This window comes from Ornithodoros turicata, chromosome 2 (genome assembly GCF_037126465.1).
Source record: "Ornithodoros turicata isolate Travis chromosome 2, ASM3712646v1, whole genome shotgun sequence".
Classification (NCBI taxonomy): domain Eukaryota; kingdom Metazoa; phylum Arthropoda; class Arachnida; order Ixodida; family Argasidae; genus Ornithodoros; species Ornithodoros turicata.
In genome coordinates this window covers 21,070,780-21,333,568 of record NC_088202.1, presented here as the reverse complement: position 1 = coordinate 21,333,568, position 262,789 = coordinate 21,070,780, and the positions used below count along the sequence as shown (strand labels likewise).

The following is a 262,789-nucleotide window of genomic DNA, read 5'->3' as shown; positions in this document are numbered from 1 at the left end:
GAAAGACAGTTGCAACTTGCCATTAACAAACTGAGTAAATGGTCCACTGAGAACGGCTTCAAGTTTTCAGCAGACAAAACTGTGTGTGTGCCTTTTTCAAGGCGGAGAGGGGTGCTTCCAGACCCATCTCTTTATATGAACGGGATATCTCTTGCCATCAGGCCAGAACACAAATTCTTAGGCCTGATTTTTGATAGGAAACTCACGTTCTTGCCACATATAAGTAGCCTGAAAGTGAAATGTACAAAATCTTTGGCTCTGTTAAAAGTCCTCTCACACAGATCTTGGGGAGCAGATCAACACACTCTTCACCGTATTTTCATCTCTGTTGTCCGATCAAGGCTAGACTATGGAAGCATCATCTACGGATCGGCACGGCCCTCCACATTGAAACGTCTGGACCCCATACACCACCAAGGGCTACGACTAGTCCTCGGGGCCTTCCGGACTTCACCAGTACAAAGCCTATATGTTGAATGTGATGAGATGTCCCTCGAGAGGCGACGCACTTATCTCGCTATCCGTTATGCGTTGAGGACGAAAAGTTACCCTCAACATGCGGCGCTTCCATGTGTCAAAAGTACACGTCTTAGACAGCTGTTTCTTAACAGACCCTCTGCTACATGTCCCTTGTCCATGCGTATTGCACACCAGGTTCAATGTTATGATTTCAATGAATACAATTCCTTGGTATCCGAATCTGGCAAAGATCTTCCTCCATGGTCAGCACCAACACAGTCCAACTGCTCATTAACCAAGTACAGGAAAACCGATACTTCCTCAGTTGTGCTACAACAAGAATTTCAACAACTGAGGAACAGTTTTGGTGATCATGTGGACCTTTACACAGACGGATCAAAAACAAGCACAGGCGTATCGTGCGCAATGGTAACGACGACATCGACAAGGGCACATCGTCTAAATCTGGTGATGTCGATATTCAGCGCTGAAGTTTATGCTATTATTTTGGCGCTTAACTTTATCTTGCAGAACCATATCACATCATCAGTCATCTACACTGACTCTCTTAGTGCCTTGCAAGCGATATGTAGTTTCCACAAAACAAAAAACTTCCTTATTCAACGTGCAAGACACTTAGCATCATTGATCACTAGCAAAGGATACAAGTTAACCATTTGCTGGGTGCCCAGCCATGTGGGCATTGCAGGAAATGAATGTGCTGACCGGGCTGCAGCTGCCATCCTGCAGTCCGATGATGTTACTCCTTTTGATGTGCCGTTTGAGGATTTAGTTCGCGTGCTAAAATACAAAATGAAGGCAAAGTGGCAGCAATTTTGGGGAACTCAAGACAATAATAAACTCCGTCTCATAAAAGGTAAAATTGGGAGGTGTATTTATCCTCTTGAAAACCGGCTTCAAGAGAGAACACGCTGCCGGCTAAGGATAGGACACACACATATCACACATGGGTTCCTACTTGAGGGAGAGGAGCCGCCGCATTGTATGAACTGCGACACACAACTTTCCATCATACACATTCTCATAGAATGCCCATTGTACAACACTCATCGCCAACGGTACTTTCAACACTTCTATAAGAACTTTATTCCTCTTCACCCAGCTCTTTTACTGGGTGATGAACCTCTTGTTCAATTTGAGAACGTTTTTAAGTTTTTTAGAGACATAGGTATTCTCGACAAGTTGTAAATTTTTAATCCCCTTTGTTCTTATTCTAATTCCGTTATTTTATCTATGCTACCTTGTGGTTTTAAGTACATCATTACAGTTTTAACTTAAGTTACATTACATCACCAAGCTTGGCGCATTATGACCTTCGTTGTCGCTGCGCCAAAAAAATCCCAATCATCATCATCATCATCTACCTTTTTGTCCTCCTGGCTGTCGCACGTCTCGTTCTGTCTTGCTGCTAGCTCAGCCGCTTTTCAAAGCTCCGCCGCTTTATCCAAAGTTAAGTCATTCTCCCTGAGAAGGCGCTCTCGAAGCTTCTTATCACGGTTTCCGTATACTATCTTATCGCGTAGGATGGAATCCTGCAATGTTCCGAAGTTACACGCTTGCAGACTCAACAGTAGATCTCTGAGAAAGTGTTGGAAAATTTCGCCTTCCATCTTCATACGGCACCTAAACACACAGCGCTCATACGTCTCATTCTTTTTTTGGCGTCCAATAATCCCCGAACTTCGTCATTAATCCATCGAAGCTCTGGCGTTCCGCTTCGCTTAACCTTCACGTGTTGAACACGTCGATGGCCTCCTGGCCCGCCATATGAAGAAAAATGGCTGCCTTTTGCTTACTTGACCTTGGTGCTGCTGTTGTCTCCGTAGCTTCTAGATACAGAAGAATGCGTTGCTTGAACCACTTCCAGTTCTCAGCGGCATTTTCCTCCAGTATCAGTGGTTCCTGAGGCGGAAGGAATTCCCTTGGAAAGGCGTGCAGAAAACCACTGCTGCTCCTTACCGCCGCCACCTCCTGCATCTATCTCCTGACAGCATGTATCAGACTGCCGGTACAACTCAAGGAAGACAGCAAAAGTCAAGTCAAAGGTACAGAACATGTCAAAACAGAACTGAGCTGGATTTAATGGGTTTCTCTTTTTAAAGAGCGCGTACACACACATTGCGGCCAGACGGCCAGACCATTTCCTATACAGGCCGTAGTCAATGTTCGCTTGGATTGAGTAGCTAGCACATCTGACAAAACAGGGCTGGTTCAATATGGGCGCTGCAATCCGTAAGGATCTCGTCAGGAGGGCCGTATCTGGAGAACCAGGTGGCCGACAAGGCAAACGGCACAGTTGATGCACGGATGTCGGGAAGTGCGACTGCATCAGGCCATCTGTTAAATCGGCCCACGGTCGTGAGAATGTACCTGCAGCCTGAAGATGGTGGCAGTCGTCCGACAAGATCGATATTGACGTATTGGAAGCGGCTGTCCGGATGCTGGAATTGATCGGGTGGAGACCGCGTGTGGCGGTGTACCTTGGTCCTCTGGACGTCATTGCGCACGTCTCGCGACATATAGCGGGCGGAAAGCAACCTCTTGATGGCGCGGCTGCCGGGGTGAGCGACACGCGCGGAAAGCTTGGTGACGTAAGGGTTTGGGGGTGTACAGTCGTTGGGAGCCAGACGAAACGTCACACGTCCGGGGAAGTGAGGTCCAGGGAAATGTAAGATCGACAAGCCAACTCCCGCAAGAACTTGAATTCGTCGAATTGTATTGCGGGGCTTGAGCGAGGTAGTCCAGAGTGGAAATGTCAGGTGGAAAAGAAGAGATTCTGCAGAAGGTGACAGCCGGTAAGTTGCCTTGACCCCTGATGTGTTGAAGCGTGGCTTGAAACTCGGCGCGGAAGGCAACCTGTAGGACTTCGCGAGGCAAGTGATGCTGGCGAGAAATTCTGAATGAGTCCTGTCGAATGCCCGATGCAAGCATGTATTAAATGAGGTAGACAAAACACAGGGAACCAAAAATTGGTTACGCGTAGCTAGCGACATGGTGAAAGAAGCCAAATACTTCGCTGCATTTCTTCTGTTGCACCCTCAACTTGGATCGGGAGCATTACACAGGCAAGCCAATCATGTGTTCCGTAAAAAACAGATTGCCTTTCCGGAAGCTTCTTACCTTACACGGCAAACACGACGGTGCTTTAACCGCCAAAAATGCAAAATTCGCTCACAAAGTATGGCAAAGTGCAGTTGCACATAGAAGAGGGAAAATGGGCTCTGGAATAGTACTGCTTCAACAGAAAGATTATCTACAAAAAAGTGCTCAGCATATACGGTTCGTCATTACGTGCATCACAGTAGCACTAGGCCAGTTCTTCAGTCGCTCTTTAGTTCGGTACCGTACGGTCGTCACCCATTGTTTGATTCCGACGCATTACGGGTGGAGCCGTTCCCTCGTCTGGCTTATTTTCTCTGCGTTCCTTGTACGGAGCGTTCCTTGTGCGTTCGTAACTGGGAGGTAGGTCCGGTTGATCTTGACCAGCTAGTGTTCCATAGAAGAGTTACCTAATGTAGAGGACATGGTATTCCTCTGCATGAGTCCTGATCGGCGGTGATGTAATGTCTTTGAGGACCGGATATGTTGGGGAGCATCTCGAGCCATGGCTTCACTCCAGGACGTTGCCCATAGACCTCATGCTTGTGCCACGGCGCGCTTTAGTAGTGACGCGTCGTAGTTGTCCGCGGTGCGCCACATCACTCCCTCCCTCAGACGCCGAGTGTTGCTTGCAGTCGCGATCCGCAAGCCGTTAATTGAGGGAAGAATCACGACAACACGTGCACGAGGAATGGCTGGGCGAACGGCTTGTGACCGTGGCACCGATAGCGGGTGCCGATGTTTGGCGATGTAGTGTACAGTGCATCGTGCTGGTGCGCAACAGGAACTATCTGCTGTGTGAGGTGATAGGAGCGCGATGGTGGTTGTGTGAAACCTATCCGCGAGCATCTTCCAGAAAGCGAGCCGGGCTGACGCATGTACAGTGTCATGGCGAAGAGAGAGCGACGTACCGAGACAGGTAGCGGAGCGCTTTGCTCATTGAAGTGTGCTTGGTGATGCTGGGGACAGCCATCACTAGGTTGGTGGAAACCTCGTAGAAACGTGGCGAAAACATTGAAGCCAAAGGGTGCCATGTCGGAAGAAGTGAGTGTGACCTCCAACTACGAGTTCCCAGTGGAAAGACGTGCCCAGTGGGTCACGGGGCGGGTTCTAGCGCCATCACCTGCGTCCTGAGCTGCTGTGCGGATCATGGTGCCTGATGACGGTATAGTCGTCGCGAAATTTTCGGTTGGGGAATGGCCGAATTGTACACTGGACTGAGGTGTGCGTTGTCCGGGTCACAAAATGTACTGCCCATGACAACAGGCCGAGGAACAGACTATGCATCATCTCCCTCGGAACTATAATTAACGGTCTATTCTCGCGCGCCGAGGCTGTGCCTCTTGTGCGGGCTGATAACAACGATGGAACCAGCTTGTTGCGCTACGCACACCACGTTCTCGTCGACCTGACCCGTAGACAGCTAAAGTTGTCCTTGTTCATTTTTCTTCACGGAGTTCGTGTATTGTAGGATTTAACCGGATTATTTTGCCAACCTCAAATTACTAAAGCCCCCCAAATCCGTAGTGAAGTCTCGCGTCCCCATCCTTACAAACTCTTCGTCGGTTTCCACCGTCGGCAACTAATCTGCAACAACATTACGCGGCTAGTGGCACTTAGCTGCACTCAGCGGGCTTAGGACAGCTGAGCTCCTGGTCTGAACGGGGGGATCTGTTCGCTAAACGTTGCGAGTACGCAAGTACGATGCCGTCTCTTCCTCGTCTCTTTGGACTCTCCATCGACCTCTGTTGTGTCTGTTTTATTTCATGGCCGTTGTTATCCTCTGCATGGATGGCAGCTGAAGAAGGTGGGCTTGCTTGCAGCGCGACCAATAGTGCTGTTCGCTTTGCCCATAGCCTGAATGTTTCTGGGCTGGCCCTGACCCAGCGGCTTATCGGAACTGCTCCAAGAAACTTAGTCTGACGTTACAATATCAAGAAGCTTTCGTTGGCTACATATATGTCTTTAGAAATCCCATTGTAGGAAAGAACAACTTCAACTGGAGATTGAGCAGTTTAATTGTCCGATGTAGCCGGGACGAGTCCAGAAGAGACTAGTGCCGAATCAGTCGGCCGTCGTCGTAGATTGAAGATCGAAACACGCGCGTAGTCTCCAGGAACACCTGACAGGTGATCCGGGATACGTCATCGTCGTCTCGAATTTCTTACACTCCCCGGGCGAAAGTGAGAAACTAAGATATCCGAGGCCGCAGGTACCAGCTTCAGTCAAAGCTCCAGCTTGTGGAGGTGCTGGACGGACGACGTATCGTTGATCTGTCGGGAAGTACTACCTTGTACGATCATATGACTCCGTCGCGTCCTGGCTTCACCTCGGAGATACGTGCAAGTGGCCACACAGCTCTTGCTTGCGGTTTGGAGGATAGGAGCACCAGCTCGTCCATCTTGAAAGGTACGATATTGTTGCGCTGGAAGCGATGAGCGGAGGGCAGCTCGCATATGTAGTCCCTGGTCTACCTGCGCCAAAGGTTTGCCAGCATCATCCGTCGGAGTTTAGCCTTCTCGAGGAGCGATGAATGGGTTTCATCAGTAGTACAGCTGGTCTGAGAATGTTCAGATAGGAGAATCAGGCGCTTTCCAACCAGAAAGTGAGATGGGCAGATTGGGGAAAGGTCTTTAGCATCGTCCGAGAGGTATGTCAGAGGGTGCGAATTGATTATGGCCTCAATTCCAGTAAGGATGGTTGTTAGCTGATCGAACGTCAGGGAGCTACGCCCTAAAGTCTTGCGCAGGGCGTCTTTGACTGATCTCACCAGTCGTTCCCAGAACCCATCCCACCAGACTGCGCGCTCGGCAATAAATACCTATTGAATATTGTGAACTGAGCAGTAGCGCTTGACGGGTTCGGCGTGGATGAGCCGGCCAAGGTCAGCGAGATCCGTAGAGGTTCGCTTGAAGATCCGGAAGTTGTCGGAGTAGACTCTGGTGGGCATCGGCCTACAAGCGACACACCGTCTGGAGGCTTGAAGAAAATCGCCGGTTTTCATTGAGGTCGTCACAATTCTAGGTGCACCGCCCGAGTGACAGCAGATGTAAATAGACGATATATGACTTCGAAGTGGTGCTAGAGTGATCAATACGATAGTAAATCGGGCCGGCGAAGTCAAGTGCCGTGCCATGAAAGGGTTCGCTTCTAGATAGAGGGTCTGGAGGAAGTGGAGCCGTTGAAGTGGAAGTGCAGAGTCATGACTGCAGATCTAATACTAGACGAAAAACGAGACAACGAAAACAGCTCACTCGTGGCTGAAGCTTATTGGTAACACAAACTAGTAAGAAACCAAATACTTCAACATGAGTCACACAACGGGGGGTAACGGTAAACCACAAACAGCAAAACATGTGGGACAGCTTCCGAACGACATCTCCAGTAAGGAACTTGACCTACAACTGAAGGTGCACTGTGCTGGAGGCATCCTATCTCAGAGACTCAGCTTGATGCGCAGTGTACTTAACGCGGGGTTATTTTCCCTTCGTGTCATCAAGTATGCCTCCCATATTTCTCTGGCGATTTCTTCTTTAAAAACCCCTTCGCTGGACGTTCTTGTGAACTCAGGACAACACCCGCACTCGCGACAATGTATCGAGAGATTGCCAGAAGCAGTGCCACCATGCACTAATGAACGAAGCTCACTAGGGTTGCGGTGCGGGGCAGTTGGTACTTATTGCTATGAGCAGCACACCGTTACGATGGCAATGGTTCAATGACAGAAGGAGAATGCGCGTGACATGAGTCCTCGTTGTCGTCACATTACCCCCTCCCCTGAAGTCGTGACCTCCTGCGCACGATAGCTAATGTATGTTAGCGAGAGGTGGATGCCAGTGAGTGATGTAGACGGCCGTGGACGAAAGATGAGGAGACGCTGTGCTGCCCGCAGAAGTCCGGTGCCTCTGGTCTGCTGCCAAAGTACGCTAGTGTCCTGGGTGTTGTCTATCCAATCGGCTGGAGATCGTCTTGTCAGGTGCCTCGTAGTCATCTCTGTCGCGTCACATGGCCGGGCTGGGGCGTCGATAGCCATGACAGCAGCGTTGGGGCAGGAAACACATCAATAGTACAGGAAAGGAGCCACCGGTTATGCTCTGTGCATGTTCTTGTAGGATATTTGAGGGGGACTGAGCCAGCACCTCCACCAAAATGTTACAAGCGGCACGGCATCATGATGGCAATGGTTTTATGGCAGAATGAGAATGCTCGTGACGTGAGTCGTCGCTGTCGTTACAATACCTCGCATGCGTGAAGCCATGAGTGCATGACGCGTCGTGTTGTTGGGAGTTGGTAACGCCGTTCACCTGGCCGCTGCAATGGTGCTTGTAGTTGCTGGACCAGAAAACACATCTGCATGTCGACCTATTCTACCAGTAAATACCTGAAACTTGACGACTCAAACCCCTTTCCCTCTCTCCGTGTTCGTAACGCTCGTTGTTCTAAAAAAAGCAAAAAAAAACATACACAGACGTGCCTCAGTAATGTCGACCCCGTCAATATGGACAACTCGAAGTATGGACGATTTTCGTGAGGACCAAACTTTTTCAATATTTTCGTCTCGGTAATATGGAAACCCGCTGTTCGGAGAAAGGAAGGTCAGGCAAGCTACAAACTATATGTAGTCTATGTATTTTCGTCTCGTCATTATGTAGGGTATCGATGTAGACGGCAAGCCCATCCTCACATTCTACAGGAGAGCATTTGAAAGTAGGACGTTACATTGTCTAAAGGGAGTACTGCCCTTCACAACTGTGCACAAGAGCTATAAGAGGAACGGGGGTTATTTGTGAACCATGAACGATTTGGAAAATCCCGTATGACGCCATGACTGTTCCCAACGCGACCCGGGCCATTGACTCTCGTGTAAGGAGTTGCGGTAGAGAGGTCAAGGGAAGTTGTGAGGCTCTGGCATCCACGACCTGAGCAACGCCAAGCCAGCGGTCACATTTGCTACGGCTCAAGCGGAACTGCAAAGGCTCTCTAGTTCTTTGAGAACAATGGTGATGAGCAGCAGCCTGTACGTGTTGCAGACGTCTGGCTAAGCTGAAATTGATGTGCAACCGAGTACATCTGCAAGCAGGCAGCTATTCGATAATATGGACAATTCACTTTATGGACAATTTTGTTCGGGGACAAAAGTATCCATATTAAGGAGGCACAGCTGTATACCCCTAACGCCATTAGTGTGTTCCCAGGGAACTCGGTAAGACAGATGACAACAAGAGTGCAGTTGAAGTTGAGGACTGTTCCTCAAGGAGCACATTGACGGAGGAATTATCGAGGCGAGTTCATCGATCCCATCGGCTTCTTGAGCGGATGCATGCTGCTTTCCTCCACTCGTAGGAGTTGAGGTGGAGCAGCTATGCTAGGTGAAGTTCAGAGATACCTGGCTATATCCGGCAGGCTCTACTCGACGTTACGGTGGACAGCTTCTGCTCTTTGCCAGTCCTTGCCTTTTCCAGCTGTAGAAAAGGGTCGTATTCGTTCTCACTTATGGTAAGGTGGGGCAGGATGCGACATTTTTTCTTCGACGACGCCTGTCTCAGAGGTACGTTGCTCCATGCACTTGAAACTTTACTCATAGGTGGCTCTACATGTTAGCTTTATCGCACGTGAAAATTGTGCGGAGTGCTGTTTGCGTTATACAGACAAAAAAAAAATCAGTTACTTCTGCCTTGAATGTAAAGACCCGCAAAAACGGCTCGATTTTTTGTGGTCCTTTTTTTATTTGTCAGTTGTGCAGCAGCGTGTCGCAGGCTTATTTTGTCAATGTATATCCACAACCTATTTGCTTATTCATTCGTCTAGATATATGCCCAATATGGGCACTCTTTGTTATACGGTGTTTAACATTAATATTGTTAAACATTAGTGAATCGGATCATATGCACGAGTCAAGACGCGACAACTTAATGTAATTTAAATTTAATGCGCTTTAAACTGAGTATAATTCAGAAACTAATAAGTCAACTATTATGGCGTATTCCATTGTAGGAGCAGATCTTGCCCCAGGATAGGTGGGTCTTGAGTGCGTGCTTTCGGCGGGATCAAACGGGTGTGCTTCGTCTGTGGAATGCTAACACTCGTACAAGATGCGAAGCGCACGCAGTGCATAGCGCGTGACCCCGTGCTTTCCCGGGTTTGCTTTGGCCACGTGGGTAAAAAATTACTGCTGTTTGGAGCAAACGTTTTCCCCTGCTCCTCCAATGAAACATTAACGGCCGAATTCATGAACGAGCCTCGACTCGGAACTCGACTCGGGCAGCTCCTCCAGGGCGGTTTCGCGCTTCATAAATCGACCTTCACTCAAAACGCTCCTCGAGTGGAGGAATTCCCCTGCTCACTCCTCGAAAATTTCGAGGTAGCATCGGCGCTACCACGAGAGCACTCGTCAACTCGAGTTTGGCTGGTGTCATGGCGGAAGGCAGGTTGTTCGTTGCGTTCATCGAGCGTTTTGTGCCACGATAGGCCTTTAACTCGGTGGTAACGCGACACTACCACTGTGGGACGACGTCCAATAAGGGGCCATCAAACTCCCTTCGACCTTTTTGATGACCACGAGTTCCTCATATGGTATACGGTACCGCTTCATGAAGACAACCGTACGAAGCCTTTTGGGTACGCTGCCGCTGGAGGAAAGTGTGTGCAATCCTGGGCTGCCGCTACCCCCTGTGTTACAACTGCCCATCGACATGTGATTTTATTGCGTTAGGACCTTTTGGACTTTTCGGGGGAGACCCTGTGAATGTGTCAGTGCCGACGGTGTGCTGCGTTGTGGAAAAAATCACATACTTTCTCGCAAGCACATTTTTCAAGACAAGGTGTAGTAAATTTTCCTTCTGTCGTGCTACTCAGCACAAAGAAGGCATGTTTGAACGATGTTTTCACAGAAAAAGTGGCGGAAAAAAAGAAACCTTTGCGTTTATGGGACATCCAAAAACTAAACACCTGCTCTGCCCGCTCAGTGCTTGTGTTTCTCTGTGAACTTTACACTGTATCAAGCTGGACCAACCCCAGCTCCAGCTATGGAGCTTTCATTCATGTTTCTTTCCTTACTTTATTCTTTTTCCTTTTATTTTTTTGTAGTCGAAGGTAAGCGTGCACAAACGGTTGCGAGAATTTTGTCGCATCTATCCCCCCTTTTTAGGGTAATTGGGAGATGTCTCAGTGGTACCAATTCCTTTTGTTGGGAGGGATAACATGCTACACCGCTTAGGCAGAACGCGAATGGGGCCATAAAAGTTCGTACGACGTGCTAAACGTAGCAATCTCCTAACAAAGAGCGTTCACGCTACATATGGTAACATAGAATAGTGAGAAGCTGTGACACCATCTTTCATATTATTTGATACGAGGTTGGTCACCATAGTGATAGGTCACCATGCAATTAAGCTAGGGGCTGCCGTTGTGGTTGTAGTTGTCAGACCAGAAACCTAGAAAACCTATCTGTCTGTTTCCCTGTTCGAAACACCTGTACCCTTCTTCAAACACTTGCAGTTTTTTGTGTTTGTAATTGTAGTGCACGTTGGTCGAAATAAAGTAACGAGATATATTAATTTTTCATGCCATATGTGTGTTTTAAGCACAAAAATCAAGATTTTCAACGTCCGTCCAGGCTCTGTCAATTGAATAGTTTTTCTCATGTTCCGGGGCAGAACTACCCAGCTCTGCCAATGGAATGCACCACTAGGTGGCTTTTTGCTTGTCCCTCAGAGATTCTTTTTTGCTTCTTCTTCTTCTGCATATTGCCTAGGATTTTCGAGCAGAGTTTCTTGTTTCCTAGGATATTTCCAGCAAAGCAGAAGCGAACTCAAAAGCGAGCGACCAGTGACATATCAGAATGGAGGTGCCTTGTTTGCAAAGCACGGTGAAGAGAAATAGCACCGGGTTCTCTGTTGTGTTATACCACATCACGTGGGCGGTGGGCTCAATGGCGCTGTGTATGGGCTTGGATTGCAAAAACTTATGCATAGTTCATTACCACGGCTTGTCTCATCTTGCCCTGAGGATTGGGGCAAGATGAGGCAATGTGCATTTTTGAATTTCTTGTTCTCTGTTTGTTTTAGGACAGGCTTCGTATGTTGTGATTTACAGATCGGAAGCTCTAGACCTCTGATAACGTGCCTATAGCTAGACTTTTTTTTTAAACTCGCGAGAAATAAAAATAATATTCAATTGCATATTTCTCTCTCATCTTGCCCCAGCTTCTGACTAGCTTAGGTTAGGTATTTTTGTGTATGTCGTTCATCTGCTCAAATGTCACAGAGAAGCATGACATTGCTGTGTGAAGCGTTCACAAGTGACATCTTGACGCAGGCGAAATAATTGACGTCTACAACAAATTTTCATCAATTTTCCATCGATTCGTTGCCAATGTTTTGTCCTCTGACGGCCTCACGCAGCACGGATGATGAGAACATTCATAATCTGGGACTTGGCAAGTATCACATGTTCTCAACAACAACACTTTATTGCATTGACTACGCCTTGAGTGTTTCACTGTGACAGGCGCTCTCGTGGTAATCTACCGAAGAGTCCGTATTCAGGTCGCACATTTCATAGAAATGGTAACAGAGTTTTAAAGCAGTGCACTGGCGATCCGGATGGGTCATATGGGTTAAGTTCGTCATACTGAGAGTCCAGGAGATTAACTGTTTCCGAGATACGAGACTTTGTTGTGTATTCATAAAATGAGTCAACGTACGATATTTTTGCGCCATGCTACGCTTACAAAGTTATTCGTTAGGTATCAACAACTACATCCTGCGAAAAATCATATGTGACTAAGGGGTGACAATGGATGCTCGGAGCTCCAAGCATTCATTGTCATCCCTTAGTCCTCACGAAGACGGAGCTTCCGCCGCTTCCCCTTTTTCTTACTTCCTATTATACCTTCCTTGCCTGCCTCTCGTTGTTTCTAATACGTGTGGGATATAACTAGCAGTCAGCCACACAGGAGGAAGCCCAGAGATCAACTGTTTATTCTGCGGGCACGTAGCGCGTGCCCGCTTTTGGTCCCAAAAGGCACTCCCGTGCCCAGACATAGCGGCAGCTGTGGTGATGCGAGCAGAGGCTATGAGCAATTGGTGTATGTAAGGGAGTATGGCCAAGAGGACGCAGCATGATGTGGTCCAGGAAGGCAGGTGCGGGGCTGAAGGAGTCATGAAAATAAATGCGTGCTGGCTCGATGAGTGGCATGAGAGGCCCTTGGAGATGTGCGCCAGAAGGTATGCGGGGCCGTGAAGTGAGGAGGGAAACCGTGTTGACTGCGCGTGGGTGGCATTGTTCGCCGCGCTCGTGAGCTGCCAAGACGTCGGCTGCAGGCAAGGTGACGTCGGCTGCAGTGACGAGCGCGACCGCTCTGCGAGCATGAGGCTCTGGTGCCACGGCCGGCAGATGATGGTAATGCGGGGTGTCTTGCGTGCATACCTTCCAAGATAGCGTCTAGGCCTGATGACGTAGGGCGGACGACGATGGCTGCCGAAGGTGGAATTTGCGTATGGTGGTGGTGTGCCGTGCGGTGAGTGAACTCTGTTGCCGGGTAGAAAATGCAGCTTCCTCCTGGGAATGACGTTGAGTCGGCCTGGGACGCTCGGTGCAGAAGATGGAGAATTCAGGGTGGTAAGGAAGGCCGAATAGTTCGAGGTGTTCCAATGTTCGGGTCACCAACTGTGGGAGGTAACTAGGAGTCAGCCACACAGGAGGAAGCCCAGAAATCAACTGTTTATTCTGCTGGCAATTGCGCGGTCGGCTGAACTCACTTCTTTATATATATATACGAGAGGCGTTCAAGTCAAACCGGGACTTTTTGCCTCCTGAGTGTACAAATGGCTCCCGCTACTTCTTTTTCATCATTTTCACACGCGACAGGCCTCCGCATTCACCACGTGGTGGTCCAAAGTCTGTGCAAAACAGAAGACACGTGCTAGACAAGATGGCCGACAACGAGGTGAGCGCGCACATCGAACAGCGAATTGTCATGAAATTTCTCGTGAATGAAGGCGTAAAGTCATCTGAAATTCACAGAAGACTTCAGGCTGAGTATGGCCACGATACACTTAGCCGCAGCAAAGCGTTTGAGTGGTGCAAACGGTTCCGAGATGGTCGTACATCAGTGCAGGACGATCCCGGCCGGGGCGGCTCAGAGCCCAGTGTGAGAGTTCCTGAGAACATCCAACTTGTGGAGCGCCTGATCCTCAAGGACCGACGGATGACATGTCTCGAGCTGGCTCGAAAGACGGACCTTTCTATGGGAACGTGTTCATTCATGAACACCTCCAGGTTCGGAAAGCCGGGCCTCATCACCAAAGGAGTCCTCCTCATACAGGACAATGCACACCCGCATACCGCGCATCTCATGACACGCACCTTACAGGAACTTGGCTGGGAGTTGCTGCCACATCCCCCTTACAGTCCAGACCTCGGTCCCAGCGATTTCCATCTCTTCGGGCCACTGAAGGCGTTCCTTGGGGGCCGCCACTTCAGCTGCGACGACGAGGTCACGAATGCGGTCCGACCATGGCTGCTACGCGTCGGTAAGGATTTCTACGCTGCTGGCATCCAAGCCTTCGTGGAACGCTGGGACAAGTGCATTAGTGCAGCTGGAGATTACGTTGAAAAGTAAAACTAATTTCTCGCCTGTAAGTTCATTTTACTTTTGCGAAAAATGAAAAGTCCCGGTTTGACTTGAACGCCCCTCATGTGTATATATATATATATATATATATAGTTGAAATAAATGGGAGACAGAAGACGAAAGTAGGGGAAGTAAAAAAAAGGGTTTATTAAAACTTAAAAATCATAAAAGTTAGGGAGGATGTCTACGTTACGGCGGAAGCTCCGCCTTCTTCGGGACAGAAGAGCTAAATGTGGCCACGAGGCTGATAAGGGACTTGAGAATGACATGATCGGTTGGGGGAAATTCCCGCCACCTGGCGTTTGTCAATTGGGGAAATTCCAGAGCGTTTCTATGTCAGGTCCAGGAGTGGGGTCATCGTCATGGCCGATCGGAATTTGTAAATTAGGTAAGATTCCCGTGGATTCCCGGGAATCTTACCTAATTTACAAATTCCGATCGGCCATTAACGAGGACCCTGGCATGCTGTCAACAATAAGAAGTCTAACAACCTAGATAAGACCCTGTTGCCTTTTCTCGTTTCAGCCAGATCAAGGTCCCCACTGACCCACAAGGACGATGACCCCACTCCTGGACCTGACATAGAAACGCTCTGGAATTTCCCCAATTGACAACCGCCAGGTGGCGGGAATTTCCCCCAACCGATCATGTCATTCTCAAGTCCCTTATCAGCCTCGTGGCCACATTTAGCTCTTTTGTCCCGAAGAAGGCGGAGCTTCCGCCGTAACGTAGACATTCTCCCTAACTTTCATGGTTTTTAAGTTTTAATAAACCCTTTTTTTGTTACTTCCCCTACTTTCGTCTTCTGTCTCCCATTTATTTCAACTATAATTACGTAGCCGTCCGATCCAACTCCAACTTTTCAAGATATATATATATATATATATATACAGAAGCGTATATATCCGCGTATATATATATCGCTGTTTTAATCGATTCTATCGAATGAGTCTTTAAGGTGTTGATATTTATTGATGTCGAAAATTTCTATATTTTTGGATCACTACCGTATCGGTCTGATACACACGTTTCCGGATGCGATAGCTCCTTTGAACGAGCATCTATCAGCTGTAACATTAAATGCCCAAATTTTGAATACACCCATCGTCAGGGTAATGACAATCATGGCTGTCCTCGGGTAGGACGAAGCGGGGGAATCACTTCATCAGCCTACGTGATGTTTAGGTAACGTTTCACTACGGTGCTCGCGTGTGGGCGTCCTCTCTCAAATCTCCTCTTCTTGTATTCTTCCCGCGGGACGCAAAGAATTCCACTGCGGGAGCTAGCGACGCAAATAATTCGCACAGTTGATTCACGCAAGAATTTATTGAAAGCGGCATGAATTGTAAAGTCTTACAGGATCCCAGGTCGTCAAATTGTCGTCACACTGCCGTCGCCCATATGTCTTTCTGCGCTGGAGCTTGAATTTGTACAGCCTAGGTAGACATGAGATTGTGCTCTACAATGGAACTGGACTTTAATAATTCCTGACGGGCGTGTATCGAAAACGAAGCCTCGGGCGCACGTGCAGGCCTGCACGAGCGATGATGGAATATTACGATGTGGCTGAACTGGTGACGGACAGTGCTGCTGCTACAGGGCTCCACCCGGCGAGGAAAATGTGCCTTGGTGGCTGTTGGGAGACGCATGGGTCCCAGTGGACACGGCGAAGGCGCCGCAACGAGTAGGGGTCCGGGGAGGGGCCGGCGAAGCAAGCTTTCCAGGAGCGAAAGCACAGGGAAAGTCTACGTACGCCGACTTGAGGCGGTCGATGGCGATGGAGTCGGGACCACGGGGAATTGCAGGCGAAAAGTCCTCGGGTGCCGAGCAAGGACCAGGAACGGGCCGTCGTAAGGGGCCTGAAGAGGAGCGCGGACATCATCTCGACGAACGAAGACGTGGGAAGCGGTGGCCAGGTCCGGGCTCCGGAAAGCATAGCGGCGGAGCGGGGTGCAGAAGGCCGAAGGTCTGCTGCGTGCCGTGGAGACGGGCCAAGTAGGAGGCCTGGTCGGGAACGGCGTCACCGCAACAGGAAAGTAGTGGAAAAAATAATGCGGAAGACCTGTTGAAATTATACGGGTATCCGTTTTCAGAGGATTACGAGGCCCTGTTGTATAAAACCGGTTTCAGCGTTAATGCTACAGGACAATGCGTTTTATGCGGCTTACGGTACTTCTTTGTAGCGGCAAGTTCCACTGTTAATGCTACAGATTACTGTGTTTTAAGCGATTCACAAGGTCCTGTTATAATGGCAGGATTCACTGCCAATAGCACAGGTGACCAGTTGTATTACGTACCAGTTCCGCGTATGCAGGTAATGAAGAGGGTGTCCAGATCCTGTAAGGTCACTGACGTGGACGTGACTGAGTCCTGTGGCTCTTGTTCTTCATGATAGTATGGAGACGCACAAACGTCGAATGCAATGGAGCAGTGTGAAAGATGTTCTGATTTATTGTCATAAAATATCACAGCGAAATAATGTAAAGTATCACAAAATGTTTCACAGGCACAACTGCTCTTGGTCCCATGGATTTGGTAAGATTTCCTCAAAACATAGGCATCTGTGTTTTAACACTGACAGCGTGTTACAATTTGGTTTGTTCGTAACTCTGTACCTGTACAGTTAGGAAGTACATCAGAAAACTATCAAGCATCTTTGACATAAAACGCTTCACTTTATCTAACCAAGACTCACCGTGTATGTACCCATTAGCATCACGAACTGCCCGAAATGATGAATCCTCCAAGTACGAGCGAGTTGCAAGAAGTGCAACGCGCATCCAAAAAGTGCCAAGCAGCATAAACGAAAAGGTACTAAAACTGTGGCTCAGTAATGAATGGAATCATTCACGTGCAAGGTTCTGCCCAATTTGTTACTGTCTTATACAAGGTCGGTGGTTCTTGAACTGCTAGAGATTAGCTCAGCCTAGCGCCACACCTCTGATGATCACCGCACAGATAAAATAGTGTAGGCGCCGTTTAGCTACTGGATAAATTCCACGATTATGAAGCGTCAGCGAAGGCAACAGAGATACACACGAAACCGACTCAAACCAGCGAAACATATTTTACACCGGAAGCACACACACGTGAGAAGTGACCCTCTGCACGCGCTGTGTAAATTATGTTCTTGCTGATTTGTGTAGGTCTTGTGTGTGCGTCTCTCTGTTGCGTACGATGAGACATCATTATTACGGAATTTAGAGCACCGCGTTTTTAGTTGTGAAAGTAGACATGATAGCTGATTAAAGGCACTCCAGGCTAATAAGTAAAACCTATGTTTTGTCCATGTCGCAAACACTGACACACAAGACAGTTTCCAAGCACAAAAAGGATATCGCACCTTTGAAATTGTGCTAAATATTTGGGCTGTACCTCGGAGTAAGCCATCTCCTTCAAACACTGAAGTAACCGAACAGAAACTCTCTGCTGCCTTGCTACTGAAAACAAACTGACATTAGCCCAGTCAAAAACAACTCTGCAAATATAAATTCACTGTAAAACAGCTGTCTCTAGGTAGCACTCATCCTCCGTGTGCCACAAGCTACGACTTCTGTGGCAGCCGTGCTGTATCAACTGCAGCGTTAAAGCTGTTAGTTAAAACCGTGATGGCATCAAAATTATTTGCAAAGTCTGGAATGCGTGTGCTCTTTGCACAAAACTACAGGATTTCCTAATCACTGTTTGAAAGACTGAAGTAGAAAATTGTCACTCCACGTGAAAAAGTTGCACAAAAATCCGTCGTACCAAAGGAGTATGCAAATGACCAGATGCGTGCCTGATAAGTGATAACATTTCAGAGACTGTACCAGGACCATGCCTTTTACGTTTGAACTTTGTTCCAGAGGGTGGGTTTATCTGCAGGAAGCACCTGTAAATGCAGGGGGAAGCAATTTACTGAGATGGTACTCACTCCTTGTAAAGAGAAGACAAGTGAAATGAGAGAAGCATGAGATACCATGGCTTCATTTCTTTTTTTTTTCAGTATAAAATATAGAGGGCACTTTGTTAACATAATACTTTGCGTATGCTATTTTCTCGTTTGTAGCGTGACAATGACCGTATATGGCCGTGGCGTATATGTCCAGGTATATGCAGCATTGTATATAGCGAGGTATGCACCAATACTAAGGCCCATGTGGCTGTTCTTGGACACAGAAAGAAAACAAAGAAAAGGTGAACGTAAGCAAGCACAACAACAACAACTTTATTTTCAGAAGGAGAGTGGGGAGGTTCATCGCCAGAGGCGATACTCTACCCCATTGCTGGTGGGGATGTGGGGTATAAAATTCAGAGCCCCTTCACAATAACGATCGGAGTCCGATGGTGTCCAGAAATGTCAAAAGGGCTTTGAGCGCTGATCGTTGCTGGGCTGGATTGGGCCAGGGACCAAGCAATTTCGAAAGGGAGAAGGAGAGTCCATCTCACGAAGAGATTCGGAGAGTGAGGTCCGGGGAGGTTGGTAGTGAGGGCAATGAAGAAGAATCTGCTCCAGATCCTCTAGAGCACCACAGTGTCAGTAGGTGGGCGAGTGAACTTATCTGAAGCGGTAACGCCACTGAGCTGTAAAGGCCACATCGGGTCGCATTCGGTGGCTTAATGCAGCATCTTGGCGAGAGGTGTTTCGTGACATGCGGAAAGCGAGCGTTGGATCAACTCTGCTCAACATAGATGGGGGGGGGGGGAGAGAATGTCCGTTGTCCATTGGCGGGAAGCCAGGGTGTCACGAGGCGTCGCAGAATGGAACGACGTTCTCCTCTCAGCAGAACAATACTGGTTCGTTTCCGATACGTGAGTGCTGCTTCTGCGGCGTTGTCGGCCTGCTCATTTCCCACGACACCACAATGGGCTGGAACCCACTGGAGAACTAACCTGTGGCCTGCTGCGTAGACAGTTTGGTAAGCCATTAAAGGGACAGTCGCATCGACCACAGATTGATTCCGAAACGACAGTGAAATGAGGTTACCCCTCCTTCACTGACCGTGACTCCCATCGACTCCCGTGACCGAAAGTCCCATCCCGATCGACGGAATACTTTTTGCGTAATTCGTGTGTAAGCGGCGCAATAGCAGACGACGGATGTGGGCGTCAAGCGGAACTCCCTGCTGATAATCTTTAGCAACGTCACCAGGAATCTGACCAATAAGAACGCGGCGAGCCAGAGGAGACCCCGCGGCTTGCAGCTTGCATGAGCAAGGTCAGGGAAGCGAAAACGCATACGGAGATGGCGGACTCGGAATGCGAAGGTGGTGAGTCGTGCTGTTCAAATGCCTTTAGTAATAGCTCCCGTGACGAATATACAGGTTTGATGACGGCCCATATTCGACGGATCCGCTTCCTCTGCAAGTCGCTGGTGATACGTGCCGCACCTGCGTTAGCGCAACCGAACAAGCCTCAGGATCAGGGGTTTAGGTAAGTTCATGATGGAGTGCTCAATATGGCCTTCACTGACGCCGAAAACAATTCAGGTGTTTGTGCGGCGTCTGTGCTTCCCAGGAACCGCATGTGTACCTGTGCTGCAGTGCTGTAAAGTAGCAGAGTTGTGCATTGACGTCGGGCTGTGTATCACTCAGCACGCTCTGTTCTCAGATCCCTGCTACCGGTCAGAACTTCTGGTGGTGTGTGCAACTCAGTATTGCCGTGACGATCACCGGCTTCGCCTACTGAACCCTCGAGAGAATAGGTACGTCGAGCAATCTTTGTTTTCCTCGTCGTCGTCCAGTTGTTTGCACAAGACGAACGTCCCATGAAATTTACAAAGACCCCAACCAGCTGTGCAACTCAAGGGCCACGTTAGGGGGCTTTGAGTTAGAATGGTTGTTAGGAAATTACTGTACTACGTTTTTGGAAGTGCCCATTCTTTTTACAGCTGCCTCAGGTTCACCACTTATTGTGTGTTTACAAGCTGGGTTTGGGACTACCTTGGACCCACGAAAAGACGACAGATACCCGGGTGTGTGGTCCACATGATTCACCAACGTTTTCCATCCCCGTCCTATCAAGGCATCATTATCATATATTATTATTATTAGTATACCACAATTCCTGTACACACCTATGACATAATAAATTTGTGCTATTTATAATTGAGAGGTGAGAAACAGAATCTGTGTTGCGACAGTAATCTCCAGAACTGCCAAGAAATATGCAGGAGCAATAAAATACCCGGTCATGGGTGGCTGTTATGCTTTTAATGTGAGTGCCATGGTTCTTATCGGTGACAGTATTATAGATTATAGCATGTAAGGGGCATAGCATCTCAAATAATTTCAGCTAACATTTGATAGCTTCACTAAGGTTGCTACACTTCGTTATAATAGTAAGTGATACATACATACATGGAAGATTGTTTCCACACAAATTTCGATACCTGTCATTGATCCAATTTTTTTAGCAACATTGTTTTGAATACAGCTTGCAACTCCCTAGCTTCCTAACTGCCTAGCATTGCCTCTTGTCTAATCATTATAACAGTTATGATGACAGCAGATTGGTTACGCAAATGTGAAGAAATCTTAAGTGTTGACTGAGAGAGCCCGTACATAGGTCCACATCCAACTCCTCTATGCATAGTATTTATTATTTGCACATACAGTGATCAGAGTGATTCCTTAATTTCCCTGCCAACACTGGCAATGTCCCTTGGCATCTGAAGCGGCGAGCTCAAAAAAAAAAGAGAGGTAAGACACATAATTAATGTTTAGCGTTCCAAACATAAAAAAAGAAAAAGCAAATACACAAACACATTTGTAAGGGCTACAACTGCAAAGCACCCTGTAACGCAATGAAAATAGAGAATTGGGTGTTCTTTACATTTCTGGAAGGTTTCATGAACACCAGGTAATTAACATGGGGGAGAGGAAGTTCCACCTGCACTTAGCGTTCCCAAAAGCGTAACCACTATAGTTCATCAAGCAAGCTGGGGGGGGGGGGGGGTTGCAAAACAATTGGGGTGCAGTTACTTTGTTATAGTGGTAGAGAGGAAACAAACTGGAGGTATTGCCAAAAATTTGGGAGGGGTAGGGGAGGGATCTGGATATGTGTTAAATTTTGGTAGGGCTAAAACATCCTGAAATGACCCCCCCCCATGCCTCAGCCCCCACTGCTCGAACACTGCTCTTCCCCCTTACAGTAAGAGCCGTCTATACTATCCATAGCACTTCCTATCACAGCTCACAGAACAGCACCTTTCATCAATGCCTATGTGATGGTGCCTCGTAGGACAAGCAGCTTAATGTTTGGAGGCAGGTACATCATTTTATATTTAACCAGCAGCAGTAATGTTAAGCATTTTGGAGGAGAAAACAAGGGCTTCATCTCAACGCTGCGTCAGTCTCTGCGCGAGCATTTGCGTGGCCCTGAAAAGGGCCTTTTTCTTTGTTTTTGATTTTCTTCCTTCTGGTTCTTTCTCCTGGCACGTAGCTGTGAGATGTCAGTGGATTCTCCCGTGCTCTTTACTTCTTGAACCTGGATGAAGAAACCACTTTTCTGGGAAATCCTAATGTAATCCTACAAGCTAGGATGTAGCTCCTATGTACAAGCTAGGTCTCCCAGCAAAATCATCATACACACAAGTACCTTGTTTGATGCCGCTTCACAGCCTCCACTAAAGAGGGTTTTTCCCCATAAGAGGCCGACCATGGTGGCCGCGCTTCCACAACTGGAGGTTCCGTTTGGTGCCTTTGAACACGGCTGAGGACCTCTGTTGTTAGTCTTGACACAAAGTCTGTTGAGCAAGCTCAATGAGGTGTTGATTGAACACAGACACGAGTCTCGCGCACAGCTACCAGTTTATTTTACATCCCACGTAAACATATACACTCTTGGGGGGAAGGGAAAGCAAGTTGGGGAAATGGAACATTTTCAACTAATCTGTGTAAGGAATAGAATCTGTGGAAGAAATAGACTGTTTCCTACTAACATTCCCTGAACTACATGTCTCTGTTTTTACCCCAGTGTCTGTATTCGTTTTGGAGATCATCATCGAGTTGTCTACACCTACCTTTTTTTTGTCTACACCTACAAGACTTTTTTTTTCACTCCTGTACGAAATGTGTATCTCGCATAATGCGACCCTGCATGCCAAAGACAATGTTGTATCAGTCACGTACCATACGTAGCGTCCTCCTTGAGTGGTACAGCAACCCAGGCCTTCTTGACTTTTGAGGGCTTCAGTCGATACTGTTTCGACCCTTCCTTTTCGATTTGGACCCTGTCAGCATTCTAGTTGTAGTGCATCACTGATAACTGTGTCCTATTATACGAAAATGTATATATTAGGCACAGTGAGGTTCTACACGTACGGTCAGCATGTATCCTGTTTTCTGTACCTTGCCAACATTGCCTCATCACTGAATGAATGAGGTTTGGGAACAAAATGGATGAGGACACTGTGGAATGCTTCCAGGCCATATGTCTGGTGCTGTGAGGACAGCAGTGGGGCATCTTTCTAGAGTGCAGGGGCCTCTGGGATGTCCACGACTTTCCTGTACGTTTCGCTGTCTACAACAAAAAAAATCGTGAAGTTCAGTTTCAGTTATGTTTGAAAGGCTGGAGGAGGCTTCATTTTTGGCAGAGCATATAGTGTTCGCATATAACACTGTACTACCGCAATAAGCTTACCTTCTTTAAGCCATTCCCGTGGCTCTGAAGTAGCACCGTGGTAGCACACTGGATAGGCAGGATCGTCATGCTCATGGATGTCCACGATGTGGTTCAGTGCCGACATCCATTTGGCAAGGCATAGGTTGCCGTCTTCTCCACTTGTCTTTGGGCACCAATAAGCATGGCGAAGAAGGCTGTCGATTCAGAGGCGAACTACCTGATGCTTGGATGAGCGACTCAGTGCTACGAGCTTTTTCTTTATCCCTGCAAATTAAAAATTTAAATATGTGTATTACCAAGCAACAGAGACACTGTTACATTTGATACCTTTGACAACATGCCAAACATCAAAGCGATCTTTAATACGGGGGCAGGAGTCCCTCATCATAGCCTTGATGCTGGTGTGGCGGTCTATGATTAAGGTCTCTACCACCATGTCATTCCATTCGAGAAATGCCAAGCACCTCTGCAGCCCATTTTTCTCCATGCCATTGCTACTTGAGACCTCTGTTGCCTATTCCATGGAAAATAATAACATAAATCGTAACCTATACGTAAACCCAAACGCTCATATGATGACAGTTCATGTCTTTCATTATTGTACCGTGGAGTTTTGGTTGCTTACACGTCGGAATTTACTCAACTGACCCATAACTGCATCGTTCCATAGGCTATTCCTTACTCATATGGAACCTATTCAACTGAACTAGTGTAGGCATGCTAGCTTTGTAGCAGATTGATTATCAGTTATGCACACAAAGTTACCATGCTGCACAGTGACCTTGAAGCAACCATTGTTTTAAGGCTGTGAAAATAGTAGGTGGTTTTGTAGCAGCTACTGCAACAAAAAACTAATACCTTGACCAATTCAAAGTGAATTATCCGGTTTATAGACGTCTCAAGCAGCGTGTAGGTGCGATAGAGTGCCGTGTGCCCTGGGGAGTCACATCTCGCGTCACCGGCAACAATGAGGGGCTTAGGCTGCAGCTGATCCAGGATTTCCTTTTGTGTAGCCTGGTAGACCTGTAAATAGTGTAAGGAAACAGAATCTTAAAAACTAGTCGGGATGCCTTGTTTTGCTTGTTTTTCTTTTATTACTTGCAGTAGTGACATCTTTATATGCTGTTCAATGTGAGCATAGTACTTACATGATTGACAGCAGGAAGAAGGACCTCTCTCTGTGTCCTGTAGTACTGCGACTTTGATAGTGTCGCCACCTTCAGCGCTTCGAACATCCGGAATGTTTTTGCGATGTTCACTCCAGAAAATAGAATGGACGAGCAAAAGAGAATGTTGCCCAAGGGCCTGCTTCCAATCCAAGGCTGGCTGGACCACGTACACTGCTGATAACATCTGCTACAATCTGTTGTGGCCTTTATTCATGTACCTATCAGTGTGATTTCTCTGGAGAGGTCCTTGCCATCATAACAAGAGAAAGATGACAGCAGTTCCCGTAGGCTAGATTCCGCTACGAGGATCAGCCGTCCATCACCACTTGGTCTGTAAGAGGAATGCATAATATTCACCCATGTGAGCCTTTGTTTACATGTCCAAAACTTACGCTAGGTGCACTATGTGAGACTTGGAGTGCTGTGGCCGTGAGGATCTTGCAGGTTCATCACTAGAAAGCAGAGTTCGTGACATCAGTTGGCAAGCAGAGTTTGTACAAGGTCACAAGCTCGATAAGAACAGAACTCACTCTTCGTTCCCGGAGGTTTCCGTTAGCTGCGACAGGTGAACTGTTGTGTCCTTTGGGTCCGGTACACTACGAAGGGAACAAAGTACACAGTGATCACCAATTACCCATTCCTGTTTTCTATCCAATATCTATAGATCAGAGCATTGCTCTTGACGTGGGCACCTTCCTCATTATATTTATTGTGTGGGGGCATGAAGAAGTACATGTCACCATAAGGACACAGTCACAAAAGGGTCCATGTACAGAACGTGGATGGAGTACCAGGACACAGACACATTATAAGCAAACAGTGAGTTTTCTGTTTACTTTCTCAATGGACACCACAGTGTAAAAACCAAAACATACTTCTAAGTACATAAAAAATGACTAAAAGGAATTGTATGGAGCACAACAGGACGCAGAGCACCGTTTCATATGACTATAATATGCCTATGGCGGTCTAGAAGGCTCGGTTACCATAATATGACACACCACAGAGATTCTATCGTGGTATCCCATCCTTCTTCTTCGTCTTCTCCAGGATTGGCAGATATCAGCAAGGGAGATTCCCCTGGGTCTTCTGCTGTTGCTGCTTCTGTTTCCTGTACTGGGGTAGAGGCTCTTGGAGTGCAAATGTCTATAGGGGGCCTTCCAATACCATGTCATCACTTCCACCCTCAGTGGCACTTTGTGACGGCCTCAGGTGACGTAATGTGTCTAGTGGAAGGTGCTGTTCTGTTTGTGTGCTCCTGCTTAGCACCGAGAAGCGTGTTTGAGTACCTGGAAATTTAATTATCCTTGGCTACATGACGAACTTGACAAACCAAGCCTCAGGAAATAGCACCAAATGTAGATGTTGCTACGACTTTCTGTGTACCCTTGTGCTTTACGGCCTGTCTCATCTTTACCTCCATGCCCACAGGCACTAGGGTATAAACAAAAACCACACTGGCCTACGCTTAGGTATGGTGCCAAAGGCTCCAGGGGTAGTCCATCCAAAATTATGGCTGTAACAAATCAGTAACACACTACATAACATATGCTATAGCATATGGTTTCATTTTCTCCTATCATATAACATTCTTGCACAAACAGCTACAATTTTGTGGACATACTGCCTTCTGAATAGGGTGGTGGTAGGGAGTGCTCTTGGATGGGACCTGAATCAGCTGCACCTGGTTCTTCTAAGATAGAACCTAAGATTTAAGGAGAATCTTTCCAGAACAGCACCACAAGAACATAAGAAGTGCACCCAAAGTTGGGCAAGACAACCGCAAAAACTGCCTCCCTGCAGCACACAAACAATTCAGAAGCAGAGAGATAAAAGTGGAGTCAGTTTTTCCTTTTATTGATCTGTTTGTGAATTGCTCTGTGTCGGGAAATTGCAAACACCTATTTTAATACTGTACCGACCACTTGCGCTTGACTCTGTCGAGGTGCTGGTGGTGGTGGTGGTGATGGCGATAGGGCTTGCCGTTGTCGGCCTCACGTATGTGGGGAACGTCACGACTGACGCCCTGGGGGAATGTGCGTCCTGGGCCGACTTCTAAGGGTACTGTGCCGACATATGTCTGAAAGCGTCTGAGGAAAACCCAGGAAAAACCCCAGACAGCACAGCCGGCACCGGGATTCGAACCCGGGTACCTCCCAGTCTCGACGTGACATGGCCAGCACGCTAACCACTGAGCCACGGGAGCTGGTTGTCGAGGTGCTTGCGCGTGCCTGTAATGCAGCTGAAAACCAATCATATACCACTTTGCACAAAAGAAGACGAAAGTCACGGACAAGCTCAATCGCGCCGCAGGTTCAGTAGTTGCACGATAACGCATCGGGTAACCACAAAAGCCAATCATGATACTGCTTTCATGTCAGTGGCATCACATTTATTGAATTTTATTTATATATTTATTAACGATAGGTTAGGGGATACATTATTATATTGTACGGACGTATATCCACTTCGTCGTTTGCGCCTAAGTAGTTCATGCGGAAGAGCGACAGATCAGATTGAAAATAACTACGTGTTACTTAACTGTCGAAGTTGCTGGCTCCTTTTGTTCGTGGAACACTGTCGGAACGGCGTCAAGTTTCAGTCTCTTCCCTTTTTGCGCCAGTCCAAGCTGCACCTGCAGGATACTCTCATCCAGGTATGCATCATCGGTGAAATGCGAGGAGCATAGGCGGACAGCGTGAATACACCGTGCTTCATCTGGATACCTGCTGGTGATAGCAGCTTCCCACTTTCGCTTCGTCTGGCTGTCCCTAGGCATGTGAAATGTCGCCTCGGGGTTTTCTACTGAAGTTTTCCTGCAGCCGGGAACGCTGCATCGGTTTCCCGACGGCATCTCACGCGGACTAACGCGAATGATGCAAGCGCAAAGATTCTCCTGGTTGCTTGCTTCCGTACGGGGTATGAGTGGACAGCCAAACGATCTCCGGATTCACAAAGAGTATCCGCGTCACTTGAAATTCAAATTCACATGTGAAAGCGGGCGACGTGCAGGATAAAGCAAAGGAGCTTCAGACTTGACGGCAGACGACAGCGTCCTTCACAGCGGATTTGCCAGGTTCGACCTTGCGTCACACGGTGTTGTTGGCGCTCGCATTCGAGGATCAAAACGCAGCCCGATCTTTTAAATTCGATTTCTCATCACCTGGGCCGCTTTGTGAAGAGAAAGTTTTGCAAATTACTCGTGGTATTGTGACGAACAAATTTGTACTGGATTCGTAGCCACGGTTCCGGATGCGACAGTCCCTTTAACACATCTGTAACCAGGGGTGCGGATGGGCCTCGTACGCCGGAATTTTCAATAGCGTGAAGTGCAGATTTGGAGTCTGTCAAGACTGTCCATGCCCGCGGGGTAAAGTCAGCGATGTGTTGCGAAACAAAAGGATGACTTAATCAGAAAAAAAGGAAAGAAACGTTCCGCAGCTGTTGAGCAGGTTGGATGTGAAAGGCGTCGTCCTTGGAATACGCCTTCCGATGGTATGACGAATGCTGAGGCGGACTTGTTGTTTCGGGATGCGCCATCTGTATATGCTGCCGTGAATGTAGGAAACTTCTCGTCTACCAAAGCATAAAAATGGGCTCGATGGTCTTGAGGGGGAACCTGATCTCTTCTTTCCAGAAGGCTCGGAAGGCTTACGAAAGTCGGGGGTACCGGCAGAGACCAGGGGGCTTGCGGCGGTATAATGTCCTTAGCTATGAAGCCAGTGAGAGTCTGGCGTGTCCTCTGCGCTACTTGATAGAAGTCGCTTTCAGGGCGGTATCGAATTTTCCTGAGGAGCGGATGACGGGGAATGTGAGCTCGCAAACGTAGGAAGTGCCGAGCCGTTTCACGTTCACGTAGAACCTCAACCGGTAGTTCACCAGCTTCAGCCCGGACTTGCCGTGTTTCAGCCATTCTTGGAACTCCGGGGCAGCGACGAAGGCTTCGAGCAAACAGGGACCGAAGGGTATTTAATGATGTTGTTGATATCCTATGCAGGATAGGAAGGCTGTAAAGCACAGTCGCCCTCACCAACGCCGCGTGAAGTGCGAGCAGGGAACGCTGATCACAGCCCCATCCTGAGTCAGAAAGATGTTGAATTGCGGGAAGCTATCGCTGGACTTTAGTTTCAAGGTGTTTAATGTGGCGAGCACAGCGCAAGTCCGAGTCGATTACCACGCCAAGGAAGCGGTGGAAGCGGACCGGCTCAATCTTCTTGGCACCAACCCAAAGAGGGAAATTGATCATAGCTTTGCGCATGAAATGGAGCTCGGCGCACTTTTCGGGGCAAAGGTCCATCCCAAGGTGCGTCAAGTACGTGTGTACATTATTTAAAGCGGGCTGCAGGCGGCGCTGTATGGCTGGGCGTGATTTTCCTACTGTCCAAAGGGCGACGTCATCGACATACACGGAAAAGGACACTTTGCGAGGAATTACTGATTGTAGGCCGGCCATCACCACGTTAAAGAGTGTCGGGCTCACGATACTTCGTTGGGGGACTCCTTGAGGAACAGGATGCTGAGGGCTTTTTCCTTGAGACGTACGGACAGCGACAGTTCGGTCCTTAAGGAAGTCTTGGAGCCAGATAAAGAGGCGACCGGATACCCCAAAAGAGCGCAAGGCGTGCAGCACACAAATGTGCGAGACGGTATCATATGTGCGCTTGATGTCGTGGAAAACCGATCGGACGATCCGCCGATGGGCACGAGCATGTTGGAAAGTAGAGACTAGGTCGAGAACTGGATCCATGGAGCTTCGGTGGCGACGAAATCCAGCCATTTCTTGAGGGAACGCACGTTGTTTTTCGAGCCACCAGTCGAGCCGATGCAAAACCATTCTCTCCATCAGTTTTCCCATACAGCTTGTCAGGCTCACAGGGCGAAAGGAGGATAGGGCATTTGGTGGATTGTCTGGTTTCAAGATGGCAACAACGAATGCCTCCTTCCAGGTAGGTGGTAAAGATCCTTGTTACCAAGACGTATTATACACATGAAGGAGAGCTTGGAGTGACCGCCCGTCAAGGTTTCGTAGTGCGGCACAGGTGATCTTATCGGGTCGGACAAGCCGGCGTTCACAAGTTTCAACGCTGCCTTGAGGTCGATCACTGTGAAGTCGCGGCCCATAACTTCCGGTGGACGAGGCCAGTCTTGGTGGAGTTCAGCAGTCAAACTGTGGACAAACCTGCGGGGTAACGGTGTCGCCGAGGCAGCCGCCGGTGTCGTTAGTACCACACAGAATTCTGTCGCTAGCGTGTTTTCGTCTACACCCTGAACGATAGCCAAGGCCGCGAGAGGATTCTTTTGAGGGTGCGCCTCCTTGAGAGATCGCATTGTCCGCCAGATCTTCGTGGCCGGCTGAAACGGTGAAATATTGTGACAAAACTTACGCCAACGCTTCCTGTCCTCTTTCTTAAGTTTTCGTGTTACTTTAGCTTTCATCCGGCGGTATTCCACAATATCTGTAAGTTGCCCTGTCCGACGAGCCGTCCTTTCTGCTCGGCGACGTAATGCCCTAAGGTGGTTAATTGCTGGAGAATGACCGACATGTCCTGTTACCCTTTTTGACATGACCACGGCGTCCTCAATACCGCGGGTAATTGCTTGTGAGATGCCCTCTGGGGACATACCGGTGTGCACAGATGCTCTGAGGCCCTCACGAAAAAGTCTCCAGTTTGTGAAAGAAACCAGTCCAGTCGTTGCTGAGAGGGGCAGTCTGTCGTGTGAAATATATAGAGGAAAATGATCGCTACCTCTAGTGTCGACGTCCGTAGCGCACGACAACTGGCGAATTATGTCGGTTGAGCACCACGAGAGGTCCAATACATCGAGTGACGTTGGGGATCGCATGTAAATTGGCTCTCAATTGTTCAGCAGGCACATGTTATTATTCTCCATTGCCTCCAACAACCTCCTTCCTCTACCGTCTGTCCTTCGGCTTCCCCAGGTCGAGTGATGGGCACTGAAATGACCCAGCACGAGCGCTGGGCTTCCAGAGAATCAAGTAGGACTTCGAGGTCACTCCCCGGGACCTGTACTGCGGGACGTACATATATAGATTCTGAGGAGCGTTAACAGCATGGGGCCAAGGCCGTTTTTGCGGGTGACATAGTCATAAGAGCGATGACATTCTCACCCGATGGGCGCAGCAACGAGGTCATTACGAACGTATAGCGCTGTTCTGCTCTCACAGGATTGCAGAGATCGATAGATTGTGTATCCATTAACGCGATGTGTAGAATCCATGCCGTGTTCGCATACAGCTGTGAAAGGGAACTTGTACTGTTGTAGATGTAATTTAAAACCAGGGAGCTTGTTACGCAGGCTTCGAGGATTCCATTGCATCGCCATGGCCTTTCTATACAATGCCGTCATACTGATGCAAAGATAATGTCTGCAGTGCCAGAAGCGCACGGACCTCGGGCAGTTGCGACGCACCAGGAAAAGCAGAGACAATAGCCTTAAGGGCAGCGAGTACCGCTGAAAAGAGTCCCAGAGAAGGCACATCTTCAGGGGCTGATGAGGGTAACTGTCTCCTCGTGCGTGCTGGTTCCGTCACACTGGCGTAAGTGTGTGCAATCTGCTGTGATGGACGAGGAGGCGGTGGGTAGCTGCTTGTGATGGGCTTAGCCGCGATTGTGTTCAGCGACCTCCGTTCGCCTCGTTGAGATCAAGGTGGTAGAGCGGGAAATTCTTGTGCATTTGTACCAGGCTGGAGTGTGGCACTATCACCTCTAGAAGCGTCAGACGGAAGTCGTAGTATGCGGCCTTGGTGCCTTTTGGTGGCGGCGGTCTTCACAGGACACAAAGAAAATGATGCGGGATGGCTGGATTTGCAGTTAGCACACTTTGGCTCTCTTTTATTGTTGCGGTCTGATCTCTGGTGAGGCCCGGCGCATATGCCACACCGTGTAGAACCTCGGCAATTTCGTGCAGCATGGCCAAATCGTTGGCAGTTATAACACTGCATGGGGCCTTCTATGTATTCTTGGACTGTGAAGGTCTGAAATCCGAGGGCAATTCGGTGGGGAAGACGAATTGTTGGGTCAAAAATCAGGATAACGTTCCTTAACGGGGTAAACATATCACTGCCATCTTCTGCCATGGAATGCCGAAACTGTCGTCGTGCAGATAAAAATTCTGCGTCTTTGAGATAGAGCACGAGATCGTCGTTCGAATACTCTCTGGGCACATCATATATCTTGCCCATGTTTCTGGCATACGATTGGGGTATTGATGATATCACCGGAATCCCAGCTAAGCACTTAGCTGACAAAGGTTTCGGGCAGTTGCTTCGCACCGTACGGAGACGAAGAGAGAACCATCTCGGTGGAAAGGGTGGTGCATAACCTGTTGTTGGGCTACCAGGCGTATCACACTAGCGACCGCTTTAGGATTCACCTTCCAGAAGGTGTAGTCACTAGTTGCCGGTCGAAACAGTATGGGAATACCGCCGGTTCGGTTCTTCCTGTAGGTGACAGTGGTGAACGGGTCATGAAGAGAAGTAGCAAGGTTGCTACCGTTCATCTCATCTGCCTGTTGAGGAGCTGCCGGTACCGAAGTGTCCATGGTGTTATCAGGAACATTCACGGCCTGTGGATTGTCGGGGTCACCGGAGGAAGGGCTCCCTACCCGTTGTCGTTTCGCAGGGCTGGCGGGGACCTGTTGAACTGTGGGAGGTGTCATACAGACGTTGGACCTCCCGTCCAGGTTACGGCGGGAGGTCCGTGAAAGGGTAGAATGCTCGTGTCAAAAGGCTCCGAAAAAGCCTAAGGGCCCCTTCACCCTCCACAAGCAAGCACATTTGTGGACACTGCTTCGCAAAAGTAACATATGTCTGTCAATCATGTGATGTGCTGTTACAGCTGAAAAAACTCGAATGTGGCTACCACTTGTTGAGGATAGGCTACGTTAAAAACGAAGTGCAGTGCCAAGAGACAGCTGAGTGCACCAGCCATATCTGGAACTCCTACGATGATAACTTACCAATCCATGCAATCACGAGAGCCTCACAAAGGAACGGGTCCCCTGAAACGCACAAATAAAAATGTTGTGGCACTGTTGGTTATCCTCCAAAGGCTTACCAGAAGATAGTATCACAGGTGTCGAGGGAAGAGGTACATCTTGGATGATACTGTGCATCGGAAGAGTAATAAGTTCCTTGAATTCATTTTAATGTGTTTCTTACTATTCTCGTTTTTGTCATTTTTACTCTGTTAAACAAATCAGATCAAGCAAGAAGTTAAATTGCATGCAGCTGTCTCCTCTTTTGCAGTGTTTTTCTTTGGTAAATATTTGTTCACTTGGTGCTTTTGTTTCCTGATGTATTTTATTCTGCTTTATTAAACACCCTGTATTCCCTATTGAAAAATCCTACAGGAATCCTGACAAGAAACATCTCACAGAATCGTAGGAGAAATCCTATGGGATTATTGCCCAAATTCTTACAGGTTTTCTCATAGAATTTCTCATAGAAGCTTCTCTTAAGGGTCTCTCATAGACATTCTTATAACTTTTCTCACAGGACGTGTTGACCGGTCGATACAGGTCAATACGTAGCGGTACCCCGGACAGGAGGTAGAGGTTCCACAAGATCAATGCGAATGCGATCAAACTGTGCATCGGAGGTCAATAACTAGCCGGGTGGAGAGATGGTGTGGCGGTTAACCTTGGCACACTGAATAGGGTTACTTTCTTCCACACCCCTCTTGCTGAAGTATGGTTAGTCATATCTGCGGATTGAGCACTCGATAGCTTTTGGGCGATCACATTTAGTGCCTCCAGATTCTCCTTGTCGCATGTAACGCTCGCTTCTGGAGTTGTCGGAGGATCTTCATCGATGACTTTCCAGAGTTGCCTCGCCTTCAAGAACGTTGTCATCTCAAAGCTCCACGTCGGGTAATTGGTCCTGTCCAACGGTTCCTTGACGCCGCTCGGTAATGTCGCAGGAGCTCCAGCCGATGCCATCTTGAGACTTTCCTCGAAATGCCTTCTTGCTTTACCAGAAAGTATCCTACTCTTTTAGTACAGTGGAGTCGGCTGGAAAGTTATCTGGGCCCATAAACTATTGTTGCTCCACGGATATGAAATTGTCGCAGGTGATCGAAGACGCGCGTAAGGAGCTGACAACACAACAACTTCGTCGGCTCGCAGGAACTAAAAGAAAACCGCTCCTGCAGTCCGCTTTTATTTGAGCAGCTTTAGGGCCGTGTCCCATAGCTTTATGCGAGCAGCACAGCAGCAGCGGTGCGGCAGCAGCAACACGGCAACATGGCAGCAGAGCAGCTTTCTGCTGCCGCTGCTCTGCTTCTGGAGGCGTCCCATAGCTTCGTTTCGAATTAGCGGCAGCAGCGGCTTAGGAAACACAAAACGTGTTGGCAACTGTGTCATTGTTTACATTTCGCACATTCCGAAGGCGTACGGAAAGGCTAAGCCTTTTAGTGCACACACCTAGGAACGCAATCCTAGGTGAAAGGCGTTTGTGTGAGAGATATATTGTGGATTTGGAGCTCATAAGTGAACTTTGAGATGAGTGTGGTGGTGGTCTGAGCCTCGTATTACCTGACTCTTCGTTGATGTGTAGTCATTTCATGACATTCAACGTAGGTTCGTCCTACTGCTGTGCAGAACAGTCCTGGCTGTGTTGTATGGAGATTCTTCTACGGGATTTCGTCGTATAAATATATTGCCTCGTTACTATAGTATTCGATATTTTGATTTACGGTGACTGTCTTACGTACGGTGAGCGTACGTTGCTCCTAGTGAAATAAAACTGTCTAACGAAAACAAAGGCCCCTTCTGCTAGTACTCACTGCTTTCTGCCTGTTTTCACAAGGAATGGGTTCATTATCTATCTCTATCGAGCCTTTTTTTGTTGTCTGAACGTTGTCTATCTCCATCTAACCCTTTTCAAGGGTCAGTTTCATTTACAACCACCTAGCAAGGTCTCGGAATACCGACAACAAGAAATTTGTTAGGTTTGGTTTTCACACGGCATGGACGTGAAAGTAATTTGCTTGTACGTTATCAGGTCACGGGTTTTGAAGTACTTTCCAGAAAACAAGCGAACATGTAGCTACAACTGGTACACAACATATGTATCACGTAGGTTCCGTCGAACGCTTTATTGAACTTTATGAACTGAATTATGTCCTGAAAGCGCACTTCACGCAGTCCCGATGATTGAACACTCGCTCCAAACTACTGGCAATCACAAGCGTATCCAGGTTTTCAGAATCAAATCACAGAACAACCAGAAACAAACCTTCTGCCGTCACTCGCCGCCCTGCCAACCGTAAACACCGTCGAACGAAAACAATACCAACCAGCCTCCAGATTGGCTTTCGAGACCGGCTGCTCAGGCTGCAGAGCAACAGGGCAGCACAGCAACCAAAAATTCGGATACGAGAGCAACAGGGAATTTCTGCAGCTCGGCAGCGCTGCTGCTCTCGCCCAGTGCTATGGGACCGCTCGTGTCGCTGCAGCTCTGCTGCTCCGCTGCTGTTGCTCTGCTGCTGCTGCTCAAATCGAGGCTATGGGACCCCGCCTTTAGTCTTGCTAAGAAGGGACAGTAACAGCTGAATGGATGCTGCGGGCAAGCGCTGACCGGGCCGGTTCCAGGGGCGGGCCGAAATAGCGTGGGCAAGAGGGCGACAGTACCAATACCGGTACGGGAGCGGGTTGTCCTAGCTCCAAGGGTTGTCGCTTGTGAATTTCCGGGGAGAACCGTCGTGAAGCACCTGGAGACCGGGTGTAGGACTCACTATGGCTCCGTGTGTGTCCCAGGTGCAACGGTGGTCCCGGTGTGCCTTGCCTGCCAGAAGATGGTTGGTTGCTGGGTCGCACAAGATTAGGACCGATGCGGAAGGCCAGGTGGGAAGATAACGGGGGCTGGGCTCCTGGACCGCCAGCGTAAGAGATGCAAGTGGTCCGGTCGGCAGCGGCGTACTGCGACCGGTACAGGAGCCTGTGGCTCGCGAACGTGCCGCTGGTGAGTCGCCGAGGAGGACCGTCACAAAGCGTGAAGTGGTGTGACGAAGTAAGACTGGCCATGGCATGTTGCGAGTCGTGCGGTGCGGCGTTCTGACATGCCAGGTCGTTGAATGATGAGCGAGGGACGTCACCGCCTAGCGAGTCCTCGGAGGAACTAAGAACCGTCCCCTGAGCATGCGTTCCGGGGATATTCGTTGGTGGTCTTGAAAAAAATTGTGATGGTATTACGCCGAACGTGGTGTTCTTTGTTCGGGTTAACAAATGTAGAATAGATGGTGTTCTTTTACATGAGTCCGAACCAGCGATGATTGAATGTCCCAGCTGGCAGATGTGCGTGCCTTCACGCTAGGACGGTGCCGGTAGAACTGGCTGCCTGGGCAGTGGTGCGCGGCAGCTGAGGTATGTCTTCATCGTTGTCCACGGGCCGCCACAAATTCATGTGAATACTTCGAATTATTTGTAAAGTAAAACATTTGTTAATGTACCATTGACGTCGGCGGAAATGAAGCCATGATTTCTTAAACTACGAGACGAACTACCCGTAACACTATACGGCTGGTGATCTGCCATGAGCCGTGATCGCTTTGTTGTGACCATTTTAGTTGGATCTCTATGAGTATGGACATAGTATTCCATCGAAAGTATGAAAGTCACTCCATATGTAGGGGTGGAAAGGACATGATGTACACGAGAAGTCCGGGCATCGTGCAGGTTACGGCCGCAGGTTTCTACAGGTTAAGACAGCTCGGACACTGCAAACCGAGTGCTGGAGAACTTTGCAGAGGACGAAATGCAGATAGGTCTGGTTTTCTGGACACCTCAGAAGAAGAAAGCAGCACTGCACAAAGCCAATAGCTCTTCGAACGACACGGATGCTGACGTCATGACATTCGAGTCGTACGAAAGCAACACGCAGCGAGGGCACAGACAATATTGCTTCTTATTGCTTACTTTGTCAGTAAATGCGTTATTTGAACAGGATTGAACGGGGCATTATTTGAATTGGAATGCTGTTTAAAGTTTCTTAATGCATTATTTGATCAATATGTTGCAGCTAGCATGTTCCAGGAAAGTGACTGGGTTCAGATTAATCCACGGGAACAACTGACCGAGCGGCCCGTGCGCCGTGCATTTCTCAGCGCGGCCAAGCGAACGAGCACTGATGGCGTTGCAGATGGTGCGGCCCGCTACAATGTGATACCGAATTCAAAGTATATTTTTCGAAAGCTATGGCAGAAAAAGCAAGAGCAATTCCTAAAACTTATGCACGGCTGCAACACCTGCACCTCTTGTATTGGAGAGCTAACAAAAGCACGTGCTAGGAAGACACTACTCTGTAATACTTGTGCGAAAGAATGCAGTGTACAGAGCCTTACTTGATGAGGGAAATTCTTCATCAACTGGAGACGAGGCAGATAGCTTCAATACCTCCTCGTAAAGTTTTTGAGACACTGTATAGCCGGCAACGAGAGCTTCGCAACAGCGCTGAAAAACTTATCATGAACCGAGTTATTAGAGATAGGGAATCGTACATGGTACTCCAAGCCAAATTCCAAATGCGTTGGAGTGACATCACACTTACATTTAACAGTGACTGCTCTCCAGCTTTTAAGAGTGGAAAATCTTCAGTAGGGTTAATCAAAGTATTGGTCAATGAACTTCCTTGGAGCGTCGCACGGGAAGAAATGCACACAGGTGGTATATTGTTCGTGAAGAAAAAAGAAAAACAACATTAGACTGTTAGGTACACGAAATCATTTATTAATGTGCCGAACAACATTGGACAGCTGACATGGACATTTTGATGCCATGTCATTCACTCTTGTGTTCACGCCATCTCTTGCATTGTCGATAACCCAGCGAGAACAATGCTTCAGAACATGGATCATTTCAATGGCTGCAATACTTGCCGTATAGCGTAACCTATACCTACCGTCACCTTCAGGTACGACTAAAAACAGCTATGCATTTTTGCCTGTAAAATAATGGTTACAAATCCTGTTTTTAATTTTGTAACGTGTAAAATGAGATTACTTCTAAACGGTGTATGCGTCTTCACTTCTGAAATGCTGAGTAATGTGTTGCTTCCAAAAGCTGTATTGTAACCCTTACAGATGGCACTGTGCAATGTAATGAACACATGACAAGTCTTTTAACCATCTGACAGGTTTGTTTACAAATATACATGAGTGGACAATTCAAGAAATCGACTTGATTTGAATTACACACAAGTGACAAGTCGCTAAATGCGTTGTACGAAGCGTGACCGAAGGGATATGTGAATGTACGAGTATATCTCAAACGAGCCCCTTCTTTTCCAGCCGCGCAATCAATTCTTTCGACTTTGCATTCATACATGCTTTTGGGAGTCGACCAATTTTAACCAGCACCGTCTGGAGGAGCAGAAGTATCAGCTCAAACGAAAGCGGGTAATACCGATGCGAGAGGCATAGCATTAGGATGGTAATGATGAGAATGGCTGCGCGTGACATCCCTTTGATCTTCGCCTACGATACGTTACACCACTCCCCCCCCCCTTGAGGCGCTGACCCCCGGGCACCACACCCTGGGAATGTAGGTGGGCGAACGACAGCTGGTGAGTGGTGAGAAAAATGAGGTTGAGGTGACGCTGATGGTGACGCTCACAGCAGTCCGGCGTATGTGCTAACGTAGATCAACCGCACCAACCTGCCTGCCTTTACATGCTGTTGTCAGGGGCGTCGGTCAGCTACTGGGCTTGGGATGATTTAGGTCTTGAACTGTAGGGGGATTTCTGTTCGTCTGTTCATCGGTGTCTAGGCGTTGTATAGGATCAGGTTTATTCGTTCAAAGCTTGCCGGGGTTCTGCGCACAACCTCCGGCACCCGCATTGTTGCCTACCTGTGACATTACCAGTCCTTAATGGTCAAGAACAAAACAAGAGCTTTCTTGGGCGGGGGTTTGAGGCCATGAATGTTTTTGGGTCATCAGATGCTGCATTCATGAATACTTGTTCATCCCACGCGCAGAAAACAGCTGAGCCAAGCACAGAAGTGGTTGATATTCCCAAGGACGTAAATAATATGTATCACACCAAATGCTTGTTTAACCTTGTATGAATATAGCTTCGTTTTCTTTTGGGCTGGTACGCTTACAGGATATCTAGTACCCCAGATCTTGATTAAGTGTGCATGTTGTGGGATAACGCGGCCACACGGCGGCGCCGTTATCTCGCCGGGAGAGGGCAAACTGGCTGTCTCTCCCGGCGAAGATTATTTAACTCGAGACCGAATAGGCAGGAGGCCTCTTTTTTGGCTGAGTGGAGCACGGTTCTCGAAGGATTGCTCCCGCCCGGCTCACTTGGAGACAGTCCATGTAAGTTCATAGGAATGTTTCCCCGTGTACGCTTCCTTGGTTGACCGATTAAAGAGTTGTGCTTTTCACTTCTGTCCGTGTCTTCCGGTGCAGCGGTTGGGCAAAAGACTGGTTGGGTTCTACCCCAAGTGGGATTTAGGGGGCGGAATCCCATAAGTGGCGCCCAACGTGGGGCCCGACCAGTCTCGCCGCACGCCCGGGAGGCACTGACAGCTAGTGTATTTTGCAGTGTAGTTTGTAGCATTTGTCGCCCGTGCCCTTCGCTCGCTGTCGCTTTTGCTGTTTTGTTCGTAGTTCGGGAGCGTGCATTTGCTGGCCATGCCGCCCAAGAGGCCCCCTCTCGAGCCCGTTTACGAGGACGACCCGCCAGTAGCGGAGGACCTGCTTCGGCAGATGACAGCTCTCTGCGCTTTATTGTCGCAGCAGCTCCCCAGTAGCACGTCCGCCGCCCAGCCGTCCTCGGAACCCCCGCTACGCCTGAACTTGACGATACCGACATTTTCGGGCTACAGCGACGCCAAGTCCGTCGAAGATTTTCTTGCGGACCTGAAGGCTTACCAGACAGCCGTGGGAGCAACCGACGAAGCCGTCCTGCGCCGGATACTACCCGCTGCATTGGTAAGCTCAGCTGCTGTGTGGCGCCGGTCTCAACCCGCATTTCCGTCTATGACCGAATTTCAGCGGCTGTTTCGGGAGGAATTTTTGCCCCCGGATTATGCAATGCGTATGCGCGAGGAACTCATGACTCGAACGCAGCACGCGGAGGAGAGCCTGTTGGAATATACCCGGGCAATCCAAGAGCTGTACCGCAGAGCTGAACCGCTCGCGACGGAAAGCGAGAAGGTGGCCCGCGCTATTCGCCAATGTCACCCTCGTTTTAAGCCTTATTTGCGGGGGCGAAGCTTTTCTTCGCTCGATGACCTCGCTAAAGAAGCTCGTGTCATCCAAGCAGATTTGTTGGCGGAATTGCAGTACCGCCCACCGCCTAGGCCGGAACAAACGCTGGAGCCTAGCTGCGCATGGAACGGGCCGAGACAGTCGTTAGACGCGGAACTAAACCCCCGTGGGACTGTTGGAACACACGGCGGTTCGTCCGCCGGGCCAGTTTACCGTTCTTTGGATCCATTTGCATATGAGCAAAGGAACCGAGCGAGGTCGGCACGAGCAGAGCCGCGCGAGCGCGAAGTCGGTGATGCACGTCATGCACCGCGGCAGGACAGGCGCGACTCTAGAGCAAGTAATAACGCAGGAACACAACCCCGTTGTTACGGTTGCGGTGAACGCGGTCATTTTCGTCGCAATTGCCCGCAGCAGACCACTACCACCCCCAGACAACCCCCGCAGGGAAACCCGGGACGCCGGCGGCGGTAATTGGGAATGACTCAGTTCTGTCGTCGGCTGCTGAAAATGTCGATAAGAAGCAAGCGAATTCTAACCATGCTATCTTGTCTGATAACGTAGTGGCCTTGGTCCCGCTCGCATGTCGAGCGCAGGATGACATATGCAACATCGGACCGTTTATCGTGGCGCGCGTTCTGAGTAAGGACGTTGCGGCTTTGGTGGACACTGGAGCGGCTGTATCCCTGATAGGTGACACCATCCACGATTGGTGCCGGGAGCGGAACATTTCCGTACGGACGACCAGGACCTGCTTACGGCTCGCATCAGATGCAGTGGTACCAGCCGGAGGAGCAGTACGTCTCACTTTGACCGTCGACGGACAACGTGTCAGACAACGCTTCATCTACCTGCCCGGATTGGCGGGACTGATGATCCTGGGACGCGACTTCATTATCCGGATGGGACTCGTCCTGGACTTACGTCGCGGAGGCTACCAGCATGCAAGCGGTACTACCTTCTACCCCTTCATGGAGTGGACGACGCCGGAAACGGAGCAGAACCGGACTGGTGAGGAGACCCAGGATCCCGGAGCTGGACAATCTACGTCCGTTGAGCTATTTTCCGGAGCAGAACACCTAACAGCGACGGTCGTACCCGCTGTTTTGGAGGACGTCCTGAAACGATTTCCAGGAAGCCCAGACCAGCGACGCATGCTCGCTAAAGCATTGCGGCCATTCTCCTGTATGTTCACAGAGAGACCAGGTCTAACCCATGCATTGGAGCACCGGATAGAAACCGGCGACGCAAGGCCCTGGCGATGTAATCCTCGGCCTTTGAGTGTGCATAAGCGCAAGCTCCTCGATGCTGCGCTGGATGAAATGATCGAGACCGGTGCTGTGAGACCTTCTCGCAGCCCTTGGGCATTTCCGGTGGTTCTTGCGCCGAAAAAGGATGGAACCGCAAGGTTGTGCGTGGATTACCGCCGACTGAACGAGGTGACGGTAAGAGATTCGTACCCTTTTCCCTCAATAGACTCGATCATGTATTCGTTGGGATCCGCCCACGTGTTTACAACTTTGGACTGCAGTAGAGGATTCCTGCAGATTCCGATAGCACCGGGTGATGTTGAGAAAACAGCATTTACCTGTCACAGGGGATTATTTGAATTTGTCCGACTGCCTTTTGGACTGTCTAATTCTCCCGCTAGTTTTCAGCGAGTGATGGACGAGGTGCTTGGCGATGCGAAATACAATTTCGCTATGGCGTACATGGATGACGTAGTAATTTTTTCACGTACATTCCAGGAACACCTTTCTCATTTGAAAGTGGTGTTAGAACGCATGCAAGCTGCAGGATTGACTGTCAATCCCCGGAAGATGCAGTTGGCTACCAACAGCATCGATCTCCTCGGGTTCAAGGTGGAGTCCGGCACGGTCAGGCCGAACGAGGACAAGCTAAAAGCTATCCTTGAGTATCCCCGCCCGACGGATGTGAAAAGCTTGCAGCGCTTCCTTGGTATGATTGGCTTTTATAGACAGTTTATACCGCGATGCGCAGACCTAACGCAACCGCTAACTTGGCTTTTGCGGAAGGGAGCACGATGGTCGTGGGGACAAGCGCAGGAACAGGCGTTTACCTCTCTCGCTAAAGCGATTGCGGAAACTACCCGCTTTTATCTCCCGGACCTCAATCGCCCATTTGTACTTCAAACAGATGCGAGCGATTACGGCCTTGGTGCAGTCTTGTTACAAGAGCATCACGGTGAACTCCAGCCCGTGGCATTTGCAAGCCGTACGCTGACGCCTCCCGAACGCAATTATAGCGTAACGGAGAAGGAGTGCCTAGCAATCATGTTCGCACTACATAAGTTCGACATGTATTTGGATGGTGCGAAATTCACTATCCAAACTGACCATCAGGCACTGTCCTGGTTAAAGCGGTTGAAAAACCCAGCCGGACGGCTCGCACGTTGGAGTTTAACGTTGCAGCGATATGACTTCTCGGTGGAATACAGGAAGGGAACCTCAAATAAGGTGGCAGACGCGCTATCTCGAGCACCGTTGCCCCTTGAGGACGTCGTTATTCCGCAGGAGCTTGTGGCCGCGGTTAACCAGACCGTCACGGAGGAGGAGCTCTCGTGGGGACAGATTGTAAGCAGGAACGACATCCTGGAAGCGCAGAGGACCGACGGCCTTTGTCAGCGTGTGTCGAGGTGGCTGGAAACAGCAAACCTGGAAGGCACGGAAGACGCTGAGGAGAGGTACGACTCCTACCAGCTGAGCGAGGATGGTCTCCTGGTCCGGTACATTCCCCAGGCGGACGACGAGGAGGTTGGTGATAGCCCCTTTCGGATCGTAGTTCCAAGGAAGCTACGTAAGTCATTCCTCAAATACTTCCATGATTCTGCATTGTCGGGTCACGGTAGCGGCAGCAAGACTTATTCTAAGTTGTGTCGTATCGCGACTTGGCCAGGCATGAGACAGGATGTTTTGCGGTATACACGCAGCTGTCCGATATGTCAGAAGTCTAAGCCGCGTGGAGGGCAGCCTCCCGGCTTGCTGCAACCGATTGTTAGCCAGAAACCTTGGCAGATAGTCGCATGTGACGTAATGGGTCCTTATCCCAGAAGTCCCCGTGGTAACCAGTATCTGTTAGTTGTTACAGATCACTTCACGAAGTGGGTTGAGCTTTACCCGCTGCGGAAGTTGGTGTCCGCTCGGATCTGGGACAGACTGCTGGACGTTTTTTCCCGGTTTGGATTCCCGGACCAGCTCATCACGGATAACGCCTCGTACTTTACAAGTAAGGTGTTTGTCGATAGTTGCTCTGCGTTGAGCATACGTCACGTAAAGACGTCCCCTTATCACCCTCAGGCGAACATAACCGAGCGGGTTAATCGCAACATCAAGATGATGTTGGTATCTTTTACCGAAAGGCATAAAGATTGGGACGCCCGTCTTACGGAGCTTGGCTTTGCCACTCGTACTACGGAAAATAGGTCGACAGGATTTACCCCGGCTTATTTGAATTTCGGACGGGAAATTGTGTTCCCCCTCGAAAACACGTTGCGAACACGGCACGCACAGCCTAGTCGTTCGTACGCGAAGTATGCTAATGATCTTCGCGATAGAATTTCGACTGCCATTCGTTTGGCACGAGAGAGTCTTGAGGTCGCAAGACTGGAGCAGTCTCTCCAGTACAATAAAGGTCGGCGCCAGGTCATTTACCGCGTTGGAGATCTGGTACTAAGGCGAACACATCCCCTTAGCGATGCAGCGAAAGGCTTTGCTGCCTCTCTCGCTGATCGATGGGACGGTCCTTATCGGGTAAGCGCACAGCTAACTCCGGTCACTTACAGGCTCGAGCGTTGCAGCGACAACGAAGAAACGGGCCCCGTCCACGTTCAAGACCTCAAGACCTTCAGCCAGCGCATCTCGGACAGCGGCAGGTGGGAGGAGGACCACGATCTATCATCGCAAGCCCGCTCTCCCTCAAGTCCCCCTAGGGCCGGTCAACCATCCCCCCAAGAGACTACTGCCCAGGGCGGGGTTCCCGGGATTACCCGCTATAACCTTCGCCCACGTAAACAACCGAGGTGACGTTTTCCCTTTTTTTTGGTCGCAGGCCCCGCCCGAGGTCCCGAACCCCCCGTCGGTACCCTCCACCTCCACTGTCCAGTCGGCCCACCCAACCGGCTCTGGTCCACTCCGCCTCCCGGCCGCTCCACCATGTTGCCACTTGGACCACGCTAGATGACCTAGGAGAAGCCAGCATCAGCTACGTCTCCCGACGACGCTGGCGGGACCAAGCTCGACCCTTGCGGGGAGACCCCCCATCTGCGATCCCAGAACCCTTCAGGGGGTTCACCCTTGAGGAACGGTTCCCCTCCGAACCACCAGCACTCTACAGCCCGGAGGAAGTGCTGAGACTGTGCCCCATCTGCCAGGTGCCCCAAATTCACACCGAGACCCATCGCCGTGGGTCCCTCCACCTCGGCCGCACCCAAGGAGCACCAGCCCCGTCTAATCCGGTGAACCTGCATGACCTCCAGGCAGCTCTAGCTGTTATTCGTCGTCTACAGCCGGAGCTTTTGGCCCCTTCCCACCAGCTTCCTCGCACACAAGAAGATCATCTCCTTGATCTCCCGGACCTACCGGACATTTGATTTGTGACTTCACTCCTTCACTTAGTGGGGGAAGGTGTGGGATAACGCGGCCACACGGCGGCGCCGTTATCTCGCCGGGAGAGGGCAAACTGGCTGTCTCTCCCGGCGAAGATTATTTAACTCGAGACCGAATAGGCAGGAGGCCTCTTTTTTGGCTGAGTGGAGCACGGTTCTCGAAGGATTGCTCCCGCCCGGCTCACTTGGAGACAGTCCATGTAAGTTCATAGGAATGTTTCCCCGTGTACGCTTCCTTGGTTGACCGATTAAAGAGTTGTGCTTTTCACTTCTGTCCGTGTCTTCCGGTGCAGCGGTTGGGCAAAAGACTGGTTGGGTTCTACCCCAAGTGGGATTTAGGGGGCGGAATCCCATAATGTACACAAAGTAAGTCATAGCAGGGCTGTGTTAGTTTCGCTTACTTTGCTTTTGAGGTAGGCCTGAATGCTGACAAAGTTTGGCTCTTCTTCTGTTATCTCTCCAAAGCCCCGCTTGACAGAACAGAGGATGTTCTCCATCTATGCAATCCTTGCGTGAAAGCGTGCTTCTGATTCCAGAGTATGCTGAAATTTGTGACCAAGTTTCCAGAGTTTTTCACCACCGTAGCATGTGAGGCACCTTCCAGGGAAGATGATACGTTCTCCTACGTATTTTAATCTATATTGAATTCCTAAACACAACGTCCTCAATAAGAAAGAACTGCGGAAGCAGGTTGCAAGGCTCCTTCTCCCTATTCTTCAGTGTCCTTGCAAGGACTTGCAAAGCCTTTGCTGAGACAATTGCTGTATGGGTAGGTAGCTTTGAGGTGAACCAGGGGAAAAGAAAACACATTTTGGGGCAGCACCAGTAGCACATTCTCTTCTGTGCACAGTAGTAACTCTACCTCTGCCTCGTTAGTTACTTCCTCCAGGCTGATAGTGCTATCTTCCATGGAGACAGCCTCTGCAGGTGCCGTTGCAGCCTAGGTGGAGTTCTGCTGCCTCTAAACAGCGTCTGCTTTCTGGACGTGGAGGGTCGTTGCATGAACACTGTCTGAAAGAAACCGGCCTCTATAAATGCACCATAATATACATCTCAGTAAAGCTGTTACCTGTAGGTTCTTGCTTCTCCTAAAAATTTTGATAGTTGGCAGTATATCTACAGCATGTATGCATGCATCTTGCACAAAGCAACGCCAAGTGCATTGTATTGCCGCCAGAGCCGTTCAGCCTCAGCTATGCAGCTATTCAACATTCAACTATTAGATCATTGTCACTATAAAACAAAACAAATATGAAATAATATCAAATAAAAATGCAGCAATGTTAGGCCAGCCACCTCAGAGGGATGATACCATTGACCAACGTGAGCACCCTCCGATGTACTAAAACTCGCTAACTAAATCGAGGACCGCCGCATAAAAACGATATCACAAACTAAGCTCTCGAACCATCCACCAGCGACATGATCTGAGCCTCTTCAGTGAAAATGGGAAATCTGCTTATCGTGTTTTCGGGGCTTATCGTATACACTTTTCGATCTACTAAACTCACTATTTTTTAAAACTGGCGCGCTCAGAATGTCGTATGATTTGTCGTATGCTCTCCCAAAAACGCCATTGACACTGCATGTCCGAAATCCTGGGCGAAATCCTGTCCGGAATCCTCTTTTCACATGCCGGCGACTGAAAAGTAACACTCAGAGAGTGCCTCTGCTCTAAAAATACCGATACCGAACTGAACGGAATAACTAAAAGCGGAGCATCGGACCCCAAAGTGTCCTTCGTGGGGCGCAAAGCACGCTCTCTCATCCAGATCCATTTATGCGAACAAACATGTAGGTGGACTTACCTATATTTGTCAAAGCCGAGTGCTTGCCATGGGACTGATCACAATAGCAACAGAGTACCTTTACTGGGCAAGCCTTGGAATCGAACTCCATCACGTAATCGTCTGAGGTGCATCCAGCGCCCGTACATCTGCCCCGGCGACTAACAGGATCTCCCGCCGTATCTTGTATGCAGTGTTGTACTCGTTACCAAATAATGGTATCGCGATAGAGATACTCGTTACTTGAGTAAAAAGTATCGAAATACCTATACTTCATTTTTAAAGTAATGGACTACCGCTAAGTTTACCAAAAAAGTAACGCTTCACTTTTGCTAGACATACCAAGATGATGCAACATAGAAATCTCGCTCAAACATCCCATTCGTATAATGCAAATCGAGATAAGACAGTTTTGCAAAGAGACAGCATATTTATTATCTAGCTCGGACCCTTTGCTTGACATTCATAAGTAACCGGTTCTCAAAGTGTTCTTCTGCCATCCTAGCAGGCCGTGGTCTCTCCGGCGGCTGACAGAGTCCGATGTGACAATTACGTTAGTGTGAGGCCCACACATACCATGGGGTGCAATGATCCAGGAAGCCTTCAGAGAGTGACTCAGTGCGACACGGCAGCTTAGCAGTGGAATCCGGAGCGCACTGTTAAGGACTTGAGCTCTGTTTGTTGACCTCAACTCTCTTGGTAAGAGTAGCGTGGTTATTTCCTCCAGGTTCTAAGAAAATAATGCACACGCCTTTGGTAGAATTCCCTACGGAGCACGTACGCGTGTCCACAGACTTCGTGTCGAGCGCTCTGCGGACCACTAACAATGCATAAGAGAAAGAAATATGGTAAGTGAAGAAAGGCTGCGGTACCAAAAATATCGGCACCGGTAAAGTAACGATTAACGAGATTACGTTACCGCAAATTTGTAACGGAAATACTTTTACGATACCGTTTTAAAATGGTATCGCGACGACTACTGTACCGGCGTTACATACAATACTGCTGATATGTCGTACGGTAAAAAGACGTCACGTTGGTTCTGCCAAGGGCTGCTGGCGTATCCAGGAGGTGTGTGTGTGTGTATGTGTGTGTGTGTGGGGGGGGGGGGGGTGTTTAAACACCCTAAATGGTACCTTTCGTAGGCATTTGAGAGAGGGGAATTCCTCTCTCTCGTGTAAAGCCCAGTCAAGTTGAGGCCAGAGATCCCAGGTTCAAACGCTTTATTGACTTTGTCCAGTCCTCAGATGATTTGCCGGAATCGAACTCCCATCTCGCGCTTTACATTTTCGCCACGAGAGCAACCCAAGTGTCTACTTCCTCATCGTCGACAGCACCGTAGCACCTTCTTTCCCTTTCAGACAGTGTCCTACACACGGTGGTCTGGAAGACTGAATTAGTCCTGCACAAAACGCCATGCAAAACACCAACACCAACCATTCCTCGAGATCACCTCAAGTACATTCGACACACCATCATACTATGACACTGAACAAACCTCATACATCTAAAACACGAAGAGCCCCTCGCCAAAGTGACGACAACTTAGCTCCTTTTCTTCAGGAGAGACCACGCCCTCCCCCTTTACCGTGACAAAGCAATTGCAACTACATATCACCTCAATATATATATCACCACTTGATATTACCTCGAATGTCGCCGTTCCGGGTACCATCGTTCCACATGCACCATTTTCCACATCAATAGCACCGGCCCTCTTCGCGACCACCGGATGTCAAATCTAGCCGACCCGCTTCAGATTTAACTAACCCCACTGTAACAGAGCTGCACCGTGCCCTACTCATATTAGATACAACCCCCTGTCCTTTGCCTCTCTTCAAAATTATCAGCTAGCCTGGCTGTATCACGTGGCCTCAGCTACTTTCCCGTTTCATTTTGCAAAACACACCCGCGAGCGTCCTCAGACAACTCTTGCTTCAGCCTATCAGCCACCACCAATTCCTTTTCACGGAGCCTAGCTGACCAACCTCCTTCTCGCTGGCTCAACACACCAGCAGTCAGGACTTGCGTCTCTCCCTCTGGAAATCCTTCATCTTCTTTACTGCCACAGCCTTCATTGCTACCATAACAGTGTAGGGGAAAACGGGAAACGACCTCACCGGACCACGCAGATGTTGCCAGCGGTTTCACGACGTACCGGTGGTCCGTGACATAGCAAGCAAGGTGTTCCTGCCAGAACATGATGCAAATAATTAATCCAGTTCAGCAACCGCTAAGATTTTCTAGCGTGCCAGAGCACAGATAGTCCAAGATGCAGAACACGGCCCTAGACAAAAAGCCTGTCGCAGTCAGCAATTTCCTTTCCACAGCAACTCTTCCAATCAAGGCCACCACGCCCACCGCTGCTCTTCTTCCCGGACTGAAGTCGACATCCTAATGCTACCCGATCCGTAGCCCAGCAGCCAGAAATTCTGAATCGTCAAGCTTACCCTGGGTTATCCTAGGTTGCACTGGCTTCGAATTGGATCCTGGTCACGGCACCAGCCAAGTTGGGGCCAGAGGTCCCAGGTTCAAACGCTTTGTTGGCTCTCTCAACTCCTCAGATGTTCTGCCCGGATCGAGCTACCATCTCGCGCTTTACAGTTCGCCACGAGAGCCACCCAAGTGCCCACTTCCTCATTGTCGACAGCACCGATACAAGCCCCCATAGAACACCTTCCGAAATATATTTTCTAGCTACGCTGTTGGTTCCAGCAAATGTTTTCCCGTAGCAGTCAACTGTATGGTGTGGACGCACGATCTCACGGCCCGCGAAAAACAGTCCGACACCGCGTGAACCCACATCTCACTTGAGTCACGCGGAGGAGCATTGACAGGGTATTGCACAACGTCGCGTAATACCAGGACATGGGAGGCTGTCAAAATCGAATGTACCTCAAAACGATTGAATTGTTCTCTTTCTCTGCACTGTGTACGGCGGCAATGCTTGTGCACGGATATTTATGAAATATGGTGTGACTACTTCGTCTCGTGGCAGGAACCCGAGAGTATTCCTCTGACACAGTGCATACAGAGCTGCCTGGGTCGATGGGTAACGCTTATAAGCGTTACCCGTCTACGAGTAACAATTTATTTGTGGGTTGCATCGAGCGCATTGTGATCGTGTAAATTCTGTGTGTGTCCATGCGCTGCCTATATAACCTCTGACTACCAGACAGTTTCGTCTAAGCTTGTTACCGATTCCTATGTAACATCTAGAGCAGGAATGGTTCGTTTTCAGAGCTAACGTTAGAAGATACCGTTTTAAGAGTGAGGCGCCGCGCCCATATATTTCACAAAGCTGTCGCGCCCTGTCAGTGAGCGGGCATTCTGAAGGGTATTTGAGTGCAGGAGCTAGTTATTATATTTTATGCAACCATATGTCCCCAATGACCCACTGTGTATCTTATACACAGTGCCCCTTCTTACTGAATGTGTCCCTCGGCCCTGCAGGTATGTGTGTCGTATGATATTACCACAGCAGGTTGCCGCCTTCGAAAATTCGGCTTCAGGTTCGCGAGCGACATGGCATTCTTCTGTTTCACATTCCTAAGTGCAATTTCGCGCCACTAGCATTCGGCGATGTTAACCGTAGATTTTCTGCATACTATCTGATTCTCAGCGACAGAACGCGAAGCTTTACCCTACGAATTTACGTGGAAATTGTGCAAATTTTTCTATTGCTATCATAACCTTGCAAGAGGAGCGATTCATCCCTTCACTGAGCAGTGTTACCCCGGTGTGTGCAGCAGCCAACACGGCCTTTCATATATAAGTTTTGCAGTTCCTTACAGCCAAGTAGGTTGCAGGAGAAGCATACAGCTGTACGAGTCCTTTCGCCAAATAAGAGGGAAACGGGCGATTTACACTGTTTCTAGTAGCGCTGGTGACGAAAAATGTGACTGTCAAGACATACCTGCTGCAGTTCGTGTACCATTCCAAGGCAAATAATGAAGCTCATTTTTCATTTTAACTTCTGCATCTAGCTCATTCTGCCTTCTGCAATTTTCGAAGGACCTAACGGACCCACAACAAACGCTATAGATTATAGTGTCAGAAGGCCACTTTTAATGGCTACGGCGATATTTTGCCTGCGTATTATAGGCGCCTAGAATAAACTTCTAAATATCCGGGGTCTACTCATCACATTAACCTATGCGCTTGTATCACAGAGAGCATGAACATTAGTCATGTACACTAATAATGGTTTTGGCTATACGTAACAATTCGGTGTTGTGTCCTACTCAGACCACTGCGAGTTCTACTATGCTTTCTTCATGACGATGGTGATTGCAATCAGTATACAGCATGCGTCCTGTGCAGTGTTGCGGATTTGAATCCACGGATTTGATTTAAATCCGGATTTAAATCCGCCGGAGGGCTGGCGGATTTGATTTGTGATTTGATTTGCGCAAAAAAAATATGGGCAGGATTTGGATTTGGATTGAATCGCATTTTCCACTAATGATTTGGATTTGGATTCAATCGCACATTCCAGGTATGATTTGGATTTGGATTCAATCGCATTTTCCACGAATGATTTGGATTTGGATTGAATCGCCCCTTTTTCAGCGGATTTGCGCGTGGATTTCGCCAAGCTCCCTCACAAGATGCATGGATTTGGAATTGAGCGAAGCGCCGTTTCGCATTCTACGCGAATTGATGTGACCTTGTCCGAAATCTGCGGCGTCCTCTCCCCAGAGTGACAGGAGTAGCCGTTTCGTTCCAATCACTTCCCCTCACCGCACCGAGGGAACACCAGGTGCAGTTCTTTGAACGCAGTTAACGTTATTCTGTCGATTGGACGGCACCTTTCCCGGGGACCTCTAGCTGTGTCTTCAAGCACGACCCCTTTCAAGCTTGCCAAATCATGTCGCGAAATTCTTGGTCTTCGCCATCATACTGAACGCATATAGGTACACGCATTCACGTCAAAACAAAGTAATAACAAACAATAAATATATCACATCCTAGCATTTCGTGATTTCGGGAAGGCAAGCCTTGCCACGGACAATCATGGCAAGATGTGCCACTCTTCCTCGCATACCCTCCTTTTTTTTTTTCTTGATTACAACAGTCTGTACCGCGCCCGGAAAATTTTTACAAAGCCCCGAAACGTCAGCATTAAAATAGAGCCATGGGCGACATGTTTAGTATAAGTATTCGTAACATGAAGCACGATTTATTTTCGATTCATTTAATTGTCACCCCTAGGGTATAGTAACCGACGACCTGTGGTCTTTTGAGTACTGATGGTAGAAATCGACGCAGGCGTGTGTTTTTGGGCGTAGCTGAGCCTAGGCCCGCGATAGGAATTCCTTCACTCAGGCGTGTTCGCTCGGTGCTCAATGACGAGGAGGTTCCTGACCCAAAATCCGCTTTTTCGAAGGTGTACCATACCTACCAACTCCACACTGTTCATGCCCCGTAAAGCCCGAGTCAACACCAACACGATACGTGATGATGGAGAGGGGGATTGTGCACCGCACCTCCCAGAATGAGCCAGTCATCTACGATGCAATACACTTTTATCAGTATCACTTTTTCTATTTTGGTGTAACACAAAAATTTAAGGGCACTTAACGAATTACGTGTTGGCAATGCAACAGAAAGTCCGGCTGATTTTCGATAAAGTTTTACTATTTTCTTTCTGGATGCCTTCAACTCAACTCCCATCATTCATTCATTACACGTATTTTCCTTGGGCTTCCCTTTGCGCCCCTCTTCTACTGTATTTAAAGCGCATTGAAGCGCAAAGTGAAGAAGTGCATTTAATGACAAGAATTCAGTCCCCTTCCTTCTCATCGTTTCTGTTTGAAAACATGCGTGTATCCCCGATAGAGAACAACTGAAGAAGTGCATTTAATGACAAGAATTCAGTCCCCTTCCTTCTCATCGTTTCTGTTTGAAAACATGCGTGTATTGCACAATTCCGCGCGGCGGAGTGGCCAGCTGTCAGCTACGCGCCGGCGAGGAGAGCCGTCTGAGCCAACGGAGAATTAGGTAAATGACGGAGGACGAGTTTTTTTCGTGAGGAGGAATCTAATGCCATCACACTGCAGGCCGACGCAGCTCTGGGCTCGGGCAATGCTCGGGACTGCCTAGCTCTGTGGGAACTACTCATGCCCTCCAAAACGCGGCCGGTGTCAGCTTCCAGCTAATCGTAAGGCAGCTGGTCGCGCATGAAATACAACATCCACATTCAACGATCCCAACGATCCGAAATGACTCCGCGTCTTCAACTTTTAAGAGGGAGCACGCTCGGCATACCCCTTGCCCGCACGGGGCCTGCGAACGCTAGAGGTGACACGGTGAGGTCGCCTTCTGTCCACTCTTGGGTATAGTTCCATTTTAAATCGACGAGGGTGGGAAATTGACAATTTTTAATTTCCATGAAAAAAAATATATGTTAGATAGCATCTCGATTGATGACAAATGCAACAATTTGAAGCTCCATCCGATGAACCGTTTCCGATATGGAGAGGCGGAAGGTTGCGGCGGCGAATGTTGGTTCGAATTTTTTCCCAACTTTGAGCTCATAGCAACGCGCTTCTTGTTTTACCACATCCTTCAAACTTGGCTGATAAAAACTATGGGTTCAAGACAGCATGCGGAAAAAGTCCCGTGACTCCTACTTTAAAGGGGCGCTACGAAACGATTCCCGAACACAGCACTCCCGGTAAAAAATGTACGATTTCAAACTTTTATTGTTCATGAGCGGGTACTCGCATTCTCTTGAAGGTAGCTTCATTAGAACCGCTAGCTCATTCTCTATCGAATGGTATAGATATCATTTATATAGCTACTGTGGTAGAGCGAGCAGGCGGCTGTAAGTAGAAGCAACTCGCCAAATTGCTCCCCACCAATTGCCCGCTCCCAAAACGTCAGTTTATACATTGAATTTCCCTCTCCCCCTCCCCCACTACGCGCTCCGACAAAGAAACCGCCCCCCCCCCCCCCCCCACTCCGAACCGAGCGTCTGGATCCGCCCCTACCACAGGCTGATACGTGGTGACTGATAGTCTGGTACACGCCGAGCAAGTGTAACCGAAAATGTCTTTCTAAACTCAAAAATTTGTCCTAAAATATGAATGAAATTTCGGCCAGCGGATTAATAGGTTGGCCCTTTATATCCTCTCAATCAGACGAAATTTATTGCACTTTGTGCCACGTCACGCTGTTATTTAAGCGTTGTTTAGCGAATACGTGCAGTATTAGTAATTTGTAGACATGGTTATAGGTCTAGTAGTGCTACTGCACGAATTTTGGCTCCGGGAATTGTTAAAAGATTCGATAAATCCGGATTTAAAAGCGAATTTGATTTAGGGCCGGAAAAACAAATCCGGATTTAAAAGGATTTGATTTAACGTGTCAAAATTAAATCCGAACTTGATTTGGATTTGATTTACTACCTTCAGAAAAAGTGCGGATTTGATTTAAATCCGATTTGAGCGGCCAAATCCCCAACACTCCTGTGGCAACGTCACACGGCCCACCTCTCGAAACAACAAAATGTCAATAAAACTACAGTTGAAATACAATCCCAAAACCCACATGACATAGTCCTTGAACTCTACGCGTCTCCTTCCTTTTGCCTCTGCGAAGTTGTGGTCCCTCGTTAAGCATGCTGAACCACGTCGTCTCGTCGACGAGCTGGCGTAACATCCATTCCATGCTGGCTTGTTGCACACACTCGTGGCCTTGTGTATGTGGACCTTCGGGATACCTGATAATGTCGTCAATTTGCCATTATTTTTTTTGGCTTAGAATATCTAGGTCTGCTTAGGTTGGCGTTGAGGCATCCTGGATACGGACCAAATCCTTCGGTTTAAATTATATTTCCTTTGTCCTTCTCTTGTTGAGAACATACAGGGTGGTCCACCAACCATGATAGAAATTCATAGGGATTTTCTTTTTTCTGCCAATAGCTTTTGCCACATGTTGGTAACATTTTTATTCAATTTCGATTGACGGAAGGTTGATTTCTTGAAACCGCCTTTTCAAAAAGAGCTGGCGCCACCGTGCGGCTAACCCGCAAAATAAAATTGTAGGCATTAGTGTAGCGCGTGAGCATGTTCTCTTCGTATCCACGTCGGACATGGAAGGCTATTTTCGTTCTGATATCAAGACGGCTGAGCCCCAGGGAGCAACATCGTCTGCTTAGGACACTCACTGTTTCATTACAAGCTGGAGGAAGATCGTAAGCAGTTTTCTGTGGCGCAGCAGCCAGCAAATACAGGACTTCTTGCGTGTGCCGAATTGGCTACGTTCACGTCAAGCGAAGAAGCGATTTCCACTTAAGGGAGGAACACAGTTGCAACATTGATGTCAGTGAGCTGCGAAATAAGTTTTGAGCAACTTTTTAAAGCACGTCACTTTTTATGCCTGTCACTGCTGAGTAAATGTATAAACAGTACGTTGCCATTAAGATGTGAAGAAATGACGTTGACCGTGCACGACGATTTCTACGGTACTGCGCTTCTAGGATATACAATTATCTATACGGTTTATCAGCGTTGGGGGAGAAGACACGTTGTTCGACCTTCTGCAGTTTTGCATGATTGTTGTTGCGCCGGGCAGTTTTGAATCCCGAAAAAAAAAAGGAGACGGAGCAGAAGGTAAACGAAGGTGCGTATGTTCCGTGTCAGTAAGCGAGAAAATGTATATTTGGTCTATTTTCACGTGATGTCTTGTGATATATCATAATATGTATGTACCGCCAGGAAATAAAAGTTAAAGTTCGAACTGCCTTTGTGCTGCTGAATTAATGCTAGTGAGTGGTGGGCAAGCGGCATACACGGTTCAGGCGGGAGACGCGACCGCACTTTCAGGTTGCATGGTTTCGGGTGTGGTTACCTTCACACTGCGGAGTAGCATTTTTCTCCCTGCTGAGTGGGGCAACAGGCACAATTGACGGAACCTGGCAGCGACCTTTTTCCAGGCGGTTGCGCGTCTGCGATCGACGGCTGGAATGCGAACTTCGCACGGGGTCCCTGCCCCAGCAAGGAACAGGTGTTGAGTTTTCTGCGCACACTTGGACACGCAACGGCACGGCAGCTTCAAAGGAGATTTCTTTTCAAGGAAGAAGGACTACTGACTAATGTACACTACAATGCAATCTCCCAAGCGAGTGCGACGGGACTATTTAAAGCTGTTTGTGTCCCCTCCATGAAAAAGGGACTGTACACTGTGTACGCTGCCGTCAACAAGGATGCCCACACCATTGTTGGAGCGTACTGTTACTGTGCTATTGTGTAAGCCCCTCAACCATTCACGTCTTCAAAATATCCGTGTAAAATATGTCCCGTATGTTGACCGATATAAGGCATTTGACGAGTACATGTAGTATACTGATCGACCCTTTTTGTTGTTGTTCTCGTCAGACCCTCAGAGACCTGCCATCATGTTGCTGGACTTCTCCTGACGCTTGCGGACCAGAAAGGCGGCATCTCCACAGTAAAGTTTCCCCAATAGTTCAAGAAAATAGATTGCAGCAGTCGATGTTTAACAAACACATACTTTATGAAAAGAAGGCTACATGTACAACTTAGAGAAGGCACGTGAGCGTTCGGCCAACTCTCATTGATGGCACCTGAGCTCCTTCTGCCCCTTTCTTTCCTTCCTTTTGCTTACATAATCATTTTCTAGGTGTTGCTTACATCCCGTCGGCTCCTTTGAGAACGCACCGCTCCTAACTGTCGGTAACTGACACCACGAGCGGACGTTGATGTGCTATTTGCCTCACTCAAAATTCCAGCGGCAGCTCAAGGCACAGTTATTTTACCATTTCTGAATGAGAAGGTCAGGACCTTCGTAGCCACCCAGTCTCATGGGCAGATACTGCCTTACGATAAGCTCAAGAAATTCCTCTTGCTTACGAAATCTGAAATTGCTTACTCTTGCTTACATCATCATTTTCTAGGTGTTGCTTACATCCCGTCGGCTCCTTTGAGAACGCACCACTCCTAACTGTCGGTACCTGTCACCACGAGCGGCTTCATCCATTCTCACTATCATATAAACACAACGTCCACATTCCAATTCGCATCCGTTTCCAATACTAACACGTTCCAATTCTAACATCCACCACAGATGTGCTGTGCACATGGGCTGTACCAATAGAAGGTGAGAAACTGCTGGTCCACATGTATTGTCCGTTCTTGAGCTCCTACGTGTCTGTTTTTGTACTTGGAATGCCTTGTTCATGATTATATGTGTGGTAAAACATATATGTTAACTTGCAGCAAAACGACCACAGCCACCAGCGCCTCTGCAGGAAATTACATTCCGCAAGCTCACCATAAACAAGTCAGCACCGAGATTGAAGAAAAACGAATCTACAGCCCGTGCGATACTCTGTCTACTCGAACCAAGAACTTGGCCAGTACCTTGAAATCTACCTTTCCAAATTGTCTCTAGCTTCAGTATAACGATCCTGGTGACAGAAGAATAGGACATACAGGCATCAGTGACGGGGAGCCTGAGATTTCAGTGCAGCGTACCGACAGACACCGGTACATAATAAGAGACTGTGATAGCGTCTGGAGTGACAAGAGCCTAGCCCAGGTTAAAAACTACCTCAAAGGTAGGCTATCAGCATTGCTCTTCGCCTGCCACGTGTTTTCTGACTTAGGTACATAACATTAGCTGCATGCACGTTCCCTCATGTACCTGTACATGAACATTGATCGTGGTTGAATCATATGCGATTCATGGTTATGAACAAGTGTAAACACTTTCCCCATAGCTCTTGCAATAGGTCAAGGTGCATGTAAATTGTAATGCGTGTTAGCACACATGGCTTTTTTAGCAAAATGAGGATAGCTTCAAAAATATGGTGCACTGCTCATCGAACACGCAGACTGCATACTATTTCCACTGGGGGGGTTTCAATGCCCCCCCCCCCCCCCCTGAAACCGTACCTTTGGTAGCGCATTTGGGAAATGGATAAGAGAAAAAAGCCTTCCTCTCCCATGTAAGCCTACCACACCTCCCTTTTTTTTTCTCGCTACGCAGCTGCCTGAAGATACCCTGACAACTTTCTGTTTCTTCACCTCCTGTTCCTTTTGGGAGCGCTGGAGGTCGTAACCGTCAGACACGCATTAATGCAGACGCATTTTCGACCAGCTGCTCACATCTTTTCTTATCGTGCGAATCATGCATTATGATAGGCATTGCTATTCTGACTTCAAAACATTTGCCTCAATGATGCTTCTCTGTTACAGTCAATTGTACTGTAGGGAGGTGAGGCAAAAGACCACACAGGAAGAAGCCCACAGAATGTGATGTTTACTTCTTGACTGTGATGATGGGAATGGTGCGCGAGCATAGCTTGATGGCAGTGGCAGCTAGGGTAATTTTCATTGTGTTAGGGATTGTGCCATTGGACTGCAGTACCAGAACCGCCATCACAGAGAACACAAAAGGGCAAGTAATCAATGCGCAGTGGCACGCAGAGAGATCACCGCTTCAAATTTCAGGAGGGCAGTCAAGTGCCGGAAACCGGAGGGTTTAATAAGAGATATATTGTATCCTTCACGTCGTGCATGTTCTGAAGCTCAGTTTCCCGCCATTTATCGTCGTCTCCTTGACATTTTACTAAGTCTTGCAGCCGTTGAAGTAGTCTGTTAAGCTTCTCGACATTCTCCTTCATCAACGTAACCTCTTCCGCTTGGTTCTTGTTATGCTGGCCATTCCTTTTTCGTTCTTCTTCTTTCAGTTTGAAATCAACAGCGACTTGCTTTGGAATGCTTTTTAGAAGAATGGGTAGCAGCATTGTAGCATACGATTCCAGTTTTATGCCCAAAGACTCCAGCCCTCTAGTGTTGACTTCAACAGTCTGGTGTAGATATCGAAGTCCTTCCTTGTCATTTGTCGACGTTACAGGTTTTATATGGATGAGAGAATCCATGTGACTGTCCACTATATGCTGTGGGAGTCTAAATCGCTCGGTAAGAATTTGTACTGCATGGTCATAGTTTTCTTCCGAAACCTGTAATCCTTCAATTGCAGATGCAGCGGGTCCCGTTAAGGAGTTTAAGAGGTAGCTGAACTTGTGAGTCTTCGACATCGCCTGTCTATCGTGAACGGTGGTCTTGAACTGATTCCAAAATCTCTGCCACATCATTCTGTTTCCATCAAATTTGATCAGTTCAAGTTTTGGTAATTTGACTACTTCCTCTCGTGAAGTGCTGACTGCTCTCCTTGCACTTTGCTCTTGTGCACTTGCTGGTTCTCGCATACCTACGCGCGCCAATGTTGCGAACGCGGTTGCTATTTTCATTTGGTAGTCAACCAATTTCTCAAATTCTCCATCTGCTGTTTCGGCAGTGATAAACTGTTCGTACTGGCTATTGGTCTCTTCCAGGAGACTGTCTAAAGCCTTTAACTGGTGCGTGAGTGTTTCTACAACACTGTGATCAACTCACCCTTGAGTGGTCCGTTCAATTTCTCCGATAAGGTTCGTGACTTGCGTTCTGAGAACTTTCCGTTTTTTCGATACGGTGTCCCTATTCATCGTGATACAAATGAATATATCTCACTGCTTGTCTCAGGGTGGTTCGCTTCTCGTCCGCCGCCGGGATCGAAGACGTCTCGCTGAAGGTGAAGTGCAGATTCACCTTCTAACTGGACAAACGTCGGTATATCTGGGGCTGCTGCTCTGGGCTAACAAGATGCCTGTAATCTGCTTGCGTTGTGCTTCTTGAGGTCGTCTATGCCGATTGATCCTGGTCACGGCACCATGTTGATGAACAAGGACAAGGAACAACATCATGTTCTTCTCGCTTCAGGTGAGAAATGATAGTCCACTTTACGCTCGTAAAAGCAACAACCCTTGTCTTCTGGTGTCACCGTGCCCAAGTGCGTTAGTCTCTATCGTTTGCGATTGCATCGATGTGATGTCCTTACTACTAATGTGTCGCGGTGACGTTGAAAGCAACCCTGGTCCCAACCAGATCGAACCCCGTGAACCAACCCCAGGCGACATTCCACCGGAGCTTAAAACGCTTCTTCTTAACATCCAAAGTGGGCAGTCTGCTTTGTTCAGTGAGCTGAAAGCAGTCCGTGACACTTTATCCACAAACGAGGCGAACGTGTTGAGTGAAATAAAGGCAGTTAGAGAGGCTCAGGAGACCGCACAAGCACCTATACAAATATTGTTGCAAAAGATAACTTCTATCGAAGACGAGGTGGTTTCATTACGGCAGTTGTCGGGGGTGGTTCACGCGGTCCAACAGTCCGCCTCGGCTATTGCGACTGATGTCAGCGGTCTTAGCAGACGCCTTAACGACCTTGAAAGCCGATCGCGCAGAAACAACCTTATCTTTTACGGTTTCTCCGATTCCGTCGCTGAATCCTGGGCTGAATCCGTGTGTTCCCAGCATCTGGCAATCAACATCTCTCCCGATCAAATTGAACGAGCCCACCGACTCGGGACTTACAGGTCTGACAAGAAGCGGCCTATAATTGTAAAGTTTAACTCTTTCAAAGATAGAGAACGTGTTTTGGCGGCGTCCGCAGGTTTCAAAGACACTTCAATTTCTGTCTCTCAAGATTATGCGTCTCATGTGCGGTTAGCTAGGAGGAAGTTGCTGGACCATGCACGATCTTTGAAACTTACGGTTTGACAAATTACTTGTTGACAATAAGTGCTTTGTCTACGATGCGGATAAGGGATGCTTTGTAGAAATACAAAGATAACTAGACATTTCTCGCTGTCGTCAAAGCAGTAATAATCGCATTGGTATCCTGCTGTCAAACATCCGTAGCCTCATTCCGAAGCAAGATGATTTGTGTGATATCATTGACATGTGCTCCTGTGATATCGTTGCTATTACTGAGACGTGGTTGTCAAGTGCTGTTCACGATTTTGAAGTTTTTCCTAATGTTACTGATTTATCATTGTTCAGATGTGATAGAGCAGGTAGAAGGGGAGGCGGAGTTCTTCTTGGTGTCAAGAGTAGCCTTGAACCTTCCGTTGTGCTTATACCTTGCTGTAATCTTGAGATGACTTGCGTATCTGTGAAAACATCCTTTTATCACTTATTATTTTGTGTCTGCTATCGCCCACCCAACTCTCGTTCTTTTGTCCCCGAATTTTACAATGCCCTCAGTTACGTGACTAAGAAGTTTCCCAGGTCCAAAGTAATTATTCTCGGTGATTTCAATTACCCTAACATAAACTGGTCAACGACCTCTGCGGAGGACTTGCAGCACCAAGCATTCCTCAACATGTGCCTAGACTTTAACTTGAAGCAGATTGTCACGTTTCCCACGCGTGTCACTACCTCCTCGGCATCCCTTTTGGATCTGATATTGACCACTGATCCTGAGCTGTTTGGTGAACTCTCATGTGTGGGTGCTTGGAGTGACCATTCTGTCATCTATGCTCCACTGAATTTATATTGCCCTCCACGAAAGCGCTCTTTGAAAACTATTATGTTGTATGACAGAGGCAATTTCGACCTTATCAATGAAGAACTCACGTCCTTCTACGATAGCTTTATCTCTGACTTTCAGTCGCGTGATGTGGACGAGAACTGGTCCCTCTTTAAGAACAAGCTTAATACTCTAGTTTATCTATATGTTCCTACTGCAAAGATACCTGTGTCCTCCAGTGCCCCATGGTACAACTGCCATCTAAAGCGCCTCGCCCGCAAAAAAAGACGCGTGTACAACGCCAGTACTTCGTCATCCTCCATTGATATTGCATCTAAACATAAAACCTGTTGCCAAGAGTACAAACGTGCCTTATCCGAGGCAACACGTCGATTCTTCCATGATGTAATGCCGAAATTGCTGTCCACTAACCCCAGAAAGTTCTGGAGTTCACTTAGACCTACCACTAACACCCAAATTGTGCTACACGATACACAAGGTAACACCATTTCAAATGACGAATGTGCAAACACCTTTAACAACGCGTTCTGTTCAGTGTTCACCAAAGAGGACAACGTTGCTCTCGTTACATTTCAACAATATGTATCATCATCTATGCCAGACCTTGTGATCTCTGTACCCGGCATTGTGAATATCATTGAGGGTCTCAAATCAGCTGCTGCGCCAGGGCCCGATTTGATCATCCCAAAAGTGCTTAAAAGCACGAAGCTCATTAGTAATGTATTTTTGTCTGCCATTTTTTCACAATCTTTGTCTACCGGTACAGTACCTATGGACTGGCGCTTGGCGAGGGTCATTCCTGTCTATAAAAAAGGTAGTCAGCAAGACTCCCTCAATTACCGTCCCATTTCTCTCACCTCTGTGCCCTGTAGGATTATGGAGCACATCATTTACTCAAACATTTCTGCTTTTCTCGAATCTAACTCGTACTTCTTTCCACTCCAACACGGATTTCGTAAGGGTTACTCATGTGAGACACAGTTGGCTTGCTTCATTAAGTTCATTAAGTGTAACATGGATAACCGCATACCAACCGATGCCATATTCTTAGATTTTTCCAAGGCCTTTGACACTGTCTCACACTCCCGGCTTTTACATAAATTATCCCGTCTTGGCCTGCCTTCCAACTTGCTGGCGTGGATTGCGCACTTTCTTAAAGATCGACAGCAGTCGTGCTTTGTAAACTCGCAGGAGTCTGTTCCCAGCTCTGTCACTTCGGGCGTACCGCAAGGCTCGGTGCTCGGTCCTCTTCTTTTCCTCATTTTCATTAATGATCTTCCGCATAACGTATCTTCCCGCTTACGACTATTCGCTGACGATTGTGTTCTGTATCGCCATCTTCACTCCTCGTTAGACACTGCCATTCTACAGGAGGACCTTAGTGTCATTTCATCCTGGTGTACCGAATGGAAACTTCAGCTTAACGTAGGTAAATGCTGTTACGTGCCCTTCTCTCGTAGCACCCCCGTTCGATCAAACGTGTACCTCCTCTCCGGCACCCCCATTATTATGGCTTCGTCATACAAGTACCTAGGGGTGACTCTTTCTTCTGACCTATCTTGGAATGAACACATCAAAAATATCACATGCTCCGCTAACTCAACCCTTGGCTTCATTAGGCGCAACCTTAGGTTATCTCCTCCTTCTGTCCGACTGCAAGCTTACACCACCCTCGTGCGACCGAAGCTGGAATATGCTGCCTCAATCTGGGATCCACACCAAGCATACATTTGTGATATGTTAGAAGCAGTTCAGAATAGAGCCGCACGGTTTATTCTTAGCGATTACTCTTTTCGTCACATCACTCAAACGTTCCCTCGACCTGGCACCACTTGCATGGCGTCGTAAATTCTTCCGTCTTTGTCTTTTTCATAAGTTCATACATTCTCCACCATTGAGCAGCACATACATCTCACCTGCTTCACACATCTCTCGGCGTCGCGATCACCCTATGAAAGTACAGCTGTATGTCGCCCACACGTCATACTTCCTGGAATCTTTCTTCCCCCGCAGCAGCAAAGATTGGAATGACCTTCCCAAAGCATTGGCCGTCATCAATAATGCAGACACATTTCGAAATCATCTACGTACATTTATGTTCTCCTGATGTTTGCTGTGCATCACTTCATTTTTTCAGTATGCCAACTATGTACCCTCATGTAATGCCCGCAAGGGCCCTTGAGGTATTATTAATAAATAAAATAAATAAAAGGAGACGGAGAGACAAGAATAATTTATTCGCGTGAACACACAGAGCGAGGGGGCCGTGGTTTCAGATCACTCCTCCTCTTCATCGTTTTTAGGTTACAACATACGGCATGCAACATGAAAAGGATGCTGTAGCTGCGTACTGCCGATTAATGTCTACATTCTATGACGAAGACGTCTCGGTTGAGAAAACTGGATTGCGTATTCATGCACAGCATTCGTTTCCTGCATCGCCTGATGGGATTGTGAGGTGTGGTACAATGATTGGCCTTGTACAAGTGAAATGCCCCTACAAGCATCAGGGGGAAACGCCTGAGATAGCATGTAGTGACCCACAGTTCTGTTGCTATCTGTCTGAGGATGGTGTGACTCTGAAAAAAAGCCATGCATATTGTATGCAGGTACAAGGGCAGCTTGCCGTAACGTCGCTTGCTTGGTGCGACTTTGTACTGTGGACAAATGTCACCTGCGATGCATGCAGGGTTCAGGAACAGAAATGCACCCGATGTTTTCCCAAGTCTATTTGTGTAGAAAAAGGTGCATGCTGACCATGACTTTTGGGAAAATGAATTGCTGCCAGGGCTCCTGTACTTCTACAGACATGCAGTTGTTCCAGAAATCCTTGCGGCACGTGTCAAGAGGAGAGGTTTTCTGCACATGCAAATTGACCAAAACAGTGATGGGTACATTCCATTTGACCAAGCTAGGAAGGGGTACCATGTGGCAGTGCCACTTTCTAAAGAGCTTGGACTAAAGATAAGGAAGGTGGACTGTTAGAAATGGAGTGGAACCATGGATGAGCAAGTAGAGCTGGCACATTTTCTTTTTTACGTTTTTATTGTTCAAAATGTTCAACAATATTCATACACACATGTATTAAACTTTGCACAGCATTTTATGTGTGTGTGTGCATTTGCATTATTTATTGAGACTAGAGGATATTCTTACAAGCTAGCACCTGTATATGCAGTGACATCGAGGTACGTTATAACTAGGGTCTGACTTTTTAGGGTTATACCCGATTACACCCGATATTTCCCCGAAAACTGCTAGACCAGGGGGATCCGAAGTCATCACAACTAACACAGAACTTTGGAAACAGCGTTGTAAATGCATAAATATGCTCATTCAAACTGTCAAAACAGAGACCCTGCTGGCTCTTACAGGTATGGACTCTGTGTCTATTGGTGCGCGGTGTGTATTCCGCCGAGTAAATCTAAGATTTACACCTGATTCAATCCGGTTCAACCAGAATTCCGTTGAATGAGGTGCAGTTCAACCCGATTACACCTGAATTATTGAAACAAAATATAATCCGATATTTACCTCCCGATTTTGCTGAAAAATAAAACCCGAAAAATTCAGGCCCTAATTATAACATGTACACAATAGGGTACGCTACAATGCAGGCACTCCAGATATTCTTCTGCTCTGCAGGACTTGTGCTGATGAACACTGAAAGGCTACTGCACATCTTCATCGCATGGGTCACATTGGGTGCAATGAGTGGCATCTGAAAGTTACTCAAAAAACAACAGAAACGGAACACTTGGGGGGGCAATGTCCGCCATGTTTACAGGAAGGGGTCGTTCCATATATATATATATGGAATTCTTTGACACGCCTTATAACTCTCTCTATGTGTATCCGAGCGCTAGCTATCTTCCTTGTATTGAGAACAGCTTCTTCGGACATTTATGTAGACTTTTTAAAGGGAGGCATGTATACTGTGGCTACATCTGACTGTGCCTGCGCTTCGAATCCTGTGTCAACCATTACCGCATCTCCTGGTTGCAGGGCTTCCATGAATCCACTTTCTTCTACAATTTTGCAGTCACTTGCTCCACAAGTCAGATACAAAGCACAGGTAGCCGTCTGGTGTTGCACCTACAAGCACCTTGAATGTGTTGAAGTTCTTATAGAATGAAAACGTGCTCCTCTGAGCCCTCAAGCTGGAGGACTTCTGCGTACGGATCTCAGTGCAATCTATTACAACTCTGACATTTTCAAAGCCTCGAAAGCAAGTAGGAAGGTGCTGCTTGACCTCTTCCTTGGAAGGAAATGTGGTTATAGCTGCGAGCTCTTTGTCTAGTAGGTTTATCCAGGTCGTAAAACTACGACTGAATGCCCCCAGCGAAATCCCAAAATTTCTAGAAATTTCCTTCAGTAGCATGCCTGTGCGAAGCCTCACGAGGACAATGAAAAATTCATTCTCAAGCTCTGTGCCCTTTGGCCTTCCTCTATTCCCAGACAGCATCTTAATTTGTGACGACCACTATGTCATTTTATTGGCGCTTTCCTGAACTTGTCTAAAGAAACCGTCAAACAGTGCCCTGTCCTTGAGACCAGTGTAGCACTTGAAGTCCTTGTCATCCAGGCTGTCGAGGCTTAATTGATGCTGCTTGAAGTCCAGATTTTCCTTGTCCAGATTCATTATACGTTATACGTAGCTGAAGGGCTAGGTTTTCCTTAATTAGCTTCTTGAGGGTGTCATCCTCCACATGAAGGTGGCCCTGTTCCAGTGTCGTCCTCTCATTCGGTTCGGGGCCTGAAAGTTTGTCGTGGATATCTAATGAGAGTTGCTAGGTAGTTTTAATGGGTGCACAAATCTGTCGGTCGCCTATGTTAAAGGGAGCATCACTTTCTTGGTGGCTAATTTCATTTCATGCCCTCACCTGGTGATCTATGCAAAAGTGAAGATATCCCCACCTGGCCTTCAGTATAGTTAAAATTTGTTGGACCAACTGAATATGTATGGTGCTGTTTCCCATGCACATGCTACACTATGCAGTAACTCGAGTGCAAACAGATGCAGAGCGTGTTGGTTAAAGTTAAGCATTACTTGATTGGATGGTAGTTTCATACGACATTCAAGACTTATGTGATGAGTATAGAGAAGGGTCCACCTACACGGTAGGCTTTCAGCTGACCCACCGTTGGTGAGTGAGAGGAGAGCTTCCGCAGCTTCGGCTTCAGCTGATGTGTCAGGCGATGATGCTGTTGCGTGACACTGCTGAGGGGTTATGTCTTCCGCCAGCCACCTCTTGCTAAATGACAAAAATTGGGCCAGTTGGTACAAGTTGTCATGCATAAAACGACAAACTGCAAAGCGAGGCCAACACAGGTGGGTGGTGGTGGCGGTGAAAGGGCTCGCCGTTGAGAGGACTTCACCTTCCTGTGCAGTGCTGGCCAATGCTCGGTGCTCCTTTCTTCACAGCTTTGCGCTCAAACTACGAACCGTCAAAAAAGGAGGCGGAGCCAAGGGCTCATTTCCACGGATTATCGGCGAATTTCTTTCGGCAATTGCCAATGCATTACGAGTGGGATTATGTGTTATACTGAGTAAAATGACCACGGGGAACTCATATCCGCAAAGAAAACGTTAGGTTGCCTTGGGAAATTTCGGAGTTCAATTCAAGCAATTAACTTTCCATCAAATGAAATGCAATAAAAATGTTACCAATATGTGGCAAAAGTTATTGGCAGAAAAAAATCCCTGACCGCATGTCTTCCTGGGGCCTACGTTTTTTACTATTAATTTCTATCATGGTTGGTGGACCATCCTGTATATGGTAACATCTTTCTGCTTTTCTTGTATTTCAGGTATTAGAGGTTTCATATCAGAAGCTAGCTCCTGAAAAAAACAAAAGAAAAAAAACTGTTGTGGGTAAAGTGGTAATGCTTAGCTTCTTCCTAATGTTCCTTCCAAGTAGTAAGTAGGATTGTGCCATTCGGATTCATGCATGAGGTGTAGTGAGGGAAATTGCAAGAGCGTTAAACAAATTGAACAGTTCAGGAAATCTAATCGAAGTTGTTCTGTGACAGGAATAAAAAGACAGAGACATGATTCATGCTAGGGCGCTTGGCAGAACCATGCACGTATATTGCCCTGCAAAGCAGAACAACCTGGATGTATCACTACTGTTACTGAGGATAACCGCGGTGAGGCTGAGCGTTTGCGCTCACACGTTTCAGTAATGGATTCACTTTCCGTAGAGGGGTCGACAAGTGTGAGGGCTCTTAATCTTGTGATTCGCAAAATCTTGAGCACTCATCCCACCGCTGCCTCTAAAATTCTGCAAACTGATCGAAGCATTACAAACAAGAAATATTCCACAACAACGTGCACGCGAACTACGTGTCGCGTCCACATGCAGCTTCTTTTTGCACGGCGATGGCGGTGGCTATCACCGTAACAATATCCAAGTATTGTAAGCAGGGTTCCACTAAACCACTTGGAACACGGAGGTGTGTGGTTACGAACAAACAGTAATAACCATCGGAAATACAGCTCCCACCTACAGACCCCTAAGTTTCTTCCACGTCGCCGTCCATCGCCCTTTCCTTCTTTTAACCTCGTTCCGAAAACAGTATATTCATCTTGTCATGATACTCTTCCACCATTTTTTTGTGTTTAATAAATTTTTTAACATCCCTCTTGATCTCTTATCCCCCACACATTCTTGGCTCGTATATTTCATGAAGTACTCAATCCATCACTTACCATGTGGTTGGCGCTCCACGGCCTACGCTGCTTTTCTGTGATTAAACGTCAATCGCCATCATCGACTAGTATCGTGCGCGAGCCACACCACTCGAGAGACTGGCGCTGCTGTCGCATTGCGTAGAAAGTACGATCACGTTAACCCCCTTTGCTTCGGCATGTATAGAAGACGGAGGCGGGGTTCGCGCGTCTAACAGCGCTGTTTTGATGTTCTTTCTTGCTGTTAGCTTGCGTGTACCCAAATAGCGTGTTCTTATTTATGAATATGTTTTACATGTCTTTACTTTACTTGCCTTTATGCGCTTTACTTTGCTCATCCATGCAGCGTGAGCTGTGGATACATGCAGCACGCCAAGTCACTGATTGTGAGAGACAGCGAATAATTAAAAGGGACAAGTGGAGAAACACAAAACAAGCTCCTAAAAATAGCCGTGCCCATGAGACGCCCGCCGTTGAGTGAAACAGTTTTAGTCTAAAGATTGATATTGTGAGAATAATCTTATAATCCTGAACTGTTCATTGGAGCAGTCGCACGGGATGAAGGGTGAACGAATCGGGACAACGAGTGGAGCGAGCGATGTAGATAATAATAGCGATGGTGCTGTTCCCTCCCACACATCGCCACGTACCTGGATTGCATGTCGCGACGGCGTGTGCGACACTACTGGGCGGTATGTCCGCGAAAGCGGTAGCAGAAACAGGTGCACTGTTCGGGCTGGCGGGAAGGCGATGGACTAACCATTGTTCCGCAGAAGCAAGGTGTTAGGCAAAATCTGACAAATGCGGAGATGACATCTAAATCAGATGGAGATGCAGCGCTCCGCGGTCGACGAACAGGGAGCCGGCCAACATCGGCGTACGTGGGATGGAAGATTGACAGAAATCCAGGTACTGGTAGCGAACGGGGTATTTTCTCGCGCGGAAGACTGATACGCGTTATGGCCGGGCGGATGAGTTGGGGTCGTGTTGATGGCCTGTGACGGAGGCACGATGATACGGCACGGGTGAGTTCCTCACGTATGACATCGCTGTTGCTACGCGGGCTATCCAGGGTAGTCGGTAGCCATGATATACTCGTGTTGGGAACGGACAAGGCAGGTAGCGAAGTTATGTCCGCATTTCTTGCATCCTGTATAGCGACCGACAAATGGGCACATCAGCAATAGTTGCAGGGGACCTTGCTTACAAGGAGGTGAAGGGGATATTCTTGAGCACCCTTGGGGGATGTCATTCATTCTATTGCTCTCTGGCATCCTCTTGTTGATTCTGAAGCAGAGCGAAAGCACGCCTTCCATGTACGAGGTGTATGTTCATCGTGGGTTTGTGTGCGCTCCGGAAGGTTAAGCTTGGCAGCAGTTCGTCAGTGAGCTTGCGGCGGAACAGCTTGTACAGCTTGTTGAACAGCTGGCAGCGAGTGTATAGCCCGTTTCATGATTGAAGAACCAAGTCTCGGTCAAGTCTGTGAGATAAAAGATGACGTTGTTGACTTTGATGTCATCGTCCCACTTGTTGCAGCATAGGTGTCGAGACACTCGTCGACGTCGGTGCAGTCAATGCCAGAGAAGGAGGTCGAGACGCGATGCCTGCGAGGAGGCTAGATAACGGGACGAACATCGCCTAGTGGAGTTTGGCTAGGCGATGCTGGCGCTAGGCGATTCTAGCTAGAAAGCAACCAGAGCGTAGTTTTTAGAGTCAGTGGGGGATGAAGGCACGGATCGGTAACAACCATCACAAAATGTGATTCTGAACTAACTGTTTATTAGAGCAGTCGCATAGGATGACGAATGAATAAATCACGAGAGCGAGCGGGCGGAGCGATGATGATAATCAAGATGGCGCGTTTCCATCTCACAATATTCGGTGAGCTTCCGGAAGACGGCTTCAATTCTCCTGCTCTCAATATTATCACTTAGGTTAGTTAGAAGGCCGCATACTATGATGACCGGTTCTCACTGTTCTGGTCTGCTGAGTTTGGGGAACAAAAACAGAAAAAGGAGGGTTATTCCAAGCGAAATGATCCAATGAGTGCACTCGACCACCCATAATTTTGTTCCAAAAAATTACAGGCAATTTGGCAAAATTTGGCAAATATTTTCGAGTAAATCTCGGAGACGTGCCTCTTCGTATCGTAAGGAATGCGTGGTAATTTTTTGAACCAAAATTGTGGGGGGTCGAGCGCACCCATTGGATCATTTCGCCTGGAACGACCCAGGAGAGAAAATTGTAACACACAGGTGATGAACTTCCTCTAATGTCACTTTTTTATAGTACACCTACACGCAGGAAAGGAAACAGGTTTCTCCAAGCAACGCAACAAGCAAGCAATTTAAAGCGTGAAAGCGAAAAATAAAACCGAGGCTTGATGGGAAATAGCCGACTCTTAATTATCTGTCAGGAGCAATTTCTGAGATTGTGTGTGCATGCAGATTATCGTTTTTATTTTTATTTGTTTTACATTAAAGCCCATCTCAATCATGCATCACCTTCAGCATAGGCGCCGACTGGGGGGGGGGGGGCTTAGCCCCCCACCCCACCCCCGAAACTTTCCCAGGGGGGCCAGGCCCCCTCCGGGAGGTCTACCCATCTGACACTCAAGATGAAAGTTTCGAGGGAGATCCTAAGAATCGCGTGTTTCATGCGAGTGATCATGTAAAATTTTGCCTCACAAGGTCGCAACACGGAATTCCCAACACCATGCCCGACCTCTGTGAATGAAAAGGGGGGGGGGGAGTTGTGCCCCGGCCCCCTCCAGCAGATTGAAAACTCTCCGCCTATGACCTTCAGATTTCAATAGTTTTGTTATTTTAGACCAAGGTTCTTTTTTTTTAAATATGTGTGGAGGGAGATCCTCAACTTGCATTGCAATTTTGAAAAGGCTACACCACAAAGCGTACAGTAAATTGTTGTGATATAACTAGAGATTTAAGACAGTTCACAAGGCTTTCACCGTGAACCCTTCGTGGTCGCAGATGCTCCTGCGATCTTCTTAGCAACGATCATATCGGCCGAAAGCGGTGGCGTGGGACGCCATGGCATCTCAAAAAATCACCAGAGTTAACCTGCGGGCTCAGAAAATCAACATGGAACAAGCTGTGTCAGCGCCTGAGAAGTCGTGTAAATCAGTTCGACAGCCCGTTCATGAGGGCTGTGGGGCAGACCAGCGAAGAAAACTGTACCTTGTAAACGCGGTAATCGCGCACGTGACCCTACTTCCACGTTAAATGCACGTTTGCGACAGACGGCGCCACCACATGTCCTCGTGCTCAATCAGACTGTGGTGGGTAGAACGAACAGGCGTTTGGCTCATATACGCAATTGCGTTGCTGAACTCCAAGAGATCATCATACCTATAGAAAGTAAGGAAACCCGCTGGCAGAGATCCCCATGCTAATGTGGCCAACTCAGCATTTCTGTAGTTTCCGCGTCGATTACATGCTTAGCTGTGAATGTTGGACAGCAGGTTCGTGTTCCGAGAACCAAAATCGTACTTTGTATTTGCTCTATAGGCAAACTACAACTTTTACTCGTAGGTCGCGACACACTCACCATGGTTTTGGCGCTCTATGGCCTTTGTTCCCTTTGTGCCATTAATCAATCACATAAATCACGTAAACACATAATCAATCAATCAATCGATCGTAGGTTGCGCTGCCCTTCCTAATTTTTAATAATAACCTTGCTTGGCTACTTTAAACAATGCTGAGAGTACTGTGTACTGGAAAACTGAAAAGCTTTTTCTCCATTTTCGTGACAAGGACAGAACTGTTCTGTATAGCGAGCGATGTCCTGTTATGTCCTGTGTTATGTCCGGGAACTGGTGGTGCGGCAATGTCAGGGATGAAAACAGACACAAAGCCCTCTGCAAGAACAATAAACTGTAACCGCACGAAGTATGTTGTGCACCTTACATGCTTTATTTCGTCAATTTCGCCAAACTAGTCCCCCTGTTAGCGTTCTGCACTTTTTCGTATCTGTGTTCTTCGCAATCCGGTGTGAGAAACGCAGTACGAGTACAGTTCGTACATCTAATGTGGCAGTCAGCTGGCTAGATGCGAATCGTGTCGGCAACATAAGCATTAACCAACTTTAGCACAAGCTCCGAAAATACTACACCACACTTTTGTTGTGAAAGCAATCCGTGCTGGCGAGGCAAATATGATTTTTCGCGCAATGTTTCAGGCACGAGCACAGTGATGCGGGAAAGATGAAGTGTGAATCGTCCACCTTGCAGCAAGAAATGAGGAGATTGTGCACTGGAAAACCAGCGCGTGGTCACCGCACACGCGTTGGCTTCCTCCGAAACGCTGGATGTCACAAAGATTGTGTCTTCCACGGTATTGAAAGCAGAATCAAGAAAAGTAGGACCGCATTGGAAGCTGCTACGTTGGTCCCAGAGCTGCTTGTGCTTCCACGTACTAGAAGGGAAGAAAGAAATAGGATGTGGTTAAGCAGCATTTCGCGGAGCTGCATTACCTATTAAACACCGTATTCTCCCTGCTATCCGACCGAGGAAGGGGAATACGATGGAATGAGGCTTAAATTGTATTGCTAAGCTGATCGATTACCCTCTACCACCAAAACAGTGTGGCAGCCAGAAACGAGAGGACGGAAATACGACGAACTGATAAATAATGCAGTCTATTGGCTCGTTGGTCCTGCGTGCTCTCCCAAGGATTTGTATATTGTAGGGGTATATGTTTGTTGTACTTGACGAAAGCTTCGAGTTTTACTGACAGTATGGCGTAGATGCAGACCAGCTGGTGGCGTAGTGCAAAAGCTTGAGTCTGGCCACAAACTGGAGGACGACACAAACACAGGACCCAGCACTTGTGTTGATGTCGCCTTCTGTTTATGCTCAGGCTCAGACTTTTGCACCCCTCATCCCCATGATGCTTGAAGTTTAATTACGTCGTACATCGGCACTCGCACTTTATTTAGAAACTGAAAACATGAAACGCTCTATTACGTCGTATCTCTCCCACGTGTCTTCTACTTCACGTGGTCATTCAAACCACGGGTACAGTACAAATTGCGTCGATTCATGGGAACGCAGAAATATGTGCTTCCAAAGTGGCTGTTTGTGCGAGAACCAAAAACCTCGGGGTTGTATCACGCCCTGTCAGGAAAAGGACGCGTACGAGGAAGGGTGTATAGGACCAATATACGCCACATTTCTGTCTATACAGGGTGCTCCACGACGGGATGTCATGAAATACCTAAAAAGAGCTTTTGAATCAGAAAATTAGGCTTCCGAATTCATGCAGAAAATTGCAGCCTTTGCTTGGCTAATTTGTGACTTCAAGTAACAAAGTTAGCTTAATTAATAAAAGTAAATCCTATTTTTAGGAATTTAATAGCATCTTCTCGTGGAATACCCTGCATAGAGGGCATTTCGCGAAACCTGTCGTGAAATATTATTTAAAAGTCTAGCTAGCCGAAAATTATGTGACTAACGTTATTTTTTTCGGGGGGAGCTTCTGCCACGACTGCAGAGCACTTTTATCAATTTTAATTAACAAGAAATTGAATTTTGCTAATTGAACTCCGAAATTTGTCAAGTCGTCACGATGTTTTGGTAAAAAAAAAATTAATTTCTCACTACAATATTTCGCTTGCACTCTACCTTTCACTTTTTGCTTTCCATGCTTTTGCTGATAACGGTAGCATGGTTACAATGCAAAGTTATCGGAAACAAGAGGGAAGGGAAAACAGGAAGGGGCATGTCTCTGGTTTACTTCCGCCGTATCTTGTATTAACTTGATGGAGAACTCAGCTCGGCCGACAATTTGCACGCCTCGAAACAACGGCTTTACCAATTGTTTTCCTGCTCTTGCCATTGTGGTAGTAAATGACTTTTGCGATTGAATGGAGTAAAGTCGACATGCGCTCTGTGTTTATAGCAAAAAACGTGGGGCTCACTTGGCCAACATTGAAGCTCAGTTATCGTCATCCCCCTCTCTCTCTCTCTTATCCTGGTCAATCTCATCGCTCATCGCTCATACCTCATACCTGTAGATAGGTTTTAACTACCACACACTCTCTCTCACATCATCTTTCCCATAATCATCTCCGACACACTCACCATGGTTTTGGCGCTCTATGGCCTTTGTTGCATTCGTGCCATTAAACGCATAATCAATCAATCAATTCAGAAAATTAAAATTCTCGTGAATTAAACTCGTGAAACTGTTTCGAAGTCGTGGCGAAAGCTCCCTTGAGGTAAATAGCTTTGGTCCCATCATGTTCGGACAACTACATTTTAAAATTTCGTGACACGTTTCGTGAAACACCCTGTATATGAACACGGTAAGTAAGAGTCAAAGTCGCACTGAACAAGTATTAATTGATCGCGTCCTAAACATTGCGTTCTCCGTTTTAAGCACTGACATATTACGGGCATACGATGCTACACAAGCCAAAACTGGTTGATATTTTAAATTGCATAATCGCATTGAACAAATTGACGTGCGCTACAATGACTTTACGATCCTTCAGCGCAGCTAATTTTGGTGCCTCGGAGAACAAGGAGCATTCAAAACAGGGACAAAAATACAAGAAGACACACAAACAGAGGCTCCACTATCAACAAGTTTTTACTGTACAGCACACGCACATTTATAACCAATGGTAGGGAGGGGGAAAGGAGCATAAACGGGACACACGTGGGGGCCATAAACACGATCGAGGAACAGCCGGATCTAACTACTCACTTCCACCTTTCAGTCTACATTCAAGGAAACCGATCTCTTCCCTTGTTATCGATATTGACGGCTCACTGACACATTTATCAGACCCGTACTTCGTTATCAAAAAGGCCTAGAAAATTTCCCTTTCATTCTTGGAGTTGAATCGCCCTCTAATCTTTGTTCTCGGAAACTCCGGAACGCAACCACAGACCCTGACGTGTTCATGCAAGGTACCCCCACCCGTTTTATTTACACAATTATTATGCTCCATAAAACGTTCATTTAAGCAACGGCCAGATTGGCCCACATAGATCTTATCACACGAAAGTGGAATTTCATATACAATAGACCTTTTACATTCCACAAAAGGACACCTATGCTTCACCTATGCTATGTTTGTGTGTCCTCTTGCGTTTTTGTCGCTGTTTTGAATGCTCCTTGTTCTCCGAGTCATGTACCAACAAGCCCATCAAGCTACTCTAGTCTAATTTTGGTGTTCGTACTGGATAAACAAGGAGCGAACCCGGGAGAGGGAGGGGGGAGGGGAGGACAGATAAGACAGGTCCGCGAACACAGTCTCGAACATACAACTTTGTATGTCCTTCGTCCCTCCCTTCCTCTCTGTCCTTTCACGAGTACCTTGCTTCGTTATTCTTCACCTTACCTCTACTCCTGTTCTCACTGGCGTGTAAGCCCTCCTTTTGATGTCTTCCATTCTGCCTGGCAAATACGACTTCCTCGTTGCTCATGATATACACCTCGGTTATAGTGGCCGTGCACTTGATCTTCATGGTCCCGTCTCTGAGATGGTCCTCGGTGACCATGAAGCGAAGGCAGAGAGAGGCAGTCTCCAATCCGTCCCCGTGTAATGTCGTCGAGTACTCGTTTTCATAGTCCTCGTCTCTGATAGGAACGTCGTTGATAAACCAACGTAGCGTCGCCGCCGGCTTGGACTTTGCCGATGTGCAATTGACGAAGAAGGTGTCGCCCACCTGATATCGAGATCGGCTTCCCGTGATACTGGGGCCTTCGGTAGGAAGAACTGTGGAAGAGATAAGCCAGTTGTGGCTGAATGTTATTACAAGATCCTGGAACAAGAAATGTAGAAAATGAATCGTTAAAACAATTAAAAAACACGTCTATTCATATTACTGAAACCCCGAGACTAGGTAACTACGAAAACATAACAACGTTGTTAGAACTGTTAGTACAACGTTGTGTCTGTTTTCGTAGTTCGCTACTCTCGGGGTTTTAGTAATATCAATTCTAATCACCAGCGCGCCTGCTTTTTTCGCCATTCTTTCATTCTACACAGTCAACTTATTGTAGAGTTATGTCATGTATTCAGTACGCGAAGCCTTACTTGGCTCATGTATACAGGGTGTCCCAGAAAACGTGTCATTGAATTATAATAAAAAAAACTACACCACCTAGAGTCATGCGGTCAATGGCATTTGTTCTTACTGGGTTTTTGCCACCTCCTCATGTGAATGTCGTGTAACGTAAGTTTAATTATGTAAATTTTCGCGAGGTTAAGTCGGAAATTTGCCTAGTAAAGGTCACTTTTTTACCCCACCAATGTGAAGTGCGTGTCTAATTTAGTGAAATTAATGATAATTGACAGGGATATTCAGAAGCTATCCCATCGGAAAAAATAGCCGAACATCATGCTCTACGGAGGTCGCACAGAATAGCGCACGATTTTTCAGCGCAATCTTTGTCAGTCCGACGAAAGGAGGTTGGAAACCCAGCCTTCCCCAATATCGAAGAGAGAGATAAAACAGGCACGGCTTATCACGTCCGACTTTCGCTGGGATAATGCTTACCCTCTCCCAATTTTAGGAACTGTTACTTTTTGTACTATCACTCTGTGGGCTGGCTTCGGAACCTCCTTTCGTCGCACTGAGAGCGATTGCGCTGAAAAAGTCCGGTGCTCCGAAAAGCATGATATTCGGCTATTTTTTCCGATGGGATAGCTCGTGAGTATCACTGTGAATTATCATGAATTTGAGTGAATTCGGCACGCTCTTCATATTGGTGGGGTAAAAAAGACCTTTACTTGGCAAATTTCCGAGTGCCGTTCGCAAATATTTACATAATTAAACTTGGAGTACATGACATTCACATTAGGAGGTGGCAAAAACCTAATACACAGTAAATCAGTTTACACCTTTCTTTGCTCAAAAAACGTGTATTATTGTAAAAACACCATTTTCTATTCCTCAAAGGGTGCAAGAAGAGCATTACTAATAGTATTATATCGAGATACACCTTGTTTTATCCAATGTCGATCATTAATGGTGCAAAGTGGGGAATTGAAACAGGTGTTTACCGTCTAATACACCTTTTTTACACTCTATTTGAATTGGGAACACGGTGTTAAAAATGGCGTTTTATTTCGTGAGAGAAAAATTATGCTGGTTTCACAGCTCCGCTCAGCAAGCAATCACATTATAGACGATAACATGTGTTAGAAACACAGTATTTGACAGGGAATGGCGTTAGGTATTTAGCTGATATATTTGACTTGTTGCAAGTGTGGGTGTTAAATGCAAAGACGCATTGCCGTCACCGTTACAAACGTTTCCCGCCCCACCACATGTAACGAACGTTCCCCAGCAAATTGTATTTCAGTATATGATCCATCCAATACGCCAATATAGGCTACTGGGCAAGTGCTGATGGCATCCTTTAAGTCTTCTACGATGATGCCAATACATATGTACTGGGGGTGCCCGTGGTCTCCAAGCCAAGCCCCACAGTGTTACCAAGCTACCGAGGCGTGCCTGCGACGCACTGCGTTCCGGCTTAGGTTCCACGATGGAACCACGGCTGGAAGTCTGCCGTGTTCAGGGTGGTGCTTGCTAGAAGCAAGAACATCGAACAGTATGTCTCGGCCACTGGTCTCGGCATGCTGCCACAGAAGCTTTCATTACACTAGCTATTTGCGAGGGAATATTTGCCAGCAAACAATTCCATAATGAAAGGTGTTTTCAATAGAAGACTCCCCTTTTAAGGGTGTTTTTGTTTTTAAACGCCCATTATAATAGTGTTTTATTAGGAATACACTTAAGTAAACGGTGTATTAGAAAACGCCCATCATTTGAGTGTAAAGGCAACACTAAAAAGGTGTGCGCCATGGGACAAGCCATTTACACCAAAAAAGTGTAAAAAAAGTTTACTGTGTAAGAACAAATGCTGTTGACCGCATTATTCTAGGCGGCGTAGTTTTTTTATTATAATTCAATGACACATTTTCTGGGACACCCTGTATACTGTTTCTTTGTTTGTCCGTTTAATTAGTACATGGTCACGTAAATTCTTAGCACGCGTAATCTAGGGGCACTTGTTTGCGGTGCAGAAGCAACACCTTGCAATGTAGCGGCAGTACCATGCCGATCCCGGCTTTTTCTTGTGCATAAACGTTTTTCTGCCCATATTCTCCTCCACTCTCAGCACAACCGTCTTACCTCCGCGAAAACCGGCGCATCCAAAATATGGCACCAAATGTGTAAGAGTGTGTGATCATGAACTGCTGAAGGACATTTGCAAACCAGGATGAAGAACTAACGCTCGCTCACGAGCGTTGATGCTGATGGCGGTCCATGTAGTGCACGGGTGAATGGTGTTACTTCTGTAGCCACTAACCTCAACATTATCCCTTGCGACTCAGGTAGGCGGAAGCTGTCCATGCCATGGTCCCTATAATACCTACAGCTGACAACTTGCCAGTCCATAGACGCCGTAGGTTTTGTTTTACGTCACTCGTGTGTAACATTGCCATGCAACAGGATGATCCGTTTTGACAGCCCTGTCGACAGAGTTCGGATGCCTATTTTAGTACTGATGGAACCGCCATGTGGCGTTCCTTTGGCGCGCAAAGTCGCCTGTTTTGCGGAGCGAAAATGCGTCCCAGTCTCGTCGCTGTTTGTATTCTGCTCAAGGAACGCACTCTCCTTCGCCAATAGAGCTCCTGTGGAAGCTGTGTGCAAATGGCACGCAGTGACTTCTCACGTTTTGCAAAATATGTGAACACACTTTAGTGATGGTATTCAGGTAGGACAGTGACGTCCGGGGAATTTTCTCTATCGCGTACCTCCATTCACGTGCTTTTTTTTTCAAAATAACCCTGGGATTAAAAGTCCATTGTACCTTTACTACATTCAGCTTCACCAACGTTCACCTTGCCGTTATAACTAGCGGTGCATGATTTTTTGGATATTCGGTGGGAAAAATCGGTGGCTATTTCGTCCACTAGGAATCGGCGGCTTTCGGTGGTAGTATTTTGGAATGTGAAGACACCCGCTGGAAACCAGCGAGAAACGATACGGGGGGTTTCCCATGCACTTAAACCAAAAATTATTTCCATTTGTTTCGCATTAAAGCGACAACTATTGCAACCGTAACTTGTTATAAAAAAATTGTAAGGTACATGTTAAGCGATGCAGGTGGCATAGGACACCGCTCTTTCCGCTGTAGGAACGTTAAATTCGAGAGAGCGAGACAGTTCAGTCCTGCGGCAGACAGAACAGGCCACTGCTTGCAATGATCCACCCAAAAGTTACTGACTGAAAACTCGCTTGTCGGAGTTACATTCATCAATATCTTCTCAGACAGGTTGCCCTTGAGCTCGCTGGCTCGTAGCTCAGCTGGCCGAGATTACACGTCTAAAGATCTGAAGAATGTCGTCTGTGCAATCACAGGCCTCGTAGAAGCTACCAAATGTTGACACACACATTGCTCGCGCTGATTCGCTCGATGACTCTAGAAGAGCCGTTCTTTTGGTACCAAAGTTAGAACACGGGGCTGCTTCACTCAACCGCAATCCGAGTACGTCAAAAACATCAGTCACGATTGCCTGCTCTGACGCTACCAATTTCATCACTTCAACAAGAATGCGCGAGTTTTCTGACGACAAGTGTTGCTGAGTTAAAAGTACTGGGGTCTCAACCGTTATCAAGCGACGAATTTTTTCCGCTATCGTTTCCGCTTTGAGGCAGCTGTGCCTCATGTTATTTTAGTGGCCTCCAAAAAATATCACGTCATTACAAGCCTCAAAAAACGAGACCAGCCTCATTTCGACGACTATCGGCGAATAATTATTTCCACCGACCGCGTAAAAAATTTGCCGGCGTACGTTTATCGGCTCTTTTCGATATATACGGGAAACCAGGAACCCTGGTTATAACCTTATCTTATATGTCTGTTTGTTATTTCCGGTTCTGGGTGACAAACCGAAAATTGCAAATAGTAACAACGCAGTAGTTAAGAATTTCGTTCAAACGCAAGATGTTATGGTTTATAGTTGTTCAGTTGTGTTGCAAGCACCCAAATTATAATGCACTGACTCCGCAATATTTCCGGGTATTCTTTTAATTTATTTTATCTAGCGCCTTGCAGCACCACCATGCAATGTAATGTGTTAATTTATAAACGGCACAAGAATAACACTTAGTAACATTAAAAAATTCGTCCATTCACAAACCACAGAAGACAAGACGCGACAGCAAACGAAGAACTCGCTCCAGCAGCAAAAACAGGCACGCTATCCTCCCATTCGCAGCCTCCAGCACTGACTGCATCGGTACTAGGTAGTATTGTAGAATTGAGAGCGACCGAGGCTGTTTGCCAGGTCGCGTTGTCTGTGTGCAATAGCTTTTGCGACGAGAAACGACGAGAAACTCCAGTAGGCGCAACTGTAAATTCTTACGCTCTAGATGCACCCGGTCTCCTACGCTGATGCTGAGCCTAAAGCTTGTACACGCACATATAAATACATACACAATGTAACAATTAGAACTCTACTTGAAGGAGTAGGCTCCAAGGCGGAATCTTTTTGTTTCGGATCTCGTTTTTTTATTTCAGATGTATTGGGACGGTAGAACTGGTCAGATATCCCGATTTACGCTCGTTGAACAGTCATTGAGTGAGCTCACCTAAGACGTTCATTTCTTTCTGTCCCCCAACGGTGTCAAAAGAAGGAGCCTCAGCAGAGACTTCACAGCGGTAGGTGCCAGCACTGTGGAGGTTCACGTTTCGCAGGTACACAGATGTCCTTCCAGATCTGGCTAACTGAAACAGCAATTAGAACATCATCTATTTCACGTGCGACTATATATTGCCACGTCATACGTTGCAAAATGTTCAAGTGTTTCCTGTCACAGTACCTGAGCTGCCATACTTCAGTTGTTGGGAATTGATGAAAAGTTCCTCAAAACACAGCAACGTGCGTACGTTGCAAGAAACCACAAGCTAAACTATCACAGTAGTACGCCGAATCCACGTATTTCCTTCCTCGACTTCTCAGCGAACCTTCAAGCAAGAAAACGAGCAAGCTGTGCAGCGCGGAGCACACCTGGGCCACCGCTGTCATTATGACAGCGGTGCTGTAGCCTAAACTGGTGTTCAGCGGTGCTTAGTGGAGGGATGTAACAAACGTTAGAGCGCGGTAATGTGTGCACATCAACACCACATTTGCTATTTAATCATAACACTGCACGACGGCACATTCACGCTAAAATAGTCGTGACAGTTTGATATGTGTCCTTCGTTACATCGTTCACGAAATGAAGCAAACTTCAGCGTTGAGCTCTGGCGCCAGGGGAAGAGTCAGAGCCACGGCTATTTCCGTTGGTGCCCGGGAATCACGTGGCCTCTCTCGCGGCTGCCCTACTGGAGGAGATACCCGCCGTTATGTATACTGGTCATGGTGCTCACATTGCCAATTTTCTACTCGACTATTACCCTTCTTGCCGTAAAACATGGAATACAGGTTTCGCATCCACGCCATGCGTTACGTCTATCCCGGATAACTTCGAGCGGATAGTGGCGACGCTTTCAACCTCGGCTTTTCGGCACAGCGCACAGAAGCGACTTGCCTTGAGATCTATGTGAACAGTGTTTAACATGTATCATCAAATTAATGTATAGTTTTAAGAAGTGTGACGTCATGTTTTGGCCAATCTACACATGCGTCTGGCAACATTGCTCCCCAAAGATCGATATCCGTCTCCTAACGACGGCTTCTGGCAGACTTCCAACGCTTGGTGAAAGGGCAGAGATCGCAAACTCTCAATGACGTCATCTGCTCCTGGAGAATCCGGACCTATGGAGATTAACGGCTTCTTTCGAAAATTCGGAGAACCGCGTAGTGTTCATTGACGGTATTTATGTTTTGCGTGCCGACTCGTTGAACAGAGTTGATTTAAATACGATTTTCTTAAAAAATCCGTAATGGCATTTGAACGTCTTAATGTCCCGTTCCTGTGTTGTCCGGATGTCACATTTCGCCGGTACAACTTTGTTTCCACGAAACGCACACATATATATTGTGTGCTGCCGATGTTCACGCCTATGCTGTACATACAGCAGGAATGGGTACCCTCCATGTTGTACGAGTACATGTACATGTATCCCAACGTGGCTTGGGACAGACCCACCGGTGTCTGTGTGAAACATGTAGTCGAGTTAGTAGTCAACCTTCAAAACTGTGTAAGAGTAATGATGACCAGCGGCTTTACGTCACGTGACAACCATAATCACGAGTGGTCGGTCTGTGGATTAATTTCGCCCACCTGAGAGTTCTCTAACGTAGGCTGATATCTCGGCACACCGTATTCAACTTTCATCCAGGAAGACGAAGTGTCCGAGCAACTTGTACACTGCCACCAAGTTGCTGGTGCCCTTGGTCGAGTTGGAACCCGCAGCCTTGGCATCAGAAGGCACACACGCTATCAAGTGATCTACCGGGAGCGGTATGTAAGCAGGGTCCTTATGGGATATAAACTGGGTACTACTGGGTAGGGCTGGTACTTCTGGGACGCATAAAATTGGCAAATGAAAAGCGCTGTTCGGAAAGAATAAATAAACGTTTAACGTGGTTCGTATTCGTTTCTAGTGTACATTTAAGGGTACTCCCACGTTTCCTGGGCACACATGTCAGTGACTGCTACGTCCAATAATACTTTATGATTCCAATTATGCGCAACGCTCATGTCTTGTGGGGTAACCGTGCGCAGCGGTAGCTTTCACGTCATATACCATAAACATGTTTGTAAGCCAAATCGCAACCTCGAATAACCAGAAAACTAAGGCGGCGTCCTATTCATCTTTTTCACATCGAGTCATAAGCCTCTGATTAAACGATGATTCCTTTACATGCAGCTCCAGCTGTATGCGTGTACGCGCTGCGACATTAGCCACTTACACTTAGCAACACTACTTACGTCGACATCCACGCCTGGCAACGGAAGAAATTGTCCAGGAGGCCAGTCGTTGGGCACGAAGCGGTAGAACTCGACATCGTTCTTGTACCACTTAACAGAGTAGAGTTTATCTCCGTCCAGCTCGTAGATGCAACTCAGACCGACGGTCTCTCCCAGAGTAGTGGGAGATGGGATGTCCACATTCACCAGCTTCACTGCACACACCTTCGCCACAATCATGCCTGCAAAGTTATTTTTATCTTTTTCAGACGAATGTGTTGAAGGTTGGAAGAACAAGGTTGTAGGGAAAACAAAAACGACAGCATTACGCTTTCTGTTTAGTAGTTTCGATAAAAAACACATAGCCTGATATAATATAAACATAGTTTCGCAAAGAGTTTCGGCACAGATGAAGACGTCTGTTTGAATGCCACCGTCACTGCATATCTTTGCCCAAACACATGTTGTTGTTTTTTTGTATTTTCCGCAGAAGTATGTCTGGCTGAACGAAATGCGTATACAACGCGAACGCGCATTCCTCATTGAGAATTTGCTGTTACTATTGGTTGCCGTTGCGGAGTCCAATTTCGTGGTATAGACGGCCAGCAAACTGGATATCGAAGCTGGGCCATTTTGGTGTTGGAATTGTTTGGTGGGTGAGTGCGTGAATTCATGCTAGCGGTGAATGTGACATATCTGTATACCTGATAATCCGTGTACTTTTCAGCAGATACACGAGTTATCTGGTTATCTATTGAGATAACCAGATAATTAGTGTATCTGCAGAAAAAGCGACATTGGCAGTCACTGACCTAATGTAGCATGCAGGCAAGTTACAGATAAATCTCTCGATTTGGTAGCGCTATTTTGCTAGTATGTGAGGAATGAGTTTCCGAGACGGCAGCTGCCACCGACACTATAGACACACTTTCATTCACGTGGTGCCTTCGCATAGGCTGACACACCTACTCCAGTTACCTTTATTGCATATTGCCACATTGTCCTGTTTTCTTACCTGTGTACAGCACCGTATTAACACATTCATCAAACAGCGATTAGAAATGCACAGCACTCAATAGCACTTCAATACAACACTCCAAACATTTGGTAAAGAGCAGCGAGATAGCTACACAGCAGCGACCACCCCGTTCGACTTGGTAGAGCGACTTAGGGAAGCAATCCATCACCTTCACGCGCGGCTGTCATGCACCAGCGAACTCCACCCCTGTCCAGACGGAACGGACAAATCTTGGGTCCGAGTGGACGTCCCCATCAAACCGTACATTTCAAGGCGAGAAACAGTTTGGCAGATCTGTCTCCCCAAAAATTGCGAATAGCGCTCTACGATATGTCGCATTTAATGCAGGACGGCTTCAGCATCGATCCCGTGAGAACGGAAACGAGTTTGCAAATGTCTTTCAAGCACGGCTAGGGCAGGTGTTGGGAAACATTTGTAAACTTATTTCGTTGCTCATGGGATCGATGGTGAAGCAGTCCTGACAAGGGAATGAGTTGAGAAACTTACATAGCTGATCTCCATGCTTTCTGCTTCTAAGAGGAAGATGTACTTCGCTCATACGTAAATCGTAAATTAGCGTACGAATACATTGCGAGTAACATATATTAGGTAACGTGACGCGATACTGACGACATCACCCATTCCCCAGTATCGTATTGGCTAGACCTGTGCGAATCGTGGTTTGAAAACCGAAGCCAATACGAAGCGATTAGTTATATGGCCGAAGCGAATATGAAGCGAATAGCCGCTTTGGATATTCGAATACAAAGCGAATAACTGTAGAAACGAAGCGAATACGAAGCGAACAGCTAGTTTTACTGAATCGTTTTCACTTAAACGGTCCGCGAACGGTTTTGCCACGAACCAGTCAGACGATTACGTTCTGAGTCACTGCCCCTTCTTATTCGTTATCCGCGAAACCGTTCGCGAACCATTTGAGGAAAAACAAATCACCAAAACTCGCTAAAATAGCTGGAAAATGGAACGGTTTCCACGCATAGGCGGACTGGAAATAAAGTACAAACGTTAGCAGAGAACAGATATATGTTAATTTGCAGCGGTATACAAGCGCCTAATCTCTATCAGAAGGTGTGCATTCGAGGACGAAACAGAGTGCTGCGCTGCCTCATTTTGTCTTAAGGAAAGTGATAGGACGAGTCTACTAGTGCACTCACACAGTGTCTCTGACGGTTTTGCTGTAGGTTAATTGTTTGTTCTTGCGTGGCCTTTTCCCCGGCAACTATTCAGATATATTCGGTACGGAAGAGGTATTCGATTCGATTCGCAGTTCCAACACCGAAATTCGTATTCGGTTCGGAATTGGATTCTGCTTCGATATTCCAAAAATTCGAATATTCGCACGGCACTAGCATTGAGGTGTCACACCTTTCCACCTTTGCTCGTAACTATATGCAGGGTGTTTGCTCTAACGTGTCCAGGAATTATATTTAAAGCAAGCGATAAAAGAAAACCAAGTGGTACTTTTCTGCTAGTTGAGTAAGAAACAGGTGCTGCTTCACTAGTAGCACCTGCTTCTTAGTGAAGTAGCTGAAAAGTAGCACTCGTTTCTCTTTTATCGCTCGCTTTAAATAAAATTGCTGGACACGTTAGAGCAAACACCCTGTATACTGTGCGTTTAAGTTATATCCGGGGGCTAAACAATTCGCGAACGGGTGCACCAGTCGAAGAACTTTCTTATTTACAAGTATCTATCCGATACCGCCTACAAGCTGCGCACCGTGTGAATGAGTGGGAGACACTCATTATTTAAATAAAAATTCAAATGAGTTTCGTGAAAAAACATAACTTCTAAAGCAAAGCCCTGTCGGCATTAAAATGATCGCTACCCCTTTTGGGAACTTCAGAGGATACCTTTTAGAGCAAAATCTGTCACCGAATCTGGTCATTTGTTGCAGTAATTAATTGGTTTCGGTTTACCTAAGCGCAAAAGGACGCTCTTCCACTCCCTTATCCACAAATGAATTACGTCCTTTTGCGCTTCGCCGCGACCAGCTCGACGCAAATACGTTAAGCGAAACCAATTAATTACTGCAACAAATAACCCGCTTCGGTGGCAGATTTGTGTCTAAGAGGTTGTCACTGAGGTCCGAAAAGGGGTAGTACCCATTTTAATGTCGTTGGCGCCCTGGCGTTTGTTTCACGAAACTCCTTTGAATTTTTATTTAAATAATGACCGCCTCCCACTCATTCACACGGTGCGCAGCTTGTAGGTGGTATCGGACAGATAGTTGTAAAAAAAAAAGTTATTCGATTGGTGCACCCGTTCGCGACTAATTTAGCCCGGGGATTTAACTGAAACACCCTGTATACGCTGTGTGCATAATTATTAGGCAAGTTCTATTTTGACGATTAATTCTATTATTGAGCAACTACGCTGCTCTCTGTCAATCTCAAACGTTAATAAACCTCAAAACTGAATATTTCAACAACTAAACGTGAAGTATCGTCTTAGGAGAGTATCGTCGTGTTCACAATTATTCGGCAACTATTAGTGTGCAGTATTACGAACGGAACGTACGAATTCAAACGAAATATGAAAATTTTCACATATCACTTGTTTATTTCCGTCTGTCAAAGTGGAAATAGTAAACAAACAACTCAAAATTTAGATATCAATATTCCTGACATTTCAAAAACGAAAAAAAAAAGATCAGCGACCAATGCAGTCTCCTTTCTTTTCAGTAACTGTCATACGTCTTCCATTCATGGAGTCTGTCCGTTTCTTAATCTGCTGACGGTCAATTTGTTGTGCAGTAGCAACCGCATCCTGCCGGGCAATGTTCAGATAGGTGTACTCCTTACGTTCATCGTAGATCTCCCGTTTAAGAAGGGCCCACAAGTTCTCAATAGCGTTTACGTCAGGTAATGAAGTGGGCCATACAATTTTTTTTTTTTCGTCTTTGATGCCTTTACTGGCTAGCCACACACTGGAGTACTTCGATGCATGCGATGGAGCATTATCCTACATAAATATCCATGGTCTTCTTGAAAGATATAGACCTTCTGTACCACTGCTTGAAGGCTCTTGCTCTTGAAAAAACCGCTTGCTCTTCTAAAAACTGGCAGTAGGCTTGAGAATTCATAGTTCATAGCTCATATTTGATAATACCAGCCCATACCAGTGCTCCACCGCACCTTGCCTTCGTACAGAGGTGGGCACCCTCACGAGGGCGCGCGAGGGTGAGGGTTTCCTCACCCTCACCTCACAATATTTCAGGTGAGGTGAGGTGAGGGCCAATTTTTCTCGTGATGTTTGAGGTGAAGTGAGGTGAGGAAAATTTTCAAAACATTTTCTGAGGTGAGGTGATGACTTTTTTTAAATTTGAGGTGAGGCAAATCTTTTTAAAAAATTTGAGATGAGGTGAGGAAAACTATTGGAAAATTTTTTGAGGTGAGGTGAGGAAAATTTATGATTGCACACGGGGTATCTTTCCTCCTTTCCGCATCTTCTGTCTCTCATCTGGGCGGGGACTGCCCTCCTCTCTCGCCGCTGATCTGACGCCCGATTTTGCGCGCCATTCGCATACCCGCAACTGAACCTCAATTTCCGCGCAACTTTTATCGGCATAACAATCGTTCCACGAAGCGTTTTCTGTGATTCACTAGGCCAAATCCTCCAGCAAGAAGGAAAAAAAATGAGTGTTACATTGACTAAGCAATTTAATGAGTTCAATTTCGAAAATGATATTTCAATGGCAAATTGATGAAACTATTTGAATTTGGTGACAAACTAAAGGTCCAGAGGAAAGTTGTTTAACCCATATTTTTCCGTTTTCTTATAATGGTCAAATGACACGTTTCGTGCCGCACCCTGTATGCACTCACGCTTGAGGTATATGCATTTGCATTGGTAGTCACTCAAAGGCAACGCGCATCGAATACACAATCTTCACATCGAATACACAAATAGCTTTAAAAAATTGAGGTGAGGTTATGTGAGAAAAATTTCGGAAAAAAATTTTGCGGTGAGGTGAGGAAAAGTCTAAAAAGTTCCTTTGAGGTGAGGTGAGGTGAGGAAAATAAAAAAAATGAGGTGAAGTGAGGAGAATTTCGAAAAATATTTTTGAGGTGAGGTGAGGAAAATTTTTCAATAAAAAAATTGAGGTGAGGTGAGGAAAAATTGTAGGAAAAACTGAGGTGCGGTGCGGTGAGGAAAATTTTTCTCCGAGAAAATTGAGGTGAGGGCGAGGCTAGTGAGGACAAACGCCCACCTCTGTCTGCGTATGGGCCGAAGTGACTCTCTGTGCCCGTTACTGATCCAGTCAATGGCCAATCCATCTGGGCCGTTGGGAGTCACTCTCATCTCATCGTCCATAAAACCTTCGAAAATCTCTCTTCAGATATTTCAAGCCCAGCCTTGACGTTTCAACTTACGTGTCATGCGCATGGGTGGTCGGGATTCAGTATTCCTTACCTTGGCAATGTCTCTGAACACTGAACACTTTGTACTTCTGGCCACCCCAGGTTGGTTGCAGTTGTAGAATATGACAGCAGTGGAGGGTAATGGGTTTCTGCTAGCCTCCCGTTTGATTCTTGTAGCCTCACGTAGCCTCACATTTGATTCTTGTCAAATCTTTGGCAGTTAATTGGCGTCTTTTTTTCTCAACACGTTTCTCGCGAAACTGTTTACTATTTGTAACAAAACAAACGGTTCTGTGATCTTAGCAACTTCAAGAGTGCTACATCCCTCTGAAATGCTTTTTACCATTTTTGACTTTTCAAAGTCATTAAAATCTATTTTTTGTCAAAGTTTTCACGAGGAAAAGAAGCTGCCTAATAGTTATGCGCAACTTGACATATGGGTGTTCATCTTCTTAGGCCACGCCCTCTCTCACACACGCCCCATTGCACAAATACGCATCACCTGATATGCAGAAATCCAATAAGCATCCAATTTTATAAAACTTGAAGTTGGAAAATATGCATAAAAATGACGATATGGTAAAAATACTCACTAATAATTGTAAGAGAGTGTATCTTAATATGAAAACTCCCATGTATCTGTATTAACCTCGCTCATATGCAACCAGAGGGAGGGATATGTCTATTAGGAAAAAAAAATGAAAGGTCAGCCAGACGGAGGTCGCAACCAATGCAATATGAAGCCAACACGCGGGTGCAATCCATATAGGTGGAAGCCACATGGCAGCGGATTTCCAATTTTCCTGAGAGCACAAAACGGCTCACGAGGGTGTAGCACCAATGTGTGAAACTTGCCACTAAACATTGAGTGTTCCCTATTATTAAATGCTATCGTGGTGAAAATAAAATACCACCGCCAGAGTATAGATGGGTAGAAATCCAGCGAACCGGTAGAGATGTAGGAAGGGAGTTGCCTCAGGACAGAAGCCGCCGATATTTCGAACAGAGACTGTTCTTCTTCTGGGCACCGTCCTCATCATTGGCATGGTATTTAAAGGGTTAGGTGTGACGTGTTTAAAGGTTCATGCGAATTGTGGGTCAACAGCCCGGAGGGAAGAAAGGTCCGTACGGGTTTTTACGGCGGGAGTGAATGGCTGCTTTGTTAGAGTGTGGAGGGGATTATGTGAACGTAGTGATCTAGGCTACAGACCGGTTGCAGAAAAATGGAAGGTTCACGAACACGTGGACGAAACGGGACAACAGGCAAGAATTCGCAAGCATAGCGAAAGATAAGGAGGTTAGTGGTTACGTGGGGAAAATTCCAGAACGAGCAATTTTTTTTTTTATATATATATATTTGTAATACAAAGTTGTGGCATGCAATAAAGAGAGGAGAAAGCAGTGGCCATGCAGAACATAACAGATGATAATGGAGGTAGATGGGAAAAGCATATTTTATTTGTGAAGTGTTTCTAGGGTGCCTTGTGATTTGTTGATACCGGACGGGTGAAGAGCGTTGAACTTGTATATGAGATAAGACTCCCTATCACGTCTGTCACGTGTGGATCTAAACCCGGTTTCTAGAATATATAGTTTAATGTTGTCAAAATTGTGATCAGGAACGTTAAAGTGTTCGGCGACTGCTTTGGGGAGTTTGTTGGACGTGTCGGTTCTGTGTCCGGTAAGGCGGTTGTTCATTTGTTGGCCGGTTTCACCAATGTATTGCATAGAGCAGTCGCCGCATTCAATGCAGTATATAACATTGGAGCTTGTGCATGTGAATGCGTGGTTAACGGGGTGGGTGTAATTGCTCGCAGTGCTTTTGATGGAGTTAGCGTGTTGAACGTGCTTGCATGTTTTGCAGCGCGGGAGGTTGCAGGGTCGTGTTCCCGTGTACGGAGCGCTCGTTTTGCTGATTTTGGCATTGACCAAGGAGTCTGCCAGGTTTCTTGCGCGTCGGTATGTCACCTGTATGGGATTTGTGAATATGTTGTTAAGTCGGTCACTGCTTTGGAGGAGGGGCTCGTGCTTCTGTAGAATGGCTTTGATGTTTGGAAGTGCGTTGGAATATCTTGTGATGAAGCTTATTTGGCACGCGTCGGGATTTTTTCGGTTTTCCAGAACCTCGTTTCGATCGAGTGTGAGTGCCTTGCGACTGAATTCGGTTAGGAGGGAGTCTGGATAGTCCCTTTGGGCAAGTGTACTGCAGAGTTCGTCAAGCTTCTCAGCGTAATCTGTGTCGTTTGAACAAATTCTGCGTAGTCTTACACTCTGCCCATTAGGAATTCCAACCTTACAGTGACGCGGGTGGTGACTCTTGAAGTGAAGGTATTGTTGTTTGTCAGTTCGCTTTTTGTACAGGGTTGTGACGAGGTTGCCGTTGTCTAGTGATATCGTGGTGTCGAGGAAGTTAATTAAGTGAGTTGACTGTTGTGATGTGAACTTTATGTTGCTATGCGCGGTGTTCAGTAGATCTACGAACTTTTGAAATTCATGTTCCCCGTGTTCCCATATTATCAGTATATCATCGATGTATCGAAGGTACACCGTGGGTTTTGATGAGATGCGCTGAGAACTTTGTTTTCTAGGAACCCCATGAAGATATTTGCGTATGTGGGTGCAACAGGTGTGCCCATACTTGTACCGTGTACTTGTAGGTAGTATTCACCATTGAACTCGAAGTAGTTCAGTTTAAGAACCAAGTCCATTAGAGCGAGTATGGTTTCCGTGTCTTTTCTGGTGTTTGTAGTAGAAAGGGTATTGCAGAGGGCTGTGATTCCGTCGTTGTGTGGGATGTTAGTATACAGTGATGTCACATCTAGCGTGGCTAGTATTGTGTCCCTACCAAATGTACGAGTGTTGTTTATATCTCTGATTATTCTGAGGAGGTGGGGTGTGTCTTGTACATGCGATGGCAGTGTTGTCGGAATATGGTTTAAATAGTGGTCCAGGAATTTCGAGAGTTTTTCTGTTGGTGTGTTGTTATTAGATACAATTGGCCTGCCGGGGATGTCAGCCGTATAGAGCTCGTTGGCGTGTACCTTGTGGATTTTGGGCAGTAAATAGAAACGACCTGCGTCTGTGTTTGATGGGGTGAGATATCTGAGGTCATCACGTGTGATGAGCTTTCGTTCGTGGAGGTCCTGTATGGTATGGGTTATTAGCGCCGTGTACTCCTTTGTTGGGTCATGGTCCAGTTTGAGGTAGTGTTGCGTATTGTTGAGTTGCCTATGTGCTTCAGAGATATATTTATCTGTGGGCCAGATGACGATACTCCCACCCTTATCTGCGGGCTTGATAATGATATCATCTCTGTCAGCTAGCGCATTGATGATGTCACACGATGATGTCAAGAAGAACAGTCTCTGTTCGAAATATCGGCGGCTTCTGTCCTGAGGCAACTCCCTTCCTACACCGCCAGAGTAGGACTATCTGCTTCTTCCCATGAATACACTCGTCTAATGCCGGTTATGGACCTATGCGGTAAATTATCGTGGCGCCTACATTGCTGCCCTAAACATCCCAATCGATAATATTGAGATAGATCGAGATTGAGATAGATTGAGATAGAAGAATAAAGTCGTGCTTTCTGTGGAGCGTATTTCTGTTGGACTTTCTAAGTTCCAGAGACAGAGGGATTTCACCCCCTCCCTTTCCTGTACCGCCATAATATTGCCCTCCCCCTCCCTCCCCTTGACATCCGTTTGGTGCAGCGGAGTCGCCAGTACGCTATGCAAGTAGGTCAGCTGTCTGCGCAGTTCCCCGGATACCCTTCCCCCCTATTGCCATTTGACGGACCTCACTGGTGCCTCTTCCAAATAAGGGGGTTCTGTGTTCTGTGAGAATTTCATGTGTGGGGGCCCACATGGTTTCTTCTGTGGACCAATGCCGGTCTACGAATACCCACTTACTGCTGCCTTGATAGTGGACAGGCGCTTCGTCACGTGGGTTATCCAAACATCATCCTCTCCCCTGCGCAGCAGAGACAAATCATGATAGCGTATACCAGGCAGCCTGACCCAACGCCAACCTGGTGGTAATGGTGAAAGGGCTCGCGTTTGTCGGCCTCACAGAAACGCCAACCTAGATAGAGAAGGCCTCCTTCGCACGTAGACATATAAAGTCCGCCTATCGCAGCAGCCAGTCAAGATGACAGCCAATCGCTGCAGACGATTTTCAAACCCAGGCTTTCAGTGGCTACCAGTGACTGCCCATGCGGATGATGGCGGCTCGTTTTCATGGCTACGACCTCTCAAAGCAATGTCGTGATTGGCGGACTCTTAATTGTTACGTCACATCGCTCAAGCGATCAGGCTTCGTCTCTACATTGTTAAAAGAGAACCTCAGCAAACAGCGCGCTCAAGGCCAATCACCATTCCGAATGATATCACTCTGTTCCTGATTTGTTAAAAAAAAAAGCGGCTCTCATCTGGGGCATGCATAATGTGTCCCAGAGAGCCGCATCCTTCCATTCATTTTCAACAGATCAGGACATAGCATGATATCATTCGGAATGATGGGTGGCTAGGAGCGTGCTATTTGTTGAGGTTATGTTTTAACTGTGTAGGTGGTGCTGGATGATCGCACCTTCCTGAAACGTCCCCCCTCCCACTGCTATATTCGTAATCTTTTTTTTTTTTTTTTGCATGTCGGCACATCAGTCGCTCAGAAGTCTGCAAAAGTATCCCCTTTCTCTAACCCCTTTCCAACCTTTATGTGTTATCCCTTGAGCCAGGTCAACCGGTTCCCACTTCTTACGATTTCATCAAAAAAGCAGTCCATATGGCATGTACTGCCATTACTATGCGTCGTTGTCTCTTACCTTGAAGGCATGCGAGGAGGATAGCTCCATGTACGCGACCCCTGTCTCGAGTCCTACAGAGCTCCCCGATCATGTCATGGCATCGGAGGGAACCAGGATCTTCCTGGTCGCCGTTTTATCCCTTGAATCATCCACTTCGTTCTCATACAGCCTTTTTCCTGGTCACCGCGCTAGTAGGTGCGTTGCGGGAGGACGCGCTATCAGGCAGACTCCTGCATCAAAAGTTTCGAACAACAAATTGCCATCACTTCACTCCGTACTAGGTTAAACCGGGCGCCTGTGCACAATACTACATTCCATCATATGGTCGTTAAGTAGTGACATCCGTGACATTCAGTGACGTTCGCCCCAGATGGTCTATTTTTCGCAGTTACCCACACTTCACAAATCTTTATTACGTACAATATGTTATTCCTGTTGTTGTTGCGGTTGTTTTTGCATATTTTTCGCTTTGGACGCAAGTGTCGTCACCGTATCGAGGATAACTTAATATTGTCCGACTGCATGCCACCAATCGTTTTTTTTTTCCGCTGTGGGAAGTGAGTCCATAATCAATGGCCTCGGAGTAGGAGCGGCTCCTGGAAGCCCTGGTATAACAGTAAAGTTGCTCAAATTGGCACCTTTTTCTGATTAACGTATTACTATGCAGACTGTTTCAGAAATCCAGATGTCCGGTGCATAAAGGAGGCGACCCTAATGACGTCTCTAATTATCGCCCTATATCGCTAACTAGTGTCGTATGCAAGATCATTGAGCAAGTTATTCACTCCGAGATCATGAACTTCCTCTGTAAGCACAATGTCCTGTTGGCCGGTTTCACGTCAGTTCAGGCAGGGGAGTCCCATCAACCTCTTGGATTTTTATTATTTTTTATATTTAGAAGCCCATCGTACATGATGACCAACAGCGGTAAAATGAATAATTTCTACGGAATAGTTTTCGCGCAAGAAAATTTAGAAAATCCGGCCCTGAATTCGAGTATTTCAGTTTGGCCGTGTTTGCACACGTATATCTCCCGAGTCTTAAAAGATACTGCAGTGAAATTGTTTATACTTTAGTATGCCTACAGGCCAGCAGTCCGAGCGCAAATTTTGGCGTGCTGGAGCAACGCTCTGTGATATAAAAAATGGCGAACATGCTCTCTCGTGCGGTTTTGCTCCAAATTCGACGCGTGATTTCTCTGACTGTATATATTCCTCACTACCCTATTTGGTATCACTTCACTCAGCTTTTAATGCTCTTTCATCTGGTATATATATCGTGCGTATACACCATACAGGTGTCTGCTGAAACAGGCAAATGTTAAGGTGTATCTCGAAAAAACAAGGATTTCGAGCGTCCGTTTCTCGAAAAGGCCCCCTTTTATTTCATTTATATTTGGCCAGGACACGGCCCAATGTTAGGCCTTTCATATTACGTAAAAAAATTCTTCTTCAAAAGATTACACTGGCGATTAGTGCGTTAAAACGCGGCCCTTGTCTGCGTGCGTACTTGTCGGAGCCCGGCTGCCGGTACCGCGGTATGGCGGGCCTCCTGTCGATGTCATACAAGAAAGGGACAACTTTTTGTAATCAAAAGTGGTAGTTTATGTCGATATATTTACAAGACTGCAAAAAAGCAGTATTTTGCAATGACAGCACCAATGATTTCACTCACTTTATATGAAAACATCACTCTTCGGCACTCACTGTCCACGGTACTAGCTATGAATGTTTCTCGGCCTAGACTCTCCGGTGTCTTGCTTTGCCACACATGCGAACCCTGTATGCCACTTTGAGGCGGTATAGGTTTACCAATTGCTTTTTTCTTTTGCATTCTAAAAGAAGCCACGTCCTCAGCCCGGTCATGGAGTAAATCGACGCGCGTTAGGTGGTTTGGGAAGCACGGTATCATATCTTGTGGCTCTAACATGATGTCTTGCTCGAGTGAACGCAAATTAGGTGTTGTGGCATGGTGCTTGATTCCTGTACGTCACGCCGATCCTGTGCACCGATACTGTCACACGCACTTTTGTCGTGGCCTATTCCTGAACAGCCATCTCGCGCTCGCAAAAGTAGATTTGGAGAGCTCATAGAGGCTATGCCGATTTTCAAAATGGCTCGCCGCTCCATCTGACACGTAAATCATTAGCTGTTAGAGGAACATTCTCGTCAAGACATTCTTCAATAGCTATGGAAGCTAACAGTGACTTTGCTGAATCGTGACAGAAGTCTTCGCTCACCACACCAAAACTGTGCGTTTCCGTGCCAGCTGTTACCCCATATGTGAATATAGAAATCTGTTTTCCACAGTGGCACGCTTGTATTTCGCTAGGCATGGCTACTGTCCAGTTTTGAGCGAAATCGAAGTGCATTAGATGCGTCTCCCGGATGGCTCTGCTCTGAACGTCTGTAATGTAACTACGACAAATGCCAGAACCCGCCCACTTCTCTAGCTCTGAGAGAAAATAAACTGCTGTAAGTTCAGCACATTATGTGTGCCATTAAACACATAATCAATCAATCACTCAATCAAGTTCAGCACAGAACACGCATTTTGTGCTAAAAGCCCTATGCATAACTTAAAAATACGTATCGTAAAATGAAGTAAAGCAAGCTTCGCAGGAACTTGCTGGAACCCTGGAAAAAGCAATTCCTAACTCGATATTTATTTGTACAGTATTGGTGTCACCGTGTACGGAGCTTGCAAGAGTGAGGTTTTACCTTCGGTGACCATTAAGTTTGACCTAGCCGTTGAAATACGGCTTTACGGCAACGTAGGATTTGATTCGGATGCTTTGTTGGAAATAACTAATTCCCAGAAGTGAATTATTTCTTCAGCAAGAAGAATTTCTTCAAAAGACTGCCGACGAATAGCTCAGGTAAGGCTAAGGCCAGGCAACCTTGCTCAGATAAAGGAAGCATGGACACGAGGCCGCTATCCCGCGGTACTGGCAGCCGGACTCCGACACGTTCGCACGCAGATTAGGGCCGCGTTTTAACGCGCTAACCCCCAGTGTACGCCTTTTGAAGCAGAATTTTTTTACGTAAGATGGAAGGTCTAACATCGGCCCATGTCCCGGCAAAATATAAAAGAAATAAAAATGGGCTCTTTCGAGAAACGGACGCTCAAAATCCTTGTTTTTTCGAAATATACCTTAACATTTGCCTGTATCAACACATACCTGTAGGGGGTATACGCGCGATATCTATATATCAAATGAAAGAGCATTGAAAGCTGAGTGAAGTGATACCAAATATGGTAGTGAGGAATGTGTACGGCCAGAGAAATCACGCGTCGAAGTTGGAGCAAAACCGCACGAGAGAGCATGTTCGCCATTTTTTATATCACAGAGCGTTGCTCCAGCACGCCAAAATTTGCTCGGACTGCTGGCCTGTAGGTATCTTTTAAGACTCGGGAGATATACGTGTGCAAACACGGCAAAACTGAAACACTCGAATTCAGAGCCGAATTTTCTCGATTTTTTGCGCGAAAACTATTCCGTAGAAATTATTCATTTTACCGCTGTTGGTCATCATGTACGATGAGCTTCTAAATATAAAAAAATAATGAAAATCCAAGAGGTCGATGGGACCTCCCTGCCTGAACTGACGTGAAATCGGCCTGTTCCACAATCAGCGTGGCTTTCGGAAACACCTCTCCTGCACAACTCAACTTTTTGAATTTTCTTCGGATATCCATGCAAGCTACCACGATGACCACCGAACAAGCGCCGTTTTTATTGATTTTGCAAAGGCCTTCTACACTGTCTCACACAAACGACTGCTGTATAAGCTGTCATACTTGGGAATTGATCGAACAATACTCAAATAGATTGCGGCATTCCTAACTGACACACACCAGAGCCCGCTTGTTAATAAAATATGTTCGAATACAACTCATGTAAAATCTGGAGTCCCCCAAGGCTCTGTCCTTGGCCCCTTGTTATTTCTCGCATATGTAAATGATCTCCCTTGCAAATTGAAGTCACAAGTCAGGCTATTTGCAGATGACTGCCTTATTTATGGAAAAATAAGTTCTGATGATGACTGCAATGCCCTTCAGGATGATTTTAATGAACTCACTCGTATCACTTGTAACTGGCAAATGAACGTAAACAGTACAAAGAGTTACGTACAGTACAGTACAGTACAGTACAGTACAAAGCTATAGCATTCACGCTCTCAAAGACCAATATACCGTTCGTGTACCATATTGTCTCATGTGCACTTGAGAGGGTTGTAAACTTTAAATACTTTGGCGTAACTTGCTCTCAGGACTTGTCATGGAATGCTCACATATCTAGTATTGTTTCGAAATCTCTCTCACCTTTGGGGTGTATTCGACGCACGCTCAGTGGAGCATCAGCACAAGTTAAGCTACTAGCTTACCAAACCTTCGTTCGCTCAAAACTCTATTAAGCGATCATCATTTGAAATGCCCATCAGACATACCCAATAAATCATATCGAGAAAGTCCAAAACAGGGCGTCCCGATTGATTTCATCGAACTACGAGCGCAATGGTAGCGTTAGTGCTATGAAAGCCCACCTATCGGGCTACCTCCACTGGCTGTGCGCCAAAAAGTTGATCGTCTATGTTTCTTCCTGAAATTCTATTTCGAAATGTCATGTCTGAAACATCTTTATTGTCGCCCTCCTACATACTTCTCAAGGGGTGACCATCGCCAGAAAGTCATGCAGTTTCATGCCCGTACAGATATGTATAAATTATCTCCTTTACCGACATGTATTGCTGACTGGAATGCGCTTCCTGAACATGTCGCAACTGATGATGATCCCAAGTTTAGAAACCTTTGCGAATCTATGAGTTATGAGTTTATATTGCCCTGTTATTACTAATTTCTTGTTATTATTACTACTTATTATTAGTATTGTATGTTATTATTATTTTCCACCTATCCCTTGCAGATTCTTTCACGTTATACGTTATTTGTGCACTCGTGTATTCTGCCTTCCTCACGTAGTTTACAAGTACCTCTGAGGTAATGAAATGAAGTGAAAGTGCCAGTGATTGCATGCGCGTTTCTTACAGCAGTGCCCTTGCAGTTCTTATCACGTATCCTTCAACCACTTACACAGTGCTCCTTCACCGTATACAATATACAGGGTTCGTAGAGAAGCGTCACGTCACACTGTCCATGCTGTCACCTGAGGGCACTACTTTACAGTTCTAATTTTTAACCACCGACCATTCCCATCAGTGTCCATACACAATTCTAACTAGTCAGAGGTTCACCAGTGTTTTGGCGCACCATAAACTTAGTTGTCCGTGCGCCATCAAAACCCGAATGATAATCATCATCATCATCACCCCGAGAAATTTTAATGAACTAAATTAATTTTGAAAGCCCATTAACACTGACGCTGGCTGTTCAGACAATACTACGAGTACGTCTCACTAGATCATGTCGCAAATCAGCGTATGCAGTGCAGTTTTTTTAGGGAAAAACGTAACGTGGGTTCGAAAAGATCTTGGCACGCTCCTCGTGACGCACCCGGTACATTCATTCGATGGGCGTCTCACAGTCGCATAGCCGCTGCACTGTTGGCGTCAGCCTTTTCGCTTTTTGCATACAAATATTATGTTTACAGAGTCACCTGTAATCTGTTAAGGGCAATGAGTTAAGCTGTTAAGGGCTGTGAGCTCTTAAGGCCAGACCCAACCGCGATCTCGTGGTCGGCGTCCGCAGAAAGATCGGATGATGTGCCGCCCGCAGGGCGTAATCCAAGCGTTCGAGACGCACCGTATAACGGAAATTCCCAATACACTGAACCACCATTTACCTCTCGCTTCTTGCTGTAGGCTCACGAAACTTGCTACACGGATTGGAAATGTACTTGGCTCTGGCCTCGTCAGCCGCCATTGACGTGACACGCGTATTGTGAACGACACGCCGCTTTATGTAGCATCCACAAAATCTTGGCCGTCAAGCGGTGCACAAACGCGATGTTGATGTCGAATCATAGAAAGTCAATCCATCTATCATTTATTAATGTTTCACGCGCATATCTCAATATGCCCGGGAGCTAGCGTTCGAAACCGGGACGCGGGTGATTTTTTTACAGTGTCAGCTGAAAACGCACGCCACGTGACCTCCGCAGAGTGTACTCCAACCAGCAACACAATGCGGTTTAACTCATACCCATAAGATAAAACATTTGAGAAAATGATAGGTTCATCCATCGCTGGGTCCATCCAATCTATCCAATTTACAGGGTGGCCAGTCATATAGGCGTGAGTAGAAATGAGCAGGCACTCCAGGGAAACGGTACTCCTGGAAAACTGTTCGAAATGTCATTCCACGTTCTGAGGTCGATGCTGAAAAGTCATGTTAGGAAGCTCTACGAGCTTTCTACAAAATCAACCTAACGATGTCCTATCACTCCTGCAATGCCGCCTAAGAAGTGCAGTAAAATTCACCTACGTTTTTTTTTCTACGTCGAGGAGAGCACAGTGTGTGTGATTCTGAATCAGACATATCCTTATTGAATGCTCATCATATGAACGCTATCGTCGGCATCCCTTCTGTGTTTTTTACCGACCGTTCTTACCGATGCGCCCAGTAGATCTATTGCTGGGTGACGGCCGTTTGGGCCTTTTATAAAGATATGCACATTTGTTTAAGTTTATTGGTTTTTACGAGGGACTTGTAATTATGTATCTACAGTTTTACACGGTGGATTATTTTACTCTGTTTTATTATCTCCTTTTAGACGGATAATTTTAATTAAACACCAAATCATCATCATCGTCTTCCAGCCCCTCTAGGCACAGCATCGGGTATGCCCACGAGCGACATTACCGGGCGAGATGTTCGCGGAGAAGGGCATGCTCCAAGAAGATCTCTTTCTTTTGTGAGCATTGGGTATTCCACTCGAGTAATGATCAAGATTGCATGTTGAGCAGCCTACGCAGATACTTTTTCCCGGGTACTTAGCCTCAAAACACTTCATTATAACATCAAGTATCAACTGGTCTCCAGCCTTTGCAAGATGAACGTAAACTTTTTTTAAAAAAAATTACGCCAATACGTAACGTAAAATTTGCGCGAATTCGATAGAAGTCATGAATTTGTCGTCATCGTCCACCGACATTCAAGGAGCAATCACGTGACATTTAAAGTGGCTCGAAACTGTGTCTCATCTGTCAAGCTGTCCATCGTAAGTCACTGTGCAAAATATTTTTGCTGTACGCTGTATTGTCACTGCGTAATCAACTTTACAGAAGTAGTCGGAGAACGCACCGATCCTCGCGTGACGTCGAAAAGTCCCCGAGCCTTTCTTCTTTGTTTCTTGCTTCTCAGCGCACGCGCTACTTATATCTGCTTGGGCTACGCCGGCTGTACATCACGAGTCACATGTCAGGGGAACAGGCTGTATCACGACGTTCCCTTATTCTACCTTCATTCTTCCATCATTCTCCCTCATTCTCCCCACGTTCCCTTCTCATTGGAAGGTGTCCGGAACGGAGGCCTTGCGCGCATGCTGCAGGCCACTTGCGCTCTCGTCGTTCTTTCTCCGAAGCTCATCTTATTCGTTGCAGAACACGCCGTCGCCAAAAAGAAATTGGGAGTCACCTCGGTGCTCCTTTAAGATACCAGCGCGTGGGGTGTGTGTAAGCGCAAAGATATGACGTCGCTGGCCATGGTCACGAGTGGGGACAGGACAAATCTCATGGAATAACCTCCGCACCCCTCTCCCCCACCCCGAGTTAAGAACAATCATAGTTTATGATACAAAGGGGTGCTGTTTTCTGCGCATGCGTCGCATCTTGGGAGCTTAATGCTATAGGATGTAGAAAAAAAACGACCGTTTCCCTTGTGTTAGTTTCACGTTTTCGCCTCTGTTGTCGCTCAGAACTGCGCGGACAATTGCCACGGCTATGAAACCACAAGCAACTCTGAAGAGGAGATATCTCTCATGGACATTGCCGCACAGTTCCTGAAGCTTCTTTTTATTATTTTTCCGTTGTGGTGGTGCCGTGAAACTTTCCTTGCGCTCTCAAAATGTCCGAAAATTCGTTGAACGCTTGCCTGCGCCCTCTCTCTGTTGTCGACTGTTATATCGAGCCTGTTCCTAGAGTTAGTACTAGGGGTGTTCAAGTCAAACCGATACATTCTGTCTCCTGAGTGTACAAATGGCTCGCGCTACTTCTTTTTCGTCATTTTCACAGGCGACAGGCCTCCGCATTCACCACGTGGTGGTCCAAAGTTTGTGCAAAACAGAAAACATGTGCTGGACAAGATGGCCGACAACGAGATGAGCCCGCACATCGAATAGCGAATCGTCATGAAGGTTCTCGTGAATGAAGGCGTAAAGTGATCTGAAATTCACAGAAGACTTCAGGCTCAGTATGGCCACGAAACACTTAGCCGCAGGAAAGCGTTTGAGTGGTGCAAACGGCTCCGAGACGGCCGTATATCACTGCAGGACGATCCCTGCTGGGGCGGCTCAGAGCCCAGTGTCAGTGTTCCTGAGAACATTTAACTTGTGGAGCGCCTGATCCTCAAGCACCGACGGATAACATGTCTCGAACTAGCTCGAAAGACGGACCTTTCTGTGGGAACGTTGAACACTATCATTTATGAACACCTCCATAATCTCTCTCTCTCTCACCTCCAGTTTCGGAAAGTTAGTGCCCGTTGGGTCCCGAGGAAGCTCTCCGTGCAGCTCTGCGCCCGCATACCGCGCATCTCACGAAACGCACCTTACATGAACTTGACTGGGAGTTGCTGCCACATCCCCCTTACAGTTCATACCTCGCCCACAGCGATTTCCATCTCTTGGCGTCACTGAAGGCGTCCCTTGGGTGCCGCCACTTCACCTGCGACGACGAGGTCAAGAATGCGGTCCGATCGTGGCTACTACGCGCCGGTAAGGAATTCTACGCTGCTGGCATCCAAGCCCTCGTGAAACGCTGGGACAAGCGTATCAGTGCATTAAGTAAGCGTATTAGCTGGAGATTACGTTGAAAAATAAAACTAATTTCTCGCTTGTAAGTTCATCTTACTTTTGCGAAAAATGAAAAGTCCCGGTTTGACTTGAACGCCCCTCGTAATATCAAGTCAAATTCATCGTGACACAACGTATTTAGCACGCTTACGGAATTACTATTACGTGTAGCTTTCAACCCTGCAAAACTGTCATGAAACCAAACGATAAACGTCCATTTTAAACTACATGCTTTTGAACATTATCGAATCGAAGCGTTTCGGTCACGCAACGCCCCTGTCACACCTGGGGATAGATCTGTGCGGTCGTTATTGCGTGCCCTAGCTCAATTACCCGTCGATGAAGGCGGCTTCGCATTTATGGCCGCGCAAGTATCAACGTGTCATCTCTCGGGTGGTGTCTTATACGTGTTGGGTACGATTATAAGTGATTAGATGCACACCAAGGAGAAATGGGACAACATAATCCAGAAGTGCGATACTACAAGCGAAGGAGCACGCATTGAGCTGGAAGGGAGGATTTGCTCGATATATCAACATCAAAATGAAGGACAATACACATTCCAGCTCGCCGCAACGGTGAAAAGAACATTATCATGCTGACATTTTACTTTGGTGACAAAAACAGCCGTATAGAAAATAATGTACTCAATAGGGTTAATACGTATTGCATTGATCGTACTAAAAGAATTGGAAAAAATGCCTGAAACGCCGTCCTAACGATTGACGCAACATAGAAGGACATAGGATATGGCACTCGTCATTGCAGATGATTTGGCAACATCTGACATTGGTGAATCCGAGAACAAAACAACCCGTGAATCCAGGGCTCACCTTTCAGCGTTTGTAAAAGAGAGCGGTATAATGCCTTCTGGGTAGTTTTTGTTAATAATAATAATGATTGGGGGTTTACGTCGCGAGTCTTGAACTGGTAGTCTCGCGAGAACTGGTAGTCTTTGTTGTGTACCGTTATGTTGCATTACTCGTGTGTGTGTGTGTGTGTGTGTGTGTTTAGTATTACCAGGTTAGCGTCCTCATTTAGCAGTCCGTTGATGCCATGACCATATTTTCTTATGCAAGTGATGTTTGGCGAAGTGCTTTCCGGAATGTGTGAACTTCTGAATTTCCAGGGCAAAATGCTCATCGAACAAAGCGGTACGCACTTAAAGGGACTGTAAGGTGAAATACCACCAGCACGTTTTTATGTCCCCACCATGTTAAACTCGGTCTTATGATGACATACACACGCCATTGCGTCTCAGTTCTTCACATTTTCTGTATTATTAGTTGATAGCATATATATTGATAGTCCTCATAACGCATTTGAGACAATATAATAGGAGTAATAGACCTGGTTTGAAGAATTTCGGCAACTTTCGAGTAGTTTGGTTCAAATAGTTGTAACGTAATAACCTGCGTGTTCATCAGCGCCTTCTGTGAGTTTCTCCGTTTTCAAGGCTGCTGATATACGCCATCATTCACTGTCCCGGGTGATTGGGGGACCATATGATGAAAGCAGTGAAAATTGCTTTTCTCTCGCTTCTCCGTGCAAAGCCTCGCTCTCAGCTGATTCTCGGTTTAAGTTGTAGTGTTCCGGAATGCACAAATCGTCTATCTTCGACTTTTTGCTTTCACCACACTGTGGAACGTATATTACAGCTGAGTTTCACAGTTGCCTGCGTTCTCAATAAATGTCGTGCGAGTCGCTTCAGTGTTAGTGGATCAACGGAGTGCGGAAGTCTTACGCTACATGCAACCAAAAAGCTTCGGTCTCATTTTTCTTACATACAGTTCCTGTAGGCTTGCCATTCATTTTAAAGTCCCCTTAATGGAGCATGGAAGAGCTCGAAAAAAAATGTCAGGGTGAGCAGATATTAGAATTACAAGCCATGGGATATATGTTCGCACAAAACGTACGAGTACAGCACGCGATCCTCGTGCGCAAGAGAGGTCTTTCAATCTCGCGGGCCAGAACAGCTGTCTCGCTCGGCTGTCGCTCCGTGACGTCACATGAGTCGCCCAATAGTGAACCGCGCGCCTTCTTCTTCATGTTTCCTTTTTGTGGTTCTATTTTGCACCGGTCGTCCCGTGTCTGAAGTAGAGCAGTCTATCCGTCGCCTTGCTGCCATCCGCACCAATAAGAGTGTTCCACCGCTCTGACGTCACAGCACGCGAGTAGGAACTGACAGGGATCATGGCCGATGTCTCAAGCAGCAGCCGGTCCCGTGTAAGTGTGTTCTTTATGTCCCTCGTCCTTACAGCTCCAATTCATTCCTATGGCGATGTCTCAAGGATCTTCAGCAGAAAATTTTTTTTTCTTCGATAGCGACACCTGTTTGTGACTTATTTAGCCGGGGAATTTATCTGAAATTGTTTCGTGAAACAATTAAAATCCTGAAAAACAACTATCGTAATAAAATTCTATATGTCCCAACACCATGGTGTCAACCCTATTTATCTCGCGGGAGATTTTGCCACGACTTCCGAGCACATTTGTCAAATCTAATTCGAGATCAATTTAATTTTCTCAACTGAATTCCAAATTTTTGCTTTGTTTTGTTCCGTGTTAGTGCCGGGGAGCAACTGTGGCCATTAACAGCGTACAGATGTGGACACATACAAAGAGGACAGCAGGAAGGAGTGGCAGACAGGGGGATTAGTATGCGTCCTGGGCCGACTTCAGGGGGAACTGTACGACATTCGTCTGGAAGATCTTAGGAGAGCCTGTGGAAAACCTACAACAGCACAGCCGGTGATAGGATTCCAACCCACCACTCCCAGTCTTCAGCGCGATCTTGGCAACCACCAACGAGCGTGACATCTTAACCCGCTCGGCCATGCCGCTGGTCCAAGTTTGCCAACTGTACCTCACGTGTATGTGTGTGTGTGTGTGTGTATGTTTTCGAAGGAAAGACAAAGCACGTGCCAGATTTACCCCATTCTATTGCAAAATACACGCAGTACTACAATGCTAATAGCCGGGGAAAAAATTCGAAAACAGTCATTTCGAGACTCGAAAATTGCCGGCCGCGCTCACATCTCCGAAATGCCTTCGCCATTCAAAGAGGTCATGTATGTGCCCTTTCACTATCCCTTTTCCAAGCTTCTACTGATAACGTAGCATGGTTGCAAGGTAAAGTTATCTGAAAGAAGAGCGACAGGGAAACAGGAAAGTGCGGGAGATCGTTTTTCTTCTGCCGCATCTTGCGTTAATTTGACGGGAAACTGAGCTCGGCAGACAATCTGTGCGACTCGAAACGACGTTCTCCACAATTTTTGTTTTGATTACCAAAGCAGCAGGAAATGTATGTTACAATGCAATGGGGTAAATCCGACGTGTGCTTTCTGTTTCGCTGAAAAAAAGAAAATAGAACGTGAGGTTGGCCTGGCAAATCAATCAGATGGCAGATCAATTGGGCAAATTCGATTTCTCGCAAACTAAATTTGATAAAAGTGCTCAGAAGTCATAGAAAAATGTCCTCCGAGATAAATAGCGTTGACCCCATAGTGTTCATCCTTTTTTTTTTTTGCACGTTATGCTACGTTCACACGACATCATTGAAAGCCGCAAACGCGGGGAACTCATTCGTCGCTTTTACGGCTTTCGCGACCCTCTCGTTCAGACTGTGCTCCAAACGCCAGGCATGCCGTCACTACTGGCACTACCGTCCCCCGCTTCAAAAACTCATCTCTTTCATTCTTCGAACTGTACTCAAGCTCCACACGTGTAACGTGATTGTCATAAATCAAGATAACAATTGGAAAACACGTATTTATTGCGTTTTATACAGCCACCTGAAAAGCGATGCCCGCTGCGAGCAGCAAGTAGAGATGCAAAGTTTCCGGAAATTTTGAATCGCTCGAAAAAAACCGGTTCTTCTTTCGGGTTTTTTCCCGAAAAATTAGAAGAAATGGAAACAAACGCGGATACTGGTGAGTTGCTTTCAGTTGTGAAGCATTGCAGCCAGACGGAGCCCTAAGTTGGTAGTTGTCGGCGAATTAGAGGCACCTAAGGCACTGTTGGCGGGTTGGAACGCATCGAAGGCACGAAAATTTACATTTTTGAATTTTTCCGGTGACAAGGAAAAAAGACGCATCTCTAGCAGCAATCGGCATGCATCTACGCATGTCTCAACACAGTCGACACACTTACGTCCTCGTCTTCCCTCAGCAGCCGCTATGATGCGGTCTTCATATCTACGTTTCTACTCCTCTTGCGTTTCCTGCTGTACAACATTTAGCACTACCTTAGAGCCTTGATTATACTTTCGTAGACCAGGTTACGCATCCGCCATATTTGTTGTCCACGCCGCTGCTCTCCCGTCCCAGCATTCGCGCTCGTGGACCGCGTTGATTGGTCCAGACCCGCGTCTTTCCCGGCACTGCCGGGAATGCTCTCGCTCACTGCTCTCTGCTCTTGCTCACTTTTTCGCGCTGCGGCTTTGGACACCTCCGCCGCGTCCGCGGGATTCACGAATTGCTGTGTGAACGCGAGAAGTTCACGGGCATCTCCGTCGTTCGCGACTTTCGCGGCGTTCGCTGACGTAGTGTGAAGGTAGCATTAGGTGAAACACACCGTATATTTAAGTGTTCGATGTGATTTCCGTGCTCTTTTAAAAACACGTCAATAGGAGAGCTTTGTTTGGTGAAAAGGGATATTGTCAGAAACTTACACTACTTGTTACGAGTTCAGGATTGTGCTGCTCCAGTTGTTCAGCTGCATGTGCTTATGTCCTGCGAAATCGAGTGGTGATGACAGTTGGTGCATGTATGCACCATTGCAGTTGAGGACGCCAATCCTGGGTAGCATACACAGACCTGCAAGAAGAAATAGATAAGTTGTGCGGCCAATTCCGAAATGAAATTTGTGTGAGATATAACTGATAGAGACGGGTTCCCAAGAGTAAGTACGCTATAACGTCGGCTCCGTAAAAATGGCGCCGGCACGGCAGAAGTCAAAACTTTCTTAAGTGATGTATGAAGGGACGTTTTCTCGGCAGCAGCGGAAAATATTTCAGTTTGAAAAATGTTTTTTTGGGAAATAAAATTTGTTCTTCAATACAATATGAGAATAGGCTATCCACCATTTACTTTCTGGGCCTCGTTAAGGCTTCGAGATGAACTCTAGAGAGCATATTTGCTGAAAGTGGAAAAACAGAAGTGCATATTATGCTGTACTAGAAGGTGCAGAACTAGTGCACAGGACAGCAAGTTGTGGGCGAACTTGTCCCCCCTAGGGACAGACTGGCCATTGACCTTACCGGGACAGTTCCTGATCGGCAGGCACGGTTTTACACGCGTTGACCGCGGTGAAGGCTATATCCACACGGAAGTCACTAGGGGTGTGCTAACCGAATCCGCGAATCCACGAATCCTCGCATCCTAGGCAAGGATTCGAGATTCGCGAATCCGAATCCCAGTGCCCAAAACGGCGAATCGAATCTTTCGAATCCACCAACCACGTTGTTTCTTTTTCAAATTGGCGCCTCCTGAGTCCGCCGAAAGCCTCATTGGCTGACAGGTGTTTTCTTCTTTGTTTACATTGCTCTGGACTGAAAGAGTTCAGGCAGGAACTGTTACGTTACAAGTTTAAAAGTAACCTGGTTTCGCTTTTGATTGTTGCTTAGTTTTATGGAAATAATTCAGACTCGAGAATTTCTGCATTTCTTGTTGTCTATGAAGAACATGTTAAATAAATTACGTTTAAGAAGAAATATGTGGACATATTTTCTCCAGAAACTGAACCATTATTTAATTTGTTTTTCATTAAACAAAGGCATCATATACTTATTCATATATATACGAGGGTCGTTCAAGTCAAACCGGGACTTTTCATTTTTCGCAAAAGTAAAATGAACTTACAGGTGAGAAATTAGTTTTATTTTTCAAGGTAATCTCCAGCTGCACTGTCCCAGCGTTTCACGAGAGATTGGATGCCAGCAGCATAGAAATCCTTACCGACGCGTAGCAGCCATGATCGGACCGCATTCTTGACCTCGTCGTCGCAGCTGAAGTGGCGGCCCCCGAAGCTACTCACCATAGTTGTGGCTCTCTATGGCCTTTGCTGCCTTTGTGCCATTAAACCCATAATCTCTCTCTCTCTCTCTCCCCAAGGAACGCCTTCAGTGGCCCGAAGAGATGGAAATCGCTCGGGGCGAGGTCTGGACTGTAAGGTTGATGTGGCAGCAACTCCCAGCCAAGTTCCTGTAAGGTGCGCGTGTCGTGAGATGCGCGGTATGCGGGCGTGGATTGTCCTGTAGGAGGAGGACTCCTTTGGTGATGAGGCCAGGCTTTCCGAAACTGGATGTGTTCATGAATGATAGTGTTCAACGTTCCCACAGAAAGGTCCGTCTTTCGAGCCAGGTCGAGACGTGTTATCCGTCGGTCCTTGAGGTTCAGGCGCTCCACAAGTTGGATGTTCTCAGGAACTCTGACACTGGGCTCTGAGCCGCTCCGGCCGGGATCGTCCTGCACTGATGTACGGCCGTCTCGGAACCGTTTGCACCACTCAAACGCTTTCCTGCGGCTAAGTGTATCGTGGCCATACTGAGCCTGAAGTCTTCTGTGAATTTTAGATGACTTTACGCCTTCATTCACGAGAAACTTCATGACAATTCGCTGTTCGATGTGCGCGCTCACCTCGTTGTCGGCCATCTTGTCTAGCACGTGTCTTCTGTTTTGCACAAACTTTGGACCACTACGTGGTGAACGCAGAGGCATGTCGCGTGTGAAAATGATGAAAAAGAAGTATCGGGAGCCATTTGTACACTCAGGAGACAGAAAGTCCCGGTTTGACTTGAACGCCCCTCGTATATATAATATTCATTGTTGCATCTATTCATATTTTTTTCCTGGCGTTTTAAACTCTCTCTAAAGAAAGGATTCGTAAGATTCGTGGATTCGAATAACTTTCCGTGGATTCGGATTCAGACACGGATTCGAATTTTTTTTTGATACGTCCCATCTCTAGAAATAACCCCCGTGAGGCGCTGTGGACTTGTGCGCTTGGTCCCTGTCTGTTCCTGGTCCGCGCCAAATGTCTCCTTTGTGTCAAGGAACTTTCCATCATAGTGTTGGTCTTTCCTGAATAAACAAGCTGCAAGTTCACATCCGCGTGATGCTTCTTCGCGTTCTTATCACTTTATTATTTTATGCTATGCTTGGAAATTTTACAAGCAGAGGACAATCAGTTTTCAACCACTACGGAGCTACGCATACTCACAGACACACGGGGCTTATCAGGCTACGTATCCTGTTGGCGAGGTTAAGAAGGCAACAGATTTTTTTTTTTAATGTTTACGCTGTAACGACGAAGGATTGGAGCATATGACGCAATTAAGTAGCGTTGTCTATTCCTTTTTGTTACACATCAGGCGTCGTACTGTATCTTTAGAATAAACGATAAATTTAGTACCGTTACTAAATACGTTACTAAATATATATAAACCATCGTTTCGAAATACGGCTTAGATCTGTGTTTGTTCAAATGTCAAGAGGCGCATTAGCCGGATTAGTGGAAAGGCCAATAAAACACCACGGGTCACATGGCGTTTTAATATTCACACTAGCAGATGTGTATCGCCCCCATTTTCCCGAGGAGTAGGAGCGCCGCGAGTACGGTTTGGGGTGGTGGGGTTTGGTGATTAAGCTGTCACGCATCCAAGGTGGACGTGCAACCACACTACGGTGGGTGAATAATGACACAGAAACGAAACCACCACTTCTTGAGCCAAGTTGACCATTTGTTTTCGCATGCTTGGTACGCTTTTGGTTCGTACACACATGATAAAGAAAGCAGATGCAGAAACAAGCACACCCTTAGAATATACTAGTCAGAAGGTATGCAAAAACGTAATACTTATCTACAATTTGAAACGTGTTTTCTCTAAGAGTTGTTCATTTGATAAGCTCGTTTGCTACAGCATTTAGATCCACTTCGCAAGCAAGCTCTTTGTGGCAGTGAAATAAGGCGATGGAGTAAGTAAGGTATGGTTTAGACTGACTTGCCCTATTGTAGAGCATAAGTAAGTTTTGACCCGTCAGAGGCATGAGAAAGACATTTTTGGCGTGCAGGAGGTCCTAGGTATTGTGAGTATGTAATTCGAGTAAGTTTAAGAACTTCAGGAACAAGCGTCCCTACTGGTTCTCCTTCCTTTCCCGACAGAAACGCTCTCACATCCTGCAATGAAGCACGGGTTGTGACATGCTGCTTTGCAATGCCCATTAGCTTGTCCCAGTAAAGTTGGAGGCGACCTGCATCAATATCCCCTTTATAGAACTCGCACAAGTAAGTCCCGTCAACCTTTCCCGTCAAGAACTTTCCGACTCACGTCACGTGATCCCACATTCCGGGAGGAAACCGAGTGCACAGGGATGAATGCACTGTGTCGATAACCATATAGAACCGCTGCGAATAGAAATATTCCGGAGATCTCAACTCGCGTGCTTGCGATCCTTCTGTATAACGGGGTAATGCTTGCCGCTGCCTTTCCGAAGCCCTTGGACTCCCAGCATTTACCTTCCAGCCTTAGCTAAGACGTCGCTCCAAAAGCAAGGGAATTCGTCGCGCAGTTCAGCAGCGCTTCCTTTAGCAGCCTTAACTATATATCAGCTCTGCATGCCTAAACTGTAGGCTCTTCTTTCGAAGAGCAGAATCTGCACATTCCAATATTTCGAAAACTATGATCATGAGTCTAACCATAAAATAGGTATCAAATTTCGTGAGCGCCTTTGCACAGACACCTGCTTTTGCTCCTGCGTCACTCATTTTATCCGATGACAGCGTGAAAAGAAATTGGACTAGCTCTAGTTACTTGACACCGATCGAAGGGAGGAATGCCTTTGGCGTCCGTCTTGTTTCGCAGAACTGCCTAAGAGCAGGTGTTCCTTCCTTGAAACTGCTTGAGTCAGCTGAGGCCCTTTAGATAAGCTATGACAAAATTTAACATGTCTTAACAAAGTCCCGATACACTTAACACACCGACAAGCCTAACACACCGACACTCTACCGACATACCGTACAAGCTTAGAAACTCCCGACCCACACAGATTTTCATGCACAAATATTGCAACAACAGGTTGAATGTGTGTGCAAGGGAGTGGGACGTACATGACGCTTGGTTGGTTCAATGTCTTGCACTGGGGCTTGAAGCCCACCGTTTTTGCCGGAAACATTTCCAGCTCCGTCATAGCATTGCCCACGGCAGTTCTCGATTTGGAGATTGAATGGACGAAGCACATCATTTAGAATCGAGACGAGGGTACTTGCTCTGGTGTCCGCGACTACATATAATCCAACTAATACCTTGCACTGCCAGACCTAATTAACGTACCTGGGGCAAAAGGATAACTGTACCTGCGCGCTTATGTTGGAAGTCGGGTCAGCAATCACGGCATAGAACACTGCATCCTGCACATATTTCACTAGGGAAGGGAGTGAAGCACGCTGCGGGTAACCAGCTCTAGCATTTCGTTCTGCACTTCCCAGGAAATCCACTTATGCCCTGTCTCGTTGAGCCGTGCCCCTAGTGGTAGTATACTAAACCTGGTACATCGGATTCGCGTAGCATTAAAAGTTGCCTCGAGTTACACTCGTCCTCATCGTGACCGCGCAATACGAGACCTTGGCATGCCAAAAAGCGAGTAGACCACAATGCTGCCAACAGAGCTAGGCGATTACCCTTCAATTGGTGAAAGCTCAGGCGCTACGTTAAGCCCTGGGTGACGCGCTGAATTTTCATGGCTTCTGAAGCGTTACAGTGCTTTTTTTTTAGTTCTGGAAACCGCTTTCAACAAATGCAGTGTATGAATCCTTGTCTCTCGACCTGCATGGTAGCGGAAATTGTTTGTCACTGGCAGCAACATAATGCGTCTTACCGTTTTTTTTTTTTGTTTTTTTTTTGTCATTGTACGAAAGACACTCGTAGGTGGATTCCCAGCTCTTCAGATAGTCCCGCCCGCCGTAGCCTTTGGTGGATGCCGGCAGGTCTTTTCATGACGGCCACGAGTGCTTGGTTTGCGAATTTTTATGACGTAGATGCACCGGAACGGGCATTGTGACGTGTACGCGCCTTCGTACTTGCCAGTGAATTCCAGCTACGGCTTTTTCGTGACTTCACGTATCTGTGCTTGAAGATGGCGGTCAGCCGTGTTCCACTGGCTCCGCGATGAGTAAACAGTGCAGCAGCTGCGAACTCATTCGTGAATCAAGCTCTGTGCGATGTTTTGACTGGAATTCGTCGTTTGTGTTTTGTGAGCACGTACAGTTTGTATAAGTCGCGTCTGCGTTAGCCCCTTTACAGCACGTGCCCATTGTAGGGTCATTTATCTTGGGAAAATGACTGACGTTTCGACAGCCGTTTTAGCAAGAAAATGCCGACAGCGTTTTATTTTTGCAGGAATTGTATGTATTTGAGAAACAGCATACTGCTATGGGACAAGTTTTACGTGCGATATACCAATGTACAGCACTGTCGACGATGTTATGGAACGACGAGCGACGTAAAACGAAATACAAATCAATTTTAAACTCTTTGTGGGATTCTCTGCATTCTCCAGAAGCTTTCTTTGAATCACACACCCCCATGTCATCCTGCGTCGTGTAGCACGCTACGAACAACTGCATTTCATGTCTAACATCTGGATTTGTTTGTAATGAGCACCGTAGCACAAAAACATGCACACGAAAGCTCCAGAAGCCATGTGGTTGCACACTATGCAGACGCAAAAGACATACCAGAGCACATATTGCCACTTAGAAATAGTGTTTTTAGAAATGCGGAGTTAGGGCATAGTATAGATCCTAGAAATCAAATCAGTGGGTGCACCTTATCCCTCTGTAGAGTGCTGTTTCAATTCACAACTCAGCCCACGGGGTTTAAATGTGTTAGAGGCAATATATGCGGCTGCCGTCCTGGGTGACATCACTGACCAGCCTCGGAATTAATTGCGTACTCAGGAAGTATCGCACAAATCACTTTGTATTTAATATTTATCATGTAGGACATGATAAGCAATATGTAAGTTGCAGCCATGCCTACAGCATTCTCGACTGATTCTTACCTTTACAGTTAGAGACACGTTTCCATACCATTCGCAAAGGGCAGTCTTACAGGGCCCACGTACCTTGAGTCTTCATGGAAGTTATGCATTAGCATACCCATTGCACATGAAGCACAATTATATATGTTTGGACATCTATTATCTAATCTTCTGAACTATATGTGTGGCTGCATACGAAATTATTTTTTATGCGCATGCTGTACCTTCCTAGTCCTACTTGTGCACACGAATAACAGTGAATATATGTGAAGTGTCAAAAAACAATGCTATACTCTACCATCATTGTGCCCCTTTAGCTTTTCCACTTTTATGTCTGGTGAACAGGAAAGATCTCACTAGAAAAAGATGACATTTGTGCATTGTTTGGCAAGCAAATAAATCTCTTTATTTACATTTTTCATCAATCAACAATGTTGGGACCTGGGGCAAATATAAATGTCAACAAGGAAAGTACTGACCTATGTATTCAAATGCAGGTATGACAATTCTCTTTTTGTACCTCAGCACAGTACATTTTCAAAATTAACAAACTGCACAGCATCGGCAATCTTAAAGTATCTCAAGAGGGGAATCACATAAAGCTCCAATAATAGGCTGGGATATCAAAGCTCCAAAGGACAAAGTAGTTCAAGAAAAATCTGAATAATCGGTTGCCATTGTGACGTGTACTACTACGCACAGTTCATGAATGGAACATGTTACCTCATTGCATTACCTCCATGTGAGCACTAGAACAGGCAGCTTTCCAGGTCGCTCTTTTCGTGTTTTTCTATGGGCCTTTTTCTTTTCTTTTTTTTTTTTGCAATAGCAAACATGCCCATAGTGAAACACAAGCAGCCAAGGACAGGATGAGACATCTACAATGCGACCGCTACCTCTCAACTGATATATTTATTCAGACTCTGGAATATACACATATGTGCTGCTAAACAAATGAAAATTAACCAACCAAATTTAACCAACGGAATAACAGACAAGAAAAAAGGCTTATATATGTTCGCCCTCTCCTCATTCTGTTTCACAAGGAGCCCTAGTATCATTCTGAGTGTGCCCGTGCGTCCCCTTTGAGGTAACGTATCTCGGACAGGAGGAAATCCAACAGCGGACTGCCTACACATGCAACTGTTTTGGATTTCTCTAACCACTTGTAGTTTAAACGCAGCCTGGATCTATGTGTTCTGGAAATTTAGGCAGCATCCAGAGTCCCTGCAATGTGTTGCCAACTTTCTCAAGGGCATCCAAAGTTTGTCCTTGCTTGCCTGTGTTTCACTATGGTTCTCAGATACAAACTACCCCATTTCAATACAGTAGGAAACGCAGATTTGTAAATAGCATCTGTTGATGGCACTGTACATACCCCCCATATAAAGGATCTTGTGCGATAATGTCAGGAACACAAGAAACCTAGATTTGAAACTACTCTAACGTCGTAGTAGTAGTATTTGTGTGAACCTACGCAATTCCTGTCCAGCAAATAATTTAAACCATATGTTTCATCTGCCAGTGTGAAAATCCCCTGAAAAGCAATTCTCACTTGTCTGGAACTACCAGTTCTAAAACCTATCCCTGACACGTGTTGCATCAGGGAGGAAAACCAAGGGCCGCGGTGGAAAAGACAAACACACACGGGCTATGTGTTCACTGTGTAACAGCTGATCTGGCTACTAAAATGAACATGTTCCAAATTAATATAACATGGATTGACACCATACGCTGGCGAAAGCTAAGAAATAAAATTAGTAGTTAAATGTACAGTACATAAACACTTGCTATAACATGACAGTTTCCTTCCTGCATTCATGCGCTGCCATTCCTTCCACTTAAAGGAAGTCCTGAACTATATGATAGCATTACACGCTCCTTTGACAGAACTTGAACAAGATCCATAGCACAGAATAAAAGTAGAGTGAACGTAATGTGCAGCTTTCCATTCACGCTTAATGGCCGCAGCAGTAATGCAGGAAGGCCACTGCTAAGTGGTGTTGAGAAACACCACTTTCTGTTTGCCATGTCTAAATGAAACGTACCTGACCTGATCCAAAATAACCGTTCTGAGTCTGGAACACACAAAGAGAAAAACACAACACAAGCCGCAACATTAACAGATAGGGAAATGAGCTGTGGCGTGCTCTTTGGGACAAAGTCAACAAGTAATTCACCAAAAGTCAATCAGTGCCTGAAATTTAACATCCCTGAATGGTAGCAGGACGGTCCATGTTCGATTCCTGGTGCTAGCAGTGACTGGCTTTTTCATGAATTATTTGTTGAAGTTTCCATGTGCTTGAGAACATGAACCATTCATCAACCACTGTATCCTCATGAGGTGATGAGGGTTCGTCCCTTTCTTGCATATGTCCTTATGGTTGCTCACCACTGCAGAAAAAAAAAGGATTTAATGACAATAAATGGATAGTCATGTTTACTTTATTTAGTTATTTATTTATTGGTATTTTGACGGTGCCCATGAACAGCAGTTGCCCAGGTGATGGTGCACCCCAAATTCAAACACAATCAACAACATAATAGAAAACTAGTAAAGGTAATAGTGGCACATCTAGAACATGAGAGATACTCAAGTACAGAAATACAGAGTCTGAAACAGTGGTAAGTGAGCAGTCACAACATGATAAAGGACCGCAACCACAATGCCTATCAACATGAAATGCATGTGAAAATCTAAGCATCTTAGCTGGGGCGTTAAAATGGACGAGGGAGAGAAGTGCTCGGCAATCAAATCTAGAATGGATTACATTATAGTACCTTATATAGTATAGTATAGTACTTTATACACATGTACAACAGAAAGATGACTTTCGCACAGAAGGCTGTACCTCTTCAGCTGTAACATCAAGTTACAAAATTCCAGAATATATAACACATGTTGTAAGGTAGAGAGCAAGCAGAGCTAGGGTTGGTATAAACATACAAATAAAAATACAAACATATATAATAAAATAAAAAGGGGGTATGACTCCATCAGTTTCAAACAGACAAGGGATGCTGTTCGCTGTTGTTCGCTGTTGTCGCATAAGCTGTTCGCTTATGTACGATGCACAGAGAACGAAACGAAAGAAGCCAAGCGGCCAAGCCAAAGACAGATAAACCGAGAGCAGTGACGTCGGTGCGCCCGTGCGCAGGGTTTATTTATTTATTTATTTATTTATTTATTTTACCCTCAGGGCATACGCATTTCAGAGGGGAGTGGTGTACAGAATGGTTATTGAGCATAGCACATAAATGAAAGACACTAAAGGTTGGCATTTCACACAGCAGTCAATCATTCGAATAGTGCACACATACCGCATTTTTAAACAACTGAGACGAAGAGGTAGCAGTCAGGGAGCCGGGAAGGCAGTTCCAGTCGATCGATGTGCGTGGAAAAAATGAGTCTGAGAAGCCTTTAGTAGAACATCTAGGAATTCCTACTTTTTGTTGATGGCTAGTGCGATGGGAAATATATGTGGGAGAAAGTAAAAAGTGGTTACGTAGCCGACCGTTGTGATAATATATTTTGTGAAAGAGGCATATGCGGGCAATTTTACGACGTATGGCGAGGTCGGGAAGATGGAGTGTGGATTTCATAGAAGATACACTGGACCGTTGATGATAGTTACCGCAGATAAAGCGAACTGCTCTCCTCTGTATGTTTTCAATAGAATCTACAAGTACGCTCAGACCTGGATCCCAGACCGAGGCTGCGTATTCAAGTTTGGGCCTAACGACAGATTTATAGAGCGTTAGCTTGAGGTCCAGTGGTGCTTGACTAAAATTACGTCTGACGTAACCAAGAGTACGATGGGCATTATTTGTTATATAATTAATGTGAGCATGCCATGAGAGGTCACTAGTGATAAGGACCCCCAAGTACTTATAACACTGAACTTGCTCAAGTGGGACGTTCTCTAGTAGATACAGAGGATGACGTTCGAAGTTCCGAGAAATTCGCATGTGCTTGCACTTACCGATATTAAGTTCCATATGCCATGTCTTGCACCATGTTATTATGTTATCTAGATCTGATTGTAATAGGGTAATATCTGAGATGTGAGAAACTTTCCTGTAAACGACACAGTCGTCTGCGAATAAGCGAACAGATGAAGACAGTACAGATTGCGGCATGTCGTTAATATAGATTAGGAAGAGAAGGGGACCGAGGACTGAACCTTGTGGCACACCGGATAGTACAGATGTTAAGCTAGAATTCGTGTCGTTAACTGTGACATATTGGCTGCGGTCAAGCAAAAAAGAATGAATCCAAGATAGGACGTATGTGTCAATATTGAGTGTACTTAGTTTATGAAGTAGTAATCTGTGAGAAACCTTGTCGAATGCTTTAGAGAAATCAAGAAAAATACAGTCAGTCTGGAATCCACTGTCAAGGTTCGAACTCAAGTCGTGTACAAAACATACGAGCTGAGTTTCACAGGAAAATGATTTACGAAACCCATGTTGGTTTGCCGGCGATCTGACGGGCGGGTGTGGGAATTTAAAAAAAATGTTTTCTAAAAATCTACAAACAGTTGGACCAAGATATTTCGCACACATATTCAGTGTTCGCTAATGAACACACAGCGCGAGTATCGCTCAGTTCTGCTGCACTTCAAAATCGGTATATCTGACCATTAAGAGGATAGAACGTAGGGCAGGTTCGCGAACACACATGGCGAAACGTAAAGCGCGACAACGAGACGACTAAAATGTGTATTCATCGCGTTGCCGCGCCTTTCGTTTCGTCATGTGGGTTCATGTAAATGCCGAGAGTTGAAGGAGACCCTAACTGACGGTCCGGGCGGGGGGGGGAGGGGGGAGGGGGGGGCTCTGTCTCCCCTAGAGCAGCCCGCGAGGGGAACGAGCCCAGCTGCCCCTGTAGTCTACGCTTATGCACACTAGTAATATTATCTTTATGAATTGCTCGAACTCTACTGTCAGGACAAAACCTTATCGCGGCATGGCTCGCTTCGTTGTTGGAGCTCATCGTCGTGTTACAAGCAAGTTTTAGGAGAACGCGGAAGTTTTACAACAACAGTTCAGAAAAAATGATGATAAGCGAATCAGAGTCAGAATCGCAGGGCGCTTACGATTCGGGAGATTTATAAGGAGACACCGGGATAAACCAAAACTATTGTAATTGGCGCTACATTCTTCCGAAATGAAAAATAAAGTTGCTTTGGCAGTGGGGGACACTCACGTGCCTTCTCCAGCCTCCGCTGAGTAATGTTTCTCTTCCGCCATGCCTGCCATGTTCTGCGTTCGGCGTCTTTGTCGTTTTCACAACAAGGGAAACACCCGAATTCACGCGATCTAAACTTCCCTCTCAGCCCCTCTGCTCGGACCCGCCGCGTTCGGCTTCTGCACGATTCCACCGGTTCGGAGCTGGGGTGAGATGCGCTCTGACCCGTACCAGCTCGCAGTATCGGGACTACCAGTCGAAGACACCGTAAAACTTCGTATAGTTTGTGGCCCAAACGCGTTTCAGGAAGCAATGCATAAACACGAACGTTCTTAGGTGATAACACAACCGCATCATCTTTGGAAGTCTTATCGGGACCCTCGAGAGAAACGAAGACGACGACATAAAAGGAGACCAAACAGTGGATGAAGCGATGAAAGAATCACGGCTGCGCCGACAAAGGAAGCGGCGCAGGCTGATATGACCTTCGTTTGCTAAGACCGTCCACCATCCCCGATGGAGAGTCTCAGATAAAAGGGCGGAAAGAGGAGAAGAAAGGATATATGAGGAGCAGCCTGAGGAAGGACTTTATGGACAGGACCGTTATATGTTAGCCACGCTTGGCCGGCCATCAATGTTCTTATAGCAGGGGGTATCGAAAAGCAAGCCGATATATGATGCGAAAGAAAACAGCAGATGCGCTAGTAAAAAAGGAAAGAAAAGCTATGCAATGGTCACCGTCTCCAGAATGAAGCGTACGCCATGGACACCGCTGGCAACGCTGAGATATGTATCTCCTTTAATGCGCAGAGGCGAATGTCTCAGTTCAGTGGTTGAGCAGGCACGCAATGGTGCCACTATCCGTTAAAATGTGACCGCGAATTAAATTGGACTGGACATGAAGAAGGGCGAGCATGGATGCAACACGTAGAATCTGCTAGTCTGGTAAAGCACCCCACTCATATTGCGGTACACATCCGTTTCTCCCGTGATGCTCATCGTCGGGGTGGTCTGGTCAGCGTCATCACGCATGCAGTGCTCTTGATTCCATCATGCCCGCATTCGTAGACTGGATGGGATTGTTGTTTCCGGTGATACCGTGTTTCAGTTCTAAAGCAGTGTGCATTAGACTATGTGACGTTCTTGTCACTTGTATGTGCACCATAACTGCGACATGATGCACACATCCAACATGGTGCACTCCAGGACCGCGGATGCAGGATTTGCTTGTTAGGCTACTTCAAAATCACATGAGGGTTGGGAGGAGGCGGGATCGAATTCCACCTCCGACTGAGCTGTCCGATTTCCCTGGATTTTCCGGCAGATTTCAAAACTGATATTTGCGCAGTCCCCTGAGGTCGGTCCAGAACGCGCTACTGCTTCTCGCTGTCCTCATGCCTGTACACCGCTCATAGCCACAGTTGCTTCGCAGTGGTAACGTGAAATACAAAAAAGACAAACATACATTGGGCCCTGCGACGTCCCGGTCACTCAGGGAAAACAAAGGGTCTAAAATTGCCGTCTTGTTACTTTATCGTATGGGATTCCCCTACTCTCCAGGAACAGAAATTCATTGCATAGCACGCTTGTGACCAATCAGCGTTCAGAATAAGATCATTCTATTTCCTGATTGTTGAGGACTAGCGGCATGGCCGAGCGGGTTTAGGCGTCCCGCTCGTTGGTAGTTGCCAAGGTCGTGCTGAAGACTGGGAGGTGGTGGGTTCGAATCCTACCACCGGTTTTGCTGTCTGAGGTTTTCCCTGGGTTTTGCGAAGACTTGCCAGACGAATGTCGGCAGAGTTCCCCCTGAAGTCGGCCCAGGACGCATGCTAATCCCCCACTCCTTCCTGCTGTCCTCCCTCCGTCTGTCGACATCTGTACGCCGCTCATAGCCACAGTTGCTTCGCGGCGCTAACACAGAATATAAAAAAAGATTGTTGAGAACGGGAGCCGTACGGTTTTTCTGTAAAACTTTATGCAACTACAAAGTGTTACAATATTTGCGAGCGCCCTTCGTCCTCAACAACTCAGGAGCAAGAGCAATACTACCCTGAACCGTGGCTTGCCTTGAGTGTGTTTTGCGGTGAAGTTACGTTTTTACAGTGCGCACGTGTAATTACAATCGGGAATGTCATCAATCCCTCTTCATGAGTGACATACAGCGCCAACGCTGTGTCAGCATGATCAGTAGAGACCAGGTGTTCAGGCACTAAAAAACTTGGTGCCTAATGTAGGAAGTAGAACTGTCTAATAGGCACATATAGGCACAATTACTGCTCACCGTACGAACGTTTACCGTGTACACATTTTATGAGGAAGAGCAGTATAAGCCGTATCGAAGCGTATAAGGCGTATCGAGAGGGGTGCAAGAGGCCGTGCCCCCCCCCCCCCCCCGCGCCTTGAGCTCCAAAGTAACGTGTGACAATTGCATAGTTTAACATAGGTCGTCATGATTATTCTCGGTCATAATATGAACTTCTGAACACCAAGACAATCCACAGCGTCCCTCTCCAGGAAAAGAGAGGGGATTGCGCGCTTTGCCCTCCTGGAAGCCTTTTGCCACCCTCGGTAAAAATCCTGGCAACGCCCATGATAGGCACAAAGGTCCAACCACCCATTTATAGGTATAGGTGTGTGCGAAAAAATGACAGTATCCGGATCCGCACTGTACCCACGCATGTAAGAACCGCGACCGTACCCGCAACCCTGCTAGTTGACGTAGGTCTACCTGCATCCACAACCGCGCGGATATTGAGTATCTCCACACATCCGCAATCATTATATGTACGTGAAAAAATCAACATGATGAAAGTGCTTTCTAGCAAACGTTTTCATTCTTCAGCATACAAGCCACTCAGGGACATGATGTCATCCACGCTTGTCTAGAAAAAATGCTGTTAAAGGCACAGCAACGCAAAGTATGACACACGTTAACACTTTCTTGGATCACAATCGACCCCCGTTTATATGACCCCAGCGTTATCGCAGATATTGGTCATCAAGCGAATTGTCATATTAACGAACAGTATATGACACGCGTCAAATAGAACCCAATGCGTTTATTTATATATGCGTTATATATGCGTTTATTGCAACACAAGAGATATCTTACAGTTTATTTGCGGAAGGAATCCACTAACAGTGTCTGCTGAAATAGATTTTGTATCAATCGTTTATTTATTTATTTTTTTTTTCTTGGATGATAGTGCTTGTTCGACCAACCAGGACCACAGGGACACTCGCTGAACTGACGGCGCTAATACCCACAGAGGGAAGAATACACGTTTTCGCCACCCATTTGTGAAAAAAAGAAAAGAGGTCATTGTCGGATTGGGGAATTGTCATAATAACGAGGGCGGTTTACTTGGGGAGGGAGTGGTTCCCGTGCATAATGAACATAGACTGAGGATGTCAAATTAACGAGAGTCATATTAACGATGTTAGAAACAGAGAATTAGCCGAGGCAGGCTACAAACATTGACTGCACAAACACATAAGCCTCGAACACCCAGGAATCAAGGAATTAAAATAAGTCGGAAAAAGACGCTGTGCCAAGGCACGAACCTAGACATTTCTGATTTCCCGCAAGGGATATTTGCGGGTAAGATCCGGATATCTGGGCGAAACGCAGAGGTGCGCGGTTTTATCCGCAGTTTATCCGCGCGGATTTCAATTGGTTATATTCTATGCGCAAACCACAATGCAGCGCGATCCGCGGGTATAACCACACCCGCGCACATCTTTATTTATAGACACAATAAAACTAGGGCTAAGTTGTTTCTTAACACATAATCCGTGCTTATATACTAAATAGGCACGATAGGAGTGCAAAAAAAGGGCTCGTTTCCCTGAAGATCCGGTCTCTAATGATCAGCCATTCAACAGCGTAGTTCAACCATTCAAAGGCCAAGGACCGTCATGGTGATGTGTCCTAGGCAAGGACGCCCCGTCGAGGGTGGTTAATGGAAGAATGGAATTCATCTAACGCATGGTGGGAAAGGTAAAGGTATGGATCGATGAGAAACAGGAGAGGCTTCATCCCTACACGCTGATTATGTACTCACACAGAAAACATTTGTGCGTACGAGTGAAGGCCCAGGTTGACTAATATAGAATCGTTGAATAAAGGAGTTAACTGCATTGAGCTGAAGCCCACTTTTTGGATCAAGCGAGGTAATAGTCGAGATGCGAGGCCAAGAAAACGCCGAGATGCGCGGCCAAGATTGCGAGGCGCCATTGAAACGAAACGGTTTCTTTGCGTTGTTTGTGTCTCCCCATGGTTCCCCAAAATTTCCGATCCTTAAAGTAAAAAAATATAAACTTGTGCCAAAGTATAATTCATAAACGCGGGCACAGTGTGAACGAAACAATGTGACTTTTTGTGCTTCATCCTTTTGAGTGTTTTTTTTTTTTTTCACAAAATAAAAGCTATTCTACTTTTTATTTTTATCGTCTACGCTCGTGCTGTTGTCAGTCGCGAGTTCTGCTGGTTGTTGTACTTCACAAAAAATTAGGGTCCCTCAAGACTAGCCCCCTCTGCATAGGATGAAGACAACCGCGTCGTCTGCTACGAATTTCCGCCATCTTAACGCCCAAGTGTAGCTATACGCTTAGCTACACGCTACATTATGGGGTTGAGTAAATACATAGCAGAGGAGGTTTGAAAAAGTGGATGAAATCGGTACACAGCATTCATGCATGGTAAGCGTGGGAGACAACATGGGGACTTTGCGGCATTCGTTTCTACAGAGGGTGACTTCACCCTGCACAGAGACAGAGGGAGCTAGTATTCAGGCACCCTAGAAAAAGTTACACTGGCTCGAGCTTGCATGCCGCACGGCCGATTCAATCCAACGTGCGTCACATGTCATTGGTCAAACAGCAACAACTTTATTACCAGATGATGACTGGGGAGTTTCATCGCCAGGGGCAATACTCTATCCCATTGCTGGTGGTGATGCCATTGGTCCTTCCGTTACCTCTCCCTTCGTTTCTAGGCTGAACCCGCACCCGCGTCTTACACTCCGCAGGGCTAAAACGATGAGTGGAATTCGTCAATGGTCAGTCAAGAATGAAGAAAATATATTATCTTTCTTTCTTTTTGCCGCATCTGAAAACATGAATCCTAACCTGCGAATATTTGCGTGTATGCTTTTGCTAGCTCTAGTCAAGCCTTGCGATAATCCTTATAGTACATTCTGTTACATTTCGTATTTCTGCTCTAAATAAATACATTATACATGTTGTGTCTTTTTAATCTTTTACATATTTTTTTAAGCCGGTGAGAGCAGCACTAATGCGACTTTTACGTGTGGGAAAGAGCATGCAACTACTGGACGGCTAATGAGCTAAAATTAATGAACTTGGTATTTTGCTTTGCTTCTTAACTTTTTAATTAGATGTTTTCGTGAAAACGCAAGACTGCAGTTTTGGAGGCCATCGTCCACCATGTTTTTTTTTTGTCCTGAACGGAGCACGTGCTCTAAAATATATATCGTCAAACTTTGATATGCAAATGAGGCGAACCCAGAACTACGCACTACTGGAGCGCAGAAACAACGTCGCTTCGGCTTATCTGGGCCGGAAAGCGGTCCATCTGCATAGCAGGTCAGCGTTTATTCCAATCAGTTCGATCGCTGTACAAAACAAGTCGCCCTTCGATGTGAACACCCTTCCCCTCTTTTTTCGCTCGAGAAGTGCGTGGGCTCGGTTTTGGGGATATTTTGAAATGTGGATGGATTCAAATAGTCGCTGGCTCTAATTCTACTTTCTTGCGTTTCCCCGAATACATCTCACTACTACGTCAATTAATGAATTTTAGGTAAGGTTTAGGTAAGCTAAGGTTCAATCGTCCAGCAGCTACATGCTCTTCCCCACAGGATGTCTGACCGGCCGCAGAACCTAGCCGTGAAAACCGCACCTAGGTAGCTCTATAGCTTTACTTTAAAAATTCTCCAAATGACTTAAATAAAGCCGTGTACGGGTTGTTCTATAATGTTCTCTAATAAATCTCAGTCACAGCGTGTTCTTTTTTTATGTTTCTGAGCAATAAAAAGAAATCGATTCTTTTCCAGCAGATCAGATTTAAGGAAATTTAGCGTGTCTAGGTAATAGTCACTTGAGAAATGTGTTTGTTACACGAAAGTGACGCTGTGGGCAGGGCCGGTAAGGCTGGCGACATACCGGGTTCAGCGCCCTTCGACGAGTTTCCAAAATGTCATAGGCTCCTCGTATAGTGCTTAACTCGTACAGGAGACTCTTTAGTCCCATGTCCCATCGGCAACACTGCTCCCTAAAAAAAAAAAAAAATACTGATTACTGTTACATGTAGTGTAGTGTAAGGTATATATAGACAGGTAGCGAAACTCCCATAGGGCCGTGCGTCTTCAGATGACGTCATGATGGAGACTGTCAGCGCCATCCATCCGTTGCGCGGACTACTACTTTTGTAAATAAATGACGTCATATATGACGTCAGCAGCATGAATAATAAGCAGTGCATAATTAGCCATGGCGTTTCGCGTTCTTCGCATTTCCATTCGTGTATTTCGTTTATGTTGTATTCCATTCCCTTTTCCTGACGAAACCATACTAATCACCCAGGGCAGCAATACCAGACGATAGGAGAGAAAAATAGATCACATCAGGTTTATTGACACATAGCAGTTCGAAATATGGGTACAGACACATTTTGTCTGTACCCCTTGTTGTGTTAATGAATGCGATGTTCATGGAAGGTTCGTTCCCAAAGCAGCTAAAAATTGCGAAGGTTGTGCCAGTCATTAAAAAGGGTGATAGGATGTCTGCCACAAATTACCGCCCAATATCTGTACTGTCGGCCGTGAGCAAAGTTGTTGAAAGAAGCATATTAGATAGATCACAACTTTTTTTTCATGGCAGGAATTTGCTTACGCCCTCACAGCATGGTTTCAAAAAGAGAAAGTCAACTGAGCTGGCTCTGGTAGATATCGTGGTATACCTAAAGCAGAACCTAGATAACAAAAGATTAACAATGGCTGTTTTTGTTGGTTCCCGTGCTTTTGAGCTTATCAGCCATCACGTTCTACTGAAAAAACTCGAATGCTATGGTGTACAAGGCCCACCATTACATCTTTTGAGTGATTATTTAAAGAATAGGGAGCAATGCGTTCAAATTGATAACGAGCGTTCCGCGAGGCGTATTATCAGCTGCGGTGTACCGCAGGGTCCTATACTAGGGCCGCTTCTGTTTCTGGTTTATGTGAACGACCTGCCTGAATTCCCATCGACACTGACGGTATTGTACGCAGATACAAACATATTTGTCGAGGCACCTCTCTTGATGAAGTCCTTGTAAAGGTTAACCTTGTTCTTCAAAGGCTCTCCCACTGGGTTGCTGCAAAGAAACTAAAAATAAACTGAACTAAATCATGCTTCATGATCTTTCACCCCCGGCAAAAGCTTAAAGAACAACGCACAAAAATAATCGCTCAAATATCCCCGTGTAAATAAAAACGCTAAGGAATGCCCGGTTAAGAATATGTCGTTAAAAATAAATCGTTTCCGAATCCCCCAAAATCAACCATGCAGTTGCTACTGTCACGTGGTGTGGCCGCGAGTGAAATAGACAATCCGCTTCGACAAATATCCCAAAGTCGGCGAATTTAATTGGACTCCTGCCATGAGTATACTTCGTACATCGTACTTCTATACTTCGTACGAGAAGCATGCGTACTTCACTTGAACGTCAGTGTGAAGCGAACTCAGAGCACACGCACGAACGAACGAGCGCCCAGCCCTGCCACAGTTCCCGTCGATGCTTTGTCTAGCGAAATAACGCGGGACATGCATATAATGCATAGGCTTTTCTACACTAGAAAGGAAAACATAGCAACAACACACCCACAGAACAAATATGATAGCCATGACAGATCACTAGGCAGAGGGTGAGTGCTAACAAGGGCAAAAACCACGAATATAAGCTATGTCTTACTGCTATCCTCTACGTAGAGATACACATTTATCACTCCGCTGTCGTGTTGGACTACAGGATATATTTTGAAACAGTTTATTTTTCACGATATATTTTTAAACAGGTTATTTGTGACGATATATTTTGCAACGATATATTTTCATGGTGGATTCTTGAGCGATTGTTTTTTGGGCGGGGATTTTTGCGCGGTTGATTCCTTATCGGGAAATTTTACGCGGTTTATTGTAAAACAATATATTTTGAAAGAGTTTTTCTTAAAGGATGTGTTCTTAAAGATTTATTAGTGTAACCCCCCGTCGACTCAATGGTAATGACAGTTAATCATATCATAGAGCAGTACCATTCCAGAAGTAAGTTGTGTACGGCTTCCCCAATATCGCACGAATTATGGGCTGCAAATGTCCCAGTACTTTGCAGGAAAAAATTGGAATGGACTTGCAACACAGATAAAACATGCATCTAGTCTTTACATTTTCAGGCAACGATTGTCGGATGTATTGTATTTTTCCTTTGTTCTCTCCCGGATGCATTGATGTTGCAGTTATCTGAAATGCTATCTGCAGGGCAGCATTGGATTGTGCATATATTGTATAATGTGTTGTATAATGTGTATGTTAGGGACCGCATCACAGGCATGCCTAGCGGTCTCGCACCAAATCTTGTAAACAGAAATAGTGTTAAATAAAATAACCAGAACCAGAAAGAAAACATACAGTTAGCACAGGTTTTGACGAAGGGTACGAGATAACCACAAGTAAACAGGGAGTTTCACTTAATGTCAATTTCTCACCTAGAGTTAAACGTACACGTAGTGACTAGCCGTTCGTATTTCTTCAATGAGTGGTCATAATAGGTCCGTTGCAAAAAACATGATATCGTTGGTGCACTGCTAACACTCGCTATAACACTCACGCTATCATGGCCGGACTCGCCATGACGAAACCCCCTTTTTTTTTTCGCGGGGCCAGCAACAGGGCACTATCTCAACTTTGCACTCATCTGTTCACACGTATTAATCTTGGTCTACACCTTCGAGATGCGAACGTCGCTTCCTGTTTAATCCAAAATGTGTAGAACTCCGTACTACAATGCGGGAACACGGCACCGATACAAAGATGCACGGACAAACGAGCCCACTGTTACACATGCGCTGTGGAGCAGCATACGGAAACGTACTCAGGTGGTATATGATTTCGTATATGGTTTTCGCAGATTTCGTTTCGTAGATTTGTTTTTTTCCCCCGCCTTCGCTACCTGGCTAAGTCTACATTGGAATATGTGGATGATTTAGTTAACCACAAGTGTCCCGCGAGCTTCCCCCATGCCTGACGGTGCCTTGTTTCTTTTGTCGCGGGGAGTGTCTCTGGCAATCACACGTTATTCCCTGCCCTGGAGAAGCGTGAGATCGCCTGTAAATGCAAAGGGTCATCCATGACGGCATGCCGCACTGACCGTAGAGTCGTACACTCCGAACGTGCCCCCAGAAAATAACGCACCATCTTCTCGCCGTAAGAAAATCGATATGCGATTCGACTTAGGGACGACGCATTTTATTGGAGGATGCAAATCAAAATGGAACAAAGAAACACGTATGACCAGAACGTCAAACACGATGGCAAATCCCTTAACAATTAGCTTGTTCAAACAGCGCCAGCTTTTGATAAATGACACACACTTTATCCTTCCTTACGGGCGTTTCCGCTTCTAAGTGCTTCGCCAAGAGAATAAAACACAGGCCGGAAATTCAAGAGTGTGTAAACTTCTTATCATTGCTAAAAGGCTGCCTTCAGCCACCACGGCTTTTAGCGCAGGAAACACGAGATGATGGCTATTTGTTCCTTCCGCGGTTTGCTTCGCTTTCTCATATTTCAAAGTACTTTCCCTGCGCCATTTATGCTAAAGACACTTCTCGCGCTCCTTATCAGTTTTTTTCTTCTTGTTCTTCTTTGTCCTGTTTATCATGCATCTCGCTCTGCACACTTGCCGTAATGATGCTTCGACAACTTTCCGTCGAGTTTAGTCGAACTTAGTCGATATTTGGAGGTCTCTCCAGGTCTTTTGTCGCACATTTTTAGGTTCCTGCGATAATGGAACTGCTATGCGCATATTTCATTGTCCTGGCGGAAGGCAATTGCTAATGATGGGTACACGTACAGCTCCGGTCAACCTTAATAATAACACTTGGAAAAATTTTGTCTCATTTCCCTGCGCAACAACAGCCACCTTTGGGGCACTGGGGGAATGTTAAGTGAACAAAATCCTTGCGTTAAACTCAAAGAATGTTGTTCAGTTAAGATTTCCTGATGGCCCCAGAGGTTGCTGTAATAGCGCTCGGGAACGAGACAACATTTTTTCCAATGTCATTATTAAGGTTGACAGGAGCTGTACGTACTTGGACGGCAACATCTGAACCGTATTGCACAACGTTGGTTTTAAATATAGTTTGGAACCGCACCCTTTGGTATCCTCTAAGTACGACACATGGTTGTTTTTATTTTTTTTTCTTTATGACGGACATAGGTGCTTTAAATGATTGCTTTTCTTTTTCATCAAATGAGAACATCAAGTTAAAAGTTAAGATCATGATTTGCGAAACTATAACGAAGATATATTTCCCCGAGATATAGCGCCATTGGTTCAATTTAATTTTTAAAAGAAAGGTACGCAGGCCATCTGTCTGCCACTGAAGAGGTATTGCGATCGTAGTGACGGCACTAGTATAACATAGCACGGAAATGATGCCCCAGAAAATGAAAAATAGCCGTAGTTAAATGCTGATCTCCCCCACACTCACCATAGTTTTGGCCCTCTTTGGCCTTTGTGCCATTAAACGCATAATCTCTCTCTCTCTTAAATGATGCACTGCTCACAGTTCAATAAGATATCTGAATGACAGCGAATAACAATGTGCCGATGGGTCGTCGCTGATCCCTTAACGATCCACTCTAAGCCTCTTTCACGGCGTAACGACATTGAGCACAACGCCTTCAGCTTCCAACATTGTTGTAGCGGATCACTAGGGGTCTTGTCATCATTAATCATTTCCATTCCTGTACGAATAAAGAGCATCACCTTGTGGATGACGGCAGACAAATGATGAGCCGAGATGTACCACCTGCTCCGCCGTGTTAGGCAGCCATTTATCAGTTTCATCGAATGGACCGTTGTTGGTCGATGTCCCGCTGGTTGATGGTGTTCTGGTTGCCTGAACTGGATCAAGCTTTAACCGTGGGATGCGAAACCGAAAGTCGGGCGATGTGGTTACTGTTGATGATAGGGGAACGCGAAAATGGACGAGGCAAGACAGCACATCGCGCTATCAGTAACATAAACTTTTAACCGTCGCAGGAGGTAGCTATAAGTTCTGGCTATCTACTCGAGCCCATTCGCTTATCGGAGGAAATACATGCTCCACGCGAAGATGGCTTCGGAGAAGACAGCCTACAACTCTGGGATGAAATAATGAGATGAGATAGAATCCCTGTCCGCACTACCGCCGGTGAAACCAATGGGCATCTAGTTCACAAATAACAACACATTTATTCACGTACCGAGACAACAGGCCAACACCGCGCGTCCGCTCCCCAAACAGTCAATCGAACCTCTCCCAGACGATAGTAGAAAAAAGGCCCCGCTGCTAACGCAGCTCTGCTTTTATTACCCGTGATACTCCCCCAAAATGCATCGCAGACACGCGTACACACTGATAAGTCCTCGCGACCTCGTTGATGGCTATCCCAAGCAGCACAATGTACTGAAAGTCGAGTGCAATAGGGGTGGACGGGTAGGTGGAAGGCCTTGAACAGACCCGTGAAACTAAAGAGCACTGATAAGACACCTACCGTCCACCCCCATTGCACTCGACTTTCGGTACATTGTGCTGCTTGGGTAGAGAACCAAAGATAAGATACAAATGGTAGGTCTTGTTCCGACATCTCCCCTCCTCGAAAACTAGACACACAGTCCAACGAAACAAATGTGGCAACCGGAGTTAACCACGTCGCGGCAAGTTAAACAGAAAACCGATTCAAATTCCACTCCAAGTTCTTCCGGCTGTTCGTCGATGTTCACGTCTTCAAAGTCTTCAACCAGCTCTTCCAATGGCGGAGGACCCCGCAAAAGATCAGGTCGGCGCCTTTGGATGATGGCAATTGCCGCTTCGACGTCTTCTTCCGCTGCTCTAGCGGCCCGCGCAGCGTTCACCTTAGCCTGATGTAGAGACCCTGGACGGTATGTAGCTCTTTGGATTTCCGGAACGTTGCAGGTGGGACACCGAAGACGACGCTCGTCGTCGGTGTACGGTACAGGATGGTCTGCTGGGTGACGTTCCTGGAGTGTCAGGCCACGAAAAGGAAGTGGGGTCCTCTGCAGGTCTTCTTCCCGAAGAGGACTCGGCTGAGACGACCATTTGGCTCGTGATGCCCATGGCAGTGGGCGCCCTTCGTTGACGGCTGTGCATGTCGCCACCGATCGACGACTAGAAGCTTGCTGTTCTGCATGGGAGCCTGCATATGACGAATGGTGACCAGTGCCGTAGTGGTACGACCCAGGGACGCTTCCTCGGGTCGTAAATGACCTTCTTAGGAGACATAGGCTGTGTTGCGTTCCTGCACAACTGAACTACAAAAAGAAAAACGAAGATAAAACGAACAGAAGAAAACTCCATGCATAGAGGGTCTGTCCAGCCATCGCAGTAGGCAAACCAGCTACCGTGCGCAATCATAGATAGAATCTCTGTCCACACTACCGCCGGTGAAACCAAGGGGCATCTAGTTCACAAGCAACAGCACACTTATTCACGTACCGTGACAACAGGCCAACACCGCGCGTCCACTGCCCAAACAGTCAACGGAACCGCTCCCCGACGACGGTAGAAAGAAGGCACCGCTGCTAACGCAGCTCTGCTTTTACTACCCGTGATACGCCCCCAAAATGCACCGCAGACACGCGTACAAACCAGTGATGGCCAGTAGTTAATTAGATGTAGTTAAACTACTAGTTAGACTACCTGATTGTAGTTAAGAAGTAGTTATCAACTACTTGCGGAAATGTAGTGGCAACTACTAGTTAAACTATTATTTCGAGTAGTTAACTACAGTAGTTAGGTTACTGCAGGCGCCAACTACTTGCGATTTTGCCGCAAGCTTCACGGCACGATTCTGCTTCCGACTTTTACCTTGAGCTACTTGTTTGATGAGAACGGAGGTGCAGAGCAATTGTGCCGTGCATGTGTACTAAATCTTCAATTTTAATGCTTGTCTAGAGAGGCCTCATTTGCTGTGAAATAATTCTGCAACTTCGTTTATGTATTTGTGCGTGGCGCATTGATCTGTGACGAAGGAGCCTGAGCGTAAATCTCGTACGCAAGCAAGCTCTTTTGTAAGCGCATAATATACGAGAGACAGGCAGTGGATTTTACGACAGTATGTGAATTAAGCGACGTAGGCACAAGAGTATATTTTAAATATCATTATCACTACTTGTGATTTATATTTAGGTGTCCAAGAACACTACAAAAGATTGGTGTTGATGAACAACGTTAAGTATGAGAGAACTGATGTTCTGAGGCTGGAACAATATAGAAAGGACAAATACATACAAAGCCTCAAATTGCCTAAGAAATTAACGATGAAAGATGGAAGTCACTGAAAAAGTTAGCCAGCTGTAGGACTTCCAGGACAGTGACTTCCATCTTTCAACGTTAAGTAGTTGTAGGTGTAGTTGAAATATATTGCAGTAGTTAAAGAAGTAGTTTTAACTACTATCCTGAAAAGTAGTTGAACTACTAGTTAAACTACTCCATCGCGAAGTAGTTAGTAGTTATAGTTAAACTACTGTAGAAGTAGTTAGTGGCCATCACTGGTGCACACTGATGAGTCCTCGCGACCTCGTTGATGGCTACACAACCAAAGATAAGATACAAATGGAAGGTCTTGTTCCCACAAAGTACAAGGTAGAAAGCACGCAAATTTTCCCGCCCAAAGCCCAGGAGGCACCCAGGTAGCCAACCTCTCCGTTGGAATGGAATTTGACCTATCTGGGTAAAGGAAGGGCCTACATGGACGCCTCCTGAACAGAGGGGGGGGGGGGGATTTCATCCTGCGGCTGAGTGTTTTTGATCTTGTACGTGCTCCCACCATCTGTGTCTACTGAAAAGTCTCAGTTGCTAATCGCGCGCTGACCTATCTTTTTTTTCCCGTAACGCATTGTCTTTTCGCGCTTCCCTATGATCATGAACTAAACGTGCGCTTTCCCATTTGGTCAAATCTGTGCTCCTGTTTAGAAACTCTTTCACTGCATGAAACAAAATGATACGTTAAAGATGAACTTACGAGATATTTCACGAAACTTATTTACGTTGCAGTGAGCATAAGACAACAGCAATAAGCGTTCCGCAGAAGAAAGGATGAAACATGTATAGGTCAAAGTTTCCAGTAGGCGCGCACACACACACACACACAATCCCGGAAGTGGTACTTAAAAAAATGCTGTAAAACTATGGTTCTGCATAGATACCTTCGCATTAACATAGGCTGCGTTTGCTAAGCCGGCCCAACGAGGTATGAGACTTTACTGAAGTCCCTGCAAATAGCAAGTTCGTCACAATAATTGCCTGATGAACCTGGCTGATGACTAGTAATGGCATAATGCCCTGAATAATGAACTTGATATTCTTGGTCTCTCTTGGAATAACCTTTGGTTGCATTGCACAACTTTGAGCTGCGTAGCTGTGCAATGTTGTATCCGCGAAGCTCATGAAGCGAATCAGAAGAACGTATATTACGTAAAAAACGTAAAAACCGAGTTCGACCTGGGACGCGGACGACCTGACATCGTACAAGATGCATGACAGAAAGTCGTCCGGGAGGGACAATGACCACACAGCACCGTGCTCTCAGATTTAGACCACCGCGACGCGCGACGAACTGCGGCGGCGACGCCAACGAAGGTGCTCCCGCATAAAGCGAGCGAAAAACGCAGTCGTCGGCGTGTTCCTGCTACGGGATCGATCCATGTTACTTGCGCAGGCATGAGAAGACAATTGTTAAAGAGGAAAATACTTATTGAAAATATGTTCGTCATTGCTAGTAAACATGCCCCATTTATTTTCTATTATGGTCTCACCACCACAGTCTCACTAAACTGCACAGACGCACTCGTAATCGAAACGACATGCTCAACTCGAGCCGCATCAGAGCTAACCCGTGCTTTGTTTAGCACCCAGTTCTCCCGGAATATGTATTTCCTCCCACTTCGACACTGCAAGCACAGAAAACTTCGCACTGCACCAACACAAACAATCCTTCGCGTTCTCGTAGGACTACCAGACAGCTGGACGCTCCTGCAATGATTGATGCAACGTGATTGCTCATCCAGCTCCCATTGGCGCAAGCTGTTTCCCACTTCCGGTGGCGCACGCCGGGTCTCTCTCTCTCTCTCTCTTTTTACCTCACCTTGATTCTGGATCCTGGGCAAAAATCTGCGCTCGCGCGTCAAAACTTGGATTGACGCCGACGTGATTGACGCCGATCGCGAGAAAAAATCGATCCATGCGGATCGGGCTTTAGTGTTACCTGTATCCGCACTAGCGATTTTAGCGTGCGTGATGTCGGCAGAGACACGAGAGTGAAAGCAGGAACGTCAAAGTTAGTTGAGCGCACGTATCTGTCTGAGCTTTATGTCACGTCTTTTCGAGTATTACCCTGCGCCTCAGGAATACACTGTCCGCATGCCACATAAGATTTGTTCTTTCGCTGCTCCTGCGATTGTGTCGCCTGCTAACGGCTCGCGGCGCTCGAAACTCGCGGTTGCCGAATCCCCGTGGTCAATGTTGCCTATCTAGAAACAGATAAATCGTCTGAACCCTCAGTAAACGTGTATACATTTACATTGCAGTCAGTACAATGGCTCTTATGTGCCGGGCATCCATTAACGACAACTACAACGATGACTATGCAGCCATTATAATCAATTATTACGTTTATTCACACCGCTTGTGCAGGTAGCTTGTATATCCTTATTATTATACGCCCTGCATTGCCGTCGTTAATACTACGAGGGGTAGACTACATGTCGTGCAGTACCCATGCATAACACCATAAAACTGCTGAACGATTAACAAACATCTAAAATTTAAATTTTAAAATTTTGAAGTGCGTTATCGGCATCGCCATAATTTCTGGCAGATGGTTGGAAGGCGGTGACGACGGTGCAAGAATACGCTGCAACAATACCCCAGGGCGCTATACCGGTAATTAATATGTAGTCAGGACCACCATGTTTCCTGGCGGGAGGCTGTCTTCATTGTGACTCCGAAGTGATGTCACTTCGTCTAATGACCACTAGCACTATATTTTGCCGCGGATGTGACCACTCCCAAGTTCAACACTTCAAAATATTCCGTGGTGAGTCACACCGACTCAAGGAATAAAGAAAATAACCAGTGAGTGTGTGACGTCATCCTACGCCATTGTGAGCTCGCTGCAGCTTGTGGAGGAGCTTAATCGTGTGGCTTAATCGTAGCTTAACTGAAGCATAATTGTTTCTCCTAAAAGTTCACAGCGTTTAGCAACACTGCTACGAAATTTATTGCATCACTTGTCCGTCGCTAGTATGTCGTATCTATGCCGGCCTTCGGCAACTACGCTGCCAGCTGAACTGTGTCTCCGAGTTGTGGCGCCGTCTCACACTCTTAAACCCGTACCTTTTATTGTAACTTTTAGAAACATGTAACTTCTATATAGACGTAGATTTCGAGATTTCTTACAGGTTACACCACTGTAACGTATATTTAGAGGTTAAAAGCGACCAAGGTCATGTCTTCACAACACGAATAGAAGTTACATCTCGGAAAAAACAAAAACAGCTTGTTGTAACTTATAAATGTACCCTCTACTCCGGCACTGTAACTTCTAAGCGATATCTCCAACGATAATTTCTTTGTTAGTTTCTTATCGTTTGTTTTCCTTCTGTTTTGCAGCATAATGCCGCGTTTCAGCCTCCCATTCGAGACGACAGTTGCGAATCTACGCTGTTATTTTTTATCTGTTTCAGCGTCATCTATACGTCGACTGCATGTTATCAATGCTGTATGCACACAGATTATAAGTTCGCAGTCTGGAATAGTGTTAGTATGTTTCTTCCCAAAGGGTGAAAAACCATTGTCAATGCCGCAACCACCAACATTTCCGATTTCGCTGCGTAGCCGAGCGGCGGTCTAGGTCTGTCCGCACTGAGAGCGGTTTCCTTGAAACGCTTAACGCTCGTCGTCCGTCCGTTAACGAGTGTAATGTGTTTTAATCAGTGGTTTTCCTCGCGTTTATCATAGTATCGTCAGGAACAACGGAAAAGCTAGGTGTCGCTACAAGGATATTTTCGGTGTTCTCAGGGGAAACTGTAGTGAGTGCGAAGACTGCAAAGAATATATAACCGAAAACGAACGTCATCCACCGCAGCCCTAATTCACACACTTCATACACTGGGTAAGTGTACATTTTGTGCTGGGTACGTGCGTTATTTTGATAGCAAGAGCTCTTAGCGCATGTTTGTTGTGATTATGGCAAGCGTTTTGCGGTCCTGCATATGAACGCCACTTACGCTTGCTACTTTTCTTCTCTTACTTGGTCGCCAAGTCAATACACCGGCGTGCATTTTGCGAGCTGCGGATATATGCATCCAGATATATAATTCGCAGCTTCCTACTTGTTGTATTCTTACGATATTCTAATACTCAATCGCGGAGTGAACGCCTTCCCGCATTTATGCTGCTCTCTCAGCGTACCTTGTGCTTTGTACGGATTTGAATGGTTCCGTAAATGTTACTCTCATTACCCAAACTTTTGTTCCCAGGATCCTACATGCAGGTTCACATACTGTCAACCAGCGCAAAATGCAGTACCTCACAAACTCGTCCCAGAGCGCCTCCAACGCTGATAACGCAGTAATGTAGTGTCTCCTGCGTTACTGTACACTCATACTCCTCAAGATTGTGTGCGTTTTATGTAATACTGTATTGCCCTTTGCGCCCGCCTCTGCAACACGAATGTGGAATAAATTTTTGTCTGCTGCAATTCTCCATTTCGTTGGGTCTGTTCAGCTTAGCAAACATAGGTCAGTTATTTTGACTCGCTGGCTTCCTCGCACTTTTATGCATTGCTTCTCACTTAGAAGATAGTTCTTTTTTCCACATACCTTTGGTAAAGCGATCATGGTTCCTCCTCACATCAGAATCGCACTTGTGCACAATGTGTCACCTCTAGATAGACTTCTGTTTTTGTAATATACATATGTGCAAGATCTCCTTTTCTGCTCGTGCATTTTGGTACCTCGGTGTGTTCTGTAAATGTCTGTCCATATCCCACGCACAGGGTGTTTGTTTTTATTCGCATCATAGCAGCGCTCATTTGACAGGTGGGTTGTGTTAATTTTCGCAAATTAACCCATCCGTAGTTACAAACATTTCCGACATTTCCTGACGCATGTATTTGTAACTACGGATCGATTAATTAGCAAAAATTCACATAACCCACCTGCCAAATGAGCGCTACTCTGTTGCGAATAAAAATGAACATCCTGTATAAAAAGCCGCACGTTGGCGTAAACTTTACGGGCAGGTGCTGGATTGAAGGCCGTAACCTCTAATTAGTGGGTTTCCTTGTAACTTTTATAAAAGGGGTCGCTCAGAGGGTACCTGGTAACTTCTGAAATAGAGGGTAAAATATTGCGATTTTTTACCCTTTACTAAAGGGTACCGAGTTAAGAGTGCAGAGCAGATTGGTCGGCTCCGGTCACCTGTTATATATGACGTCCCCATGACGTGCATTATACTTTCTGCACTTCCACTCAGTGTGTCGAACCGAACCCGAACCCGAACCGAAAACCGTACCCGAACCGTTATTTTTGACGGAACCGAACCGGAACCGAAATTTTCATGAGACTGTTGAACCCAAACCGGAGCAGAACCGGAAGAAATAATAGCGGTAACCGGTTCGCAACAAAATGGTGCGGACATAAAATAAGTCAGCATAAGAGTTCCTGTCAATACCTGAACGAAGGCACATTCGTATCATCATCACGCGTCCATATCATTGATTTCTGAAAGTTTCACCTAGCAGTCAAACGAGACGTATCGTAAGTAGCGTCTTTTTAACACGTTGAAGTGCAGTTGTCCTTATGAGCGCCGCGGCTAGCGCCCCACGCACGCGCTGCGGCGTCTACTCTTCAGAGACGAGGCTCCACGCGGACGAACGAAACAGGAATTGAGTAGGCCAGTTATGTAGCTCTATAGGACGAATATGTGATTAACTAAGCGCCCAACATTTCCCTTTACACGTGAGCAGTAAAATTTAACAAGTCAGAAACATGAGGAGTAGCGTACGCAGAAGGGTGCCAGGTTGATTGGTCGTGGTTTGAAAAGTAAATGCAGTTCCGCTTATTGGTAGAGCAATTGTGTCGTGACACATTTCTTTTGCGTTGTGGATTAACTAGTACACTGCTGTGAGCTCGCACAGAGTAAGGCAGGCAGCTTATTTTTGACATGCTTCGGTACGGTTTCAGACCGACTCACGCTGCGAATGCAGTGTGCCGGCAAGTACCGTCGTCAATGCAATGCTGTCCATCTAGGCTTCCTTTAAGGGTATCTTGCTGGCACAGTGCCTGTGGAAAAAGAGATTTTGGGAACAGAAAGTAGCAGGACTACACCGATTCATCAGCGTGGACTCTACTTGCAATAAGTGTTCATCCATTTCTCGTTTCTCTCGCTAAAGGGAGTACCTGACAGCTGAAAACGCCAATGCAGACAACAGCAGTAAGCTATTAGCCACGCATTTCCTGATAAAAGCAGTTTTATGGAACATCTAAAATGGAAGCATCGAAACGGTTCGGGGCTGCGAACCGGTTTGCGAACCGGTTCAATTTTTGGCGTGGCCGAACCGGAACTGAACGGGAACGAAATCAAAGCAACGCGAACCCGAACCGAACCCGTATTTTTTGCGGTTCGACACCCTGCTTCCACTACGCTTTCGTGATTCGGGAACAAACAGCGGTGCTCCCTCCTTAGTTTTCCTTCGTTCCCGTGCACATACTGGAGTTCAATCAGAATGCGGGAGTAAGGGAACTGTGGATATTACGCGTTTTTTTTCGTTTTTTTTTTTACAAAGGGGGTCTCAGAACAGTTTATTTTCGTCGGTTTATTTTGAGGAACATCCTCTGCTCCCCTCCCTTCACGTTTTCTGACAAAACTCCCTTCACTTCTTCGACGTGTGGTTCCGTTACTCTTGGTATTTCTTCCGCGACATCTTCTTGGAGCGTGCTATCCTCCTCGGTCTCCTCCACCGATATCTGACCCCATAAATTCGCACTTGATGTATAGCCCGGTAGCGGACGGACCTGCAGGAGTTCCTTTCTTCCGATGTGTGGTACGGCGACCTAATTGGAGTAGACGTAATCACAGACCAGTTATACTGAGAGCAAGATAATTTTGCGCCACAGCAGAAGCACCAGTGATGTACGCTTCTCTCGGCAGTGATGTTTTCCTCCTTTCTTTTCATCGACGTGGTTGGACGACGCAATGCAGGACAGTACTGGCATTCATTCGATATTTATTTGAGCAACAAATCAACAAAGAGGAGCACGTTTAATATGTCAGCGATCTGTTCTCTGATCTATCTCCCGAAGCAAGGGAATGGGATCTTGTACCCAAAAAGAAGAGAAAATCCCGCGAGGTTGTGCTGGCGAAGCTCTGACAAACTCAAGCGTGCAGAATCCGCTTTGACATCAAGTATTGATTGGAAAGAGACTCTCATCCATTTTGCCCCCATCTCCAAGGCCCTTCTTTCTCCTTCTCCTCTAGCGCTTACTCTTTTCCGTTTGTGACTCCTCTGCGAGGTTTCCTTGCGAATAACCTCGTGACATCAGGAGGCAGTAAACTTTTCCCTGAAATATGATTTCTGCATCATTGGCACCGAGCCAGAGATGAATCCGATGGGCGTCACTGTTTTGATGGACTCTCCATTTGCGTTGCCTCCTCCGTTTTACTTTTTGCCTCTCTATCCTGCGCGAGGCAGATGACTTGCTGTTCTTGCACTCCAGTCCCTGCAGAAAATAGAAAACGTAAAGCTTCCGTTCTCGATCTTTTCTGTGGTTGGAAGCTATAACAACTGTTATTTATCACCCATGAACTTCCCGTGATTTATCTACCGTCGCTGCGGTGTTGCGGAAGTGCGTACGATAGACCGTGAGATAGAGTTGTCCTCGGCGACCGAGAGTCTGGTCCCATACTACGATGTAAAGTTTGCAGGTTGCGTTGGCTTTTGACCAATTCACGGATGAAGCAGTGTAGTATTGCACGAGACATACACCTCTCCTTGAAGTCCCGGAGTGCGCACGACCCTGACCCGAGTGCACATGGCAAGGCAAGAACTCGTTTAGGCCCAGGAACATTTGCTTGTGTCGATTACTTTTTGTAGCGAGCTATGCGTCACCAAAAAGAAGAAAAAGAAGAGGAAATTAGAAAAGTTGAAGAACGAAACTTGATTCGCTGAAGCGTTTTTCACCTTGCAATTCTGAAGTGCGCATGCCCTCGAACGGATGGAGTTTGCACGTTCTCGTAAGTGACCGTGGAACTTATCAATACCGGCTAGTAACCGAAGCGTGTAAGGCATGTAGCGGTTCTGCTTCTGTGCAGAAGCATGAAATTGAATAATTATTTTAATAATTCGTGGCTTCTCATTGCGAGACAACTACGAACATGACAGACGCCACAGTGGGCGGGTCTGTGGATTAATTTTGCCCACCTGAGGGTTCTTTGACGTGCGCCGAAATCACAACACGCAGCACACCACATTTAGCGTCCCGCATGGAGAACGGCTGAGCTGTCTGAGCAACATGTACAATAGGAACAATCCGAGGTAGTTAGGCAGTGTACTGGGCAGTAGGCAGGGGCTTACCGAGGTAGAATGCAATTTCATGATGGTGAAATGTTCTTTCTATGTCCTTGTCTGCTTGCTGCATTTCGCCATCATGAGCAACACGTACCCGTCCACGAAGTTGCCACCAGGGTGTCGAACCGAAACGTTTTTCGTTCCGGTTTTTGTTCCGGTTACGTCATAAATGATCCGGTACCGGTTCTGCTCCGGAGCAAAAAAAATAACGGTTCATACCGGTTTTTAACCGGTTCCGCTTCTGCTGGGAATATTCATCTCCACAAAAAAATCAATGTTACAAAATGTAAACCCGTTTATTCCGCATACATGGTATTTAATATTAATAAACAGCTGTGAAATTGGCAGCTCCTGGTTCCGGTAGGCTACTGTCTGTTCAAATGGGCTTTCTCCTTTCTTGAAGCACATGCTACAAACGGAGTTGTTTGTCGTGATGTCATACGTAAAGTACTTTCTGGATTGGAGCAATCGCGTCCCATCCGAATGTCCGTTGCTACTGTCTAGCCAGAGACACCACCGCACGAGTACTACGCAAATCGAGGAACACCTTCACTCACAGACGCGCTCGACGGCTCCGTTTTATTTTCTTCGTGTCCTGTCCACAAAAGAGTTGCCACTTCGCACGGGCTTGCCCTCGCGTATACGTAAATGTATTCAACTTAGCTGCTCTCAAACAAGGGACGCGTTGCGCGACATTACCGATAAGGAAGCCGTTATGCAGCCCCCTTGGGTCGCTGTTTAGTTGAGGAGAGTTTGCGGGGATCAAATTAAAACGAACACTACGGCACATTGCTAGAGAGTCACATGTACTTCTAAGTCTGTGTGCGTGCGCGAACGATAAACCATTACAAAGGGAGCCTAAGGGTCATAGTATACCGACATACATTCCACCGTAACCGTAACCCTCGTATAGTATCCATGACATGACTTCAGAGCACACGACGTCTGTTTCATTCGCCTATCCGTAGTCCAAACCGGCGAAGTTTTTCCTTGGACCGAAAACCGTTAAATATATTTTTTGGTTTCCCTCCTGAGCGAAAAAAACATATACGGTTTCGATTCCGTACCGGTTCGCACCAAAATAGCGTTTTTTTTTTCGGTTTTCGGTTCCGGTTTTCGGTTCGCTCAGACACCCTGGTTGCCACTGCCCTCGGCCGTGTAGAAGCAGAGAAAAAAAAGCTGGTTGTGTAACCTCGTTGATAGATGACTGCAATATGCCTAATCTCAATTAGCAACCATAGATAAGATTGGAGCATAAAAGGACTTGTTGAAAGCCGGGACACAGCCTCTATCCTGCTTCTTGGTGATCCGGTCATTGACAAAGGTGACTGGGAAAAAATCGCTGGGAGATTATCCTTGCCTGTACCAGGCACGATTCGTAACTGCTGGCCTTGGACAATGCCTAATTTCTTAGCGCAAGTAATGAGTAATCTCATTACGCATTACCCGGCCAACAAGTAGTGGCATAACATAGATAACTCATGTCTTCTTGACAAAATGTAGTGCGTTGCAAAGTAATGACTTACTCGCCATCGCTGATATCGTACCGTAAGAAAGAAGATAAACGTTACAGGCAAGTACCTTCTGCAGAGCCGTCGCGTGGCGACTTTGCGCCCGGGGAAGGGCAAATCTGAAGCGCCCTCCCCTCCCGTCCCTCAACGCCGTCAGATGCCTCGTAAACAAACAAGAGATAATGCATATTTACACTACCGAGACCGTAAATTCAAAATCTCTTCATTCCTACTTCATACTGCCCAACCAACCTGCCAGGGCTTGCCGTTCGGTGCCCTCTCTAACTGCCCCTCTCGCACCCCCGTCACTACGGCTCTGACCTTGTGGTTCACTTCACGAAGAACATCGTTGACAGTACATTTGCTTGGTGAAGCTGTATTGTGCGACTCAATACTGTGTGCACAGGAGACGCGCACGTCTTCTCTCTTTCTTTCTTGTTTTTTTTTTTTTTTTCTGAAGTAGGGGTTCTTAGAGAAAGGAAGTGCAAAGAGTGTACCCCATGGGACGTTGAATAAAGGACAAAATACGCTTTTTCAACGAAGGTGACAGAAGCACGTCCTCTGGGATCTCCTTGAGAATAGCTTTTGAAGCGAAGCGACCCACACCCTCTCATCTCATCAGCCTTTTGTGTAGTAGAAATACAAAACCTGAAAAAGGTCTATACTATATATATGTAACACAATAAAAGAAAGATGCTTTATCTGATACAGGGGGAGCAGCGCCCTTCAGAAGGTTAAATTAGCTTAATCATTTTGCACGCCTGAATAACGAGATTAAAGAGTTTGAAGCTTTGAAAGTATGTAATTGCTTAATGAGCTTAATGTTTAAATCGGGAGAGTTTTTAACTGCCCAATGAAAAGAATGCTTGTACGGGCGTGCGTTTATTCACAACGCTTCATTACGTTAATGGACGCACTTTGTATAGTTTTTGTTCTTCCCACAAACGTGAAAGAAGGACATCCTCTTCTCTTGATGAAGTGACTTTCTGGTAGCGGAGGTATTTGCTCTCATGTGCGAAGAACCTCATCAGTCTCGTTAAAATAGAACGGGATCACTCTGGTTTACACTTCGCAAAATAAACTTCGAGAATAAACTCCTCGAAATAAATCACGAAAAATCCACGGTGTAAAGATAAAGCCATAAAAATGAACTTTTGCGATACAAACGCTTCAGATTCAAACTTTCAAAGTAAATCGTCTCTGATTGGTCGACAGGCACGACAGCCTCAGAGCAACGAATATTTTTGGCTCCCGCGTCTCAAAATAGTTCCCCGCAGTGTGAGGCTTTTTGCGGTGAGCTGGGAACGAGAGTACCGAGTCTGGACGAATCGTTTACTGTATTCTCCGCCGGCTATCAGGATTCTGTTGACACTGCAGTTAATGATTTGTTCTGCTGCTCGCCTGTCAAATTTGAGTATGTCGAACTCCGAATTCGTGTCGTGTCACCAAATGAGTTCCCGGTGTTTGTTCCAGCTATGGTGGACACCTGCTATATTATGAACATTATGAACGCGGACATCGCCATTCTCCTGCAGCTGCCTTGGTTGTGAAGTCGCAGAGTTGAAAAGTGACGGTCGACGAAAAAGCCTGATTCCGATACCGTGTGGATGTGCTGCGCTTGTCCGTCTGTATGTGTTTGTGTGTGTTCCAGCCTCAGAACCGTAGAATCTTGAAATCGGAACCTGCCTGTGGTTTTCCTTGTGAGCCTACGTTCTGATAAACGCAGGGAACAGGTACTGGACAGACTCTCGAAATGCATTTCTGCAAATAAGCTGCATATGGATGTGAAGAAATTGTTTGTTTGTTTGCAACAAAAAAACTATTTTATCTCGGATGAATAACTTGAGTCAGCAGAGGTGCCCTACTTTTTTGTAACCAGCATACGGTAATCTCAAAGTGTAACGAAATAAGAGTCTAATTTCAGGAACATCCATATTGATTCGCGCACCTTCCTAGACAACGATTTGCCATGCAAAAGCTGCAAGAGATGTATCTAGACATAATACTTCAGGCACTTTGTTTTCACTGGTCTTTGAATAGCCTGGAACCGAAGAATGCCATTTTCAAGGTCTTAAAAACCATGAAATTTTCTAACAGAAATGTTTTCATCTTTTTTATTCTCGTGGACATACAGTGCAAATTCTGGTTATCAGATGTCGGAACTGAAGAAAACCAAGCGCAATAAGTAACTGAAATCAGAAGTGCGAGAAATGAATGGCACCCTCTGTTGTATTTGTTTGCCTTCCTTTCTCTCCTATGATCTTCACATTCAGAAATCCCCAAGTACGTTTATTAGCAGGTCACTCTTTATGCCAAGCACCCACGGCAAGAAGAGGTCTAAAATTTACAGTACCAGCTACTTCATTGTATGGTACCAGCTACTTCATTGTATGGTACCCTTGCACCTATTTTTACAGCTTATAAATATTGTGCTGAAATATGAAATCGCTGTAAAACTTGCATCCTGCACGACATTACATTAAATGTGCTGCTTGCAGTTCTGCAGCGTTTTTCTTCCTCACGTTCAAGTGAAAAGGCAAAAAGAACGCTCCGAGACTTACTCTCATACAACCATTATTTCGGGGCCATGTCCTCGCACTAAATGGTCACGAGCATACTTTTGAAAACTATAGAGGCACATAGGGAAACCGACGTTGCATTTGCACCGACCTTCTATTTCCAATAATTAAACGAGACCTAATTAGTACATCCACTTCGGATGTAGAACATGTTGTCATCCCTTATAACTGCAAAAATATGATTTCTCTAAGAATAAAAAAATCAGTCCTACGCCAGACTAGCTAATTCCTCCTCTTTGGCCTCCATGCGGTCACATATATGTTACGCTACAAGGAAGCTGGTACCACAGTACCAAACAGGTGAATTAACATGAACACAATCACATAGCAGAGTGAATAACAACCACCATTATTGTCTTGGTTTGCTTGGTCGATGGCAACTGAAGGTGGCATATTTCTTTCCTCATATTTTTTTATTGATTTGTTCCAGCTAAAAACAGAAGCCATACACTGAGCAGCAGGTCATAATAAAACCCTCCATAAGCATCACTTTGCCTCTTTGGCTTTGGCAAGCGTGGCTTTGCCTCCACAAGCATGACTCTGACATAATTGATTTGTGCCGTGATAAAGGGTACTATGACTGTGTTCGCAGTACCATTTAAAACGTTGGCACCTATAGGGCTAGATTGCAGCCCCATATTGCGCGCAGATATTCTGATGCCTTCAGAGCTGTAAGCTGTTCTTCCGGGTGAAAGAAAGCTTGAAGACTGCATACGTTGTGGCTCACTGCCAAAAAGATACGGTTGGAGAAAAAATTACTGGACATAAAGCACAGTGAGGCATGCTCCACCCAGGTCACAAGGAGGTACAATTAATTTGAGCCACCTTCTGTTAATGCAGCAAAAACAACTATTTCCACTGAGAAAAAGACTGTGGGCTTTTTTGCTGTTGTGGTTGAAGGGCACACGAGGTCATAATAAGTTGTTTCCAAAAGCTGTTACGTCGCATTCTGACATGACCTGAGCCAATATGGTCAGCTGATGCTATAAGATCTACAGAAAACACATGCCGGCAGATTCTGAACATGCTATAGGAGAGCGTCTATCCTTGAAATAATGAGATTTGTTAACTTTCCAGATGAGTTCAGGTATGTGAAAACAATCATAAATGTTGACAAAGCTGTTATGAAGCAGCGACTGCAACTAATCTGTAGAACTGGGCAGAACAGGAGAATGCTAAATTTGTTCAAAGTGTGCTATACCGTCATACAGATGGGATATGAATGAGCTGACGAAACATTTTTCTTGCGTAACAACAAATACACCTGTAGGTTCTCAAAATGGAAAAGCAGGGCTTCGATTTTCGCAGGAGAAAGCCACAAATGCATCTTTTATTTTTTTTGCTTCCTAGATGGCCTCAACTGACGAACAAGCTGCAGCACATTATGGTGACATTTTTTTCATTTTTTTAAAGAAAAATAAACCTGTAGATTTTCAATATGTTACAGGAGAGGACTAGTTATACAAATAAGGGAAGATTTCTTTTAGACGACCTATATGTGAATATACTATATGAAAAAAAAATATTTTTTTTGCCAGTGCTTGATATTCTCAAACACATGGTTAAACAATGAATATAGAAATTTATGGTAAACTTGACCCAAAATGTGCTCCGTTCTTGAGTTCTCACCACGTCACCAGATTTATTCTCGTTCTACATACCCTTTGGGATGGCACACCCGTGCTTCCCCTCTAACACCAGGCAAGGAAAGCGCACAAATGATGTAGATCTCAGAAGGAAGCTCGTAAGGGACAACTTCATATTTTGGCACAGTTTAATGCGCCTCATTGTTCAAGAAAACAAAAGGATGATTTACATTCGATATATGCATCGTCTAAAAAATGCACACAATGTTTTCAGTGATATTTAACAGAGTCAAGCTACATCTCTGGCTGGTTTTGGCTGGAATAGCCCAGGTTGACAGTTACACAAGCTTATATATGTCGGCATTGAAAATATAAAGGAAAAAAGGCAATTTAAAATGCCTCACTCAATTTACTACTTTTCATAGCTTACACCTTGACAGGTGCTTTTTACCCTAAAATGGTTTCATTGCCAAAATCAACGAGAACAACTGTCATCACATTAACAAGTTTCAACTGCATACCAAGTAATAACAAACATGTGCTTACTTTTTCTGCAATCAAGATGTGAATTACATCGTTGAGCTGCAGGCTTCAGTGAAAAATCACTGCTTGTGATGTCAGTGCTGAGTGAGTACGGCACTGCTAGTGACGCAACATGTGATTCCAGTGTCTTTCACCCCACCCAACGTTATTTCAAGAGAGACGGGAGGTCGATGGTAAAGAACTTATGTGTCACGTCCTTGATCGAGCGCCTGTATTGCCGTTCACAGTAGTCAAATTTAGCCCATGATACGTCGTCGCCAACACGGTTTGCCTTCCTGGATAAACGCTTTTTCTTGGTTAGCAAGATTTTAAGACTTTTCGTGAACCTAGGATTGTGATCATAAGATTTCACTCTCATCTTTGGAACATCGTACTCGGTAAGGTAGTTTATGTTGTCACGAAAGAGGGAGCAGTTATCCTCAATGGAGTGAGGCAAGGTGCCGTGAAAGGAATTGTCATACAGAGCTTCAAGGCCCTCGTTGATGGCTTGGAAGTTAGCTCGAGCGTAGTCGTATATGGTTTTATCGACGAACATTTGGACGACTTCAAGAGATATCGAAGAAAATGGCATTGTGGTCACTGAGACCATCAGTGACATGCAAAGAAGTGATGTGCTCAGGATGGGAGGTTAAAACCAAGTCAAGGGTTGACTGCGTGGCATGAGTTATTCGGGTAGGATGTGGAACGACCTGCGATAGATTAAATGTAAGGTATAAATCCACAAACAGTGTCTGTTGTGAACTCCGGGAAAGATCCGTAGAGGACGCTGTACACGTCATTCGGGACTGCACTAAACACAGATACCATCGCCGTATCTTATAATCGTCGCTGGCCCACCTGGATAACCGCCTTTTCAACACCGAAGTTGTTGGAGTTGGACGGACTAAAGGACGGAAAAAAAAGTTCTTGTGTGCTGGCCTGTGGCCGGCCATGCACGAAATGCCGGCCATGCACACAGTTATACAAGTTTTAAAATCATGTGACATTCTCCACACCCTCTGAAGTCTCCGTGTTTCCTGCCTACTGTCTTAAGTACACAGGCAATTGTGCAGTGCGCCATGGGTATCTCTAGTCTACGGTCATTTAAACTATTATCTCACTTACCGAGCTCATTCATTAGCTGAACCCTGCTTGTTCTTTTTTATGCATCTTGGTCATCTGGGGGTTGGTTTTTCTACTCTCTTTTCTATTCACGTGTTCTGGAGTAGCCTGACTCGAACTTTGTCTCCATATTTTTTTTTCCAATCAATCACTCAGTACAGTAAGCACAGAGTACACAATTTGAAACATATCTAAAGTAGTAAAGTTCAAGTACTCAGAAATGTACTTAATATAGTACTTGGTACTTCAAGTACTCCCCATCAGTGGTCTACTTCACGGAGAATAGTTAGTGACCCTGAATTCCGATTAGGACAGAGTCTGAGTTGTTGATATGATTGATCAGGGGAATTGGATTGGATTGGTGAATAAATTGGAGCAAGTCCAATTTATTGACAGTATATGTATCAGCGTATATTGAAGGTATATATTACTGTATATGTATCAGGGCAGATTTCAAGCTTCCTGAGCGCGCACAGACGGTGATCTCAGTTGTCTCGCGACGTAACAGACGGAGAAAGACACCGGCTGTCACACACACAGCCATCCCGAAGACTATGCCCATCTTTGTTGATGCACTCACGAACCCACAGGAAGACTGCCGAAGCTCTCCCACTCGTATTAAGTACCTGTAGCTTGAACTACAAACAGTTTGGTTTCACACTCCACAAAACGAGAACAGCTGATTGCTGATTTCGTGGGCGCGACCATGCGAGCCGAGGAGGACAGTTCAACAGAGAAGCAATTCTAGGTACGTTCGAACGTGGCGCCAGTCGTCGGTGCAACAATTTCCAGAGTGAACCGAGCTCGATCAGCTCAGATAACGCTTTTTTTTCATTCTTTTTCTTTTTAGTATTATTTATTATTATTTTTGATTTATTTCCAATTCTAATTCCAATTCCAGCTCAACCGCTCAGTGCGCTGACACTAGTGCAACGTAGAGTCAATAAATCTCTCGCTTCCCTAAGGAGAAGAGTACTTGAAGTATATTCGTGTTTTGTGATTCATTTTTCCCTGTCTACGTTCCAGAAACATACGGTTTCTGAGCCAAGACAATATAGTTGCGAGCGCAGTTGACATACAGAGGTATCCTGTACCGTGAAGACCACCACCCCAAATGTGCTTGCCACGGTTTCGGTTTTGGCTCATTTGCACGTCAAAATTCAGGGATGGATATTTTAGTACACGTACGTGTTTCAAAATTTTTAAACGTGGTGTGGATTTTAACTAGGACAGTCTCCCATATCGGTATCTGGCTTTTGTTCAAGACGTCCTTATTAGAGTTAATTAATGAATTTAATTGATTAGTCATCCTTCCATAACTTAAAAACCCGAGACTAGCGGACAAAAAAACAACAAACACAAACAAGGTCTCAAAGTCATCCTTATTAGTCATTATAGTGTTTCTTGGAAAAGATACGCGCCCGTAGAACTCAACTGTGAAAATGACGTGCTCTCGTGACTTTTTTATAAAAATTTGTCCAAGCTGAAACACACACACACAGGCAAAATAAACGGGGTGCCACAAACGCATACTTCGTGGTCGTAGCCATTTTTAATCGAGATTTTTTTAAATAAAACAACTAGGACTACGTATACATTAGTTTCGCACAAACGCGTATGCGAGTGGAGGAAAACCTTATCTGCAAGGTATTTTGGCATTCTAATTTCCATAATTCACTAAGATGTATTTTTTTTTATGAAGCTGTTTTTCTTTCTTTCTTTCAAGAAACAGAAAGAGCAGAATTGCTGGCAATCGGTTTAGGTATGAGATGAATCCTTCATCTATATGCTTCAAATCATTATCCACAGAGGTGACATTTGTTTTTAGTGCACCGGTTCAAGTTTTCCGACACACTCAGCATAGTTTTGGCGCTCTATGGCCTTTGTTGCCTTTGTGCCATTAAACACATAATCAATCAATCAATCAACCATTATGGAGATACCTCGCTCGCACTAACTCGGAAGTCGGCAAGGGGGAGCGAGCCCTAACCTAACCTAACCGAACCGAACCTAACCTAACCTAACCTAACCTGAAGGAGAGCACTGCGGGACATGGGGTTAGAGACTGAGAAGTACGGCATATACAAAGAGGTCCTCGGAGGGAAAATTCGGGGGGGGGGGGGGCAGAGCCAGCACCGTGAAAACTCGAGGAGCGATGGACTGTTCCCCCTGCCCCCACATTCCGATTTATACCGAAACTATATAAACAGGAGCAGCTTGCCAAGCTAGGGCTCCGGAACAAACCGACAACAGCAAAAAACAATAAAGAACAAAGAAAAAAACAAGAAAGAAAAGAGAGGAAGGAAGCACAAAAAAGGTATATTCGCTTGAACCGCAACGGGACAAAAACATTGCAAACACGAAAGAACTGATGTTCTGAGGCTGGAACAACATGGAAGGGACAAATACACTTCGACTCCTACAGCTGGCTAACCTTTTCAGTGACTTTCACCTTTCATTGCAAACACGTTGTTCTTGTGCCGGCCATCGGCATTTAGCAAGCCTTCCTGAACCCTCATGTGGATTACAGGCCCAAATAATGACAAATGAGCAAGCAAGCATCCTCGCTGCTCACTTTTTGGTCTTTTACGTCGTTTGAAGTGCAAATTGTTACGCCTACCACTAGCGCCACATTCGCGTTCAAATTGATCCTTTGTTGAACTGTCCTTGTCGGCTTGCATGGCCGCGCCCATGAAATCGGCAATCAGCTGTTCTCGTTTTCTGGAGTGTACACCAAACTGTTCACAGTTCAAGGTACAGATACTTAATCCGAGTGGGAAAGCCTCGGCGGTCTTCCTGTGGATTCGTGGGTGCATCAACGAAGATGGGCATAGTTTTCGGGATGGCTGTGTGTGCGACAGCTGATATCTGTGCGGTGAACTGAACTTCTATTTTTTAACAACAACTTCAATATATTGCAGTTGTAGGGAGATAGTTTCCTTGGTTTTGTCGCATATTGCGTTCACTTCATCTGCTTTTTCTTTTCGCCAAGTGGTGTAACCCCTCCTTTGACTATTGCGGCCTCCCTAAGCTTTATGTGTCATGATATTGTTACATGTGGCACAGTGTAGTGTACTGCAGCCAGCTTCACTGTTTGACTGATAATTTGCACGGTTACTTACGGCACTAATATTATTTGAGTTACTTTCATCTGATACTGTACCATTAGATAGGATAGGAATCCATTATGGTTTAGAATTATTTTTCCTTTGCAATGTTCCCACACTGATCTTGGTGACAAGTTGTCTCTCATTAAATTCCTTTTGAGTTGTATTTCACACTGCTTACAGCATAATGTGAGAATGAGAAAATGTATGCTTCACATGTTCTCAGCATGTCCTCTACAGCAACTGCTCTTGGGCTTAAAATCCAGAAATTACACACGAAAAAATAATGTAGAACAGACGACACATCAAAAAGGACACGACAAAACGATTGGGACTGTGTTATGCTATACATTTTTTTTGTGTGTGTGTGTCTCTGATTCTGCATTTTTGTGAACATGTGCCATGTTGCCGGCACCCTTGCCCTCTTGTCACAAAAACACCCTCAGACGTAAAAAAGTGGCAAAAGTGGCCTCAGAGACAAAAAAGTAGAGAACTCCAACTTAGCATAACAAGAGAGAACAAAGATGGGGACACAGGAAGCTTCTAGAGTCTTCGCACATGCGCAGTGACCCCTCGGTTTATAACAAAAACCGTGGCCCCTCCCCGAACAATACTCCCATCTCCTTAAATAGCGACCGGTTGTGTAATCTCTCATTCAGTTTGGCACTGGTGATGTCCGTCGCATGACGGATGAAACGTCTGAGTAAACCTTGTTATTTTGTTATGTTAAGTCGTAGTTCTCTACTTTTTTGTCTAGTTATGTCGTCTCCCGGCTTTTGGAGTATTTTTGCATAAAGACGCAGGTTGTGAGAGGCACATAAACACTGCTTACGTTGCTAACCTGTCTATCACAAGACATGTGAAAGGATTGCCAAATTAAAATACAATAATACAAAAATGATTCTGAAATACATAATTCCGACAAAAGGGAGAGTAAACATTGGAATAACAGGTAAATGTAAAGCACTGAAGTGTTGGCATTCTTCTGATGTGTATGATATATGTCATGGGTTAAATCGAGCAGTATATGTTGTCAAACATTAACTTCTTACATTCAACATCAAGGTGCTATACCTATTCCATCTAAGCGACTCGTCTTTACGCAGACATGTGGCACACCATTTTGGCACAAAGATTTGATATCTCTGCTTGTTGAATATATCAAGCAAATACTGTTCCAAAATTGTGTTACCTACATGAGATGCTGCATCTGCTGAGATATATTACGGGAGAAATACTCCCGAAACGATTAAAGGAAGTGCATACGAGTACATATGCTATGCAAACAAGTTGTTCCAAAGTATAATTATGTTCGTGTTGAATTGGCAAAGCATTAGCCATCTCATAACAAAGTTATGAAAGAAACTAGTGAGAAATGCGAAGCCGCAAGCACTGTTGCATGGCCATGTTCACAATCGGCAATGAGGCTTTTCACTTTGCGTACCGCGGACTGACTATGCTCAATGAGTGGTTTGCAGTGTTTATGATTGATGTAGGCCATGGCAACTACCGATGAACTTTGCAGAGTGTGCAATGATATCTTTTACAAGACAAACCTCAATGTATTCCCATGTAATTTTGATCCTACAATTAATTGAGTTAAGGGTTTCAGGTATTTAGGTGTGCACCTCTCTTCTGATATTTAGTGGAAATCGCACAGTAGTTACGCATCCTCTAAGCCTCTTAAAAAAATTGTCTTCTTGAAGTGGACACGAAAACTACCTTTCGCAGACAGTACGCTGCTGGCATACAAAACCCTTGTACAAAGTGCCTTAGAAACGGTACAAATGACATCATACTGTTCATCATAAAAACAAATGATATCGCACTGGTCAACAGAGCCACCAATTTGGTACCGTTGAGCTACGCTCAAAGGTAGGGGGGACGAGTTCGCATCTGAAAGGCACAGTCTTGAGGGGATTACGGTGGTCTCTGAAAGAGCACGCGACTTTCGGTTCTACTTTTCTTTCAAGAGGAGGCAGCGAACCCATTCGTGGAACCCAGCCCTCCCCTTCCGATTTGTTTCGGTATCAGTCTGTCTACCAATGTCATGATGACATTTATATTCTGTTGAGTTTCTTACGTGCTGTCCGGGACATGTATGTAGGTAGGTACCTTTTTTGTAGTTTGAATCCCTCGAAAAACCATTGCACAGCACCAGAACACAAAGGCTACATAATGGCCCAGTTTCACCAACCTTTTCAGCATCTGAACTAACAACTGGTCATTAAACCATCTGCTTCACTAAAGGAGTTATTACTGAAATATTCACCACATCACCGATGGAAAAAAAGAAGTGTCTGTTAAGTTCAAGAATTGACAACCCTTGATATTGGTTCAGTTAACCAGACTTGGTGAAACCGGGCCTATGGAAGTCACCGAAACATTCATCACGTCACAAACCAAAGTTTGTAAAACGAATTGAGTGCTAGCATGAAGTTTTGGCAATTGTGAGTAGCATTTGAACTGCTACCTATGTAGCTGCAGCATAATTACAAGTAATTCAGAAAAAGTAGTACATAATTTGAGGGTACTCTACTCTATCTTCCTCTGCATGGTACTAACAACTGTGATGATTCCAAGTGCTCATCGTCTTGGCCCAGATTCTGTAGCAGATTTATCAGCCATTTGTGTTCCTATTTGTGGTACTGTGGCAAACTAGCCACTCCACCCACATACCAGCACTCCTAGGTTACACATAATATGTAGCTGAAGTGTATACAAAGAGGGGAGTCAAGTCCTGCAGATCACATAAACATAATACAGAAACGGACACTGAAGATTTTTGTTTAAGTTTAATTTGTACAAGCTTTCGCGTGGAGGTCCACGCGAAAGCTATTACAAATTAACCTTAAACAAAAATCTTCAGTGTCGGTTTCTGTATTTTGTTTATATAACATGTAGTTATAAGAGTGGTTTAAACCACCTCGCAGAAGTTGCAGATGTTGTTCATCAACTTTATTTTGAGATGGACAGGGAGTTTCATTGCCTGGGGCGATACTCTACCCCATAGCTGCTTGTGGTGTGAGGAAGGAAATAATGTCCCATGGAGTCCAAAATTGGCAAAAGAGCTTTGAGAGCAGGCATTCGTGGGCTCGATTTAGCCATAAGCCAAGCAATTTTATCTGAAAATGGCAGTTTGGAAAAGCTTGGTAGTGTGGGCAATGACACAGAATATACTCTTCTAGGGTCTTCTACTAGGGTCTTCTACAGCACTGCAGTGACAGTATCTGAGAGAGTCAACTTGCCTTAGGTGGTAATGACACTGAGCTGTAAATGACCCGTTGAGTCACAGTCCATGAGTCACAGTGCACCATCTTGGCGAGAAGTGTTTTGTGGCATCCAAAAACCGAGCTCTGGGTCAACATTGCTCAGTATAGACGGGAGGAAAATGTTAGTTGTCCATTGACAGGAAGACGTTTATACAATTGATGCGTTGGTGAACGAGATCTGCTGTCTACATGACCAGTAACAGTCCTTTGCTATCTTTCACTGTGATTTAATTAGACACCTCCCTCATGTGAAGGTGTTCCCGGCACAGTTCTACCTTGCTGAACCACTTTTCGCGGCTCTTATCAAACATAACATTAGCGGTTCTTCGTAGGCTGAGGCCGAGGAACGCCAGAGACGTTTACATGATGTTTACGTGATTATCATCGTGACAAATGGTCGACACAGCAGATTTGCGGTACGTTTTATATGTTGCTCATCCTGGACATTTTTCACTACCCGATTTCCTGTCCAAAACAGCTAGAACTGCATCAATGTCACTTCACAGATGAATTCCTTCATGAGTTGCACGGGCGTGTTAGCACACCAAGTCGTTACACGTCTGAAAAATACCTGACGAAATCAGCAGAAGAAACATATGCTTTATTAGAGCTTGCAGTGATTAGCCTTTTTATGCAGCACATCCCGCAACACCATACGGCTCCGTCGTTACTCCATTTTCTCTAATAGCCTCGTCCTCAATGGTAGCCGAACGGCCGAACCGCTGAAGCGTTGTTTTCCTTGTATTCATACGCGTAGTTATTTACGCCTGGAACTTAATTAAATTAATGAATAATTGAGAGATACATGCTGAAGACGACACAGAATTGCATAAAGACTCGTTATTCTGGAGTGTGACCCTCTTGAATACTGATTTTCTCACGTAAAACCATGCTTAACACCGGACTGCATAGACCAATTGTGATTTATTTTGACAGCGTGGATTTCAAAGGATTGGAATTTGAAGGGTGGATTTCTTAGCGTGGATTTCAAAAGTCTTATTATTAAGAGTGGGTAACAGGGTACAACCAATAGAACGGAGAGGGCTGTCAGCAGAATGTTGGCAGAGGAAGGCCTTGAATTCACAGGTTACGGGGGAGTTTTTGTGACACGGCGAAATCTTGTACATGCGCTTAATTTTTGCTTGGGCTGATTATTGTCCCAGGGAACGGATATACGCCGTTTGCCAAGATCGCCATGCTTGTCATGGCAGAGTCTACGATGCACGGCCGCGATAAGCGTATGAGGTTTGAATAATATTATTGAGGAAATACTTAATTCCTCCATGCCGCCTCAAAGATAGCCTCTACATGCCAGACCTATAGCTTCGAGTCTTAGGTGGGCACGCTTTTTTTCTTAAATCACGTGAGGTCCCAAAGCTGGTGTATATTGCTCTCGCGGCGGCGAGAGTCCGCCTGAGCGAGTACCTGGCATTGTCCGAGAAAGTCTGAAACATTGACAACATTTTTTAGCGACACCAGTTATTTTTATAACAACGCAACATATTTACCAAATGCGATTTTTTTAATTTCCTGATTTCTTGAATGTAACCCATAGTGGTTCCGCAACTTACCAGACCAAGCGCACCGCTGTGCATTATGGAAATCGTATTCCGTGAGCCGTGCGGCGAGAGGCCACTGCGTATATTATAGAGCTTGGGTTTTGGGTCTCCGTTTGTCACGCCCTCTATTCCAGTGGAATTTTCAAATCTCCAGCAAAACGTAATTCATCGGATATTGAGTGACATCTCGGCACTGTGCAAAGCAACAACACGTGTATGGAATAAGTGTAGCGAAGCACCATGCAATGTGTGAATCGTTATGTGTATGAACCACGACCTACTGGCGGCCATGTCATATGGACTCCTTCCCATCGCCGCATTTGGAGGCTAGCGGAGGCGCTACTTACCGGCACGGTTATTGCTTCCTCAACAACAACAACAACAACAACTGCATGAATGACGATGGATAAGGTGTTTCACCGCAACAATTTCCTCAATTTCTACAGAACTTGGTACTTTAGCTTACCTTAGTATTTTGTACAAGCGGTGGATGTCCCACGAGAGATGCTTCTTTTTCAAGTTGATTATTTATTTGTTTCAAAATACTACGAATCCCACTTGGGATCCAGGTAGGAGTGGACAATTACATCGACACGGAAAAAACCAACACCGTAACAAAGGATACAAAACACAAACAACGGACAGCATGGATGTTTAGGACCCTTAAGGCCCCTCCGGGAAAGCAACACACCGCTTTGGCCCCAGCTTCCCATAGTCGGGTGGTCCTGGAAGGCCCGGCCAGGGCTATCCAGCTTAGTCGCTGCGGCGGCAAGGGTCAACCTCGTGCAGAGCTACGCGCCTGCGCCTGGGTATAGTGTGAGGGCACGTGCCACCGTGCGGAGCACGGTCCCCTGGTTGGGCTCGGTGGTGGGCGGCACGGCCTCCGCACTGAATCACACACACAACACATATGGCGAACAAACCCCTTAAAAACCCCCATGATCGGCGCCTGAAGAGGCGCTGCACCGAAGATAATCCAGCAACCGAGTTTTTCTACCAGAAACAGCCAGCATCGTTCCCTAGAATCCTTGTCATACACGCAGATGAATCGATCAAGTCACTGTCAAAGCTGTCTCCATTTGCAACTGCTAAAGTTCTGGAACAGACGATAGGCAAAAATTACACTGCTCGAAAGCTCCGCTCTGGTGACATCCAGGTGGAGGTCCAAGAAAAGGAACAGAGCGTATCCCTCCAATCCCTGAAGGCAATTGCCGACATACCTGTCACGGTCACTCCGCACAAGACACTCAACATCATAAAAGGCGTCATTTCAGAGGAAGAGCTCCTGATGTGCTCTGACTCTGAAATTGAGGAGGGTCTCAGAGAGCATGGAGTGGTCAGTGCACGGAGAATAATTATGCGTAGAGACGGCAACGAAATACCAACAAAACATGTCGTACTATCATCCCAACTTCACACTCTTCCATCTACAATACATGCTGGCTACCTCAACTGTAATGTACGGCACTACGTTCCAAACCCAAGGCGCTGTTTTAAATGCCAGCGCTTTGGGCATGGCTCACAGACATGCCGTGGACAAACAACATGTGCAAAGTGTGCGGGAAAAGACCATGAGTCGCCAACATGTGAAAATGCCGTGAAATGCATCAACTGTAGTGGCAGCCACCCAGCATACTCCAGGTCCTGCCCACAGTGGAAGGACGAAAAGGAAATCCTGAAAGTTAAAGTTGAGCAGAATCTTTCTTATACTGCAGCGAAGGCACAGGTGGCATTTTCTAGAAAGGGCTCGTACTCCGAGGTTATGCGCAGGGGAGTGGCGCCACCTCGGAAATCTGTGGAGACTCAGACTGAGTCCCCACACAACACTCCCAACACAAACGTTGGGGACACAGCTCATGTGTCTCCCAAGGGAAACGTGGCCTGCCCAAGGGCTGGCCACAAGGAGGTCGCCAGCCCCAATCAGGCTGGCAATACCTCTTCCGAAGGGAATGGGGGCGGTGAGGGCTCGGTCCAAACCGTACCCCAGTCGATGGATGCCGATGACTGCTGCACGCCGCAGAAGTCATCGCCAACCCCTCAGAATTCCCCAGATCAACAGAAGGGGAAACAGCCGGGTCGAGGTAGAGGACATTTGCAGAAGGTGTCACCGAAGGCACCTCCAGCCAGGGTGCAAGCGCCCTAAGTACACCAAGCATGCTGAATACGCAAAAGATTTTCATGCAGTGGAACTGCAGGGGAGTGCTTCCAAATGATGATGATGTGCATGACCTCCTGGAGGCCCACAGGCCAATTGGCGTCTGCCTCCAAGAGACGTATTTGAACTCTGGACACACAAATCCGTTCCAACAATACCAAATGTTTAGAAGGGATCGCCCGGTGGTTACGCGATCCTCAGGTGGAGTGGCGATTCTAGCATCCCGGTCTGTTGCTGCAGTTGAGGTGCCGTTGCCAACAACATTGGAAGCTGTGGCTGTTCGATTGAATCTCTCTACACCACTTACGCTCTGCTCAATATATCTTCCTCCTGCAGCAGATGTGCAGCGACAGGATATCGAAGATCTCTTGGACCAGCTGGCAGCCCCATTCCTCATTATGGGGGATTTTAATGCACACAGCCGTTTGTGGGGATGTTCAGATTTGGACTCGAGGGGCAGACTTCTTGAGGATTTACTCCTCCGCCACTCCATCACACTCCTGAACACAACACAACCAACATACTGCAGCACATCAACACGGACATTCTCTGCATTGGACCTTTCCATCTGTAGTGCGACCATTGCACAAGATCTGCAGTGGCACGTGATCCAAAACCCCTATGGCAGTGACCATTTTCCAACTTGGGTCGAGTATCAGTGTGATGATGCTGTGCTCTGTACGCGAAAACCCCGCTGGAGGCTGCAGGATGCGAACTGGGCGGTGTTCAGCGTGCTGGCTGACCTGACCCTACACAACACTGACAACATGAGTATCGACGAGGCCAACGAATTCATAACAAACACGATAATACATGCTGCTACACAATCCATATCCAAGACGTCGTCCTCTCTGCCCAAGCGTTCAAAGCCTTGGTGGAACGACGACCGTAAACGGACGCGCAAGGAACAACAAAAGGCGTGGGCTCGTTTGCGTCGATACCCGACAGTTGACAACATGATCCAATACAAAAGGAAGCGTGCTGCAGCCAAACGCACAAGGGAGGAGGCCAAGCACAACTCGTGGAAGGAGTTTGTGGGTACATTGAACTCGCGAACTCCAGCCAAGGTTGTGTGGGACCGTATCAATAAGATCTCCGGGAAATACAAAGGGTTTACAGTGCCTTGTCTTTCGCAGAATGGCGTTCCCTGTACGTCCTTGGAGGAAAAGGCTAACGTACTTGGCGGACACTTTGAACACGTGTCTAGCTCCTCGCATTACAGCCAGCGTTTCTTGTCACACAAAACCGCTGCTGAAAAACGCATCATTAAACAACCTAAACAAGATACAGCACCTTACAATGTACCCTTCAACGCACATGAACTTCAGAGAGCCCTACAGGCAAGAAAGAACACTGCACCTGGTCCTGACGGCATACACTATGACATGTTGCGGCATTTAACACCCCAGTCGCAACAAATCTTACTCCACTTTTTTAACCGTGTGTGGAGAGAAGGAACTCTTCCGTTGTCCTGGAAGCTAGCCGAAGTGGTTCCGGTTCTCAAGCCAGGGAAAGACCCGTCTGCTGCTATTAGTTATCGCCCCATCGCATTAACCAGCTGCCTTGGGAAGACTTTCGAGCGCATGGTAAATGCAAGGCTCGTATATGTTTTGGAAGAGGCAGGCATCTTTGACAAGCACCAAAGCGGTTTTCGTTCCGGCCGGAGCACCCAGGACAACCTACTCCACCTAGAATCACAAATCAGAGAGGCTTTTGTTCGAGGGCAGTTCTGCGTGTCCGTGTTTTTTGATCTCGAAAAGGCGTACGATACCACATGGCGCTTCGGGATTCTGCAAGATCTACACGCATGTGGTATCACAGGGTGCATGTACAGGTGCATCGATAATTTCCTCAGAGATAGAAAGTTTCGTGTCAGTCTGGGCTCAACTTTATCTAACGTCTTTGTACAAGAGAACGGGGTTCCACAGGGGTCTGTGCTGAGCGTTACGCTATTCGTTGTGAAAATGAACTCGATAGCCAGAGCCATCCCACCTGGCGTCCAGTACTCCCTGTACGTAGACGATGTCCAGGTTTCCTACTCGGCATCAAATCTTTCAACAGCTGAGAGGCAGGTGCAGCTCACGATCAACCGTCTATCTAAGTGGGCTGATGAAAACGGCTTCAGGTTTTCCGCGCAAAAGACAGCGTGTGTTGTCTTTACTAGGAAGCGAGGCACATTTGCTGAGCCCTCGCTGCTCCTCGGTGGCAACACACTACCAGTTTCTGATGAGCAAAAATTTCTGGGGGTGGTGTTTGACAAGAAGCTGTCTTTTGTGCCACACATAAACTATATAAAACAGAAGTGCCTGAAATCCTCCAACATACTCAAAGTTTTATCCCATCGATCGTGGGGAGCCGACAAAGTCACACTGTTGCGGGTCTATGACTCGGTTGTGCGATCAGTAATTGAGTACGGGAGTGTCGTGTATGGCTCGGCGCGGCCTTCGGCATTGAAGGTGTTGGACCCCATCCACCACGAAGGCATCCGACTCGCCACCGGTGCCTTCCGGACGTCCCCTGTGAAGAGTTTGTATGTTGAGGGCAATGAATGGTCGCTCGAGAGACGGAGACAATTTGAACATGTGAAGGCTGCGCTAAGGTACAGATGCCAGGGCGATGACCCAGTTGTACACTCTAGTGTGAACCCCGCTCTGGAGCGACTCTTCCTTGCAAAGCCCTCCGTTGTACCCTCGTTCCCGCTTCGTGTGGAGGCGGCGAGTTCCCGTGTGGGATTCAGCCCCTCTGGCGTTCCCTTGCAGCAGGCAGTCCTCGATGCTGCGCCTTGGCAGAGACATCTAATACAATCCAATTTAAAAATGACACAGTTTCACAAACAATCCACTGCACACACTGTCATTCTCCAGGAATTCCTGGAGATTCACCATAACTTCGGGAACCACCATGCAATCTACACTGATGGGACTAAAGTAAGCAATGGTGTGGCGGCCGTTGCCCTTGAAGGTGATTCTATTATGACGGCACGCCTGAACACGAACGCCACAGTTTTCACCGCAGAGCTTTACGCGATTCTCCTGGCTCTGCGGCACATTCAACAAAACGACCTTCAAAATTCAGTGATTTATTCCGATTCGCTAAGCTCTGTGCGTGCGCTGCTTTCATGCTATGACAGCAAGAATCACCTCGTCAAGCGAGTACGAGCGCTTGCGACCCAACTTTGTTCCCGAGGCTTTTCAATCTGTCTCTGCTGGGTCCCCAGCCACACTGGGATCCCGGGGAATGAACGAGCCGACCGTGAGGCTCGGCGAGCGTTGGCACAAGAGGAGTCAGCTCTAGGACTACCCTACCAAGACATCCTGCCAGTGTTAAAGAGAGCTGTCTGCACACAGTGGCAGCAGGAGTGGGACATGGAAGAAAATAACAAGCTACACCTCACACAGCCACACGTTTCTCCCCCGCATCGGACTGAACACATCAACAGATCATCCGAAGTTCTTTACGCGAGATTGAGGATTGGACACACATGGCTCACGCATCACCACCTACTCAGAGGTCAGGATCCGCCAGCTTGTGCGCACTGCGGTGTCAGCTTGACTGTCTTGCACGTACTGGCATCCTGCCCTCACTTCGAACACCAACGCCAACAGTATTTCACCGCATTCTACAGATACCATGTCCCACTCCACCCAGCCCTTCTACTGGGTGACACCCCTCTTGTGCCGTTTGATAACGTAATCAAATTTTTGACCACGTGTGGGTTTCTTAGTCAGATGTAGATGATAAGCATTGCTCCGCTTTTATCCATTATCACCGAACTCCTCATGTAAATATCTCATTGTCACACTTGTAGATAGCTTTTAACTGCCATGCTCGCTTGCTATCGTCATCCCCCTCTCTCTTATCCTGGTCAATCAATCATCGCTCATCGCTCATACCTGTAGATAGGTTTTAACTACCACACTCTCTCTCTCATCATCCTTCCCATAATCGTCTCCGACACACTCAGCATAGTTTTGGCGCTCTATGGCCTTTGTTGCCTTTGTGCCATTAAACACATAATCAATCAATCAATCAATGGATAATGCTATAATGGCAGGTGCCCGTGAACCCCTTGAATAAACTTCTCGACATTATCAGCAGATAATATAGCGTGAGGGAGCTTATCCCAATCATTGATGGTACGCGGAAAAAAGGAATATTTAAAGCAATTAACACGCGCATAATGTCGTATGTACATCAATGGATGGAAGCTTCGTGTCGGACGAGCTTCGAGTAATTTAGCGTAAGAACCAAAATTTATCCCATATGATCCTCTTAAAAGAACCTTGAATTGAAAGAAGAACCTGAGTCTCTCAAATTTGAATGTGCGTTGGAAGGATTGTAACTTAGATTGCATTAGAAGTTCAGCCGTGGAATGGCCGCTGCCGTAAGCGTTGTACGTGGGGTGTTCAAGTCAAACCGGGACTTTCTGTCTCCTGAGTGTACAAATGACTCGCGCTACTTCTTTTTCGTCATTTTCACACGCGACAGGCCTCCGCGTTCACCACGTGGTGGTCCAAAGTTTGTGCAAAACAGAAGACACGTGCTGGACATGATGGCCGACAACGAGGTGAGCGCGCACATTGAACAGCGAATTGTCATGAAGTTTCTCGTGAATGAAGGCGTAAAGTCATCTGAAATTCACATAAGACTTCAGGCTCAGTATGGCCACGATACACTTGGCCGCAGTAAAGCGTTTGAGTGGTGCAAACGGTTCCGAGACGGCCGTACATTTGTGCAGGACGATCCCGGCCGGGGCGTCTCAGAGCCCAGTGTCAGAGTTCCTGAGAACATCCAACTTGTGGAGCTCCTGACCCTCAAGGACCGACTTATAACATGTCTCGAACTGGCTCGAATGACGGACCTTTCTATGGGAACGTTGAACACTAGCATTCATCAACACCTCCAGTTTCGGAAAGATAGTGCCCGTTGGGTCCCGAGGCAGCTGTCCGTGTTTGACCGGCAGAGAAGACTGGAAATCTCCCAAGAGCTAAGGTACCGTTTCGACACTGAAGGACAGCCGTTCCTTGATCGGATCATCACGTGCGATAAAACGTGGGTGCACCATTTCACTCCTGAGTCTAAACGCGCATCAAAACAGTGGAAGCATCCGGGCTCGCCAGCTCCCAAGAAGTTCCGAAGCACCCCGTTTGCGGGTAATGTCATGGCCACGGTTTCCTGGGACAAGGCTGGCGTTGTTCATGTTGATTTTCTGCCCAGTGGTACCACCATCAATAGTGCATATTACTGCCAGGTTCTCAGGGATGTGCATAAGACGCTGAAACAAAAGCGGCCGGGCCTCATCACCAAAGGAGTCTTCCTCCTACGGGACATGGCACGCCAGCATACCGTGCATCACACGAGACGCGCCTTACAGGAACTTGGCTGGGAGTTGCTGCCACGTCCCTCTTACAGTCCAGACCTCGCCCCCAGCGATTTCCATCTCTACGGGCCACTGAAGGCGTTCCTTGGGGGCCGCCACTTCAGATGCGACGACGAGGTCAAGAATGCGGTCCGGTCATAGCTGCTACGCCCGGTAAGGATTTCTACGCTGCTGGCATCCAAGCCCTCGTGGAACGCTGGGACAAGTGCATTAGTGCAGCTGGAGATTACGTTGAAAAATAAAACTAATTTCTCGCCTGAAAGTTCATTTTACTTTTGCGAAAAATGAAAAGTCACGGTTTGACTTGAACACCTCTCGTATATATACGCGTACCTCAGTGCTTGATTTTGAATTCTTGTGAGCTTATTATAGTGAGTTTTGTGACACGGGGCCCATACCACGGCGGCATACTCCAGAATCGGCCTAACTTGCGTTTTGTGTAATGTTAGTTTAGTATTACTTGTCGCATATTTCAATTTTTTTACCAAGTAATTGATGTGGGAATCCCAAGACAAATCTGACTTAATTATCAGCCCCAGATATTTGACTTCCCTTACTCTTTTTAACGACACATCATTCAACGGATAACAAATTTCATAGACAGATTTTTTAAAGGAGCATTAAAGTGGTATCTAACATGGCCAAAAACGGCTGTCAACTTGTAAAGCAGTATGTGAAAAGCATTCCTACAAAATATTTATGTCCAAAGTTGTTTCACCGCGATGCAATTAATTTGGAAAATCGAGCCGCGGTGACAGGCCGGAGCGCTCCAACTGCAGACCACACCCACTCTGCTGTGACGTTGGTGGAAGAGAGCCCCTCATTCGTTCGTAGGAAAAACCGTCAGCTACGGACATTGTGAGCTGCTTCTTGTTGACTTCTATTCTTTATATGATTTATATCACGTTTTCAAAAAAAAAAAAAGCATATATGCAGCCTGAGAAAATAAGATTACGATCACAAGAGTAATATATCCGTGGCTTCTGTGCAATCTCAGAATTCACAGTAAAAGAAAGCAAGCGATGGCGGCGGTATTGTGGTGCCACGTGTTAGCCACTGAACCAACTGCGCGGTGAAAACGGTCGGACAGGCTGCACACTATCGGGAAGCACGGGGTTTTCGCTGTACAAGCGCAGTTAATTTCGGGCTGCACCACTCGTTCTTCCCGCGGCGTCTGCGGTCCCAAAAAGTCGTGGTTGTGTCGTGGACAGCCTTCAAAACCTCCGTTTCGGATATCACGTAGCCGGAGAACGCACGGCGTCTCCGAAGCGGTAGCAGACTCTCCGGCCTGCGCGATGTTGCTCACCTCGATCATGTCATCCCAGGTCCAATACTCGAGTAGCGTCCTTACCACTTGTGTCACATAGTGACGCGCGTGGTGGCGCTCATCACGTGCCTATTGTGAAGGCGAAGGAGGGTGTTTGGCGCACGGGAGGTTCGGGGAGCTATTGCAGGCGTCCCAATTGCGCTACGGTTGCGCTAATTCTGGGAAAACTGTTTTCGGCCGCATAACGTTCAATGCTGACCAAAAACAGAAACAAAGTTGTGGGCCTCTAGACTACTCCTTTAAGTGTTACTGTTAAGACCACCGTTTTGTCGGGATTCAGGAACATCTACCATTCATTACACCACCGCTAAATTCTCTCCAGAGCACGCGTAAGAACGACATGATCATCATACGTTTCAATACGACGATATACTATGCGAACGTCGGCGTACAGCAGGACGGTCACTGATAAATCTGAAACTTCCGATTAGAAAGGTAATCAGAAAGCCCCCCCCCCCCCCCCCCCCCCGATTGTTTCGTTTTTGAAGATACGGTTACCTTTTTGCATGAGTTTTTTATGTGACACTTTATCAAAAGCTCTACGGAGATCCAACAAAATTGCATCAGTTTGCACTTTGTCATTAATTGAAGAGCTACAATCATTAACTACTTCAACAGGCTGAGTTACAGTAGAGAACCCTTTCTGAAACCATGCTGAAAAGTTGATAGAATATTATGTTCTTCAAGAGAGTGTATGAACGAAGTTCAATGCACAATTCACAGCAGTTCACGAAGTTCAATTCACAGCAATGATATGCTCTAGTATCTTGCATGACGTTGATAACAGTGAAATTGGCCTGTAATTGTCCACGATGTGCAAGTCCCCAGATTTGGGCACTGGACATACTTTGGCGATTTTTCATTCCAGCGGTACGGCCTTGTTACGTAAGCTAAATTCGTAAATAATCCTGAGATATTCCGAGACCCAAACACTATAACGTTTTAAAAAGGCATTAGGTTTTTCGTCAGGCCCAGAGCTTGTTCTTACAGCAAAAGATTTAAAATTCTCTCCTCTTGGATAATAATGTCACTTATCTCACTCACATTGGTCGCACATAAAAGAGGAGAGAAGCCGTTATCGCGCGTATAAAGGGAGTCAAAATAGAGAACGAAACTCTTGAGCAATGACAGAGGGATCTTCAACACTTTCTGCATTCATCGTAAATATCCTGATGTCACTTCTGTTTTTATTAGTCGTGTACCTCCAAAATTTCTGCGGTTTGTTCCTCGAAAATTGTTCCATCTAAACATTAAAAAAATCAAACTTTGCGCTCCGTAACTTTTCTTTAAATAACTCGTAAGTAGCCACGAACACAATTTCGTCATCACGAGACAGGCTTCGACGCGACCTCAAAACTCGCATACGCCTTTTCAAGTGTATGATCTCTCTTGTTATACAGGGGTTTTTGTCGTTCAACTTTTTAACCTTTCTACGAATAAGCGTCGCAATAGCTTCCATTATACTAATCTTAAACTATGACCACAAATCATTAACAGTGCTACAAGGATTTGCTGCTAGTCTTTCGAAGTCATCAAATTGATAGGCTAATAGGTCAAGGATACCCGTGTCATTCGCTTTGTCAAAATCGTAAACAGATATAACACGGCTTATAGTAACCACCCTTCCAGAAAAATAAGCGATAACAGTACAATGATCGCACAAACCGTCAACAACTTCACAAAAACAATCTTTCATTGCAATGTCGCTCTGCAAGAACAAAAAATCAAGTATGGATCCTGAGTCACCTTGTTTACGAGTACATTCTGAAAGGATTTGTTTCAGGATATGTTGAGAACAAATATCAAACCTGGTCTAGGAAGATAAATCGTTGTTCGCCGAGGTCATAGCGTCCCAGTTTATCTTTGCAAGATTAAAGTCACCTGTTACGATTATCTTAGAATTTTTGGGTTTATGCAAGTGTGCACTCAAATCCTCAAAGAATTCAGGGCAAGAGTTAGAGGGGCGATATACCACAAAAAGTATGATCTGGTCACGAATTTTTAAACTAGATGTGAGAATCTCACTTGTTATCTTCACACAAAAGATTTACTGATAAGTCGGATCTATAAACTACAGCAACTCCACCACCTCTGCCACACCGGTCTCTTTGATACATTCTATACCCGGGCGGTAGGACCTCAGAATCAGCGATATCACTATGTAGCCACGTCTCCGTAACACAAATAACATGTGGTGAATGTGCAACGATGAACGCTTCAAATTCAGTGGTTTTATTTACAAGGCTTCTAGCATTTATGTTAATTAGCAAGAAGGCGTTACAATGGCTCTTTCCAATATCCACACATAAAGGGTGTCATTGCTCCCTGTCTTGAAGACCGCGGACACGCGTTTTCATCTCATCATTCCACTGATATTGTACATTGTCAACAGAGAGCTTGTGATACCGCGATAGAACCTTCGCACCATTTTTACGCTCATCCATTGCACTTTCCCAAAGCATCTTTCTCACGTAACGTGTTTTCTGTGAAAAGTTTTGACTTATGGCTAAACCAGTACCTTTCAGCTCATTTGCAGACTTCAAAATTGTTATTTTCTCCCGGTAGCCCAATAGCCGTAATATGACTGGTCTATCCTTGTTGCTAATTTTCCTGCCCATTCGTTGACATCTTTCCATACCTTCAATCTGAATTCCCAACTTGCCCAAGAAAAAATCTCGAAGTACAGTTTCATTGTAGAAGTACAGTTTCATTATCATCATCAGTGTACGCATTTTCATAGGAGCTGTTGCTGTCGTCTGCTACGATTGTCGTACGTCCGGTTCTGAGCGTTCAAAATTCAAATTTCCATTGTGCAATCATGATGTACACTCCACGGGCCGATGAGTAGCGCCCCTAGCGGATCGCCCCGACGGGCTCCTCACAGGGGTTGCAGATTATGACTAGGGTTCGTCGTTTTCGGGTTAAACCCGATGTTTAACGATAGTTCCCCCTCTCCCTCCGAAGAAGCTCTCAAGAATTCGGGTAACGCCCTATATCTACCCGAAACCCTTGTGGTCCTTTAACAGGGTGAGACGTTGGTCGTGTTGGAACATACTTGTAGTAGAGTAGCGCGATGAAAACGCGGACACAGAAGAGAACAAACAAGCGCTAGCTTGTTCCCTTCTGTGTCCGCGTTTACATCGCGCTACTCCACTACAAGTATGGTCCTTTAACTTGTCGTTGCAGGTACACCGTCGGAAAAGTGATTCATAATATCAGCAAAATTTGTGATAACCTATTTGTCCTCCGTTTATAATCCTGGCCTCGGTGGCTCAGTCGGTAGCGTGTTCGCCTTCTCATCCCGAGATCGCGGGCTCGAACCCGGCCGAGGACGCCAGCAACTTGGTGGCAGGGTACAAGCTGCGTAGACACGCCGTCTTCCGGGGTGCAAATACGGGGTGCCGTGTGGTGAGCTTTCATCGCACTTTAAAGAACCCTCAGGTGGGCAAAAGCAATCCACAGACCGACCGCTGTGGCGTCGCTCATGATCTCAGTTGTCTCGCGACCTAAACCCCCAATTATTAAAAAAATATTAACTTTTAGAATGCTCTCCTGCAGGAGAAAAAAAGATGAGCTTTTGTGGAGCTCGAACAACTGTTTGAATACCGTGGTCATTCACTGCCCCAGCTCCGAGCTGAAATATAAATATTCTTGTTTCTCGTCCCAGTGTCACAGCATTGGCTTGTTTCATATGCCTTTCGTTTGACTCGAAAATTCCCCGATGGCATATCAAACAGAGATCGTAGCGCCTGATTTATCCTCGAGCTCTCGTGTGTAAATAGCACCCGAATTCCCTCCTATAACCTAAGTTATAGGGGGCTATAACGTAGTAGCCCGTGTTATGAACACAGTGTCTTCGCAAACAACGAGAATTAGCCGAGGCTGGCCACAAACATGGACGGCATCAACACGTAAGCCTCCAACGCCCCAGTTTGATTTCATTGATCCCAGTATCGTGTTGTTCAACAAGTAGTCACAAAGTGGACACAAGCAGGAGATCAATTGGGATTTAACGCGATGCGCTCGCTCGCTCATGGAGCTCTGGAAAGGACATCTCTTAAATATCGCACCCCGATATTTGCAACTGTTTACTTTGTATTTGCAACTGTTGACCCGACGCACTTGCTACAATATACACTTTCTGTAAAGGGTAAGGTGGGGCAAGGTGGGACAGAAATTTGCAATTGAATATGGAATTTTTATTTTTCGTGTTTAAAAAAGCATAAGCACATTCTCAGAGGTCAAGAGCTTCTGATCTGTAAATCAGAACGGACGTAACCGGTTCTAAAATAAACACAGAACAAGAAATTCAAAAATGCAGATTGTCTCATCTTGCCCCAACCATCGGGGCAAGACGAGACAGCGCGTGGGGCAAGATGAGACACGCCGTGGTACTGACCTATACAAATTCGTTTTTGCAAGTTAAGCACCTACACAGCCCCATGAGCCCACAGCCTACATGATGTGCGCTAAAACCACACAGAGACCGGTGCTGTTTCCCTCCACCGTCCTTTGCAAACAAAGCACCGCCAGTTTGATATGTCACTGGTTGCTCGCTTTTGAGTGCGCTTGTGCTTTGGTCGAAATGTCCACAGGAAAATTTTCTGGAAAATCCTAGGCAGTATGCGAAAAAACAAATAAAGAACAAAAAGGAATCTCTGAGGAACAAGCACAAGACACCTACTAGTTGAGTGATCCCTTTCTAAATTACATTAAATTGAAGTTTCATTACATTTAAATTACATTACGTTGTCGCGTCTTGCCCCGTGGGTACCGCCGGATGCATTATTTTCTCTGTTAAACACGGGATAACCAAAAGTGCCCATATTTTGCATATATCTAGATGAATGAATAAAGAAATAGGATGTCGACTTACATTGACAGAAAAAAACTTGCGACACGCTGCTGCACAGCTGAAAAGAAAAAGGTCTACAGAAAACCGCACCTTTTTTGAGGGGCTTGACATTGCAGGCAGAAGTAGGAGATTTTTTTTTCCCCTTCAACGCAAATACCAATCCGGACAATTCGCACGTGCAATAAACTGACTGACTGACTGACTGACGTAAACAAACATCGGTATTCAAACGACAAAAACCTCCAAATCCCCATGGGAAAACAATCAAGATGGGCCATGTTGGGTTAGCTTTTATAGGTAGCTACCCTGTCTATTCTTTTACCCGCGTAATATGAAGATACCACCTTCAGGAACTGTCACGCAAACGCAAAATACTTCCTCGTAGAAGTGCGAATTTCTCTGAGAAAATTAGTTTACAAGAGAGTGCACAGCTGCGAGGATATAGCACGGCTGCGAGGGATCTCTCCCAGCCCCTTCTGGCATGATGTGACGTCCGACGATCCAGCACTTTTATTGGCGTGCCAAGAATCGTCTGCTAGTCAAGGAAAGAAGATAGCCTGTCCAATACGCCTATAGGATGACACCCACCTCACGTGTAAATCCACTCCAATTACAATTTCCATACCCGTCCAATGCTCTGTGTCAGACGCGGAACGGGGTCTGCAAATACAACAGCAAAAAGAAAAGCAGAAGAAGGAGTGCCCGCCCAACACCACCTATACAGAAAGCCTGCGCGCTCGTCGACGTGACGTAACAATTAAGAGTCAGCCAATTAGGATCATGTTCCCAACGGCCGTAGCCAACCACGAACGTGCTTTGAGCGGTCTTTGAGCGGTCATGGTCATGGAGAAGAACCACTGTCGTCTGCGAGTTGTTATTGTTTGTCCCCGCGTACTAAATGGGAAAACTTGGAAATAAAGCGCAACACGGTCTACATCTTTCTGAAACCTGATTTTCTGGGAAGCGCCTTGCACTTTTTGTGTAAGTATTTAGGTCTGCAGGTTCCAGGTGAGGTGCATCATTTGCGGGCTCTTGAATTCGCAGAACAGTAAATCGCAGTAGCATACGAATTCTGACTCATAATTGAAAGAGGGAGAGGAGGCAATACGCAGGCTTTCTGTATCTAAATCGCGTTGGCCCGCCTCAGTATTTGGTGGAAGACGTGATGTAGCCAAGGGAAGGAGCTTTTCTGACCCACGAGATTGAGAGTCCGCGTGTGCACGAAGATTGTGCGCTTCAGTTCTGCTTTTTCGTGTGAGGGCCTATAATCGTACTTCTTGCTGCTCCCGACAGATTTCTTTGGAAACCATCCATGCTACATTATGAGTTGCGTTTGCATGTTCGTGTAGTCTCGGTTTCGTTTTTCCCTCATGTGGCTTGTTGATTTTCAGTTTTACCCTATACCTGTCTGTCTGTCTGAAGAAAACGCAAACAAACCTATACCTGTGGTGAGTCTGTCTGCGAATATGCATCTTCCGTGTAGATGGTAAATTGAACAGAACGTCGTCATGTCTAAAAAAATGAGAAAGAAAAAACATAAATGTTCAACACCAACGGTAATAGCGCACGAGTGCAGGCAAGTTTGTACATTGTAAAACGACGAAAAACCTGAAAAAGCACCCAATGATGATCACAATCAAACCCTGAAAGGATGCAAACGACATTGTCAGCCGTGTGAAAATATAAAACCAAATTAATATGAACAAAGAATCACGAACAAACTAATATGAGCCAACGCATTTTGCGTGTTCCGCAACGAATAAAATGAGCTCCTGAAAAAGAACGGCGTGTGCAGATAACCTACAGAGCGCGCGCGAGACCTCTGTTCCGCACGCTTTTAAAAAATCATCCACTCGTGAAACGAGCGTATGGGAGAACGAGGGAACATCGTCACGTAACGTGGTCACCGGGCACGTGACTCGTGACGTAGAGCGGCACAGATCAAGCCCGTACAAGCGGCGCGTGAGCTGAGAAGAAAGAAACAAAGAAAAAGGCACGGAGACTTCCCTACGTCACGGGCGGATCATGTCCTTTCTCCGACTGGTTTTGTTAACAGGTTTATCTGATTGCGCAGTCATAATACACCGCAGAGCGAAAATATTTTGCATGGTGGCTCCTCAACGGCTCTCCGACAGAAAAGAGAAGCGTGGGGCAAATGACGTAAGGATATAAGATGAGCTGTAGCTTCTTTGGAGCCACGTTACGTGAACAGCCCAATGAGGTCGCTTTGCACGTGCCACTTAGGGGGCCACTTTGGCGCGCTACCATCACAACTCTCCATGTATTCCGAAACTATGCGTTGGGGTCCCCATAGAGATGTATATAACCAAAACCGGAAAGCGTGTGGTGACGTCACAGCAATGGACCCCAATCTCGGATACACTTCTCGGCGCAACAGTCCTCCTCCTCCTCTTTCCTTCGTCCGTGCTCCTGATGGACAGCTTGGCGAATGAGACAGGGTTTCGAGCCACGTTAAATGTCACCTCAATGCTCCTTTAACGGTTGCTACGGAATATCGAATGGTTACACCGGCGGAGTGTGTGTTTTTGGGAGTCTTGCATACCCGTGAACGACATGAAAACACCGTCAAGATATGCAGACCTCGTACCTGCACACCCTTAGCCTGGTGCATAAGACACCACGAATTGAAAATTTTTAGCAGTGTGAGAGCTCATGTGAGATAAGGAATAGCAATTAATTGTCGGCCATAAAGAGGCCTGTCCGGAACAGCAACGCGCCTCAAATATGCTGAGGGGTGAACCGCAGCTAACCTCAGTGTGCGCATAGTGCCCGACAGACTTCGTTCCGCCCATGAGAAGGGCTTGAAATTCCCTCTACACAGTCCCTGTGCAGCGGTGCCATTTATTATGGCGTCGCACTCGTCGGTAGCAGCGCCTTTGATCGAATGGTTTCTCCTGCTCAGCGCATCGATAATCAATGAAAGTTTAAGTGAACATCGTTCTTCCCAAGCGTTGTTCCATTTGGCGAATTTGAAATTTCTGTATGCAGGACCATTCGAGTACTTCAATGCATAAAAACTGAAAGAGCCGCCGGATAAAAATTCCGCATAAGCACCGCGGAGCAGCTGTGGCTATGAGCGGCGTACAGACGTGGACAGACCGAGAGACGATAGCAGAAGGTGTGGGGGATAGTACGCGTCCTCGGCCGGCTTCAGGGGGAACTGCGAATCACTGGCACTCTGCCTGCGTGTATATTTCACGAGTCATGTCGCACGGGCAGCTTTCAATTATTATTTAAACCAATGACCATTGAACATGTGCGTAACTCCACCAAGCGTATAGCGTGTCGAACTGTAAGAGAGCATTGAATAAAATGATACTTGTTGACACGTTACACGCTATGCGGCGCTATGAGCATGTTCAATACAGGGTGCCTCAATACTAGCTCCCTCTGCATAGGGTGAAGACAACCGCGTCGTCTGCTACGAATTTCCGCCATCTAGGCTCCCATGCATAGCTCGCGATGCGCTCACAAAAGTGTAGCTTTGCGCTTACTAACACACTACATTTGAGAGTTGAGTATGTGGCGGTCCGTGGACGACGATGAAGACGTGACTCTGCTGACGCGGCACTGCGCCTACCAGCCAGTTCTACCGGCACCGTCCTAGCGTGAGGCCACGTCCATCTGCAGGCTGGGACCTTCCATCATCGCAGGTCAGGACTCATGAAGAGGAACTCAGCAACGCACTCACACAGCAACAAGCACTCAGCGCACTCAACAAGGGCTCAACGCACTCAGCAGACACTCAACACAATCAGCAACAACTCAAGCATCCAAGCACTCAACATTCACATCTCATCACTGGGACCCGCCCGGATCGCAGCGCTCTTGTTCCCGCCGTCCCGCTGCTGCTGCATCAACAGCCACAATCACAAGCCGTGTGTCGAGTCGTCCACCATCCACGAGTCGTCCTCATTCTATTCTTCATGGTGTCGACGCGGACCTCAACCGCATGCACCGGTCCGCGTCTGATGGGGGGAGTGATGTGGCGGCCCGTGGACGACGATGAAGACGTGGCTCTGCTGTCGCGCGGCACTGCGCCTGAGAGCCAGTTCTACCGGCACAGTCCTAGCGTGAGGCCACGTCCATCTGCCCGCTGGGACATTCCATCATCGCCGGTCAGGACTCATGTAGAGGAACACCACCTCCTCTACAAGTGAATACGTAGCAGAGGAGGTTTGAGAAAAGTTGGTCAAATCGATACACAGCGTTCATGCATGGCAAGCATGGGCATTAACATGGTGCTTTGCGGCATTCGCTTCTACAAAGGGTGACTCCACCCTACACAAAGGGAGCTAGTATTCGGGCACCCTCAGAGCCGTATATTAAAAGGAAGTCTGGCCATTAATGGGTCATGCCTATACCTGAAGCTCCACCCACTTTTTCAGCTTTCTGACCAATAGAGTCTTGAAATATCGGGCGCTATCAATCAACCTATCCTCACTATTTGTCCCCCTATCCAACATGGGCAGCGCCATTTTGGGTGGCGAAGTGGACTGGATGGGATTCACATGGATACCTCTCGCTATCTGCAAAACTAGTGGATTTTTGGTACAAATTTGATGAACGCACCTAGAGTGCGTGGGGAGCGTCGGGAGTTGTCGTCTGCTTCCGTCGTTGTACCGCTGCCGGCAGAACCAACTGTTGGGGGCACATTCTGTCGTCGGTAAGATTTTGAAACAAATCTACATGAATAGTTTTAATATAAAAGGCAAGAATGGTTATACCCATGAAATCCAGCAATTAAATATAAGATTGTACAGCACAGTGCCGTTTTTTGTTATGATTTGGTTGTGATCGCCGCGACCGCCGTGTTCACTAGGCCTAACACCGGCGACAAAACGTATTATTTTAGGTTAGATATCGATGGATGAGCATCAGTTGAAACTGATTTCCAAGAAACGTATATGAGGATGTATATTTGCAGCGTAAAATCAGAGTAGTCTGTGAAATTTTTTGTCACGAAATCCCGGCCTCACTGTGTTTGTTTTCGTCGCCATTTTGGGTGGCAGTGAGGTGTAATGGCGACCCCCTTGATAAAGAGCAAACCAATCAGTGGAGCTAAACTGTGATTGACAAGTCGAGCCTCTTTTTATGACTCCTCGCAATGGCCAGACTCCCTTTTAATATACGGCTCTGGGCACCCTAGTTCAATACGGAGCCGTTTATTGGGATTGTTTGGCCACTTGAAAGAATATGTCTCAAATCGCGTCATTTGTGTGATGTGTGTTGTGTGTTGAGACACAACGCGTGGTGCCAAGGCCAATGGGGCCATTTTGGATCCGAGCTACCGCCTTGAAATCTCCCATTCCGCCATTTTGGAGCGCAGGTTCAGCCTTGAGATTCCTCCCCTTTCATCCCGGCCAAGTTGGCGGAGCGATTACGGCTCTGACGTCACAGCGGCTGCCCATCCCCGGGCGGCAAAAGATCACAGAATGGTCAATCTCTCCCCATAAACGGCTCTGGTTCAATATAGAGCCGTGTATGAACAAGGGAGCCTTGCGATTGATGGGACCTGCCTCTACCTGGAGCACCACTCACTTTTTGAGCTCTCAGACAAACACACAAACAAACAAACGTACAAACACTGTTGTATGTCACCTGCATTTACTGGGTGCCGCCATTTTCGGGAAGCTTGATTCCGTAGGATTGAGGTAGATATTCCCTAGCAACCTACCAACATAATTATTTTTTCGGACACTTTTATCGACGCCATCTGGATGGAGAAGACCATGTACACGCAGAACAGTCGCTTGCTTGCAGAACTGATTGGCTGGCAGAACGGCTTCTTGGAACCCGACTGCTGGTATTATATTTGAATCATGAAGCATAGCAGGATGGAATCAAGAACGGGTCAAGGTGTGTATCCGTACAAATAAAAGCCTGGCATACAATGGACATTTTTAGGCATCCGTGGCGTTTTTCTTGCTATTTCCTTGCGATAGCTGTCGTTACTAGGCCTAAAAAGCACGACATAAACAATCTCCTTTCATGTAAACATCGATACTGGGGCGTAATTTAGAAGTGATGTCCAAGATATTGTGGCAAGGAAACAGGTTTGGCAAGGAGAGACTGGTTATTGGGGTTCATCCTGGAACTTGCAGAAACGGGAGCGAGCGAGCGTGCGGGATACGATGATACGAAGATCAGGATGGCAATCTGGATAGCAAAGTCTGTCTCACAACTTCCCCGGGCGGTGAAAAGGAGCCAACCTGGCGACGGATGATCGGGTGTGGTTAGGGATTGATGAAAGACTTAAGCCGGGTGACGTAGACGGTTTCAGTGCTGCGGTGTCGATGGTCAGAAGGAGGGTCGAGCAGCACAGCGTCATGATGGTAATAAACTTAATGGATGGAATGAGAATGCCCGTGTGTCGCATGCGCCCGCCGTTGCTGACGCTGTCGTCGTCGTCGATGTAACATTCCCCCCCTCCCCCTCCCCGATGCGTGACCTCCGGGGCACCACAGATGGATTATGCGATGCTGCGGGGGCACAACAGGTGATGTAGTCGGCGAGGAGCGAAGCCGCGGTGGGGCCAATGATGGAGATCTCTCGATGCGGTGATGTACAAAGGCGACGATGGGACGATGGCGAAATGACGCTGTGCCTCGCGGTGCCGAGGGGAGCCTTAACGGGGCGCTGTCGTCGCGGGCGACGTTAGGCGTCTTCGGGGCCGGGGGCATCTTTCGGGGCTTTCTCATTATCGTCTCCGGAACGTCGTCGTCGTCGTCTCGTGTGGTCTTAGGGTCAGGCCTGGGGCGTTGTTGGCCAGGACAACAGCGCTTTCGAAGAAGGATGCCCCGCACCTCCAGCAAATGTGGCAAGGAAACAGTTTCGGCAAGGAGATACTCTTTATTGGGGTTGATCCTGGAAGTTCAGAAAGGGGAGCGAGCGAGCGTCCGGGATACGATGATACGATGATCACGATGGCAATCGTCTGTCTCACAATATTTACAAGAGAATACAGATTTTACACCGAATAACAAAACAACAGCGGGATAATGACTGGGGAGTTTCATCGTGGGGGGCGATACTCTACCACACTGCTGGTGGTGATGCGGGGAATGACATAATGAGCCCCTTCACAACAAAGATCGAAGTACCGTGGTGTCCAGAAAGGTGAAGAGCCTTGAGGGCAGAGCGTTGGTGTGCTGGATGTGGCCAGGGACCAAGCAATTTTGTGTGAGAGAGGGGGCGGGGAGTCTAGCTCGTTGAGGCATCCGGAGAGTACGGTTCGGGAAGGTTGGTAGTGTGAGCTGTGGCGAAGAATGTGCTCTAGATGTTCAACCGCACCGGAGTGGCTGCAGTGGGGAGAAGCAACTTGTAGCACCACTGTGCTGTGAAGGCCAGATCGAGGCGCATTCTCTGAACTAATGCGGCATCTTGACGAGAGATGTGTGCAGGCATGCGGAAAGCGAGCGCTCCATCAACTCTGCTCAACATGGCGGGAGGGGGGGGGAGAATGTCAGCGATCCGTTGGCGGGTAGCCAGAGGAGTCACGAGGCGTCGACGTACGGACCGACGATCTCCTCTCAGCAGTGCAATACGCGTCCGTCTCCGAGACGAGAGAGCTGCTTCGGCGGCGCTGTCAGCCTGTTCGTTGCTCTCGACACCGCAATGGGCTGGAACCCATTGGAGAACGAGCCTGTGCCCTGCTTCGCAGACAAGTTTGTGAGCCATTAAGACATCCATAACCAATGGTGCGGAGAAGCCTCGGATGCCAGATGCCGCTTTCAATTGCTCGCAGCGCAGGTGTTGAGTCAGTAAATACCACCCAATTCCGTGGGGTAAAGTTAACGATGTGCTGCGGAAAGAAGAGTATGGCATAAAGTTCCGCAGCTGTGGATGAGGTTTGATGCGAAAGACGACGTCCTTCAACTACGCCTTCAGATGGGATGAGGAATGCCGGCGCGGACTTGCCATGTCGAGATTCGCCATCGGTGTATGCGGCGGCAGAGGTAGAAAACTTCGCGTCTACGGGAGCATAAAAATGGGCTCGAAGGACTTGAGGGGGAACCTGATCTCTGCGGTCCTGGAGGTCCGGAAGACGTGCGAAGGTGGGTGGCACAGGCAGAGACCAGGTGGCGTTCGGCGGTGTGACGTCCTCAGGTATGAAGCCAGTGAGAGCCTGGCGTATGCTCTGCGCTACGCGATGGAAATCACTTTCAGGACGGTATCGAATTTTCCTGAGGAGTGGGTGAGGGGGAATGTGCGCACGTAAACGTAGGAAGTGTCGAGCCTTTTCCCGCTCACGGAGGGCCTCCTCCAGGAGTTCACCAGCTTCAGCTAGGACTTGCGGTGTTTCAGCCATTCTTGGAACTCCAAGGCAGCGACGAAGGCTTCGGGCGAACAGGGTCTGAAGGGTATTTAACGATAATGTAGAAACCCTGTGCAAGGCTGTAAATCACAGCCGCCCTCACCAATGTCGCGTGAACGGCTAGAAGGGAGCGTTGATCAGAGCCCCAGCCTAAGCCAGGAAGATGTTGGATTACAGGAAGCCATCGCTGCACTTTGGTTTCAAGGTGCTTAATGTGGCGAGCCCAGCGCAGGTTCGAGTCCAGGACCCACCCAGGAAGTGATGGGAACGCACAGGCTCGAGCTTCTTTGCACCCACCCAGAGAGGGAAATTACTCACAGCCTTGTGAGTGAAAGGGAGCTCGATGCACTTTTCGGGCGAAAGGTCCATTCAAGTCGCGTAAGGTAGAGATGGACATTGTTTAAGGCTTGTTGCAAACGGCGCTGAATGACTGGTCGTGACTTACATACTGCCCAAAGGGCAACGTCATCGGCATACACGGAGAATGCTATATCACTGTTAAAAAAATGTATTATTACGACCAGTTGTCCGTTAAAACTGACGGACGCTCGACCGCTTCGTACGAGCCGTGCATAACGTCCGTTTCCACTGGAACAGTGTGAAAAACAGTTTTTTGACGGTGTAATCATCTGTATCTTTGTAGCACATTCGTCCGTATATGCTTCATACACGGGTAGAACGTCTGTATTCGCCCAACGCTCTTTGCGTTACAGAGAGGGGTATTATCTTCGAAATCCTCCCACTAGAGGACACCACGGCTGTGCCGTTGACCGTTGACCCGTTTTCCTTTTGAAATTTCCAATGGCGGTGACAGCGACAGACGCGTATCGGTCTTTTGTTTTTCTTTTGTTCTGCCAGGCCCTGGTACTTGGGCCCTTGAACTTCTTCAGTGCTTGCGCCACCGAAGGTAAGTAACTGACCCTGTACTCATTGTTACTTAAATAGCACATTGCTCATGAATGTGTATCGCAAAAACATGCCGGCTAAAATCAACATAAGCACAGACTTCTTATTCCCCAGGCTGTGGTTCATCTCATGCGCGTTCTTATATCCTGCACTCACAACCCGCTGCAGTGTAGGTATAGTCAGAAGTTTGTGTATTTTGCTAATTGACAAAAAACGAAAGACCGAATGTAATAACAATTACGCCATACACAACTCGGCAGCATTAGTCAGCGTCTCATTTGCATGTCATACTTGTAAGCTGGATTCACACATGCGTTTTTTCAACGCGTTTCGCGTTCGCGGCGCCGCGAAACGCAGCCGCGGAGCGTTTCCAGTCGCTTTTCGAGAACCGCTCCGTACTGCAGCTTCGGAGGTCAGAAACGCGAACGCTTTTCATCCAGCCAATCGGAGCGCTCGGAGGGGTGGAGGTGGCTTCCTTTTGGCGCCGGCGGGCAATGCGGGCCTCCCGATACCGCGCTGGGATCTTTTGTCATTTGTGCTTGTGTGTGTATGTTTGGTGCTACTGCATGAGTAAATTCCTTGTCATCAATAGTTGTTTGGTGTTTGAGGTATCAAAGATGAGCTGGGAATTTGCGCAAACCACGGAATCGACGAAAATAGAAACGACTGGTGAGTGACCGTGTGTTGGTCGTCGGTAGGTAAACATGTGTCTCGCTTCTTCTGGCGTTCTTTCTCTGCTATTGTGTCACGTCTGCCGTTCCAACGATTGATGATTCCGGCAGAAATGCTTCACGATAATTATAAAATGGATTACATGCTTCACAATGTAAATTTTGGGGAAGAGAGCTGGAAGTGTCGGTACAATTTTGACGTAGCAACAACAACGAAACGCGTTTTCAGGATGGCGGCTCGGCTATGTGTGACAGGCCCCTCTCGGCGGCGCAGCGAACGCTGAGGCTGCGCCGCTTTTTGAAACGCATGTGTGAATGAGCCTGTAGTGCAGCAAAGCTTTATCTTTGCCTAAATAATTGTTGCCGTCTGATTGACGTGACTTTTTCATCTTTTTGCAGACTTGGATAGAGGTTCCAGATTTTAAGTAGAACTCCTTTTCTATTTCGCATTACTTGAGTCCTGGGGAATGTGCTGCCGCAGCCATTAAGCTCAGGTTCATACACTGTCGTTTCAGGTGGTGACATTCTCAGTCAGAGCACTTTTTTCTTGACGTGAAACGAGCGATACCCTTTGAAGCTGTTGGGATGTTCCTTGATGCTGCGATGCATATGTTATCTGCATACTTTGTCCTGAACATGGAACACCCATGATGCATGCGAGCTTCACTAGAATTCATTATTGAAATGTACGTTCAAGGACAAATGAATGTATCACTTCTCCACTGATTGTTCACCAACTAAGCGGCATGGTTTCTCACAATGTCCTACAAAGCCAGCGTGTGTATTCCACTACTTATACGCATGATACACTATTTCATTAACAATAACGAAAAGCAACATGTGTAGGCCATGACTAGCTGATACCTGTGAAAAGAATTCTGCATTGCGAGTGTAGCGAAAGTTTAAATCCTGCCATGATTTAAATCTGAATGAAATGGAATCCCACTTTAAACCACATTTATCATATCCATCGCCAAATCCAGAAGGCTGGCAACATAAAAAAAAGTTCCTGGAAGAACAAGCCCAGCTAGCCAATCTAAATCCTGATACTTCCACAAAAGTATAATGCAATCAAATTTTAAATCCTTTATTAGATGCACTATTCATTCTGAAGCTAAATTTGCTTGCAAAACGAAGTTTATATCTGAATGCATTGGAATTTAGCTTTGACATTTGCAGCTTACTTAAATGCTTCGTGTTTCTTTCTTTAGACCTATCATGAATCAGCCAGAGGAGCGGGGCACAAAACAAGTCAGGCAGACACATTCAAGAAAGGCACTTAGGTGATTGAGCTGTTGCGTCAAACGAAGTGAGCCTTTCAACAATACCAACTTGTTAAATAAATATTCTTATAAAGCACAGTTACTGCACCTGTTGTGTTGGTGACAAGTAGCCTGAGCAGCGAATGTTACATTGTGGATGCATTCAAGTAGGTTTTCCAGCTTAGAAGAGACGTATCACCACTCCAGAGCACAAGGACATCGTACCCTATATCGGTCAGAGGCTGAGTTCTATTTGTCTACACATCTTTGTTCCTGTGAAGCATTTATATGCGGTCTCCATTAGCACAATTGGGTATGGGTTGAATAGCAGTAGCTCGTCATAAGTACCACTCGTGTATAAGGAATGTGCGTCGTACAGGAGCTAGTGCAAACGCGTGGCGCTGTAGAAAGGAGCTGGTACACTTCATTAGAAAGGAACAATCACTAGTAAAAAAAACGACGCACCTTAATATTTTATAACGGAACATGTGCGGTAAAGAAACAGTTCGCCGTACACCGTAGAACGGACAAATCTCTGCAAATACGTACGGCATCGGTAAAAATGTTCGTTTTTCTACGGCACTTTCGTAACGTCTTGCAACGGAGCATTTGTTCGTAAAAAAAACTGTGCTCCGTTGATCAGAAAACGGACAAATGTATGGCAATATCACATCGAGTAAAATTCCCGTTTTTCTGCGGAATTATTTTTAACAGTATACTTTGCGATGAACTATCGATTTTAGTCCTGTCATTACCACATTAAAGAGTGTAGGACTGAGAATACTTCCTTGGGGTACGCCTTGATGAACAGGGTACTTAGGGCTTTGGCAGTGTGATGTACGGACAGCGACAGTTCGGTCGGCAAGGAAATGGTGGAGCCAGCTGAAGAGTCAACCAGATACTCCAAAAAAACGCAAGGCGTGGAGCACACAGATGTCCGAGACGGTATCATATGCGCGCTTAATGTCCAAGAAGACCGACACAACGATGCGCCGATGGGCATGAGCATGTTGAACTGTAGAGACAAGGTCGAGAACTGGGTCCATGGAGCTTCGGTGGCGACGAAATCCGGCCATTTCTTGAGGGAACGCACCTTGTTTTTCGAGCCACCAGTCGAGGCGATGCAAAACCATTCTCTCCATCAGTTTTCCCATAGAGCTGGTCAGGCTCACAGGACGAAACGAGGATAGGTCATTTGGGGTTTTGCCTTGTTTACGGGACGATCGCACATTCACAAGTTTCAAAGCAGTCTTCATCTCGATTACAGTAAAGTCGCGGTCCATAACCTTCGGTGGACGGGGCCAGTCTTGGTGAATTTCTGTCGTCAAGCTCTGGACAAAACTGTTGTGTACCGCAGACGTTGAGGCAGCCGCCGGTGTCGTTAGGACGACGGAGAAATCTGTCGCTAGCATGATTTCGTCTACACCGTTAACGATAGCCAATGCCGCGAGAGGATTCTTTTGTGGGGGCGCATCCTTCAGAGCTCGAATTGTCCTCCAGATCTTTGTAGCCGGGTCAAACGGTGAAAGGTGTTGACGAAACTTACGCCAACGCTTCCTGTCTTCTTTCTTAAGTGCTCGTGTTACCTTAGCTTTCATCCAGCGGTATGCCACAATGTCAGGAAGTTGCCCAGTTCGGCGAGCCGTTCTCACTGCTCGGCGACGTGATGCTCTAAGGTGGTGAATTGCTGGAAAATGACCGACGTGACACAGAATAAAATTGAAGCACACGTACACAGAATAAAATTGAAGTAACTTATGATATTTTTTTTTTTGTCAGGAAAATCTCGCTTCGCCGTTCGAAGCTACGCCGCCATTTTCGGAAAAATTTTGTGGCCATGGCGTCCCCCATAGCAGCAGCCAATGAAGAACCCTCAATTTTGATTGACCAGTCGAGGCTGTTTTTAAGGCTCCTCCTAATGGCCAGAATCCCTTTTCTATGCACGGCACTGGTTCAATAGACATTGCCTTCAATGATCAATGAAGAATGCCCGTGTGACAATACCTCGAATAATACGAATAATACAGGGTAGAATACTCTCTCTTTCTGGGTGGGGGAAGGGTCCACGTTCTTCGCACTGTATTCTCCCAAAATATTATTTTTCTCTCCATGGGACGCGGAAGTATCATTGTATCAATTTCTAGATTTGAGGAGGATGACGTCAGAGGGAGCGCAGTCGGCCACTGGTCTGGCAACATTGTTCCTCGAAGATCGCTTTCTGTCTTCTTACCACAGTGCTACTGCCCATGTTCCAACGTGGGTCATAAAGAACTGTTGCTAGGCGCCAGAGTTTTCCATGACATCGCTCACTCTTGGATAACCCGAAACTATCATGGTTTTTGTATTCTTTTGAAAATTCGTAGGGGCGCGTAACGGTCACCGACGACATTAGAGTTCTGCACACTGGCTCTTTGTGAGAGGTGGGTGCATAATACGAAACAAAACCCATATATCATTGTATGAGTACGCAGCTGGTGCTTTAAAGAAAGTCCTGAGCATACAAAAAAGAAAAAGGAACTGCTGTCAGGGTGAGTGAATACAGAGTGTTTCATAAGATAAGGTAACGAATGGTCTGCAGAGTGACCCTCACACGAGGTACCCGGAAAAGACAGGACGAACAGTAAGAGCCGTTGGCAACATGTCCCTGAGATTGGGGGAAAGACAAACAGACGAAACACAAAACGAAGAGCGCAAGGCAGGACGCTTAGTGCTTTGTTTGTATGTCTTTTCCCCAAGCTCAGGGACATGTTGCCAACGTCAAGTATGCACCAGCTTGCTTGCATTTTTACTTATATGTTCAAAGTAAGACTCGTAACAGGAACGGAAGAAGCTCCTCAATATAGTTGGTTTGCATCGCGTGCTTCATGGATGCATGACACGCGATTGCGTGGTTAATCATTTATTCCAACATCAACCGTGTGATTGGGGCCCGACATCAAATTCTAATGCTAATCACCGAAGCACGATGCGGGTAAGCACACGGACGAGAAGTAACAATCGATACAAATAAGCCGTAGCTAACATGGATGGCATCAGATCGTTCGGGTAGAAACGATTGCCTATGTTGCCAGCAGTATGACTTACAGCAACATCATGCTATCGAACGCAGGAGAAAAATAAAGTGCTTCTCGTGGATAACATGTATTCATTGTGCAGCTTTGTTGGAAAGCAATCTAGCCTTTGCTCAATTGCGGCGGTGGGTAGGAATGTGTACGTTCACGTATGCCTACAGTGCCGCACGACACAAATGACGTCGTTAAGAGAAAACACATGTTCACAGACAGCCTTGTTCCGGTAGTGGTAAAACGAACGATTACAGCGATGGAAGTCATCTGGGCGGCTATATTGTGTAGCGAGTTTCGAGGGCTAAAAATGCCGGCTCATTTGTTTGACGCAATTTTACGAGAACTCCTATATTCCTAAGTGCGTTCCTCCTGGCTGGTCGGCTGGAGGATATCGGCTGTCGGTCCTCATCTCGCAGAGAAGAAGGGTGAAGAAATAGAAAAGAAGTAGTTTAGAAGGCTGTGATGAATTTTCACGTGTTGTGGCAGCGATGAAGCAGCTGTGTGTCGTTACACTAACCAAGAAGTTTATTTCGTTGCACCTTGTGTAGCATATACGCGTATATAGGTACAGAGGATCGTGCTTCACTTCACGCTAGGGTTTGGCATGCTTGCGTACCATGAGATTTGGTTACTCAAGCGACTATTGTTTACAAAAAGAAGAAAAAAGAAGAAAATAAAAACTTAAAAATGGGGCGGGCTCAGTCCTGTCTGAGCCGTAGTCTTTTACCTGAAAACGTCACTACCTCCGATTCCTTTGCTCCTTTGCGGGATTCTAGTGAAAGAAATACAATTATTTATTTATTTATTCATTCCATTTATTAGTCATTTATTAGAACATCTAAGAAGGCGCACGGCTCCCATCGCCGCTACGACTGGCGTTCTCTGGCGGGCTCTGGCTCCTCTTCAGTACGGAGCCCCCCCTCCCCACTCTAGATGCACTCCATCGTCCTTGTAGGCCACTTTCACACTCGCACAAGTCGAAATTGCCCCGCTGGTAGAGGGTAAGGGCTCGCTGTGCGCGCCGGCAGTCGAATTTACCTCTCCTAATCTTCTTCGCAGCTATCTCGATCACTGAGTCCTGAACTTTTGGGGCTTTTTGGGTTCCCCTCGAACGGCCCCTTCTTCTGATGGCCAATCAAAGGATTGTGATCGTATTTTAGTTTCATATATGCCGACATTCCGGCAAAATTTTGATATTTCAAATTTACAAATTTATAAAATTTGGTTATTGTCGTTGAAGCCGATATCGCTTAACGTCCAGGTAGAACCCTCAAGCGGTTTCCAACGATACCTCGTTCGGCGTCCTAGCTTCACGCGTTCTCGAGATAGACTGCCCACAAGGTACGCGTACCCCTATATATGCGTCTCTCTTGCATGCGCTCGACACACCCAGAGATTGCGTCAGCCACCACAATGGCCTTGTCAGCTAGAATCTGACATGTATAAGCTGTCTGGATTTAGCCAGTCGGTTACTATGGGTTTATTACTCACCCAGTTATCGCGTCAAGAAATTCGGCATGATTTCATTGCATCTTGAATTTTGACCTGCCTACCAAAGCGAACTTACAGACGTTCACACGTAAAAAAAGTATATTTTTAGGCTTTGCGTCGGCTTGCTGTTTCTTTTTAATATTGGGTTACGATTTCACAGTAATATGTGATGATTGTTCTGGCGTAATTCGCGGGAAGAGAGTCATAACGTTTCCGATGCGGTTTTGTATTATACCCACCCTCGTGGTTACTGACAGAACGGCGTTTGCCACGATGAACTCGTTCGTAACTTGACGGATCATGTGAGCACGGCACATTATTGTTGAAAACCAACTCTTCATGCTTGTCGTTCGTGGCCTGTAGCAACGGTGAGACAATACCTACATTGGATGATATCACGTTACAACCACGTTCATAGTTTAGCTTCACGAAGACGTTAATAAAGCCAAGGAATAATGTCCATACGAGGGAGCAATGTCCTCACTGAGTGGCGACATTCAACGAAAGTCTAAGAATCCAACAGGAGACAGGGGCACCCGTGCACGGCGCGACCGGTCATTCCCCACAGCACGCAACAGAGAGCTCTTTGTCACAACAGTGATTTATCGTCGTTGTAGCCCTGATGACTTGCTTCTCTTTCTTGACCACTGCGCTATTTATTTTTGTTTCGCGCTTCCGTTCTGCTTGCTCGCCGAGTCGGTCACCATTCATTTTCGTGAGATAAACGGTACGTGGAAACACCTTTTTGCAACTTTGCTCTTTGAAGCTCATTGCGCCAAACTCTATACACTATCATCATATAGTTACCCACCTCATGCCATCGTGTTTTCAGCTTACTGTAGATGCGATAGCGTAACATATAATGTGACATCTAAACGATTCTTTAGGAATAAAGAAACGGAACCGGTAGGATAAACTAGAACCCTGTTTTGCGATCGTCTGTGGTTTAAAGGCGACCTGGGGCCAGTTCCTGTTAAATGTCTGAAATTGTACACTTCAGCAACGCGACTTAAATGTGTTGATTATAAATGTGCAAATGTCTGAAAAAAAAAAACCACCTCGTTCTTTCTATCGCGAACACTTTCGACTTTACCGCCGTTCCTCTTGCTCAACGACCATATACTCCTTGTAAGCATTCTAGGCAACCCGAGATCATCACTTTCGTCCCGTATCGAACGTTTTGCGCTCCGGATTAGATAGTACGCCTTTCATTTTAGATACACTGCAGGAAGTAGCAACCTCTGTGACTACCTCTCAAGGAACAGTAAGCCAATAGGCAAGTCAAAGCAGGATATGCAAAGTTCCAAGTGTATGTATGAACTTCATACAACGCCACTACGTCCGAAACGCCTTCTCAGTCTAAGAGACAGCCCACACACAAAGAGGGATCAACAGCTACAACTATTTGTGACTGCGATACTGCAACCTGGACATGATAACTCATCATCGCCAGAACTGAAACAGTATGCGACTATCAAAACCGAGCTGACGACCACCGCGGAAGATATCATTCTTAGAGGTGCCCGCATTGTGTTGCCTGCTAACCTCCAGAAACAAGCAGTACAGCTTGCGGATCGTTTACATCAGGGAAATATAAATACAAAACAATTATTCCAAGAAAACGTCTGGTGTAGAGGCATGGATGACCTTGCACACACAATAGTCAAGAGCTGCCTTCCATGCAAAGCCCCAGTACCGCAGGCAACTCAAGAGCCACTATAGCCGTCACCAAACCCCCCAATGGCCCCTGACAAGAACTCTCGATTGATTTTTGTGGACCCTTCCCTGAAGGGCAACTATGCTATGGTGATCATTGACGACTTCTCAAAATACTCTGTAACACGCAATACGCTCTAGCAGTGCATGCGTTGTAACCCTGTCCTCCGAACAGCATTTGCTCAATTTGGAATTCCTCCGCTTCTTAGATTTGATTGTGAACCTCCGTTCCAAAGTGCAGAATTCCAGGAGTTTGCTGCAGAGCTTGGATTCCATCAGCACCGGATCACACCCCTATGGCCCTATGGCATCACGCGAATGGCGAGACAGAACGATTCATGAGAGACCCAAGGAAGCATGTCCACACCAGAAGCAAGTGGACAGCAGAGCTCGACATATTCCTGATGGCCTACCGGTCGACAAAACCAGCAACCTTAGGAAAAACACCCCATGACTTGCTATTTTGCAGGGAAATCGAAAACCTCCTCCCACGATACGCCACCTCTGACCAATAAGCAACTGAGGTAAGAAGAAAACCTAAAAAAGCAATGCTTCGTAAGGAAGCTCATAATGCTGTTTCTCACCGACATGCTCGACCACATCGCTTTCAAGTGGGACAGCAAGTGCTTTGCAAACAGACTGCGAGCAGGCTCCCTATCTAACATCACTGGCATGAAAGGTACACAAATCACCGGACCGAACAGGGACCGAACAACAGTTTGTAACGCCAGCTTCTTCAAAGATGCTTCTGAAATATCACAAGCACTAGCTAGTTCAACGTTAAGCATAGATTATGTTTTTGCAAATTTGGGTTAAATAACTTCGTTGTCGGCGTAAATAAGGCATGAACGAGGAGGACGATGCGGCCTCTCGGGGACCTTGAATAGCGTGTGAGCCAATGATTGGGTGATCTTTTGGTTTGTTATGTTGCTGTTATTGGATGGAGCGAAGCGCTCTGACCAGTTCCATAAAGAAGTTTGAAGTTTTCTCGAAGTCGTGGGTCCATTCTTGAATAGATGTGCTACCTCCGCCAGCTGTCACAAACAGCGGGAATATGCACACCACCTCAATGAAGTCTACGAGCCTACATTACACTGACAGGCGGTATCCCACACGAGAACGAAGATCCCCAGTGACCCTTACAGACTTTGTTACGTAGCTTCTAGCCTCACTGAGTTCACCAAAGAATGCTGAGGTTCCATGTGTTGTTTATTTGTTCGTTTAGAATCTCGCATGTGCCCCTACTGTTGTGTCATCCGCAGCCAAAACCCGTACAACCGGTTGGCGACCATGTAGCGCGCTCGTATCTTCCCGAATAAAACATGGCGTATTGATGCATCTCGGACCACACTGACACACTATAAGTCCACAAATGTTCTTTTTTTTTTTCGTTTGGGCTACGCGGTGTTCTGCAACGAATAAAATGTGCTCCTGCAAAAGAACAGTGGGCGCAGGTGGTCGCGAGACCGAGTGGACGTCGCGACATAGCGCGATCCCCGGCACCTGATCCGTGACGTACAGCGGCACGGCTCAAGCATGTAGAAGCGGCGCGTGAGTTGAGAAGAAAAAAGAACAGAAGAAAGCAAAAAAGGCTCGGGGCTTTTCTCGCCGTCACGCAAGGATGGTGTCAGCCGTCCGCGACTATTTTTCCGACTGTTTTTCTCCGACTACTTCATCTTCAGCATCTTCAACCATACTATTCACCGCAGTGAGGTATCTTATGCCGTCATATATTTTTATGGGGATGAATATATATATATATATATATATATATATATATATATATATATATATATATATATATATATATATCTTGAGAAGTTGGAGTTGGATCGGACGGCTACGTAATTATAGTTGAAATAAATGGGAGACAGAAGACGAAAGTAGGGGAAGTAACAAAAAAGGGGTTTATTAAAAAGGGGATTATTAAAAAAAGGGGTTTTAATAAACCCGTTTTTTGTTACTTCCCCTACTTTCGTCTTCTGTCTCCCATTTATTTCAACTATATATATATATATATATATATATATATATATATAGGGCCGACGAGGGCCGACGAGCCGCAAACACGGCGAAACACGTGTCCTCTGGTGCTGTCGCATCGTTCAATGAGTATCTGTTTCTCTACGTGCAGCCATAGAAGCCATTTTAATCTGTAAGTTTGAATTTCAAACACGTCTAGCATCATTTACTTATTTTTTTAATGGCTTTTCCCCCTTTTTTGTAATTCACTGGCTTGCACTGTGGCATTGAGGAGTGCTCAGTCACCCTCCCAGGTGTATATCGCTCGCTGAGTGACCCCTGGTTTGCCAATCTCGAACGATGCGCAGCTACCCAGGGCCGACGAGCCGCAAACACGGCGAAACACGTGTCCTCTGGTGCTGTCGCATCGTTCAATGAGTATCTGTTTCTCTACGTGCAGCCATAGAAGCCATTTTAATCTGCAAGTTTGAATTTCAAACACGTCTAGCATCATTTACTTATTTTTTTAATGGCTTTTCCCCCTTTTTTTGTAATTCACTGGCTTGCACTGTGGCATTGAGGAGTGCTGAGTCACCCTCCCAGGTGTATATCGCTCGCTGAGTGACCCCTGGTTTGCCAATCCCGAACGATGCGCAGCTACCCAGGGCCGACGAGCCGCAAACACGCCGAAACACGTGTCCTCTGGTGCTGTCGCATCGTTCAATGAGTATCTGTTTCTCTACGTGCAGCCATAGAAGCCATTTTAATCTGTTTGAATTTCAAACACGTCTAGCATCATTTACTTATTTTTTTAATGGCTTTTCCCCCTTATATATATATATATATATATATATATATATATATATATATACTGTAAATACTCCCTCATTAAATTCCCAAAGTGAAGCCCAAGATAGCACTCGTGATAATCGAAATTCCTCAATTCACACCATCACCACCAGCACTGCATCACAGAGCGTCGTTAATTTGTCGTCTCACTCACTCACAGACTCCGAAGTCTCGCTGCTTAGCCGGGGCCTTTCATTCTGCCCTAACAATAATAAGGCAAACGAATATCAACTTCATCTCGATTTAGACAACTTCGCTCGACGAATGCGCCTTAAAGAGTACTTTTATGATAAACAGGATCAAACCCCCAATCATTTTAGGCCACCGTCCGATTTTACACCGGAACCTAATCGCCAGAAAGCCCTAGATATCTACATAAAGGCAGTGCAGAAAGATATTATAACAGCATACAATTCTTCTTCTCGCAAACCCAAACCGAATCTTACACCAGCGGAGCATCGTAGTCTTTCCGATCTCAAACAATCGAAGGACTTAATAATCAAAAGAGCAGATAAAGGTGGTGCAATTGTTGTAATGGATATGCAAAATTACATCGATGAGGGACTCCGACAATTGGCTTGTGCTACTTTTTACAAGCCACTGGACGGTGATCGTACGGAACAAATTGTTACTGACATCACCAAAAATTTAAAGACACTAAAGGCAACAAAGAAAATCGATTCGGCATTATATGATTACCTTCTCCCACGTAACGCAAAACCAGGCAGGTTCTACATGCTCCCGAAAATTCACAAACCGGGAAATCCCGGACGCCCAATCGTTTCTTGTAATGGAACAGCCACAGAAAATCTGTCTAGCTTTGTAGACTATCTCCTTAAAGACATACCCCCACAACTCCCTTCGTATATTAAGGACACTAATCACTTTCTCCAAGTACTAAACCAATGTCAGCCACCTGCTTCTAGTCTCCTAGTTACGCTAGACGTGTCATCCTTATACACCAATATCCCACACGAAGACGGGATCACCGCAGCAGAAACGGCTTTTTCAAAGTACTCCGATTCCCCTTGTGATTCGACTGTTCTATCTGCTCTACTGAAACTGATCCTGAGGAGCAATAACTTCGAATTTAATGGCAGACAATATCTACAAATCAGCGGCACAGCTATGGGCACTAAGATGGCACCCAGTTACGCAAATATATTCATGGGCAGTTTGGAAGAAAATTTCTTGAGCCAGTGCGAGCTAAAACCTACTCTCTACAAACGTTACCTGGACGACATATTTATGATCTGGCCACACTCGGAAGACAGCCTGTTAGATTTTATACGCAACTTCAACAACTTCCACCCCTCCATTAACTTCACTCATTCTTATTCAGCCACCGTTGTTAACTTCCTAGATGTTCAGGTTAAATTCACTAATGGTGGTTTAACAACTGATCTGTTCCGTAAGCCAACCGATTCTCAACAATACTTATCATTTCAAAGCTGCCATCCGCGGCACACGAAACTGGCCATCCCCTATAGTCAAGCCCTTAGATACAGGAAAATATGCTCAAATGATGGCGATCTGGAAAAAAATTTAGAACAGCTGCAACAAAATTTCGTTGATCGTCAATATCCACTGAACCTGGTGCAAGATGCTCTCAACAGGGCTCGCAAAGTAGATCGCATTAGCTTGTTCGAAAAAAAGAAAAATAACTCGAAAACCAATTCGGTAAACTTAACTGTAACATTCACCGGAAATATCCCAAACATTAACAGCATACTTAATCGCCACCATAGTATCCTCCTCCAGTCCGAACGCACTAAGGAAATTTTTCCCGAACCACCACGTGTCGCTTACAGACGTACACGTAATCTGCAGGATAACTTGGTCCGCTCTAAAGTAAACAGTACGATAAACCCTTCGATTGGTTGTCACCCATGTAATGGCCGACGTTGTCAGATTTGCAAACTAATGCAGACCACGCAGGAAGTCAAAAGTACAAACTCTAATTTTACCGCCAAGATCATTGCGGACCTAGATTGCAATTCCTCGAACGTCATCTATGCAATCCAATGTAACGCATGTCAAGCACAATATGTGGGTCAGACAAAAACCTCTTTCAGAGTCAGATTCAACAACCAGCGATCGGATGTCACCAAAAAACCTAATCTTCCGGTTTCCCGCCATTTCAAGCAGCCAGGACATTCTATTAACGATGTATCAATCTTTATTCTCCAGTCAAACTTCAGCTCTGACCGCTCCCGAGAGCAGCGCGAATCCTACCTAATCTACAAATTCCAATCGACCATTAACGAAGACCCCGGCATGCTATCAACAATTAGAAGTCTAACCTCGTAGATAAGGCACTTTTTTTTTTTTTTTCAATTCCTTTTCAGCTGGATGGGTGGCCCAACCTGGACAAAGCCACTCCCCCAAGGACGATGACATCACACTTGAACCTCACAAGTCAACATTCTCGAACGTGACCCATTGACGACCGCCAGCAAAGTTTGAAGCAGCACTCGCCCTGCCCGGAATTTTCCCGAAAGCGGACAGTGACCTACGGCGAATGACATCACCACCCGAACTTGACCTTCTGGAATATTCCCGAATCTGACTCTCTGACAAACGCCTGTGGCGTGCCCGTACCGATTATGACGTCATGTAGCAAACCTATTTAAGAAATGTGTAATCAGCTACGCATCTTTAGTCCTGACGAAGACAGTGCCACTGTCGAAACGTCGACAACCCTTTTAGCATTCCAAGTATCTTAAATGTAAATAAATTATCCCTTTTTTCTTACTTCCCGTACCTTCGTAGTCTGTGTTTCAATTTTCATTTCAGCTATATATATATATATATATATATATAATACGACTTCCGTCGCCCTGACTGTCGTTCGTTCATCCCTCTGAGCATTATTTGAGTTAGAAAAACCTTCTGCCGGGCATTGAAAGGCTTTGGTGCTATTTGCGTGAGCAGACGACACTAATTAGGAGTACAGCCACAGCGGCGTGCGTGAAAAGATGAAAAGAACACGCATTGCCATGGGTGACGCAAAGACATCATGGTGACTGCGCAGACTTTCTTTGGCTCTTTGGAACTATAGTGCAAGCATCACCGTCTCGAACGCACTGAAACAGAAGCGGCTATTGACATCCTCCCGCCGTCAGAACCTCAAGGGAAATATGAGAGTCAGTTTCTCGCTTGCAAGCCTCCTCGCCTGCATTCCATACCGCAGCTACGCTCCGTGTTTGAGACACTTTCTGCCCGCTCTCAGTTAAACAGTGTACCACATATGTGCATCATGAGGGTAAGGCAGAATATAGTACGTAATTACCTATAATTAATTAATTAACATTGTAATTGGGAAATTGCGGGCAAAAACGAGGTAGTAGAATCGGTGGCAATTCTCGTTCAATGCCATTCTATCTTACGGAAATCCCGAAATGAGCGCATGTCGTGTCATCACTTCTCCTTCATTTGTTGTTGTTGAAACATCAATCGCTGAATGTCGCTATGCAAACAAGCCGTAACTAAAACAGTGCGCCTCAGAAATGCATCGTCTTCGCTGACAGCAGGGAAGGATAACGCTTAGGGTAACAGGAATAGAAACGGTATATTACCGAAATTGGAGACGGTACCGATAACAGAAACAGAAACGCATGCCACTGTTTTCCATTACCGCTAACAGAAACGGAAACGAAAATTATCGTACGGTATTGAATTCGGGTAATGGCTATACCTGTTGTGCTATGACATTTCAGTTACTTTTAATTTTATTTTCGTATTTTCATGACTCCATTTCCTGTAATGCTCTAAATACTACACGAGAGCATGGACACAAAGCGCAATATTGGATCTCAAGGGTCCATCCCTCGCTTGATTGATCGATTTGTTGATTGATTTTATATTTATCTGGCACAAGCATAACACAGATCATGCTGCGCCTCCATCCCTCGCTTACCTACTCGTCCCAGTCCTGTCTCCATCAGTTGAACACATATATGTGACACAACATGGACTGCACGCACTCTACTCCACCATAGCACGAGGATGACAGCCTACCATTTTTATTTATTTATTTTCTTTTTACTTTTTGTTTCATTTCACCATGGCTATGGCAGTATTGTTTACTACTGAGAGCGTCCGCCTATGAATGCGACATCGGATGAAGGTTACGCCCATCTTGGGTTGCTGGACTCAGAGTGACTGAGGACAGAAGTCTGACTGAAGGCATGTTCTTACATTACTTTTTAAAAAATTTGCAAGATGTGATCCGTAAAATTACGTGTGTAGCGTGTATGCATGAAACCAAAGCAGTACTTGACAGAGCTCGGCGGGCTGTCCTCCTGCAGCCATTCCATTACCGGAAACAGTAACGGAAACGTAACGGAAACGAAAGTGAAAACCTGGTATCAGAAACAGATCGCTCCGTCTCCATCGCTCCAAATCACGTGGCCCTCTCATGTGAATGAGCGCAGTGCTCCCTGCTCTCCCGGTCGCCTCGTTTTCGCTTTCGACTCATTTCGATAGAAAAAGTCGTCGATTGATATTTCAACGCACGTGCGCGTTTCAGGGTTTTTAAACGTGGAATGGCTTTCAACGAGGATTGTCTTTCGTTCTGCTATCTCGCTTTTGCTCGATATCCGCTAAATAAAGAGTAATTAGTACTTAATTTAACTAAAGCGATTAGTCATCCTGTACTTACATCATTTCTACGAGAGGATGTCCACCTGGCCATATAACACAACTGAAGAAAAAAAAGACATTTGTCTTGTTCTCATGGTTTTTTGATATAGAGAAGCTAGGAGGAAGAAATAAACACCCTGTATATATACCAAAGCTAGCGAGTTTTCGCATCAACCACAAGGTTTTGTGTGGTACATAGTCATCTCACAGTTGAAAAATGAAAAAGAAAGCTGAGCGCATAACACGCGCTGATCGCTGCCTGAGAGTGGCAGCGCGCGCTGAGCGCGGCCATCTTCCTGGGAAGAAGAAAAAGAAGAACACGGTTAGTGATGGTACAATGGTTTCGGACAATGTCAAATAAGCAATATACATGATTCGGATAAACCCCGGAAGGCAGCGCGAGACCGTCTCGGTGCCCTGTGCAAATTACACTCTCCGAAGCTTTGCTGTCCTCAAGTTTCTTCGGCGAGAGCCCCGTGTTATTCTTTTGCGGTCGTGCAAATATATCAAGTTGATTTCACTGTACCGAATTCTAGTCCTGCTCATATTTACCGCAATTGTATTCTGGTTTGACTCGGAAACGTCGAATAAACAAACGACACGCGTGCAAAGCAGGCCTGTAAAACAAACATTTCTCGGTGAATAGCGTACCGACTTCGCCTCAGCATATAATGCTGTCTCGAACCAGCATACCCAATATAGTAATGGAAGAACACGATACCGCGTGACAGGCCGACAATCGGCTGTGCGCTCACTTTTCGATGTAGAGTAGAAATAACGTACAATGCAAGTATTGCAAGAACAGTCTCTTTCGAAATATCGGCTGCTTCAGAACTGAGGGTTTTCTTTCAACGAAATAAATAAATAAATACGTATTATAGTACCGCGCGAAATATCAATCCATAGGTAACAGGATTTTATTTGAAACAGTATGCCTCAGATACTGGGGTTTTGCCAAGACCGTCCTATGCGAAAGAAGTTATGTTCCACGATTCCCGGCAGGCTCTTGCAATAATCATAATAGATAGCGCAACTCGTCTACTGCATGCAGAACGATGTGTAAAAAAGGGAGTCTGACGATTAGGATGAGCCTAAAGGAGGCTCGATCTGTTAATAAAATATGAGCGCATTTAATCGGTTGCTGTTTTCTACGGGGGCTTGCTTTGCTACAAAATTTTGCCATCATGAAAGTGTTGTTTGGAACGACGTTTGTTCAAAAGAAAAACATCGCAAACTACTTTAATTGCATCCTGTGAGTATATATCTCCATGTACTAATCTGCAAATTCAGCTTCGACCTTCCCTCCGCGATCATTATTTACCTGAAAATGATTCGTTTCTCCGCTGACGTTAGGCCTGGTGCGGACAGCTAACCCAAGAAAAAAGCCGGAAAGACGACACTGATTCGTAAAATTTTGCATGTTTTTGTTGAATTTTATTTATACGTACATCTTTATCCGTTTCTGATTCTATCTGCGTATGTTACGTGATTAAAAGTTCAAAGTGTGCAGTCTGCGTACAACGAAGTGGTTTCAGCAGTTCTGCGTCTTTTCGGCATGCCTCTCTTCATGCCGATGGTGTTGATAAAAGTCGCATTCGTTGTTTTGGTATGATACTAGGGTTAAATGTTTCAATCCGAAGGAATCCAGCTTCCCCAACACGGTGGCACCAGGTAAATAAGGACGAAGTATAGCTTTGGATCAACACATTCATTTGCATCTCCCATCCCCAACAACACCGTCCTATCTCCTGAACTGTTGACAGATAGATGCGTTCGCCTTTTTGTGACAGTAACGTTAACTGTCACAAAAAGGTGTACACCCTCCTTCCCACTAACGCGCTGGCGTCTTCAGTCGCGTTTAAACCCACCACCTATGAATCAAAGCCTGCTATCGCTACAAAAAAAAATATCACGTATAACGCGCACCGTCGTATAGCGCCTAGAACGGGTTCGGAAACAAGATTTCACCGTATAATGTGCGAGATAAACACGGAAAATTACGGTACTATAAAACCCTTTTTCTTCGTGAATCAAATTTTTCGCGGAATGGACACAAGGGACACATTTGCAGCCACTAAATTTGTGTTCTGAACGCGAATCCTGCTAGGTGCGCAGTACATTCACCTCCTTTTGGGGAAAGGCGGTCCTTCCGAACTCCGACAGATAAAATAGGGGTCGCGGAAACATTCTACTTTGCAAAACGTTCGGAATGTTTCTCAGTATTCTTAAACAGGGTCGTAACCATCCAAAATAGGCTTGTGACCCTGGTTCAGGCCTGCAAATACGGGAATTAGAATTCCGGAAATAGAGTCCTAAATGAAGGCTGCATATCCGCCAGCAGGCATGCCGTCCAATGCCTTCGACGAGACACAAAAGGACTAGCCACCAGCTAACAGTTACAAACTTCCTCTAACTACACAGCCACAAGAGCGGCGCGTGCCCTTTTCCTCCCCGACGATTTGTCTCTTCATAGCGCTGCCGGAGTACGCATACGCAGCACGCGGGTATGGGAGGAGGAAGGGAGGAGACAGGCTTTCTCCTAGGCTTCACACATCCACAAGATAGTCACCACTTTTGAGCTGGGTGTCCTAATGCTAACTAATTAAAACATGGAAAACCTACGGGGCGCACGACGAGACAAAACGGTCCAAGATTGCGCGCCTCTCAATGGAAGAAGGCGACACAGCAGTTGTCGTTAAGATGTCGAAGCTCTTCAGAAAACCAGTAAGTGAGATTACAGTTCAGTGTATGAGACACCTATTTACGTAGGATTAGTATTAAGGTAAACAAGTCACCAAGCGAAGTTCCGCCGCGCGCAACACAGGGAAGAAAGGTGCAGCTGGGAAGTTGGCATGACGTTCAACAGTATATCCGAAGTCTTCCATAAAAGGGAGGAGTTGTGAATTTGTGAATCGAACTGCTATCACACGGACAGCGAGGAAAGTGTCGGACGGCATTGATGACATAAAGCATGCCTTCCTAAAAACAGTTAACATGCAGTCAGAGCAAATGCAATTCCAGAGGATGTACTAATCAACTGAAAGCAAACGGCCTCAGGGCCAGTGCAGCTGGACACTGGACACTTGACGAGAAATGATCCAACCAAATCTCCGTGGTCACCGTTGATGATAAGAGAGAACTCCCTCTTACTTGCTCACACTTGTACTAGGAGGAGTCGGGGCCGTGGAAACCGACTTGATTTCACTAGAGGGTGAAATGGTCGATGGCGGCTATGATCCAGCGGTTCCCCGAGATGAAGATAGTGAAAGGGCCGAAGAAGTAAATGGCTATAAGATGAAAAGGTTGTGGTGGTAGAGCGAGGGGTTTGAGGTGGCCGGCTGGTGCTGCCGTCTATGGGACTCCCGGGTGTGACAGTTGTGGTACCCATTGTGCACGGTTGCAAGTGTACCCATGCTTACCCGTACTAATCTCAGATTCGCGGGTGGAACATGACATGATGCGGGCCGAGGGGAAAGTACCGGGGCACCTCTGTTGTACCTACGCTATACCCGCGTTCATATTTTTCATATGATATCAAGTGCAATTAATCGTCCACCAACACTTGTGCGGGTGCGGATGGGACACCGTGTCTGCGAGTGCGGGTCTACAATTACATACCCGCACAGACCTCTAGTCATAAGGAGCGGTAGCACCGATCATACCACTCCAGAAGTAACATTCTCGGGTGCGGGCGTACGTTTCGCAAAGCTGAGGTGACCAGCAATGGGGTTGTCGTGGTGCCTACGGATAAGGACAGTGGGAAGCGACTTGGATACAACCGTGAGTCATGGGTTTACGTCAGACTTATAATTCTGCCTATAAACGACCCCCTGTTTACAAACATACGTCACGGTAAATCTGGTTCGAGGTTATATTTTGCCGTGGTGGGCAAGAAGCAGGAAAAACTCGTCTGCTGATGGGCCGACAAGTCTGATAAGGTTGATAGGTGCGCGCCAGCATGCTTCGCGCGGCGGCGAAACGTAATTTATGACGTAGGGGTGCTGGTCGTCTATATAAAGTGCCGTCAAGTAGTGTGGAAAGTTTCGCACGATGACGTAAAAACAACGAGAACCGTTCTTTTCGGACCCAGTACCACGAGACCCGACCAGGGCAACTGGATCGTTGAATCACACGCCCTTCGAGCACGTCGTCCACATGAGATCTCATGATGTCACGCTCGGACAATGACGCCTCGGCGGTTCTTAACAGACGCAGCGTCACCAGTGTGGATGGGACGTCCCACGCAAAAAAATTATGGGAGAGAGGTCGACTAGTGCAATCAATCATATGTCGGCGAACTCTGAGAGAAGATTCAGTGTCGGTACGCTGATGTTGCGGCAAATAGGTGTCAATTGTGCTGGATAAAGACGATGGATAAGCGGGGGTGTCGCCGCTGGGATTAGAGAATGGTCAGCCGAAGAGACTCCTGAGCAGATGTGGCATGGGATTAACGCAAGTTTAGCGGCGATCATGCGACTGGGAAAACTCGAGGGACAAAGACGTTAGACAGTAGTCGTGGTTGGGCGCAACAGTGCAGGATCATTTTCGTGGGCAGTGGGTGTAGCGTAGATGTACAGTTGGTTTGTGACATAGTCGGTAATGGCGTGGGGGAAGGTAAGAAGTCCCATCCCCAGATGATCGGTGGCACAGATACAAAACACGGTGAATGAACTGAGATAAGTTGCACTGAGTTCCATGTACATAGTACAGTGTCCAAGGGGTTGCATGCGATCGCCGTCCCCCATGCGGATAAAACAGAGAAAAGACGGGGGCATCATTACTTTACGGAGAGATCGACGTACAGTCTCCGACAGGCAGCACATGGCGGCACCACCTACATTGTTGATGGTCACGACAACATAATTTGACGGCGATGTAGAGTTTTCTACTGGTGAGCCTGTGGTGGTCCGTGGACGGCGACACAGACGTGCCTGTGCTGGCGCGCGCCTCAGCGCACGCCAGCGAGTTCTAGCCTCATCGTCCTAGCGTGTGGCCACGCACATCTGCCCTCTAGCACATTCCATCATCACCGGTCACAACTCGTGTGGAGGAGCGCCATCTCCTCTACCTTTGGTGACCCGGACGTGGGCACATGGTCCCTCCCCCCAGAATTACTCCTCTCGCGATCAAGGTTGACGCTATCGCCAACTTTTCCCTGCCACAGTCCATTCGGCATCTGCGGCGTTTTGCCGGGTTGTAAACTTCTACAGGCGCTTTATACCACACTGTGCTACCATCCTGCGCCCACTCGAAGCTCGCCTCCGCCATCGGGAGCCTCGCTCCGAGCTGCTTCCCTGGGCTGCGGAGGACCCAGCAGCTTTCAGCCGCATCAAGTCTGCCCTTTCGGCAGAAACGCTCCTTTGACATCCTAAGCACGGAGTTCTCACTACCCTCATGGTAGACGCGTCTTCCGAGGCGGTTGGCGCGGCACTGCAGCAGAGGTTCACGGACACCTGGCACCCAATGTCTTTCTTCAGCAAGGCTCTCAAACACGCCGAGCAGAAATACTGTACCTTCGGAAGAGAGCTCCTGGCCGTATACCTAGCAGTCCGGCATTTCCGACACTTCTTAGAATGCCGCGATTTCACCATCTTTACGGATCATTAGCCGCTCAAGCATACCTTCCGATCCGCCAGTCCCATCGAGGGATTTCGCCAGCTGTCTTACCTCGCGGAGGTCTGCACGGACATCCAGTACGTGCCTGGGAGCGAGAACGGTCCAGCCGACGCCCTAAGCCGCATCGCGACGCTCTCCGCCCCACCTACGTCCATCTCTTCGGAAGCTCTGGTCGCTGCTCAGGCCTCGGACCATGAGTTTCAATCATGGCGGAAGAATCATTCATCATCCCTCCACGTTCAAGACGTTCCCCTTCCCGACGCGGAGCACCGGGAGCCAGCGGCCCTCCGTTCCATCCGTGTACCGCCGCGCGATGTTCAACGCCGTGCACGGCCTGTTTCATCCCGGCGTCCCTTCCTACCCAGCGGTACATTGCGGAGTGTTACGTCTTGCCATCGATGAATTCAGACTTACGTTCATGGGTTAAAGCCTGCCTTGCTTGTTAGCGGTCGAAAATACAGTGCCACAGTGTCACACGGTTCGGCAGATTCGCCCTGCCCGATGCCCGATTTGACTCGGTTCACATGGTGGTGCATTCTTTTCCCCAAATTGAAGAGGCAGTGGGGTCCAGAACTGGGTTTTAATGAAAGGTCGAACTCGGACAGACAGGAAGAGGGCCCAAAACAGAAATGAGAACCGCAAGCTCTCGTGCTCCCCAGTTTTGTTGACTTTCGTGCACGAGCCCGATGACGTTCGCCCGTGAACGACGATGACGGTGCCGATGAGCAGTAACCCGGGACCGACGGTAGCGACACAGTCGTGAGAATGGACATCGTGGGACCTCTTTTCCCATCTGGTGGATGCCGGTATCTCCTGGCCATAGTCCACCCGTATACCAGATCGCCAGAACCGCGACAATGGTGGACAGCAGAGCACAGACCGACGCCTCCGCTTACCTCAGCACTTGGGTGTCCCGCTTCGGCGTCTCATCCTGCGTCACTACAGACAGAGGGGCACAGTTCGAGATTCGCCTTTTAGCCGCCTTCATCAATCTGCTGGGCAGGACACGACTATTGAACTATACCCGACTTCGTATCACCGTTCCTGGAACGGCTTAGTGGAAATGTTGCACGGCCACCTGAGAGCTGCTTTGATGGCGCATGATTGCCGTGCACATTGGACCGCCGTTTCGACCTCGTGCTACTTGGCATCCACGCCGCTTTGAAGACAGACTTCCGTTGCGGCTCCGCGCAGCTTGTCTACGGCCGCTCCTTGCGGCTCCCCGGCGAGTTTATGGCCGCACAGGAAAGATCTCCAACGGCGCCGCAGCTCCTTGATCGCCTGCAGCGCGCCTTCGACACCCTCCGTCCGGTGCCGACCCGTACCGCATCCTCGAACCGCCTCTACATTCCTCAGGAGCTGGCCACTGCCACCCACGTGTTCCTCCAGTCCGGTGGCCTCCGGAAGTCGTTGTAACCACCCGTTTCCGGCACCCACCGCGTTCTCCAAAGACACTGACAAGACGTTCCGGATCTCCGTTAACGGAAATGAAGATACGGTCAGCATCGACCGCCTCAAACCTGCTTTCCTCGAGGACCACCACTGTCTCATTGGTTCCCCTGCCCAACTACGTCGACATGTTCCCGTCACCTTCGACATCGCTCCCCGTAATGGTTCAAAGCATGTCACCTGATCCGGCCACTCCGTGATGTTTCCAGACGGGGGGGGGGGGGGGGAGGACTGTAGCGCCTTTCGGCGGATGACGAAGTTATCGTGCTTCCGCCATTGCACAGCGCGAGCTTGAAATGCTTTGACGAAGGCGAGAGGGCACGTGGACCGGTGACGGTTAAGAAAGGATGACGGGGAACTGGAACGGCGGGTATCGGCGATACCAGGTACGAGCGACTAACTTTGCAGACGAGACAGGCGCATGCCTGGGCGCATGAGAGAGACGCTGCAGTTCGTGAGCAGTTGTTCATGCACTTCATTCTGAACAGCTTCCTGTAAACACGAAGGCTCTCCCTCCCGAAGAGTGTGGGTGCAGGATTGAATGATTGTTGTGGGATGAAATCTCTTATTTTTCTGGTGAGTGTCTGGAGTTTCTCACGCGCAACGCCGCGTATGAGATCGTCCAGACAGCCATCTAAATGGTGATAGGTTGCTGACGGGGCTGACACCAAACGTTGAAAAACATGGCCTGACGCGGCTGTTGCGGAGGTCACTGTACGCACGGCATTATTGCATAATGTGTTCTACTGACGTGGGCTTTTAGGGGCTAGGAGCTGAACGAGGTATTCCGCAATGCCTTTCATACCATGCCCAACATTATCCGTTTCCGGCATTTGAGGGACGACCTTACAGCAGAGAAAGAGGATGTCGTGAATGTACGTGGTGATTGATTCTGCTGCTAGTTCTTTTCCTGTTGGTCAAACGGCGAAGAGTAGACTGTTTACGTTGGTCAGGGTTGGCAAAGAAATCATTGAACGCTGACATGAATGCTTCCCAGGGCGTAAATCTACCTTTGTTATCTTCATCGATATTTTACATTAAATATATTTTCAGTTGCAGGTTGGTGCTCGAAATTACCCACCGGTCAGTTTTGTGCGGTTTCTGGAGAGAATATAAGGGGCGACACTGTACAGGCATCTTTGTTAGATGTATACCTGGAGAAGAGAAGATGCACGTGTTGGCGATCCCTAATGGCAAACACAGAACGCGAGGGTTAGAGCCTTACAACCCGGTTAGCAGAGAAGACACTGGTGCAAAGCAATAGACTTGATTATTTCGAGCTGCAAATGAAAGCCGTCAACCAGTAGCAATACGTGGAATCAATATATCAAGATACCGTTACGTACTTCGCTAAATTCGAGTATGATATGCTGGAGGAACTCAGACATTTTGTTTTCGGAAGGCAACGAAGGCACAAAACTTTTATGAGCATTGCCTTTTTGCCTCCTACACTTTGGTCATTTCGTCTAATAAAGGCAAGGGGACGCTCTGGTGAGCTCCACGAAGTGAGTGGACCTCCTGACTCCGGAACTCGCACGGTGATGTAAAGCAAGCAGGTGCGAGAAAAAGCCAGGGTTATTTTCCAAGCATTCCGGGGTTAGTGACTCGAATTAATTAAGCTGTAAGGTCGTGTGTCGCCAAGGTCAGGTTCATGGCTTTTACAGGGGCACAGGATGTCCTCATACCCTTATAACACCGGCTTAGCAAAGTCAGGAAGCCCACGAGGTGGTTTTTCGAACGGTAGAACGACTGACATCGTCACTTCAGTCGCTTAGCAAATACGCGCTGAAAACGATCTATTCGGTTGTTTGCTACCAAAAGATACAAGAGATACTACATTTTGTTACAACAAATACGTTGAGCTAATAGGGGCAGTCTTTAATGTTCGTACAAGCGTCATTACATCGTGCCTGATGTTGTGGCGTTATCCAGCCAGCCACTTCTGCCTCACTGTGCACCATATAGCACGCCTGCTGCTGCCAGCGGAAACCACTCCGTCGCTCTCTTTCCCCTAACTCAGGCCTGAGGTAATGGGAGTCCCTCCACAATGCCAACATTGCCAAGAATTAGTGCAGACCTCTTATCGCAGAATAGATATTCGTGCGGCTACCACGGCACCATTAGATTCGAGTGATTTCTCTCCTCTTGTCCAGGCTGCCTTTTTGTCCTCGCGGATCCTCATCTCAAGTGATTTAGGTGTCAGTTGCAGCCATAAAAGCTGGAAGCAGTCCCATTTGCAGAAAGACGTATCGCAACTGCTGCCGGTCGTGGTGCCCTCCTTCCGCGCCGTGGCCTTAGACACAGGGCAACTGCACTTTCCTTCTTGGTCGAAGGTAATTAAATGCGGAAAAACAGGTCGATGAGGAAACTCCGATTGGGGAAACATTTCCATCTGTTTTGTCTTAACAGCGTCTGCCATACGCGCCTTCTAAAAAAGACGTGTTGTGACCGAAAGAGATCAGGGGCTAGAGTTTTATGGGATGGTGTAGATTCGGTACGCATTGACCCGATCCTGTTGGGGAAACCTGTCACTACGGTGACGGTCGTAATGAGGTGTGATAAGACCAGAATTATTGAAGGGCTTGTGACATTTTAACGTGAGTTATGTCTGATAAATGCGAGAGATCGTTGTTTGCATCGACGGTGAACGTCCATCCTAAGTTTTAAAGCAGAGGGGGCAACATATGAGTGGATAATCGAGGCTCGATGCTCAACATTTCGTAATTCCATACGGTGTGATAAATGCATCGCTTTCCTGCAATTCATAACGAGCTTCGGCGCGATGGCCGCTCGCGGCGTTCATTTGAAATCGCGGCCTACCAGAACGGTTTTCACGTGCCGCCGAGTGACGTTCGGAGAGTGCCAAGTTACAAGCAAAAGGGTAACGAACGGTACGTTCAGTTCAGTATCCGGACCCAGGGATACCAAACAACACACCGCGGTCGGAATCATCTTCACTCTCAAAGGGGTATGGGAGACTCGAAAAAGAATGTGTCATGAAGGGCAGGTCGAAATTAAGGTTAAAAGCCCTAGGTCACGTATTCACAAAAAGAGTACGAGGGTGCACCCTAAATCTGCTGCATAATGTAAAACTCCGAGACTAGGGAACACGAAGGGACACAACACGAAGTCTCGAAAGTTTCAGAAACAAAAAAGTTTCTTTGAGGCTTCGCGTTGTGTCTGTCCCTTCGTGTTCCCTAGTCTCGGGGTTTTACATTATGATCAACTTCACCAGCTCGCTTGCTTCTTAGCCATCTTTTCATTGTTAAATCTGATGTTCGTTGTGTAACTGCATGTACCTCTCCAAAGGAGCAGATGTCCATGGGATGAAGCAGAAAACCGCTACCGGGACCGTACACCGGGAAGAATACCGTAAACCGTACAGAACCGTTCGTGAATGAGGGAACTGGGGACTCGTGTGGTGCACAGTAGGTACTACACACTATACCATCTAAACGCGGTTTGTAAATCACACCTTCAAGTATCCCGTATCGGATAAGCTCACTTCGGGTATCTCTTAATTACTTTTACACACTGTGATATTTGTGTATATGATAAGTGCGAGTGAAATAAGGTCTCGGTTCTATGTCCCAGGCACGTAACACGTGTTGGCTGTCGGACCTATCATGATGCATTTTCGAAAGAATTGAAATAATTCATCATGAAAGAATTCATTTTTGACGACTTTCAGATGTTTCATTGATAGTTCTGTATTCCACATAATTTCAACTTCTGTTCACTTTAGGCGCATAATACAGGGAACGGGGTACCTCACCACGAAACAGTCATCGTCATTGTCATCCGAAAGATCGAACCCGGCGCTCGCTCGCATTGCTTGTCCATGAAACAATGAAGGAGGATGTGCCGCCCTTCGATTAACCATTATTTATCGTCTCCGTATTTATCGCTTACATCACATGTATACCGTTGTCACCGTAGATAGAAAAAAAAAACAAGAAAAAGAAATGCTGGGAGACTTCAAGAATAACGATGTCTTCGAAACTGTGAAACTGTTGAAAAGACTAAAGTGCATCTACTTCAACGAATTGGTTGCCTAACCTGACCCACAGTGCAACGAACATGCTTGTTATACGTGTGCTCCAGTATACATTTCATGAAAGTCATCGTGCGGGAGCGCACATATCCTTGCGCGGAACAACTCATGTTTCTTTAAAGTGGATCGTTGTCCTGGTGTCGTAAACCGTAGAAAGCACCCTCCCAAATGCGTCGAAGCGGCGAAAAGCGGAAGAAAAGACGTTATAGAGATAAGGTTGCAGAACGAAGATAAATGAGGCCGTATCCTGCGGTTGTGAATATGGCACGACTTCCGCTGATGCTGTGTCACCTCCTTCTTGGCATGTGCATTTCTGGCTTCGGAGGTGATGCAACTAAATTGTGATGTGACTGAGGTGATAAAACCGTAAAGACCACCCGGTGGAATAAAATTTGATGTGCAAACAAGAAGACTAGGCTGACATATGTTGTATACTTGCTGGTCGCGTCTTCCTGCAATCTGCTACTGCTTTGCAAATCGAACGAGGTTCTTGCCGGAGCGATATGTGTGAATGCTCTAGTCCGTGCTGTGTGGTGCACCGCCTCAAGCGATATTCGGTGTACTTGGTATTTGCCCTGTTGAATAGCAGATTGAGGAAATTTGCGTTTCAATATACCATCGAGTGCACGGTGTCACGTGGACTAAACAGGCTCAACCGGCAGTACGGGTAATGATAAACGCGGTGTCCTTGTCATTCTTGGGCAAAAAGCAATACGTGAAAGTCGAAATGGAGGACCTGTTTGGCTGCTTTTAGTTACGTGTTGAAATGCTCTGCTTAAAACAAGAAAGTGTCTCCGACGAATATCAGGAACAGTGACATTATTTTGTAGAACTCCGGCTGTCTAACTAGGTGGGATTTGTACTCTACACGTAATCGAATTCCGTGGACTCTGAAATTTTGGTTTCCAGTGCGGTTCTGTGTTTTCTGCGTTTATCATGGAACACTTTCCAACACAATATCTTTCCATGGACACTTTTCGGTTAATTTTTCGACATACAGGGTGTCACATCAGGAAGTGGCAAAAACCTAGTAGGAACAAACGCCGTGGACCGCATGATTCTAGGTGGCGTAGTTTTTTTTATTAGAATTCAATTACACATTTTCTGGGACACCCTGTATACCTCGCTTACAAGCAGACAATCGGCACATTTGAGTTGTGAAAGAGGCGGGTGCCCTAAATTTATCTTTTGCGAGAACGCTAACGCAGCATAGCCTTAGACCGGCACCCAGGACGCTTGTACATAACGTACTCATAGTTGGCTAAGCTTTTTCGTGAGAAAGAGCTGACGTACAGCCACCAAATTCACCGCAAGGAAGTTCTCTCAACGACTAGATTTTATACGCGAAGGACTAACGAGGACATCGTTCGGTAGTAGCTCAGGCAGAGGCAAATGCTGAGGCAAACGTATTGCTGGTCCAATTGTTTTTCATCAGCTGCCATCGTTTGTTTAACTGGGACAGTCTGGAACACGCAGTCACAGGAACGTAAGGTCCAGAGCTCTCGTTCTGGTATGTAACAGAGCGTTCAATGAATTGAAGGATTTGACCAAGTGCTTCAGCCTCACGGAGGACAAAGACGGCCGTCATAAATGATCAACTTGAGGCACAACCAAGAAGGTACAGAAAGGGTGCACTACTACCCCTTTCCCACGCAATTGGGGAGCTGAGGTAGACGTGGTACCAGGCCAACATAAGCGGGCTCCGTATTGACGTTAGCAGACGAAGTTGTTGGACTGTGCGGACGAAAACTTCGTTCACAGATAATTCCCACTTTATAGCGGTACCATAGGTGCGAAAAGCAGAACATCATTGCTAGAGCACGAAGTAATGCTTTAAACTCAGACATACAGTAAATACTCACATGCGAGAACACCCTAGGTAAATGTATGCCAAAGTGCCGATGTCCGCTAGTCACGCTAAAAATTCATCGCGTAACCACCCGCTTTCTGTAATATACGTAATGATTGATCCCCTATAGGAAAGGTGGGTAACTGTCTCTGGCAAAGAGATATCTCATGGCAACAGATGTAGAGGGTGAGCTATTATTAGGCATTACTTGGTGATTGCTGGGAGCTTCACGGCTATCGACTACAAGGTGACACTGGCATCGACGTCTAGACAGTGATCATCAAATGTGAGTAATGTTTTGCTTTCAACGATGTCTTCTTTCAAAGCCTAAGTTCACGGGTCAAAATTTCAGAGGGCCTCTCTGGGTTGGGAGACGTCCGGGATTTTTTTTCTTTTTATTTAATTCCGTGTTAGCGCTGCGAAGCAACTGTGGCTATGAGTGGCGTACACACGTGAACAGATGGAGAAAGGACTGCAGGAATGAGTGGGGGACAGAGGGGTTAGTATAATTCCTGGGCCGACGGTTCGCGTGGTGCTGGGAACAGAATGCATTCTGTTTGCTGATTAATTAATTGCAAAAAGTTGCGTGAAATTTCTTACACGGGACCTTGATAGACGTTGTTGCCTCATGCACGCGTTGTACTGTATGCCAGAGTATTTAGAAGAAAAAAAAAACATTTCTCTACGTGTCGTACTTCGTCAGATGTCAATCCTTAAGCAAGCGCACGCCTCACGCTGATATCAGAGGCGCGAGTGCTACGGCGTTCCCCGTTGGTAGTCGCACGCACGTGACCTCTCTCGCGCGGTCTCAGTGGCGGAGACGCCTGCTGTAATGATTTCAGGTATTCGCGGTGCCGGTGATCTACGCATCTGTTAGCCACTTGGCTGAAGGGGGGTATCCCCAAATGCCACCGTTAAATGAGGTAAGATCTCCTATCTGCAGCTATTTAGTTACGGCTGTAATAGGTGAAATATTGTTCTTCTAAGCATCGTAATTCCATTTATAACTTCCTGTTCAATACTTCTCCTTCATACCGGGTGCAGCGTTAATACAAAAATGTACTTTTTTCGGATACGGGCGACTAGACGTACCGCCATCCAGATACCAGACTTGTGCCCGTTACCAAAAAATAGGAACTAAATACCGTTACCCGTTACTTCAGAAAAAAGTAACTAAATACGTTACTCGTTACCAACATACAAAAGTAACGAGTTCTCGTTACTCACAGGTAACGAGTTACTTTTTCGTTACTTCCGCATAGTTAAAGGAGCCAACAAACATGCCGTCACTTGCCTTCAACTCATTATTAATGAGAAATTGCACTTCACAAGAAGCTGATACTCGAAATTTACATCAGTGATCTTTCAGTGATCGTTCTCTTTCGTGTGATGACATCTTCTGCGGAAGTGGGGGTGATCGGAGGTTATGAAAAGACACCGGCTTTCGTGCCACCGATCACCAACGGTTCCCAAAAACAGACGAGGGGCTGCGTCATAATTTAGGGCTCTCAGAAGCTTAGCAAAGACAAGAAAAGGCTAGAAGTCGAAACGCGTTTTTTATAGCCAAAGCACAATTGGTACCCATCCTTGGGAAGGAGTGATGGTCGGAGATTACGGAAACAAGAGAAAAGACAAGGGCATTCGTTTAAGACGATTCAGCACGTCAACAACACATCCAACGAGGGACTGCAATAATACTTTGAGTCAGACGTGGTCGTGTGGGTCACGCAGGTCCACGCATTGCGCCACACGGAGTGCCGAAAAAGCGCCCCCGCGCTGAAGAAAAAGAACGAGTAACGTCAGTAACGAGTTACCAATTTTTGTAACTGATTCCGTTACTATTACCATTTTTTAAAAAGTAACTGAATCGTTACTTCGTTACCAAAAAAAGTAACCGTTACCAAGTAACGAGTTACTTGTAACGAGTTAGGCACAACTCTGCCAGATACCTCTATCCACTGTACGTCAGTTGAAAAACTGTTGCAACCAATGAGACTCCAACGTGGAGGTACACATAACGTCGTCTGGTATAGCCCGGAGAGCAGTATCGAAGCAGCAAGAAAATGTGACGAACTTAGCGTGTTGGCAATATGGGCTAAAATGCTGGACAGAAAATGTGGGACCGTGCAATATACTTCTGCGCGTCATTTGTCTGACGCGCCTTGTTTTCTACGATGTGGTGCCATTTACTTCTTTCTACCTGTGACGACAATGACGACAGCACGCACAGCGTAAGCATTTCGTCCCCAAAGTACGCGTGCACCTTTCTTTCTTTCTGCACATGCTTCCTGCGATAAAGCCTAAAATATGAAGATAATGAGAAATGCGTGTTGTCGCTGAAAAACAGTGGCGCACCGACTGACTGCGGAACGGAGCCGAGGTAACCGTGATCGCATTGGTTGGATACGGACCCATCGGATTCATCTATGCAAAAGGTGGCGCAGCCAACCAGTTAACTTAACCGTCGCCAAAATCCTTGCATTTATTGACGACAATGACTTCTACCGACGGCAAAACCACGCACTACTGCAATGTTTGTCAGTAACATGTATTACTCACACTACCATTCCGCCTTTCTTCATAGCAAATCTTTAATTTATAAATCTGGGATTATAAATGGACGATTCGTAACGGTGGGATATCGGGGCATCCTCGCTGTGCAACTTCAAATCCAGGTTCACATCGATGAACGCAACATACTTTCACGGCTGTATTGCAGAACTTGGGAAAATGTGTCACAACATCTTGAAGCGCCAGTCACGAAACGACCGAGCAGATGTAAAGTCTCCGTCAAGAAGAAACCACTGTGACCTTCTTGGTCCTACAACGTATCCTTCGTCGTTCGAAACTCGCTCTATTGCTCCTCACACCGAGAGAAGATGGGGGATTGCGAAAAGAGTCAAGCTAGACAATTCAACTAAACGCATTCTGGGGGATCTCGTGAGGTTCTGCTGGTCCACTTCTAAGAGGATTTGCGATCTCCGACAAGGAAGGCATGTTCGTCATTATACCGGGAGACCAGTATAAGGATAGAGCATCGGCTAATTTCTCGTTGTTTACGTTGTTTACACAAGAACTTCAGGCAGACCCGACGTCAGGAGGCCACGAATTCCAGGAAGAATGTTTTTAATATTCACGAACAACATCAGGCCGACTGAAGACCTCAGCGAGAGCAATTTCTTCTTCGCATGTTCTGATATTTTTGTTACCATCGGAACCCGTAAAGGCTTCATGCCTTTTAGGGCCATTGTTTCTGAGGCGGATACATTGTAGAAAAATAGACTGACTCCGGTTTCCGGCCCGTTCCTTGTACAGAGTTCCAGTGATGTGATACAGTTTCTGGAAACGGAAGAGGCGCAACGTTGCAAGCTTTTCTGCGTTGACAATGAGTAACTTTTCTACTCGGTTCCTCAGGACTGTGTACTAAAGGAAGTTGAGAGCCTTATTGACAGGTGAGGTCATGTGAAGTATGAGAATCAGGTAGGAATGCCCGAAACGTCGATTCTGGACATCATCAAGGCCTACCTTTCCGCAGCAGTGATTGAGGATCAGGGGAAGTTATTTGTAGAGCAGGGAGGCACGCCTATAGGGTCGATTATTTCTCCTCTGCTATCTGATTATTCTTTAGCTGCATGTGATTCTAGGGTTTTCAGTAAGCGTGATGGGGCTTGCGCCTACCATATTTTCAGGTATATCGACGATTTTGTTTTTGTTTTTTGTTATAGAGCTCAGGGTTGCAATGGAGAGGTGATTGATGGATATGTGCTTGTGTTCATTTTGTAAAGTCCCCCGGCCTTAAGTTCACATATGAACTTCCCTGTGAACAGACTTTACAGTTTTGAGATTCTCGGTATTAGCGAGGGTCATTACCATGTATGTTGGACTTTCAACCCCAGGCCAAGGAATGTAGCTCTACCGTATAGCTCCGCCCACAGAAAACTGGTCAAGTGTAGGATTGCTTCCAATGCGTTTTCATCGGCATTGAGTAGAACATGCCAACCGCGGATAAAGCATAGCTTCCATTCACAGATTAGGAAGTTGAGGGAAGGCAATTACCCTCGATATCTGCTGGTCGATGTGGCGGAGAGCTTAGTTCAAAACGTTAAAGGGAGAGAAAAACAGGTACACTATTTCAGTCGGAGTATTCTCCGTGAAACATCCCATTCCAAAACAGTGTTTTAAATCGAATTCACCTCTTGGAGGAGTCTTTTTCAAAGCACCAGTCCTAAGAGAGATTTCTGTATAGGAAACATTTTCACAAAGGGCGTTTTGGAAAACACCCAGCATTGCAGTGTTAAAAAAAGTGAAGTGTGCCCTAGCACAAGCAGTTTAGCCAAAAAAAGTGCAAAGGAATTCACTGTGCAGCACCGGCGAAGATAGCCACATAGCAATTCGCGAGAACTTATCATACCGCCACCGCGCGGCGTTTAGCGGAAATCGTCAACAGTGTGAATCGACGCGGGCAATTCGCATTGCATGCTTTACGCTCGGTGTGTTCCCTCTGCTTTGTCATATATGGTATTAACATGGGAACAGAATATGAACAATCTGTGAGTGGTTAGACGCTATGTCAGTGGACATACAAATTGCATTGTTTTCTTCAGCAGGAATACCGCTTACTTTTGACGGTACGAAATTGCAACATACTAGCGTTTGTCTGCTGGGTACTCAGACCTCGGCGAAATCACGCATGATCGCGATGGCCTATAATAACCGCCATCACGATCACCAAAGGGACATGAGTGTGGCTGTGATCGCAATCGTCATTGAAGTGCCCTTGTGATGATCACGGCACTTTGAAACAACATCAGGAAAACGTGGTGATCGCAATCGCGCTCACGGCAGTAATCTCTTAGACAATTTCTTAGTAATTTCTTAGGCAATTTGAGGCTTTGTTTGTATCTGTCCCTTCTATGTTGTTCCAGCGTCATTCTCCAGCCAGTTTCTCTCTAGTAATCTGTATTTCGTGATCCTTGTATTGTGATAACGATGTCGCGCCTCTGTAGGCACTCATGATAATTACAATGTGATTGCGATCAGGCTATTTGCCTTGAGCGCGATTATTGCGTGATCGCGCTCATCACCGCGATCATGTTGTTCTGCAAAAGCGCAAAGTATAGGGAAGCGCGCACTTTCTGGGCGCCTTCGGAACGCAGTGTGTTCAGTCCCATTCTAATTAGCTTTATATTGTGGTTGATGCTCTGCTTCACTGCTGTCTTCCCTCAACATGCCCCTGCCCATAAAGTTCAAATATAAGAGGCGATATTTGCATAACGCTCGTCTTTGGATGCTTTCTCAACTGTTGCTATCCTGGTCCGACGTCTCTAATTTTTCGTACCTCGTCTTCGCCGATCACTGTGTCGTTGTGAACCTGTTGCCGGGAGACCAAATGTCTGCTGTCATGATGCTAGAATTTTGCAATGTCGGCATGTGGTGGTGTGTGTCGTTTTCTGCTTGCCGCACTTTGCTTCGGCATGTAGACATACTGGTGACGAGAGGGCCAATGGCCACGACAGTTAGGAAATCATCATGGTCATTCATCCTTTCAATGCATTCCTTGACGCCTTTATAGCGCGTTAATGGCGTACATGAAATCTGAACGATCAAGCAAAAAAACGCGCCTAGCCCTGCGACTGATTTGCAAAATTCATGAGTAATCGTCTCAGGAATTCGTTGAACGTTTCATGGTGTCGACGGATCTAAACACTTGCTGCTCACTTTGCTGTTTTTAGTTTCAGTGCCCCTTTTATTGCTCACTGAAAAGGAGCACGTTGGGAACAGCAGGCGGAGAAGAGCTTCTGGGGGAAGTTCATATAATCGATTGTAGTGGGTATAATGTTCGACATATGTTATCCAAACGTCCGGGGTCCTCAGTGCCACTCATTTGGTTAGCCTCCACTTGACTAGTGCTGGTGAAGTACATATTGAAGCTGCTGTGCTATCCCGAAGGGTGATGGTGAGGGGGTAAACATTGCTTCCAGCACCGTGTGTCGGAGATTTCCGGCGCACGTCAAAAGAACCCCAGGTCGAAATTATCTGCAGTCCTACCTGCGCACGAGCAACATATCGCCACACTGCGCAGACAAACCCTTCGTGTAACATCACAGTACCATTACCATTACCACATGGTGCTTAGCGGAGACTTACTATGCAATCGTGCCGAAGAACTGGAAGGTTGCATGGAGTGATTACTTGTGTCACAGGCATCCGTTGTCTGTAAACCTAATAGGAACAACTGAGTAACACCAGATGAACCCAGAATTTCTACGAACCCTGTCTATGTTGTCTTCCTTTAATGTATTGAAATGTTCGTTGGTGAAGTGTTTGTTACACACCACCGCGTATTTCGTGAGCTGTCTCCCAACCCTGAGTTTGACACGCCGAATTTTTCCTTGTTTCTTGTTCTTCGGGAACCTATTTTCGAGGTTAGTACAATATGTATCGCACTCAGGAGCGTCCCGTCGTTACGATTGGCTTTTTCGACGTCTGCCATCTTTCTATATTTATTGTTTTAAGGTAACTTGATGTTTGATGTTTTGTCGCGTCCGTCCTTCCATGTTCCCGCTTCGCAGAACGGCTTTCCATCATGCTTAACACAGCAACAACGAACATTTTTTCCACAATCACTTCCAACGTTATGCAGATTTAACGTGCCATCCGCACTATTCGAAGCACCCGCAGCGCCACCCATAGGCGGTTCTCCTCGCCTGTAGTCAAATCTAGTTTAGGAGAAAGAGAAGTCAGAGCAAATAATTCAGGGAATAATTCCTATCGATATTGAACTTGCGAGTATTTCACTCTTGGCGGAGTGTAACTACAGTTTAGTGCAGGCCAGCTCCCCTGGGATAGTGGTTAGGTTGATCGCTTTCGGCGCCGATACTGGGAGGCGACGCGGGTTCCGATCCCTGCACCGCCTCTGTTGTCTGGGGTTTTCTGTGGGTTTCCCCTAGCAGACTTTACAGGCGAATGTCGGCACAGCTCCCCTGAAGTCTGCCCAGAACGCGTACTAACTCCCCCGTCCCCCACTCCTTCCCTGCTGTCCTCTCCCCATCTGTCCACGTCTCTACACCGCTTATAGCCACAGTTTCTTCGCGGCGCTAATACGGAATAAAAGAAAACAAAAGAGAAGTTTAGTGCAGACGTGAACTGGAATGCTCAGCTGCTACAGAAATCAAGCGCGCGTGAGAGCAACTGTTTTATTTTATTTCGTGTTTGTAGATTTTCTAGTTAGAGCACTAGAAAAACAAGTTTCAGAGTCCCGACAGGCTTTTTCCTCGACGCCGCGATATTGGCCGAATACGCCCACGTGATCGCGATCCACCATATCCACCAATTGAATGGTCAACCTCCATGCATGCAATAATAAAGCATCTACATAGACACCTGTTTTTCTCTTGTGTCTCAAGACATTAAATATAATCTTTGCACACACGGTACTCGTGTAGCGTATTCCATAAGCAATAGGCTGTCGAACATGAGTACTTTTGTTCATCTTGAACCGCGTGTGCTTTGTCGTGCTCGCCATTCTCGGCCCTACATCTCTTGTAAGAAATCGTTCATCTATTGAATTCCTCTTAGTGTGGTGTTAACTACGTAGGTCAAACGTGGAGGTTCATCAACGAACGCCTCAAAGAGCATGATTCTGATGTTCAGAAAAATGCCAGTTCGTCCCCATAAGTTGCCCAGCATGTGTCATCCTATAACGGCTGTGAGGTCCGTGGTCTCAAACAAGATTTGTACATGTTCCGAAATATGACCAGCCCCTTATTCCCTTGGGAGCATCAACAATATACTTATCCATTTTTTCACACCAATAACGTCAGATGGCACAACAGCGCCGCCAGCCTGGTGGGCTGGAACTACTACAACAAAAAATCAGTAAGTCACAAAAAAAGCTAGGTCTAAATATAGCTTTTCATATTATGACTTCTTTTTAAATGCAATTCCTCATATATTATTAGATGCGTGGCCTTGTTCTGCTCCATTCTACAGGTAGCCCTATCTTTCTGGTAGCCCTTTTTAAAGATGGCTACAGGGCGCTTCCATCTTCAGGAATCCAAACGGCAGTAGTTTCTCTCAGAGTGCAGATGGCGAGCGCGAAGTAAGTCGTAATATACAAACCATGTTCCGTACAGGATTAAGACATTTTTCAACAGGATTTCGAGACGATGCAACCAACCCTTGGGTGAAGCTTTTCTTCCCCCGGTGCACTGGGAACGCGAATGAAGACACGAAAGCGACTAAAAACGTGACCTCATTTGTGTGAACACTAATACAAAGAAGTGAGTCTTGATCGTAGTGAAGGAATACGGCTTTGTGAAACAGCTGTGTTCTCCGTACGCACTGTTTCAGTTTCGCTTTGTCTACCAACGTCATGAATACGTTACGGTGACGCTTCTTCGGTCGAGGTCTATTGCCCGAATTCCCTCCTGTATTCGTCATCCCCCTCCTTTCCTCCACCTAGTGTAGCGTCGTGCTGAATAAAGTTACAATTGCTGGTTATGAGCCTCGTCCTGTCCGGTTCTCTGTTCACGTCCTCGTCCCTCTACGACCTTGAAGCTAAAGGAGATGTAGCCTTCTTCACCGTTACACCAGCCCACTTGCCTTCTTGTGTTATGTTCAACATTATAATATAGGTCCGCTGTTAACTAAGCTTCCACGCTATACATCCAAGCCTCCCGCCGCCGGATAAAAGAAGCGTATGGTTTTATCGAAAATTTGACCAGGAAGTGCCGACATCAACATCAACATCGACCAGGAAGTAACCGAGACCGCGAAGGGGAAGAAAGCGTCGTGTCAACACAACTCTCCTAATGCATTAGTAGAACTGACACTACAGAGCCGCCGTCCTCAGGATGTGAAGCTAGTGGACATAATATACAAACATACGAATAGCTATAGAAGAGAGCAGGTGTCAGTTAGGTGATAGGAGAAGCGTGAAGTGCGCGACAGATGGAAGGTCCGTTTAGGTGCATACGTTGAAATAGTGGCGATACCCGAATACGTTGCAATCCCAAGAGATGCCCCAGATTCTTGGTAATACGTACTTTCTCAGAGAGGCAGAATGGACAGCGTAGCAGGGTCGCGTGTCAGAAATGCTTAATGGGTTTCTTGTCAAAAATGTCAGCGGAGGGTGCATTTGATTTTGTCTGTTTACCTTGGAGCAGCCAATGCTGCAGGGAAATGGGAAAAAGAGAGGCCTTCGGTGCTTGTACTGGTGGTTGTCCAATTGGACGTGCAGCCAATCGCGTGAACTGCTCATACGTGGGGTATGGGATGGGTCCCCCTTCAATGTCCACGAGGACATACCTGTAAGTTTGGAATACGACTGCCGTGGAAGAAACCAGACAACGGGTATTGAATCACGAACCTCTCCATTGCTGGTCAAGTAATCACTGCGCTACACTGGGACGCCTTATCGACGAGTTGCCAAGGAGCCTCATTGAGCGACAGGCACCTTCAGGCATGTGTTGTGTTGGTCTGTTCGTGTGTGCCAGCCTGACAAGAGTTACATTCCGACATGCCTGAAGTCTGCCTACTTCTTGTTCACTAAATAATTCTATTATCAGTCTGATAGCAGGACGTTTATTTCTGCTTTCATTTTTCCTGTTTCTTCTGATCGTGAATTGTTAGCCCTTTCCACATTACACTAGCACCTCTGCGTTGCCATGCTGTTTTCATTGACGGAATCTCATTGGTACTTCAAAAATCTGAACACGAGTCATCGATAATCAGACCAAATAGCAAAGTGCTGGTTGTGCGGTAAACATATGAACTGCTAGGGAACCTGTTCGGGAAACAGTTAAATGAGCACTGACGTAACCCTCTTTTTGTTGTTGTTTCTCTTGTTTACGGCGTGTTCTGCAACAAATAAAATGATCTCCTGCGCAACAACAACAGGCGCAGGTAACATCCAGAGCACGCGAGGGTCTTCTGTTCCCCAAACCTTTTTAAAGATCCCCCGTTATTGGCAAGAGGGAATCGGAGGAGGGAGGGAGGAGGACACTTCATGACGTAGCCTACTTCCCTGACATGTGACTCGTGCCGTATGATCGGTGCAGCTCAAGCGGGTGTAAGCAGCGCGTCAACTGAGAAGAAAGAAACAAAGAAGGAAAGCAGGGGGTCTTGCCTACGTCACGCGAGGAAACGGTCGGCCTGCCACGGCTGCTTTCCCCGACTGTCTTTCTATATTTTATATTTCGCATGAGCCGCGATGGACAGCTTGACGAATCAGACAGGGTTTCGAGCCATGTTAAACGTCACCTCATTCATCCTTTTAGAAAAACAGGCAGTAGCTCGCTGTAGGAACTACCCGTAAAAGGCCGAAAAAAAAAGGAGGGGCCGTTGCACGACCGGACACGAGGTCTTCGACCATCTGCAGAGCTCAAATTTCACAAATGATCTCCGTTGACAACATGAGAAGCGCGTCATGCCCTTTCTCTCTGTCGACTAACGTGAAATAACAATTATATTTTGGGACCTCTTTTTCCTTGCAGTCAGTGTGAGTGCGTGAACGAAGAGATCGGGTCAACTTCTGCTCCGACCCCCTTCCAGCCTAATCCCTGGCATTTGTCGGGAACTGGGCATTGCTCGTGAACGAGAGTCCGGCTACCATCAACAAAGTATCTCTTATGCTATCGCCCATGGGGAAGAGACCCCACGACTGAGGATGTGTTCGGGACAATTTGACCACTGTTTTTCAGCACTATGACTTTAGCTGTTTGTGCCCCATCAAAGTTTCAATCATTATCATCATCATCATCATCGGCGAACCAAGCGCATGCACCGCAAGTAATTAGAGAATGTCCAAATAGAAACTAGTCTTTGAGTCGCTTTTCTTCGCTTCGGTGTGTCCCCACACTTCGCTTAATGCTTTGTTGGGCGACGCGGATAACAGTGCGTCACCGCAGCTGCTCGTAATAATAAATCAATCCGAGCAGGCTACTTATCCCCTGCAATATACAGGCTGCAGACAGTTTATTTTCCTCTCCTTGAAGGCGAGCAGTTTACGCATACCATTTCTTACACTTTAGTCGCTTTCACGATTGACGTGTAGGATGAGGAAGAAGATTTTTGCTGCTTCTCAGCAGCACATAACTCGATACATTTGTTTGGAGAGAAGCAGGGAAAAGAAAATAAAAAAAAGGAAGAAGCGGCGAGCGTTTCAGACCTGTACGGTTAATCCGCAAGCAAAATCTGGTGGAGTCACCGTCAGGTGGTATGAAGCCCACCAGCTGTCATCGAACTTTGTCAGGGTTCTGACAAAGCGTTATAGGACATTTCTGCGGGTTAAGCACGCAAATAGCCAACGAAGGGTAAACTTACGGAAGGCATACATCAGTGTAAGGCGTTCGGAACCACGCTCGACGGCACCTTCAAGTGTACACTGCCCTAGGCTAGGTCTGTCGATGATTCATTTCAAGCGGTGAGCAATGACGCAACTGGTCAGACGATGCCTCACTTTGTGCAGAAGCGACGTCTATGAAGGTGCGTAATGTCCGTGTAGGAGACTGATGCTGGAATATGACAAGGCATCATAGTCCTGCATCACATCGTTGCACTCTAATGATGTAGATCAGTTGTTCTCCGAATACAATCCGTTTATTTAGACTTGTTCTGATTAGCCTGCGCTCTTTATTTTATTTTCGAGAACGGTGACTAACTTTTTGCCTTGCCACAGAAGCAATAACGTTTCCACAGAGTACAGCACGACGCAGAGCAATTTCTGTTGCAAGGTTGGAACATGTAGGTACTGTTGAAACTGCGATAAATATTACGTTCGCCGTGTATATGGAAGTCATAATCGTTACTTCTTTCCGAGGCCAAGCGCAAATCCTCATCCTTTTTATTATACATAACAGTATTCAGGCCGCGATGATTTCTGATGAGGTTGCTTACTGGCCTTGCAACCGACGTTCGACTTCAAGAGCGCAACCTCATTCGCTGTCAACTTCATGACAGCGCATGTTGAAAGGTGACCTGCTCGGAATTCTCCGTTACCTTACGCGTATTAAGATTCTGCGATCGTGTGCATCCGTTATCCGAAACATAACTACGGAACTGCCGCAGGCACGATAGCTACTTGCAGGCTTCTTTCACGTGCGTTCTTTCGCCTTCTGCATTACTCGAGAACACCTATGTAGCCCTTCGAACTCCGAGATCCTACGTACATTTCATTTGCTGACAGCCGGCAGGGGATCAAGCGCCTGCCGAGTGTGTACCGAGGTGGTTTTAAAACCGAACACATACTACTTGTTTAACCACAAACTTACCGTACTGTCACAGCTGTTGTTTCTGGTGTTAAATCCGGCATCGCTGTCACACACACATTTTGACGTTAAATAACATTAGCCGAAAGCATTCGTCGCGAACACAAGCGCAGATCTGCAACGTGAGCCAGCGCCAGACGTCCAGCGAACGACGAGCACGCACCAAACACAGCCTCCCGAACGACTCCTTTCATCGGAGTGAGCTTCTCCCACTTTTCCCGTCCCGCTTTCTTCCCGTGTCCGATGAGAGCGCCGCCCTAGAGTGCGTCGGTGAAAGCTGCGTGACGCGGGTTCACCTGTATCGTTTTCGCAACGCGTCCTATCCTAGCCCTGGAAGAAAGGCGCAGACGCTCCGACGATCGCTTTGCGGAAAGTGAAACTGGATAGCTGGCTTCGGCAAAGCGCCAATGTGTTGGGATCATTCATTTTTGGGAGAGCGAAGTTATCATATCCTAGCTGTAGTCGTGATCAGAGCAGAGGAACGTAGAGGTGTACATTTTCGCGGTGTTCTTGACGACCCTGATGATATTTAAAAGCAGTGATTTATTTCATAAATAAGCGACGGTGTGCAGAGAAGTGGTGGGCTTGTGCGCTTCTGATATTTTTGACTGAAGCTACCGTTGTACACAATCGAGGCATCTTCTTTATACCCTGAATAAGTACTCCCATTGGAGGGTACGTCCGGCGGCTTGTGTATCGTTGTCAAGCGTTTCCCTAACGCAACGGCAACTCTTTGCAGTCCAGATGTAGGGCACGGTGGGGTCCTCCTCTTTCGTTGGCTTTGCCTTGGTCGTTCCTTGGCTGTGACCTCACAAGTTCAAGTTTCCGTTTTCGTTTCTCTTTATCCATATCAATTATTTGCGTATTTTTGGCCGCCAGCTTTGCAATACGCACATGCGGCACAGAGTAGCGCGTCTCATTATACAGGGTGTTCTATTAGCCTTTACAGAGTTTTCATAGAAAGCTATATGAGAGAACATCGATGTACGTGTAACATCACGACGCCATTGTTTTTGCAGTTGAGTTCTACGGTCAGGCGGGCATCCACTGGAAGAGAGTATGCAACTACATGATGACTAATTAGCTGAAATTCATTAATTAAGTCTATAATTAGAGAATTTCGTGAAAAAACGAGATAGCAGTTTAAGAGACGATACTCGTTGAACACCATTCCATGTTTAAAGAATCATGAAACACGCACGTACGTTAAAATATCCGTTCCTGAATTTTGATATACAAATGGTATGCAAATTATGGTATGGAAACTTGGTGCAAGGGTACAGGACAAGCCACCTTCCGCGCGGCAATCTGCCTGACCTGATTCACACTGCTGCGTTTACGGTTGCATGTAACGTTCGCCGACACCGTCCCCCGGGTTTCGTCCCACTACGTCCCGCGCGGAAGACGGCGAGGTAACTTGTGCATTTTCAAGGCAACTTGTGCATAAGTTGCCACCTTCGCCGCCCGGGTTTGAACCCGCGATCTTGGGATCAGCAGGCGGACACGCTACCGACTTAGCCGCCGAAGGCGGCATTCCTCCTGTACAGAAGTGAAAGGCTCGTGTAACTCTGTATTTTGTATACAGTCCCATATATTAGTAGCGGGAAACAATGCATAAAATTATTTCCAAAAGGGACATATTGCTTTGCATGTTGCACCGCACAGAATCGAAGGTTTTGGTCATCACTGAAAGGTACTTGAGCCAGTTTGTGCGGTGTGCCATTTGAAGCATATTTGTTGTGCGTCATTTCTGCTGCAGCTTATGTATGTTGTGTTGGACTACCTTTAACCAGAACGTGAATTCAATAAGTGGTGCAATGATTGGCACAAAGGCTGTCTAATATGAGGAAGTATTGCCGGATTCCTAACATTTCTGACAATTCGAAATCCTAGCGTATTCACTACGTGTACATGCTAAACGATTGAGCAGGCCCAAAAGGGTCTAAAGACACTATTCTCCGAAATATATGCAAAGCAGAGAGTCGAACCGAACCCGAACCTGAACCGAAAACCGGTATTAACCGTTATTTTTAGCCGAACCGGAACTGAACCGAACCGAAACGACTACCGCCATCTTGGAGCTGAACCCGAATAAACCGTTAAAAAAGTTCATTAAACCGGTTCAAATAACGGTTCACGTCGGTACACGGCACAGAATAGAAAGAAACTTTCAGTTTTAACCGCTACCAAGGAGCTGCCGCGATTCTGCGAACTCACGCGTTGATGAAGATACTATGTGAGAACGCTAGTTGAGATTAAATTAATCCATTTAGCCGTCCCATATTAGAGTCCACGCGTTCTCTGGTGCGCTGTATGGGGAAGCACACTCAGAAATTTAGAGTGACCTAATGTGGCTCTTTCATAGTGCTACTAACAATAACCTGACATTCACTGCATTGCTGATATTTCTTTATTTTTATTTTTTACAATCAACAATCTCTAGTGTTTTATATCACAATTTTGTGTTGCATGCACGCGGGGACTCAACTCTTGAAACGATGAGAAAAAATACACAAGAAATCTGATGGTCGGTTGCAACAACGACATTTGTCAGCCACTTGCCGCATTGCCACGCTCGTTGCAGCTTACACTGTTAATCTTTTCACACCCCTAGGGGTGTAAGACAAAATGTGCATAGCGTACACCTTATTGGGTGTAATTTAACTCCCTAAAAATACTTTGGTGTAAATGAGTTAAGGGTGTAACTTGAAATGCCGCTGCAAACAGTAAGACATTTCTTAAGGCGGAGGAAGCAGAGGCAATGGAAAGGACCAGGCTGACAACCAGTTTGGTAATGAGACCTGTCCTGTCCGCATGTCGTGTGTCTCAGCTCCTTCAGCGTCAAGGAATGCCTTGATGTCCGCAAGTTGACCGACTTGAATCCCTCGGGTTCTGCTGCAAAAAGTGCAAATGTGTAATTCTTAAAGACCTCCCGGTGGTAGACATGCTGTAAACCTGCGCCATGCATTTTTGTAAATATAACTTCACTTTTCTCATGTTTGCAATGATTCCAATAAATGTATATATTGCTGTTCAACAAGACAGAAATAGAATGTGTGTTTCTACGACGCAATTACGTCTGAGCTCTGCTATTAGCTTCTAGCTCTGCTGCAGGGCTCCGTTGTCAGTTATCTACCTTCTGAGTGGAGATCAAGGAAATGAACAAGTTACACCTATACCACACCCTCATGCAGCAACATTTGCGAAAGTGTGTGATACACCTCAGTTACACCCTTAAAACTTCCAAAACAGAATTATAGAGTGTAAAATTGGTGTTCTTTTCTTAAACACACCCCTTTTACACCCGCAGGGTTGTAAAAAAATTAAGAGTGTATAGTACAGTGTATAGTATAGACAATGTATAGTATAGAAGTGTATAGTATAGACAATGAAAGCTACTGCAGTTCCGAAAGTAGTATTGTGATAACGATCAACATTCTTTTCAGGTATTGTGAACAACGATGGGGAGGCACAAGGACAACCCAGTGAGGAGATATTTTGAGTACAACATCAACGAGGACCAATCAACATGCAGGATAGGAAACTGCAAATATCTGCTGACTGGCGACCATGCTGCCAATTTAGAACGGCACGTTCGGAGACATCACAAGATGGAGTATGAGAGCCTGCTGAATGAAAAACCGTCGACGTCAAAGCATTCTGGAAACCATCCGGCGGATCAGACCCCGGAAAAAAGGAACGCGCAGCCGAGCATCAGGAGTATACTACGTGACACCGTTATTGCTGTGCAAATGACAAAAGACATATTGTTGGAAGCATGTGTAGAACTGGTTACCAAAAATGGTCGCCCCTTTGCTATAGTGGAAGACTCTGGATTGAGGAAAATCATCGACCCCATCTTGAAAGGGCTCGGCGAAAGCATAAATGCTGAAAAGGTTAGAGCGCTTGTCAAGGCGGAAGCAACGGCTACCAGACAAATGATGTCGAACCGTCTGCAACAGCGTCTAATCTCATTAAAGATAGACTGCGCTACACGAATGGACCGGTCCATATTAGGTGTGAACATGCAATACATTGAGAACGGTAAGCTGGTTATACAAACACTAGCCATGCGCGAGCTCTATCAAAGGCACACCGCTGAGCACCTCAAATCAGAGGTATTAGATATACTCGGGGTGTACAAGGTGGACCCGGAACAAGTTTACAGCGTGACGACTGACAATGGGGCGAACGTGGTAAAAGCCGTAACGCTCCTACGGGAAGCTACTACACATGAAGCAGAGCAGTCACCGCATGAAGACATTAATGAGGACTTCAGCACATATTCTGAGGAAAACCCAGAAGCTCTGCAAAATGCTTTAAGTGAGTTTGAGGGCACTGTTCAACTATGTGATGAGACGTCTGAACCATTGCTACAGGGCATGCGTTGTGCTGCCCACACGCTACAGCTTGCTGTGCACGACGCGTTGAAGCAACCAGAAACTTTGGACATCATAGGCAAGTGCCGTACGTTAGCTAGGAAGCTGCGGACGCAGACAGTGATGTCGTTAATACGAAGATTGAATTTAAAAAAGCCACTCCTTGACTGCCCAACGCGGTGGATGTCAACATCGATGATGATTCAGAGACTACTGGAGCTGCGTGAATTCAGTGAGGATATGTTTTCAGGCGATGGCAATTTGGGTTTCACGCCAGAAGAGTGGGACACCGCAAGAAGTATAGTTGAGGTTTTGCATCCGGCCGTAGAAGCAACAAGAAGGCTACAGGCAGAACAACTGGTCATGGGGGATTTTCTTGCTGTGTGGTTAAGATGCAGGATGGAAAGTGCCAAAATCGACTCACCGACCTCAAAGGCGCTTCTACTTGCAATGGACAAGCGGCAAAAGCTTCTTTTTGAGAACGACCTTTTTTGCGCTGCTGTCTACCTTGATTGTCGGTTTCACGTTATGCTTTCTGAAGTGGAGAAAGCACGGGGCAAGCAACTTCTTTTGAAGCTGTGGTCGAAAATAAACAAAATGTACGAGTCCAACACGGTCACGCTGGAATGTGCTGGCAGGGTATCACCAGCAGTTAGTGCAGGACAACATGAGGACGACGACCTCGAAGTCTTACTGAGGGCAAAAGAAGGAGCAAGCGGAGGGCCGTCGTCAACGACATCTGGGCTCCACGAGATCGGGATGATGTTGGATGCGTTCTCACGTGAACCACGCGTGAAGAAAGAAGTCAACATTTTGGAATTTTGGAAGAAGCAGGAGTGCAGAAGACCTGAGCTCTTCAAATTGGCTACTGTCGCACTGGCCGTTCCCGCAACACAAGTGAGTGTTGAACGCGCCTTCTCTGGCCTGAAATACGTGCTGTCAGCACAACGGGGAATGATGTCACCCGATGTACTAGAGGACGTCCTACTACTTCGTTTCAAGAACAAAGTCGTAGCTGATTAAGTTAAAATAATAAATGCCCGAGAGCGGAAGGGTCGTGCGCTACGGGAGCACTAGCTGTTGTGCGCTGAAGTCTCATCGTTTTCGTCTCTCTTCGCACTTCTCAATGGCATCTTGAAGATGTGTTGCTATCCGCTAAGACTGAGTCAGTAAACTAGTCGCCATAGAAAAATCATAAACTGCCCTCATTGTAAGTTTTGTTACATAAAGGTTTTGTCGTCTCATTTCCAAGTGTGATTAAACCATCATCTTTCAGAACTTCACTTGTGGAGGTCGTACGCGTTCGCTAAGACACTGCAGTAATACTTTGAATATTTTGTGCCACATCTGGTTGACATAATCTGACAACGTTCGAAGCACTCTTTTGCACAAACGTGATACGTCGGCAAGAGCGTCACAGCAAGAAAAGCGCTTGGTAAAGTATGCGCTAGCTCGCGTTAGAACCGTACGTGGAAATGCTCCGCTCTCAGCACGGGAATGCATTACACATGCGCCCTGCTTACTAAACCTTGCCTCGTCGAGCTATATTCTTTGATGCATTTGAACATTTTTAAAACATGTGAGGTTTTGGACGGACGGTGGGCCGTCAGAGGTGAATATACTCCTTTTGCAACTTCTCTTCAGTGGTTATCCAGCTCTTAGAATGACGTTGCGTTAACATTGATTGTTGAAATGCAATAAGATTTAGCAATGATGAGAAATGTTTGCTTAAACAATTAATAGGTAAGGATGTGCAATATCATGCTATACCATGTGGTGACACGTTTCACCCCTATAACCCTTTTTACGCGCGCCTTAAGTAACCGAGAAAAACAACATAAAAAAGACGATGATCAATGGGGAAATTCACCACAAAATTTGTGGTTACCACCCGAGGGCTCGAGGGTGGGGCTAACCAAGGCAACTAACTGAAAGTCAGTAATGGCCGCATGGTTTTTGCGTCAGTTGGCTTGTGAGCTAGGTTCTCATAAGGAGGTTCTCTCTCTCTCTCTCTGAGGAGGTTCTCATAAGCACCTTTGGGCGTCAGTTATACTGGAGAATAAATTGGTGCTTGTTGTGCAGAAAAAGTAAGGCGTATATTCTCGATTTAATTACTTAAAAAAGAAATGCATGCAAGGTGTTCGGAAGTGGACGGGGTGCCGATTTTTTAGCATTTCAAGTAACGAATACTATATTCTGATTAGCAACGAGCTGCCATTTAACTGCGATCACCAGTCCTGAAACTACCCGCTGGCAGCCCCCAAGTTTCATTCAGAGTCGCTTCTCTGTTAACATGACTGATATACCGGAATTGTCCAATAACCATTAAATGATGAAATGAAAAGATCCGCTGTTGCGTGGTTACAGTGCTTGGCAGTTTGCCTTCTGCGCAGAGGCTGGGAGGCAACATGGTTCGAATCCTGTCACTGGCTGTACTGCATGACGTTTTCCCTGGGTTTCCCTGAGGCTGCAGACAAGTGTCCGCACAGTTCCTCTCTAAGTTGGGCCAAGGCACACACTAACCCTCTACCTCCCAGTCCTTCTCGCATTGCCGCGATGGGGCCACCTCTGTACACCGCAGCTCATAGCCATGGCTGCTTTGGGTTGGTACGTGCTGGCACGCACACAAACATTAACTAACAAGAACACAAAAAAAAGATGAAAAGAAACATACAAGTGAACTTTAATCGTGCGTCTAGCAATACGGCAATGAACTCAACAATAAAACAGAAACCATACAATACCGCAGCTGATTCGGCATATTCTAGCGAGACGCCCACAGGCCAAAAATTCGTAACACCGAACCGGTTCCTGAACCGAACCGTTTAAAAGAAACCGGTTTGAACCTTTATAATTGCCATCTGGAGCCGAACCGGAACTGAACCCTTACGGTTGAACCCGAACCCGAACCGTACCGATAACGCTTCCGGTTCGACACTCTGATGCAAAGTAGTTTAAGGGAACGGTAGCAAAATCGGCGTTTCTTTTATTGTTTTTTATTGCACTAATATCGGCATTTTTATCCTACATCCGGTGACAGCGAGTTACGTCCAGTACTGTTCGTCTGGTCATTTTAGACATCGTTAACCGAATTCCAGGCAACAAATTGTGCCGCGAAATTTTCCTTCTCCATAGGTTCATCGCGCGACGCTTGGACAGCTTTCGTTCATATTCAGTTGAGATATCGACCAACATAACCTATTGTTATGCGGTTATAGGCTATGTTGAAGGCTACATAGACATAGTAGAAAAAGACGTACGCTACACATTTACGAGCGTTTCACCCTGACTTGTTTACATACGCATAATCACTTGCATGTGAAGCAAAATCATCATTCATTCAAGAGCACTCTGTCCTCTGAACGCAGCCCGGCTGAGATAAATTTCTTTCGGCGTAGCAGCTACCGCAAAGCAGACAGTGCAGCAGACATTAAAAGAACAGTGCATGTTGGGACTGCTGTTTGTGTGGTCTTGTGCACTTGCTTTGCTTTTTTATGTCGCTGATCATGTGTGTTAGACACCGTAGGAGAACAAAGACTGAGTTGAACTGCTGCTGTAAGAGAGCTGTTTATAGATGTTTATACCTGTCATCGTGTCATAAGTACGAATTCCTTCGATGTGCTTGGGACGGGTTTCATTCTGAAAGCAAAAGAAGCGCAAACATCAGTTTAATTAACACGTTTACAACTACTATTTCTCCTAAACTGTGTCATCTTTATCTGGTGAACGTAAGCTGCACGGGATTACATACACGTGTACGCTCATCTTACCTCCATCTCTCCTCACGAGTCGTAAAAGACGGTCGGCACAGCATCGACTCTTAGCGAGTTTTTCTGTTCTTCTTTGTCGGTGGCACACTCACTCTTGCTTTGAAGGTGTCGTACTAAGTGCGTGTCTTCTGAGAAGTGCATCGAACACACGCGAGCCACTGTTTATCCCATGTGGTTGATGGCACGCAATCTAAACTTTGCGCTTTCGCTCCGTAGATCATCGTGTCGTCGTGGGCATGGCAAAACGAAATATGCGGATTCATCATTAAGGTATTGTTGCAGTTAGGCACACTTAAGACATTATCATCCGAAATCCTTGACAAAAAATGCCGCGTACCGCAATCGAGGAACATGTTCCAATCTTCGGAAGGCAGCACAGAAGCAGACGGAAACACTAGCCGTAGCCCGCCTGCACGGGTACCGTCCGGGACCTCTCAAACAACCAATCAGCGGTGATTTACTATAACGTAACTGGGTATCGGTTCATGCCAGAAGACTTTTGTGTTGAGAATGCGCTCCGAATAATTGAAAATTAATTTTCTCGATAGCAATGCCGATTTTTTAGGAATAATTTGCAGGCTTACATTTCAAGTTACGGGCAATGGAACAGCGATATTTCCCAAAGCGAGTTGCCGCACGCTACTATCCCTTCAAATGAGGTCTGCGCAACAATCTGCAAAAGGTTAAGTGAGCGTTGCACCCAACACAAAGCACGCGGTTTACGTCACCAGCGTCGGATTGCGGTGTCCCCTGCTTGGAAGCGAGATCTCACGTTGCCGCAACCATTTATGCAACATGTTGACGCGACCATTATGATCTCAATTTTAACGGGATAAAAACGAATACGCTTTCGAAAACACGGATAGCACAAGAGAAGCAGTGCCAAGAAAGGGCACCCCGAGACGTGATGCTCAGTGTTGCTTTCAGAAGCATCTCGCTTTACAGGGACGACTCGCCAACACCACCTATACACAGTGCCTCTCCATGCTTCCCTGTACCGTGCAGTGAGGTCACGAAATCCCGTCCGGCTGCTTTGTTTGCTGCCGCGAGGTTTTACATTGCTTCATGCCCGCGTCCCACTGCGTGCCTGATTATTTTATGACTGAATGAGCGTCTATTTCACTAAAAACAGGAGAACACACATACAGTGCACTACTTTTAACACTTTAATGCATGCACATTGAAACCGCTGTTGTAGTGAATGAGCTTCTTAGCGTTGTAGTATGCTTGATCGGCAAGCCCGGGTGCCACAACAATTTGGACACGGCTCCAATACGGATTAATTTGAATCGTTCTGAACCCTAAAGGACAAACGTATTCACAAAGGCTGTCGACTGTGTCCCTGAGATGGTCTTTTTTGTTCAACTATCACTGGACCTTGCCATTAGAATACAGAAGAAGGAGATGCACACATATATCAATGCGTATTTGTCTTCATGAAGTACAGCAGTACATATACAAGGCATTAGTTGTGAAAATTCAACATTTCTACATAGGTTTGCGAGCTTCATGTTAGGGCAGGACCAATCACAAAAACGTCAGGCTACGTTGACCGCAAGACAGGGAAGGAAGTCGTAGTTACTGAAGCTCACACGGCTGCCTCTTAATCTGTTCACTGCGTGCACCATCTATTTGTCTACTGCGGGCACGTTACAAGAGGCCTCTGAGAAGAAATACAAAAATAAAGCAAGTACCGAAGCAAATGCAAGAACGCCAATGCCGGCAGTGATATCACAACTTTCGCAAATATATCAGGCAAAATGGAAATCCAACTCCTTTTCTTCGACTTTTTTTCTTACCCATACCACCCCCTCTAAAATGTATTTGCAACAACTGGCTCAACCTAAACAACACAGTAAGGTGTTTCTTCTAACCAGCCTTCAATGACATTGCCAAGGAAATCGATGTGGAAGGAGGATCATTTAGTGCATTGTATAATTACTATGCGCCTCAGAGAAACTGCCTCAAAAAGCATGAACGAACATTTAATGCTCTCAATTAGCAAACATTGAGCAACAGAATGTGAGGCTGGCGGTTACGATTTCCAGCCCCTCTGTAGCCGAAATACATACGTTTGTTGTCAATGCTGCTCTCTATGCATCGTATTTCGAAAAGTTCTGCATAAGCAAAATAGAACAGTCAGAAGGGCCTCTCCTAGAATAATCAAAAAGGGACATTCAACGTTATTGCTCAATACATTCCGGAGAAAGAAGAGAGCAATAGGTGCGAATTCATTTTCGAGTTCATTCAAAACGAGTGAATTCATTTTCGGAATAGCATCTCTGCCGTACGCAACCACAGCAAGCGGACGCCATGTTGTCTTCCCGTCGGACGGGATGGGGTGACGTCACGGAGCTGTGGAGGGGCCTTGTGTGTCTAGGTTCAGGGCCGCATATTAAAAGGAAGTCTGACCATGAATGGGTCATGCCCATACCTGAAGCTCCACCCACTTTTTCAGGTTTCTGACCAATGGAGTCCTGAAATATGGAGCGCTATCAATTAACCTATCCCAACTATTTGTCCCCCTATCCAACATGGGCAGCGCCATTTTGGGTGGCAAGTGCATTGGATGGGATTGAAATGGATACTTCCCGCAACCTGCAGAACTAGTGGATTTTTGGCGCAAATTGTATGAACCCCACCTAGGGTGTGTAAGGCACGTCGGGAATTGTTGTCTGCTACCGCTGCCGGCAGAATTACCTGATGCGACACATTCTGCCGTCGGTACGATTACTAAACAAATCTACATGAATAGTTGTAGTATAAAAGGCAAAGATTAAATAAATATTAAGTATAAGATCGCCGTGTTCCCTAGGCCTAAAACAGGCGAGAAAACGTATTACCACGGTCCCTTGATAGCTTTCTGGCCATGCAGCTTCATCAAAAAGGCCCAGGGACAACGGACGCCGCGACCGAAACCCGGTAGAAGCTCCCGCTCGGTCCAGTCATGGGAACGGCAGATAGTGTTGTTTTTGCGCTTTTCCAAGCATCCTACAAGAAAATTACTTGTTGCGATGGCTTCCTGCTATGTTGCAGCAGCTATAATGCGAATAATCGTTTTTCTGTTCGACTTTATTTTATGCGGAAAGCTGCTGCCGATCACTTCGAGTGGCTCGAAAATTCTGGCGCCGTTTATGTGCATAGTGCCTGGCGGTAAGGTGATCCGTACTTTATTTAGCGCGTGGATGACCTTCTACAGTTAATCGCAGACAGTTACTGCGCGCATGACGGCGCACTAACCCAGAAAACACAAGCGATCCCTAGGACGTCCTGAACGGGTCCTGACGTCCTGGTCCAGAAAGCAAGATCCCCAGGCCGTCCCAAGGATAACAGTGAAGGACCGTCCCGTGGCAGTCAGTTTTTGTTATGCCCAGGCGCAACTGAGATGGCACTGCTCGGATTGGCTCAGTTGTGATACCGTGGGTGTTTTGGAGCGACGGTACGACACCAGTATACGTTCGAGAAGTTCCCGCCGTTCCCGCACAGACAATCTTATATCTAGCAGGAGTTGTTATACTTTAGTCCTTCTTTCTTTTGCACGTCCGACTGTATGGTGGCTGTCACAGCAACGAAGGAAAAGTGCGAACACAAATTAGTTCCACGAGGACGCATCATCGCAGCTGGATGAGGGTAAAATACGGGCAGATCGACGATCCGAAACCACTCTCAATTGGGATGGGGACCTAGAAGTTTTGGTTCCGGTATGGATTGAATGTTCTCATATTTGATACTCAACTTGATTGAACTTGTCCTATTCCTGACACTTAAAAGGCTTTCTGGTCTTCATATGATTTATTTGGATGGATGAATACAAAGTGCCAAAGAACGTTTGTTTTTAAGCGCATTTCTCAATTGCCAAAGTTGCGCGATTTCTACGCCAGTGGCGCCTCGGTTTCCACACTGAACCAGGCGGGTTAGGCGGTTTAACTTGGTGCGAGTCAACGGCTCCCCTGGTACATAAACGTCGCCGATGGAAATTTCATGTAAGGAGTGATAGATTAGTCTATCAGAGCGCTCTGAGTAATACTAGTTCTGACTATGCCTAGGTATTCACGGACAACGTTGTACAGGAGAGCCAAACGTTCTGCCGAAGAAAGCTTAGGCCTAGTTTCTGATGACAACCGTGAACGAGCTGCCGCTTTAGTTCCTGATTTGAATGTAGTGCGTAATTTAAGTGACAGCGACGAATTTGAGATTCAATGTGATTCGCATGCAGGAGATGAGTCGTGTAGGGAGCCGGTTGTAGGATATTTAGAGGGAGCTTGTGGAACATCGGGCGACGCGGTGACACATCATGTGGCAGCGTGAAAGCAGATTCGGATGTTGTTCCTGATAGCGTGGAATGTACCCGAGTAGAACAGCAAGTAAGGGCTTGGGCGTTAACTGGAGTTCATCACAAGCATGTGATCGATATCTGAAAAGTCTTCAAATCTCACCCTTGTTTCTCAGATTTTCCCGGCTCCGTTGCTCGGTACCCCCGCACGTCATCCGCAATTAGGGCAATGTGTGATGGTAAATACTGTCACTTTGGCCTCGAAAACGATCTGAAGTACGTGTTATCTGAGATCAGCCCAGTCCCTGACACGGTCAGGATAAACATCAATGTGTACGGCCTGCCACTTACTAAAAGCATGAGTAATCAGTTTTTGCCGATTCTGTGTAAAATAAGCAACTGTGGTGACACACAACCGTTCCCCATAGGTGTATACTATCGTCAGTCCAAAGCATTATGCGCAAACACATTTCTCGAGCCGTTTGTTACAGAGCTCCTTTCATTGCATGAGACCGGTTTGCAAATAGGGGGCAAGCAGGTGAAGGTTTCCATATCTGCACTTGTGTGCGATGCGCCAGCCAAATCATATATTCTAGCGATAAAAGGTCACTCTGGGCACTTTAGTTGCACGAAATGCTTCGTTGAGGGCGGCTACGGTACTGACAGAGTGAGCTTTTCAGAAGCAGGGGCACCAGTCAGGACGGATGAAAACTTACGTAACCCCTCACAAGAGGAACATCACACGGGCACCTCAATTCTTGAGCAGCTTCCAATTGACCTCATAGAACAAGTCCCTTTCGACTGTATGCATGTCGTGTGCCTGGGGGTGCAAAAGAAACTGCTGAGCATGTGGTTTGCTAGCGCCAAGAAATACCGTCTCAGCCCTTCGATTGGGAAGCAGCGTCTGTGAAGCACGCAGCGCTTGCGCCCTTCATTCCTGCAGACTTCAGTCGGAAGCCGAGAAGCATGTCCGAGTTGGCCCAGTGGAAGGCAACAGAAGACATCCGTTGTTCACGGGGATGGCGCGTTCTAGGTCAATCCCTTTCTTCCTCTCTTAGACATGGGTGGAAAACCCTGTACAATGGCCTTTAGGGACCTTGCAGGAGGTCATAGTACTGGTCGTGCACAGGCCAGCCAATTCATTTTAGCAGTTGTCATTCATTATCACTCCCGGCACTGAACTGTTCGGTTGAGATGTCATGCTATCATACAAGCTGGTTTTGAGAAGGCGGGAGAAGGCATGTTGCGGCTTCGTGGTATAGTGGTATATACAGGGTGTCCCAGCTAACTGTGAACATATGGGATAACTGGGATATTATGAGGTTTTCTTTGTACTCTCGTGCGTCCGTTGTCGAAGCGAAACTTGTAGTGCACAAGTGTTACATGCATTGTTCATATTCTGGCCTTTATATCTTGCAGGTTCAGTAACCCCAATTCAGGGACCGTAGCAGAAACCGAAAGGCGATAGCCACATGGCTTCGACACGCAAAGGAGAGACTTGCAAGAAAGAAGTATTCTACTCATCTACCAGAACGTGTACACAACGGTTAATATCTCACCGCCCCTTCATGAGATGTCGTGATTCTGTTTGGACTTTGGATTTCAATCCTGAACTTTCATGCCACCAGAACGATCTTAATATGCATATTGCATGTGTCATACGATTTTTTTACCAGCGGTAATTTACTACCGAGTTAATGTGATACTCATCTAAGTCAGCATATAACAGGGCGATGCTGTGATATTTTTCAATTATCGCTCATTTATACTCCTGTTGTCAGAGTGGCAAGTTCCATATACAGGGTGTTCCACGAGAGAGTGTCACGGATTTTTTAAAAAATAGCTGTGCAACCTAAAAATCTGGAATCAATTGGGAGAAGCTTATAATCGTTTTTGCCACCTACTCCAGTGGTTTTCATTAATGTGCCTTCTTAATTAGGTTAATTTTGTTAATTGAACTCGAAAATTTGCCAGGGGAATGCCACTTTTTTCTTCCTGATTTCGAAAGTACGGGGTTAAAATACACTACTCCAGTCAAAAGTATGCTTCATAACTCAACATTACAAGGGATATTTGACTGCCGAAAAATCGACGGGTGCGGAAGCGCGCTCGCTGTACTTGCGGCCGCGGCAGTGCTGGCCCCGCCCAGTCGCCCACCCTCTGTACGAGAGGGAAAGCGAGATAGATGGAGATAAAAAGAAAAAAAGAAGTCTGCATTGAAACAAGTTCCTCAACCAAGTGCCTGTGTTGACAGCTACAGATAACGTCGGGCCTTGCGATAAGGGCTTCGATTTCAGTAGACCGTTGTATCAGCAAAAAAGATGGTTGTGTCAGGAGACATTTCATTTCCTTTTTCATTTTGAAGCGACAGGGTATTTATGCTAATAAGAACTGCTCGTTTCTTAATATGAGTGAAAGGGATACAATGCAAAGAGTCGTTACGGACACCTTCGTCAGCGGAAGATAGAAGCAGATCGCGTAATAAAGGCACAAAAAACGTAGCACAAAATGAAACGCATGCTCTGACAACAGGTATTTGTAAAACATGCTATAACATTTTATTTACACGCTGAGACAATTAGAGCAGATGTTCAAAATGTTTCCCGTCCTCGCCGATGCAGAGCTGACAGCGGTATAGCACACTCTTCGCGGCACTCTGAAGCTCCTTTCGCGAAAGGCATCGACAGAAGCTGGTGATCTTCTCTTGAAGTTCTTCTAGTGACCTCGATTCACACTGATACACTGAGTCTTTGATCCTGCCCCATAGAAAAAACTCCAGGGGAGTGATGTCAGGGGACCGCGGGGGCCAGGGCACGGGACCATGGCGACCGATCCATTTCTCGCCGAAGTGACTGCGCAGGAAGTCTGTGGCTTTGGAAGACGAATGCGGTGGAGCCCCGTCATGCTGAAACCACACTCTGGAGCGTTCATTCAGAGGCAGCTCATCCAGAAAGTCTGAAACTGTCTTCATGAGAATCTCCTGTACATATCGTTGTCCAGTCAGGTTCTCCGTGTAGTACACAGGTCCAAGCATGCGGCCATTGAACATTCATGCCCAAACGTTAAAGGACCACTTCACTTGGTATTTTCCTGCACGTATCCAGTGAGGGTTTTCGGTACTCCAATAGTGGGCATTATGCAGGTTTACCTGCGCGTCTCGTGAAAAATGCGCTTCATCTGTCCATAATACATTTTCAGAGAAAGTGCCCTGTGCATCCTGCATATTCAGGACCCAGTTGCAGAACTCGATGCGCTTCGCAAAATCATCGTCGTGCAGGGCCTGATGCAAACTCAGGTGGTACGGATGATATTTGGCGCGATTAAGTACTCTCCATACTGTTATTGCAGCCACACCAGTTTCATTGGAAATACGTCGCACACTCTCATGCGGGTCTTGCGAAACAGCTGCAAGGATTGTGCCTTCATGCTGGCTAGGTCGGCGACGCTTTACGGGTGGCGTGAATGAACCACTTTCGCTGAGCGTTTTGTAGACCCGTCGGATTGTTCTAGCGCTTGGCGCATTCTCGCTCGAAAATCGTTCGCTGTAAAATGCAGCAGCAGCGTCGAAATTCATGTTGGTAGCACCAAGTGCCAATATCATGTTTGTCTTCTCCTCAATGGAGTAGCGAATCCCCGACATTACACTCTTTAAAGCGGCACCGAAGTGTGCCTGCACAAAGGAGGTTTTGGAGACAAAGCGAAACCTTCCTAGGAAGCCTAAGAATGAGGCACTAAGACGCACGAGAGTGCAAGGACATTGATACTGGCAATCCTTTCGCCCGAAGCTCACTGATAATTTCAGCTGGAGCAACAGAAAAAAACAGGACGAAAAGATAAAAAACGTGCTTTTACCGCTTCCCGTTAAACTTGTTGCCCTTTCCTCACTCCCCCTCCCCAGGCGGGGCCAGCACTGCCGCGGCCGCAAGTACAGCGAGCGCGCTTCCGCACCCGTCGATTTTTCGGCAGTCAAATATCCCTTGTAATGTTGAGTTATGAAGCATACTTTTGACTGGAGTAGTGTATTTTAACCCCGTACTTTCGAAATCAGGAAGAAAAAAGTGGCATTCCCCTGGCAAATTTTCGAGTTCAATTAACAAAATTAACCTAATTAAGAAGGCACACTAATGAAAACCACTGGAGTAGGTGGCAAAAACGATTATAAGCTTCTCCCAATTGATTCCAGATTTTTAGGATGCACAGCTATTTTTTAAAAAATCCGTGACACTCTCTCGTGGAACACCCTGTATATACCTCAATAAACCAAGTTGTTCTCATCTGTCATATCTTAATCCCAGTCAGCGCACATTGTTGGTAGAATGCAGAATTAACATTGAATGTTGCTGAACAATGTAGAACGCAAAATGCGAACATTGGTTCCGCGCTGATTTTACGTAGTGAATTCAGCATGTCAAATGTTTAACGTGAATATAACGTGGATTTGTTGCAGACAAATTAACAGTAGATTGTCATGCGTGAAAACAGCGTCGATAACTGTAATGGAAAGTCACAGAAGGACAGACGCCGAATATACAACGTTGGTTTTGCGAAAATTTTGCCTGATACCGTTAGCAAAAAGCAGGCTGAAACAATGTGCATCTGCCGCACAAACCGTTCAACAGCGCTTTATCAAGTTTGCTTTTGCGTGATTCTGCTACTGTTAACATTGCAAGAGATCGTACAAAGAAAATATTAATATGGTAGTAATTCCATGCGTGAGAAACCTATAGGTGATGGGAAACAGTAGCTGCTCTCCCAGTAATCCAGGCACGGTTATTTTATAAAATTCAGAGCATCTTGAAAACCCTACCTATATTCAAATTTCATTGACTTCAAGGAAGAATAAAGGTTTGGGCGTTTTAGCCCCCTTTCCTCCGCTATCCGCCTTCACCCCATCCTCTTAACTCTGCCCCCCTGCCGTCTGAAACCCCACTACACCACCGTACCAGGCCTTCACAGCTCCCCGCATTCGCGGCAGTAGAAAAATAAAATGACGTCATAGTCACGTGGTATCACATCGTCAGTCATCATGACGGATGCCCATTGGCCGAAGGAGGTTGCGCGCTTCAGGATTGATTGACAAAGTTTCGAAATATCTGACAGCTCACTTTTCGCGGGCAGTCTGGGCAGTCGGCCAGGCGGGCAGCTCCAAGCAAGGTCGCTGCGTCTCCGCGGCTCGCCGATGTCGGCTGACCACAACGACCAAAGAGGAAGTGTATTCGAGGGTTCGTCCGTGAGTTATAGTGACTCTGGCCATGTACTGATCTCCGATAAAGTATCAACCTACGGACATTCTAGCCGGGTCGGAACTGGAATGCTTGGTGAGCTGACGCCCTAGGAACACTTTCGAGCGCTGTCGCATTTTCAAACACAGTGACTAAGAAGAGAGTGTTCGTAACGACAAAAGTATTTCCCGTGACTGTGTGACCTTCGGTGCATCGCCAGTATGAGAAGAAGATGCTCATCTGTGAAACACACGCACTCCTAAACTTCGCTCGCCTCCAGAAGTAGACTGTGTGTGTGCTTTGCAAGTTTGAACTTTGTTTGGTTGCAGTCTATTCAACGAACGAAACGTTCTGTACGCACGGTGAATATATGAGTCAAACATTTGAGTCTATACGTTGCATCAATAAATATATATTTAGCCTATCAGTGTCTTAGTTATTTTGGAATAACGGGTGCAAGGTATGAAAACCAGTAGAAGTCTAGCCAGGGCCGGCCGAAAGGCGAGCCAAACGGAGAGGTTGCTGATTGGCTGGCTGCTAGGCATCACGACGCATTTTCATTGGTTGTATGTCCAGTGTTGCCTGAATTATCTCAAACTATGGGCCCTATGGGGAGCTGTGGGCGCCTGACCGTAGCACCGCCAGCCGGGTGCCCGGCCACAGGATGGGCCCCACAGGCGGTGATGAATAGGCTGATTGGGTGGGCTCACCGTCTACGGTTGAGGGGCAGTAGGCACATTACATTCGTGTTACGCCGAACAAGCTGCCAGAAAATCCTCGCAATACGGTAATGAAACAACACACAACGCGAGAAAGCTGCGCAGAAGGCGTATTTTTTCGTCAGGCGCAGAAGAGAGAATCAAGTGATGCTCTAGCCCGTTGCGCCGTTACAGCGGTTAATTTCAAATTGATCCAGACGCCGCTGGAGGATGGAGTCCAGGAACATGACGGCGTCTCGATGTCTTGGAGGAGTGCGGTAATTTCCAGCGCGAACAGCTTTAAATGAGTGTCCCTCGTAGGTAACGGATGCACCACATGCGGCCACAGTCTATACAGGTAAACGGCCGTGGTGTCTTTGTTTATTAGCGTTCGTTTGTGACTCAATTGTTCTTCCAGCCGATTCAGCCCACCGAGTTCATGAAAATGAAAACGATCCCGGGTATGCTTCTAGGCAATTAGCGTGCGTGTGCTACTTTTAATTTGTGGTCGATTTACTGTAGTTTTCATCTGACATGTTCTTTTAGGACTCAGAAAGTGTCTCTTTTAGCAAACTTGGAATCATTTATCGTCTAATGCGCTACAGATAAGAATGCTACGTAAATCGAAAAATTCTCAAACGTTGATATGTCTGTATCATGTCTGTGTTACTTTTCTCAGTGTGCTTTGACAGCGGAAGTTATACTTGGCCGGTGAGTTGGTTGGAAAACACGAAGGAACAATGAAATCGGTAGCCGTTCATAAGGCGACAATGGACCAGAGGCTACAGTTGCGTCGCTAGCAGGCAGGACACGAGCTAATTATACTGGTGAGTAACATCGATGATCCTTATTACTTACATAAGGTGGCAATATTGTGATCGTGATCTGTATAAACGAACGCTGTGTGGATTGCAAACATAAATGACCACAAAGTGGTCTTGACACAGGCATGAGCAGGTCATCAGGTGGCACTTCACGATTTTTTACATATGCAACATCCAATTACCTACGTGTACAGATAAGCAGAGGACCAAGCACAACCACAAGCCAATAGTCCAGAAGATAAACACGAGGGCTGTAGCAAATTCAAGTGAACACCTATGCCATATGTATTTTTGGGTAATAAAGTGATTTTATTCCCCACTTTCCTGCGAAATTAGTTTTATACCATACTTGGCATGTCTACAGTGACATTCAAAGTGTTAAGGGGATATACTAAAACAGATGTAAAATTACACTGAACGTGTATTTTTTGTCGTCATGACAGCGTTGGAGAAACGTTGTAAAGCGCTGTTTATTTCATGCTCTCATGTCGTACAATCTGGTACGTTGCATTCACATGTAAACTGCATTTCATATACGTTAAATTTACGTTGATCGGCACTTGTTAAATGAACGTGTTTTCGAGCGGACATTTGTCATCATGATTTCACGTTCGCTTTCATCGTCGATTCAACATTCATTTTGTTGATATCCAACGTTTTTTCTGCGTCGAATTTACAATAGTGTGTTGACTGTGTGACCTGCCACCATTCACAAAAAAAGCATATATATGGATATTTTTATTCAGTGTTAGCACTGTAAAGCAACTGTGGGTATGAGTGGCATACAGATGTTGACAGATGGAGAGAGCACACCAGGAAAGAGTGCGAGACTGGGGGTTAGTATGTGTCCTGGGCTGACTTCAGGGGGAACTGTGCCAACATTCGTCTGGAAAGTCTTTGGAAAAAACCAGGGAATGCGTGAGACAGCACAGCCGGACTCCATGAGGATCAGCTGGTGACATCATCTGGAGTCTCACCGTAACACTTTGGGGACCATGTGAGGACCAGTCCGTAACATCCCGAGGACGTCAGCGCCGTCCGCCATTGACGTGCTGAGGAGAGTCATCGGACATATCTGTGTTGTTGGGAAATTGACGCGATCGGTTGATCGCAATCACACCAGTCTCTTTCACGTGGTACCAGGTGACTTACTCTCAATTGTTGCCGCGAAGCTGATGAAGCCAAAAGTATAGTTTCTTCAAGGATGTCGACTGACTCAGACATGTCACGAAATTTAGCGGCAGTGTCCTTGTCGTTCATCTTTTGTTTTAGTCATCTCGTGTCGACGTCATTTGTTTTCCGAGACTGAAAGGACGCGCATGTGTTTGACATGCTTGCATGAGTCAATCTCAAGCAGCATTTTTATCCTGCCATGCTAAAGAACTTTGATAATGCGTACTTTATTTAGCGCGTACAGGACTTTCTATAGTTAATCGCAGACATGTACATGACCGCTTCGTATTTGACGCGATCGGTCGATCGCGATTACACGATTATTACACCAGTTAACATCCCTGGGAGCCAAATCAGCTCAAAAGCCCCAGTTGCTTCAGTAATTTGCTTTAAGATTATCCATAAAAGCACTGAGTTCGTTCTTGGTGTCGACGGCGCACGCTTTCTTTTTACGGGCCGTTTCCTTGGGCTCATTGTCTGACGGAACGGCTTCGCGGTCTCGGCGTGCTCAGGTACGACGGGCAGCCGTCGAATAGGCGCGGCACTGCATCTTCTCGAAGCTTTGGCTTCCCACGCTTGTGCAGCACTTTCTCGCCGTTGATAACGAATTCGTCGTGCCACACGACGTCGCTGTGGTCAAAGTGCTTTTCGGAGACACGTGTGTGAGGAGAGTCAAAACTGAACCGCCCACGTTGAATGCGAGGAATGGCACGTTTCCACTTCTCACGCTTGTCAGGATCCGCAGGAAACGCGAACATGGATACCTTGCAACCTCCCGGACACCCAGAGCGACATTTCGTAACACAGCATGTTTCTGACATGCTACCAGCACACAGTTATCACGCGACAACAGCTGAAACACGTGCACTGCAATGGGAGACGGGTTCCGATGCCAGCGCCACCATGTGGGCGCTCCGGTCCCTGGGCAAAGCTTCCCCATAGAGTTACGGAGAAGGTGCATGACCAGGAAGCTGTCAAGGGAACGTGGTATTACTTTCGGCTAAATATTGGTGGACCAGTATCACTTGAAACTAATTTCCGAGAAACGTATATGAGGATGTACATTTGCCATGTAAAATCAGAGTAGTCTGTGAAAATTTTTTGTCATGAAATCCCCGCTTCACTGTGTTTATTTTTGTCGCCATTTTGCGTGGCAGTAAGGTTTAATGGCGACCCCCTTCGTACCAAAGCAAACCAATCAGAGAAGCGAAGCTGAGATTGACAGGTCGAGCCTCTTTTTGTGACTCCTCCCAATGACGAGACTACCTTTTAATATACGACTCTGTCTAGGTTCTGTTGGGAGAGCGCTCTGCACAATAAATTCGTTTTAATAAAATGTGAGCGGTGTGTGTGTGGGGGGGGGGGGAGATATTTTGTACACACGTTCCTGTCTGCAGAGAAATTACAGGTAAACCACAACTCTGGAAACACACTGTAAGCTCTGCATGTGAATGGTGTGTGCGAGTGCGGATCTGCAAATCGGCTGTTCATTTCGTCAAGTTTACGACATTCGCGCGCATCTATAATTTGAAGTGTCTGCAGTATCATTTCGCCATAGTTTGTATACAGGAACTCCCGCTCTATTGCAATAGGCGCAAATATATTTCTGTGAAGAAGGTTCAAATATACGTATATTATGATACACCACGTAGAGGTGAAAATTAGCTGCGAAACATCCGAGTGTAATATCAGCGTTACCGCAAGCCGTAACAGTGCCAGGAAAGCTGTGCACGATAGAACCACAGAATCTGTGGCGCAAGGTTTCCCACAGCCCGGCCGTCCCAGAACTGCGCCAGTAGTTTGGCGGCTGCGGTGGCGAAGGGAATTGGCGGACGACGGAGCCCACCGCACAACACCATGGCGTTGTGTTGATAATATTTATCTTCTTTATTGTCTCTGCTTGCTCGACAGCTGCGGCTGTATATTACGGGCTGCATTTGGAGCTTCGTGTGCTGAGTAGACCTCAGGTAAATACTCAAGAAAAGGACCAGTTTGATAAATAACACTTTTATACAGAACATTGCGGTCTAGAAAAAAATGACACGCTGAAGTGCAACCAAAAGGAAAGCGCACGCCTATTCTGTAACACATTACAAACGCGCAAAGTGGTACAGAAATTCAGTACGCCTTCCGTCGTCATCAAATCAGGAGACAGATGGCCACCATTCTGAATGCCGGAAGAGCTCGATTGTGTTATGTCCTCTTTCTACAATGTTCAGGTATAACGTTGAACAGAGAAGGAGGGTACAAGCGAGTTGGTGTAAATTCCTTCTAGGTATCATTACCTTGAGCCTGAGCGTACACACACACGCACAGACACATCAATCTAGACCGGACGACTTGACAATACAAAAGCAATCGTGTCGCTTTTTGAAGGCAAGTGTGTCAAAAAAATTACACTTCAAAGCACGCAAACGATCGAAGAGTTGGCCGTGGCTGTCTTAACGAGTCTCATGCCTCTACAGTAACGAGGTACAGGAATGAACTGAAGTGTCTCGTTCCTGAGTGAAATTAATGACGCCAAATAACGTCCTTTTTTGCCCCTGGGGCTCTAATGTACGTGTTCAGCCCACGAATTACTGCTGCAGTGTCCCAGTGCAATGCTGTCGGCTGTGTTCAAGCCCATACGCCGCGGTATACACTGAAGTCGGTGGGAATCCCGAATGCCCAGAGCACTTACATAGCTCGGGCCAATGAAGACACCAACTGCTGCCCGTTAATCTCGAATTATAAGCAGGTCGCTGTGCAGTAGGGTAGTGATGCAAGCAAATGCGCATTCTTGTTCGTTTCGCGCGTACGAGATGGAGAACACAGGAAGCACGCAGTGATTTCGTATTAAATGAGTGCGCTTCTGGAGACAGTAAGACATGAAACGTATGCTTCTACACTCTAAAAATAGAACTTCACCTCACAGGACGCTCTGGGGAAAGCATTGCGCCGAATGAATATATATGAATATGAATACACCCAAGAAATTATATACGCACAGAGCACCACCAAGGAAACTTGCCAGAAGAAATATCTTGTAGTAACTTCATTTGATTAGTTTGGAACGAAATAACTTACATAAGGCACGACCTTTCGCACGGAGGACCGTTCTTTTTCAAGTTAAAATGACTTTTATGTATTTATTTGATTTATTTACAATACCGCGGACCAACATCTAGGTCGTTGCAGAACAATGACTTAACAATGGCGACTTAACAAGGTTTAAGATCGTGTAATTGCCCACAGCTCTTACAAATTCATCTACGCGCTCCAAAGACACAACTGAGTTGGGTAGTTTGTTTCACCCCTTTGTAGTACGCGGGACGAAGAAATACTTGAAGGAATCGACGGAATAGGATACTAGTGCAACGGCTTTGCTTGTAGAACGTGAATTGCTTGGTTTGCAATATTTCTTTTTTTCGAGATTTAGGCAATTGTTGTAGAGTACAAAAAACAATTCAAATCAAGTAACCCTGCGTCTATCACATATAGGCTTTGCAGGTTGGAGGAGTTCCTCATACCACTAATAGTTGCTTGCCTACCACATTGCGAGAAGATGAATCTTACAGCGCAGTTTTGAACTCCCCCCCCCCCCCTAATCGGTATATGTGATCTTTTGCACGTGGATCCCACGCTGCTGAAGCGTAGTCTAGTTACGGCCGTATAAGGGTTTCATATATGCAGTTAGTTTCTGCACGCCAACGTGCCATTTTATATCTAGTAAGTTAAAGCCCCCAGATATGATTAATTCAGTAGTTTTAGTATGTAGTAATTTTGTAGTAGCTAGTTTAAATAAACTAAATATGCTAGCTCTCAAGAAATAAATTACAATTGCCAAGGGGAAGATAACAATAATGTCGACGTGCGCGCGTAGTCGTCGAAGAGGGCCAAACCTTTCATAAATACATGTTACGTTTTTGCCGCAGAAACTGCAGTACATATACGGGTTTGCGATGCCGCCTTCTGAACCTTTATACTCATTCACTGAACAGCCAGTCTTAATCAGCTTTCAAAATTAATTTCGTGAATTAATATAAAATGGGTTGGTGGTTTAAACTAGAAAATCATAGAGTATAGCCTCGGGGTCTTTTATACGCAAATACGAAAACTGCTGCGAGCTTCCGTGGTGCAGTATGAAAAGGCTAAAAACACAACATCTGCAAGCACGTCCTGCGAAGCTCAGTTTTATATATGCGGCCGCTTTTTGGTCTTTCCCTCGCGGGCACACCGTCTCTGTGTCTGCTGGCTGATTGCTCCTCAATGCGTGGAGCAGCCCCGCTTTGTACTCCCATTTTGTACCGCGCTGCTTTCTCTTTCTTCGTTGTCTCGGCCTACATCGTAATAGCAACTCCTCAGAACGGCAACAAGTTAAGGATTACTTCCCATTTGAATGTATTACAGTGTGGGAATACATCAGGCATCGCGGAACGGTAGCAAGATATGGACTGGACACACAGCATAAAGCGGCCGCGCCAAAAACAAAACTGCCCTGGACCCACAGGGATTTTTCCATTGTTCCATCTCTCATATCTCTCATAGTGCACCATACGAGATTGCAGTGGTTTTCATTTTGGCGGATTAGACACATCAGAACTCTGCTATAGAACATCGTAACTTAAACCACTGACCCATTTTTATGAATTAACCAACCTAATCAATGAAGCTTATTACGGCTAGCGCTGGCTGTTAAAACAATATTACGTCGATGTAGTCCATAGCCGACATATGTCTATGCAGTGCAGCTTTTGAAGGAATAACTTAACGTAGAATTTTGGAAATTTTGCCCCATGTCTCGTGACACTCCCTGTATATAGTTGATATGGTACGTGTGGGAAGCCTTTTGCACACGGTTCTTTACCCCTTCTTTTCTTTCAGTTTAAGGAGGACTGAGAGGACAACGCAACCACACGAACTCAGATTCTGCGTGATACAGTCTTTTCGCACCAACTGGCTTGACTTATTCTACTTTAAAGTGAGAAGGAAAGAGGAACAGGCGTGTCACCGTTTCGTTCCGCCTTATATCTTGGCTTAACTAAAACGGGGAGTGGAGCTCGGCTACCAGTTTGAGCCCCATAAACGACGGTATTCGCAATCTCATTTAGCTTTTACATATTCTAGTAGGGAATGTATTTTATAATGGAATGGAGGAAATATTACGTGTTCTTTCTGTTCCTGAAAAAAAAAGTGTCACGTAGACTTGGCAATTTTCAGAGTTCAATTCAGAAAAATCTGTCTGTCGCGACTTTAAATTCATACTGTGTTCCGAAGTCATGGCAAAACTTCGCCCAGGATTAATAACACTCACACCATAATTTTGAGAAAAGTGGGTTCCGTCAATTTTTTGCACGCATTATGTGGAACACCCTGCATGCACCACTCTGTGGGGCAGGTGCACGCCGATGCGAAACGTGTTGTGTGCTTGAATAATGTAATCACGCTTGTCACGCAAACTTGTGCGCTCGAGTATGGAGTGGACTAGAGGCGCACTTTAATATTAATAATAATCTTTCTTTCTAGACTCCGTTTTTACTGTTTGCAATCATCGAAGATGTGCGCGATCAGACAACATGGCTGTAAGTGTAGCGTCTCATTGGTAGAAAGGATAGTGTGCACATCACTGCATACATTTCTTTGCATACCAATATACTCGAAGACGGTCCAGGAATCGTCGTGGCTACCGACGACGAAACACACTACACTGCTGCCTTACTTTCATATAATTTACGCAGTGTGCATAATGCACGTTTGGGCACGACTACAATACCGACACAGGTTTAACTATTCATCCTCATACAAAGACTTCCAACTGAACCTGCGCACCTCATAACATGGCACCCTCAGCGTCTGATCAGACTGTCGTGCGCCTGGATACATGAATATGCAGCGGAAGCGTGGCAATGCATAGTTGAGTGAATATGGCCCAGTTTCACCAACGTTAGTTAACTTTGAACCGAAATCAAGCGTTGCTAAATCTCAAAGTTAACGCTCAATTATTTTTTGCATGCGTGAGTTGCGGACGTGATGAATGTTTCAGTGAAAACAACTCCCTTTATTGAAGCAGAGTTGAGTGTTAAATTCAACTTAAGGGACCGTTGATCTCGGTTCAAACGTTAATCGGCGTTGGTGGAACCGAGCCTAACCCAGTCAGAAAATTATGTCCCATGGATGTCTATCGGATATACTGTCACGGAGATGCGGATATCCATAAGATAAAGAAATTTCTTCAGCAGATATCCATGAGACATCCAAGTGCCCGGGCAAGTATTCCCACAAATATCCGTTTTATGGACGTATCCAGGAGATACGGACGTGAGCAGGGGCTCTCCGGGATGCGGCATGTATCTCCAGCGAATGTTATTGCTTTTTTTATGTTTTAGAAGTGAGTATCGCTTTGTAGTATAACAATCAGTGTCTTTCTTTCTGCAATTGTTTTGTGGCGGACCGTGGACAACGATGAGGATGGACACGCTCCTGGAGCACCCGCTCCTCAGTTCCACCGGCGCGGCCATGGAGATAGGCTACCGTCATCGCCTCTCCGTGGCATACCATCATCGCCGGTCGGGACTCATGTAGAGGGACTCCACCTCCTCTACAGTTTTAACCTCTGCCACCATCATTCCCATGACGGAAAATCAGCGCGGCATTTCCAAAAGAACAAGAGATGTTCCTCACACCACTAAGTCCAAGAAGCTATAGAAAGGCAGTGATATCATTGTATTGTCAACTGTAGGATGGGACAAGCGCAAGCTTGCCCACATCCGTTTCTAGAAGAGTACTGGCCTCGCCCTAAAAACGTCTGTCTTCACATAGGCGTTTTAATGATCCCCGTGGAGGGAGACGAAGTAGCGCGGGCAGTGATATTCACTTCGGGACAGAAAACAGACACCATGCTTCGGGTTTCTCGCGAGTTTCCACATATTCGAGAGCCCTGTTCGCTTGTAAGTTAATGAAGGGTGAGATGTCTAGGTTTAATTTGATTGCGTACACAAACAACACTGAAATGAGGAATTGCTTGGCGTATTAATTCACCATGAAGATTACGTCTATGTTTCATAGTACTTTGGTTTGAGAAATTGAGTTTGTGCATCGAAAGTCGAATTTGCGCAGTGCTACATCCTCCCGCGTTTCTCTCTCTCTCGCAATACATGATGCGTGCAGCATTCCGTCAGAGACCTGATTCGGACAATCCTTGGTGCAGTCGCGACGGAACATCCTGCGGATATACGACTAGAGATATCCCTCGATGAAGATCCCAGCGATGACCCCAGGACATCAATTTCCGGATGTAGTGGGGTCTATTTGTATCGTCCATGGGAGATGGTGTTCTGTCTCGGAACCGCTAATACTTACTTTTGCTGCGAACGGATATTCCGGGTCGTACGAAACACCAACAATGGTCGTGAAACAACGGTACTCCCGTTGCATACCAATACATTTGAAAATGTAAGCGAATCTGGTTGGCAACGAGTCACGGAACATGTGCATTAGAGTTTGCAAAGGGATTTTCGTCTCTTTTTGTTCACTTCAATTCAGTTCAACAGCGCCGAGACCACTTAGCTCATTATATTCATCTCTGTCGTGAAAGAGTGCATATGCGTCAGACGAAGGTGTGCCTAGGCCTAGGGAGCTCGCTGCATCCCAACAAGGAAAGTGAAGGCACTCCGGCTGGTCACCTATCGCTACATTGTCGCGTGTGGTCGCAAGACGTGTTTACCAAACAACAGTGGAAGATGTCAGTCAAGGGAAACCTGCAAGGGAGTTGGTGGAGGCACATCGTACCGCGGAGTTTGGGAAGTCGTGATAGTATAGTGCGATCGAACGTGTAGTTGGCTGCAATATTACCGTCCTATTGTGACATTAGCCGGAATGTAGCCTGTTCCTGAAAGTAATAGCCGTTTCCGTCCCACAATTCGTTGCCATGTCCTTTCCTGCAGGTTCCCGCACTGTTGCGGTTGTAGAGAGACATCAAGCTATCATGCCATACTTTCGTGCTTTTTTTTCATTCCCTGTCCGTAAAAGGAACGCTCATTAGCATCAGGAAAAAAAAATCGTAACAACACTACATTTCACACGTTAGCGTTTTCGATACATGCCGAGAAGACACCTTCGCCGGCCGCAAACTTTTGAGCTAGATTGTCTTCATACACATATTCCGTTTTCATACCAGCTTATCTAGCAACTTGAAGGTTCGTCAGTCGTCGCAGCTCTTTTCTGTGACCATGTCATATTTGCAGCGGCACATTTCGTCAGTTATGACTTCAATGGTACCCTTGTGTCATTTTCAAACAATGTTGCACATTGTTTGAAAGCTGCATGCAGGTGGGCCAATTCCTCAATCGCATGTTTCATGTTGTCAATGGGTATAAGCGTGCGTTGTCAATTCTTTTACCATAAATTTATCACACCAAGACGACTACTGGTGCTCTTTCGTCTGGACCTTGCCACATTGCATGTTCCGTAAATGTCCCTGGGTAGGCCCACGCAAGTCCCGTGTTACCCTTTGGAACGTCAATGGGAATATCCCAAAAATGGCCCACGAATGCAATAATGCAATTACTTGCTTCCGCTTATTTATATTATACAGCATATAGTGAGACAGAAGCTCACTTACACTTTCAGTAACAAATTCCAGCAAATGTGATATTTTATTTAATTAAAAGCTTATACACAGCGTGGGCTCCTTAGAGCCACATTGATTTGCAGAAACTTTGCTTGTGAACTTTTTGCCGTGTAATGTTTAGTCTTGACGATACCCACTCGTGTGGGGCCAACAACGGCAAGATACTTCGACTCCCCCCCCCCCCGCCCCTTGTAATGTTAGAATAACTCAGGGCGAAAAGTGCCCGTCATGTTTCAGACCACAAACTCTTAATTGGCGTGGCGAAGAAATCATTGAATTACGCATTAGAGTTCATGTGCACTGATGTTGTCAGTCCCTTGTTTCCTCTGACTGCACCTGAAACATAAAAAAAAGGAAATCTGGATGAAAACAACGAGCATGACAGCTGTACAGTATCATAGCTGTACAGCTGTAAGTGTTCCTGAAAGCACACATATGCGAATTTACAATTTAATTAGGATTGACCGGCCTGTTACACACCGGCGCGAGGTTGTTCGGGGGTGCTCCAGTTACGCAACCCTTCTGCTGCCCTTGATGGACAAACCGAGTCGCAGGGACCTGCAGCAGAGTATATAGTTGTACTATTTAGGACTTTAACCAGCGAATCAAATGGAAAATAACAAAGAAATTTTACTTCTTAGGAAAGGTGTGAGCGACACCTCCACAGAATTGTTTCTGCTGGCACTGAAGTCTCCGGTACGGCCTTAGATGTGAAGCAAGGAAGACGAGAAGCCGATTATGAATTGTGAATGAGTGGCCTGAAAAAAGGTGGTCATGGCGTACACTCACCAATTGGTGATTGCACTTCTGCATCACCGATTACTTCCTCCACCTCGGCTGCCTCCAAATGCCTGCTTTTCAACAAATTGTCAGTGTCTCTTGCAATAGACGACAGAACGCACCCGAGCTGCCCGCGCATGCAGCCAACGCTGCACGCACGTCTTGCTTTGTCTCTGACTCAGCTTTCGGCTCCAAGCGTGCCTTGCGGAACGTCACGTCGTTCACAAACACTGCTGCGCCTGCGCCTCTCTCCCTCATTAGATCTTCTCCTTTTCACGTGCAGAGATGATTATTTTTTTGGCCCGTACAAGGCGTTCCTCGTACCTTTCTGGGGCATATCTTCACCCGCGCGAGCCCGGCAATCGGCATAGCCCTCCACTGGCAATGATATGACGTTCTTGTGACATATAAAATTACGTATGGTTATCTTGGCTTGAATAGGAGTAGATTGCAACGTTACTCATATTGATTCCATCGAATGACTGTACGGTTTGAATGCCACATTACAATCCCGTTGTATTATGCTTAAGCATAAATGTCATTGAGCACCACTTGCATGTATCCCAGGACGTTTCAAATGTTTAAAATGAAACCTGAATGAGCTGGCCTTATTCTGAGACATCAAGTATATTTAGAATAGCGTTCGTGAGAATAGAAAACCCAAAACGCATGTGGTATAGTGCACGCAGGAGCCTATCCTCGCACACGGTTTACAGAGTAGGTTTTTCATAACGCAGAACAAGTCCCTCGTTGGTAGCGCCATTACAGTTAAGAACCGAGACCTGCGGTAAAAAAAAAAAGAAATCAAGAAATCTTAAAATAATCACCTTTTGTAAGCATACTCTGTTGTTAGCAGTGAGGACACACGGTATCATCAGACAAAAGGATTTTCTTGTGTGCCGTTTGCAGCCACCACTCTCACGCGGGTTCTCGCCGGTCGTGAGAGTAACCACAGCCACTTTTTGGGCTCTGCGCTATTTTCGGGAAATAGCGTTTGAACCTAAAACCCAAAGTATATTTTGCGTTCTGGGCATATGCAATGACGACGACGATATTTATCTAACGCACAAAGCGCTGGGTCCCAAAACTCTTTATCGCCTTAGCGACCCGTATGCGTACCATGTGCAACTATCACGGATGCTTCTGCTTTTTGACAAACGCAATCCACATGGAAAACTGCTAAGCGAAAATATATCGAGACGTTGCTTGGCAGGAAGACAACGTGATTCACCAGTGCACAGTGAGGCGTATCTGGAAAGAATGGCGCTCCATGCAACCCTACGAGCGATCATTTTTTACACATACCGCCAACATCTGTGGGCAGCCGTTATTTCCGACCAGCATCACTGGCGGACCGTGTCTGCCCTACTTCCCGATCACTGCCACTTGACTAATTTAGGGGAGCTTCCATAGCGGCCACGCATGCTTAGCTGGCTGTGACGGACACGACTTCGTCATACTCGGGGAGCACACACGTACACGTACTACGAGCATGCAGGTTAGATGCGTTTCTGTGCCGGTTGGTACCCGTAGGACTGAGGGTCTTTCAATTGAGCGCACCAATGCTGTTGCGTCACAAGTAAAAATGGAGATAGAATAGCTCTGTATAGCCAGACTACTTGGCGTTTCTTTAGAGACCTCCATTGAATCGCTGCGTAGTAAGTTAGTTGTGATGAACCGATAATTAGCAGTTTCAGGCTATCTGCGGTAAGTAGTACTGCTCACTGGGTACTGACGTCGGGTTCAGCTTGGGGCAAAAGTTTCTGGAACACCGGGGTGTCGTAGCTCTTAACTTGAGCGACACCCAAGCAGCAAACAGGACGGGGTACACATACTGAGGGATGGATAGAATAGCCGGTCACCCGTTTCTTATTCGATCTCTTCCTCATATATGGCAGGTGGCAGCTCCATAAAAAAATACGCCAGTGCCATTTTCCGAAAGGTTTTGTCCCAGGCTGCATATTCATGCGCTGTATCAAGCAATTGAGTGCACGTGAACTCCTGTAAACTGAAGATGACATCTTGTTCAATCATCGCGTTGATCAACCCTCAATGGTAACCACAACAGGGGTCTAAGCAACGTTAATGGACAGGAATGTTGATAATCTGCTCTTGCATGCGTAATTATTGTAAAGCCTATCATTTGTGCGCAGATGCTTCCGCTCAGCAAAAGATGTCGCTGCGTTGATGTGCCATTGGTTGCGTTAAGTAGTAGCCCCGGAGCGGAAGTGTTTCAGACTCCACTCACTTAACACGACACAAGCACCACGCGCGCACCCGGGAGCGCGAGACTCCGAGCCGCTCTCCGCGCACCTGTTTTGAAATGGGGCATTTGAAGCAGACGACAAGCGCCCTGGTGCTTGAGATTTTCCGTGACGTCTTCCTGTTGAGCGCCGACAGGACGACCTTCGAAATGCGGGCTCGGAAGCAAAATACGGACTTTCTATGTTACCCAGTGCACTGATTTCACTAAACTGCAATATTTATATAACTGTTATCAGGCTTTTGTATTAGTGGAGAACTTCCACACGAATATCGGATGTTATTTGCGGGAAATGCGGTGCTCTAATGCAAACATCTTCACGCCATGCTGTCGTCTTCACAGTAAACACCTCCCATGAATACTGTTACAAACTCTAATCTTTCCCATTGTATTTGCTGTTACAAGGAGAAGTCTTTGCAACCGCAGTCGCCTCTTCCAACGTTACTATAGGTTCAAACTAAGCCAACGTGTCCTCCGTCTGAGCACTGCACGAGCAAACAACAGGAAGCTTCACCCGGGAGCGAGCACTGTAGCGCGCCAAAGTTGCTTTTCGCTTTTTAGTGGCACCTCCGGGTGTCTCCTTCTCCCGATTTGAGTGTGCCAGAAGACCGGTGCCTAGCTAACGCAACCATTGACTCGTGCGCGAATTCGAACCCAGCATGCTTATTATCGCTGCAATTACTCACGAAAATGAAAACGCGAGAAATGCTTCATGCATGATGTGTAACCGTAAGAATATATGGTGAATTGTGACTTAGTAATGCGTGGCTTTACGTCGCGAGAAATTGTGGGTGTGAGTCAAAAGGAGTAGCGCTTGACATTGCATTTCTCGTACTACCAGGAATTTAGAGGTCGACGTTCACATTTGACCAGTAACAAGAGAGGGCAGCCGTAGTTACTCTCTAGGGCGGGAGTCATGCGAAATCAGTCACGCACAACAAACGCGAAGAGGCAGTATTTGAAAAGGCAGCATTTGCGAGTGGAGAACACAGCTCAATGATCAGAATGAGATGCAGTCACATGACAGGCATCCACTGTGGTCACATTATGCGTAGAAAGCCAATTTGGGTAAAGCAGGAACTTATACACACGGTGTCATGGACACAGCTCACCTTCATGGGGTATTGTACGGAGATTCTATTAACATTTCCGCAAATATTATTGCGCAGAAGGATGGTTCACCGTGCTACATTTCGATTTTCTCATGTGATAGATAGGATATGATTACTTTTAAACCACACCTTGTTACTATTTTGAACTATACGTTTTCTGACTTTTGGAAGCCAATGGCACTTTTTCGACGCGCCAATATGTAGTGACTGCATCCTTTGCGTTATTTAAAATCAAACTTCGTGCGATTTCCTAAATGTTCTGGCTTTACAGTCCCCCTTTTGTTGCTTCCGCTACGCAATTGACAAAAAGAACCGTCGAGAATAGACGGCTACATGACCAGTTCAAGGAACCGAACGAAAACAGTGTTGCAATTTAAAACGGTCGAAAAACAAACCTGCATAACGAGTCGCCAGATGCTCCCAGAATACTTCTGCATTGTTCTTGTGCCGACACTATAGTTGTAATCTACGAACTATCTGCTGTGTATAGGTGTGGTGCGACCTGTCGAGTACCATACCCAGAGTCCCCTGCATTGCACCTGGTTAGAAAGGTTCACGACTGGTCCATAGGAAACGTGTGCCGAATATACGAGTAGTTAACTTGTCTGCTGTATTTGCACTGTCTACATGGCCTAGAATGTTGGCAACGTCCGTGGAGAGCGCAATGTTATATCATCACAGTTTATGACACGCATATTGAAGAATACAATTAGGTACGTGGCCGCTGTTCCGCACTTGTTTCTTCATACGACAACGGGCTACCGACAAGACAGAGGTCGTCTTCGAGTATGTCATAGCTAAGCTTTGCCACATGGACACTTCAGGCCCAACGTTACCATGATTATGGCGCTGAACTTTTTGAGAGGCAGTTGGTGCTTATCTTACACTTGTTGGGACACAAAGGAATGACAACCGTTCGAAAGACAGGCAAGTGCCCAACTCAATCTTTAATGATCGTGATAAGCATGGGTACGAGATGTCTCGTAAAAGAGTGGCGATGCTGATAGCAGCTTTGCTACAGAGCCCCCCCTTCCGCAGAGCAGTTGCAACGACGGACTCTCCGGATGGGGGAAGCGTGGACGGACACTCTGGAACGTCCCGTGACGAGGCTGTTGGTGGCGCTGAAGCAGTTGAGGAAGGCTGGGTGGGCGAGATTGAAGGCAGAGTGGGAACTGCAAGGTTAAACTGGGCCTCCGCTTGTATGAACCAGACGGCTGTGTTAGGATCGAAGAATGGCGGTAGTTTGCCACACGTTACAGCCACGGAAGCTGTCGGTGATGCCGACTGGTCTTCGCGCTCTCCCAGAGGCATTGTTGTTGAAATCAGTGAATGAGAGGTGCGTTCAAGAACGTCGGGTCACCGAATGGTTGGGACATAAAGGAACGACAACCGTTCGCTTGGAAGAGAGGCGAGTTCGGAAGACAGGCAAGTGCCCAACTGAATCGTTAATCATCGTGCAGGGCGCGGGCACGAGATGTGCCGTAAAAGAGAAGATGCTAATAGGAGATGTGCTACACACTTTGCAATCTTCGTGGCGCTGAAACTCTGTTCTACTTGGGCGTTAGAGTGGTGTAGAGACAGGACACTCATTGCGAGTTCACACAGGCTAGTATGGGGTTCTTACTCGCTACGTCTCTGTACGTCTTCGCTTCTGACCTCTACGGCACGGTGCTATTTGTGAAAATGAGTGCACTCTTATGAGTTGAGCGCCAAGACACAGTGCCGGTACGTGGGTCAACGGTAGCGATACGTGCATCAATGCGGCATAGAATGTGCACCGACGCTGGAGAAGATATTCTGGGGCAGACGAGAGCGATATTGGACCCGACAGGTTGCTAACACCGGACATCCTTTACGTCACCCACTTCAGATGTTATTGACAGCTTGGACATAGTTTGCAGGCCTCCTTCCAACCGCTGAGCCCCACTCACTCAAGTCTTGGTATCTCAAGTTCACGTTCTCGTTTATAGCTGTCATCGTCTACGCAGTTCCTGGATTCCGCTCGACCACAACTTGAGTTCTTGTTCGGGTGTTAATGTACAAAATAAAGGCAAACTGGCATCCATTTTGGGGAACTCAAGTCAATAAATCTACATTGACATCTTTCACCAGTCAATGACAGGATTCCGCTGGACTGCAACCTGAGTTCATCTACACTGACATATTTCACCAGTCAATGCCCGGATTCCCCTCGACTGCAACCTGAGTTCAGCTACATTGACATCTTTCACCTGTCACTGTTATTAAAACCTTTTATGTTTGTTCCTCTGTCGCAGTTCCCGATCGTGGCATGCTAGAACATCGTCCCAACCTTCAGCGATGGTCGCTTCGACCGACCACCCTATATAATAACATCACATACACCTCCACTGGCTCATGGTGCACGCAATCTTTCCGCCGTCATGTCCGAAATGCTTTGCTAGGTCCCCAATGCTCCTATTGGTCCTCAAAGTGCTAACACAATGTTTGCGAGTTTATTTGCGTTTTCAGGAAGACGCTTCCACGGTCGCGTGCTTAGTTTCACGGTAAACTGGACACAGCTACCCCAAAGACAACGTTCACCGGCGGGACATTGATGGATGTCTCGAGCAGTGGACTTGAATATGTACCTCAGGTAGGACGCTATGCTCAGCACATTCTCTATGGTGCGGGAAAGAAAGTCGCCTTGCTCCGCAAGGGTAGCCACTCTTATCATGACTGCCTCAATAAGAAACGTAAGTGCGTCGATCATCTTTCTGGGAAGCTTTCATCCCGGGGAACTGTCATCGCATATCGCGCATCCTCGCATCCTGCAAGACTCTGTCAGGACATTCGGTCAGGTAAATCGGGTACAGCTTGTTCTTCGGACCGCTGTAGATTGCGAAAAGCATCTGGGCTATGTGTGAGTTACACTTCGTTCTGGCTAGACAAAACTCTTCCCTTTGGTGAAGAACGCTGTGCACAGGCTGAGAAGGCTCAACGCTGAATGGCTGAACAGACAGTCAGCGGGTAGGGCTCATCTTGAGCATCTACAGTGCCTGTTCGCCACAGTTAATTGCATATATATCTTCCGATATGCACACTGACATGTCGGCGGCATGGCAAACCAATTATGCGCGCAATATCTTGTCAATACGTAATACCTATGCGGAAGTGTCTCCTCCGATAAGTGTAAGACAGCCATGTGAAGGGCATAACTAGCGCAGCGTACAGTGATGAGGTGTGAAGAATTGTAGTATTTTTCCAGTACCTCGTGAACGCTATTATTGCCCCCAGTCATGACAGACGTAATGCCGACCAAGCCCCGATGCCGACCGAGTGCACGGGGCGCAAACACATCGATTTGTTTTAGCCCTGTCTAAAACGGTTTGAGCGATCAACCTAGCGATGCCAGACTAAGAAGACGTGACATGCTTCATAGCTAAAAATAATATCGTTCTGCTAAGTAGTGTGAAGCCCTACAAAGATACCAAGCTATTTTGAAATCCAAAAGTACGTTGACTCAGCGATATGGAAATTGAACTTGTGATAACCCATGTCTCTCACTAGCCCTCTCAAGAAGTGTGGAACCAGTGCATTTTGTCCTGAGTAACTGCGCCGTAGAAGATGTTTCCGAAACAGAAATGACAGCTTTGCAAACACCTATAAGGTGACCGGCAATGTTTATAGAGCTAGCAATGCTCACGTAGAAACAGAGTTGGGTACATTCGGAATCGAGTGCTGAAAGAATTCTCGAATCATACTGCACAGTTTGAAAGTCAGTTCGAGCTCAGACGATGTCACTGGGGAATCTTCTCTGGTACATTTATGTGGAACATCAGTTCTAGATGTCAGCAATTTGCGCATAAAACTCAGTTCTACAGTAAATGTAGTGTGCCTTTGTGTAGCCGTCTGGCACAGGTTTCAGCCTTGGGGCTCTGCGTCCGAATCCAACAGCTTCTATAACGGTGAGCCAAAGGCTTATTACGTCGTGCAGCACCCACAACGATTTCACAAAGTAACCACTTTACAGCAACAGCTCTACACAACTGAGGGGTATCGCAAAAACGCGCCTCTTCCGTGAATGCAGAACATAGGCGAAGCGCACGAGAGAGAGCGGCGCGACAATGTGACGCACCGCCAGCGCAGATGGAGGGCCACTCGATGATGACCGAAGTAAGATACAGTAAATGTTTGCTGTATCAAGCAAGTCAGTGCGTACTGTGCCCGCAATTTGTTCGTAGCACACACTGTATTTTGTTTGTAACAAACACTATACTATTTATGTACATACACAGAACTGTGTATTTCGTCGCCCTTCCCTTTTGCTCAATGTCTCCATAGAACAGCGATGAAGCAAGTATCTTCTCTCTTGCTTGTTAAAGCAATAGGAACGCAGCCTCACGTTTGGCTAACCTTTCTCCAGTTACTTTTTTTTTTTCGGTGACATATACAAGCGTACCGCCTCCCCATGATCATCTGTTGCTGAGGTAAAATATCCCTTTAGCGAAAAACGCGGTCGCCTCATGTTTCAGTTATGACAAGGACGCCGTGTGGAATTTGTACTTTCGGCACACGTGCTCTCACATATTGAAAACATACCGCATTGTCCACACCACTTGCAGTATATTGCATTCCAGTCGATATACCTGATACATGCGACTGTTTAGCATTAAAAAAGTTCGCTTGAATGTCACTCCAAGTAAAGTGGTCGTTGACGTGCAGTCGTTTCGTTGTGCCGTTGACATAGTATGTTGTGAAGTTCCGATTTGAGAGTATATGTATCCTCAGAACAAACGAATGCAACGGGTGACACCCTCTTTTGTATATCGCGTTTATTCTGTCTCTGAATTATTTTCCTTTATTCTGCTCATATCGGTATCTACTTCGAGTGCACAATGGACACACAGCAAGGCTACTTTACGACTGAAGAACAGGCTTTCCATCTATAGTGAGTACTGCCATGGAGACACTGTATTTGAGCGTCACGGAAAATGGGCTGACTAAGCATTCTGGCGCAAACAAAAAGGAACAAAGGCTAACAGAGCTTATGGACAAGAAGCGCCTTTCACTTCGCAGGATTCAGGGGATTTTATGCAAGCACTTCACAGTCGAGCTCGATGGTAGTCGGCGGGGCTCATTTGACTTTGAAATGAGTGAACTGTCCACCTTTCATCGTACGCGAATCTTTTATAAGGAGATCAGGGTATCCGATGTGAAAACGATTCCGGGCATTAAAGCGATAGGCTTTGAGATGGACTTTGATGTCTCACTTCTGCACTTTCATCTCAGTGTGTCACAAGGATATTGACGTCAACGGGCCAGGTTTACTTTTTGGTGACATCCGAAACATTAGCCAGCGATCTTTCAAGATTTTGATCGTACATAGTGGGTATTTTCACCATAAAGACGCCTCTAATTCCGATTTTTAAGATGTCCCTCGCTGTTGCACAATGCAGAGTACAAAGGGTCCAGATGTGCTCTGAAGACGCTTAAGCCTTCTGAAACCACGAGCCTCGTCGTCCATTTCGTCCATTTCTTTCGTCCATAATATTTTTGTTTACACCTTGCTTTTCAGTTGAATTTTTTTTGCAGCGTAAAAACTAAACTAGAAACTTACAGTAACTAAATGTCTCGCCCTACGTCCCCTAACAGCGGTGTGTAACGGTTTGACGTGTGAATGCGCGGTTATAGGACTACTTAATAACACGGTGCCAGATGATCTTAATAATAATTAATATGAATCACAACTTCCTCTAGATATCTTAATATGCGGAATAAAAGCACGTTAGGAATATTATAGTTGAGTACACACTCCTTCAACGGAAACGTTGCACAAAATATTTCTCGTGTGAGTGCGCTGTTATAGGACTACTTAATAACACGGTGCCAGATTATCTTAATAATAATTAATATGAAATATAACTTCGTCCAGATATCTTATTGCGGAATAAAAGCATGGTGGGAATATTCTCGTTGAGTACACGTTGCTTCAACGGAAACGTTGCACAAAAAATATATCTTGCGTGAATGCGCGTTTATAGGACTACTAACGGTACTTAATAACTTACGGTGCCAGATTCGAAATATTCCGTTAATGAAGAGGTCATAGTGAATCCGGAACACCGCGATACGTACAATAATTTTCTATTTCCTGCATTCTTTATCACTGCGAAACAGAATGACAGATTGTCTCATGGCACGTGATATAGGAATAATTAGTGCAAAGTGCTGGGCTTCTCAGCTGATGGTCTCGCCTTGTAGCAACGGGAACGATACGGATACGTCAGCTAATATTACTGCCAAGCGGTAGCTTGCTGTGTGTGGGGGGGGAGGGGGGTAGTTTGAGGATGTGACGTACAGCAACGGAACTGGTTGACTAATGTTGTCCTGCACAACGTGCGTTGAGTTGGATATACGTAGCACTCCGATCCCCACTGTGAGGCGTCTGATTATTCCATTGCACACATTACAACCAGTAATGGGGTAGAGTATTGGCCCTTGGGATAAAACCCCCAATCATCACAATAAAATAAACTTGTTGTTGAGTCGGTGATATCGATGATAGCGAAACCCCGAGGTGAGGGACAAGCAATGATATACACACACAACGGTCTGAAGCACTTGGTGATCGCCCCTACCCGTGAGCTGCTGGCCGTGAAGAGATAGCGCCGCGTTTGCTACTGGTCAACCACATTTCGGGGGTGGGATGCTCAAGCACCCACCTCTTTGCGCCTCTAACTCCTAAACGATCAAGACCAATATACTTGTAAATATCAAATGATTTTTTGAGACGGTTCAGTATTCATCAGGGTGCTCAATTTTCGAAAGTCATTCCGCATCGATTCACCGGTATCCTTCAAGACCTCGTGCCAATTTGGTTTCTTATGCCACGCTTCTTTGATTCACTTTGAACCAATCCTTTGTTACAGCGTCGTGTGCACATAAGGCGGAACAAGCGAGATGAGTGAAATTTCGCAGTCAGCACGAAAAAGTGTATGTTCATACCTTAAAGTAATACAGAGGGCCATCCAAAATGTTTCAAGTTTAAGACATCTGATGAAAGTATATGCCTCAATTTGGCGAACAGCACAAAAGGGTTTGATGCATGCAGTTTTTCCCCAGAAAAAAGCCTACACAAACACAGCTGCGTTCGTTCAGTCTCGACTCGTCACCCGGGGCGTAAGAAGGAGGAGATGGACGACCTATGACGTCATAACGTCTACGCGGTCAGTCGAAGTCAGCGCCTGTCCTTTTGTCGCGCTTGTCCAGTAGCGAACTCCTCAGAAAGAGTAAATGAACTCCTCCTTGGCTCTAATAAGTATACTCCCTCCATGGAGTTCTGTAACACAGATAACATACCAAATAAGGAGTGAAATTCGAAATACCAAACGAGGGATTTGCAACAAATAAGTTTGGTTCTACAGAAAACGAATGTGACATGCAACGCACATTTATTAGCCATAGAGACACAAAACAGGTACAAATAGTTAAGCAGCAGAAACGTTCGAACTCGAGTCCAAACCGGCTCGGCTGATTTGTATCGAAATGTCCAGTATCTACAACCACACACAGCAAAAAGAGATGCAGACCCGGATACTCACTGTACCTACACAAACGACACGGCAAGTTTTGACACATCCAAAGCATGACGCCTCGGTGGACCATTTAGTTGAAAGCTTTTCAACGTCCAGCGGCCGATTTCCACGACGAAGCTGCAAAACAATTAGACGTACGTCGTAAGCGGATCACCAGAAAAACGATGGAAAGACCCGTAAAACAACATGAGCTCACCTGTCTCTCAGTCAGAGCGACGCCTCTAATTACCAGTCAATGTGGTATGCAGCCTGAAATGATAAAGAGCTCCCTGAATTGACTCCCTCGAACAAAAGTTATGTGTGCGAAGCCATTGAGTTAAGTCTTGCCGTATTTACGAACGTCTCTCACAGCCGTATTGGTGGACCTTCTACCAAATGTATTCAGACCGAGGAGCCCTTTCCGAAAACTACCAATTCCTTGAGACACGGAGTTTCGCACATTCGATCTGGAACGTCTCAGCCACAGTGAATACTTATAACCACATGTGTTGCGAACGAGTTCACCAAACTGACGTGAAACGGGAAATCGCGTAAGGGTTAGAGATGCAAAATGTCCGGAAATTTTGGATCGCTCGAAAAAAAAACGTGTTTTGGGTTCTTTTTCCGCAAAATTGGAAAAAATGTAAACAAACGCGGTTACTGCTGAGTCGAAGCATTGCCGGCCAAGCCACAGCATACAACGAGTTAGAAACCTTAGTAGTGTTCACCCTCTAGTCATAAATGCAGAGCAGAGCATCCCATGAGCCTGCTGTCCACTCAGCGATAGGTAATCGGAACAACCCGTCCACTCCGACCAGAACTCCGACATTATCTGAACGAGATGGCGATCGCTTAGAATAGCCAGACGGAGCTCTAAGTTGGTGGTTGTTGGCGGATTAGAGGCACCTAAGGCACTGTTGGCGGGTTGGAACGCATCGGAGGCACGAAAATTTACATTTTTCAATTTTGTCGCCTGAAAATTTTGGTCAATTTTTCCGGAGACGAGGAAAAACACTGAAAAAACAGTTGTTTTTCCCAACATTTTCGTGTTTTTTTTTCGGGGCTTCGCATCTCTAGTAAGGGTACGCGACTTCGGCAGAATAGAACATGTTCAGAAATAATTTGCTTGTGTCGGTGAGGACTGTGCGGCCTGATGAGAGACAGACCGCACCTGTGGAGTTGTACCTTTCAGCCTTTAATGCGTTGAAATGTTTGAAGTTTTTTGGAAGTACTTGTCCTATAGACGAGGTTGAAAGTGCAAAGCGGCGGCGCTGCCGAGGAGAGGAAGTGGCAGAAGGAGTAAAATGCACGTTTTACAACTTATCCGGGAGGCTTATAGGCGGTGTGTACACCTCTGGTACGCCTTCCTCTCAAAGGAAGGGATAAATGACCGTCTTTTCTCCTTTTGTGAGGACTAAATCCAACGTGAGAGGACTGTGAATGAGAAATGTGTCTTTGTCACCTCTTCAGAACAACTTTTCGGCTAACAGTGTAGTGGTCGGTCGTATATTGTTTTCAAATCATTCGTAAGGACGTGGCGACGACAGAGAAGGATGTATCACCGTTTTTCAAGAGAATCTGCCACGGACTATGTTTGTCTTTTGCAGCGTTCTGACGGAAGGCGACGTGAAGACAACTCATCGGTATGCCTTTCACTCTCCAAACCCCTCCTTCATAGCATAACGCCTTCAAAAACACATTCCTATTTTCTCTCGTACCGCTTCTTCATATACGTTTCATATTGATGCCGCTTCCTTTGGTGTCATGGAATGTAATGCGTACGTTCACGCCCACGTTAGTGCTCAGGTACTCTGAATGCATTTTTGACTGCCAACAGAACTTCTGCAAATGCTGCCTGCGTTGTATTCCGATTTTTTTTTTCAAGCGCTACCTATATAGGGATGGAGCAACGCCGGAGTGGCTTATCCAGAATTTCAAGCACGGAGGGGTGTTAGAAATACTTGGGGTGGGGTAGTTGGGGGTCATAATTATAGTTACATCATTCCACTTTAACATATCACTACCGACATGTGTATAACGCCGAAATCGCAGGGGCACCCCCAGTATGGCGTACACAGCTGAAAGTTAGGGGGGTGTCACTGAACATTTGGGGGGTGTAGGGGGGTCTGGATAAATCACTGAGCAACGGTCTTGGAATCATCACCTGAGTTGTCATAAAGATTGCTCCTTGTTTGATTTAAAAAAAAATCGGTGCGCACTCAGTCGTGTCCAGCCGTAGTGTTTTATAGATCCGTGCGAATAATGCTTTGAAAACCGAAGCGAATAGCCGATTTGTATATTCGAGTAGGAAGCCAACAACTGTAGAAAGCGTAATACGAACAGAATAGTTACAAAATCGAACGGTTTCAACGCATAGGCGGAGTGGAAATAAAGTGCAAACGTACAGGAAACGTAACCAGAGAACATATATATTTTCACTTGCAACGGTATACAAGCGCCAAATCTCTGTCAGTATGCATTCAGAAAGTGGTGTTCCCGCGCAGAAGCAGTAGCGGCTCTACGTGATCCGGCAAGAGACTCGTCTGGCCTTCTGGATGCCACGATAAGGACATTGACGGATAATAGTCGTTCGCTTGCTGCTTGGCTATTTCCGTGCCCTGTTCGCGAGCTTGTTGTACAGCTGGCACCCTGTAGTGTGCTACCATGATAGTGGACATTCTGCGCGCTACGCACTCAACAAAGCGCAAAACAACAGAAACGAAAACGAAGCAGAGTGTGGCGCGCTGCGCCACCTCGTTTTGACTTAAGGAAGTGCACTTAAAAGAGTATCTCTGGCGACTTCTCTGCAGATTAATTGTGCGTTCTTGCGAGTCTTCTTGCGCGGCAACTATTTGAATATATTCGGCATGGTAGACGCATTTGATTCGATTCGCAATTCGAATACCCAAATTCATATTCAATTCGGCATTGGGATCGAACGTATTCACTTGGTATTCGAAAAATTCGAATATTCCCACGGCACTCGTGTTTTACATGCAAACTTGACGATCTCCGATTTCTTTGCTCCTGTGCGAGATTTTAGTGAAACAAATACAAGTCTTTATTCATTTATTCAAGAGGGTAAGGGCTCGCCGTGCATGCCGGCAGTCGAATTTGCCTCCGCTGCTAATCTTCTTCGGCGCATCCGTAGCTCTCTCGATCGCTCGGTGCTGGACTTTGAGGCCTTTTTGGATTCCTTTCGAGCCGCCCTTTCTTCAGATTGTCGTCTCCTTCGATTCTGACCATATTTTAGTTTCATATATGTCGTCATCCCGGTAAAATTTTGGTATTTCAAATTTGAAAATTTATAAAATCCTGGGTATCCAGGTAGAACCTCTCAAGCTCTTCCCAATGACTGTCCGCATGGGGCGTACCTCAATATTTCCGTCTCTCTCACACGCACCCACCGTACCTAGAGATTTCGTCAGCCGCCGCATCGACATTGTTAGCTAGAATCTTACTCGTGTAAGGTACTTAGATTTAGCCGGTTTGTCGCTATCCGTTTATTACTGGTCATGAAATTCGGCATAATTTCGTTGCATCGTAAATTTTGACATGGCTACCAAACCGAACTTACAGACGTTTTCACGTAAAAAAAGAACTATTATTCTCATGAAACCACCCCATTGGGATCGAATTGGCATTAGTAAGATAATAGGGAGGACTCGGTTGTCATCTTCATGTGGCATTGATAATCTACACTGAAAACTTTTTAAGGGAACAAAACTTACTTCCAGTGTTCTTTACTTCTTTACTCCTTCTTTTCTTTCTTTTTCTTTGGCTCAGAGATTTTCGCAACCCCTAGCAACCGGCTCTCTGCGCTTAGGTTGGAAATTCGGAAAGGTAGAGTAGGTGACCCCCATGCCATCAAAGCCATCAGTCATCAAAATCTTCTGACCTGGGTTGAAAGTTTTGTTTCTAATCGCTCTCCATTCACCCGTGTGAATCGTTCGAATTCCGCTCTATCCATGTAACCTCCGGCATTCCCCAAGGTAGTGTACTGGGACCTCTTTTGTTTTTAATGTACGTGAACGATTTCCATACTGGTATGTCATCCTCTGCACGGTTGTACGCGATGAC

General features: G+C 46.4%; 2 protein-coding genes and 2 long non-coding RNA genes across 7 annotated transcripts; all 4 read right to left on the bottom strand.

Annotated features, from left to right (window-relative positions):
* Nucleotides 1-21,886: 21,886 nt before the first annotated feature.
* Nucleotides 21,887-23,079, bottom strand: LOC135383199 (uncharacterized). Of its 2 annotated transcripts, XR_010419732.1 has the most exons (4): nt 22,838-23,079; nt 22,546-22,717; nt 22,327-22,469; nt 21,887-21,928 (listed from the first exon to the last, which is right to left on the bottom strand). It is a non-coding gene; the product is annotated as an uncharacterized LOC135383199 (long non-coding RNA). The 2 variants fall into 2 exon arrangements; XR_010419731.1 differs by lacking the exon at nt 21,887-21,928 and having other exon boundaries at nt 22,250-22,469.
* Nucleotides 23,080-23,972: 893 nt separating this feature from the next.
* Nucleotides 23,973-27,172, bottom strand: LOC135383198 (uncharacterized). The gene is made up of 4 exons (XR_010419730.1): nt 26,531-27,172; nt 24,519-24,584; nt 24,381-24,440; nt 23,973-24,319 (listed from the first exon to the last, which is right to left on the bottom strand). It is a non-coding gene; the product is annotated as an uncharacterized LOC135383198 (long non-coding RNA).
* Nucleotides 27,173-57,124: 29,952 nt separating this feature from the next.
* Nucleotides 57,125-64,678, bottom strand: LOC135384389 (uncharacterized). Its single transcript, XM_064613592.1, has 3 exons — nt 64,577-64,678; nt 62,794-62,895; nt 57,125-58,024 (listed from the first exon to the last, which is right to left on the bottom strand). The coding sequence occupies exons 1-3, from the start codon at nt 64,676-64,678 to the stop codon at nt 57,125-57,127; spliced, it is 1,104 nt and encodes a 367-aa protein (XP_064469662.1).
* A 5,963-nt stretch (nt 64,679-70,641) lies between these two features.
* LOC135383197 (uncharacterized) lies at nt 70,642-218,251 on the bottom strand. 3 transcript variants are annotated; one of them, XM_064612771.1, is made up of 7 exons: nt 218,076-218,251; nt 105,487-105,631; nt 91,862-92,073; nt 81,660-81,880; nt 79,371-79,506; nt 74,099-74,476; nt 70,642-71,163 (listed from the first exon to the last, which is right to left on the bottom strand). In XM_064612771.1, the coding sequence occupies exons 3-7, from the start codon at nt 91,932-91,934 to the stop codon at nt 71,060-71,062; spliced, it is 912 nt and encodes a 303-aa protein (XP_064468841.1). In that variant the 5' UTR covers nt 91,935-92,073; nt 105,487-105,631; nt 218,076-218,251; the 3' UTR covers nt 70,642-71,059. The 3 variants fall into 3 exon arrangements, with proteins under 3 accessions (XP_064468841.1, XP_064468842.1, XP_064468840.1); XM_064612772.1 differs by having other exon boundaries at nt 105,487-105,612; XM_064612770.1 differs by lacking the exon at nt 105,487-105,631.
* Nucleotides 218,252-262,789: the final 44,538 nt, after the last annotated feature.

Excerpts from the sequence above, each read along its gene's own strand:
- LOC135384389 (XM_064613592.1), bottom strand. The coding sequence starts at position 64,678 with ATGAATCTGGACAAGGAAAATCTGGACTTCAAGCAGCATCAATTAAGC. Across the intron at positions 62,896-64,576 it reads ACACTGGTCTCAAGGACAGG|AAAACCTCTCCTCTTGACAC; the intron begins GCACTGTTTGAC and ends TTGCATGTGCAG. Across the intron at positions 58,025-62,793 it reads TCATTTTCCCAAAAGTCATG|TTAAAGGCTTTAGACAGTCT; the intron begins GTCAGCATGCAC and ends CTCACGCACCAG.
- LOC135383197 (XM_064612771.1), bottom strand. The coding sequence starts at position 91,934 with ATGATCGGGGAGCTCTGTAGGACTCGAGACAGGGGTCGCGTACATGGA. Across the intron at positions 74,477-79,370 it reads GAAAGAAATGAACGTCTTAG|TTCTTCCTACCGAAGGCCCC; the intron begins GTGAGCTCACTC and ends TCTCTTCCACAG. Across the intron at positions 71,164-74,098 it reads CAGTGAGAACAGGAGTAGAG|TACGTGGAAGCACAAGCAGC; the intron begins GTAAGGTGAAGA and ends CTTCCCTTCTAG.